A 288,358-nucleotide genomic window follows, 5' to 3' on the forward strand; every position below is an offset into this window, starting at 1 on the left:
CCTTGACATACTCCTTTTCCTATTTGGAACCAGTCTGGTGTTCCATGTCCAGTTCTAGCTGTTGCTTCCTGACCTGCACACCGATTTCTCAAGAGACAGGTCAGGTTCTCTGGTATTTCCATCTCTTTCAGGATTTTCCACAGTTTATAGTGATCCACACAGTCAAAGGCTTTGGCATAGTCAATAAAGCAGAATTATATGTTTTTCTGGAACTCTCTTGTTTTATTGATGATCCAGCAATGTTGGCAATTTGATTTCTGGTTCCTCTGCCTTTTCTAAAACCAGCTTGAACATCTGGAAGTTCATGGTTCACATATTGTTGAAGCCTGACTTGGAGAATTTTGAGCATTACTTTGCTATCATGTGAGATGAATGCCATTGTGCAGTAGTTTGAACATTCTTTGGCATTGCCTTTCTTAGGGATTGGAATTAGAACTGACCTTTTCCAGTCCTGTGGCCACTGCTGAGTTTTCCAAATTTGCTGGCATATTGAGTGCAGCACTTTCACAGCACCATCTTTTAGGATTTGAAATATCTCAACTGTAATTCCATCACCTCCACTAGCTTTGTTCGTAGTGATGCTTTCTAGGCCCACTTGACTTTGGAATCCAGGATGTCTGGCTCTAGGTGAGTGATCACACTCACACTTTTGAGAAATCTGTATGGAGGTCAGGAAGCAACAGTTAGAACTGGACATGGAACAACAGACTGGTTCCAAATAGGAAAAGGAGTACATAAAGGCTGTATATTGTTACCCTACTTATTTAACTTATATGCAGAGTACATTATGAGAAACACTGGGCTGGATGAAGCTGGGCTGGATGAAGCGCAAGCTGGAATCAAGATTGCCAGGAGAAATATCAGTAACCTCAGATATGCAGATGACACCACCCTTATGGCAGAAAGTGAAGAAAAACTAAAGAGCCTCTTGATGAAAGTGAAAGAGGAAAGTGAAAAATTTTGCTTAATGCTCAAAATTCAGAAAACAAAGATCATAGCATCCAGTCCCATGACTTCATGGCAAATAGATGGAGAAACAGTGGAAACAGTGGCAGACTTTATTTTTGGGGGCTCCAAAATCACTGCAGATGGTGACTGCAGCCAAGAAATTAAAGACACTTTCTCCTTGGAAGAAAAGCTATGACTAACCTAGAGAGCATATTAAAAAGCAGAGACATTACTTTGTCAACAAAGGTCCATCTAGTCAAGGCTATGGTTTTTCCAGTAGTCATGTATGGATGTGAGAGTTGGACTATAAAGAGAGCTGAGTGCCAAAGAAGTGATGCTTTTGAACTGTGGTGTTGGAGAAGACTCGAGAGTCCATTGGACTGCAAGGAGATCCAAGTAGTTCATCCTAAAGGAGATTAGTCCTGGGTGTTCATTGGAAGGACTGATGTTGAAGCTGAAACTCCAATATTTGGCCACCTGTTGTGAAGAGCTGATTCATTGGAAAAGACCCTGATGCTGGGAAAGATTGAGGCCAGGAGGAGAAGGGGATGACAGAGGATGAGATAGTTAGATGGCATCACCGACTCAATGGACATGAGTTTGGTTAAACTCTGGAGTTGGTGATGGACAGGAGGCCTGGCATGCTGCGGTTCATGGGGTCACAACGAGTCGGACACAACTGAGTGACTGAACTGAAATGAACTGAACTGATCTACTCGGCAGATTCTTGGCACCCTTTTGCTCTGTTGTTGTTATAAATAGATAAGTATATCAACCATCCCTAAGACAGTCATGGTGCTAACAGGGGTAGAAGCCACAGGGATGAGTGTGGATTACAGCATCAGGAAAACCATCTAATCTAGCAAATGGGTAATAAAGAAAGAAAAATATGAGTTACAACCTAAGACCAACTGCAGCACAGTGGTTTTCCCTAATAAAACATAGTGGTTAAAAATCCCAAAGGAGCACTTTCTTAAACTTATGTAAAGAAAGTACATTCAAGCTGCTCAAGAGATGGGTTGTAGAAGATGCCATAGTGTATAACATAGGTAACTTCAGGATGGAGACACTTTCCAAGTTGTGGAGAGTGTTTAGCTGAATAACTGCCTTAGAAATTGAACTTTGCTGAGCCATACTAGTATATATACATATGTAAACATTATACATATGTAAATCTTATATCCATTTATGTATTACATATTAAATATGTAAAAATTAAATTTTAAAAAGTGATTGAGCTAAATTAAATGCAGAGTAAATCTTATTTTATTATTTAATGATTACTTTTCCTCCTATGGTATTTTTTCAGCTTTATTGGAGGTATACTTAATATAGAAAAATTTCACATATTTAATACATCCACAACCTCCAAAATATTTCTTGTGTCTTCCTGTTTTATTTTTGTTTTTGTGATAAGAATACAACATGAGATCTACCCTCTTAACAAGTTTTCAGATGCACAGAACTATGTGCACTAAAGGCAGTAGGTTATCCAGGAGATCTCTAGAACTTATTTATCTCATATAATTATAATATTATTCCCATTGCCCTGTCACTTCAATTCCTGTCAAGCATCACCCTATTCTCTGCTTCTATAAGTTTGATCATTTCAGATACCTCATATAAGTAGAATCATGCAGTATTTGTCCTATGACTTCTTTCACTTGCCATAATGTCTTGTTGATTCACTCATGTTGTCCAAATATAGGGTTTCTTTCTTTTTCTTTAAAATACTGAATTATATTCTGCTGTATGTATATATCACATTTTCTTCATTCATCTGTCAATGGACATTTGAGTTGTTTCTACATCTAGGCAATTGTGAGGAATGTAGCAATGAAAATGAGAGTGCATGGATCTTTTTGAAATATTGATTTGAAGTTCTTCAGATATATACTAAGAAGAAACGTTGCTAGATCATATAGTATTTTTATTTTTAATCTTTTGAGGAAACTCCATACTATTTTCTATAGTGGCCAAATCATTTTAAATTCTCACTAGCAGTGTCTAAGAATTTAAATTTCTCTCTACATTTTGTCAACGCTTCTTATCCTTTTTTTTTTAACTGATAATCACCATTCTAACAGGCATGAAGTAAAATCTCATTGTGGTTTTTATGAGTAGAGATCAAATCACCAACATATGCTGGATCACAGAAAAAACAAGGGAATTAAAAAAAAAATCTACTTATGTTTCTTTGACTATGCCAAAGACTTTGTGTGGATCACAACAAACTGTGGAATATTCTTAAGCAGATGGTGATACCAGACAACCTTACCTGCCTCCTGAGAAACTTGCATGCAGACAAGAAGCAATAGTTAGAACCAGACATGGAACAACAGACTGATTCAAAATTGGGAAAGGAATATATACTGTCAAAGCAATATATTGTCAATATACAGTCAAGGCAGGATATTGTCACCCTGCTTATTTAACTTACATGCAGAGTACACCATCGAAATCCTGGGCTAGATGAATTTACAAGCTAGAATCAAGATTTCCAGGAGAAATATCAGTAACCTCAGATATGCAGATAATACCACTTTAACGGCAGAAAGTGAAGAGGAACTAAAGAGCCTCTTGATGAAAGTGAAAGAGAAGAGTGAAAAACCTGACTTAAAACTCAACATTCAAAAAATGATGATCATGGCGTCAAGTCATTTCACTTCATGGCAAATAGATGGGGGAAATGTGGAAACAGTGTCATATTTCATTTTGTTGGACTCTAAAATCAATATGGATGGTGACTGCAACCACGAAACTGAAAGACACTTGCTCCTTGGGAGAACAGCTATGTCAAACCTAGCCAGTGTTTTAAAAAAGCAGAGACATCACTTTGCCGACTAAGGTCTCTCTAGTCAAAGGTAGAATTTTTCCAGTAGTCATGTGTGAATGTGAGAGCTGGACCATAAAGAAAGCTGAGCACCAAAGAATTGCCGTTTTGGAACTTGAGAGTCTTGAGAGTCCTTTGGACTTCAGGAAGATCAAACCAGTCACTCCTAAAGGAAATAAACCCTGAATATTCATTGGAAGGACTGATGATGAAGCTCAACCTCCAACACTCTGTCTGCCTGATATGAAGAGACCCTGATGCTGGGGAAAATTGGGGGCAAGAGAAAAAGGGGAAGACAGAGGATGAGATGGTTGGATGGTATCACTGATTCAATGGACATGAGTTTAAGCAAGCTCTGGGAGATAGTGACAGATAGAGAAGCCTGGCGTGCCATAGTTCACAGGATCGCAGAGTTGGACACAATTTAGCAACTGAACAAGAGTTGATTAGTGATATTGAGCACCTTTTCATATACCTGTTGGCCATTGTACATATTCTTTAAGGAAATGTTCATTCAAGGCCTTTGTCAAGTTTTAAATCAAGATATTTGTGTTTTTTGCCATTGAGTTGTAGGAGTTGTGTATATGCACTGGAAATCAAGTTCTTTTCAGACACAAAGTTTGAAAATATTTATTTCTGCTTTGTAGGCCCTGGTGGTTCTTAGTATGAATCCAAGACACCCTCAGAAATAACCTTTAGGAAATTTAGGGAAAAAAAGGTTTATTACTTAGAAGTTCTGGAAATTACGTGCCACACTTTGGGCCACACAGCGAGGTCACAGGTAGAGAGAAAGAGAGAGAGAATGCATAAGCTCGAGATTCTGCTTCTATTTGCGGTCAAGAGTCGGGGCCTAGGGTTTCATGGGATTACTACTGATAAATTTAAAATATAAGAATGAGAATTGAAAGTGCAAGAAGAGAAAAAAGAAAAATAGCCCAAATGGCTAGTTATCTAAACCAAGCAATATGTTGGGGGGGAAAAAAAAAGCCTCAAGTGGTGTTCAGCCTGGCTTTTTAACTAGTTGTATGGCTGGAAATGTGTTTATTCAATATAACTGTCATAGAAGTACCTCTTTGAAGTGGATGCCTCTGCAATCAAAGCTTAAGTCAGGCATTTGCATTAAAGCAAAGAGAAAATTCAATTGTCAGGGCTTACATTAAAATTCTCTTGATTGTCTCCTTGGTTGTGCAAAAGTCCTTTTTAGTAAGTCAGTTCCATTGTCTACTTTTGCTCTTGATGCCTGTACTTTTGGTGTTATATCCATGAAATCATTGCAAAAATCAATGTCATGCAGTTTTCCCATACATTTTCTTCTAGGAGTTTTATAGTTTCATCTTTTACTTTAAAATTTTCTATTTTGAGCTGATGTGTATGTTGGTGAAAGATTGGGATCCAATTTCATTCTTTTGCATGGGGATATACACTTTCCCAAGAACATTTGTTAAAGAGATTATCCTTTCCTTGTATATTTTATGCATTCTGTGGAAGAACAGTTTTCCACATATGCACCCATTTATTTCTGGGCTCTCTATCATTGGTCTATGTGTTTGTCTTTATGTCAGTACAGTACTATTTTAATTACATAAAACATTCATAATATGTTTTGAAAACAGGAAGCATATATTACCTCAAATTTTGTTCTTTTTCAAGATCACTTCAGTTTTTTTGGCTCTTTTGCTGTTCCATATGAATTTTAAGTTTTTTTTCCTACTTCTGTTAAAGTGCTATTGGAATTTGAAAAATTCCAGTATCTGTAAAAATCTGAAAAATTCCAAAATCCTGTAGATTGCTTTGGGTAGTATGGACATCTTAACAGTTTTGAATGTGGATACCTTTTCATTATTTGCATCTTTTTAAATATCTCTCATCAATGTATTGTAGTTTTCAGTGTATAAATATTTTGTCTTCTTAGTCAAGTTTATTCCTAAGTATTTGATTATTTTTATGCTATTATAAATAAGATTGTTTTATTGATTTCCTTCCTGATAGTTCATTGTTGTTGTTTAGTCACTCTGTCATGTCTGACTCTTTGTGACCACAAGGACTACAACATGCCAGCCTTCCCTGTCTTTCACTATCTTCCGGAGTTTCCTCAAATGTCCATCGAGTTCATGATGTCATCCAACCGTCTCATCCTCTGTCACCCTCTTCTCCTCCTGCCCTCAATTTTTCCCAGCATCAGGGTCTTTTCCAATGAGTTGGCTCTTCGCATCAAGTGGCCAAAGAACTGGGGCTTCAGCTTCAGCATCAGTGCTTCCAGTGAATATTAAGGGTTGATTGCATTTAGGATTGACTGCTTTGATGAAACACAAAATCAGTTGTGTTACTACACACTGACAAAGAAGGTTGAGTGCCGAAGATTTGATGCTTTTGCACTGTGGTACTGGAGAAGACCCTTGAGAGTCCCTTGGACAGCAAGGAGATCCAACCAGTCATATATTTAGGTGCTCCGATGCTGAGTGCATATGTATCTATAACTGTTATATTTTCTTAATGAATTGACTCTATTATCATTATATAATGATCTTTGTCTCTTGTGATAAAGGGATTTAGGAGTCCTGTGCCAGAAATGGAGATGAAATTCAAATATACATTTTTGTTGTTGTTGTTGTTGTTGTTTTAAATCACGATATTACATGAGTTACATAAAGTTTCATCTTATATTTAGAATAACTTTTTATTTTTAAGCCTATATCAACCTAACTTTAAGCTAAGTTAGTTAGGCGTTCTGCTGCTGCTGCTGCTGCTGCTGCTAAGTCGTTTCAGTCGTGTCCGACTCTGCGCGACCCCATAGACGGCAGCCCACCAGGCTCCCTAGTCCCTGGGATTATCCAGGCAAGAACACCAGAGTGGGTTGCCATTTCCTTCTCCAGTGCATGAAAGTAAAAAGTGAAAGTGAAGTCGCTCAGTTGTGTCTGACTCTTCGTGAACCCACAGACTGCAGCCCACCAGGCTCAGTTGTATCCAACTCTTTGCGGTCCCACAGGCTGTAGCCCTCCAGGCTCTTCTGTCCGTGGAATTCTCCAGGCAAAAATACTGGAGCGGGGTGCCATTTCCTCCTCCAGGGGATCTTTCCAACTCAGGAATCACATCTGTGTCTCCTGCACTGCAGGCAGATTCTTAACTGTCTGAGTCACCATGGAACCTATAAAACTCCACATTTTTATTTCCCAAATAAATAATACTTATAAATATATAAATATTATTTATTTCCCAAGTAATAATACATAAATAATACTTTATGTTATTGATGTCACTACATACATATTTTTATATTGTGTATTTATTAACTAGTTCTTGTTGCTAGTTATTCTTAAACATTTTGTTTTTTTTGACTTTTATACCAGAGTTAAAAGTGGTTTAACTGACACTAACAAAAATACGTTGAAAATTCTTAGGGAGATGGGAGTATCAGACCACCTTACCTGTCTCCTGGGAAACTTGTATGCTGGTAAAGAAGCAATAGTTAGTTGTGGCATGTGGATCAGTAGTTTGACTTCTAGACTCTAGAGCACAAGCTTCATAGCTGTGGTGCACGGGCCTAGTGGCATGTGGGATCTTCCTTGACCAGGGATTGAACCCGTCTCTCCAGCACTGGCAAGTGGACTCTTCACCACTGTGCCACCAAGGAAGCCTCAAACACAGCTTTTTATTGAGGACTACTCAGTATCAGTCACCAAAGAGAGTACCTAAAAAATTCATTATAGCAAGCCTGTAGATGCTATATATATTACACACTTAGAAGCAAAGATTCAGAATAGTGTGTGACTGGCAATCAATTACATGGGTAGCAAGTGGCACAGTGAGGATTCAAACCTAATTTAAAAAAATTTTTAAATATCTTCTGTTCAAACTCCCATGAGAGTAACCATCATTTACAGAATTGCTATCTATATTTGACTTTCAAGAGCGAATATATTTTGAAATTGCATTGAGTATGGAATAAATGCATTTTGTTTTACACATTCTTTGAGAGAGAACATATGACGCCATGAGCTGGAATAAAAAAACCTTGATGATTAAACTCCCAAAGTCTTGAAATAGAAAGAAAAAAATTAGTGTTCTTTTCTAGCATATGTTTTCCTTTTTTTAAATAATTTATATATCCTCTTTATTTTATGTGCAGCACTTTATAACTATTGAAATTGACACATTCTCACCTAATGAAGATGTTATGAAGATTAACAGCAACAACAGCAAGCATTAAGTATTTTCAATAAAAATGTTTGTATTTTAGTGACAGTAGTATTTTGCTTTCAAAAGTATTTCTTCATAGTAAACGCTGCTTGTTTTGCAACCATTTAAATCCATATATGATTTTCCAGACTTATATATTAGATTGTGGGGTTTTGAAATAAGATCTATTGTTTGTCCAGCATTTGAATGTGCAATAATTTTACCATACTAATACTGGCACAACATATAATATTGGGAGGATTATTAAACGTTGAGAATCTGCAAAACAAATTAAGTTGAAGTTATTCATCACAGATGTTTAAAAAATCAGATCTATTTCAACATTTAACCATATTCACCAGCCTGAAATCTTATATTTGGCATTCATTTTGGCAACAAGAAAATGTATAAGGCTGTCATATAAAAATAACAAAAATATTGTTTATAAGTCAGAAATCTGTTTTGTATGAGTCTTCAGATTTTTGAAGCACATGCATTTGATTTCAGAATTAAATGAATTGGTATATATGGTGGAGGCATAAAACAGATTACACATGGTTATCTGGAAATAATATTCATTTTAAATAAAAAATATTGACAAATGCCATTGGGATGGATGAATCTATGTAGACATCAATGAGGTAAAAAAAGGTTTCACTTACTTTGGAAAGTGCACTGATATATGTGGTCAGTTTTATTATTTATATTAGGAAATAATAAACATCAAAGGAAAATTATTTACATATTCTCATTTTACTACCAAAATTAAAATTTAAAGCTAATGAAATTGCTATGTGTAGATTTTTAAGAGTAAATAATTCCTATAGATAAGCTAAACTCCTTACCTTCAGCCACCTTATTTTATTAGGAACAGCCAATGTGAATCAATTAGGAACAGCCAAGACAATTACTACTCAAATGAGATAGTTGGGACACCATATACAATGAAACATCATTGGGTTATATTCTTGATGTGGTAACTTCCTTTGGCCATGGTATGTAGTTCACTAAAATGTTTAAGATACCATCTTCAACTTCTATTGATAAGAGATATTGATGTTATCCTGCAACACTCTGTAGAAAGTCTTGTGTAATTTTTGCTGACACAGAAGCTTAGTAAATGCCAAATCCATTCAATTAAGAAGAAAAAAGATACAGAGAATAAAGTATCTTGACAAAGGTCCAACAGATAGTTAAGGTTTTACCCTGAATCATTCTGTTCTCTTTTCCTGTCTTCTGTCTTTGGATAATTATGAAAAAGAACCATTATAGTTTTCTGTGAGCAGAACCATGATAGTTTCTGTGAGCATAGCTAACCACAGGATATTTTTAAGACAGATGTACATGCTTGTACAAGGCAATTGTCCTTGCTGGTTTGGGGTTCATTTAGATTTGATTTTACTTTTCTTTTAAACAGCATGGGTCTGTCATCTCTGAGTTGACTCCTTCAGCACTCTAATAGAGCAAACTTTTCATATAAAGATTCTCTTTCATCATGGATTTGTGCTAAATTTAGATTCCTCTCAAGTTCTGTATATTATTTCATAGTAAACGTGCAGAAAAATATCCAGTCATCACTGTGGGGTAATTGTGAGCTAGACTGACTATGAAAATAAACTTTTCTATCCCTCTCTCACCCCCAACTTTCTACAATACAGTGGCCCATCTGTGAGGTAAGAGGAACCGACACCACTTTTAAACAGAGACTAATTTTTAGCCACTCATGTATTAGGAGAAAAACAACTGTAAAATCAATGTCAAACTGCTTAGTCATTTCTTTCTTAAAATAATTGACCTAAAGTTCAGAAAAGTGCAAGAAAGACAAACCATTAGGCACAGTGAGAGAGGGATTACATTCAACAACGATTTTCTTTTAAATGTATTAAGTATTTCTGATGTGTGCAAGAGTTTCCCACCCCCGTAATAATTTCTCATTCACTAAGTCTAAGTAGATACAATGGCTTTAGTGTGTTTGGAGAAATTGTTCATATATGTATCATCTCTCTTTCATGAATGCCAAATCATTTCAAAGATGAGGAAACTTTTCAAAAATCTACTTCTTTCACCTAATTCTACCCATAGTAATTTAAGTCTTACAACTGAGTTCTCTATTACTGTTTCTGTTAGGGACTATTTTTGACAATATTAAGGGAGATTTATCAGCATCACACAATGTTTAATAAAGCTCCATGAACTCTGAAGATTGTCTAGAACATTTATGTTCCCCTTCTATGCTACTGGGGCTTCTCTGGTAGTTCAGCTGGTAAAAAATTCTGCCTGCAATGCGGGAGACCTGGGTTTGATCCCTGGGTTGGGAAGATCCCCTGGAGGAGGGCATGGCAACCCACTCCAGTATTCTTGCCTGAAGAATCCCCATAGACAGAGGAGCTTGGCGGGCTACAGTCCATGAGGTCGCAAAGTGTTGGACATGGCTGAGCGACTAAGCACAGCACAGCACTATACCACTATACCCCTAATCAATTATCAAATTATTCTTTCAGTTTCCCAGACAAGCCAATATGGCCAAATGGTCAATCTAAAATACTGCTACAAATAATGTGACTATTTTTTCTCTAAACTGTTCTCGTCTTGTTTTTGAAAGACTTGAGATCAGAGCAAATTGTACAAAAATGAACAAATATCTTCAAATGCCACTTTGTAAAAAAATGTAACAAGATGGGAAATGTAATACAGATACTTGTGCTCCAAATGAAAGACCTATATGTTAGGAAACTGTCGCATTTCATTACAATTTGAATCTACATATAAACAATTGGCAAGGACTGGTTGAAAGGTGGTGTAGGAAACAAGTCATTCCCTGTGAAACTGAAGGTAGTGAGGTGGGTCTCTTTCTGCTTCCCTCTATCCTTTTGCTCTTTAGCATTATCCTTCCTTCCACTAAATTCATCTCCTGTAAATCCACGGGCAGGTACCTAGGAGACTCCAGACCTGGCTAGTAGCTACAGGTTAGAGGGGTAAGAAATAATTAGCTATTCCCTACTATGAGTCCACTGTATTTCCTTCCAGAGCATTAATTCAGACCCAGGTTATGCTTCTCTGGGCAGTGGCCAGAGGAATTCAGACCACAGAGTACAGACAGCATAAGGTAGTAATAACTCTATTCACCCAAACCACTTTGCCTGAAAGGACCCATTCACTGCTGTGAACAGGCCTGAGATGTGACCAGAAGGTGGGACTTGCTAGACTGACTGCATCATTTCTCACCTCCCAGAACAGTAACAGACCATAGAATTCTCTACAAATCAGGAGAGCTATTGAAAAACAGCTTGGAACACCATTTCTACATGTTCCTGCAAGCACTGGGACTCTCTCTAGGTCTTGCATTGACTTAGGATTCTGCTAGCTTCACAAATGATGTACTTCCAAACTCTGTATTCATTTCACTATTTTACCTTTAAGGGTAGACCTCGAAAATAAGTTAAAAATACACAAAGAATTGGACAAAAAGAATTCAGGTTTCAAAAAAAATTGTTAACTGAAAATTCCAACAGACTTTTCATTTTGAGAAGATGAAGGATAATGAAGGTGATAAATTTCAGGATATTTTTCCCTTTGTTGTTGTTGTTCAGTCTCCTTAAGGTTCTTAATTTTTATTTGTACGTTTCACATTCAAACACTGCATGATATTTAATTATTTTATTAAATTGTAATAACAACTTGAAGATACTTTTCTGCAGCTGATATAAGGCATCTCAACGTTCTGCCAGTAACATTATCAACGCAAAGTATTTTTTTAACCTATTATCTTTAAGAAGTAAATTTCTTGATGTGGGAATGGTTCTTTGTCACAGAGTGAATAGTCACTTTGAAAGTATTTTTTAATTGCTTTCCTCATTTGATATGCCTCTTATACATGTCCTTGTACAATTAATTCCATCTTGGACTTCGTATAGTTTCTGAATACCTTCCTTTCATCTCTTAAACCACAGAGTTAGAATATCTTATTAATCTCATGGGTCATGAGCCATTTTTTGATAACTAGTAGAAAATTAGATTCCTAAAAATTAGTGGACATATGCGCCTCATGAACTTAGCTGAGAACTCTTAAACCTTGAAATATCTTAAAATCTCAGCATAGGTCCTGGCCAAAGCTTCCAGTTTTTACCAACAGGAAAATGTATTCATTCACTCAGCCCATCTTTATTGAACGCCTAATGTATGCTGGCACCTTGTTGGGCTCTGTTCCAGAAAAATTTTGAGAAACATCTTAAGAAATATTACAGAACAAAAAGGAGCCAATAGGAAGGGATAATTTAAACGTAGAAAAAAATGACTGAAGAACCTATACTCCAGGTTTAAGTGGATTACTTGGAAGAGGAGTAAGCAGAAGGAGTTTAGAAACCTGTCCCTTCTCATTAGTTTCAATGTGGAGTGACCATATTTTCAGCTCCTGAGGCCCTTTATAGGAGCTGTGGGCCTAGGCGCTTTGAGATCTCCGCTAGCTGCTTTCCCTGACTTTTCTCCTCTCCCTCTGCCCCCTCAACCGGGTTCAGGATGGAATCAGTTGGAAAATTAAATTACTCACCCCCTTAATGTCAGCTCCCATATATTTCTTTCTCCTCCTGCCTCAGAGTACAGTTCAGTTCTTTAAGAGACAAGCCTCTGAATGAAGCTAGCGTAGAATTCAAACATTCAAGAGAGAAACCTGTCAGTTTCAGACCTCGACGGAGAGCTTCCCTGTAAGATCAAGGATTTTGACCTCTGGGGTCTTTCCATCTCACCTTCATCCCTTTCTTTTAATTCTCCGTATAAAAATAATACTAAAAAATGCTTTTCGGAGCAGGCAGAGCAGTGAGTCCGCTGGTTCCACGTCTGCTATAAGAAGCAGATTTTTGCACAGGGATAAGGTTACCGCCGGCAGCCCAGAACTCCAGCGGTGTGGCGGTTCAGACGCTGGGCTCCTCCCCTCCCCCGCCGACGAGGAGAGGCTCACAGACGGGTGCAAGTAGACAAGTAGCTGTTTTTATTGAATACAGAAGCTCCTTGAAAACTCTGTGGACTCTGGGGCTCTCCTGCAATTCCTTTCATTCCCAAAGTGCTGGAGCCAAGCACGCGTCCCCCGTAACTCCCTCCCATTTCTTCTCCGGGATTTGGGTGGGAGAGGAGGGAGGAAAGGAGTGGGGAGATGGGGGCTGGTTGGTGGGCTGGGCTTGCGGGGAGACCTGATTCTCCGGCAAAGGAAAGGGGGGCGGGCTCGGGGCCGCCCGCGAGGCGTGTGATTGGATCTGACCTTCAGCGGGCTTGTCAGTTTCGCCCCGGGTAAGGGGGGCGCGGGAGGGGAGTGGGCGGGGGAGGGGGCTGCCCGGAGCCTCTCGTCCGGCCCACTGACGGCATGAAGCCTTTAGGGGCACGCAGTGCTCTCAGATTTTTGGTTGAAGCCCCTCATCTGCCGTCAGTCTGAAGGCAGGGCCCCGCAGAGGACGGATCGGAGGGTCCCGACCGGCGGGGCCAACCGAGAGGGAGAGGAGGGGGCGAGAGACAGGAAGGAAGCAAACCATCAAATTTAAGAAAAAGCCCTTTGACTTTTCCCCCTCTCCCTCGCCAATGGCTGTGTAGCAAATATCCCCGACGATACCTTGGAAGGGACGAAGTAGTTCTGCAATCGCGATTTCGTGGGTTGAGTTCACAGTTGTGAGTGCGGGGCTCGGAGATGGAGCGGTGGTCCTCTAGGTGGAAAACGAAACGGTGGCTCTGGGATTTCACCATAACAACTCTCGCACTGACTTTCCTCTTCCAGGCTAGAGAGGTCAGAGGAGGTAAGAAAAAAATGGTTTGGGGGAGGTGGGAGATTGCTGTCGGTCTTTCTCATTCTGTGCCCCTCCCCCGTTCCTTCTTCCAACCCCTCCCCCCCCCCCCCCAACAATTCTCTCAAATAAAATCCAGATTGTAGCTGCCACCAGGTTGGAAGTGAAGACTGGTGCGAGAGAGATGGATGTAGGCGGGACAGTAATGGGAGAAGAGGTAGCAGGAGAAAAGATCTGTCAGGCACAGAGCCTGCTGAAATGTCCTTCACCACCTTCCAGCGGCTTTGAAAAGAGGAAAAATATTACCTTGAACACAGAGGCAGTTGTACAAAGCTTTTGTTTGAGGAAAGGTCCTTAGACTACCTTTTGAACACATCTGGTTTCTTCAGATTGTAACTAATGGAAGTCCTTTTTTAAAGGTGAGCTGAGGAGAGAATATAGAGAAAGGGTATAAAATGAACTTTGATAAAGCTCTTTGTCTGGAACAAAGTGAGACATAAGCTGTTTTGAGGATTTGAGAGAGACCAGGGGGGCATGAATCTTGAAGACTGAGAATACTTTGTGTGTGTGTGTCATTCTGAGGAGATAGTAATAGGGAAAAAATGGCAGATTAAAAGAAATGGATGGAGATAGGAAGAACACTCTTCCCGGGATTTTGCACCTTCCTCCCCTCTGTGACCCGCCCCCCCCCCCCCCCCCCCAACTTCTTCTTGCAGGTTGGACGTGCAGTTCTCTTGGAGAATGATGAAACTCGCCAAGCAAATGGGGTGGGGGCGGAGGAGTAGGGATTGGAGGGAAGGGGAGGGGGCGTGGGGTGGGATGGGAGGGGAGAGGTAAGGAAAAGTTCCTACGTGGCACCACCAAATATTCAATGACCAGACCTGCTGGGAAGACTGCAGCTCTGTCAGTACCCGAGGAGGGAGAGCGACTTCACTCCTCCCCTCCGCCTCCTCCCTCCCTTTCCCCCGCCCTTTCCCGCAAAGGCATCTGGCTGGAGCGGTCCGTTAGGTGCTGTAGACACGGCTGGCGGGAGGACGGACTCCTTTGGAGTTAAGGGAGCCCAAACAGCTTACAGTAGAAAAGCAAGCTTGGTCGGGGTGCGCAGAGAAGTAGGGGTAAGAAGGAGGGCGGCGATGATTGGCTGAGGGAGAAACAAATTGTCAACCCCAAAGGCTCAGGCTTTAGCAGAAACCTGAGTCTGACCCTGGTGGGCGCCAAGATCTGAGCTCTCCTTAGTGGGCGTTAGCGCTCCCGGAGGCCGAACTCTGCGAAGCCAGGTCTGTATTTCTTCCGCACACTTTGTGATTGTTCACCTTCCTGAGGAGCAGGCAGGGATGGGTTATTCCTCTGTGACTTTTTCTGGCGAATAGGACAGAGCCTCATTAGGACTGTCTTTGAATTTTGGAATAAGTCATGCTAATTACGTGGATTCATTCATTTCTACATATTAAAAGATAAATAGTAGAGTCTTGAAAGTGAAATCTATCAAAAGTTTGCACTTTACCTTTGGTACCTGGTCACCAGCGGGATTGGTCGGTTCTGTCCTCAGGTCTGCCCTCTGCTGGTTTTCTTTATTATTTGGAATTCAAGCAACTGCCTCAGGATATAAGGCCTCCTAAAGTCCTTCTAAGTACAATGATCCTGAAAAAGGACACTTGATTAAGGAAGAACAGGTATACTGTTTCCTTTTGAACTTTTCCAGCTATTTCTTTTGTCCAAACTTGGGACAAGTATCATAGTGGTAGGCTTTTGTTTTTTAATATGGAAACTAAGACTTTCTTAAGTGAAGACAGATGCATTGTAAACTCGAGAGATTTATCATAGGCATTCAGGGATTATTTCACTGAAGATGTTTCACTTCCACACTGGGGCTTCTTTAAAGCTCTAAGGATATCAGAAAGGTCATATTTCTACACTTGTGATGCATAATTTTCTCATTTAAATCTAGCTGCATACCTAAAATTGTTTTAAACAAAACATCTTAGTACCACATCAAATAAATGGTGGAAAAAGAAACCTCTATTATTACAAAACCATCTAATGTGAGAAATAGCAAACTTTAAGGATCATGTGTAGTTTCTGTTTGTTATTTTTGATGAAACATCTTGAAAGTATATGGTTATTTGGATCTTCACATTGTTTAAGATTTGGTATTCGTTTCACCAAATTGCTAGGTGCTTATTCTTTAGAAGGAAACTATACTTACTTAAACCTACTCTTGTAGGCATTCTTGCCACCTAATGAAATTCAAAAAGGAAATACTATATTAATGCTTAAAAAGGAAACACTAGCCTGAATCATCACACAAAGGAAAAATAAACTCAGTGTCCATTTCTCATGCTAGCGTTTATATTTGCAAATGATGTAACAATGAGTTAGTTTCTAAATAAGCTATTGTATACCAGAATTATATTATATATTTATATAATTTAATTTCTCTGAGATGCAGCGGTATGATCTGATTGTTAAACCAAAAGATAATTTAAAGATAACCTTCATCTAAAATTTCTTGGATTAAAAAATACTTAAGCCTAAAAAGTTCTGGGTTCATAATAAATTTGACTCTAAAAATATGTAGTTAGGATCCTGAAGCATCTTACAGAGAAAACCTTACAAAGAAAGTTTCTTGGAGTGAATGAAAAGAGAGTCAGTGAATTCACACAGTCATATTATTTTACTTTGTAAATACAAACTCTGTACTTTAGTAATCTTTAACTTACTTAAAATTTTTTTTAGTATTTATTATGGTTTAGTAAGAAGAAAAGAGTAAGCATGTTTTATATTTGCATTAACTTCAGCATCATATTTCATATACTTGCTTATGGTTAATATAAATGTTTTATCTCATGAATTTATAGATTTCATATTCAATTAGTTCAGTACTTATTAAGATAGAACCTGAAATTTACCTAGAATTTGTAGTGACTATAACTCATGATTGTGTTCAGATTGATGGTTTTATGATAGATGGTTTTAGCAGTTTTTAAAGGAGTTAAGCTAAATTGAGTAAAAAGAAAATATAATATCTGATCGAATCATTTTGTCATTAATTAAAATGGTAGTCTACCTTTGGTGGTTGAGCCAATACTGTGCCTTGCAAAACGTTGATTAATTTTATGAAGAATTTTCGACGCTTGTCAGTAGTTGGTAGTGATTCCTGCTGAAGTGTTTTGAGTGCCTGGGATCAGCAGGTGAAATGGTGCTGGCTTCCAGAGTATGTGCTAATCCAACTTGGGAAGAGATCAAGCTTGTCCCTTAGGTTACTCAATCAGAAATCAGTTAAAAGATCAGATACGCTTCTGATAGCAAATGCAGTATCTTCTATGATTATTAATATTGTGTTTCCATTTGTTTTTTAAAGCAAAAAATCAACAAAGTCTGTAATAAACACTAAAGAAAAGTAGGTGGCTCATGAGAAACATCTTCCTGAATCTTTTATACAGATAACCTTAGTTTAGGTGGCACATATATATTCAGTTAATTATAGACACTTTCACAAAATTGTCTATTAGTTTTAAAATTAAGTATATTAATATTTTAATGTGACAATTGACTTTATAATTAATACTTTACTAGATTCTACTTTATAAAAATAATTCTGTAAGAGGTATACTCAGAGTTTTAAATAAAATTATGAAGTTGCAAAATGAGAAATGTATATATCTAGATAGTATGATTGCTTATGATTTATATAATTAAAGTTTAGCTTCTATGTTTGCTTCGATTTGTGACTAAAATTGAAGGGGCATATTATTCAAGTTATCACTAAAATGTAGCAAGGCCAATATGGGCCCCTTTTCAAGTTTGTGGGTAGGATTTCTGACAAAAAATAAGTAGTTGCCTTTCTATTCTTAAATTTTTTTTCTTTTCTGAGACAAATTTCTCTTCACTCTGGTTAACTTATTTAGGCACTACCTATGTAGTGACAATGAATGGATTCGAATTAAGTTTCAGTGATAGTGTTTAATAAAAAGCTGAATTTTTCAAAAGAAGAAAAGGTGTTTAGATTCTATTAAAGAGAATGCTAGAGATAGAAATTCATGTAAAAATTGCAACTCCATACTACCTTCTCACTTCACTAATGAGGAAACTAAGGCACAGAAAAATTCTTAACTGAATCCTGTCTCTCAAAAAATATATATTCATATAATAGTTAAGATTTTCCATAAATGAGTAGGGTGAAATCTGCAATAATGATAAAGTGTCTTTAAATAATAGTAGTCTGAGACTTAATGGAATAAGTAATTATTACTTAATTTGTGTGTATTTATGAAATATAGAATGACCATATATTGCTTAAATATATGTGCTGGAGTTTAGATTAGTGAGGATCGATTAAGTGAAAATGATGAATCAAAGAAACACAGGAGATTATAGAACGCATTTAAATACTCCTTAATGTTCTAAATTTAGATATAAGTAATTTTTGATAATTTGTATTGTTAATATACCTAATTATGTGATTCTATAAGATCTATATCAAAGTAAAAAGTGGAACAGTTTATAAAATATTTTTGTATACATTTGTTGCTGGATTATGAACATAGTTTTTTTTTCCCTCTCTAAAGTTCCTAATAGAGGACCCAGTACAACTTTGAATTTTCAAGAAGCTAAGAAAGTTATATATTTATTTCAAATAAGACAAATAATGTCAAATTTCTCTTTTCGTGTTGATTTTATATTGACTGGGTGATATATGTTATATCTAATTGTATGTTTTTATCTAAATGTATTCATAAGTCAGATAATGAATTGATTTTTACTTGATATGGGTTATTTGTTTAACAGATAACCTTTTTTCCAAACAAGCAGTCAGCTTTGGGAAAAAAATAACTGATGCGCTTAGTAGTGCAGATTCTAATTCAAATTTTTCCTTTTGGATTGTCAAAGTGTCTAAAAGTACATAACCACCTCTTACTTCAGGAATAAATAGATAGTTAATTTATAGAGAAATACTTCCTCTTCAGGGTCTACCATGATATGCGGTGCTGGCAATGGCTAAGATAGAGCTAGTATTTCAACCATGAAGGTTTTTCCTCTCTTTTGGGAAATTCAGTACATGTCCTTAAGGTCCTGAAGAAGATACTATGGAAGTTAATAGTTCTACTTATGACTAACTCTGTTTTATATAAATACAGGGTTTTATACATATTGAGCCAGCCTTATCATTTAATATAATTTTTAGTGATGGTGTTTAGGTATTTAAAAGCCAGAATCATATTATATCCTAAATGCGCTTTTCCTTCCTTTGGAGAAAGTGCAGTTGGTTTGTGATCATTAGGAATTCAAGGCAACTGCAGAGTTGGGGCTTAGGGCTGATCTGCATTTCTGCTTTTACTCCTCCACTTCCCTTATTTAATCCTGGGGAAATGTGACCTGAGCTGGGAGTGGTGAGAGGAAATCAAACTTTTTTTTTGAGCATTGAAGTTTTGTCCCTTAGCAAAGAAGAAAGAGAGGTACACACAGGTCCTATAAAAAGTTACAGTGCTCCTTAAGCTTTCTCCCTGAAGAGTATTTTAAATGCAGTTTTCAATCTATAGTAAAACTACCCTATAATGAATTTCCTAAATTTGGACTTTTTCTACTGATTTCTTTTGCAGTTTAAACTATCTTCTATATTCGAATGCATCTATTTATTTCTCCTTTCAAAATCCTAATATGATTTTATTTTTATAGATAATTGTGATTTTTTTTTTTTTTTTTTTTTACTTTCAGTTGTGTCAGAACTCAACTTGAATAATACTCTCGGGTAGAGAAGATGAAACAATTTTAAAGTGATTTAGTGAGCAGTATCTATTTATCAGTTGCAGTCTTTGGCCTACTACTGACTTGGCTAGTGGTTCTTTAGACATTGGCTGATCACCAGACCTACTGTTATCTGGTAAAATAAACTCTTTGCTTGCTGCGCATGGAATTAGAGACAGTGCTATTAATTTAGTAGAAAGAACTCAGAGAAAAGAAAGGTTATCATATTTCAGAGTAAGAGACCAGTTTAAATACGACTTGACAATTGAGAACTAAAACAAACCTGTGTAAAAGTGCTTCAGCACAATCAACTTTTGCAATCCCTCAAGCCTTCTTTTTTTTTCTCTCTCTCTCTCTCCTTAAAAAGCATTTCTTTCTTATTTTAACCAAATTTAATTGCTCTTGAATGGCCCTGTACTGTACAGGCCAGTGAAGGTCCCTATTCATAGAACCTGAGCGCATAGAATGTCAGTGGAAGCGTCCTTCCTCTGTCTGACTGGTAAACTCACATCCGGGCTTGTAGGAGCAAACCTTAGACTGTATGAGGCAGTTGGCTTTCCTTTCTCACTCAGACTTTTACAAACAACTTCCCGAAAGGATGATTACTACGAAAGAGCAGTAGTTGCAATTCCTGACAGAACTAATGAAACTCTAGCACATTTTCCTACTTTGTGCTCTTAGATGCCACTGCGGAGCGTCATAAGTATTAGTGGTGCATGCCGAGTCGCTTCAGTTGTGTCTGACTCTTTGCGACCCTATGGACTGTAGCCCACCAGACTCCTTTGTCCATGAGATTCTCCAGGCAAGAATATTAGGGTGGGTTTTGCTGTACCCTCCAGGGATCTTCCTGACCCAGGGATTGAACCTATGTCTCATGTCTCCTGCCCTGGCAAGCAGATTCTTGACCACTAGCGCCACCTGTGGTATTTGCCCTTAACTCTCCTTTCAGACTATGTACAGCCTTCTACTTGCTGTCACTCTTTGAATGCTGATGAACCTTCAAAATACTTCACTGGTTTTGAGGACAAACGTATTGTACAGATGGCTTAGCATGATGTAGAGTGCCCTTCTATATGTCTCAGACTCAGGTTTCCCACTGCAACACCATGCAACCCGCACACTAGGCATGTTAAACCTCTTGACCGTCCTCTCCCCTTTCCTGGAATGCATTACTCTTTTTGCCTGGAATGGATTTTTCCTTCTCATCCATCTAGCAGGTACTTTCTCATACTTCAAGATTTAACTCAAGCTGCATACTCCAGACAGATATAGTAACAAGCTCTAACACTGAATGCATATGTCTCCTTGTAAGCATTTTAGTATAGAATCTCATTCATTCTGACAATTGTCCTAGAAGTAAGCTAATAATACCATCTCCATTTTACCCATAAGGAAACTGAAAAACAGATAAGTTAATTGTCTCACTTAAGACCATACAGCTACTGTGTGATAGATCCAGGATTTGAACCCAGACAATCTTGCTCCAGAGCTCTTGCTTTTGACCATTTGCCCATGTTGACTTTATTGTGTATTCTTTTTATATATAAATGGTTTTTAAAAAATATTTTATTTATTTCTTTTTTGTTTGTCCTGGGTCTTCATTACTATACACAGGCTTTTTCTTGTTGAGGTGAGAGGGGGCTACTCTTCGTTTCTGTGCCCTGGCTTCTCACTGCAGTGGCTTCTCTTGTTACAGAACACAGGCCCTAGGCACGTGGGCTTCAGCAGTTGCAGCATGAAGGCTCAGTAGTTGTGACTCACAGGGTCTAGAGCACAGGCACACAAGCTTCATTGCTCTGTGGCATGTGGAATCTTTCCTGGACCAGGGATGAAATCTTTGTCCCCTGCACTGCTGGCAGATTCTTATCTATTGCACCACCAGGGAAGTCCTGTTGTATATTCTTAATGCTTTTGCACAGCCTCCCTGACTTTGCTTATGGTTATGGTGCCTTGGGGCCTAGCAATAATGCATAAATCATGCAGCTGTACCATTGTAAATATCATGTAAATTGTGCAAATAACTTGAATGCTACCAAGGAAAAATATAAACAGATTTTGGTGAAAGAGGATGTCATAATTCAGGTGACTCTTCAGCTTGCACTAAATTTTAGTGGTGAAGGACCTGTCACTCTTCCCATGTTAGGGACAAATCTAAGCCTTAATGATGGCAGAGAACAAACTGGGAGTGGATGGAAGCTAGCATGTGTTACTTTACTCCTTTGACTGAGGGGAAGTTGACAGCTTTGTCTGTTGGTGTTCAAGGTTCAGCTTGGGGTTGGCCTGGTTTCATTAAGTAACAGGGATACTTACAAATTGCTGCCTGTTCTAATCAGGATCTGTTACAAAGAACAACAGTTGTATTCCACTTTGGGGGACTGATGTATGGGAGTATGCCTATTACCTTCAGTATAAAGTGTCAGATGTGATTATCTAAAAGCTGTTTGAATGCAATCAGCTGGGAGAATGTAACTGAAAGATACATGGTCTGCAAAAAATAAATAAATAAATAAAAAATGGACACATTATAATTATTTTAAAAGTTCTTCATTTATATGTTAGCCTTCTTCTAGGAGTTGCTGGAGGATAAAGACTGTGATTTAGTTTTATTTCTTTCCCTTGTGTCTGCCAAGATGCCAGAATGCACACAGGATATGATATAGTCACCATTTAGATTACTAATTATCTTCTTGCTTTGCTCATCAGGCTGGAACAAGGTTAAAATCTAGTTAACTTGGAGTGGTGTCAAGTGACCTCCTCATGTCATGTTGTTAACAGTGATTAGAGTCCCCCTCCCTTTTTTTCTTTACTCACTCTCTGAAAGTGAATGAATTGCTACTTCTTTTCAGCTTTCATTTGGAAAATAGTTTTGCACATTCTCTCCAAAGATACTTTTATATATTTGAAGCTTTCAGTTGACCATACTATCTCTAAAACTGGAGTTTGCTTTAACCTAGTAATATGACTGATAAAATGCCATATGAAGTCATATTTTTGCTTTGACAGCAACATAAATCATCATTTCACTTGTCTATTGGTGAACAGGAAAGTTTAATTCAAGTTTGATTTCAATCCGTAGAAGTAATAATTGAGAAAATCTTGTCATATATAATTTTTCAAACCTTTATTTCAGTTTTGTATGATATTAAGGATTGTCTGATTTTGCTTAATGACTATTAGGAAAAGTTGCCTATCTATATTTATTGCATTAGGATTATTTTAGTAAGCTAGTTCTTCAAGTTAGAAAGCAAACTGCATGTTGCATATATAATTATGTTATTATGAAGTACCATCTTTAAAAAGGAGTACTTAAAATTTCAAGTGCTTAATAGGATTAATAGTCTATGGTCATCATAGAATTGTTTTGGATAAAAATATTTTTTTAATATTCTATTCCTATCTGTTGTATATTTTAGTTCCACTAAAATCATCAGGATGGGTATCTTTATCTGCTTTATTTAGTGTGCCCTAAGCATGTAGGAACCTATCACATAGTAAACATTTGGAAAATTTTTGTTGAATGAGGTAAATGTTGGTTGCAGCTCAGATGAATTGCTTTTCAATAACCTAATTGATAACCTGGGGTAGGATATAAATTATGTAAATCAGCTGTTGTCAGTGTCTGTGGAATATACTAAACAGATTTTTGCTGATACTGTTAGGATTTCTTGGAAATGGCTCTCTCTGTTTTGCCTCCAAGCAAACTATGGTCGTCATGATGAATACTCTCCCAATCTGCTTACCATTACTTTTTTACACAGAATTTAGTTATTATCTCCCCTAGGAATACCTCTTCATAACCATGAAGACTAGGATAGTTGACCTTGTATAGCATCCAAAGCACAGAAACCTTATCATAGAATGGCATCTAGCACTATACCTGGAGTAAATAGGTGGCCAGTAAACATTCATTGAGTGAATTAATGAACTTATAAGTAAGACATTTTTATTAAAGTCAAGAGGACAGGAGTACTCAATTCTGGCTTGATATCACAATCATTTCCAGTCCCATCTCTTTGGATATTGATTGAGTAGATTTTGTACAGAATCCAAGCATAGCTGCTTTATAAGGCTCTACATATACTTTTGATGCACAACCAAGGGTTCATGAACCTTCTGAAATAGGAAATAAATGTATATAAAAATGAGGATGTGCCTAGTTTGTATAACAGCGTACTGGAAGTCAAGTGAAAGATTATTTATCTGCTATGTGCAAATCTTCTGATACATACCTTATTGTCAAACAGAAGTGGTTCTGCATAAAATAATATAAGTAGATCAATTGATCATGATATTGATTATGCTTTTTAAAGAAAATCCTCCTCTTCATAGGATGTAACAAACTAAATGCCAGTAAGTATTTTTCTTCTCAACTTAAAGTCAAATTATTATAATGAAAATATAATTTTAGTTTTATAATAAGCATATTTTAATAGCTTTGGGCTTCCCTGATGGCTCAACTAGTAAAGAATCTGCCTGCAATGCAGGAAACCTGGGTTCTATCCTTGGGTCTTGGGACGATCCCCTGGAAGAAGGAATGGCAATTCACTCCATTATTCTTGCCTGGAGAATTCCACTGGACAGTGGAGTCCATGGGGTCACAAAGAGTTTGACATGACTGAATGATTTTCACTTTCAATAGATTTGACCACTTATAAATCAAACTTTATTTTCTTTGGCTCCAAAATCACTGCGGATGGTGACAGCAGCCATGAAATTAAATGACACTGATGAACCTGGGTAGCATATTAAAAAGAAGAGACATCACTTTGCCCACAAAGCTCCCTATAGTCACAGCTATGGTTTTTCCAGTAGTCACATATGGATGTGAGAGTTGAACCATAAGAAAGGCTGAACACCGAAGAATCGATGCTTTTGAACTGTAGTATTGGAGAAGACTCTTGAATGTTCCTTGGACTGCAAGGAGATCCAACCAGTACATCCTAAAGGAACTTAGTCCTGAATATTCATTGGAAGAACTGATGCTGAAGCTGAAACTCCAATACTTTGCCCACCTGATGTGAAGAGCCGGCTCATTGGAAAAGACCCTGATGCTGGGAAAGAGAGAGGACAGGAGGAGAAGTGGACCATAGAGAATGAGATGGTTGGACAGCATCACCAACTCAATGGACGTGAGTTTGAGCAAACTCCAGGAGATAGTGAATGACAGGGAAATCTGAATGACAGGGAAGTCTAGCATGCTGCAGTCCATGGGGTTGCAGAGTCAGACATGACTAGAGACTGAACAACAACAACAAAATCAGAAATGCTATACTTTTCGAATATTACACTTTCAACTGGTGTTTGTTCTTCTGTTACCATTCTCAAATTTGTGACTTTATTTCTGCTTTCAACATTCAGTATATAATGCTTTTTATGATATGAGAAAGTTCAGGATTAAAGTTGTTTAATAACTGAGAAAATTAAATGATCCCCTTCTTTGTGCAGTCACTGTGTTAGGTGTCAGGACTACAAAGATGGTAGGTCAGGCTCCATTCTCATGGAGTAGGTGTGTTACCAGGAGAGTGCTGGAGTGGAGGGTGTGGGCAGGGACCACGTAACACAAGACCATAAAGGTATACTTTTCTGCAAAGAATGGAATGATATGACTAATTTAAAGGTACTGAGAGGCTGCCAAGTTGGCATGGTCAGCACATAGTCTCATATCTGTACATGACTAGGTGGTTCCAATTGATTGCAACCATTGGATTCTCTGACAAATAATCAGGGAAGTAGAGCAATGCAGCTTTTTTCTGGGTTATTTAACCCACTGTAAAGTGACCTGACATTCTTAGTGGTAATTAGTTCAGTTGAGTCACAGTTGATATGGAGTTATGGTCATGATAATGTTGAAAAATGAATGAATAAATAATCTTCCTATTTTATAAAGGAGTATGATAAACAACCATGTACACATTTATAAAGTCTGTTTGAGACAAAGTAGTCTAATATTTTTAAACTTTAAAATGTGGTTGTTGTTGTTATTAACCAAATTATAGCATGTTTTAGAACATAAAGTGTAGATAGTGACTTTTGTTTCTGAAGATTAATATGTTGGATCAAAACCTGTTTTTTTTTAGCTGGGAATAAGTTACTTATTATAAACATTTTTAACTTGTAATGATTTCTTTCAAGGAAAGTTATATCAAATAGAGTTTAAAAAATATATCATTAATTTAGTTATAATTTAAAATGACATTGATAGTCTGTCAGCTCCCAAAGTTTTATTTTTACTACTCTAGACCTTTCCCCTGAAAGTGAAGTCGCTCAGTCGTATCCGACTCTTTGTGACAGAAACCCCATGAACTGTAGCCTACCAGGCTCCCCCATCCATGGGATTTTCCAGGCAAGAGTACTGCAGTGGGTTGCCATTTCCTTCTCCAGGGGAATCTTCCCAACCCAGGGATCGAACCTGGGTCTCCCTCATTGTAGGCAGACGCTTTTACCGTCTGAGCCACCAGGTACCTTTCCCTTGAACTTCCCCTAAACTTCAGACTCCTAAACTCGTTCAACTGCCTATTCAGCTGTTTCCAGTGGGATTTACTAAGTCATCTCAAAATTAGCATGCCCAAAACTGAATTGCAGAACTCCAGCCCTAAAGTCCATTCATCACAGTCTTCCTTGTCTCAGTTAATGGCAACACAATCAATCATGATGTTTGAACTAAAAACATTGGTGTCATCTTTGACTCCTTTTTTCTCATACTCCACTCTGGCCTGCTGTCTTCAGAATATATCCATAATATCACAAAGTTCTTCATCTCTCAGCCCAAGAAAACAGTATCAACAGAATTTGACATCTAGAAGATTGCAATTGCTCCTTCTCTGCATCTAATTCTACTCCAGTGCCCCTAGAGTCTGTTAACATAGCAGTCACAGTCTTCTGAAAAATTAGTTAGCTGATGATCTCTCTCTTTAACTTTCAATGGTTTTCCATTTCATTTATAATTAAATCTAAACTCCTCGAATATCCCACAGGACGTCTACAAACTGCCTTCAACATGCCCTCATTGTTACTTCTCTGACCTCATCTCTTATATCCCTGTATTTCCTTGGCCGCAGGCATATTTGTCTCCTTGCATTTCCTTCAGTGTCTTAGGTCAGCTTCTATTTCAAGTTCTTTGCACTTGCTAGTCCCTTTGCTTACAATGCCACTGCATAAAAATATTAAAGTAGAGGAAGAGTTTATGCCTTTTGTGAATTTACTCAAACCTTATATTATTGAGGCTTTTCCTGTCTTACATATATTAAAATCCATATCATCGTAACCCTCCTTATATTCATTCACTGATTTATTTTTCTCCTTTATTGTTGTTTAGTTGCCCAGTGGTGCCTGACTCTTTGAGACCCCATGGACTGCGGCATGCCAGGCCTCCTGTCCCTCACCCTCTCCCGAAGTTTGCCCAAGTTCATGTCCATTGCATCAGTGATGCCATCCAGCCATCTCATCCTCTGATGCCCTCCTCTCCTTTTGCACTCAATCTTTCTCAGCTTCAGGAACTTTTCCAGTGAGTTGGCTGTTTGCATCAGATGACCAAAATACTGGAGCTTCAGTTTCAGCATCAGTTCTTCTAATGAGTATTCAGGGTTGATTTCCCTTAAAATTCACAGGTTTGATCTTCTTGCTGTCTTCTTGCTGTCTGAAAGGAGCTTTCAGAAGTCTTCTCCAGCACCACATTTCAAAGGCATCAATTCTTTGGCGTTCTGTCTTCTTTGTGACCTAGCTGTCAAAACTGTATGTGACACTGGGACAATACAGACCTTTGTTGGCAGAATAGTGTCTCTGCTTTTCAATACACTGTCTAGTTTCTCATAGGTTTCCTGCCTAGAAGCAATTGTCTTCTGATTTCATGGCTGCAGTCACCATCCGCAGTGATTTTAGAGCCCAAGAAGAGGAAATCTGTCACTACTTCCACCTTTTCCCCTTCTATTTGCCATGAAGTAATGGGGTCAGATGCCATGATCTTAGTTTTCTTTTAATATTTAGTTTTAAGTCGGCTTTTCACTTTCCTCCTTCACCATCATTAAGAGGATCTTTATTTCCTCTTCGCTTTCTGCCATTACAGTGGTATCATCTGCATATCTGAGTCTGTTGATGTTTGTCCGGTCTATCTTGATTCTGGCTTATAAGTCATCCAGCCTGGCATTTCTCATGATGTGCTCAGCATATAGATTAAACAAACAGGGTAACAGCACACAACCCTGTTGTACTCCGTTCTCAATCTTGAACCAATCAATTGTTCCATACTGGGTTCTAACCGTTGCATCTTGACCCGCATAAAGGTTTCTCAGGGGGAAGGTAAGATGGTCCGGTATTCCCATCTCTTTAAGAGCTTTCCACAGTTTTTTTTATGATCCATATAATCAAAGGTTTTAGAGTAGTCAGTGAAACAGAGGCAGATGTTTTTTCTGGAATCCCCTTGCTTTCTCTGTGATCCAGCAAATGCTGGCAGTTTGGTCTCTGGTTCCTCTTCCTTTTCTAAACCCAGCTTGGACATCTGGAAGTTCTTGGTTTGCGTAATGCTGAAGCCTAGCGTGCAAGATTTTAAGCATGACCTTACTAGCATGGGAGATGAGTGCAATTGTCTGATGACTAGCACATTCTTTAGTCCTACCCTTCTTGGGAATTGGACGAGGATTGACCTTTTCCAGTTCTGTGGCCACTACTGAAACTTCCAAATTTGCTGACATATTGAATACAACACCTTGATGGCATCATCCTTTAGGGTTTTGAATAGCTCTGTTGGAATTCCATTTCATCCACTAGCTTTATTAACAGCAGTGGTTCCTATGACCAACTTGACTTCGCACTCCAGAATGTCTGGCTCTGGGTGACTACACCATTGTAGTACACGGTTCATTGAGATCCTTCTTGTACAGTTCTGTGTAGTCTTTCCATCTCTTCTTGATCTCTTCAGTGTCTCCTAGGTCTCTACCATTTCTGTCCTTTATTGTGCCCATCCTTGGGCACAATGTTCACTTGATATTTCCAATTCTCCTGGAGAGATTTTCAGTCTTTCCCCTTCTGTTGTTTTCTTCTAGTTTTATGCACTGTTCATTGAAGAGGTCCTTCTTGTCTCTGCATGCTTTTCTTTGGAACTCAGCATTTAGTTGGATGTATCTTTCCCTTTCTCTGTTGCTTTTTGCTTCTCTTCTTTCTTCAGCCATTTTTGAAGCCTCCTCAGATAACCACTTTGCCTTCTTTTCTTTTTTTTGCAACGGTTTTGTTCACTGCCTCCTGTACAATATTACAGACTTCCTTCCTTAGTTCTTCAGGCACACTGTTAACTGGATCTAATCCCTTCAATCTATTCGTTACTTCCACTGCATATTCATAGAGGATTTGATTTATGTTGTACCTGGATGGCCTAGTGGTTTTCCTTACTTTCTTTAGTTTAAGCCTGAATTTTTCTATGAGATGCTGATGATCTGAGCCACAGTCAGTTCCAGATCTTGTTTTTGCTGACTGTATACAGTGTCTCCTTTTTTGGCTACAAAGAATGTAATCAATTTGATTTTGGTATTGACTGGTAATATTCATGTGTAAAGTCTTTTCTTGTGTTGTCAAAAAAGGATATTTGCTATCACCAATGGATTCTTTTGGCAGAATTCAGTTATCCTTTGCCCTGCTTCATTTTGTTTTCCAAGGCCAAACTTGCCTGTTACTCCAGGTATATCTTGATTTCCTACTTTTGCATTCTAATCCCCAGTGATGAATAGAACATCATTTTTTGGCTGCGTTAGTTCTAGGAGGTTTAGTTCTTCACAGAACTAATCAACTTCAGATTCTTCAGCACCGGTGGTAGGGGCATAGGTCTGGATTACTGTGATGTTGAATGATTTGCCTTGGGAACAAACCAAGATCATCTGTCATTTTTGAGGTTGCACCCAAGTACCACATTTTGGACTCTCTGTTGACTATGATGGCTATTCCCTTTCTTCTATGGGATTCTTGCCCACAGTAGTAGATATAATGGTCATCTGAATTAAATTTGCCCATTCTCTATTTTAGTTCACTGATTGCTAAGATGTCAATGTTTATTCTTATCACCTCCTGCTGGACCACGTCCAGTTTACCTTTATTCATGGACCTAACATTCCAGGTTTCTATGCAATACTGTTGTTTGCAGCATTGGATTTTGCTTTCATCACCAGACACATCCACAACTGAGTGTCACTTCTGCTTTGGCCCAGTCGCTTCTTTTTTTTCTAGGGCTATTAATAATTCTTCTCCACTTTTCCCCAGTAGCATATTGGACACCTTCCGACCTGGGGGACTCATCTTTCAGTGTCGTATCTTTTTGTCCTTTTATACAGTTTATGAGGTTCCCATGGCAAGTATACTGGGGTTGTTTTCATTCCATCCTGCAGTGGATCATGTTTTGTCAGAACCCTCTGCTATGACTTGTCCATCTTGGGTAGACCTACCCAGCATGGCTCTTTGAGTTTTGCAAGCCCTTTTGCCATGTCAAGGCAGTGATCCACAAAGGGGATTTTTCTCCTTAGTTCTCCTCAAATATTTGTCATTTATAAAAAAGTAATGACATTTAAATTAAGGGTTGAGATTTTATTTTAAGGCTTTATATAAAATGTATGATTAGATAACTTTGCAGTACAAATGTTATTTGGACAGCTTCTAGGCCATATTTATCCAAATAATTCCCATGTTTTTCATTTCATTTGACCCTTTTAGATACAGTCAATATAGCAATCAAATTCCACTTAGTGGAACATTTTACTTATTGGCTAGTTACTGTGCACATTGATTCGGTTGTCTTGAGAGTTGTAGTTGTGTAGTAATTGTAATGGAGGTTTGTGCTTTGCTTTACTGGTTTAATAGAGCAATGATGCAGGACTTGTAGTTACCTAGAAAGTAGAGGAGAGATGTTTCCCACTGAAGACCTAGAAATCAATTCCAGAGTAGGAATTACCAAGAAAATGTAAACATATGTTGCTATTCAAGTCAAATTTATTTATTGTTCCTGTGTGTGCTAAGTTGCTTCAGTCCTGTCCGACGCTATGCGAACCTACAGACTTGGCCCGCCACGCTCCTCTGTCCCTGGGATTCTTCAGGCAAGAATACTAGAGTGGGTTGCCATGCCCTCCTCCAGGGGATCATCCCAATCCAGGGATCGAAACGGCGTCTCTTATATCTCTTGCATTGGCAATTGGTTCTTTACCACTAGGAAGCCCATTTATTGTTCCTAATCAACACTGTATCTGGGATTCTGTGTTTTATGGATTTCTCTTAACCACTAAATAGGACAGAATTAGAATAAATTGTGACCAGTGGGACAAGAATGCAATCGATTTTGATGGGAGTCATATTTTTCCATTAGTTCTACTCAGAATACTTTACTATATATTTTTTCCCTGACCTTTCCAGTTTTGAATTTTACTCTGTAGCTGATTAAAAAAAAACAAAAACAAAAAACTAGTATTTTCACGAAGTTGTAAGAAAGTACATTTACATTTGATCATTGAATTCTTATCTTCTGAAATGGTAGTACCAATAGGTTTGTTAGGTGTTTGATTTGATTAAATTAAGTATAAAATTCCTAAAACTCTAGGCTCCTGTTTTATATTGTCTTTGTCTATGTCATCCTCGATTTGATGCTATTCTTTGTTTGAGTATCAAATGCTTGTTTTTTCCAAGAAGCATAAGACACTGCTTCTCCAAAACTTGAGTCTTGAGATGTTTGCATTTATTTCATTCTTTTTTTTTCTATATTCTCTAAACATAGGCTTAAATGGCAAAACATTTAAGTTTATTATAGAACCCATGTTTCTATAATACAAACATACAAACCTAGTTATGTTTCCCATACCTAGGATTTTTTAATGTAAACTGCACAACTATAATCTTATATACTTAAAATTTGCTAATGTATCCAAGCCTTTTATTTCTCCCATTTGCACTTTTTAAATGTTTTTGGAACACAATGGTTCGATTGCATAATATAGACAAAAAGTCTGGTAGTTTAAGCCAAAAAGAATTTTGTAGAGACTTAAAGCATGTGTGTGATTTATATTGACTTTATTTTTGCCATGCTATGTCACTTCAGTCACGTCCGACTCTTTGCAACACCCCCCACCCCCCACAACCCCTGCCTCATGGCTCCTCTGCCCATGGGATGCTCCAGGCAAGAACACTGGATTGGGTTGCCATTCCCTCCTCCAGGGAATCTTCCTGATGCAGGGATTGAACCCTCACCTCTTATTCTCCTGCGTTGGCAGGTGAGTTGTTTACCACTAGTGCCACCTGGAAAGCCCACTTGTGCCATATAGGCATTTAAAGATAAACTTCCATACCTTTTCAAATATGGAATAATCTAGGTTGATATGTTTTGTTTTCTAATCTTCATGTTAGTTTATAATACAAGATTGGTATATGGCATGTGTGGGTTTGAAATAAATGAAGTAATAGCATCAGAGGTCAGACACTAAAATATTAGTTTTTTAAAATCTTCTAATAACACATTAGGGTTAATCTAGAGTTATATTAATGTCTATGTGATGCAAAGACAAAATTATTGAGAAGACAATTTCAATGATATCAGTGCTTTAATGTCAAGTTGTGTTGCAGGGTGGTAATAGGACAATGAACTTGACAGCTTAAGCTGTCAAAGTTTCAGGAAGCCTCCTGGGGTTGTTTGTCCCTAGAATAACATAAAAACATGCTGGAGAGATTGCTAAGCATTGCATACTCTTCATGGATGACATCCAGTGGATCTTTAGAGATTAAAAAAAAAACAAACTAAAAAGCTAAAAATCAGTTTTAGAGATAAAAACTGTTCAGTCTTATACTCAACTGTTAGGAGATTTCCCAAGGCAGTCAGAGGAAATGAATACGAGGAATCAAGTGAATTATAGACCTGTGGAAACTCTGGTGGCACTCGTTGGGACTACTGGATGTTCAGAAAGGTTGAATTTTTGACAAAATCGTGTTTTTAGGTATTATTTTTATCAAGTACTTAGACACTATTCTCCAAGAATTTAAAATTCCATTTCTCAGTTAGTTATCAGAATTTGGTAAAGTTGAAGAAACTAAGTCTAAGAAGGATAAGCAGCTTATTCAAAGTTATGCAAATAATAGATACCAAACTTGGGTTGGAAGTAGGGCTATCCCAACTGCTGAAATTGTTATTAACTGCTGTCCATTCACTTGTCATATCTTACATTTTAGATTCTTTATTAAGGGCTTTTATGATTTTAAAAAACAACAGGATGTTGGTAATAGTTAAATTATAATGAGTAGTCACTTCTCTCTTATTTTTTTTCTTTTGCCAGTCCTGCGTCCCACTACCACATAAACAAAATAGGTCTTCTGTTGTTTTATTTTTTTTAATTGAGCATCATATCATATCATGATTGGAAGGTAGATGGCTGATATCACTTTCTATGTCTTATTTTATTTCTCTCTATAAGGATATGCTTCATTTCTGGCCTGTGATGTGAGGTACAAGGTTCGAATAAGTGACTCCCTAGACTGGGGAAAGCATCTAGCATTCTTTAGTGAGATTATTTCACACTTGTGTTCTTGCCATACCTGAATCAAATGGAAACAGCCAGATTTGTCAAGCTCTTCAAGGTGCTGTTAGTAAAGGCCACTTTCAAGCCTCTTCTTATTTCTTCTGATAAAAAAGAAACTTCAGCTCTGGGACAGAATGTGGCTGCTCATTTACTCATTCGCTTATTAACCATGTTTCTATTTTTTATTTACTATGTGTCAAGTACTATGTTATTTATGAATATTACAGTGAACACCCATAGTGCTAATGTTTGTTGTCAGGGGATTTATGATCTACTGGGAGGCAGATATTAACCAATAAATTACAAGTTTAGCAAAAAGAGAGAGAAATTAGGTGGCAATCAAGACCACCTAATTAAGGAAATTAAGGCCATAATTTAGACATACACTGAGACTGAGCCTACACAGCCTAGAGTGAAAATAGATAATTAAGCAAAAGAACAGAATAGAGGGTGGAGCTATCCAAGGGAACTTGGGATCCTATGAAAGGGTCATATAACCCAGCCTTGGGGTAGATAAGAAACGATTTCCTGAAGAAAATCATGTTTAGGTTGATATCAAAAGATTGATTAGGTCTGAGTTCACTGCCCAGCTACACATTAGACTCATTTGGGAAACTTTAAAACATATAAATGCCTGGGCACCCTCCCCACTCCCCACTCTGTCATTCTAGATGTTAGTTCTGGAGTTGGACCCATACATCTATATGTTTTAAAAACTCTCCAGGAAATTCTACTGATAGGGTTGAAAAAGAAAAAAAAAAAAAAACACAAAACTTAACTATCCTTAGTCAATTGATGAAGGATTGAAAAAAGAATCTTCAACAAACAGAGTACAGTACATTTTAGGAACTTAAGAGAAGTTTATTTCAGCCAGAGCATAAAATTTGGGGTTGAGGAAGCAGGTAGGAATTAGTGTAGATGCCTCACTTGGAGTTTGTGGTTGTGCATTTTCATGGTGGTAATGTGGTTTTTCTCAAGAAGTCCTCAGAAGCCAAGATGCCCCTAGGGAGACTTTAAACACCTAAATTTATTCAGTGTTGATGTCTTGTCAGGACAAGAAGAACTCCATTTTTCTGAACTCTGTATCTGTGCTGTCATATTTGATATTTCTGTTGCTTCCTCTTCATTGAGAATCTATTCAAGACTTAGCTTAAAAGGATCACATGGCAGATATTTTAGCTTTTGCGGGCCACCCAGTGTCTATCAGCTACAAAGGTCTGTCCTTGTAGTGCAAAAGCAGTTATAAACAACAAGTTAATTAATAGCTGTAGCTGTATGAACAATATAAACCTTACTTATGGACACAAATTTAAATTTCATGTAATTTTCATGTGTCATAAAATATTAAGCTTCTTTTATTTTCAACTATCTAAAAGCATTCTTATTTCATGTACCAGAGAAAAATAGACAGCAAGGAGGTCTTAATACAGAAGCATAGTTTTCCTAGTATTATTTTAACTATCAAGTCAGTTCTCACAAATGCTGTTTCAGGTAGATATTTTTATTATTCTCATTTTGTAGATGTTGAAACTGAGGTACAAAGCAGTAAAGTAATATGTCCAAACAGCACAGATGCTAAGTGCCAGAGGTGAGATTCAAACCAGCCTGGTGCCCCAACACTGCAATGCTATGGACTACTTACTACTCAAGGGAGTATGTGAAGAAAAAGGAGGGATTACAGACTAAACAGTCAAAGCATTTGTGTGACCTTAGAACAGTAAACTGAGCAGACACTGGTGGCACCAAGGAGGAAGGAATAAAGACCTGGGATAGACTAATGGATGAGTGGAGGTGTTAAAAAGATCAACAGAACACAAGAGGAAAGACATACTCAGTTCAATTCAGTTCAGTCGCTTAGTTGTGTCTGACTGTTTGCGACCCCATGAATCACAGTACGCCAGGCCTCCCTGTCCAACGCCAGCTCCTAGAGTTTACTCAAACTCTGTCCATCAAATCAGTGATGCCATCCAGCCATCTCATCTTCTGTCGTCCCCTTCTCCTTCTGCCCCCAATCCTTCCCAGCATCAGGGTCTTTTTCAGTGAGTCAACTCTTCATATCAGGTGGCCAAAGTATTGGAGTTTCAGCTTCAACATCAGTCCTTCCAATGAATACCCAGGGCTGATCTCCTTTAGGATGGACTGGTTGGATCTCCTTGCAGTCCAAGGGACTCTCAAGAGTCTTCTCCAACACCACAGTTCAAAAGCATCAATTCTTCGGTGCTCAGGTTTCTTCACAGTCCAACTCTCATATCCATACATGACCACTGGAAAAACCATAGCCTTGACGAGACGGACCTTTGTTGGCAAAGTAATGTCTCTGCTTTTGAATATGCTATCTAGGTTGGTCATAGCTTTTCTTCCAAGGAGTAAGCTGCAATGATTGCATGGCTGAAATCACTATCTGCAGTGATCTTGGAGCCCAAAAAAACAAAGTCTGCCACTGTTTCCACTTTTCCCCATCTATTTGTCATGAAGTGATGGGACCAGATGCCATGATCTTAGTTTTCTGAATGTTGAGCTTTAAGCCAACTTTTTCACTCTGCTCTTTCACTTTCATCAAGAGGCTTTTTAGTTCCTCTTCACTTTCTGCCATAAGGGTGGTGTCATCTGCATATCTGAGGTTATTGATATTTCTGCCAGCAATCTTGATTCCAGCTTGTGCTTCTTCCAGCCCAGCGTTTCTCATGATGTACCCTGCATGTAAGTTAAATAAGTAGGGTGACAATATACAGCCTTGATGCACTCCTTTTCCTATTTGGAACCAGTCTGTTGTTCCATGTCCTGTTCTAACTGTTGCTTACTGACCTGCATATAGGTTTCTCAAGAGGCAGGTCAAGTGGTCTGGTATTCCCATCTCTTTCAGAAAGTTCCACAGTTTATTGTGATCCACATAGTCAAAGGCTTTGGCATAGTCAATAAAGACATACTAGGCCCTCACAAATTTTTGTTTCAAGACAAATAAGCCCTGTGGGCTTCAGAGGAAGTAGCTTCTATATGTTTCACATTAATGTGTTTTACATTATACAATATTTTATATAGTACATGTGTGTTTGTGTATGTGTATGTATGTATACTTGTTCTCTTCTAGTTTTGGAAAAGGGCAGGCAAGTAAGTAATAGGCGAATATGTGTGTCCTCTGTTGCTCAGTCATGTCAGACCCTATGGACTGTAGTCCACCAGGCTCCTCAGTCCATGGGATTCTCCAGGCAAGAATACTGGAGTAGGTTGCCATTTCCTCTTCCAGGGGAATCTTCCTGATCCAGGGATCAAACTCGGGTCTCTTAGATTTCCTGCACTGGCAGGCAGATTCTTTACTACTAGTGCCACCTGGGAAGCCGAGTAGGCAAATCAGTTCAGTTCAGTCTCTCAGTCATGTCCGACTCTGTGACTCCATGAACTGTAGCACGCCAGGCCTCCCTGTCCATCACCAACTCCCGGAGTCCACCCAAAGCCTTGTCCATTGAGTCGGTGATGCCATCCCACCATCTCATCCTCTGTTGTCCCCTTCTCCTCCTGCCCTCAATCTTTCCCAGCATCAGGGTCTTTTCACATGAGTCATCTCTTTGCATTAGGTGGCCAAATATTGGAGTTTCAGCTTCAACATCAGTCCTTCCAATGAACACCCAGGGCTGATCTCCTTTAGGATGGACTGGTTGGATCTCCTTGCAGTCCAAGGGACTCTCAAGAGTCTTCTCCAACACCACAGTTCAAAAACATCAGTTCTTCGGTGCTCAGCTTTCTTTATAGCCCAACTCTCACATCCATACATGACCACTGGAAAAACCATAACCTTGACTAGACGGACCTTTGTTGGCAAAGTAATGTCTCTGCTTTTTAGTATGCTGTCTAGGTTGGTCCTAACTTTCCTTCCAAGGAGTAAGCATCTTTAAATTTCATGGCTGCAATCACCATCTGCAGTGATTGGAGCCCAGAAAAATAAAGTCTGCCACTGTTTCCACTGTTTCCACTCTTTCCCCGTCTATTTGCCATGAAGTGATGGGACCAGATGCCATGATCTTAATTTTCTGAATGTTGAGTTCTAAGCCAACTTTTTCACTCTCCTCTTTCACTTTCATCAAGAGGCTCTTTAGTTCTTCTTCACTTTCTGCCATAAGGGTGGTGCCATCTGCATATCTGAGGTTATTGATGTTTCTCCCAGCAATCTTGATTCCAGCTTCTGCTCCCTCCAAATATATAAGTGTAGGCAAATAATTAAAACCAAGAGTAGAAAGTACTACGATAGAGGTACATCTAACCCAACTAGAGAATCCCTTTGGGAAGAGGCTGCACATCAATTATATCCTAATTTTTCCTTAGAATATGATTTATAAAAGCTCAAAGAGAGGAGAAAAAAACGTGGTGCATAGTTTGTGAAGTCTGAGTTCAGTATGGGGAGAAATCTGAGTGTGAAAGGCATTAAGGGGGAATGAGATAAAAGGTGGAGATGCAGTAGCATTGAACTGGAAGAGTAAGTGGGTGTGTCCACATCATTAAGATTTTATATTCAAGGTATGTGCAAAGCATCTAGAATTTGGTGGGGTTCTCTGAAGAAATTTAAGCAAAGTGACTTAAGGCATGGGAATTTTGGAAGCTCACTCAACCTGTGGTATGCAGATAGATGAGAAAAGTCATTGAAACTGGTTAAATGATTATTGTAGCAATGCACTGGGTCTGCTATCTTATTTTCTCATTTAATAAAGAAAAAAAGTATACACTAAAAAACAGGAAAAAATATTACTGAACAAAGTATTATGCTGATTGGGTACATCTGAAATGCTAATCATGATCTGTGCCATGAGAATTGGTGAAATAGAAACAATTAAAATACTAAGGACATTTAAGAATTTCTTTGAACATTGAAATCATACTTTTTTTAGATGTATTAAGTTAAGCTATAATAAATTACTGCTTTTAATCTTTAAACATTTGAAGTTCAGTTAATAAAATGTGAACTCCTTTCTCCCATCTATGCATATGTGTATATATAAGTCCATAGAACCTATGCTATGAGAATTTGTTAAATGCTATAATTATATCAAATGAGGCAAATAAGTAGCTTAATTTATTATTTAGTTTACTTCAGAGGAAACATCTTTAAGAGTGGATTAACTGAATTTTACATTTTTGTAACTTTATATGACTTTTTAGGAAAAAGTATTTACAATCTTTATTATATATCCCTATTTTTAGAGTGAATTATTATTTCATATCATATGTCTCTACATAGAAGCTTGTTCAGGCTTGAAAAATAGAGCCCTTAGATAGAATCCTGTAGAAGGATGGTATTTTTATCATATTGCTTTCAAAGTAGGAGCTAACAAATGTGACAAAACCTGTGCTGTTGGAAAAGGTCATCCTGTTAAGAGATAGTTTGGAGAGAAGGAGACTTGTGGTCTATTTTATGTATTATTTACTGATGTGCAGCTGAGACTGTGACTGTGAAGCTGCACCCTTTTCTTCAGGAAAGAACTACAGCCTTCATAGCTGTGTTCATGTCAATCCTGACATCTTTACCCTATTGGGATGAACTTTTGCTAATGGCTTTAGTGCAAGAAGATAAGATAAAATAAGCAGATAGGATGCTGTGCTTTTAGAAACTGTCTCCTTCAGAGTAATTTATACCATGAAGCATTAACTGAGTTTAATTTAAATCTAATATAAACCTTAGGAATCAATGGACTGGCTCAAGATGATTTTAATATATTTATGTTTTAAGTTTCTTTTCACAGTATGTTTGTTTATGGGCTATAGCAATGAAGTGGAAGGAACCTATGTTTGATTTTGCACAAACTTCACGGGTATCCTTAATTTGTATTCTGGTTGTCAGTTCCTTCATCTGCATAGTAGGGATAAGAACACCTGGCCTGCAAAACTTGTGAGGGTTAACCTAGGAAGAGTTTAATCCAGTTACTGTCCCATGTTAGGTTCTTTGGACATGGAAGCTAATATAGTTATTATTTTCTTAGTTTTATGGTAAGAGAAAAGAAGAATGTAAAAATAGTCAAGTCTTGTACTGGCCTTAAAAAGTGCCCATTTAAAGCAGGACTTAGCCAAAATTGTTATTGGATGTTATTCTTTTAAATATTCCAAGGCTGAATTAAAGAGGACTATATTTGACCCTTCAATATTCTGATTTCCATTATATATTTTTTCTTTTTAATAATTTGGAACAATGTGTACTCTACTGGTTAATGTGTTATTTTCATTTGAAAGTTTGATGAAATAGGTGGTTGTTATTATTAAAGGGAAGTACCTTTCTTATAAGATAAAAGACAAATTACATAAAGCTTCATTCAGCATGATTGTACATATAGAAGTTAATATCCCCAAAATTTAATTAACTAAGGAAATGACCAAATGCACTTTTCTTATGCATTCATTCAGTCATCCATTCATACATGCTATAACTGACACTGGTTAATGCTAAAAATATTAATTGAAATTGTAATTTTCAAAGAGCACCACTCTGTTGCAGGTCACTCTCGACTTTGTGTAGTGTGATAAATCATGGTAATGTTATTAACTGGTTTTACAAGCAGCCCCATTTTCATTTTAAGTCCTCTGCAAATGGTATACTTATAAAATCCAGTGTATTTGAAATTTGATGGCAATTCTATTTTTTTTAACTAACAACTGAAACTTTTCACATGAGTAATATTGGTCTCACTTTCAACCAAACATGCTCTCTTTTCCTTCTGAGTGAAACAATACTGTGTGCATCTCTATAGAACAATAGATACTACCTCCCACATAATTATTGGGGCATGTTTACTGCCTCTTTAAGTAGAATCTAAATATTTGTAGTCTAATTAATTAAATAAAATCTATATACTTACAGCCTCAGACATGCTCAGTGATAGATTGGCCAACATATAGTCTTCTATGAATTTTTAAATTTTTGATTATTTATTTTTATTATTTTTGATTAAACATATAAAGTCAATGAATATGAGTATATTGAGTAATATGGATTCCTAGGTCTGTTTTTATAACCATGCTTATAACACCTGAATCATTTTTTGATTTGCTTAGTGAATTAAGTAAATATTTAGTTGTGGACCAGGGAATCCAAGAGTCTAAAAAATCATTTGTCCTTTTATATCTGGTTTATTTCATGCACTATTGTGTTTCAAAGGTTCCATGTGGTAGCATGTATTAGAACTTCATTTTCTGGTTGAATCACATTCTATTATATGTATATATCACATTTTGTGAATCTGCTCACATATTGATGGAAACTTGCTTTGTTTTCACTTTTTCATTGTTATGAATAATGTTGCAATGAACATTCACATACAGATGTCTGTTTTAAATTCTGAATTTCAATTCACTTAAGTATAGACCTAGGAATGGCATTGTTTGGTCATGTGGCACTTCTATGTTTAGTATTTTTAGAGATATTATATGCTGCCTCTTATTTGAAAATTCTGGAACAGTAAACTTCATAGAAATGGAGAGCAAATTATCAGTTACCAGGGCCTGGGTGGAGGAGAGGAATAGAGACTAATTGTTTAATGCTTAAACAGTTTCAGTTTGGGCTAATGAAAAAGTTTTGGAAATAGTATTGATGATTGCATAACACTGTGAATTTAATTATGCTATTAAATTGTACACTTGAAAATGGTTAAAATGACAAAAATTTATGTTGTATATTTTACAACAATTTAAAGAATGAATAGTATAAGAAGTTGTTTAGTCGCTAAGTCGTGTCCAGCTCTTTTGTGATCCCATGGACTGTAGCCCACCAGTCTCCTCTGTCCATAGGATTTCCCAGGCAAGAATACTGGAATGAGTTGCCATTTCCTTCTCCAGAGGATCTCCCCAACCCAGGGATCAAACCCAAGTCTCCTGCATTGACAGGCTGATTCTTTACCACTGAGCCACCAGGGAAGATCAGTGTAAATACCACAGTTTGGTTCAGTTCAATTGTTCAGCCGTGTCCAGCTATTCACAACCCTATGAACCGCAGCACGCCAGGCCTCCCTGTCCATCACCAACTCCCAGAGTTTACACAAACTCATGTACATTGAGTCAGTGATGCCATCCAACCAACTCATCATCTGTCGTCTCCTTCTCCTCCTGCCTTCAATCTTTCACAGCATTAGGGTCTTTTCATATGAGTCAGCTCTTTGCATCAGATGGCCAAAGTATTGGAGTTTCAGCTTCAGCATCAGTCCTTCCAATGAACACCCAGGACTGATCTCCTTTAGGATGGACTGGTTGGATCTCCTTGCAGTCCAAGGGACTCTCAAGAGTCTTCTCTAACACCATAGTTCAAAAGCATCAATTCTTCTGCACTCAGCTTTCTTTATAGTCCAACTCTCACATCCATACATGACCACTGGAAAAACCATAGCCTTGACTAGATAGACCTTTGTGGACAAAGTAATGTCTCTGCTTTTGAATATGCTGTCTAGGTTGGTCGTAACTTTCCTTCCAAGGGGTAACCGTCTTTTAATTTCATGGCTGCAATCACCATCTGCAGTGATCTTGGAGCCCCCCAAAATAAAGTCAGGCACTATTTCCACTATTTCCCCATCTATTCGCCATGAAGTGATGGGACCGGATGCCATGATCTTAGTTTTCTGAATGTTGAGCTGTAAGCCAACTTTTTCACTCTCCTCTTTCACTTTCATCAAGAGGCTCTTTAGTTCTTCTTCACTTTCTGCCATAAGGGTGGTGTTTGTTATCTGCATATTTGAGGTTATTGATATTTCTCCCAGCCATCTTGATTCCAGCTTGTACTTCAACCAATCCAGCATTTCTCATGATGTACTTCGCATATAAGTTAAATAAGCAGGGTGACAATATACAGCCTTGACGCACTCCTTTTCCTGTTTGGAACTAGTCTGTTGTTCCATGTCCAGTTCTAGCTGTTGCTTTCTGACCTGCATACAGGTTTCTCAAAAGGCAGGTCAGGTGGTTTGGTATTCTCATCTCCTTTAGAATTTTCCACAGTTTATTGTGATCCACACAGTCAAAGGCTTTGACATAGTCAATAAAGCAGAAATAGATGTTTTTCTGGAACTCTCTCGCTTTTTAATGATCCAGCAGATGTTGGCAATTTGATCTCTGGTTCCTCTGCCTTTTCTAAAACCAGCTTGAATATCTGGAAGTTCACGGTTCACGTATTGCTGAAGCCTGGTTTGGAGAATTTTGAGCATCACTTTACTAGCGTGTGAGATGAGTGCAATTGTGTGGTAGTTTGAGCATTCTTTGGCATTGCCTTTCTTTGAGATTGGAATGAAAACTGACCTTTTCCAGTCCTGTGGCCACTGCTGAGTTTTCCAAATTTGCTGGCATATTGAGTGCAGCACTTTCACATCATCTTTTAGTATTTGAAAGAGCTCAACTGGAATTCCATCACCTCCACTAGCTTTGTTCGTCGTGATGCTTCCTAAGGCCCATTTTACTGCACATTCCAGGATGTCTGGCTCTAGGTGAGTGATCACACCATTGTGGTTATCTGGGTTGTGAAGACCTTTTTTTGTATAGTTCTTCCATGTATTCTTTCCACCTCTTCTTAATATCTTCTGCTTCTGTTAGGTCCATACCATTTCTGTCCTTTATTGAGCCCATCTTTGCAAGAAATGTTCCATTGGTATCTCTAATTTTCTTGAAGAGATCGCTATTCTTTCCCATTCTGTTGTTTTCATCTATTTCTTTGCATTGATAGTTGAGGAAGGCTTTCTTATCTCTCCTTGCTATTCTTTGGAACTCTGCATTCAAATGGGCATATCTTTCCTTTTCTCCTTTGCTTTTCGCAATGTACCACAACAAACAGATTTTATACTTCGAGTGGGTGAATTGCATGGTATGTGAATTATATTCCGTGATGCCATTTGAAACATAAAGTTTATCCAAAGGATTACACTTACAAAGGGGAAGTTTAAGGTTAGTAGCAGGAGGTAACTGAAATGAATTGGATTTGGGAAATTTATGGTTCTGCCAACAAACAGCCTATTCAAGGCACCCTGAGGCTACATAAAAAGGAAAACAAACAAACAAACAAAAAAACCCTCAGTATCTCCAGGGACTTTCATAGGAAAGCACTCAACACAAGGGCATTATATTTTGTTACCTATTCTTTTAAACAGCTTTTAACTTATCATTGGGCATTCAATATGGCTTAGTAGCTGCACATTTTACAATGCTTATATATAACATTCATTGTGAATTTGAATCTTTGCAATCACCTCTGTTTAAATTATGAATAGTTGAATATAGTATGTTTATTAGAAATTAATGGGATATGTACAAATTTTGGCTTTTTCAATATGTTTTGCTTTTCCATAATTTGATTTCTGATTGAGATATTTTGTGTTTGAGAATGTTACAGTTTATATTTTACCTGCTGCTCCACTCCATTCCTCAGCCCCCCAACTTGTGTTAAGGAAGCATGGCAGGTGATACATAGATTTGCGAAGTAGGACTACAATTGCCTCTGTTTAAAAAATAACTCATTTTTATATTAGATTATTTATTCAATTACTTTTCCCTATTTTTAACGTATTTTTCAGCTGCTCCAGTTGATGTACTAAAAGCTCTAGATTTTCACAATTCTCCAGAGGGAATATCAAAAACAACGGGCTTTTGCACAAACAGGAAGAATTCAAAAGGTTCAGATACTGCTTACAGAGTTTCAAAGCAAGCACAACTTAGTGCCCCAACGAAACAATTATTTTCAGGTATGTTCTTTTTATTACTGCGACTCCTGCTGCTTTGGTAACTCTTACTATTCCTTTTTATCATACTGTATAGTGCACAATTATGGGGGGATTTTTCATTATGGTTTGAAAAATACTTGAATTTTTTTTTCTGTCCTTGAAAGCACTAAATGACCTGGTATTAATAATATTTATTGTCTAGGAGTCATGATAATGTAGGGAAAGGGAGTAGTGAAATGACAATTTCTGAGTATCACATTTTCTAAGTAAGTACCTTATTGTGAGTACTTGCTTGCTATTGGATGCATATCGATTGTTTTTTCTTACAGCTTCACTAAGTTGAGTGGCCTTGTTCCTATTCGACAGAAGAAACTGAATTTCACTGAGACCCTGATTTATCCATACTACAGAAGGTCAATATTTAATGCAGGGTTTGTTTAATTGCCAAGGCCAACATTGTCTTATCAAGTATTCCTTTTTGGTCTTTTGGGATCTTTTCAGAAACAATTTATCATTTAAATTCTTCATATTATCCTCCACTGTCCTCATGTGAAGAAATTCAAGTTCCCTATTTTTACATAAAACTCTTTTCTGTTGATAGAAAAATTATAGATCAAGGCACTAAAAATTTACAAAGCAAAATAGCATATTTTTCAAGAAAGTACCTTTTAAAGTATTTTTGAAAATAGATTTATTTTGATAAATCATTGATTCTTCCAAAATATTTCCTAATTTGAAATATGCAAATTTGTGGTGGACAAAAGTAACAAACTGCAAATATAAAGATAAAATTGCACACTTTTTCCGACTTAAAATGAAAAATTAAATTCATGAAATATTTTTCAAATCAAATGTGAAAGTTGTAAATAGTAAGAATTAAGCTGCTTTTCACTTTTTTGCACTCTAATGCTGAAATAGGAAAAGGATGGGGATTTTCAAGAGAGAAACAGGGAGTAAAATAGATTAATGGAAAAGCTTTAGAGATACTCAAGAAGTTAGTTTATAATTTTTTATATTTGGCTCATCATCTCAGGATCAGTTTTCCGCCCTCTGGTGTGGTAGTTATTTTGATTAATTTGATTATTTCTGTTGTTTACTCTTGGAAAAAGAGCACAATGTCCTTCTATGTCAGGTAACAGAATAATCAACATTTCCCCCTTTTCTCAAAACATTGTGTCTTAGGCATGTGATTTTAATAATGAGTAATTTAGATAGGAAGAGACATCTATATCTCTTTCCACATGCAAGTGATTATAGGGTCACCTTCCTGGAAGATATAGCTTCCTGTCAAATAATACAAAAGAGCATTTAATAAAAATTACCAACAATACTTTTACCATTAAAAAATCTAAAGTGAATATGTGAATAATATTCTTTATTAAAATAGTAAAAAATCTTGGGTAATTTATTTGGAATACTTTTTCCTTCATTATGAAAACACAAAGTAACAACTTTTTTCCTAATGAATGAAGTAAGCAGTAGTATTGGAAAATTCAACATTAGGGTTGGGGGAAGTGTTTTCAGATTGTCATTGTAATGTTCTGTTGAGTTAAGGTATGTGTCTTCCAGAGTCTCAGTTTGAGACCTTGAATTTAAATACCTGAGAACTCTCTGCCTGTGATCTGAATAGATGCTATAATTTGCGAAATCTACCTGGCCTCTTTAGAACACCTGCTGTAGGACAGACACAGTACAAGAAACTTTGTGTATATTGAACTGTATGTTCAGAACCACCTGGAAAGAGGAATATTTCAACCCAAGAAATGGATTAGGAGTTAGAAATGTGAAATATTTGAATATAGTCACAGAACCCATGGATGATTTAAAGCTGAGAGATAGTTTGGAGGCTCTTTTTAGACTAAAGTGGGCTTTTCCATTATGCAAAATTACCTTCACACATCATTTTAAAAACTCTACCAACCACTAAGTTACATCAGAAAGAGATTTTATTTAAAGGGAGACATATTCTGCATGGAAATATATTGACTACAAGTTAAAAATTAAACCCAAATTATAGTTATTGTGTTTTTTTAATATCAAATGTGTTCATGGATGCAATATCTATTGATATTAAAAGCCCATTTAGGGAATCATTTTTTAATTTTATATACTCTTCTGAGTGATTTTTACACATCTAGGATTTATGTATATACACTTATTAAAGGTGGTAAAAACATTTTTTTCCTCTAACAGCAATCATTTAATAGCAAGGATACTTTATTCTTAGTTTGTGCTTATACATTTTAAAACATACTAAGTTGCAAAATTACACATTTTTCCTGCATCATATATACTTATCAATACTATTTAGATAAAATTTCACATCTTAAGTGGTTGAATTTGTGTTATTGAACTTACTTCATAATGAATTCTCTCTGATAGATTTAATTGGTTGAAACAAATTTGATTAGCATTTTATAGGGAGGAATCTAAATAAGTGTCTAGGTTATGTTGTGGACATTTTGACATTCAGTCATGATTTTTTAGATTTTATTTTTTAAAGGTCATAATTTAAAGATTACAATTAAAATCTTATTGCTTAATTTTAAATTGAGAAATACTTCCATAATTGAAAGATTTTACTCGTTGCTATAGTTAGAAGTTGACTATTTTCAAAAGCTGTGTTCCATAAATAGGATGATTAAAATTTGTTACAACTTATTAAGCCTTATATGAATATACTATTTCCTGAAATTCTTCTTTTATTAAATGTCCTTTATTAAATAATTTTGCAAAAATGAAAAAATATTGTTTTCTCCAACTCATACTATTTTGGCATCAGTTTTTTTGAGTGCAGGACATATTTGAAAATTGAGATATTCAGGGAAAGAATTCCTATAAGTCTCAACAACATTTTGAGTTAATCATTTGAAGAAAAGATTTATTTGCTATTGAGCTTCCTCAATTTTAGGCTGAATTACTTATATTTTTATTTGTAGTAAAAGAAGCTAAAAGGTGTTTTTGTTAATTGATGTGTTTTATTATCTTTCCATTCTATATACATGATCATTTTCCTTCTATTGATTTTCATAAATATAAAATTGGATATCTCTATGACACAAATCGAATCAAACAAAATTCTTACTCTGTGTGTGTGTGTGTGTGTGTGTGTGTGTGTGTATGTGTTTAGACTGCAATGAAAGCAAGGTTTTTGTGATCTATTTGTGATCCAATGAAGTTGTATTGGTAAATTATTTTAAAGATTTAAATTAAGAATTTTAAGTAGACACTATTTGTTTGGAGGCATCTCTCTAGGTTTTAGAGTATCTAGATTTTATGTAGATTAGAACCAAATAAGTAACTTTAATTGATTGCTTTCTTTGTGACATATTCTTATTTACTTTCCATAGCATTTTAATTAATTCTATTTCATAAGACATCTTTCCACTACGTTATTTTAAGTGGCTGCATAGAATTCCACTGTATTAACTTTTTAAAAATTTTATTTAACCAGTCCCAACCATTGCAGGTCACTTTAATGTTTTATGGTTATAAATAGTATTCTGATTAATTGACAACATAATATCTTTATGTACAAGTATCCCTCGCACCTCTATAAATTCTTTGAATTAAAACTTAAAATCTCCTATAGTCTTCTGACTTTGAATTCATGGCATTTATATTTATGCTATTTTTATTATTTCATACTACTGTACATAATGTATGGAATGGATGGGCTGAATATGGAATCTCTTGGTGTTGGCTTATGCAGGCACATATACACCAGTTTTGCGTGTGTAAAAATTTTAATTTAAATAATCTCATCCTTCAAATAACAATACCTACTTTACTTATGTACCAGGGTAGTAAAAGGATTAAATAAAATATATATGTAAACCTATTTTTGAAAAATAGAATACACAAATTTATATGCAGTGTTTTTAGTAAAAAAATGCACAATAGTCATTGCTTAAATATCTGAGATATATTGTGGCAACCATTTAATTTATATATTTATTTAATAAATGCTTACTAAGAACTTATGTAGATATGGCCCCATGCTGAATATTTGGGATATGATGATGAAAGGGAAAAGAAAAAAAATTAACCCTCCTAAATTTAGAATCAAATTAACCAAGTATCTAAGTGTTCTGATTTTAATGACATAAGCCTTTTATTAGTGAAACTTCATGTGTGATAGAAAAAACTGCTCAGAAAATCTTTAGCTTTTGAAGAGATGACTAAAAGAGTACCATCATATATTGTGCCCTTACAATGCCTCTTTAAAGAGAGGATAGATGGCACAGATTAGACAAAGGCAGAAAACACAAATTGTACACCAGAATTTCATCTTAAGTGTTCTAAAAGTGCTTATTGTGTGTTCGATATTGAATTGGCATCATGATCTTGTTTCCTAACTATGCATTCAATTTTACATAATCCTTGTGCTTTAAATGAGTGGTGGCGAAGTTTGAATACAGTTTCAACAATTATTGCAGACAAAGATTAATAGAATCCCCTCCTCACTGGTTTTTAAGTCAATATCATTATTGCTGTTTGAACTTTGGTTGCTGGTTGAGACCACATTGGTAAGCTCAAAAATAATAGGGTGATCCAGGAATAATTTGGAATTTCTAACTCTTTGGCATTTTGTTTTCAGGGGGAACTTTTCCAGAAGATTTTTCAATATTATTTACAATAAAACCCAAAAAAGGAATTCAGTCTTTCCTTTTATCTATATATAATGAGCATGGTATTCAGCAAATCGGTGTTGAGGTTGGGAGATCACCCGTTTTCCTATATGAAGACCACACTGGTAAACCTGCCCCAGAAGACTATCCCCTCTTTAGAACTGTCAACATTGCAGATGGAAAGTAAGTAACATGATAATCCAATGTTTTAACTGTGTCGACAACAGTTCTTTCATTTGGTCATTCAACAAATATTTATAAAGTGTGATGCAGTTTTTCTAGGGAGTGGTGATGCAGAAATGAACAAAACAATAAAATACCTAATCTTACATAGTTTACAATCTGGGTAGACAAGCAGTGAATGATAAAAAATTACTAATAAATAGTTTATCAGATGGTGATAAGTGACAGGGAGAAATATAGCAATGAAGAGACTAGGGGATGATGGTGGGGGGTGCAATTTAAAGGAGTGAGGTCAGGGATAGTCTTACTAAGAAGGTGACATGCAAAGGTGGTAGGGTGCATGCCACTGCTGATAATTAAAAAGATACTATTTCACACAAAGGAAAAACAAATGCACAGCCTCTGATTCTGGCTGTGGCTGATTTGGCCTAAGCAACATCAAGGATGCCGGTGTGGCAGGAACAGTGAAATGTTGAGGATGGAGAAGCAGCAGGAGGACAAATGGTATAACACTTTGTGTTGTTGTTTAGTCATTAAGTCCTATCCGACTCTTTGGCAACCCCATGTAGCTGGCCAGGCTCCTCTGTCCATGGATTTCCCAGGCAGGAACACTGGAGTGGGTTGCCATTCCTTCTTTAGGGGATCTTTCTGACCCAGGGATGAAACCCACGTCTCCTGCATTGGCAGGATTCTTTACCACTGAGCCACCAGGGAAGCCCGTAATACATTGGATTATAGGTGATTATAAAACACTTTGAATTTTATTTGCGTGAATAGGAAGTCACTGTAGACGTTTTGAGCAAAAGAATGATCTGATTTGACTTCCTCAGGTGGAGCTAGCAGTAAAGAACCCACCTGCCAATGTTGGAGATATGAGACTTGGGTTCGATCCCTGAATTGGAAAGAGCCCCTCGAGGAGGGCTGGCAACCCACTCCAGTATTCTTACCTAGAGAATTCCATGGACAGAGGAGCCTGGTGGGCTACAGTTCACAGGGTTGCAAAGAGTTGGACACAACTAAAGCAACTTAGCATGCATGCATGCACCAATAACATTAATATTGACAATCATAGGAAGTTTTATATAATACTCAATATGTGCTGTATACTGTTGTGAACACCTTATACATAGTTAACTTTAATTTTTCAAAACTCTTTGAAGAAAATAATATTAATAAACTCATTTTACAGATAAGGGAAGTGAGGTACTGGGAGTTTAAGTAACTTGCATTTGGAAAGTGGCAAAGGTGAGGTTTGAACTCAGGTAGACAGACTGTCCAGTAACAGCCACTCTCTTAAGAAAATCATGCTGAATTCTGTATTGTGAACATTGTTGAATATTATTTTGCTCCCTATCATTTAGGGAGCAGCTAAAGACAAATAAATGTTTCTTAAATTTACTTGATATTTTATTGCTGAATTTAGGCTACTAAAAAGGTTTATCATAAATATAACATTTGATTATAGACATAAGAAAGAAATAGCTGTTCAGATGGAAAAAAAAAAATTCACACTCAGATTACCATTGTCAGAACCATGGAAAAATTGCCTCTCAAACTCAGGAAAAAATGGGGCTTTCACAAGTAATTTACATCATTATCCTTAATATGAAAAATGATGATAATTCTATGAATGAAAATACATCAGAGTAAGAAATGTAGGGTATACTATTTTAGATTGTTTTAGGTAGAGCAGTCCTCTTTGGCATGGTTGCCTTGAGCAAAGACATTGGAAGCCAGGGAGTGAGCATGTGGGGTTATGGAGGAAGAGCATTCCTGGCAAAGTGAATATGTGAAAGGAACAAAAAAGAGGCAGAAGTGTGGCTGGAGTACTGCAAATCAGACAGCAGAAATTTGGACATGAGATAGAAGAGAGGCAGGGTTAGGCAAAGTAAGGACTTCGGCTTTTACTGGGAGTATCAGGTTAGCTTTTAGCTAGAGAGAAACTTGATATGACTCATATTTTAAAATGGCCACTCTGGTTGCATCAGAGAGGGAGCAGGGTCCAGTTAGGAGTCTAGGAGAGAGACATGGTTACCTGGTCAAAATTGTGAGATTTGAATCCTGAATATCCTGTGAATACAGGATTGACAGATTTCCTGATGATATGAATGTGTAGTATGACAGAAAGAGGATAATTAAGAATGTTTCCAAAATTTAAGGTTAATTTAGTATTTTGAACATTGTATGTGACACCATGATTATGACATATTTTTATCAGTCCTTAAACTAATTCAACAAAATTCAAGTCTAGAGTCCTAATCAACTTTCAACAACTGAAAGAAATCATTTTTATTTTATGTTAATGAAAAGCACATGCCTGCAGTAGTGGAGAGGGTTTAATTGAAGACACAGGCTTCTTGGCAGAAACATGTGTAAATTTTACTCTCACAGTATTAAGTGCCTTCTAATATAAATCTTTGTGCAATTCAAACCAAGCAGACGCCTATGCTAGTTGGAATAGCTATGGAAAGACCAAAGATTAAGTGTATATGGAAATATACTTGATCCTCATCAGTAGCCATGCCAAGTCACATGAAACAGATTTTTGAAAGGCTCCTGCAACTCTTTATTTTATGGATATAGTCATAGAAACTTCTGGAATATTAATTTAGCACTTTTCATTTGGAAAAATAAAAGAGTGGTTTGCAAAATCCAAGTGAGCTTCATTTAGTTGTTTATGTTAGCACAAAATACTGTTAATAAAGCCCACCATTTTACAATTTTGATTAGGGTATTTGTATTTCCAAAGGACTGTCCACATCTCCACCCCTACCCACCCCCCAGTGCCCCCCCGCCTCCACCACAAAGCCTGTCATCACTGCCCTGAATTTGCTGGAGCAGTAGCTTCAGAGTGAATTGAGACTCTCACTCCACACATGCATTGACTATGCTTCCTTTCAGTGTTCCTACTTCCTGCCAACTCTGGAAAGGAGAGATATTGTGTCTCAGTCTTGGATCCTACCCACAGTAGTGAAATATAACTGTCTTGAAATTAAAGTGGAAAAAGAAAATGAAAGCACTTGAAATAAATGCGAATAAAGACAGAGAAGCACATTGTGTCTTACAATTAAATGTTCAATTGCTCCAGATGGAGCATTCATTCAATTAGTAGACATACCCTTTTAGAGCCTATCTCAGGGGATCTCTCAAGTAGAGTTCTTTTAAGTGAAATTCCACATTGGAAGAAAGCATTTACGTACATAGAAACTATTACTTATCCCATATCCCACCCCTAATCTCTATCAAACACCCTCATCAGGACATGGTGAGATCAAGCTACTGTTTGAATACAAAGTGAAGCAGAGGATGGGCACTTCCCGATCAGTACAGACAGCCAGTCCTGCTGTGCATTTTACACGGCTGGGGGACTTCTTGAGTACCTACCGCTGCTCTGGATACTAAGTAGCCACTTGTTAACTGATTGATTAATAAATAAGCCTACATTTGTATAAGTTAAGATCACTTGTATAATTTAAAATGCATTGTACTTTCACATGAATAATGGTTTGACAACATCTTTGGACAGAATTATTTGGCTTTTTTAGGTGGCACCGGGTAGCAATCAGCGTGGAGAAGAACACTGTGACAATGATTGTTGACTGTAAGAAGAAAACTACAAAACCACTTGACAGAAGTGAGAAAGCAGTTGTTGACACCAATGGAATTATGGTTTTCGGGACAAGGATTTTGGATGAAGAAGTTTTTGAGGTAAAATAAATCAAACTTTATTTTTGCTGAATATTATTAACTCAGATGAGCGGAGTTAATAACAGCAACAATCCATATGTGCTATAAAGCAAAGTTGTAAACTTTAAAGGGTGACCCTCTTTCTTCCCCTATGTGTATAGCAGTGATGTTTTCTGTTGTTCAGTGAGAGAATGAGTAGACAGTGGTGACTATAAAGCCTGGGAAACTTTAATAGCGATTGGTTAATTTAAACACTGGCATGCTATTCTCTTGGGAAAGGCAAATGGCTTTCCTCTTAGTACCTTGCATTGTTTTCTTTGGAGAAAAGAACATTTTCTTCACTTCCTTTTCTCAGAGATTAAGTTAATGAAATGTACAAGTCAGATATTTTGTGTGTGTGTGTGTATTTCCAAGGTAAAAAAGAGATACTTCAGAAGACAAACTATATTTTTAAAAATCACTATTTCAATGTGAAGGTCATGGTTAGAAGCTCCTTTCCAATTATAATTGGCCAACTATGATAATCACATTATTTATTTGAATCCTTCCATCATTGTATCTGGTAACTCCACTCCAGTATTCTTGCCTGGCGATTCCATGGAGAGGAGCCTGGCTGGCTCCATGGTCCATGCGGTCGCAAAGAGTCAGACACCACTGAGCGACTAAACCACTGAGCGACACACACACACACACACACACACACACACATACATTGGTTAGATTTCTTTTTCATACCATTTCATATCATTGAGACTTCTGTTTTTACCTGAACTTACTTATAGGTGAATGTCATTTAATTTTTATTTTTTATTCCCCCTACCCTAACACGTATGTAAAACCAGACTATATTCTACCTTCTTTCCCATATACTACACTCATACTTACTGAGGTCCAGTTTAGAGTTTTTAAAGTGTAGTTACAGACTATCACAGTAAGCTTCTTTTTTTTTTTTTCAAAATAAATAATTGAACCTAATGTTACATATTAAAAAATACGTAATAAGCACCTCTATGTTTCATAGGTTGATTATAGTATCAACAATTAAAATATATAAAAATGATTCCCTAAAATATTTCCATGTGTCTTCAACCAAAATATACTAACCAAAATAACCAAGAGGCATCTAGTAAACTAGCCAAAAACAGAGGTACTGGAAGCAAAATTTATCATTATTTTCTCTGATTAAACATTAGCAATCTAATGCATAAACCATACTCTAAACCTTGAAGTAACTTCAGTTGTTTATCTGGAAAAAAATTTTAATATGCAATATTTGAATTGCAATCTGCAAAGTTTTAAGAATTCAGCATTCAACAGATAAAAGCAAAACTAAAAATATTTTTTAAAGTATGACAAAATTAGTTTATATGAAAATGCCAAAATGAATATATGGACCCATAATTCAGATTATATACTTTTAGCATGGCAGAGTAAATGTAAGAATTGCTTTTGGAATGAGAAAAATCTGATTTTGAATCCTAATACATAGCTTAACCATGTTTCTCTGTGTAATTAGTTTTTGTAAGTTTTAATTTCTTAGTCTTCAGATGAGAACAGTAATATAATCTCTCTCTTTTTAGCATTTTAAAAAATTGAATTTATTCATGTAAAGTGCTTGAAGTACTAGTACTAGAAAGATTGTGATTCTGTATATCTTTTTCTTTTTGCTAAGAATATTTTTTTTTCTTAAATGTACTTCTTTTAACTATCTTTGGCTGCTCTGTGTCTTCATTGATGTTCCCGGCCTTTCTCTAGTTGTGGTGAGCCAGGGCTACTCTTCACTGGCGTGTGCAGGCTTCTCATTGTGCTGGCTTCTCTTTTTGTAAGGCACGGTCTCTGGGGCTTTCTCATGGGTTTCAGTAATTGCAGCCCATGGGCTCAATAGTTGTGGCTCATGGTCTCTGGAGCAGAACCTCAGCAGTGGTGATGGGCTCTGTTGTTCGTGACATGTGCAGTCCTCCCAGACTGGGGTTGAACTCATGTCCTCTGCATTGGACCCTCAGGGAAGTCCCCATGTCCCTTTAAACTGCATATGTTTTCCAAGGTTCATACTTAAAAAGATTGTATGCTAGTAGACATAGATTTCCTACAGAACAGCATGATAAGATGGAAACAACTTTCATATTTATCCACCTTTCCCAGTCTAGACACAGTTTTGTCAGAGTCTTTGAGACTATTTTTTCCTATTTATTGAGGTATAGTTGAAGTACAATAATATAAAAATATCAAAAGTGTACTATTTAATCAGTTGTGACATATACATATATGTGTATACATATGTGAGGATTCCCAGGTGGCTCAGTGGTAAAGAATCCACCTGCCAATGCAGATATCAGAGATATGGGTTTAATACCTGGGTCAGGAAGATCCCCTGGAGGAGGAGATGGCAAACCACTGCAGCATTCTTGCCTGGATAATCCCATGGACAGAGCAGTCTCTGGTGGGCTACAGTTCATAGTGTGGCAAAGAGTTGGATGTGACAGCAGACACACACACACATACACACACATATATATGTATATATATGAAATTATTGCATCACACCCAGAGAAATTTTCCTCCTGTATTATCATAATCCATCCTTTCTCCATCCTAAATCCCAGGTAATCTCTAATTTATGTTTTATCACTACAACTTAGATGTTATGGAATTTTTATAAATGGAATTGTACTGTATGCATTCTCTTTAGTTTGGCTACTTGTAATTCAGCATACCATTTTTGAGTCTTATCCATGTTTTCTTATGTATCTTTATTTTGCTTTTTTTTCTGAGCAGTTTTCTACTGTGTGAATAAAACACAGTTTCTTAATCCATCTATTCTGCTATAAAGCATTTGGATTGTTTCTATACTTTGGCTACTGCATACAAAGCTCTTGTGAATAATCATGCCCATTTTGTGTGGGAATTTATTTTTATTTGTCTTAGTTAAGTACCTAGAAGTTGAGTGCTTGGGTTATTTGGTAGGTGCATGTTTTGTTGTTGTTGTTCAGTCACTAAGTTGTGTCCGACTCTTTGTGACCCTATGAACTGCAGCACAGCAGGCTTCCCTGTCCTTCACTATCTCCCGTAGTTTGCTAAAACTCATGTCTTTGAGTAGGTGATATTCCAACCATCTCATCCTTTGTTGCCCCTTTCTTCTTCCCTCAATCTTTCCCAATATCAGGGTCCTTTCCAATGAATCAGCTCTTTGCATCAGGTGGCCAAAATATTGGAGTTTCAGTTCAGTCCTTCCAGTGAATATACAGGGTTGATTTCCTTTAGAATTGACTGGTTTGATCTCCTTGCTATCCAAGGGACTCTCAGGAGTCTTCTCCAACACCACAATTGAAAAGTATCAACTCTTCAGCACTTAGTCTTCTTTATGGTCCAACACTCACATCCATACATGATTACTAGAAAAACCATAGCTTTGACTACACGGACCCTTGTTGGCAAAGTGATATCTCTGCTTTTTTAATATGCTGTCTAGGTTTGTGATAGCCATTCTTCCAAGGAGCAAGCATCTTTTAATTTCATGGCTGCAGTCACCATCCGCAGTGATTTTGAGCTCAAGAAAATAAAATCTGTCATTGAGCGCAAGAAAATAAAATCTGTCACTGTTTCCACTTTTTCCCCATCTATCTGCCATAAAGTGATGGGACTGGATGCTGTGATCTTACTTGATTAAATGTTGAGTTTAAGCCAACTTTTTCACTCTCCTCTTTTACCCTCATCCAGAGACTCTTTAGTTCATATTTGCTTCTGCCATAAGGTTGGTGTCATTTGCATATCTGAGGTTATTGATATTTCTCCCTGCATTCTTGATTCCAACTTGTAAGTCATCCAGCCCAGCGTTTTGAATGATGTACTCTGCATTTAAGTTAAATAAGCAGAGTGACAATATCAGCCTTGACGTACTCCTTTCCCAATTTGGAACCAGTTCATTGTTCCGTGTCCAGTTCTAACTGTTGCTTGTTGGCCTGCATACAGGTTTCACAGGAGACAGGTAAGGTTATCTGGTATTCTCATCTCTTTAAGAATTCCAGTTTGTTGTGATCTACACAGTTAAAGGCTTTAGCGTAGTCAGTGAAGCAGAAGCAGATTTTTCTTGGAATTCCCTTTCTTTTTCTATGATCCAGTCAATGTTCACAATTTGATTCCTTTGTCTTTTCTAAAGCTACCTTGTACACATGTAAGTTCTTGGTTCGTGTACTGTTGAAGCCTAGCTCAAAGGATTTTGAGCATTACCTTGCTAGCATGTGAAATGAGCACAATTGTATGGTAGTTTGAACATTCTTTGGCATTGCCTTTCTTTGGGATTGGAATGAAAACTGACCTTTCCCAGTCCTGTGGCCACTGCTGGGCTTTTCAAATTTGCTGGCATATTGAGTGCAGCACATTCACAGCATCATCTTTTAGGATTTGAAATAGCTCAGCTAGAATTCCATCACCACCACTAGTTTTGTTCAAAGTAATTCTTCCTAAGTCCCACTTGACTTCACATTCCAGGATGTCTGGCTCTACCTGAGTGATCACACCCTCTTGGTTATCCAGGTCATTAAGCATTTTTTTGTTTGTTTGTTTTGTATAGTTCTGTGTATTCCTGCCACCTCTTAATATCTTCTGCTCTGTTAGTTCCATGTTGTTTCTGTCCTTTATTGTGCCTATCTTTGCATGAAATCAAAGATAGGTATCTCTAATTTTCTTGAAGAGATCTCTAGTCTTTTCCATTTTTTTCTACTATTTTTCTCTATTTCTTTTTATTGTTCACTTAAAAAGGTGTACAATACATGTATAAATAGTATCTCATAAAGTAGCTTCATGCCTGAAAATTTCTCTGTGTTCCACCTATTCATCACTGCCTTTCCCCTCAACTCTGGCAGCCACTAAGTTTTCACTAGTTTATTAGTTTTGCTTTTTCCAGAATGTCATATATTTGCAATTATACAGTTTTTAGTCTTTCCAGGTTGACTTCCTTCACTTAGTATTATACATTTGCTTTTCCTCCATGTCCTGCATGGCTTGATAGCTTATGTCATTTAAGTACTGAATAATATACCATTGTTTGAATGTATCACAGTTTATTTATTCATTCATCTACTGAATGATTGGTTCCTAATTTTGATAACTATGAATAAATCTGTATAGACAACCGGGTTCTGGTTTTCATGTTGATATGATAACATGATAGTATCATATTAACCTAAGATGTTGATAAGTTTTCAGCCTCTTAGGGTAAATACCAAGGAATGTAAATGGATCATATGGTGTGAGTATGCCTAGTTGTATAAGAAACTAATAAACTGTCTTCCAAAGGGACTGTGCTATGTTGCATTATCATCGCAATGAATGAAAATTCTTCCTTCACAGTTTTGGCACTATTTGGCTGTTATCCATTTTAATGTGTGTAGTAGTATCTCATTTTAATATGTATTTCCCTGATGACATGTTGAGCATCTTTTCATATATGCTTACTTGCCAGCTCTATATCTTCTTTAGTGAGGCATCTGTTAAGGTCTTTTGCCCATTTTTTAACCAGGTTATTTTTGTCTCAATTGTTTTTTGGAGAATAATTCCTTATTAGATATGTGTTTTGCAGATACTTTCTCCTGGTTTGGCTTGTCTTCTCATTTCCTTGACATTGTATTTTGTGGAGTGAACGTTTTTAATTTAATGAAGTCCAGCTTATCATTTTTTTTTCATGCATCATGCTTTTGATGTGATAGCTAAAGAGCCATTGACCTACCCAGTTGTCATCTAACCTTTCTTAATGTTCTCTTCTAGGAGTGTCATAGTTTTACATTTAGATAATGATATATTTTGAGTTAATTCTTATAAAGGGTGCAAGGTTTGTGTTTAGATTCACTTTTTTGCATGTGGATTTATTGTTCTAGTACAATTTGTTGAAAATACTGTCTTTACTCCATTGTATTGCCTTTGTTTGCTCTTTTGTCAAAGATCACTTGACTATACTTATGTGGATTTACTTCAGGGCTCTCTATACAGTTTCATTGATCTATTTGTCTTTTCTATCACAAAAATCACATTGTCTTGATTACTGTAACTTTAGAGTAAGTCTTGAAGTCTGGGTGCCAGTTCCCCAACTTTGTTTTACTCACTTAACATTGAGTTGGCTGTTCTAGGCCTTTTGCCTCTTGTTATAAATTTTAAAATCAGTTTGACGATATTCACAAAGTAATTTCCTGGGATTTTTAACTGGGAAAGTTGAAGTTGTAGATCAAGTTCAGACAACCTTACATCCTGGCAATAATGAGTCTTTCTATCTGTGAAAATGGAATATTTCTCAATTATTTAGTACTTTGATACATCATCAACATTTTGTAGCTTTTCTCATGTAGATCTTGTTCATATTTTGTTATGTTTTCAATTTCACTGGTTTTGACTCTCATTTTTACTATGTCTTTCTTTTACTTGCTTTGTAATTAAATTGCTCTTCCTCTTCTAGTTTTCCAAGGTGAAATCTTAGATGATTTGATTTTATATTTTTCTCCTTTTCTAGTATTTGCATTCAATGTTAAAAATTTCTCTATGAGAACTGCTTTTGCTGCATCCTACATATTTTGATGAGTTGTGTTTTATTTAGTTCAAAAATACTTTAAAATTTTCTTCGAGATAGCGCCATTGACTCATTGTATTTGGAAATGTGTAGTTTGTTCTCCATTTTTTAAAAAACTTTACAGAAATCTTTCTGTTATTGATGTCTAGTTTAACTCTGTTCTAAGGGCTGATATTGTATAATTCTATAATTCTATTCTTCTAAGTTGTTTAGGTATGTTTTATGCCCCAGAAGGTGGTCTGTTTTTGTGAATATTCCATGCGAGAAGGATGTATAATCTGCTGTTTGATAAAATAGTGTATAGAAGTCAATTAAATCTACTTGACTGATAATGCTGTTGTGTTCAAATATGTCCTTACTAATTTTGTGCAGCTAGATCTCTCAATTTCTGGTAGAAGGTTATTAAACTTTCCAACTATGTTATTATAATAGATTACTCCATTTCCTCTTGCAGTTATATCACCTTTTGTTTTGTGCAGCTTGATGTTCTGATTTAGGCACATACACATCAAGAGCTATTGTTTCTTCTTGGACCATTGACTCCTTTATCAATATAGAGTATCTCTCTCTATCTCTGACAACTTTCTTTGTTCTGAAGTCTTCTGTGTCTGAAATTAATATAGTTACTCTTGCTTTCTTTTGATTAGTGGTAGTATAGTCTATCTTTTCCATTCCTATACTTTTAATCTATATGTGTCTATATTGAAAGTAGGTTTCTAGTAAACAATATATAATTGGGCCTTGTTTTTTGGTCCACTCTGTGTAGCATTGGAGGTTAATTGAGATTTCAGAACTCTATAGAAGATCCAAAATAATACTTGTTCAGGATATTGTTTGTCCTCCAATATGAGCAATTCCTTGTTAATGCATCACAGGATTATCTGCTGCCAACAGTTTACAATAATGTATCACACATTTTGTTTTGTCCCTTTTGAAAGTTTTATCTCTGATTTCTTGTTTTCTTTTCTTTTTTTTTTTTTCCTTTAAGGCTTATCATTACTTTGTGGCATTTTATTAACTTCTCAAAAAAAAAAAAAAAAAAAAGCCATCTTTTATTGCATTCTTGTTGTCACTTCTATTACTCTGTTGTTTTGTAATTATCTAATAATGCATTTCTTTCTCATTAGAATGTAAATTTATTGAAAGCAGAATTTATATCCACTTAACTTAGAAAATGAATCAGTGGCATCAAACACAAACTCTGCACAGTGTTTGTATCCAATGAAGACTAGTAAATATATGAATGAATGTTATGCCTGCTAGTGATTAAGGCTTTGTTAGAACCACCTGTCTGGAAGGACCAAAAAAAAAAAGTAGGAAGTCAAGAGATACTTGGAGTAATAGGCAAATTTCACCTTGGAGTACAAAATGAAACAGGGCAAAAGTTAACAGAGTTTTGCCAAGAGAACACACTGGTCATAGCAAACCACCTTCTTCCAACAACAAAAGAGACAACTCTACATATGGACATCACCAGATGGTCAATACTGAAATCAAATTGATTATATTCTTTGCAGCCAAAGATGGAAAAACTCTATACAGTCAGCAAAAACAAGACTGAGAGCTAATTGTGGCTAAGATCATGAACTCCTTATTGCCAAATTCATCCTTGAATTGAAGAAAGTAGGGAAAACCACTAGACCGTTCAAGTATGATCTAGATCAAATCTCATATGATTATACAGTGGAAGTGACAAATAGATTCAAGGGGTTAGATCTGATACATGAAGTGCTTGAAGAACTATGGGCAGAGGTTCATGACGTTGTACAGGAGGCAGTGATTAAGACCATCCCCATGGAAAAGAAATGCAAAAAGGCAAAATGGTTGTCTGAGGAAGCCTTTCAAATAGTTGAGAAAAGAAGAGAAGCTAAAGGCAAAAGAAAAAAGGAAAGATATACCCATCTGAATGCAGAGTTTCAAAGAATAGCAAGGAGAGGTAAGGAACCTTTCCTCGGTGATCAATGCAAAGAAATAGAGGAAAACAGTAGAATGGGAAAACTAAAGATTTCTTCAAGAAAATTAGAGATACCAAGGGAATATTTCATGCAAAGTTGGGCCCAATAAAGGACAGAAACAGTATGGACCTAACAGAAGCAAAAGATATAAAGAAAAGGTGGCAAGAATACAAAGAAGAACTATGCAAAAAAGATCTTCATGACCCAGATAACCATGAGGGTGTGATCACTAACCTAGAGGCAGACATTCTGGAGTGCGAAGTCAAGTGGGCCTTAGGAAGCATGACTACAAGCAAAGCTAGTGGAGTTGATAGAGTTCCAGCTGAGCTATTTCAAGTCCTAAAAGATGATACTGTTAAAATACTGTACTCAATATGCAAGCAAATTTGGAAAACTCATCAGTGGCCAGAGGACTGGAAAAGGTCAGCTTTCATTCCAATCCCAAAGAAAGGCAATGACAAAAAATGTTCAAATTATGGCACAGTTGCACTCATCTCACATGCTAGCAAAGTAATGCTCCAAACTCTCCAAGTTTGGCTTCAACAGTATGTGAACCAAGAACTTCCAGATTTTCAATCTGGTTTTAGAAAAGGTAGAGGAGCCAGAGATCAAATTGCCAACATCCGCTGGATCATCGAAAAAGTTAAGAGTTCCAGAAAAACATCTACTTCTACTTTATTGACCACCCCAAAGCCTTTGACAGTGTGGATCACAACAAACTGGAAAATTTGTAAGGAGATGGGAATACCAGACCACTTTACCTGCCTCCTGAGAAATCTGTATGCAGATCAAGAAACCGCATTTAGAACTGGACATGGAACAATGGGTTGGTTCCAAATAGGAAAAGGAGTACGTCAAGGCTGTATATTGTCACCCTGCTTATTTAACTTATATGCCAAGTACATCATGGGAAATGCCAGGCTGGATGAAGCACAAGCTGGAATTGAGATTGCTGGGGGAAATATCAATGTGCAGATATGCAGATGACACCACCCTTATGGTAGAAAGTGAAGAGGAACTGAAGAGCCTCTTGATGAAAGTGAAAGAGGAGAGTGAAAAAATTGGTTTAAAGTTCAACATTCAGAAAAATAAGATCGTGGCATCTGGCCGCATCACTTCATGACAAATAGATGGGAAAACAGTGGAAACAGTGGCAAACTTTATTTTCTTGGGCTCCAAAATCACTGCAGGTTGTGACTGCAGCCATGAAATTAAAAGATGCTTGTTCCTTGGAAGAAAAGCTATGACTAACCTAGATAGCATATTAAAAAGCAGAGACATTACTTTACCAACAAAGGTCCGTCTAGTCAAGGCTATGGTTTTTCCAGTAGTCATGTATGGATGTGAGAGTTGGAATATAAAGAAAGCTGAGAGCTGAAGAATTGATACTTTTGAACTGTGGTGTTGGAGAAGACTCTTGAGAGTCCCTTGGACTGCAAGGAGATCCAACTGGTCCATTCTAAGGGAAATCAGTGCTGAATATTCATTGGAAGGATTGATGCTGAAGCTGAAGTTCCAATACTTTGGCCACCTGATGCAAAGAACTGATTCATTTGAAAAGACCCTGATGCTGGGAAAGATTGAGGGAAGGAGGAGAAGGGGACGACTGAGGATGAGACTGTTGGATGGCATCACCGACTCGATGCATATTTAGTTTGAGCAAGCTTTGGGAGTTGTTTATGGACAGGGGAGCCTGGTGTGTTGTAGTCCGTGGGATCACAAAGAGTCACACATGACTGAGTGACTGAACTGAACTGACTGACTGGGTGGAGAAGGAGCTAAGAGAGGTATAGGATAGTACATGTCCTTTGAAAGTTAGGTGTATATTAAGTAGTTGACTATTCTCTGTTGAAGTAGAATAAATACTATTTAACAACATTGTGCTTAAATAACCTATATAGAAATACAAATAAATAGTTGTAATAAGATATAAATTCTGTCTCTAATAAAGATATAGAAATGTTCAAGGGAGAAAATAAGGTATGCAAAATAATGAAAAAAATAAAAGGATGTTTAAAGATGCGGGCACATGTGCAAAAGATGAAAGTTCGGAATGAGCTCAGCGGATCTGAGAATCCAGTTTGCTTTGGGGGAATATTTAAGAGATGACTTAGTGAGATGTTTTAGGGCCTGTTTATAGAGTCCATTTTATACCACCCTGAGATAGTTAAACTTTAAATCATAGGCCATGAGAAGTTTCTTTAAGTAGAGGAATTAAATGTTGAGATTGTTTTTTTGCAAATTCCTTTTTTGTCAGTGAAGGAGTTAGTCTAGAATCAGAAGAACCTGGTTAGGAAAAAAACAAAACAAAACAAAAACTGATATGTTGAAACATTTAGTTCAAATAAAAGGTTACTTAGAAACAAGGTCATCACAGAAGAAATGGAGAGAAAGGTCTTGTTTCAGGATGCTAATGTGGGGTACAATTGACAGATCTTAGGACTGATTGGTAAGTGGGGTTAAGGGAGAGAGAAACTTAATGCTTTAGCTTTACATAAGGTAGCAAATGGGACTTCCGATGGCTCAGTGGATAAAGAATCCACCTGCAAAGCCAGGAGCCGTAGGAGGAGGAAATGGCAACCCACTCTAGTATTCTTGCTGGGATAATCCCATGGAAGGAGGAGCCTGGAGGGCTACAATCTGTGCAAAGAGTTGAATGAGCGCACATGACACACGACGTGCTTGTGTAGGCTAAGTTGCTTTAGTCCTGTCTGACTCTTTGAGACCCCATGGACAGTAGCCTGTTCCTCTTTTCATGGTATTCTCCAGGCAAGAACACTGGAATGGTTGCCATGCCCTTCTCTGGAGGATCTTCTCAATCCAAGGATCAAATTCAAGTCTCATGTCTCCTGCTTTGGCAGGCATGCTCTTTACCACTAACGCCACTTGGGAAGGGTAGCAAATAGTCAATGTTTCCTTAAACATGAAATGCTTGGAATTTTAGCTAAATTCAAAGGCCTCTAGTTCTCTTATTTTATGATTTATGAACTATGTGTTTTCAATGAAATTTTAAAAGGTGATAGGGCTACCTTGAACCAAATAATCTTATCTTACCATCTTTCTATATACTTCCTAAGCTTTAGAGTAAAACTACAGTTAGTGCGAAATTATTATTAGCTCACCAACTAATAATAATTATTATTAGCTCACTGATGGCATCACCGACTCAATGGACATGAAACTGAGTAAGCTCTGGGAATTGGTGATGGACAGGGAAGTCTGGCGTGCTATAGTCCATGGGGTCACAAAGAGTTGAAAGCTACTGAGCAACTGAACTGAAGTGAACAATCAGTGTGAAATTATTATTAACTCAAAGAAGTAGAATAAGAATGTGATAAATTATTCAAATTATTTTATTTTATTTTTTAGGAACTAGATTTTAAAGGCATGACCTAGTTCATTACGATATGACTATATAAAGTTTTTAGAAGACTAGCAGATATACAGTAAGTGCTAGTGGAATATTATTTAATATTATAACAATTAGAGTTATCTATTTTTAATAATTGCAGGAAATTATAATTTTTATAATTATATGCATATATATTTATATTTATATCCAGTTGAGAAATAGCATCACAATTATTACTGTATGAGAAACTAAAATCACCAAAGACGCTGAGGCCTAAGTTCTTATTCCAATTTTTCCCTCTTGCTTCTACCTAAGATATGTTAGAAATTAAATTCCAGTACCTCAAGAAAAAGGTCCATACATACAGTATGGAAAATAAAAGTGCAGAAGCCTTTTGACTGATTTCTCTTTCTCTCTGCCTTTCTGTTAGTCTGTTCTCTAAGCATCAAGCCTAAACTAGTAGGTCTATTCCTGTCAAGTAGCATTTGGCTGAATGAATGAGTCAGCAAAGAATGTCACTTCCTTGTTTATAATTGTTCAGTGGCTTTTCATATCATTTAGAGTATGTTGAAGTTCTGTAGGCTCCTAAGTGATTCATTCACACCTTTTGCCCTTTTTCTCTGACTTCATCAATGGCTCCTTGCTCCCTCTGATCCATAGGGCATAACTTCTGAACACATCAATCATGTTCCAGCCTTAGGGTCTAAGCATCTTCTCATCTTCTTGCCTGAAAGGCTTTCCCTTAGATATCTCTATGCATTTCTTACTTTCTTAGTTCCTCAGTGTCTCGGTCTCAACAACCCCTTAGCAAAATCTTTCATGATCATACTTTATAATACAGCACTCTGCCTTTGGAGTCTGGCGGGCGAGTCCATGGGGTCACAAAGAGCTGGACTTGACAGTGACTGAACATCAACAACAAGCTTCTAAATCTCTGTCCTAGCTGCTTTGTATTCTTTCCAGCACCTATTACTTTCTGATACTATGTTTTCTTTTCTCTTTCCTTCTGTGGAATGTAGGGCTTTCCTCATAGCTCAGTTGGTAAAGAATCTGCCTGCAATGCAGGAGACCCTCGTTTGATTCCTTGGTCGTGAACATCCACTGGAGAAGGGATAGGTTACCCACTCCAATTTTCTTGGGCTTCCCTTGTGGCTCAGCTGGTAAAGAATCTGACTGCAATGTGGAAGACCTAGGTTTGATCCCTGGGTTGGGAAGATCCCCTGGAGAAAGGGGAAGCTACCCACTCCAGAATTCTGGCCTGGAGAATTCCATGGACAGTCAATGGGGTCAAAAAGATTCAGACATGACTGAGGGACTTTCACTTCCTTCCTTCTCTGGAATGTAAGAGAGCAGAGGCTTTGCACTGTATCCATAATGTCTAGGAGAGTGCCTGAAAATATTTTTAAGTGGATGAAATAAATATGCTTTCTAGCACTTATTAATTCACTGAGTATAAATCATCTTGGCAAACAAGAAAGGAAGAGACCAGATTTGTTACATTTTTTCTAATTGTGTTTTCTTTTACTCTTTTATTATTATTTGTGGAATAATAATAAGAGTCACATCAATAGATGTCTTTTAGTAAGAATGTTTGTTATCTTATTTTCAATATATAAGATAAATATTTATTTTATACTTTTTGTGGTAGTGTTTTATATAATTTTAGGCACTTTCTGTAATACTTGGTAAATAGTTGTTGAATTAGTAGTGCATTCAAGTAACATAGGAATGCTACTCATTTTCTTACAACTGATTTCTTAAGCTTATTTTGAGACAGTGAAATATAAAGACTGGGTGGGTAGCAGTTCTGTCTGTGATTATGTGGGATTTCTTCATTTTTTCCTTTGAGTTATAGTGCAGATGCAATCTCTGATGCATTTTTCAGTTAAACTAAAATTCTAAGCATTTTGGCAGTCTTCCTTTCCACACAGAATAGTTGAGAAAGAATCATTAACTGTACAGAATGTTTGAAAAAAAAAAAAAAAGAACAACTGTGATGAGAGCTAATGCCTTGGCCAATTCAGAAGTCTGAGTAACAGGAAGCATAGTTTTGCAATTAATCTTCTGATAATCTCTACTTTTTGAGAATGCTATGGCATGTTAAAGATTTAGTGTCAGTCTTATTCCTGAATATACAATATTAAACCTCTACCAGGATCCACTGTACTTTTCAGCAAAATTTAATATCAAATATGAACAGAAGTTTTAGTGTCTAGGGAATATCTTGTGGAGACACTGTATAATTTTGTTAAGCTATTGCTTTTACAGTGTCACATGCTGGAAACTGCTTTGCTAAATGTGTTTTTCTTTCTCTTCTATTCTTTAAGTGTTCTATTCTTTAAGTCTTCTGAAACTCAAGCTTTTTTGGAGTATATTTATGGAAAGATTACAAAGGGATTCTCCAGCAACATTTCTTAAATTTCATGTGTTCATACAGTCCATAACCATGATTAGAAGTTTGAACTCAAAAGTGTATTCTCTTTTAACGGGCATCAAGTACTGTAGGAATTGAATCTAACATGTGTGTACACTTACACTTTAAAAATTGTTAAAATAGGCATTAGCTTTTAAAGAATCTGTAGGAAATTTGAGACAAATAACAGTATTCTTAGTTTACAGTTGTTAAAATTGAATCTTGTAATGGTGAATAAATTAATTGCCTGGGTATCTATTTATTGAACCACCTGCAATGCAGGAGACCTGGGTTCGATCCCTGGGTTGGGCAGATTCCCTGGAGAAGGGAAAGGCTACTCTGTAGTAGTATTCTGGCCTGGAGAATTCCATGGACTGTATACTATACATGGTCACAAAGAGTTGGACCTGACGGAGCGACTTTCACTTTCGCTATTTATCAAACAAACATTTATTAATATGAATATGTGCAGGCCTATTCCATGAATTTGTGGAAACCTGGGAGAATGAAACAGACAGGTCCTTGCTCTCATGATGTTTATATTCCAGTGAGTTTAGCAGAACAATATAGTTTGGCTTATTAAGAAGAGGAGCTCCTGGGAGTTCCCTGGTGGCCTAGTGGCTAAGATTCTGAGCTTCCACTGCCATGACCCAAGAGTTCAATCCCTGGTTGGGGAAATGAGATCTCACAAGCTGCACAGTGCCTTCCCAGCCCTTAAACACAGTATATGCATAAAAGGAAGCTACCTATTGTTATTTTAGGGCCTTTAAAGATGTAGTCTTTGTTTAACATCTCATAGTCCCTGTGAGTTCACTGTGGTTCCAGCAGGAAACTGAATTTCCACTTAGGTGATTTAGGAGGTGTGAGCAAGGAAGGAGAGTGAGCTGGTGAGCATTGCCTTTCCCATTTTCCATGATAAATAGCAGTACAGTGAGAGCTAGAGCCTTGCTCAAGTGCTTTCTGGCAGTGGCAGTAGCCGTCAGGGTACCGGACTGCAGTGTCAGGCAGGAAAGTGTCTGGTGAACCTACTTTACCCCCTATTCCCACCTTCCGAACTCCTAACTCCTGGTGGTCACTTCCATGGTGTGTACTGGAAACCACCTGCAAGTCAGTCTGATGATGTGAGCTGTGGGGTCAGACTCTTCAGGCACAGGCGGAGAGAGAGCAGCATGAATGATTAGGATTTGAGAGCCAACAAAGAATACTAAGTACCTTTATATTTAAAAGAAAAATTAGACACTTTCTCATGATCTCATTTATGACAGGTCCTTCTAGATCATTCCTCTGATTTTCCCAGATGAAAGTTGTCTCATCCCCCAACCCCTGCTGGCCCAATTTATTTTTTCATAATTGGTTTAGTCCCTAAGTCGTGTCCAACTCTGGTGACCCCGTGGACTGTAGCCCACCAGGTTCCTTTGTCTATGGGATTCTCCAGGCAAGCATATTGCGGTCGGTTGCCATTTCCTTCTCCAGGGGATCTTCTGGACCCAGGAATCGAACCTGGGTCACCTGCATTGGAGGTGAATTCCTGCACTGAAGGTGGGTTCTTTACCAACTGAGCTACAAGGGAAGCCCCCTTTTCATAATTGGAATTCAGTAAATGCTTAAGAAATATATCTAAGTAATTTCCCTTCCCAGGTCATACCCTCCGAGGTGGCACAGTGGTAAAGAATCTGTCTGTCAATGCAGGAAATGCAGGGGACGTGGGTTTAATCTCTGGGTCAGGGAAGGTTCCCTGGAGTAGGAAATGGCAACCCTCTCTAGTATTCTTGCCTGGAAAATTCCCATGGACAGAAGAGAGAGGGGCTTGGTGGACTGCAGTTCATGGGGTTACAAAGAGTCTCTGAGAGTAGGATCTTGGTCTGATTTTCCTTTTTACTTCTCTCTTGCCTGTCTATAGTGTCATCATGTTACTTTTCCTGAATAAATGTGTTGATTAAATGGGTAGATGGCTGATTGGTAGATAACCAGGGTGAAGGATTCTGAAAGTTATCTGGCTGTCAAATTTCTGTGTAAGTTACCACTAAAAGGTATAGAAGAAATACATTTATTATCTGACTTATAATATATCTGTGCCTATTAAAAAATTGTGTGTTATTTGTGCCTTTTTCTTTAAAGAAAAGAGTTTGTCTGAGGAGGGAGAAGACTTAAATTTGTCTTCAAATTGTAGGGCATGAAGTACCTCCTTAAATTAGGAATGCTGTGTAACAGGTTTGCTTTTTCCTTCAAGAGAACCCAGTAGTTCTTTCCAAGAACTCCCATTTCTATAGGGAATTCTGGCTTTCACCTTTGAGAGCATGACTCCCATCTTTGATTCTGCAGTAGACATATGTATAGTTTGATTATACTCTGTAGTGAGCAAATAAGTTTTCACAATATTACTGAAAAAAATGCTTTTTAAAATTAAAAGAATAAAAGGTATATCAGTTATGTGTGTGTGTGTATATATATATATATATATATTTTAAAAATCCTCTTAGGCTTATATATTTCATAAAAAGGCCAATTTTGATTTGATAAAACTTCAATTCACTTAAGAAATATACATTTATAATAATAGAGCAGTGCAACAGAGTAGGAAAAGAAAGTATTCTTATATGTTATTTATGGGACGTGTTACTTTTGCGACACTGTCACTGCATGCAGAACTATTACTAGAATAATAAATGTATCAAGAAGCTACTACCAATGATTTCTTTTCATCCTTTTTCTCTAGAGTTAAAATTAGGCAATAAAAATTATGCTAAACTGATAATAAAAAAATGATAGACAATACCTAGTTTATTTGTTTCGGTTAAAAGAGTAAATGTGCCAGTTCAACTGTTGAACTCTTAATGAAATGATTAAAACAGTCTACCATTTCTTTCCATATTCAAAAGGTGATAATTACTTTAAAATAAATTCAAAATTTACTGCCAAGTCAAAGGCCACGAAATGTAAAGTAAGTTTCAAATTCTACAGTTAACTTTGTGTGACAGCTAGTGAAAGTCATACCTACTTGCAAATCCATATTTGACCTTTATGCTGATATTACTAATATGAATTTGTTCTTTGAGTCTGTACTAAAATACAATTTAAAAATATTAAATGATGCATAATGTTTTCTTTCATACAAATAATATTTTTCTCAAGTTAATTTTTAAAGGTAAAGTCTCAAATGATTTCCATTTTGTTTTTAAATCCTCTGTTTAGGTTTTTTAATGTTATCTTTAGTTACATTATTTGAACAATAGATGTTTGTAAAAAGTATCAGACGACTCTATTTTGGGAGGAAGATCAAGTTCTGATTATACATATTTAAAATATTCATATTTAATGAACATTTGAAATGAATAATCTTTTGTAATCTAAGGATTATCTCTTTTTTAAGAATTATAATTTAATTTTGCATATGTTTTCTTAATTCAAGAAAGTATGTTGTTTTACTCTTCATTTATATTAACATGAATAAATAAAATTAGGTATAGAATACAAAAATATATTTTTCTGATTTTATATATGTATATTTTATAGTATATATAAAATAATAAAACTTTTTTCTATTATTTTTTTTTTTCACTGTTGACATGAAGTAGAATTAGGATGTAATTTCATTTAGATGAGATGGCTGGATGGCATAACTGATGGCAATGGACATGAACTTGGGCAAACTCTGGGAGACGGTGAGGGAGGTGGAGGCCTGGCGTGCTTCAGTCCATGGGTTCCAAGAGTTGGACATGACTGGGTGACTGAACAACAACAGTGATACAACCAGGAGTTGTTTTATCTTTTTAACTAGTGTAATGAAAGTGTATTTTAAAAAATCATAAAAGTGGATACTTAAACTCTAGCATGTATGTATGCTAAATCACTTCAGTCATGTCCGTCTCTTAGCGACCTTACGGGCTGTAGCCCACCAAGCTCCTCTATCCATGGAATTCTCCAGGCAAGAATACTGGAGTGGGTTGCCATTTTCTTCCCCAGGGGATCTACCCAATCCTGGAATCGAACCCGCATCTCCTGTGTTGGCAAGGCAGGTTCTTTATCACTAGAGCCACCTGGGAAGCCAGTATAAATTCCAGCATAATTTAATTTGACAAAGTTGTTTAAATCCCTGGTAAGTTTACTTAAAAACTCAGTGCTTTTAAATTCCTTTGCCAACTACTGAACAACAAAGGCCTTTGCCATCTGCCTCTATAGCTGTTGACCTTCATCAACCCCTGAGGGAGTTCAGGGTGGAGTGAGGCACTCTGTGCTCCAGAGAATCTGGTGGGACAGGTCTTTAGATAGTTGGATGCTTTTAGGAACAGATTTTATGATCTAATCCTTTCATCTCCTCATATCTAGAGAAGCACTAAATCCCTTCATGGTGACATCAGATCCTCATGACTGACAAAAAAACCTTTTGAAAAATGAGTGCTTCATGGTATTGAACTCCCCCTTCACCAAAACCTTATATATCGTCTCCCCCACTACCCCTTTGGAGCAGTCTCTCAGAGCTATCTGAGATGCTGCCTCCCAGGCTGCAGTCCTAATTTTGCCCCAGATAAAATTCAACACACACACACACACACACACACACACACACAACTCAATGCTTTCAAATTCTTTATTTATACTTGGAGACAATAATTTTTCTTTTTCTTTAGGTCCCATTTGTTTAGTTTTGCTTTTATTTCCAATATTCTGGGAGGTGGGTCATAGAGGATCTTGCTTTGATTTATGTCGGAGAGTGTTTTGCCTATGTTCTCCTCTAGGAGTTTTATAGTTTCTGGTCTTACATTTAGATCTTTAATCCATTTTGAGTTTATTTTTGTGTATGGTGTTAGAAAGTGTTCTAGTTTCATTCTTTTACAAGTGGTTGACCAGTTTTCCCAGCACCACTTGTTAAAGAGGTTGCATTCCTTGCATTCCTATATACTAACAATGAAAAAACAGACAGAGAAATTAAGGAAACAATACCATTCACCATTGCAACAAAAAGAATAAAATACTTAGGAGTATATCTACCTAAAGAAACAAAGGACCTATACATAGAAAACTATAAAACACTGATGAAAGAAATCAAAGAGGACACAAACAGATGGAGAAACATACCGTGTTCATGGATTGGAAGAATTAATATTGTCAAAATGGCTATTCTACCCAAAGCAGTCTATAGATTCAATGCAATCCCTATCAAGCTACCAACGGTATTTTTCACAGAACTAGACCAAAGAATTTCACAATTTGTATGGAAATACAAAAAACCTCGAATAGCCAAAGTAATCTTGAGAAAGAAGAATGGAGCTGGAGGAATCAACCTGCCTGACTTCAGACTCTACTACAAAGCCACAGTCATCAAGACAGTATGGTACTGGCACAAAGACAGAAATATAGATCAATGGAACAGAATAGAAAGCCCAGAGATAAATCCACGAACCTATGGACACCTTATCTTTGACAAAGGAGGCAAGGATATACAATGGATAATTTTTCTTTTTCTTTTCTATTTTTTTTTTTTTTATCATTTTTTACTTTCTGTTACCCCCAATGCCTCAGGGATATTTACACATGATGATACTGTCCAGGTGCGTTATAACCTGTGATTACCCTGAATTCTAGCTACTTGTCATATTAAATCAGTCAATACTTCCACAACATCTGCTTAATACCAGTTCCTTGACATAGTTTGACATTACCCATATTATGAACAAAAATACTTGTTTTGAAGTGCTTTTCTTTATTCTGCTATAGATAATACTTGGAAGATATTTTAAATATAAACAGCTAGTAATTATCAGTCTATATTCATTTCTAGGACTGCCACAACCAAATACCACAGGCTGGATCTTAAACGACAGAAATTAACTTTTTCACAGTTCTGTTTGCTTGAACTCTGAGATCAGTTCAGTTCAGTTCAGTCGCTCAGTCATGTCCGACTCTTTGCGACCCCATGAATTGCAGCACGCCAGGCCTCCCTGTCCATCACCAACTCCCGGAGTTTACTCAAACTCATGCCCATCGAGTCGGTGATGCCATCCAGCCATTTCATCCTCTGTTGTCCCCTTCTTCTCCTGCCCCCTATCCCTTTCTGAGATCAAGATGTCAGCAAGGTTGATTTCTTCTGAGACCTTTCACTTTGGCTTGTAGATAGTCATCTTCTACCTGAGTCTTCACACGCTCTTCATTTTGTGGTGTCTGTGTCCTATTCTCTTTTTCTTATAGAAAGACTAGCCGTATTGGATTAGGGCCCAGCATAAAGATTTCATTTAATACTAATTCTATCTTTATATGTCCTATCTCTAAATACAGTCAGATTCTGAGGCTAAGAATTTAAACATGTGAATTCGGGGACACAAATCAGCCAGCCCATAACATTAAATCTAGGCAAGTTCATTTTGTCTTTAATTATCAGTGAAAAAAAAAAAAGAGTAATAATTATTACAGAAGTATGTGCTGTCAGGTTAAAGGGAAAATTTCTTTAAATTGATTGACTGAATGTTGATTCTTACTGATGCTTATAGCTTAGTTTGGCCACAGTTACATAACCTGACAGTTGGCATGCAGAGGAGCACAATTCAAAAATAAATAAAGGGAAGTTTCTTAAAAAGAAGACTGAACTTTTTCTAAAAACAATCCTTAATTATCATTTTACTTCATAGACTTAAAAGGTTGATCCTCCATCTTTCTCTTATGTTCTCTTATGTTTCTCAGTCAAAAAAATGCCTTTGCCTTCCTACTCTTGCACATACCAGAAACTACAAAACTGCCTTTCATTACTCTCTAACGCACTTCCTCCTTCTCTCCTTGCATATCCCATCCCACTCATCGTCAGTATCTGGTCAGTTCCCAAATTTCACACATGTTTTCTCTAATAAACTCTATTATCTTTTATTCCAGATAGCTTTTATATCTATATTTTATTCCATAGGGGCTTCCCTGGTGGCTCAGTTGATAAAGAATCTGCCTGCAATGCAGGAGACCTGGGTTTTATCTCTGGATCAGAAAGATCCCCTGGAGAAGGAAATGCAACCACCTCTAGTGTTCTTGTGTGGGCAATCCCATGGACAGAGGCGCCTACTGGACTATAGTTCACGGGGTCGCAAGAGTCGGACACTACTTAGCAACTAAATCACCACCACCACCATCCTTTATTCCCTTCTTCCTATTGCTGCCTTAGTTTAGTTTCTTAGTGCTTAAGTGCAATGGATTTCTTATGGAGTCTTAGGCTTACAAACTGGCTGCTTTAAAATCATCCTCCCTCATGTTGTCATAGCAGTTTTGTTAAAATGCAGCATTGATCAGTTTACTCCATGGTTCAAAGTCTTTGAACAACACTCTGTAATGTTTAGATTTCAGTTCACACACAAAACCTTTCTTAAATCAGTTCCTTCCTTAGTTTTCTGTTTGTTTTGTTTTTCTTCTATCTTTATCTCTTTTATCCCTCAATCTTCACTACTCATTATCACCACATAGGGCCATCCCTCCAACTATACAGCACTGTATGTCCTTTTCTAAGTTTGTCAGCTTCATTCATCCAAAGTTTTAAGATGCATTTTCTGTTTAATGCTATTTCTCTCTCCATCTTCTTCATCACCCTAACTCCTATTTGCTTATAACATACAGTTAAGATTTTCCCAAGAAGTATTTTATAAATGCATTAATACCCATTGAGATACCTACATGTTGGAAGTAATGGAAGTAAGGATGTGCTTCGGGAAATATGGAGGCTAGCTGATTTTATAGAATACAGTTGCAGTGTGTGCTTTACTCCAGGCTTAGGGGAGATGAAATTTCTAATTTTCAAAACCTTTGAAATTAAATGAGACACTAAACAACAACATGTATATGCATGTACAACCAAAAATAACAAACAATAATTGTTAGGATATAGGCATTATATTTTAGCTTTGAATTGAGGATATGCTAATACTTACATAATTTGTTGTGATAAAAATGTGTCAGAATACTTTTGCAATGGAAGTTACATTCAGAGGAACCATATCTTTATAATTTCGATTCAGTTTTCTTACATTTATTTTGCTTTCCTCCTCCCGAATCATCCTGTCTATAAACAAATGCTATAGTATAGACCCAGACCTAGTTGGCGCAGCTGTAGATAGCAAGGTAATTGCATCAGCTCTGCTTTAATTTTGGCTTTGTGGGTCATTAGAGGAGGAGGATGTCTTTTTCATATGTTGTGTGCAGCAGATGCCAACTTTACTTGGTAACTTCATCCTATTCCAGTTATGGAAATTTTTATGACTATTGAATCTAAATATTTATGGTTCATTCAACCTGTCAGGATGCTTTTGTTTGTCTACAGACTGTCTCATAACATGTCATATGATTACCATAAAACACTGTAGAATACCTTCTGGGAAAAAGAGCACTATAGATTTTTAACTGAATTTTCCAGTTTCTTTCCAGTAGTATATTTTATGGCTGAATATCAAACACCTGAATAAAGAATTTATAGTGGAAATAATGGCAGGATTCCATTTAATGAAGTGGAGTGCCTTAACTAGAATAGTTAAGTACTTAGGAAACCAGTATTCTAAAAAATATGCTATTAAAAATACCATATGGCATACAACAGACAACTTTTTTGTGTTTCAGTAAAAGCTGCATTTAGTTTATTATATCATCTGTAAGTTAAGTCTGAAGTTTTAATTTCTCAGTTGTGTCCGACTGTTTGCGATCCCATGGACTGTAGCCTGCCAGGCTTCTCTGTCCATGGAATTTTCCAAGCAAGAATATTGGAGTGCGTTGCCATTTCCTATTCCTGGGGATCTTCCCAACCGAGGGGTCAAACCTATGTCTCTTGAGTCTCCTTTATTGGCAGGAAGATTCTTTAGCACTGAACCACCTGGGAAGTCCAAATGGCTTGCATAATTCTGAGTAATTAATGACAAAGCTGGGGTTCAAGAATTAGAATTTCTAATTGAGATCCTCTAAGATGACAGTATTCAAGATGTACTGAATGATGTCCTTTTTATAAACAGCAGAATGAAGAAAATTCAAATTTCTCTGTTACTGGTTATTTGTTGTTCAGTTGCTAGGTCATATCAGACTCTTGTCTACCCCATGGACTGAAGCATGCCAGGCTTCCCTGACCTTCACTATTTCCGAGTTTGCTCAAACTCATGTCCATTGAGTCAGTGATGCTATCTAACCATCTCATCCTCTACCATACCCTTCTCCATTTGCCTTCAAACTTTCCCAGCATCAGAGTCTTTTCCAATGAGTCTTTTCCAGCTCTTTGCATCAGGTGGCCAAAATAGGGGAGCTTCAGCATCAGTACTCCCAGTGAATATTCAGGGCTGATTTCCTTTAGGACTGACTGGTTTGATCTTGTTGCGGTCCAAGGGACTCTCAGGAAGTCTTCTCCAGCAACACAATTTGAAAGCATCAGTTCTTTAGTGCTCAGCCTTCTTTATGGTCCAACTCCTACATCCATACATGACTACTGGAAAAACCACAGCTTTGACAGTACACGCCTTTGTCGGCAAAGTGATGTCTCTGCTCTTTAATATGATGTCTTGGTTTGTCATAGCTTTCCTTCCAAGGAGCAAGTGTCACCATGGTTGCAGTCAGCCCTGCAGTGATTTTGGAACCCAAGAAAATAAAGTCTGCCACTGCTTCTACTTTTTTCCCCTTCTATTTGCCATGAAGTGATGCGACTGGATGCCATGATCTTAGCTTTTTAGTATTGAGGTTTAACCCAGCATTTTCACTCTTTTCTTTCACTCTCGTCTAGAGGATCTTTAGTTCCTCCTCACATTCTGCCATAAGAGTGATATCATCTGCATATCTGAGGTTGTTGTTATTTCTCCTGGCAATCTTGATTCTAGTTTCTGATTCATCCAGCTGGGCTTTTTGCATGATATACTCTACATATCCGTTAAATAAGCAAAGTGGGTTGCCATTTCCCCACCCCATGGGAAATCTTCCCAACTCAGGGATCAAACTCGCATCTCTGCATCTCCTCTATTGCAGGTGGATTCTTTACCTTTGAGCCACTGAGATTACATGCACTTATAAAGAACTTTCTGAATGAATGATTGAATAAAATGACTAAATAACTGAAAAATTATAGCTAAATCTGACTGTGGAGAAATTTCTTAATTCAACAAAATTTATCTTAAGGATTATCAAGCATTGTAATATGTCATGTTAGTGAAATTTTTATTGGCAGATGTGTGTTTTTGACATTTTAATTTTAGTAATTTTTCTGTTACTAATGATACATTCTAGATGCAGATCTTAGTGTTTGGCAGTGTGTGCTTAAATGATAGGGTGTTGAGCAAACAAGCAGACAAAGACACTAAGAAGAAAAAAATTGGAAATTAGATGTCTATGAAGGGCACTGAAAAGCTTCTGTAATTTCTTGGGTATCTATTAGGCCTGTGTGCATGTTGAGAAAAGGCCTGAAGAGACCCTAATACCTCAAATATTACTGAGCTTTAGGATCTGTATAACAAGAAATGAAATCTAAAGCATAGTTGTAAACTGTTGAAATATTAAAGGTGTACTCACACACAAATACACACTCAAAGACTTGGCAAATAGTGGAAGTTTTTTAAGGAACTCTCTGTTCAATCATTTACTCATCACTAGCCTAGTTGAGTAGAGACCTCAGTGGATACAGAAAACAAAGAATATTGACTTATAGAATTACTTCAAAAGATCACTAGACAAGCAGCAAAAATAACCGCACACAGAAATACCAAGCATTGAGGAGAAGGCATAATGGAATACGGTTTCCAAAGGTGATATTTAAAATATGCAACTGTCAAGAAAAAATTATGGGACAGGCAAAGAATCAGAAAATTATGTCCCATACAAAGGAAAAGCAAATCTATGTCCTTGAAGACATGACAGATATTGGACTTACAAAAGACTCTAAGTCAGCAGTTATGCGTATATTAAAAAAAAACCCAAAAAACTAAAGGAAACCACAGAATAAGAACTAACTGACAATATGGAAATGATGTTTTATCAAATAGAGATAAATAACCATTGGATTTCTTTTAAAAGAATAAAATAGATCTGGAGTTGAAAATCAATTGAGACTCCTCAGTATGAAGAAAAGAAAGAATAAACTTGAAATAAAGTTTACAGAGTATAAAAGACCTATGCGACACCATCAAGCATAGCAACACAGACATGATAATGAGTCCATTTAGTTGAAAACATGATAGATAAAAAAAGCTAGTCCCAATCATGACATATGAAATGTCCACTTGTTACCAGGGGCTGGGGGAAGGAGAGGTAAGCAGTGACTGTCATTGGTTGTGGTGTTTCTTTTAGGGATGATGACAGTTTCCTAAAATTAGATATTGGTGATGGTTGGAAAACCCTGTAAATGAACTGAAACACTGAACTGTACACTTTAAAAGAATAAATTCTGTATATAACTTTTATCTCAATAATGTGATAGGGATGAAAATATAGATTTATGAGCCATTAAAATAAATGCTAATTTTAAGAGTATGCATATAGAGTGCTTTTTAGACAGAAGAAAGCAATGCAAATAGAATTAACTACCACACTACAGATAGTAGCCATGGTATTTAATAAAAGATTGTGGGCTAGAATTAAATAATTTATACTCTTTTCTGGTTACTTTTCACACGAGTTTGCTTGTATATTTTTAAGTTATAAATTTTGTTCTCCATTTTATTACAGTTTTAAATCTTAACCATTATATCACACTCTCCAAGGGCAAGGATTATATCAAATTTATGTTTGCACCTCCCATGATACTATGTTCAGTGTCTTGTGTATTGTGCTTTTTCAATTCACATTTGTTGATGAATAAATGAATGCTGTGTCATAAAAGTGCTGTGAATTCTTTCCTATTACTCAGTTTTAGAGATGTTTATAATTTTCATCAGGCTCTAAATAACATATGCTAGTCAGATGTAGAGAAAGCTATAATAACTCGGAAATTATTCAAAATGAAATCAGGAGTTTTGTGAATCAGACTCATGTTCTCAAACTTACAGAAACTTGAATCACCAAGTCAAATGGATATTAACCCAGACATTTTTCCGCGTCTGGGTATAATTCTAAATTAATATGATCATGACCCATAGATTTATATCAAACTAGCTTCATGTCAAGTGAGACCCATGCAGAAATATTCAGATGACTTCAAGAGCAAAATATTTGATTTTCCTCTTATTCATACAGTTTCCAGAATGTCCTGAAAGTAAAACTCTTTAGCTAACCCTACTATTATTTCTAATCTTTATTTTATTACATTTAAATTTTTTTAAATTTATTTTTCATTAATTTTTATTGGAATATATTAAAATCTGATTTGTTAAATAGTTGTGAATTTCTCTCTCAATCCTATAAGATTGCTTTCAACATTGAAATGTAAGTGATTTTTCTTCTCAAATATTTGAAAATGAACAACACTATGTCTTGGGTAAATCTTTCTCTGGATATATGTGTATTCGAATATGCTAAGTAACCATGTTTGTTTCTTGGCAGGGGGACATCCAGCAGTTGTTGATCATAGGTGACCCCAAAGCAGCATATGACTACTGTGAGCATTACAGTCCAGACTGTGATTCCTCAGCTCCCAAGGCTGCTCAGGCTCAGGAACCCCAGGTCGATGAGGTGAGGAACCATGTAAGATCAGGGCACGTTTTCTCATTCCAGTGGTAATGACATAGTTTGCAGTTTCAAGTTGTGTCTCTATTTATTCACTTTTAAGTAAACTATACCTTTATTTAATAGTGTTTTAATGAGCGACTAACACTTTCACTCTTTCACTAATATTTCAAAGGAGATGCAATTTGAAGAAGATTTTTGATGTTTGTTTCAATCTCAAGTATTTTGTTACTTAATTTCTTAGAAAGATAGTTCCCTTATACAGTGTATAGAGGAGGATTTTTGTTTTAGAGGGAGATGAGAAAAGAGATAATTTCTCCAACATTTATTTTTTCTTTGTTACTTTTACAATTAAAGCAACCTCATGACAAGGATAACTATTTTCTAGTGTACTTGCCATATCTTCAAGCCTTTGACAATTTGTGCAGATGAAGGAAGGGATGTTAGTGCTATCTTAAAGTTTTCAGGCTGTGTTGAATATTTAGAGACTCTTTTTTTTTCCATTTCTTATATGGTTATGCTGCATTGATATGTAAGTTTTCCTTTTCTTGCACAAGACTTGATACAAAGAGCAATGGAATGAAAAGCAGTATGAACCGATTGCAGTAACTAGATGTTCATATGCTTTGATTAATACTGCATTAGTTTATTTGAAACTCCAGTGTGAAACCATTTTCCAGGCTGTTTTTGCAAGAAAATTCACCATAATGAAATTTGATCCTATTCTCTCTCAGATAAAAAATATTTACATTTAAGTTAGCAATAGTCATTTTGTCAGACTTGAATATCCCAAAGAACAAAAATATAGTACAGTGTACCTTTTATGCAAATTTTTAGGTAAAATTTGTTAATGTGGATTTTCTGGAAATTAAAAAGCAAATTCTGGAAGGAGTTGAGTCTTTACTTGGCTGTGAAACTTTATTTCTTTTTTAAGATGAAGAGTTTAAAATTTTAGAAGTTGGGGTGGAGGTTTATAAACATCAAGATTATTCTTATCTTTGAAAATAACTCAAATAGCTTTCTTCTTGACTTTTAAAATACTATGAAGTACCATCTTTTGAGTTTTTTATTTAGAGCAGGTGAAGACCTTATCTCTTAGTTTTAGTTTACTGTTATTTCTGAATGAGAATTAAATTTGTGTTTTACTAATTTTTGACATTACTTTTCTTTTTAAGGTATGTTAGTGAATTCTGTTGTACTGACTTTTTCCATAATTTAATATTAAATTTTTTGAACCAGAATAAAGCTTTAAGAAGCTAAAAGGAAAACAAATATGAGAGAATAAAAGAGAAATTACTTGGATATTTGTGTTTGCCTATCTCCCAGCTTTCAAGTGCTTCATTCTTTTTATTCCCTCATGGTTTATTAGAACAATCTGTGAATTCCCTCATGATTTATTAAAACATTCTAATATCTTCAGGTTTAGTGTTTTTATATCTTAGACACTATGTGGAGACTCAATATTAAAATTTATAACATTTAGTATATATGTTCAAGACAGATGAGATTTATTAATATTTTGCTCCTGTTTTAAGAAAGATAAGTCTTGTTCTTTTTAGCAACAGATATGGCTCTGATTTTTGGAAGAATGAAGGTATGCATTCTTATTATATCACCTTGAGCTGTTTTATTTCCATGTTTTAATGCTATTATGTAAGGTAAGCTGAGTTATTTTAAGACAAAATAATAGTTTTAACCATTTTTATCTTAAATTCATTAAAAAGTAGGCATTCCCTTTTTTACTTTAGCTGTTGATTCATAAATTTAACATTCTGCTGGTAAGTCAAATTTGTTTTTACTAGAAACATCTGATGAGGAAAAGTGTACTGCTGTGATAAGGACTGCATGAAAATCTTGTTGGGTGATCCAATAATAGCATCTCTTAGTTTCTGTATTGAATATGTCATCTAGAAAAATTTTTTTGAAGAATCAGCTCTCACTTTTCCCCCCAATACTAAATTACATTGATACTTCAGTAAGAAAAATCTTTTTTATTAGTACGAAAAACACCTGGTTAATAGAATTGTAAGCCATCCTTATATTACTTTTGAACTATAGCCATTTTTGTATCATTATACTACAAGTATGCATTTTAATAATTGTACAACAGATATTTTGCCTAGGCAAAATACAAATGCAATGTTACCAACACAATATAGTGCAAAATTAGAGCATCAAACATACATGTTGTACTTTATATTGCTTAATTTTCCATTAATAAATTTGTGACAATCACATATTATCATTCTGATTTGGATTAATAAATATCAATTTATTTTATAAATTAACTCAAATGTGTTTTCTTCAACTTGTGATTTTGTATGGTTCATATCTTCTAAAGAGCATGTTTTAATTCATTCTTAAGAATCAATTTTTATTGATTGGTTTGGTGTTTGGTGTAACATTGCATCATAATCAGAGTAAAATATAAAATGATAGATTTAAATATAGTGTTAATATGAAACTATTACTCAACTTAAACTTCCACGATACCATTTATATAGCGAAGTAACCAATATTAAAATTATGGTGGTTTGGAATTTTTCCACCATGTTAAATAATCCTTCTATCTTAATTAAAAAATTGGATGTTAAATCTGCATGTAGTTCTTTCTTAGTATATTGAATATAACACAGACTGCAATGTCCTATGTACAGTAGGGAATTAACATTCTTATCTTTCATATCAGTATAAAACATGAAAAGGAAGAAGCAGCAAGAGAAAAACACTTTTATAAATAAATTTATTACCTTTAATTTTTTGCACTTAATATATATCAGATATCTTAGTTCTCAGAGACACAGATATTTGCAATGCCACTATTTTTCTAACAACTTGAAAAAGAAAAGACTTAACAACATTTCCAGAAAAAGTCCCTTTCTCCTCACATATTTTAACTTATGCTAGGCAACTCCCAAATCGTAGGTGAAATTCTATCACTGCACATCTTTTTGCACATATTCATCTGATTAATTATAACTAGTTCTCTCTTCTTTACCTGTCTTTGAGGCGTCACAAAATTCTGTAGTAAAAAGGGAGAATCATTTCCAAAAACAGGTTGTAAAGCTTCATGTAGACCAGCAAATTCCTTCATGTAGACCATGGTGTCAATACCCTTCAGAGGAGATGTTGTTTAAAGAAATAAGGAGAACAGAAGCAATGATTCTTTTCACTGACTTCTGGATGGCTCTAAGAAAAGCATGTGCTTTCATGCCTAGGATAGTGAGCACATTACTTCCTTCATTATTCTACCACCACAGCTAGTCTGGTTGATCTCCGTGTAGAAAAAGTTAAAACAGAAGAGAGAATTATGGAGGTTAGAAGAGGTTTCTTCCTATAAGGAAAAAAAAAAGAAAAACATGATATAAAAATAGTAAAGGTAACTGGCTACTTTGAATACCAGGCTTCATTCAAGATGTATTTAAGATGCTTTTAAATTGTCTATTTTTATAATCCTTTTTGTGATTGGTTTGCAATATGTTTCATTATATGTCTTTATGAAATTTGCGTTCATTTGCATTGCTGTAGCTAATAGTGCTTATTAGAAGGTCCAGTGATCACAAGTCTCTAAAAGACATGGTGTGAAGAGTTATTTTTCTGGTGCATTGAAAGGGAACCATTGGCAATTTTAAAAGGCCAAGAGAGGTCCACTTGGGATATAATTGAAATTTTACCAAATACATAGGGATTTCCAAATAGACTGCTTTTAGCATATATGTGTGTGTGTATATATACATGCACACACATATGTATATATGTACCTAAGTATATATATACATAAATATACTAAACATAATATATGTACATATACATAACAAAGGTATGTATACATTTACATAAAGATATGTTATAAATAATATGTGCATATATATTAACATTTTAGCTTATTGATTTGCTGCTTAATAAATATTTTTGCTATATATGACCTTAATAGATTTACAGTTATTTTGATTAAAACCAATAATATATGTTTAAGATTAAAATTTCAGTAGATATATTTGGCTTTGAAGATGAACATAGTTTCCTCATAATTAAATATTAATTGTTTTTCTCATCCCTTTATTGAGAAACATATTTTTCTCTCTTAATATTTTTAATGAAAAGCAATCTAGTATTCCATCTTTCAATTTGAGTTACATTTACATGTTTTAAGATACCCAAGTGTTATGCTCTTTTTCAATAGAAAAAACACAATACTTGTAAAAATTTACAGTGTGTTAAGTATAAACAGATCTAATTTTGAATCTTTTAATGGTTCCAACTGTGCTCATTTTGATCTTAAGTTTATAACAAATTAGTTATTTCTGAATAGATTTTAGATTTTTTTTCCCACTGGTTCTATTATTCCAAATAGATACAGAATCATTTCATGTTCCTTCTGTTCCCTTTCATTATTCTCTCCCCTTTCCATCCCACAACTGATATGAAAATTATTTCATACTTGGAAAGACTTTTTACACATGCAGTTCAATGAAAAACAAAGTACCTATTGAAATTGCTATAAATAAAAGAGGTTTGTGTAGCAGTTTCTACAAATCCAAATTAACATGAATATTTAACAACTATGGACAACAACTATGTCCAAGTATGTAACTGCTATGTTTGAATTAATATTAAGAATTAAAAGTTTGAATTAATATTCTAAACTTTTAATTTCCTCACACTCCTAACCACTGTTCTGCTCTTAGAAAACCTGCTTTATCAGTATTTTATTATACTCTGTATATGATAGTATTACTTCTTGTAACACAAGTAATATTTAGATAACAGTATTTCCTTGTCTCTTAACTTTACCAGTAAAAAGTTAAGAACATGATTCCCATTTTGTTAATAGTATTACCAGCAACTAACAAAATTGCCTGATATTTTTTCCTTTGCAATGTAGTATGCACCTGAGGATATAATGGAATATGACTATGAGTATGGGGAAGCAGAATATAAAGAGGCTGAAAGTGTAACAGAGACACCCACTATAACTGAGGAGACAATAGCACAAACCGAGGTAAAAGCATAGTAGAACCTTTGTGTATGGTGTCCTGGTATTTGTCATCTTGTGGTTCCTTATTGTCCAGTCTCCCTCAAACTTATCGTCGATCTTTCATTCATCTCATTTCTATGACCCAATAACTGATTTTTATTTGACAGTAGTAGCTGTCCTGAAGGAATGATGCTTGATTTGCTTTGCTTATTCTTCCTTTCATCCATGCTCTTCATTTCCCTTTTTATTTTATTTATGTTTTCCATTCCATCTTTCACCACATTTTACAGAAAAAGAAATTCAGTTTCAAAATGAAGATGAAGACAGTGGCCACTAATTCAAAGGAAAAGTTCAAAAAGTTTACACCCCCTAAATCTGAAAAATTTGCATCCAAGAAGAAGAAAACTTATCAAGCAACAGCAATGGCCAAGCTAGGGGTAAAGGTAGCAAAGAAAAAGCAATCAAGATCTCTCCTAGATAAGCTGGAAGATCTCTGATGATGAGTCATTGTCCTAACCCAACTAGATAAATACTCATTTGGCTAATACAATATCCTAATTAATCATGCTTTCCATAGATTTTGGATTACCTTAACATTTTTACTAATTACTTTTCTTTTGAATTCACTATTAGGCAAATATTGTTGATGATTTTCAAGAATACAACTATGGGACAGAAAGTTACCAGACAGAAGCTCCTAGGAGTGTATCTGGATCAAATGAGGTAATGTTTGTAGACAGTATTAAATTACAGTTCAAATTTTTTAAATGTGCAATAATTCTTGATATGTTTTACTCTGGAAGAATCTATAACCTCTGAAAAGTTTGATGTGTTTATTCCTTTACTGAAGTAAGAGAAACAATAGCACTGGCTCACTGTTACTAAAAACAGTTCGTTTAAAATTAATCCCAATTCAGGTTTGCATGACTCTGCTTCATGCAAATGCCAAACTGATCAAACTGAATTGGCTGCCATCATTTTCTTGATTGCTCCTGGGATAGAACAAGCTTCTCAAAAATGTTGTGATTAAGGTTACTCACAACATGACCTTTTTGTGAGAAGGAAAATCCTCCAAAAAAAATTGTATCATCAAATGATACAATTAAAATTTACACCATCTGACCAATAATCATGCATTTTTATGACACAAATACTTTGAGAAAATATAGTCTTAGTTGATTTTAATGTTTGTTTACATTTTCAAACTTAATTATGGTTAAAATAATATATCTTAACTTTTCCCAGTCCTTTCTATGAAAATATTTCAGTATATTCAGGTACAAATTAGAACGATCTTCCTGAATTTCATATTATGCATATATTCCAGTTATGAGAAAATAAGTATACAATTCAGTTTAACTTTGTTAAATTTCTTCACACCTGGTATGAGGATTAACTGAATCAATTTAATTAAAAATTTTACATCACATGTGTCCCAGTGGGACTTTACATGAAAAAACATATTTTAGAATAATAACATTTTAGGGAAAGAACAGATTTCAAGTCCAAATCTTGTCCAAGATAATCCAAATTAATCAAGTTAATCATTTTCCAAAAATGGTTATCTTAAGATGTTTATTTACATGTCCAAATTTTCAACTTTTTAGCTCAGAGCTATAAGCACAGTACTATTCTGATTCTGGATAATATGTACTCTGTAATGATAGTATATCCTCATTGTCTAAGAATACAAAATATTATGGTTATTGGAAATTTTATTTTAGTTAACAATTGCTGAATTAATCATTAGCCACTTTTTTCATTCACATGACTTTATGTAACATACTTATTATTAAGTATTATTCTATTATATAGATTTGCTATGTCATAGCAAACAAGTTATTTCAAACTGAAATTCAAAAGTAGCAAGATACATTATTTAATCTGAACTTCATCAAAATCATAGCATGACCAAAAATTACCTAATGAATGTTATTCAGATTTATGATATTAATGAGTAATTATTTATAAAAAGGAAATTATACTAGTGTTATTTTTCTGTATCTCTGTGAGTAGTTTTGATATAATTATATCACATTATAGTCTTAATATAATTTTACTTTTAAGTAAATAGGCTCATACTCTTTATGAGACTATATAGTGATCTATTTTATTGTATTAAATTCTGAGGATTATAATTTATATTTTCTTTGCTTTAAAGAACTCTTTGTGATATAATACTGCACTAAATCCTTGGAGCTCTGAGTAAATATTGCAATGATAAATCTCAATATTGGCATTGATATTTTATTTTTTGGATTGAGAGTCAAACTTATATAGCTTTTCTGATAGAAATTATATTTCAGTATGAGGTTCTGTGAGATCTGAAAATTAAGTTAAACTTTAACTAAATATTACATATATATATTATTTGAGTCAAATTATAAAGTAGATATCAGACTGCATAACAAGTTTTTTCCAATGAACAAGCAAATACACATGTTGAATCTATGTGAATATTTGCAGTTTATTGACAAAGGTGCTTTGAAAGCAATATTTTCTTGTGCATTCCAATGTACAAAAATATTCCTTTCAATGATGTTGAAAGACTATCTTTCCCAGCCTTCAGACTTGCTTGAGTAGTACTCAAACCACTTCCCATCACACGCCATCAAACTGTATTTGCAAATGCTTACCTTGCTTTACTAACAGTAAACTTCATTTCTCCAATTCCTTACAACATAAATTAATAGCCAAATCCAGTTGAAGAAGTATTTACTGAAGAATATCTAACTGGAGAGGATTATGATTCCCAGAGGAAAAATTCTGAGGATATGCTATATGAAAACAAACAAATAGACGGCAGGGACTCTGATCTTCTGGTAGATGGAGATTTAGGCGAATATGATTTTTATGAATATAAGGAATATGAAGATAAACCAACAAGCCCCACTAATGAAGAATTTGGTCCAGGTGTTCCAGCAGAAACAGATATCACAGAAGCAAGTGTAAGTCAGTATTATGCTCCGTGTCATTGTGTGTCTTATTTCTGGTGTATTTTCATGTTCATCTTCATGTCTTTTCAGGTTTAAAATATACTTTGTTCTTATATAAATCATGAATGTTGATCACTACTAAGAGACCTTGATAGATTCTTCCTCATGGAGCTCTCAGGCCACACTACTGGAGTGTTCTTTCGAAAGAATAATCCAAATTTTCTTAGCACTGATAAGATTAAATCAGTCATTGTCATTCTGGATACCAAGACTATTTTCTAACTTTTAAACAGTTTAATTGACCTTTCTTACCTGGTGAAGTTCAGTAGTCCACCACATTAATTATCATTTTACTGTTATGATTACTAGTATTTAAACATTTGAACCTCTCTACTAATTTCTTCCCACTACTTCTATTATTTTGATTTTAATTTGAAGGCACGTTTTGTTTATTGCCTTGGAATAATAGCTGAGGTCAACAAATATCATTATTTTTGTATAATGTATCTTTAAGAAGCAATTGTTCAATCTCACTCAAGATTTAGCATTAATGTTCCTTGTGTTTTCCTTTGTATATTTTCAGCATTTAAAACTTTAATTGCTTTCTATGTTAAAAAGTATATTTTAATAGATTGTTTAAATGCACTTATATGATTAACCTTTTAAAAATACTTAAATAGCCTTATTTACTTAAAGACAGGCTGCTTGAATTTTTCACTCAACAGATAAATGGCCATGGTGCATATGGAGAAAAAGGACAGAAAGGAGAACCAGCAGTAGTTGAACCTGTAAGTACTGGTGTGAATACGTTGGAAAGGTTGGTACAGTGATTTGTATCATGAGCTACCACTGTTGTGAATTATTATGCATGTTCATGTAGTACCACTGAAAATTCTATATGTCTAAACATTTATAATGCCACAAGTAAGTGAGTTAGTAAATCCAGTTCTGATAAGTAGAATTTCAGTAAATCAAAAAAACAGAAAGATAGAGAACTTTGGAATTTGAAAATAGCTGACAATCTTTTAATCTAATTCTTTCCTTTTATAACTAAGGGGCTTAAGATCTAAAGGGTTTAAGTAACTTTCCTGAAGTTCAAACGTTTGGTAGTTGATCTATGACCTGAATTTGTCTCTTCTATTTTCCAGTTCAGTGATTTTTCCTTTAAGTGCCATGACTTTACATAATTAGAAATATATTATTTAACACAGCATTTATTTGTTTCATATCCAAATCACATCATATAATTATATGAAAACATTCTTTCTAAAATGTGCCTCCTTTTCTTCCGCTGGAAGAAAAGTGATTTTTCAGATTTATATTAATGTTACTACCACTCAAGATATTGGTAAGAAGCAAATTCTTATTGGAAATCAACTTTACTATCATTCTCCTTAATCGGCAATTTGGGGGAAAGTATTGTATTAGAAATAAAGGAAGTATGTTGAACTGCCTCAAACTCATGAAAATCATTTCAGAAACTGCAAGGACAAAATTTTTTTTTTAAGTGATGGAGGAAGATAAACACAAAAAAGATGCATCTCTGAGAACATTGTAGCCTATTACCCCCAAATCTGAGAAAGCACATCATATGCTCACCAACATCTTTAAAAACAATTTTCAGAATAAATTTGTCTTTGTTATGCAAAGTTACAACTAACTTTTAAAATGACAAGACAATTTTCAGAGTAGAATCATAAACTTTTAGAATTGGGTTCTTATCCTGAAATAGTAGTCTATTTCTTGTCCATTTAAGAACTTACATTTATGCCCAATTCTTTAGCATGGACTTTACTCCCGTTTCCCTGAATTAAAGTGCTTAGGTGCTCTTTCTCCCACCCTTTCATTCACACAGCAAACATTTATCACGTTCTTGCTATGTACCAGGTGTTATTCTGGCTGCTAGCAAAAATTTGGTTAATGTATTTGCCCTTTTGGGGAGCACTTAGTATATTCTTTTTGTAATATTACTTACCTGAATATTTGTTTCCTTGCTAATTAGTTCGTAGATTTTCTCAGGACAGGAATTACGTCTTATATCGTTTTGAATTTCCTCCCTCCCCTGTGCAAACATGCTAATAATTATCTTTGTATGTAGGAGCAGATAATTCACCTTTTAAAGTGCTGTGATGTGGTGCTTTCATAGAGCCAGTTAGATAAGAGGTTAGGGGTTCCATTGCCCTAGTAATGACTTTATCTTTTCTTTAACTGTAGGGCATGCTTATTGAAGGACCACCAGGGCCTGCAGGACCTGCGGTATGTAATGTTTTAAGATTATTTTTGTCTTGATTTTTTTAATCAGATATAAGATTTCTATTATATTGTTGAATTTATAAATTTTATTTGAGTATGGAGCTTTCCTGATGACTCAGTCAGTAAAGAATCTGCCTGTAATGCAGGAGACCTGGGTTTGATCCCTGGGTTTGGAAGATCCCCTGGAGGAGGGCATGGCAACCCACTCCAGTATTCTTGCCTGGAGAATCCCCATGGACAGAGGAACCTGGTGGACTACAGTCCATAGGGTCACAAAGAGTCAGACATTACTGAGCAACTAAGCACACACACACATTTGAGTGTTGAATTATAGAAGCAAGTACTTAGAGGACCTGGTGACCTTAAATCAGTTTCTGATTTGGCTATCCAAATGATACTCTTTTGAGAGCTATGAAATTAAATTTTGTTTTAAATATTTTTTGTTGCTTAATTATCTCTGACATTTCTAACCTGATCCTCAACTTTGTATCTGAAAATTATAAAAATATATAAAGGCCTTCTTTCTTTTCTTTTTAGAGGTATAAGCATATCTCAATGAATGGAGTTGAGAATTCTAAATAGACTATAGCTGCCTTTATTGTACTACCGAATGTAGTGATATCAGCTTCCATTTTCATTTTTTAGTAAGGCTGTTGTTACTCATCAGTTTGTCTTTTTGTCAAGGATTAGTACTCATCTGACTTTGTAAGAAATCTTCTTTCTTTTGTGAAATTAAATTCTTGTCATGTGAATTAAATATATTATACCCATGCCTATAAATACTTAAACCCACAGAAGAAGATAAATGATTTCTAGATTTCAACTTCATGGTCACATTTTTGCAGTCTAATTGAATGAGTATACCATTTCTTTCACAAGAGCCGGGAACTAGCTTCCACCTCAGGGACTGTACATTGGCAGGATCTCCTTTTCGTTTTTCCATGGAATGTCTTTGTCTACCCTGAGGACAGCCTTGTAGAGGAAGAGCTAAGTTAGCTATAAAGTGGCCCTTATATGTTCTCTTTTTATGGGAAGTTTAATAGGCCAGTTGTTTGGGAGAAAGTGTCTATGAAATATAAATGAGTTCGTCTTTGATTTTGTTAGGATGAATTTGCCTGAATACTAATTAAGTCAGGAATCTGACTCATCATGTTTTATTTCTCCGTAGGGTCTTATGGGTCCTCCAGGTCTACAAGGCCCCACTGGACCCCCTGGTGACCCTGGCGAGAGGGTAAGTGAAGGGACTCAAAAGAATGCAATTTAAATAAAAAGAAATAAAATATATTCTACAAATTTAAGATAATATTCTTCTCGCTTGAATAACATGTGAATTCAATGTGCAAAGTTTTGTTTAACTTTTCTAACTATAATTTTAAAAATGAGAGGAGAGACAATGCCTTGATCTTATACTTAGTAAGAAATTTGTTATTATTTATAATCAGTTTTCATTTTGATATGAACCTGATACATTAGAGCAAGTTCTTCCTTTGGAATTAAGACATATTTTCCAGGAACTACTACGACTGTTTAGCTGAATGCTGTTAGAATGAGTTAGTAAGCCTGCATCCTAATTTGAAGATCGTGTCCTGGGTCACATGGTGAAATAGACTATTTATGTTAAGTCTGTTGAAACTCTTCTTGCAAAATCCCTTTTTTCTTCTTCCTTGAATAGCAATAAATTTACATATCATTTAAATTATGTAAAACTAGTGCAGTGAAATACAGTCATCTCTAGATATACTTACTATTAATAAAAGAAGATTAACCAAGGAGTAGAGGACAAATGAAAAATTAGGTAATATAGAGTTATGGCATTCAAAGTTATTCAGTTTTAATAATTTAATTATTTTGTTTATTTATTAATTTTGATGATTTCATTTACTTCCCTAGGGTCCTCCAGGACGTCCTGGTTTACCAGGGGCTGATGGTCTACCTGGTCCTCCTGGTACCATGTTAGTATTACCGGTATGTATTTTTATTGTTGTAAAGATAACCTGATGTTTTGTCATCCTATTGCTGAAAAATATTGCAGAATCATATTATAGATCAATCAAAAATCTACTATGTGAGGTAGAGATACTTGAAATGAAGCAGCCCCCAGTAACTGGAAAATTTAATAAAGCAAAATTCTGGTAAATATTAACTTTGAAGTAGAACTAAGCCTTTACTATTTCATTATATTTTGACAACAAAGCTTAAAGAACTTAGTATTTTTAATTGTGTACTTTATCCTGAGTCATATGGGTGACATGCATTTCATGTATTACATAAAATTAGTATACTGTTTACCACCATATAGACACTAGTTGATACTTTTTAAATAACATATATTTATACAGTTATTATTCATTGCCCCCAAATTATTTAGTTTACCTTAAGATTACTTTTAAAGTTGCGCAGAGGAATTAATATTAAAATGACCTTACTACCCAAAAGCAACCTACAGATTTAATGCAATCTCTATCAAATTACCCATGTCATTTTTCACATAACTAACAATAGCATAAAAAAAAAAATCCTAAAATGTACATGGAACCATAAAAGGCCCAGAATTGCCAATGTGATACTTAGGAAAATGAACAAAGCTGGAGACATGTTTCCCAGACTTCAGATAATACTACAAAGTTACAGTAATCAAAAAAACAGCATAATGCTGGCACAAAAAGGCAAATGGATCAATGGAACAGAGGAGAGAGCCCAGAAATAAACTGACATACCTATGGTCAATTAATCTTTGATAAATAAGGAAAGAATATACAATGGGGAAAAGCCTGTCTTTTCAGCAAGTAGTGTTGGGAAAATTGGACAGCCAAATATTAGTCAATGAAGTTCAAACACACCCTCACACCATACACAAAAATAAACTCAAAATGTTTTAAAGATTAACTGTAAGACATGATACCATAAACCTTCTAGAAGAGAACATAGGCAAAACATCCTTTGACATAAATCATGACAATGTTTTCATGGGTCAGTCTCCCAAGGTAATAGAAACAAAAGCAAAACACAAATGGGACCTAATCAAGCTTATAAACTTTCACACAATGAAGGATACCATAAACAAAACAAAAAGACAACCAATAGACTGGGAGAAAATACTTGCAAAATATGCAGCCATCACTGACTTACTTTCCAAAATATACATCTCATATAGCTTAATAACAACAACAACAGCAAAACACACACACACACACACACACACACACACACACACAATCAAGAAATAGATGGAAGGACTAAGTAGGCATTCAGAAAACTAAGATCATGGCAGCCGGTCCCATCACTTCATGGCAAATAGACGAGGAAACAGTAGAAACAGTGGCTGACTTTGTTTTTCTGGGCTCCAAGATCACTGCAGATGGTGATTGCAGCCATGAAATTAAAAGATGCTTGCTCCTTGGAAGGAAAGTTGTGACCAACCTAGACAGCATATTAAGAAGCAGAGACTTTACTTTGCCAACAAGTTCCATCTAGTCAAGGCTATGGTTTTTCCAGTCGTCATGTATGGATGTGAGAGTTGGACTATAAAGAAAGCTGAGCGCCAAAAAATTGATGCTTTTGAACTGTGGTGTTGGAGAAGACTCTTGAGAGTCCCTTGGACTGCAAGGAGATCCAACCAGTCCATCCTAAAGGAGATCAGTCCTGGGTGTTCATTGGAAGGACTGATGTTGAAGCTGAAACTCCAATACTTTGGCCACCTGATGCGGAGAGCTGACTCATTTGAAAAGACCCTGATGTTGGGAAAGATTGAAGGCAGGAGGAGAAGGGGACCACAGAGGATGAGATGGTTGGATGGCATCACTGGCACGATGGACATGGGTTTGGGTGGACTCTGGGAGTTGGTGATGGACAGGGAGGCCTGGCGTGCTGCGGTTCATGGGTTGCACAGAGTTGGACACGACCGACCAACTGAACTGAACTGAGCTGAAGTAGGCGTTTCTCTAAAGAAGACATACAGATTATCAGTAGGAACAAGAAGAGATACTAAACATTCCCAACTATTAGAGAAATAAAAATCCAAACTATAATGAGATATCAACTCATGCTGGTCAGAATGGCCATCATTTAAAAGGCTACAAATAGTAAATGCTGGAGAGGATGTGGAGAAAAGGAAATTCTCCTACACTATTAGTGGGAATGTAAATTGATGCATCTTCTATGGAAAACAGCATGAAGGTTCCTTAAAAAACTAAAATATGGTTACCATATGGCCCAAAAGTCCCACTCCTAGGCATATATCTGGAGAGTATTAAAATTTTAAAAGATACATGTAACCCCCCCCCCAAAAAAAAAGATACATGTACCCCAGTGTTCATAGCAGCTCTCTTTACAATAGCCAGGACATGGAAGCAACCTAAATGTTCAGTAACAGATGAATGGATAAAGAGGATGTAACGTATATGCACATAATAATGGAATACTATTCAGCTATTATTAATAAAAAGCAGCATGGATGAAACTATTGATTATCATACTGGGTGAAGTAAATCAGACAGAGAAAGGAACTTTAGCATTTTATGAAGGGATACAGAAAGGATATTTCCTAGTATAATTACTTAAGGTAAACAAACTGAATCCATCTCAAGGAAGATTTCCTCTGTGTTCACAGAGATTCTAGAAGTTTTGCTCAGAAAATAGCAGTTGCTATATAACACTATTTAACTGAGTGCATTTAGAATTTTCACAAATGAGTGGATAGAGTGGATGGCGTTTGTGCAGGTAAAGAAATGGATGATGGCTTATTCCAGAGTTTTCAAAAATTATGGAATTTAAAATTGCAGATTCTGTAGTCTCTTCTAAATGTGGTAAAGCATGGTCTAGAGAACCTCCATAAGAAATAAAAGGGAAATTTAGAAAAAATCAAGGTATGATTTAAGATGGAATTACCTCACACTTTGTAAAATCCCAACATTTTAAGTAGTGTTTAAACTAGTAATTAAGGCACCTACGTGAGAAAGTCTGATTTTGAGCTTCTGTATGTTATTATCTTTTCTTAGTTTCGCTATGGTGGCGATAGTTCCAAAGGACCAACCGTCTCTGCTCAGGAAGCTCAGGCCCAGGCCATTCTTCAGCAGGCTCGGGTAAGAAAGGATCAATGTGTAGTCCCATAACCTGACTATGTGTTGAATTACACAAGAGAGAGAGAAAGAGACAGAGAGTGTGTGAGGGGTGTGTGTGTATGTATCTGGAGGGTGCTACTGTTATGAACAAAATTCTATATAGTATATTGAATCTAGATGGAGAAGATGCTAAGAAAATATCTGTTTTTTGAGTAGGAATATTTTATTTAATATTGAATTTAAATGACTGGCCTTTGCAGTATTACCACACATAATTCTTGCAAAAACACACAAACCATGACACACACATTTTCTAATTTTATTCAAAGAGGCCTGATGGTGGATTTACACATAACACCCTTTATCTTTCACATCCAGTTTTTCCTGCTAAGGCGCATGTCATATGTCGGTGATCAATGAATAGAGTAAGAGGGTAAACTTTTAAAAAATTTTTCCACCTAATCTTGCAGATTATTTAGGATATCCCAATTAATCCAGAAATTTCAGTCTCTTAGGCATTCTTGTGTAGGAAAGAAACCTTCAAATATAAGGTCTAAAAAAAAAAAATGCGGTCTGTGCGTGAAACATTGTAATCTATATTTTATTTTTCCCAGATTTGCTCAGTTCATACTTCATTGTCAACTAAAAGTTTTCCACACTCTGCATACATATAGAATATAAAATTGTTTATTTTTACTTTTGCTCCAGTACAATTAAGATATAAATAAGGAAATCGAAAGAATGGATCAGGAAAGAGTTGAAAGTGATATACTACTTTTATTCATAGTGTAGTCTTATTTTCTTTTCAAGGAGAAAGGAAATAAAAGGCTTACAGTGGTATGGATATGACTTCCTGCTTCCTAAGTGATATAAATCATTTTGGTGATAACTATTTATCACCATAAATTTATGACTGCATAAATTATATGAAAATGTAAGTCTATTAATCTGAAAAAATGTCATTGTTTGGTTACATTATCTATAAAGACAATGAAAATTTAAAACACTTGTTTATTAGATCTTGACATGATAGAAGTCTAAAAATATTAAATTGATTTACTAATGGTGCATACAACTAATAAATTATATTACTTTGGACAAATTTTAGGTAATTTGAGCTTAAATAGTTTTTTAGGGCATTGAATTCCTAATTTTATTAGTCCTTTTAATCTACTTGGAAATAGGTAGCAAGCATTATAATTCCAATTTTTCAGATATTTAATCTCAAGGATTAAGAAGTGTATTGTCAAAAATCTCATGGTGAGTCAGTAGTGTAATTTTGGAGATATTACTGTTTTCATCTCATGCACTTTTCTAATATGATTTTACATATTATTTCTATTGCAATATTTTTATATCTGCTATGGTAATCTAAATGTTCATCTTCAGAATCACTAATATTCAAAAATAGCACACCACACTAATTTAACATCTGTCAAATATATATCTTTTTACTCTAATTGTTCTAGCTTTTCAAGTATGCTAATTTCACATTTCTAATATTCAGTGTCAATAGTGCATGTGATCAGTCTATTATGCCTATGATTCTATAAAATAAATGTATTTTTCCATAAAGCACTAAATTTGAGATTTGTTAAAATAGCTATATTATCTTAACACTTCCTGATCAATTTTGCTTTTATTTGGCTTGAATTGTCATAGCTTTTCCTAAGATACTGCTAGAAAACTTACTTAAAAAGCATCTCAAATTGTTCACAATTGAAAGTATTTTCAATAAGAATTGCACCAACATATTGAAAAGAAATTTATGCAGTATTCTGAATGTATATTTGAGTAGAAAAATGATCAGATATTAAGTTTCTTATTAGGTACTAATATCTATTTTTACTTTTATCATTAGATAAATCATAAATATATAGTATAGACTGCATAAGTTACAACAGTTTAAAAAAAGTTTGATACTTATTACGTCATTGTCATTCTAGAAACATGATTCTTCAGTAATCAAACACTCTTTCTACATAGCTATTATGCCTCTGTTGATTAGGCTGTTACTCAAGGGCAACTTGTACAAATAATTATTGTGGTTTAATATGCTCATCCAAGGTAGCATTCCTGAATTTGCTCTCTCTTGTTTTCTAGATTGCTCTGAGAGGTCCACCTGGCCCAATGGGTCTGACTGGAAGACCAGGTCCTGTGGTAGGTTATCCAATAAGATTTTATATATTTAAATTCCTATATACGTAGTTCCTTGTGCAGCTTTGGTCAGGCAGTTTTCATGTCTCTGGCTGGTGAAAGTAAGGTAAATAAATAGACTTACACTTCATTTAGTTTCCATTTAAAAGAATCTATTTGAATTCAGTCCTCAGTAAATTTCAATGAAAAAGTTACAGTAGGAAGATCTCAAATAATACAATGAAAAATATAATTGAATCACATATTCAATTATTAACTTTTCAAACAATATTATTTATTTGTACAACAGAGTTATTGAATTTCAATTTTACAATAAGTTCTTGAGATTTAATTTTGTTAAAAAGAATTGATTAAAGAAGCAAAAATATATGAGGCTATTGAAAAATTGTCCATAATCTTAGGAGAAAACAGGAGACGTGGCTTAAACTTTAAGTTGCCTATAGTATTTAATGAATTGTTTCAGATATTAGAAAAACTGTTTTGTCTTTCAGAGGCTCTTGGAAAATGTGTTTTGTTTTTCTTCATAAGCTTTAGTTCCATTCAGTCGCTCAGTTGTGTCTGACTCTTTGCAACCCCATATCCGCAGCACGCCAGGCCTCCCTGTCCACCACGAACTCCTGGAGTCCACCCAAGCCCATGTCCATCGAGTCGGTGATGCCATCCAACCATCTCATCCTCCGTCGTCCCCTTCTCCTCCTGCCCTTAATCTTTCCCAGCATCAGGGTCTTTTCAAATGAGTCAGCTCTCCGCCTCAGGTGGCCAAAGTGTTAGAGTTTCAGCTTCAACATCAGTCCCTCCAATGAACACCCAGGATTGATCTCCTTTAGGATGGACTGGTTGGATCTCCTTGCAGTCCAAGGGACTCTCAAGAGTCTTCTCCAACACCACAGTTCAAAAGCATCAATTATCTTATAAGCTTACTGACAAGCTAATGTGGTCTAGATATTTTTTTTTTTTTTCATCACTCATTCTTTTTTTTTTTTTCCTTTATTTTTATTAGGTGGAGGCTAATTACTTCACAACATTGCAGTGGGTTTTGTCATACATTGACATGAATCAGCCATGGAGTTACATGTATTCCCCATCCCGATCCCCCCTCCCACCTCCCTCTCCACCCGATTCCTCTGGGTCTTCCCAGTGAACCAGGCCCGAGCACTTGTCTCATGCATCCCACCTGGGCTGGTGATCTGTTTCACTGTGGTCTAGATGTTTAAAAAATGTTCTCAATATTTTGAAATTTGTGGTGTTGGAGAAGGCTCTTGAGAGTCCCTTGGACTGCAAGGAGATACAATCAGTCCATCCTAAAGGAGATCAGTCAGTCCTGCGTGTTCATTGGAAGGACTGATGCTGAAGCTGAAACTCCAATACTTTGGCCACCTCATGCAAAGAGTTGACTCGTTGGAAAAGACCCTGATGCTGGGAAGGATTGGGGGCAGGAGGAGAAGGGGACGACAGAGGGTGAGATGGCTGGATGGCATCACTGACTCGGTAGACATGAGTTTGGGTAAACTCCGGGAGTTGATGATGGGCAGGGAGGCTTGGCGTGCTGCGATTCATGGGGTCACAAAGAGTTGGACACGACTGAGAGACTGAACTGAACTGAACTGAACTGAAGGAGTATAGGAATTCACACACACACACATACACAACAAAAGATTCTTTTTAAATCATACTTTTTTAAGAGAAAAGAGCGCTGTAAAATTCCAGCCCAGTTTTACATTGATTTTAAAATTAATGGAATAGTTTACAATTTAAGTATTGTTTTTGATATAAAAAGCTTTACTATGCTTTTGATATGATCTTATATGCATAATATACTTTATTGAAATAATGGTATTTATAGAAATTATTATGCTTAACATTAAAAGTTTATTTTTGGTTTGCTGATTGGACACAGCAAAACTTTTTTATTCAAATTTGAATCAATTAAATAGTTTTTTAATTCTGTTTTATTGACCTTATTGGGATGCTAGTTTTCTTCATGTGTTCAAGTGTTTTTTATGTATTTTTCCATATATTTATAGTTTCCATATATTTATAGTTCTTTTAATTCATTCTTGAAATTTTATCACATTTTATCTATTTTCAGGGCTCTACACTCAATCATCTGAGCTCATGTGGAACATGTGTTCTGGCAATATATTCCACAGAATTTAAATGATACATTTCTAAATGCATTATTATGTATTTATCATATAGTTTTACTGTTCTGCCTTACAAAATATAATAAGGAAATGAAAGAGTCTATGTCAGTTAACAAAGGAAGAAATAGAATTAATGTTTAGTTGCTTGTTAGTAATAACAAATTTACACCACTGAGGAAAACCACTAGTATGCTGGTATTTTACAGATATGGGGGTGGAAGAATTATGTGTATATTTTATTAAAAGTGGAAGTTCCTGGAGCCTGGAACTTGAGACTCTGTTGAGGCAAATTCAGAGTTGGAGAGGCAGATTTAGGGTTGGAACTGGCAAACTATATTTTTAATGAGTGCAGCAGGCTGAATCTTATGTTCAAGAATGTTTGGGAACACTGCCTATTGTTTAATTTTAAAATATCAGTCTAGAATCTCTAAAATTAAAGGAATTTTCCTACTTATCATCCTGACAAATACAAATCTAGTGGATCTATATAGGGTAAGGACAGTGATGAACAGAATCCATGAAAGCTTGTTACATTGAGCTGTTCTGTTTTCACTTGTCATTTAGGGCCATTCACAGGCTGTTGGCAAAGGGAAAACATCAACAGCCATGTTATTACATTGCCATTCTCAATGTAATATCCAAGATTAATTGATTTTACTATTTAAGTCTTTGCTATATAAAGTTTTAGCTTCCTAAAATATTAAAGGTAGGTATTGAGAGAAAGTAATCACGTTGTTTGTTTTTACCATTTTCTCTTCTATTTTCTTTGCTTCAAAACATAAAGTTATTACAGACTGTCAGTGATCTTAATTTTAGAGTCTAAAAATGTTTTATATATTAAGATTTTGAAAAGAAGCAAGATTTTAAGTCATAAATATTTTCATTCTTTCCATGAGCACTTCCTTTATTCAATTATTTATTTTCAATTGCTTTTATAGACAAAAGGAGATCTATATTATAAAATATTCAGGAAATCTTGAAAATGTGCTTTTCCTTATTCTGTTACTGTCAATTGCATGACAATTTTTAGAATAAGTGTTTGGGCAAAGTAATTATAATCTGTTAAGTAGATAGTGCTTATATACTGATATACAATATACTAAATTAATTAGATTATTGGACTGTTCTTTGCATTCAGTTCTGAATAATAATCTCATTTAATGCAGAACTCCAGTTCCTCTCTTGAAGAAATTTAACTGCAAAAATTCTTAGATGCTTGAAAGTCATCATTCTTGTAATCTTCAAGACTGGAATATTCATATTACTTGACTTGCCATATTTTTTGGCAGTCATATTAACAGTTATTTTTACTTTGGAGCCACCAGGAGGCTCTCAACACCTAGCATTTTCAGGCTTTGCATAATTTTAGCCTTTTTGCACTTTGATTCAATGCAGTATTTAGTAAAATCTCTATTGATTTAAGTAAATCAGAAACTTTTTAAACACACAAAGTATACTTCAGCATGAAGTAACTATTATCATTGTGTTTAATTTTAATGTTCTAAAGCTCTTTAGGAGGGTGAATGGCCTAGTATTTATTTTTTAAAACTCACAGCACTTTCATAAAGTGATTTTATATTTTTTCCAGTTAATGTGCCAGATTTTTGTTGCACTTCTTGACTTATGTAAATATTTGTAAGAGGCTTTGTCATAGGATTTATTTTTGTGGGGAAAATTAATTCAGAACAATCTGGGGAAAAAATGCTTTAACGTTATTTCAGGACATTATAATGATAGCAATAGCATCTTCTTTTGATGTTTTATTCTATAGAATTCAGTGTCTCAGAAATTTCTGAGTATAAAAGCATTAACATGTTTCCAAGTTGTATAAATGGATTCAGTGTGTACCCGAGTCTGTAAAAATGTGTTTTCTCTAGTACTCCACTACAGTGTAATGATACATAATGCCTGCGTATGGTTGTAAGTGCTCTGATGGCATACACATTAAAGAGTATCTCAGTGTGATCTCATGGAATTGGCTTCTGTGTGATTATCAGTAAATATAAGATTTAAATATAATTCCCGCACGTGAATACAGTCAAAATCTGAGAAGAGATGTATTTCATTCAGAAGACTTGAAAATTTTATTGTATTAACTAATAAAATCATACTAATTGAAGAAATGTATTTTGAATAATGTTTATTTCAAGTGAAAATAGTAGGACATCACTGATTAGAGAATTACAAAATTAAACGAATATGTCTTCACTTTTTCTCTACAGGGTGGACCTGGTTCTTCTGGGGCCAAAGGTGAGATGGGCGATCCAGGTCCTCAGGTAAAAATTAACCTATTTCACTTATTTTATATTTAAGTTTATTTTACCTATTATGGTAATTGAAGGGTCTGCCATTTGTTTCAGAAGTAAAGCAATTACTTACATTGCCTTGCAGCTCACATCAACTTCTTTAATTGAAAAATCTCTAATGGTCAGTTGACTGCCAATAATTTGATTAATTTAAACAATATTAGAAGAAGATATAAACTAGAATTGTAAAATCTTGATAGTAATGGGCTTTCTGAATATTAAATTGATATAAGATTATACAGAGCAAAGAAGAACCATTGCGATTGTACTTATAGCAGCCCTGACACAAGCCTAAGCTATTTCTTGTGGAGACCAAATCTAATAAATTCTCTCAGAAAGGATATTTAATATATATAAAAGAAGCTTACTTTAAGTCATTTGTAGGGCTGAGGAAATTAAGAGAATTGAGAACATCTGAACCAAAATTCTTAAAAAGATCTTACACTATTTTTGTGTGTGCATGTGTGTTCAGTCTCTCAGTTGTGTCCAACTCTTTGAGGCCCCATGAACTGTAGCTCGCCAGGCTCCTCTGTCCACGAGATTACCCAGGCAAGAATCCTGGAGTGGATTGCCATTTCCTACTTCAGAGGATCTTCCAGACCTAGGGATAGAATCCACATCTCCTGAGTCTCCTTCACTGAGCCATCTGGGAAGCCCTACAATATATTTAAATGGTGCCAAATATAAAGTGTTATTTTTCCTTGAATGACAAGTAGATAGAAACATACATTGTAAACACATTATGGAATATAGTTATTCTAGAAAACTGAAAACAAAGTATCATGTACTTTTAAAATTCATTCTTTTTTTTCTTTTTTTAATGAAAATGCTTCCCGGTTTACTCAATATCTATAGATTCAGATTGGCTGCAGGACCTTTCAAGTGGTCATCTATTTTTTTCTTTTTTTAAAAAATCAGTTTTACGTTAACAATATTATATTGTAAAAATGAATTTGAACACCTATGTGTATTTTTCCTAACTACCACCACAATCATTTGGATATTGAACAATTACAGAACCCCAAACAGTTACTTGATACCACTTTACAGTCACATCTTCTTCCTACTGCTAATAGCTGACTGACTGCTGATCTGTTCTTCACCATTACAGTTTTATGTTTCCAAGAGCATCATATAAATGAAACCACACATTATGTAACCTTTTGAAACTGTCTTCTTTCACTCAGCATAATTTGTTGCAGTTGATGAGCACATCCATAGTTTTTTTTGTTTTTGTTACTGAGTTAATATTCCCATGTTTGGATGCACCACAGTTTATTTTGAAATGAGAAAAAACTTCCCCTAAATTGAGAAAGATATTTGAGTGACACAGAATGTGAGAGCTTTCTTTTTCATGCCTGCTAGATATTGTCATAAACAGATGGAAAGCATTTGTACCTTATCTGAGAATTACATAAAAAGATTGAATAAAAAGATTGAAAAAGTTAGGAAATCTAGCCTTTTACAGTTTATGAATTTCTGGATCAAACTCACCTTTTACAAAATGGGTGAATTTGAAAACATGCTGCAGCAATTTTCATGGTCTTTGCAGTTTTCCTTAATTTCAGTGAGATGCAGTATCAAATGAAAGATCATTTTCATTAAAAACTAACAAAATTTGTCCTGTTATTATTGTTCCTTGCCTTCCAGCTGGGGTATAGGATAGAATTTTTTTTCTGCAGTATTTTTAAGCTATATTCTTTTAATCTCTGATTATTAGGCAACTTTAATTTCATGTTTCTATAATCAATGTGTCACAGCTCACATAATAATTATTTGTAATTTCAAATGTGTGTTACATTTTCTACCACACGCACTCAATTCGTATTGTTTAAACTTAAAAATGGATGCTAGGCTATGTTGCTTCAATTCTGTCCAACCCTGTGACGCTATGGCCACCAGGCTCCTCTGTGCATGGGATCCTCCTGGCAAGAATACTGGAGTGGGTTGCCGTGCGCTCCTCCAGGGGATCTTCCCAACCAACAGTCGAGCCTGCATCTCTGAAGTCTCCTGCATTGGCAGGCAGGCTCTTTACCGCTCGTGCCATTGAAGGCCTGTGTAATATTTCTAATGGATTTGTATGTTACCTATTATAAGCTGTGTAATTTTATTTTTAAAACGTGTATATTAACTCACAAACAAGACATTGTATGGTGATATAAAGTTGTACTGAACTACCTCAAGAAAGATACTGAGGATCTTAAAACTTTAATCTGAGATGGTATGGCACCAGTCAGTAATTGAATTCGAGTTCGCCAAGTCATCCTCCAGAATTTTGTAGATGGTTGAAAGAAATGTGTACCAGGCACTGTGCTGAACTGTAGAAGTATAATGGAGAAAAAGATTTAGTCCAAAGTTGCGGAGGTTAACAATTAAATGGGAGACTCAACTATGGAAACAAAAGCAAAAAACAGTTACAATCAAACATCATACTTGCAATAAAACAATAAATATCTAGGAGAAGATCACCACAAAAGAAGGGAAATTTAAAAGCAAAAGGATTAGAAAGAGAAGAGGAATGAAATGAAGTGTTTTCAGTCAAGGGAAATGTAAAACCCCAAGGTTTTGAGAGTAAATTTAGTAATTGAGAATTTTTTAAGTTTAAAATATTTTTTGCTTATATGTAATCACAGGTCTATATAAACTTAATAGAATAGTGTGACTTTTTCTGGCAAGGAGACATGTAGAAAAATTGATTCTCTTATATTCTTGCTTTATGTGGACTTTTATACATGAAACTGTAATTTTTTTGTGTTAAAGTGATTAAGGTAAAACTAAGAAGATATAAAATTTTAAAACCATTTCTCTATGTGATTGAGTTTATTGATCAGGAATTCTATAAAATTAATTAAATATGATGTTTTGATATAGGGTCCACGTGGTGTCCAAGGTCCTCCTGGTCCAACAGGAAAACCTGGAAAAAGGGTATGATTTGCTTTCATTGAGCATATTGAGGACATCTGATATCATCAGTTATTTTCTTTTCTTTAACTCTGTGCTATTTGGAATCCTTTTTGCTTATTCATGTTCTTGGTACTATCAGGGTCGTCCGGGTGCTGATGGAGGAAGAGGAATGCCAGGAGAACCCGGGGCCAAGGTCAGAAACTCATCTCATATGTTTGTATATTCAGATCTCATATCTCAGTTTCTCCTGAAATTTTTATATTTTAAAATAAAGTTTCTTGATATGAAATAATATTTCACATTCAAATTACAGTTCAGAAATAAGCTCAGAATATGACATTGTTGATGATGGTGATGACGATGATTTTACAGGGGGATCGAGGATTTGATGGACTTCCAGGTCTGCCAGGTGACAAGGGTCACAGGGTAAGACATACTATTCTATTGCTTTTTGTACAGGGATAATATAAGAATACTATGAAATATTTTAAATAGTTGCACTAAGAAATAAGAAAATTAAGTATTTGTGAACTCATGTAAATTAGTACATCTAAAAGATACATGAAGAAATATAAGTAGAATTATATATGGGATATGATTATGTTTTTTTAATTTTTTAGATATAAAATACTCATTTCACACAAATATAAGTTGAGGCAGAATCTTTATGTACATGTATGTGTACGTGCTAAGTCACTTCAGTCTTTTTAGACTCTATGTGACCCTATGGACTGTAGCCCGCCAGGCTCCTCTGTCCACGATTTTCCAGGCAAGAATGCTCGAGTGGGTTGCCGTACCCTCCTCCAGGATATATATGTATATGCAAAATATATTTACAGAACAAGTATGGAGACTTTATTTGGCCTCTAACTTTTTGATAATTACCTCAATTTCTTTCTTACATTTTGTCTATGGAAATATATTCAAAAGACACCTGCAGGCACTCTGTAGTTAATATTACAATATACTGGGCAATGTATTTTATTATACTTGTTAGATGGTTCCAGTAGATCAAGATACCATAGACTACTTCTTTGTGATAATATGTTTATAGTTCAATGCAGGAGTTTATAATTTACTAGGGCTTATTAACAAAATACAATGTTGAACAGCAATCCAGTCAGTAGTTTTAGTGGGAAATTAAGCCAGGATGTGGTCTCTCAAAAAAGATCAGCTTTGGATCTTCACATTACTCTTCTTTAAAAGTTAAAAATAAAGGTGAGGCAATCTTTAGGAAAATTAGAAAATGTGAAAAAAAGAAAGATAAAGAAAAGAGAGTTCTATGAAAGTTTTGCAAAATATCTAGTGTGTGCCATGTTGAGAGAAATACATAATTTTGTTTTTTTTAAAAATTGAAACTTCGTTAGTCTTCCAGAATTGTGCTGAATTGAGAATTATTTAAGAAGCAGAAAAAATTTAAATAAAAATCAGCAAAGGCATCCATGCACCATGAAGACTGAAGACAGTCTTCAGCAAAATAATTTTCTGTTAGTTTTTAATAATTAAATGTCTGAAAATTATTTGGGTATTTTATTTAAATCTTTTTGGTTTCAAAATGGAAAGAATGTTTTCCTTGCATCCTAAATTGTAATGCCAGTCAATGCAAAATTATGACTTATCTCTGAAATGTTTCCAGGAGAGAAAATAAAGCATAAGTTTTTCTACCAAATGTTTCATTATATTTGCTAGGATAACTGTAGGATAGAGTTATAAATATTCTGGTTTACTTCAAATTCTAATTGTATTTGGATTTCTTTAATAGGGTGAACGAGGTCCTCAAGGTCCTCCTGGTCCTCCTGGTGAAGATGGAATGAGGGTATATGAAAGTTCATTTCTTTTAAGAAATATTTAAAATTAAAACGTTAAAAAAGCCATGCTGAAATGTTTCATTGTCTGATCACATCACTATCCTATTCATTATGTCCATGACAGGGAGAAGATGGAGAAATAGGACCAAGGGGTCTTCCAGGTGAAGCTGTAAGCAGCTTTCTTTTTTTTTCTTTTTAAATAATACCCTATTTAGGAGAAATAGTGCTTGGTGTTACATATATAAAGTCAATAATAAATTGCAATCTTACCTAACCTAACCAGGTAATTTGTTATGTGAAAAAACATTTAAAAAGGAAACTTACAGCTCTTCTTTCATTAAATCTTAGAAAATTGAGAGAAAAAAAATTGGGATATAGCATCTTAACTACAAGGAGAGATAAGAAAGCCTTTTAAAGTGAATGATGCAAATAAATAGAGGAAAACAATAGAGCAGGAAAGACTATAGATCTCTTCAAGAAAATTGGAGATACCAAAGGAACATCTCATGCAGAGATGGGCACAATAAAGGACAGAAATGGCAAGGATGTAACAGACACAGAAGAGACTAAGAAGAGGTTGCAAGAATACACAGAAGAACTACATAAAGAAGGTCTTAATTACACAGATAACCACAATGGTATGATCACTCATATAAAGCCAGATATTCTGGAGTGTGAAGTCAAGTGGGCCTTAAGAAACATTACGTTGAACAAAGCTAGCAGTGGTGATGGAATTCCAGCTGAGCTATTTCAAATCCTAAAAGATGATGCTGTTAAAGTGTTGCCCTCAATACACCAGCAAAATTGGAAAACTCAGCAGTGGCCACACGATTGGAAAAGGTCAGTTTTCATTTCAATCCTAAAGAAAGGCAAATGCCAAAGAATGTTCAAACTACTATACAATTGTGCTCATTTCCCATGCTAGCAAGATAATGTTCAAAATCCTTCAAGCTAGGCTTGAACCCGGAACTTCCAGATATACAAGCTAGATTTAGAAAAGGCAGAGGAGCCAGAGATCAAATGGCCAACATTTGTTGGATCATACAAAAAGCTAGACAATTCTCAAAAAAGAAAAATCTATTTCCGCTTCATTGACTATGCTAAATACTTTGAATGTGTGGATCACAACAAACTGGAAAATTCTTAGAGATGGGGATACCAGACCACCTTACCTGTCTCCTGAGAAATCTCTATGCAGGTCAAAAAGCAACAGTTAAAACCATACATGGAACATCAGACTGGTTCAAAATTGGGAAAGGAGTACAACAAGGCTCATGCTTTCACACTTTTATTTAATTTCTATGCAGAATATATCTTGAGAAATGCCAGGCTGGATGAATCACAAGCTGAAATCAAGATTGCATGGGGAAATATCAACAACCTCAGATATGCAGATGATAACACTCTAATAGCAGAAATTGAAGAAGAACTAAAGAGCCTCTTGATGAAGATGAAAGAGGAGAGTGAAAAAAAGCTGGCTAAAATCCTAACATTCAAAAATCTAAGATCATAGCTTTCATTCCTATCTCTTCATGGCAAGTAGATGGGGGGAAAGTGGAAACAGTGACAGATTTTATTTTCTTGGACTCCAAAATCACAGTGGACAGTGACTGCAGCCACAAAATTAAAAGACTTTTACTTCTTTGAAGTAAAGCTATGAGAAACCTAGACAGCATATTAAAAAGCAGAGACATCACTTTGCCAACATAGGTCCCTATAGTCAAAGCTATGGTTTTTGCAGTAATTTTATACCGATGTTAGACTTGGACCATCAAGAAGGCTGAACACCGAGGAATTGATGCTTTCAAACTGTGGTGCTGGAGAAGACTCTTGGGAGTCCCTTGGACAGCAAGATCAAATCAGTCAATCCTAAAGGGAATCAACCCTGAATATTCAGTGGTAGGACTGATGCTGAAGCTCCAGTACTTTGGCCTCCTGATTCAAAGAGACAACTCATTGGAAAAATTCATGATGCTGAGAAAGGTTGGGGGCAAGAGAAGAAGGGGACGACAGAGGATGAGATGGTTAGATGGCATCACTTACTCAATGGACATGAGCTTGAGCAAATTCCAGAAGATAGTGAAGGACAGGGAAGTCTGGCATACTGCAGTTCATGGGGTCACAAAGAATTGGACATGATTGAGTGACTAAACAACAACTTGCCATCCAAAACACCTTATCTAGTTTTTGTTGCTGTTTGTTTCAATTTTTTATATTAATACCTCTAGAATTTTTTATTTGTTTAGGATAAACTAATCTTATTACTAGAAGAAACAAAAAATGAGGTGTTTATCAAATATAACTGTAAATATAACTATATCAAATATAACTATAAAATATAACTATTAAATATCAAATATACCTATAAAATTTACTAAATTATACCCTTTTTTCCATTGAATTTTACAAATGAGGAAACTGAGTCGGAAAGGTTTACTCACACCTAGTCAATCAAAGATCCACACTAGAAGCAGACCTCCTAGTTTTACTGCTACTTTGCCACATTATAGAACCTGTCAATTCAAAGGCATAGTGTGTTTGTATGTGTTAGTTGCTCAGTTGTGTCCAATTCTTTGCAACCCCTTGGACTATATAGCCCACCAAGCTCCTCAGTTGCTCAAGTAAATATAACAGTAAACTGTACTGTTGACTGTTTTGAAGAAAGAAAAGAAAGAGGAAAAATGGAGAAGGGGAAGAAGAGAAGAAAATGATTGCTTAAATCATAATAATTTCAAAAATCATGAAAGTGGTTTCTATAACCTTCCTAATAAAGTCATCCAGTTGTTTGTTTCTTTCTCTCAGTAGACTATTCTCTCAAGATGGAATTTACCTAAATGTAAAATAAATGAGAATCAGGACTCTTCTTGTAGTCTGTTTGAATTATAAGATTTAATAAGATTCAGTATTGCTATTCAAATTGGAAAATGGCACAAAAGAACTTACTTAAATCTTTAAAATATTTCCTATATTGAAAGTTTCACAAGTGATTCATATGTAATTCCATAGACTCAAAGATACAGTTTCTATATTAAAGATTCACTCATCCATTTTGGCTTTTGGCTCAATATAAACACTAGGTAATTGTTTCATACCAAATGCTATTTTAAATGCCTCTTTGGTGTGTTAAAAGAGGATGAATAAATATTTTAATCAAAACATTGCATTAAAATGTACTTATTTAAAAGACAAGGCATGTTTTGAAGCCATTTTTTTTTTTTTTTGGATAATCTGTTTCTTTTTTACTCCTAGGGTCCCCGAGGTTTGCTAGGACCAAGAGGAACTCCAGGACCTATTGGACAGCCTGTATGTATTGTTGAAAACATTCAAAATGTTCTAGGGAAAGTTTGTTGCCAGAGTCTTAAAGCCAGAGAGCTGTTAAAGCTTTCAGTAGACAGCCAGAGTTTCACTATTGTAATCTAAGACCTAATGATGCTGCCTATCAATTTAACTGAGTGTACTCACTCCACCTGCTTCTTTCTTTTCTCTTCCTTTTAGTTTATGTATTTTATTGTTTTTCCCAAGACACAGTACAAAATACTGTCAGGATGTCTCCATGGACATGGAGAGGAGAGTATAGACCTTGCTTTTTCTCTCATTTCCATTGAGTTCTAAAATGATTTTTAGTTACCCTAGGTTAGTGGGTATCATGTTATTAGGTTAGTTTTTTATATTTTCTATTGTAGCACCTGAACTTGTATACACTCATGTATATTTTTTCTTCATTGAAGGGTATAGCAGGTGTGGATGGCCCCCCAGGACCAAAAGGGAACATGGTATGTAGAAGATATCCATAAGGTAACTCATTTCTGTAATCTAAATACTAGCAAACCATTTTTGTTGCTAAATATGAAATTAAGGTTTCTTACAATGTTTTGCCAAATTCTTCTGCTAGCATTAATATTTTGCAAGATTTTCCAGATTCTCTAAAGGGAAACATGATATGGGAACTATTTTTCAATCCAAAAGAAAAAAACCTATTATGTGAAATAGTTCTATTAAAGACTCTTTTCTATTTTCCTATGTTAGGGTCCTCAAGGGGAGCCGGGACCTCCTGGTCAGCAAGGAAACCCAGGACCTCAAGTAAGTCTAAGCCATCACAGCTTTTATTGAGGTAATGGGGTAAGATGGTACCTTTAAACAAGAAAATAGACAGCCTCAAAAGTTTCTATGTAGGGCTGAGAGTTTATATGTGAATGTACAAAGCTCATTCTATTTTATTCCTTTTAAAAAAGTTTTGAACAAATTTGCAGAGGCTTTTCTTTCTTCCAAGAGTAAAATGTTCAGTGTTCATGGAATGCCAGGATACCTGCAGGAGGGTTCTGAACAGGATCACATTACCGTTCCATTGCCAGAAGAGTAGCTTGTATAAAACTCCACAGTGTTGTAACATCTTCTGGAGAATGTGGGGGATATATATAGATACTCATAGCTCATTGCATGTAATATAGAGGGCTAATCATTCGCTATTTTAAAAGTGTGTTCTTATGATGTGATACTTGACGTATGAAATAAATTCTTTTAAAATAGGGTCTTCCTGGTCCACAAGGTCCAATTGGTCCTCCCGGTGAAAAAGTAAGTTCATCTGTTGTCCTAGTAATGTCTGGTAAATGAGCTTGTGTTGTCAATCTTAGGGAGGAATAAGGCCTGCCTTCTGCTTTTGATATTTAAATGGCTCAGCATATAAGGAATTAATCTGGATTTAAATCATGAACGTAAGGGTGAGCAGAAGCCATTCATATGTCTCTGAACTGTAAATGATAACATTTCACAGAGTTTCCATTTGGATAGCTTCCAAATATGACATTCTCAGATATATTAATTTCATTAATGTACTGATATGAGTGAGTGCTTTCTCTTTATTTTGGTTCTCCTTTCATTTCTCATTATTTAAAACATGTAATTAGGTTTGCTTGTGACAAAGGGCTTTTAACAAGATCTAATTAAGGGAAAATTGTGATGTTATCATTGCCACCATTTTTCATGGAAAAATGGCAAATGCTGTTCTTGTTAAAACTCAATGTTTAGATCAAAACAAGAATAAGTCTTTAATTAAAGAGATGTCTTTTTTCTCCCACCTCCCCTGTCAGTTTCTTTAAGTAGTATTTTCTGTTCCCTATGGTTACAGCGCAGTGTTACCTGTTCTTATATAATTTTTTCTTATTTTTGCTGGTTTCTATAAATATATGATTTTTTAAATTACCAACATTATTGGGGTTAATTTCATACCATAAAATTTACTCTCTATCAGTCAATCATTTTTAGGAAATTTATAGAACTCTGCCACAATCACATTTTTAAAATATTTATACCACCCCAAAAAGAAAGCTTGCATCAACTTCTAGTCCTGAGTCTACCCACAAACCTACACAACCATTGATCTGCTTTGTATATCTCTAGATATACCTTTTCTGACCATCTTATGTGAACAAAATGTAGGAATGAAATTAACATTTGAATTTAATCATATGAATGAATATGGTATGTGACATTTGTGTCTGGCTTCTTTTATTTGGCATAATGTTTTTGAGTTTTATCCATGTGGTAGCATATATCAGTACTTTGCTTCTTTTTGTTGCCAAACAGTATTCTTTTGATTGAATATTTTGTTTATTTATTCAGCAGTTGAGAAACATGAGTTATGTACACTTTTTAGTGATTATGAATACTGCTGCTTTGAATATTTGTACAAAGATACTTGTGTAGACATTTTTAAATTTATTTTTGTTAGATAGCTAGAGCTTAAACTGCTGGGTATATGCTAAATTCATGTTTAACACTTTAAGAAGTTTTCAGATTGTGTTTCAAAGTGGTTGTACCATACTTCCTTCCTCAAAATTTATGAGGATTTTCATTCCAATCCCTAAGAAAGACAATGCCAAAGAATGCTCAAACTACCGCACAATTACACTCATCTCATATGCTAGTAAAGTAATGCTCAAAATTCTCCAAGCCAGGCTTCAACAATACATGAACTGTGAACTTCCAGATGTTCAAGCTGGTTTTAGAAAAGACAGAGGAACCAGGGATCAAATTGCCAATATCCACTGGATCATTGAAAAAGCAAGAGAGTTCCAGGAAAATATCTACTTTGCCAAAGCCTCTGACCATGTGGGTCACAATAAACTGTGGAAAATTCTGAAAGAGATGAAAATACCAGACCACCTGACCTGCCGCTTGAGAAACATGTGTGCAGGTCAGGAAGCAACAGTTAGAACTGGACATGGAGAAACAGACTGGTTCCAAATAGGAAAATGAGTATGTCAAGGCTACATATTATCACTGTGCTTATTTAACTTTTATGCGGAGAACATCATGAGAAATGCTGGGCTGGATGGAGCACAAGCTGAAGTCAAGATTGCAGGGAGAAATATCAATAACTTCAGATATGCAGATGACACCATTGTTATAGCAGAAAGTGAACAAGAACTAAAGAGCCTCTTGATAAAAGTGAAAGAGGAGAGTGAAAAAGTTGGCTTAAAGCTCAACATTCAGAAAACAAAGATCATGGCATCTGGTCCCATCAGTTCATGGCAAATAGATGGGGAAACAGTAGAAACAGTGGCTGACTTTATTTTTTGGGGCTCCAAAATCACTGCAGATGGTGACTGCAGCCATGAAATCAAAAGATGCTTACTCCTTGGGAGAAAAGTTATGACTAACCTAGACAGCATATTAAAAAACAGAGACATTACTTTACCAACAAAGGTCTGTCTAGTCAAGGCTATGGTTTTTCCAGTCATCATGTATGGATGTGAGAGTTGGGCTATAAAGAAAGCTGAGCACCGAAGAATTGATGCTTTTGAACTATGGTGTTGGAGAAGACTCTTGAGAGTCCCTTGGACTGCAAGGAGATCCAATCAGTCCATCCTAAAGGAAATCATTCCTGAATATTCATTGGAAGGACTGATATTGAAGCTGAAACTCCAATACTTTGGCCACCTGATGTGAAGAGTCAACTCATTTGAAAAGACCCTGATACTGGGAAAGATTGAAGGTGGGAGAAGGGGACGACAGAGGATGAGATGGTTGGATGGCATCACCGACTCAACGGACATGAGTGAGTAAACTTCGGGAGTTGGTGACGGACAGGGAGGCCTGGCATGCTGCATTCCATGGGATCGCAAAGAGTTGGCCACGACTGAGTGACTGAACTGAACTGAACTGATCTGATCTTTCTGCAATCCACAGGACTTTGAGAAGTCCTCCCCAGCACCACAGTTTAAAGGCATCGATTCTTTGGTGCTCCGCCTCCTTTACGGTCCTGTTCTCACACCCATACATGACCACAGGGAAGACCATAGCCTTCAGTACACAGACCATGTCAGCAGAATAATGTCTCTGCTTTTCAACACACTGTCTAGGTTTGTCATTGCTTTCCTGCCAAGAAGCAATCGTCTTCTGATTTCATGGCTGAGGTCACAGTCTGCAGTGATTTTGAAGCCCAAGAAGGGGAAATCTGTCACTACTTCCACCTTTTCCCCTTCTATTTGCCATGCAGTAATGGGGCTGACTGACCTGACCTTAGTTTCTTAATGTTTAGTGTTAAGTCGGCTCTTTCACCCTCCTCCTTCACCCTCACCAAGAGGCTCCTTAGTTCCTCTATACTTTCTGCCGTTAGAGTGGTATCATCTGCATATCTGAGGTAGCTGATATTTCTCCTGCCTACATTGATTCCAGCTTGTAACATCCAGCCGGGCATTTCTCATGATGTTCTCAGCATATAGGTTAAAACAACAGGGTTATAGCAGACAGCCCTGTTGTACTGCTTTCTCATCCTTGAACCAATCAGTTGTTCCGTACATGGTTCTAACTGTTGCTTCTTGACCCACATACTGGTTTCTGAGGAGACTGGTAAGATGGTCTGGTATTCCCATCTCTCTAAGAGCTTTCCACAGTTTGTCAGTCAAAGGCTTGATCGTAGTTGATGAAACAGAGATAGATGTTTTGCTGAAGTTCCTTTGCTTTCTCTATAATCCAGCAAATTTTGGCAATTTGATCTCTAGTTCCTCTTCCTTTTCTAAACACAACTTGGACATCTGGAAGTTCTTGGTTCACATACTGCTGAAGCCTAGCATACAAGATTTTAAGCATGACCTCACTAGCATGGGAGATGAGTGCAATTGTTCAATGGTTAGTACATTCTTTGGTGCTACCCTTCTTGGGAACTGGGATGAGAATTGACCTTTCTCTACTCCTGTGGCCACTTCTGGATCTTCCAGATTTGCTGACTTAATGACATCCTCCTTTAGGGATTTGAATAGTTCTGCTGGAATTTCATTGCATCCACTAGCTTTGTTAACAGCAGTGCTTCTTAAGGCCCTCTAGACTTTGTATTCCAGAATGTCTGGTTCTGGGTGACTAACCACACCATCATAGTAATCCAGTTCATTAAGATTTTTTTAATACAGTTCTTCTGTGTATTCTTTCCATCTCTTCTTGATCTCTTCAGCATCTACTAGGTCTCTACCATTTTTATCTTTTATTGTGTCCATCTTTGGGTAGAATGCTCCCTTGATGTTCCTGAAGAGATCTCTAGCCTTTCCCCTTTTGTTCTTTTCTTCTAGTTTTATGCACTGTTTATTGAAGAAGGCCTTCTTGTCTCTTCTACTTATTCTTTGAAAGTCCGCATTTAATTGGATGCACCCTTCCCTCTCTCACTTGCTTTTCACTTGTCTTCATTCTTCTGCTATTTGTAAAACCTCCTCAGATAAACACTTTGCCTCTTGGCTTCTTTTCCTTTGGGGTGGTTTTGCTCACCACTTCCTGTACAATATTACAGACCGCTGTCCACCGTTCTTCAGGCACAGTGTTATCTATATCTAGTCCCTTGAATCTATTCATGACCACTACTGGGAATTCACACAAGATTTGACCCAAGTCATCCCTGGCTGGCATAGTGTTTTTCCCATCTTCTTTAGTTTAAGCCTGAATTTTACTATGAGAAGCTGATGATCTGAGCCACAGTCAGCTCTGGGTCTTGTTTTTGCTGACCGTATACAGTTTCTCCATCTTCAGCTACAAAGAAATGTAATCAATTTGATTTCGGTATTGACCATTTGATGATGTCCATGTGTAAAGCCATCTCTTGTTTAGCCTTTGCCCTTCATTTTCATATCAAACTTAAGTGGTCTCTAAAGTGCTTTTTCTCTGTGTGTTTTCTATATGATTACAGTAGTAGAGGGCTATTGGAAATAGTTGATTTATTTAAAATGTTAGGCACCAAAGGTGCTTTAGATCAAAGATTTTAATCTGGACCACTCTTACCATATCTTAGATTAACTCATCATAGCCATATTATGTTTGTAATAAATTGCACTTGAGGCAGGTGCCTATTAAATTTTCTGTAATAATATCATCTCTGCACTGGAGTCTTAGGAAGAATTTGCTTTTAAGAAAAGTTGGTGTATCTGAATTCTCTATGTTGAGACACAGGTAAAATATAGGATCTGATTCACTGCACTTCTTGTGGTAGGAAGAGAGCTATCATTAAGCATAAGCTGCTTCTTTCTCTGCTTTAAACATATCCAGCTCTTGAATTCAAAGACGGTCTCTTTCTATCAAAAAGAGAAAGAACATGAAAGAAATGTGTTTTATTTGTTTTGCGTCTATGGTATATATTTTATTTTAGATTTATGTTCTGTTTATTCTGGCTCAAGAGCCTTGTCTTTCAAAACTTGGTGAATAATGTTTTTAATCAGATTGTGCAACCCACAGTTAAATCTCACAGTTAAGTATAATTTAAGTAATGTCATATATTTTTAATTCCCAATAACATTTTTATCATAAGTTATTGTTGCCTGTGCTTTTATTATACTTAGGGTAAAATATTTTATAACATTAAGTTAATTAACCAAACTGGACGACCACTATATTGCTCTTCTGACATGCAATAACTTAAATATACTTTTATGTCCTGTGATTTAATTTATGCTCTCAGAATTTCCATCACTCATATATTAATTGCTTTACAGAAAGCAAATGATATTGTATAACTCTTTGAGCTAAAGAAGAAATAGCAAGACACAAAATAAATATTAGTTAAAGGCAAAGACTTTGAAAATATGGCTACAGATCTGGATTCATTTATATTGCAACTCTGTGATATATTAGCATTGGTTAACTACTCAAAATCTTAGATGATGAAATTTCATGAAATTTCCTGAGAATTAAAATAGACACTATACATATAAATATACATAATATATATCATATATTGCTTAATATAGCATATAGGAACACAACAAATTTTTACTATTTTATTAAAATCCAAAAAATACAGCATTCATTCATTTAAATTTATTGCCATTCTTTTAGGGAAATAACAAGCAGTTAAGAAAGCAAAATACTGTACTGTCATAGAGCTTCCATTTTGAAAGAAATGGATCGATTTTAACTTGATTTTAAAAAATCATCCTATAGTACAAGACTTTTAGTATTTCTAATCTATACTTAAATATATAGCAACAACAACAAAAAACCCATAGTATTATACACAAGGTCATTGTCATAGAAATATCATGTCTGCTTGGAAATAATAATTACAGAAATAGTTTTGCCTTTGTTTTTTCTACATTCTGTTTTGAAGAGATAAGTCTATTGTACTGACAGCAAAAAATTATTTAAGTGAAAGGTAAAATATTTCCATAAAAAAATCAAGATTTTATAGTAGTTATTTTATAATATTAGATTTCTTGACTGTATATGACTTTGCAGAGTGGTGAAGAGAATTGAAACTTTTAAATCCTATAAAAATGAGATGCAATTAAATTCAGTTATAAAGTCCAGTTTATTTAATTTATAGGTTATTTTTTGTTATTGTTGGTGTTCCATAGTGGTTTAAATGAGGCTTTCTTGTTAAACTCTGTACTATCCATATATATGAATACAATACTTTTCTTAAATACTGTCCGAGAATGGAAAACTCCCTTTACATCCAGCATCTAGGCTTGCTGATGTATCCTTGCTCTTTTAGTTGTTTCTAAATTCCGGCTAATGACGAGAGAGCAGAAATGGCTTGAGCTCTGAAAACTTGATAAAGTTAATTATTCTAAGTAGAAAGCCAGTTTTTCTCCCAGTGAAGGGTTGGCTTCTTGCAATAATCATTCTTAGCATGTTCCAACCGAACCAGTGATCAAATTAAATGATATCTGAAATCCTTTATGATTAAGCACAGATTAATCTGTTGAATAGATACTTTATTATTATTTGTTACTTGTGTATTAGATTATGTCCTTTCTACATCAAAATAGTATACTTCTATGTCTTATGAATAATATAATCTATAACATATTTATTATGTTAATTATTACTTATGTTTAATCAATGTTACTATGTAATTATTTGAACTGGCACTTTTAAAAAAATTATTTTATTGAAATATAGCTGATTTACAATGAATGTTGTGTTAACTTCTGCTGTACAGCAAAGTGATTCGGTTATATATATATATATATATATATATATATATATATATATATACACACATTCTTTGTCATGTTTTTTCCATTATAGTTTATCAAGGGATATTGAGTATCAGTTCAGTTCAGTTCAGTCACTCAGTCATGTCCAACTCTTTACGACCCCATGGACTGCAGCATGCCAGGCTTCCCTGTCCATCACCAGCTCCCAGAGCTTGCTCAAACTCATGTCCATTGAGTCGATGATGCCATCCAACCATCTCATCCTCTGTCATCCCCTTCTCCTCCCACCTTCAATCTTTCCCAGCATCAGGGTCTTTCCCAATGAGTCAGTTCTTCACATCAGGTGGCCAAAGTATAGGAGTTCAGCTTCAGCATCAGTCCTTCCAATGAATATTCAGGACTGATTTCCTTTAAGATGGACTGGTTTGATCTTGCCATCCAAGAGACTCTCAAGAGTCTTCTCCAACACCACTTTTCAAAAGCATCAATTCTTCAGTGCTCAACTTTCTTTATAGTCCAACTTGTGGCTCAGCTGGGAAAGAATCCGTTTGCAATGTTGGAGACCTGGGTTTGATCCCTGGGTTGGGAAGATCCCCTGGAGAAGAGAAAGGCTGCCCACTCCAGTGTTCTGGCCTGGAGAATTCCATGGACTATACAATCGCAAAGAGTCAGACACAACTGAGTGACTTTCACTTTCATACTGAGTATAGTTTCCCATGAATAGGGACTTATTAGTGTCATTATGGAAATATCCAGTATTTGCTTTTTCAGTGATGTAAATCAATGTATATCAGTGAATATAATGGTTGCATATGGACCTATATTGTGCATGCATGTGTGTTAAGTTTCTTCACTTATGTCTGACGCTCTGCGATCCTATCGGTTGTAGCTCTCCAAGCTCCTCTGCCCATGGGATTCTCCAGGCAAGAATTCTGGAGTGGGTTGCTATTTCCTTCTCCAAGGGATCTTCCCAATCCAGGGATAGAAACTGTCTCTCACATCTCCTGCATTGGCAGGCGTATTCTTTACCACTAGCGTCACCTGGGAAACCCTTTTAGTCTATAAGTTCCAATTTATTATGGTATGCAAAAATTAATGTGCTAATTAAAAAAGACACACTTAGGATTAAAAGCTAGATAAAAACACTAACGTGTCTTTGACATATGTTAAATTTTATTTTCATCTATCTTTATATACCATTTTTCTACAAAACATGTTAAAAAGTATTTAAATGTATGCAGTTTATAGATAAAGATTGGTGATTCAAGTTAAGAATCTTATTAGCAGTATATTCCTAGGTACAAAGTCAGACTTTCCATTATTTTTTGTCTTTAAATGAAATTATTCTTTTTTTCTATTCGATTAGGGTCCACAAGGAAAACCAGGGCTTGCAGGACTTCCTGGTGCTGATGGGCCTCCTGTAAGTATTAGTTACCTGGTCATTAAAATTTCCATATTTCATTTTCAAAAATATATTTTACATGTGTTTTAGAAGTGATTGTATGAATTCCGTAATAAAAGCAAATTGAGCCAGTAATTAAACATCGATCTCTCTAAAATTCCATTTAATCATGTAGTTTCCATACTGCAAAATCTTTAGAGCTCCCAGTGGTCTTAGGACCAGTCTCTGTCAGAATCTCATATTTTCCTACCTCTCACTTTTCTCTCAGTAGGCTCTACATTTTCTATTGCTACACTTTTTGTTATGTCCTTTTCTTTTCATAGAAAAGACTTTTCTATCTTCTCTTCCTTTTCAAAGAACATGTTTCTTGAGAGTCCGAGTGATACTCCTCATCTTTTGTAAGTTTCTTCAGACACCTTACATGAAAATTCATCTGTGTTCAGGAATTCCTTACTTTTCTAGAAATACAGCAATGTTTATTTTATCTTATCATATAGCAAGAAATTATGTAATCATGTAATATCCATGGTTGTTATTTGAAAACCTTTGTTATTTATGCTTCTTTTTTTTCTCTTGAAACTACTTACTCAGAACTAAGGTATAAAAATTTTCATTCTGCTATTGCTTGTTTTCCTTGAATAGAGTTGTTGTGGAACTGTGCATTTTTATTTACCTACTCTCAGTAACTTGATTAAAAACACCAGTGGTGTTTATGATGTTGCAGTGTTTTAAATGCCCCATTGATATTCTTAGTTGCTTTGTAAAGATGTGAGTATAATTACTTAATCAATATGCAAATAGAAGTTAGACTGAAACTCTTTTATTTAAGACTAATTGAGACTGGGGTCAAACTGTTGATGAATAATATGCATGTTTTATGTGCTTTTCCCAAACTCTGTCTCAAGTTCATTATGTCACTGGTGAAATTTGCACGAAGCCAATATAAACTTATGTTTCTTTCCAAATGCTGGTTTCCAATATTATTTAAAGTAATAGAGAGTGATGCAAAATATTTAATATATTTTGAAACATAAAGAATAAAACCTCAACATGTGGAAAAAAAGGAACAATATCATATTATATATTACCATTAATATTGCATCTCATCATACCTATTTTTGATAACTGTAGGGTCATCCTGGAAAAGAAGGCCAGTCTGGAGAAAAAGGTTCTCTGGTATGTTACAAAGTATTATTTAAATGTTCTGTTACCTTATCTCTTAGAGAAAATGCCTTGCTTTGGTCATTTCTATGAGATACATACATATATATATATATATATTTCTTTGATCATCTAGGGGTATGAATATTAGAAAATAAGTACCGAAAAATAATTACTCTCTACCTGTAATATGTATTTACTTTCAAAAGAATTTTTGCTAAAATTTAGGTATAAATCATGTCTCTAAAGTAACTTTTAATTTAGGGAATAAAAAAAGATATGTCTTAGTTAGATAACTTTTAATTCTGTCTGGCAATTTGATCAATTAGATCAATTAGACTATCATTCTCTGTTTTAAAATAAAATATTCTCATGATCAGAAATACATTCACACTTTGCATTTATAGTATATGTGTAATAATCATAAATAATAATAATGAAAATGGACAAGAACCACTAAATATTGTTAAAGTGTTTATGTCATTTGAATTTGATCTATATTTCTTTCTTTCTGATAATCTTTATATAAGATGGGAATTGAAAGAGCAACAATTATCAAAATATCTAAATAAAATATCAAAATTAAAACTTATTCAATCTTAATACTACTTTTGAATTACAGTAGCCCAGGGTAAGATCATTTTTATTTAAAGTTGCTAATTTTAGAATTTTATTAAAATATTCAGCATTACTATTGTATATTATGTATTAGTTCCTTTAGATAGAATAGTGAAATGAAGCCAGCTGTGGAAGCTATATAATTTTGATCATTTTCTTGATGATGTAAATGCTGTAAATTTAATGCCCTTTTTTGGTTAGAAATTATTTATCCTTTTTGTTAATCTATAGTTGTTTTTTGTAGACATCAAGGACATCAGATTTTTTTAATCTTAGAAAAGACGTTATTAATTATTAGTATGTGATTATTTATATTATTTCATATAATTACAGTATTTATCTTACTTTAACATGAATATATGATATGTTTTTTCATCATTTCTGACCTTAGATACAAATGATAAACTACCAAAAATATTTTTACCTAAAGTGGAAAAATATCATCTTCTTAGAGATTATTTGGTAAAAGTGTAGTATGTGAGTGAGGGATACTTGCAGTGCATTATGTATTTAAGCTACACTGGGTCTTTTACAGGGCCCTCCTGGTCCACAGGGTCCCATTGGCTACCCTGGTCCCCGAGGAGTAAAGGTAAATAATATTATATTTTCCACATTATTTAATTTCAATATAAAATATTATAGTCACTTAATTCTTCTAATTTATTCCATAGGGAGCAGATGGTGTCAGAGGTCTCAAGGGCTCTAAAGGTGAAAAGGTAAAACATAATTTATTCAAATGATTTTAATTGCTGTTATATTAAAAATAAATTTATTCAACAGATATTTCATTTCTCAAATATACTGAATGATTACTTATGTATCAGATAATGCAAGTCTAATAATTTTGTTCTGTGTCCTGGAAACTTTAAAAGAAAAGTCTTATATCCTTGGGTGAGGACTAAATTATAGAAGAAAACAAAAGGTTTCTTCATACATAAAATCAATTCTACTTCAGTTTTTTTTTTAACATGTCTTTAACTTTTCTAAATTGTCAGGTTGGCTGTATGATTGTATTTGTTAAGACTGGATTGGATCCAGTTATATGCATAACAGAGGAATATTTATTCCCTTTTTTCTCTACTAAAATTTTCATTCTTCATAAATTGAAATAAAGTACAAAATAGATATTAATTGTTGGAAGAAGAAGTCTTTGTATGTGATAATGCATGCATAGCAAAAGCTTAAATGAGAAGGAAATAAAGAGTAAAACCAAATAAACGTGAATGAAAGAATATGCACTCTTTTAAAGGATGCTTATAATTTAATTTGATGAAGAAAACAAAATTGAGATTTTTTTTTTCATTTAAATGGACTCCCTGGTGGGAGAAATGTTTAAGATAAACGTAGAGCTCCCACATCCTCAATGATTATGTTGAAATGGAATGACACTACTCAGAACTGGTACTGCATTCATTCTTACTATATTACATTTTATAGCACAAGGTAGAAAGTGTTAGTGAATTTCCATGAGAAATATATGGAATATACATTTTGATTTCAAGGATAACTGTTTATTCCTACAGTCATAATATTATCAAAAGCACCTTGAATGGATTTGATATCAGTAAGGAATAAATGACAAGAAGGGATGTATTTATTATATTGTTATATTTTATTTTCTGAAAAGAATAAATAGGTAACATACTGAGGCATTGTCAAAGTATGCAACTATATTGTCAAGTCTACTGTGTGAAAATATGTTATGTGCTTTAAACTAACTCAGCTACTTTGATTTGAATCCTAATTCATCTTGATCATCTTAGTTGAACTTCAGGGTATAGTGTCTTACTGAGCTGACAGAGCACAGTGATGGCTTAGACATGTTGAACTTGTAATTATTTACAAGTAGCCTATGCAAAAAAAAAAAAAAAAAGTCTCAGTTTGGAGCTTAGAATCTCAGTTTTTATTGGTAATATATTTAAATATCAATTCAAATTGTTTCTCTGGAATTAGTGCCCACCAAAAATTTTTAGGGAAGGCAGTGTTTACATGAAAGCCATATAACTGGAGTGGGAAAGTTGTGAACTTTTTGGAAAGAGGGGTAGTGGCAAATGCTAAGGAAAATAAAATTATAGATGATGAGATATTTGTGAGAAGAAACGCACTCAGGAAAAAAGAAATGTATATTGTTTATATGTAGGAAAAAAATGGATATTATTGGTTGTTTTGAGTGGCATATGGTCTCAGAAGAAACAAGTAGATACATAGAGAAAGAATTAATATTTTTAATTGGGAATTAAACGTTCCGAGTTCTGATTATAGTGCTCATAGTAACTAGACTTGTAAAGTTAGCTTGCTTACTTTCCCTGAGCCTTATTTTAAGTCTGTAAAATGAGGACCTTATCCTAAAAAATCTCTAAGATATTTTTCAGTTGTACCTTTCATTCCATATCATATATTAGCCTAGTAATATATTGTTTACCTAGATTTAGAGAAATTTTGTATAAATTTTAATGGAAACTTTATATAATAAGAATTCTTCCTATTTTCAAACTTTGTAAAGAACCATGAAATCCTAGTTAATTTTAATGTACACTATTTGTTTTTCTGAATATATATTATGATCAACCATTTATCTCAAAAGAGATGAGGAAGGAAATTGAAACTATTTTCTTTTTACAAATAGCAGTGTTAATTAACAAAAGCTGAAATACCAAGTTAGTGCCCTAACTAGAATAAAATTCTCCACAGTTTAAACTCAGATTTATTCCTTAGAACTTAAGCAACATAACCCAGTCAAGCAAGTGGCACAGGTGAATTCCTTTTCCACCTGTTTTCTAAAATCTGTTTCCTCCAGTCTAAGTTCAATACATGAAACAGGGAACTCAAAGCCAGCGCACTGGGACAACCCTGAGGAATGGGATGGGGAGGGAGGTGGGAGGGGGCTTCAGGATAGGGGACACAGGTACACCCATGGCTAATTCATGTCGTTTGTCACGAACCACTACAATATTGTAAAGTAATTAGCCTCCAATTAAAATAAATTCATTAATTAAAAAAATACTAACAAAGATTTGATAATTTAAGGACTGGAAATCTTAGTAGCTTGAAAGTGCCATTTGTTTTAAAAATGTCACTTACTGTAAGGATTTTCTTACTAACTTACTACCTAATTTATTTTTAAAATTATGAATGTATTGAAAACAAAGTTTTGATAGCAGTAGCCTCTACTTCACTATATAGTCTCTTAAAATATCTCTCCTTGAAAAAATCTTAAAAACTATTATTTTTTTAGACATAGAGTGCAGTATTTTTTTAAACTAAACTTGGCAACTATGTAATTACTTTTCTCTCTAGGGACCAGGTAATGACGACACCAGTCAATAGGAATTTAAGTGGTCATTTTCAGCTTTTAAGCTTCTGCTCTTGCCCAGCTGCATTCAAGGCAGAGAGAATCCTAATTCCACAAGGTTACTTTATGGCCAAGAAGTTGAAAATGTTATTCTTTTGTCTTGAAGGAAAGTTGAGACCTGCCAAAATTTGTTTAGATAGTATAACGAATTTGATTCCTTTTCCAGGTCTTGGCTTCCCAGGTGGCGCTAGTAGTAAAGAAGCTGCCTGCGATGCAGGAGACATAAGAGATGCCAGTTGAGCATCTTTTCATGTGTTTGTTAGCCATCTGTATGTATTCTTTGGAGAAATGTCTGTTTAGTTCTTTGGCCCATTTTTTGATTGGGTCACTTATTTTTCTGGAATTGAGCTTCAGGAGTTGCTTGTATATTTTGAGATTAATTCTTTGTCTGTTGCTTCATTTGCTATTATTTTCTCCCAATCTGAGGGCTGTCTTTTCACCTTACTTATAGTTTCCTTTGTTGTGCAAAAGCTTTTAAGTTTCATTAGGTCCCATTTGTTTATTTTTGCTTTTATTTCCAATATTCTGTGAGGTGGGTCATAGAGAAATGCAAATCAAAACCACAATGAGGTACCATTACATGCCAGTCAGGATGGCTGCTATCCAAAAGTCTACAAGCAATAAATGCTGGAGAGGGTGTGGAGAAAAGGGAACCCTCTTACACTGTTGGTGGGAATGCAAACTAGTACAGCCGCTATGGAGAACAGTGTGGAGATTTCTTAAAAAACCGGAAATAGGACTGCCATATGACCCAGCAATCCCACTTCTGGGCATACACACTGAGGAAACCAGATCTGAAAGAGACACGTGCACCCCAATGTTCATCTCAGCACTGTTTATAATAGCCAGGACATGGAAGCAACCTAGATGCCCATCAGCAGATGAATGGATAAGGAAGCTGTGGTACATATACACCATGGAATATTACTCAGCCATTAAAAAGAATTCATTTGAATCAGTTCTAATGAGATGGATGAAACTGGAGCCCATTATACAGAGTGAAGTAAGCCAGAAAGATAAAGAACATTACAGCATACTAACACATATATATGGAATTTAGAAAGATGGTAATGATAACCCTATATGCAAAACAGAAAGAGACACAGATGTACAGAACAGACTTTTGGACTCTGTGGGAGAAGGTGAGGGTGGGATGTTTCGAGAGAACAGCATGTATATTTTCTAAGGTGAAACAGATCACCAGCCCAGGTGGGGTGCATGAGACAAGTGCTCGGGCCTGGTGCACTGGGAAGACCCAGAGGGATTGGGTAGAGAGGGAGGTGGGAGGGGGGATCGGGATGGGGAACACATGTAACTCCATGGCTGATTCATGTCAATGTATGACAAAACCCACTGCAATGTTGTGAAGTAATTAGCCTCCAACTAATAAAAATAAATGAAAAAATAAATAAATAAAAATAAAGCTCAGAGGAAAAAAAAAAAAAGCACTGAAAAAAAAAAAAAAAAGAGAGATGCCGGTTGGATCCCTGGGTCAGGAAGATCCCCTGGAGAAGGGAATGGCAACCCACTCCAGTATTCTTGCCTGGAGAATCCATAGACAGAGGAGCCTGGAGGGCCATAATCCATGGGGTCACAAAGCCTCGGACACAACTGAAGCAACTTAGCCTTTAGCGCTTCCGGGTCTAAGTCTCATACATCCTTACTAACCTTGTATCTTCTGGACCTTAGCATACCTTACCAAACTCACACTGAGGCAAGGATGATTCCAAATTTACATTTAATAAATATCTGTTATATATCATGATTTTGAGGGTCAGAATATAGTAGGCATTGAAGAGCTAGAGGTTAATTAGGCATGATTCTTATATCCTGTGGACGGAGAAGCCTGGTAGGCTACAGTCCATGGGATCGCAGTGTCGGACACGACTGAGCGACTTCACTTTCACTTGTTTTTCAGCATTTAGTAGAGAGAAAGAGACCTGTGATTATTCCTCTGTGGCTCAGACAGGATGTTATGTTATATTAACAAATGGTGAGTGTGGCACATAGGACAAAGAGCTTAATTTTAAGAGGGAAAGAATGAGATCATGGAATACTTCATGGCAATGAAAGTGTTAGTCCCTGGGCCCTGTTCTGACTCTTTGTGACCCCACAGACTGTAGCCCACCAGGATCCTCTGACCATGGAATTCTCCAGGCAAGAATCATTGGAGTGAGTTGCCATTCCTTTCTCCAGGGGACCTTCCTGACCCAGGGATCGAAACCAGGTCTCCTGCATTGCAGGCAGATTCTTTCCCACTTCATAGCAGAATCATGAGCTAAATCCTAAAAGATGAGGAAAACCTCACTGGGTAGACAGAGAAGGTAAAAGATTTGCAGATGGGTGTGTATGTGGAAGTGGTTAACCAATGCAAGAATTACAAATGGAAATACAGGTAATTCAGCTTTTCTAAAATTCAGTTCCAATGTGTTGGATGGAAGTAAAAGGGATATTTAAACCAAAGGTAAAACTGTAGAGGTGAACAAAGCCTAGATCATGATGAGAAGGGCGAGGAAGATGGCAGCTTATGGTCATCATTAGCACTTTGGAATCATTGAGTCCAAAAATTGATATGATCAGTTTTGTGTTTTGTAAAGGTCATTTCAACAGCAGGATGTGGAAGTGTAGGTACTAATTTTCCTAGCTTTGTTCTCATACTTGGACTGACATGCCTTTTTCTCAAACTCTGCAAGTCATCTATTCTCCAACTACTAATTAATGTACCAGCTGCTCTGTGAAATCTCCAAGTACCCTTCTCTCCTCACCACCACCACTGCTGGTACCAGCGCAGCACATCATTATCGTCATCCTCATGTCTTTCATCTCTGAACACCCGTTCTACTCCGTCTGAGCCAAAATTAATGCAAATTATTGGTAAAACAAAAACTTCAAATTATGCCACAGTGCTCTGAATAATTGCTCAACTAAAGCTATTGAATAAGTGAATGATTATTCCTTAGGAATTTTTTTCTTGAAATTAAAAGACTGTAAAGTCATTCATGAAGCTGGATATAGGTACAGTAAAAATGTATAGTAAAAATGACTAGAAGTATTTTCATAGTCAAAATTTCTCCTCTCTTTGCTAAAGAATGCCCAGTTTTCAGCATCCCTGGTTTGTGCGTACGTGCCAATTAGCAATCTCTATTTATGCATAAAGGGTAATATTAATTTGCATATTCTTCACCTGAAGAGAGGTTGTAATATAGAGAATAAGTTGAACCAGAAGACATTTATCTGAAGCATAGGAGACAAAATGAATGAGATAAAATTTATAGGTATGTGTCAGCAAATTAAAGATAAAGACTATTTGATCATCCAGGGTTCTTGTAAACCAAAGTTAATATAATTAAACTTTTAGTTCTTTGTTCAAATAACACAGGATACATGTTGTTAAAAAAGAATGATTATTTTCCCCATAAGATAGAGAAGATTTAATGAACACATCTGTGAAAAGTTTTCTAGTAACAGAGTCATTAATTATGGGGAAATGGGAGAATACTGGAAATAAAGGGTTAAAATAGGGAAGAGGAAGTTTCACAACTAAGATTCATATTTCTCAGAACTATTTTTCCTAATTATCAATACTCATAATTTATATAGTCATATTCTAGATTTATCCAAACAATTGATTAAATACTTGTTTTATTATTTGTACTTTTTAGGGTGAAGATGGTTTTCCAGGATTCAAAGGTGACATGGGTCTCAAAGGTGATAGAGTAAGTAAAAAGAAAATCTGCACTAGTACATGCATTTATGGATGTGTATGTGCTTATTCCTATATAGTTAAATACTGCAAACATAGAGTAAATCAAATGTTTATACTACCTGAGACATTTTTCACTTCCATTTTTATCTGAAGATTAGGTGTCTTAATTTCTGTGGAAATAAAATAATATTCGTTATTTTTTGGATGCCATACTAAATATATGTCCCATGGCATATCTACATATGCATAGTTATATATATATATATGTATATACACACAAAATATATATTATATATGGTGTTACTGTTTACATATATTTTATAAATTGATGATCAAATTGCTTTATATAATTAATTAAATAGATTTGTTTTAAATCTTGTTCATATATAATGAGCTATGCTTCCTGGAGACTATATCTGCAACTTTCATGAATTTTCACTTTATAGTTGTCTTGAATTTTTGAGTATCAATATAGTATACTGTTTTTCTGTTAGTGAGTATCTTGAAAACAAAAGTTTGCCACCTAAAGTAAAATAAATGTTTTGTTGGGAAAATTTGTTTTATAACTAGCATAATAGTATCTAACAAACGGAATCAAAAAGGCATGGTATAGAATATTGATTTTCCTAAAATGCATATAAAGCCTGTGTCTAGGATGGGAGCGATAGCATATACATTCTAGAACCTAATACCTTAAATGTGAAAATGAAGTTTAAAGTCAGGTGAGATATTTTTTTTATGTTCCAAACAGTGATTTCCAAAGTTGCTATCATCTGGGAGGAAAAATTATTTTCCCTCCTACCCTGATAAGTTCTCAGACTGGAGCCCTCTAAAATTACAGAATGACACAAGACAGATTAACAAGAGATAAGCAAACAGAAGTTTATCTTGTGTATCGTGATTATACATGGGAACACTAAGTGATGAGTAATTCAAGAATGATTAGAACTTGTGATTGTATATCAATTTAGCAAAGTAACAATAAACTTTGAAGAGGAAAACACTTTGAGTTTCTAGTGCTATAAATTGTGGGGAGGCAGATAAATGGAAACTATGAAGTATATAATGTTATATAAGGGTTAGCTTGCTATATAGATATATTCCTCTGGTGCTTGCTTCTGGCTCCAGACTAGTAAGGCTCTAGTTACCTCTAGTGACTAATTTTTGTCTTTTCTGATAGAGAGGGTAGGAAAAACACCTTTGCAAATTTGTTCCCTCCTTTTAAGCAAGTACGGGGTGGGTAGACCACTTTTTTGGTATCTCATTCTTCTCACTTGCCTTCAGTTCAATATAATCCTTATGCCAAAGCGGCATATTTTGGGGTAGCATATATTGCCAACCTATAGTATCTAATGTTGATTCTTATTTTCTCTCTCTCTTTCTGTGACTCAGTATATTAAAATTAATTTAGTGTGATACAGGGTAGCATAGGACTTATATAGCTTTTCAAATGTCAGACTGTATTGAGCTGTTTATGTATTAATTGAAAGATTAATAAAGTCAAAGACTTTCAGTCCTCTTTGTCATATATAATATGTGAGTAAACAAACCAAGAGTTGAATAATATAACTTTTTGATAGACTATAATTTCTGCCATTCAGTCTCGAAGATATTTTAACTTACAAGAATGCTCTTACTTTGTATATCAGGGAGAAGTTGGTCAAGTAGGTCCAAGAGGAGAGGATGGCCCTGAAGGCCCCAAGGGTCGAGCTGGTCCAACTGGAGACCCTGGTCCTCCTGGTCAAGCAGGAGAGAAGGTGAGTGAGCAACTTTAAATTTACAGGTCCTCTTGTACGTGATGTTTCATTGTCATTTTAGGGTGATTTTAATCACCCATAATATAAATCGAGAGTTTTATCAAATTTCAATTTTTTGAATTTCAATTTCATATCCATATGCTACTTAGGAGTATAATCAGGAGACGAGCACATTCATCCTCTTCTACTCATTTTCTAGTCTCTTCTGCTCCCATTGGCCATGTAGAATCAGCCACTCTGAACACTTCTATATTAAAAGTGCAGAATCTACGTGCGATGAATGAAGGATGAAAGAATCAATGAAAGGTGGCCGACTTATTGTTTCGGAGCAAGTTGAATCACCTTTGGCCCTAAAACCAAAATGTTCTTTTCTCAATCTTTTCACTTAAGCATGTATTTTTACAGGATAAATGTTTCAAAAGATACTGATGTTCAGGCCATACTTTAAGAGGTTTTAATTTTAATCTGGTTTAACTCAGGCATCACCATGTTTTAAAAGTTCCTAGATAATACTAATTTATTGCTTTCACAGCCACTAAGCTATATGCATATGTCAAAAATATTTGTGGCTGTTGCATTTAGATATAATATTAGGCAACATTAAAATTATGCCTTCATAGAATATTTAGTGATATTGTAAACATCTTATAGGGCTTCCCTGGTGGCTCAGACATTAAAGAATCTGCCTACAATGGAGACCATGTACCATCCCTGGGTCAGAAAGATCCCCTGGAGAAGGGAATGGCAACCCACTCCAGTAATGAACCTGAAGTTAAATTAAGAAAAAACTAGAAATATTGATGATAAGTGCTATCCAGTTATGTACACTGAAGGAGAATATAAATACTACTTGTCTCTTGGTGGTATAAATCAAACTATTCCTTTTTTTGTATGTCTAGTCTCCAATTTTTTATATTGAGTATATCATTATTCTATAAATATGAAAATAGCATGCTATATAAGAAAGTTGTTGTCTCTGCCCTTTACCATCCTGTTCCAGAAAAAAAAAAATAGTGATTATATAGGTATTGTGACTAGACAAATAAAAAATCATTTTCTCATGTTATCATGAGTCATTTCTACAGTTTCACACTCCAGTTGCCGTTTGTAAACTGATAAATAATGTCATCATGTTTAAGCAACAAAGGGAAAAGATGGGGTTCAAGGCATAAGGGCTTACAAGATCTGTGAACCTTCTGCTTAAAGTGATCATTTGCCAATAGTTTAAGGATATTCTAGGACCTTCCTCTTTTCTCAACCCCACTGTATCCTGTGTAAGTGGTCCCACAAACTGTTCTGAGGCATTAGAACTTTACCTCCCAATTATTCATCTTTAGCATTTCATCAGTATTTTCTCTTTTATTGAAGTTGCCTATCACTGAACTGAAAATACAAATAATTTTTCTGTCTGGATTTATTTTTAAATGACCCTAAAATGAATGAATTTGCATTCTACTGTAGTAACATAGACTACAAAATTTTTCTGATCACAATTAAGAGAATTTCATTAACCTTGAAATCAGTAGCATAAAACAAGCTGTGACAACTTACTGTGTCCAAGGTGACATCATTATAAGTATGCTTCTTAAGGCTTGTTTGAATATTTTTCATGTGAAGACTGCTTACCTATGCAAAGTTGATCTTGAATCAGACAACTGTTTAGTTCAATATAAGATAGTGAAAGTGAAAGTTGCTCAGTTATGTCTGGCTCTTTGTGACCCCATGGACTATATAGTCCATGGAATTCTCCAGGCCAGAATATTGAAATGGGTAGACTTTCCCTTCTCCAGAGGATCTTTCCAACCCAGGAATCGAACCCAGGACTACTGAATTGTAGGTGGATTCTTTACCAGCTGAGCTATCAGGGGACCCATATCTATAATAACAAGATCATAAACTGTATTCCTAATTTCTTGTCTTGCTTCATCCAGTAAAATATTTATTTTTGTTCATAAAGCCTCCTCATCTTTTAAAGTTTTATAGATAGTAATTTGGACTTGTTTATGTTTTTGTTCTTATTTATTTTGAATGACATAATGATACTATTGGCTAATGTTTAAGATTTTGATAAATATTTTATATATGAAACATATTTCTTAAGATCTTAAGGAAAATGTCTCAGTCAAATTTCACAAACATATATTTTATTCAATCCACTTATTTTAATTTTCTTTCTATCCAAATTTTTAAATTAATACTTTGTTCAGGGGGTCAATTTTGTTAGTTTAGCATTTTAAACCTTTTAGCATATGCTACGGAGAAGGCAATGGCAACCCATTCTAGTACTCTTGCCTGAAAAATCCCAGTCCTGCAGCCCAAGGGGTCGGGAAGAGTCAGGCACGACTGAGCGACTTTACTTTCACTTTTCACTTTCCTGCATTGAAGAAGGAAATGGCAACCCACTCCAGTGTTCTTGCCTGGAGAATCCCAGTGATGGCGGAGCTTGGTGGGCTGCCGTCTATGGCGTCGCACAGAGTCGGACACGACTGAAGTGACAGCAGCAGCAGCAGCGGCATATACTCTACGTCGTTGGACTTTGCTGTAATTTATCATTTGTTTTAGCACTTTCAAACTGAGTCGTAATTTATTGCACTGGAAGAAAATTGCTGCACATTCAAGTTTCCACCTGTAGGAATTAACACTCCACAAAAATTATTTAGCTATGTCTCTCAATATTTGGTATTTATTAACTCCATCTATTCAGATATTTGAATAAAAGAAGAAACTTTGCACAAAAATTAAGTTAAAATTTCTTAATATAGTTATTTAAGCTTTCCTTTAGTAAAAAAAGCTAACTTATGATTGCTTGCTTTCTATTTACAGTGAGAAATTAAATAATTTTTTCAAATAGATTACCTTTAGTTGAAATGGTAAAACCTATATGCAGTTCTAACTACAGCCATTCATTTTAAATAGTATTTAATTTGGATAAAATTTAGGTGATTTCTTACCATATGCTTTCATTCACAAAGTCCTAGAATTATCTTTATTCAGGGCTCTATGTTAGGATTTCCCTGGTAGCCTAGCTGGTAAAGAATCGGCCTGCAATGCAGGAGACCTGGGTTCGATTTCTGGGGTGAGAATCTTCCCTGGAGAAGGGAATGGCTACCCACTCCAGTATTCTGGCCTAGAGAATTCCGTGGACCGTGTAGTCCATGGGGTCACAAAGAGTCAGACGCGACTGAGCGCCTTTCACTTTCACTATGTCCTTAAAGAAGGCACGGTCACTTAAGAGGTTAAGTTATTGAACATCATAGCATTAGTAACATTTTTTTTTCCCTATTCAAATTAAGAAATGTAATGAAAATAAAGAATGGAAAAACTTGCAAATCTTCCTTTCAAGCATGCTAATAGACTGAATTCTATTTTGAAATGATTATTATTATTATTTTAACTTTAGGGGAAACTTGGCGTTCCAGGATTACCAGGATATCCAGGAAGACAAGGTCCAAAGGTAAAACAATTAGCTTGATTTTTATAGCTTGTTTATTAGCATTTTGTCGATACACTTAACATTAATCATCCATGGTTACATTTCAGTTTGTAATGTAGTAATGATGAATCCTTAAAATATAATCTTACAAGAGAAAGTCAGATGCTTTTATGGGCACCGGGATTGCAGAGTTCAGAGAGCTTAAGTGATTTGGGACTGGAGTATTAGAGACAGAGGAAGTCATAGCCACTTCCTTGTAATTGGAATAAGGTCTATTTCAAGGCCGCATAGTAATAGATCTAGAAGTTTTAAGTAGATGACCAGTGATGGATAATAGCTTTTGATTTCCTGTCTAGTTCCCTAAAGGTTTCAATTACCATTTGATATTGTTTTTAGAGAAAGAATGGCTCTTCTTTCACCCTCTTTATTTTCCCTCATTTCCACAGAATCCGTTTCCTAGGGCTACTGTAACAAATCACCATAAACTTGGTGATTTAAACAATGGAAATTGACTTTCTTACACTTCTGAAGGCCAGAAGTCTAAAACTGAGGTGTTAGCGAGCCCATACTCCTTCCAAAAGCCCTGTGGGAGAATCTGTCCTGTCCTCTTCCATCTTCCTGTGGCCCTAGGCATTTTTTGGCTTGTGTGCAATCTCCAACCCCATCTTCACATGACCTTTTTATCTGTGTCCTTATCTTCTCTTCTTCTTATAAAACACTTGTCATTAGATATAAAGACCACCTGGATAATTCAGGATGATCTAATTTCAAGATCCTGAACTTAATTACATCTACGAAGACCCCTTTTCTCCAAATAAAGTAATATTCACAAATTCCAGAATATTTGGATGTTTGATGTGTCTTTTGGGGGAGCACTACTCAAGTCATGCACTTTATGCACTGAGATTCTATTTTTGATGTGAAATATACATATTTTAAGCAAAGAAGTGTTTTAAAAATACGTTTTACCTTGCACTAGTTTTCCTCGAGCTCATTATAGAACTTCGTTAAGGATTCTTTTGATTGATTGACTAGTTACATCAAATGGCTAAATGATTTCATATATAAATTTTGCTTATTAATATAAAGGTAGTTACATGCACATGAGATTATCTATCTATATCTATCTATCTACTACCTATCTCTATGTTTGTCATCTACCTATCCCTGTTTGATTCGTTAATGTTTGACAGGTTTATAATATAAGGATACATCCTGGCTGGGTGTGGTAATACCCAAATATATATTTACTAATGTTTCACAGATAATCAATGGGAGACAAAAATATCCTACCTCCTGACAAATGTGAATTTCATGCACTTGTGACTCATCATCATGTGATAACAGCATTTTAGGCTTGCCATACAGTTTTGCCCTATTCACTGGCTTTCCAAAATTTTTCCTTATATTCTAGGAGGTAATGGAACCCTTCTAAAGAAAGATGCATTTAATTTATGATTTAAAAAATAATACGAGCATTAATTAGTAATTTTTACCTTTTAAATATTGTCTCTAATACCTTATTCTGTTACCTAGTTATCTTCCTTTTGGATATCAAGCATTTTCACAGGTGCTTTAAGTAAAAGAAGGTATTTACTTTATAAAATACAACTTTAAACTATTCTTAACTTATTGGGTAAATTTTTTATCTAAATTGAATTGTAATTGTGGTTGTGTTTTGATTTAAAGACAGAAATCTGTTTTTACGTTTACATGAATGAGTATAGTTTTCTATTAAATGTTTATTTGACATTCTTATATTTTTCTGTTTTCCCTAAGTCAATACTGTGTTCAATAAACATTCAGTTCTTTTTAGTAACAAAATGGACCAGAATGACTAGAGAGAAAAGCTTCTTCCTCGAGGAATCAAACATTGCATTTTTACCTTTTAACGTAAATGTCTGAAATTTTGGTCTTTGTCTTTTACTTTTCTTCATAACTTTTTTCTATGATCAAAACCTTTTATGTTTCTCATTTCTTAAACAAAAAATGATGGATACATCAAAAATCAAAGATAGGGTCACATTCCTTTCCTATGTGGAAGCCAGTGAATTTTGAATAGGCTTAAGTCTTTATTATACTAAATATGGAACTAGACTACTAACCCCTTTCAAGCAATATAAGGACTATAATTGGGCTTCCCTGGTGACTCAGATGGTAAAGAATCTGCCTGCAATGCGGGAGACCTGGGTTTGGTCCCTGGGTTGGGAAGATCCCCTGGAGAAGGGAACAACTACCCACTCCAGTATACTGGCCAAGAGAATTACAAGGACAGAGGAGCCTGGCAGACTACAGTCCATGGGGTTGCAGAGTCAGACACGACTGAGCGACTTTCCCTTTCACTGAAACTCGGCTGCTAATCCCTTTCAAGCAATATAAGGACTATAATTAGGCAATATAATTTATGTAAAATCTTACTAGACATGTAAGCCATAATGGATTTTTAAAAGATGTACCATTAAATGTGTATAAAATGATAGCTATTTCAAAAAGTAAAATCGTTTTTCAGATAGAATTCATTTATATTTAAAAGAGCATTTAAACTAATTTTGAAAGTTTTATTCACCAAAAGAGCTGATTTTGCTATTAACCGTTGACTTTTTGGCCTTTTGTTGGCTGTTTACTTTTTCCACTTAAAAGCAGATGTCTTTTCTTGGAAATTGTATGTTTTGGTGATAATTTTTATGTGGGCAAAAGAGAAGGATATGCCCATATGTTACAAATTGTTTAGTTGGTGGATTAGACATTTTTGTCTATTTCCCATAAATTTCTTAGAGCAGAAACTATGTAAGAAAATAAATTTATTAAACATGAAATCGATGCATAAGAGCCATTTGTTTGAATGAAGTCTCTATAAATGTATTTCTCTTCTACTCAGGACAGATGAATATTTGTCCTTAAATTGAATTTGATAGAAATGAATTACTTCCATATTGAATTATACTCACTTGTCAATGTCCTAGAGTATTCACATAGTAATACTCTATCAGATATAGCTACATGATTCTCTGTAGAGATAGAGAAAAGGCTTTGAAAGCCTTTCAAAAATGTAATTTGCAGAAATTTTCCCCATCATGTGAGCATTACATCTTCTAACAATTGTCCTCAGGTTGATCACATAGTGGTCTCTATAAATGAATTATAATATGTTGCTAAATGGGTCCTAATGGGAAACAGCCGTTCTTACTAAGCTTTGTCCATCAAATGCCATAAGGCTTCACATACAAATTTCCTGATTTGTTGAGGAAATATAAATTGATAACACTCTTTTTGTATATATCACCTGGAAAAATTGTTAAAAATGCAAATTCCTGGACCCTATTGCCTGCAGTAGGATTTGACAGTCCCTTCTTTCAGCAGTCACTCTAGACTATTCTGATACAGAAGAGCCCTTTTTCACTGAGAGAAATATTACTTTAGGTTAGTTCAGTCCAAATGAGTGTGCACTGAAATAGAAAACAAGTTTATTGTTACCAAAGGGAGAGAATTGGGGGAAACAAACAAATTAGGAGTTTGGGATTAAGAGATACACACTACTGTATATAAAATATATAAACAACAAGAACCTACTATATAGCACAGGGAACTATATTAAATATCTTGTAATAACTTTTAATGGAAAATAATCTGAGTGAAGAATATATATTTTGTGTGTGTGTGTGTATAACTGATTAACTTTACTGTACACCTGAATCTAATAGAAGAAGGAAGAAAAACAAAACCCAAAGATGTATTCAAGTCAAAGAAGGCTTTGTTTCACCTTCATTGATGCATGGGAAAGTGTGTAAAATTTGCATGTCTACTATTCTTTGCTAGACATTTTACACATTTTTGCATTTAATCTATACACTGTTCTGAATAAGAAAAGTGAGTGTTTGGAAGCTCCCTCCCCCACCCACCACTCCGAGGGTCTCATAGTTATATTAGTAAGTCGAAGAGCAATAATTGAATCCTAATCTGCTCTATTTCATGATACAATAATGAGGCAAACCAATCACAGTCATATTCGAAGGAATCTCTTAGATGAAAATCTGGACATATGTACCAGGTGAAATGTAATTATATTCCATTTGTAAAAACTAACTGTGGATTAAATTACATAGTGCTTTTATAGGGCTTATTACATCTTTAAATAATCCTCATTTGATGTTATCTATTATTACCATTTTTATACTTTGCCTTCCTTCAGTTCTATATCCTACAAGTGTCAAAGTACCTATAAGATGCAGATGATCTTATTTTACTGAAGAAAAAGCTATGCTCAAAGCGGATAAGTGATGTACTCAATTTTCTTAACGTGATTGCATGACAAACATAAGTCTGAAATTCATGTGTTTGGAATCCCCATAAGAGACTTTAATTCTGGACAGTCTGACTTAGACTCTCAGCTGCATCTAACCACATTTAAACATCAGCAGAAAAAGGGGAAGATTTTTAATCTTTATGATTTTATCCAGTTCCAAAGGTACAAAATACTCAACTAAAAAGTGATAAGTATACTGGAAGAATACAATAATGTTAATTCAGAAAAGCATTTTATAAAATTCCTATTTTACTATTTGATTATTCATGCTTGTGAAAAACAAAATTTTTCTTCACAGGTGAAGCAAATATGTGGAATTATAAGTCAAAATTTATTTTATATGAAATGTCCTTTAATTTTTATTTTTTAATATGAGAAATTATATATTTGATTAATTCATTTCCTTAAAGTTGAAAACTAAGATGTGTTATCAATTCATGTTTTCAGTGCTTCCAGGATTTCAGGTGTCACTGTAAGTTCATTTTTCGGTACATGAATGAAGGTTGTATGGTATCTTAAAGTTATATTTTTGATTTGAATGCTACCCACTTGTGAGAACCACTATATTTCAAAAGACTCTCAGTTTGTGGCTAAAATGTTAATTAATATACTTAATGTTAACTATTTTTATTTTTGTAGGGTTCCACTGGATTTCCTGGGTTTCCAGGTGCCAATGGAGAGAAAGGTGCCCGGGTATGATATACAAGTATACTGTTCTGGACTAATATAAATGTTCTTGCATAGGAACCTATCTCTCAGACCCAGACTCACAATTCATTGTGATATACTGTGTACTGAAGCTGTTTGAACTGTTGTTGACAGGGCGTAGCTGGCAAACCAGGTCCTCGGGGTCAGCGTGGTCCAACGGTAAGGGCCTTGATTTAAAATGGTGATTTTCATTTTGGATTTAACTTTCCAAAATAATTTGCTTCAAAAAAGAAAACTGATCCTGTGCCATTTTGATCTAATTGGAGCTAGATCAATTTCATCTTTGCTCTTACATGCAGGGACCTCGAGGTTCAAGAGGAGCAAGAGGTCCCACTGGGAAACCAGGTCCAAAGGTACCGTCAGAACTTGTTCCATTTGGGCTTGTCTGTAGGTTCCTCTTCCAGAGGACAGCTGTTACCAGAAGGAGTCAAAACTAATTTTTTTCTGTTTTTGTGTTGTTTTTCCCAGGGCACTTCAGGTGGTGATGGCCCTCCTGGCCCTCCTGGTGAAAGAGTAAGTATAATAGTTACATCATATAAATGTTGATATTTCACAAGTGTTTAAATTTCTGGGAAAAGTTACATGTGCTTGCAAATACATGTATGCAGTCATCCGCAAAACTTCAGAGTTTAAAAGTTCCTATTCTCTAATATGTGTATGCGTGCTAGGTCGTGTCGGTCATGTCTGACTCTTTGAGACCCTATGGACTGTAGCCCACCAGGCTCCTCTGTCCATGGGGTTCTCCAGGCAAGAATACTGGAGTGGTTTGCCATGTCTTTCTCTAGGAGATTTTCTTGACCCAGGGATCGAATTCGTGTCTCCTGAGTCTCCTACATTGGCAGCTAGGTTCCTTACTACTAGCACCATGTGGGAAGCCCATTCTTTAATTTACTTTCCTAAAAAAATCTTCATCGATTATGTGCTACTAATTTTGTTATAGAAGTGAGAGAAATTATATGTGTAACTGGCCTATGATATCAGCTCTTAAACTCAAACCAAAATCTTGTTTTTCTTTTAAAAATGTATATGACACCTATGCCTTCTCCTCCCCTCCTCTTGCTTTCCACACTGATACTTTGTTCCTGGAGCTGGCAGTAGCATTATGCTGGTAACATGCAAGCTTCCAGTAGCCATTAAGTCACAATCGATACACATTCAAATCAAGATAAAACATCTATTCCAGTAAATAGGAAAACTATTTAGTAAATTGATTTTTCAATTGGTATATAATAAAGCTAAATATACATGAGTAAGCACACCCTTTGTTTGTTTGGCAAACTATAGCATTTTTGTAGCCAGATTTTAAAAGCTATCCTCTTGAAAGAATTTTAAATATTCCACATTACTATCAAAGAAATTAGGCTGATAACCTAATATTCTATAATTTTAAGTATACATTTTATATTATAAAATATAAAATTTATATTACACATTTATATTATAAAATTATACATTTTATATTATTGAAATTTATAATAGGTGTTTCACAAAAAGTAAAGCAGAAATACCCCCTGATGTATAACTTAAAACTGAGAATAGGTCATTTTAAAAAAATAAACAATATTTGTGACAGAAATGTCAGTGTATACGACCCAAGAATAAACGTTAAATTACAGTTGTTTCAGGGCTTTGGGTCAAGTTTAATTAAATTTCTATTAAATATTTCTCACTGTTGATGAGCTACTTCCAAATTAAGTTCATCCTGTACATTTTGACTTCATAAATGATATATACATTTTAAATATTTTGTAGCAGTCATCTTAATAGGAATATACAGTTAAATTAATTAAAATGGCTGAATCATTAACTGGAATAGAACCAGTAGAACCATTTAACAAATTGTAGCATAACTAAGAGTTTTGTCTTTAAAGCACAAACTATTATATTTACATATTTTATTATACATTCCAAAATTTCAATATCAGCTATAAATTTTCATGATTTTATTTTGGAACACAGCTGTGTAACCCAAGAACATGATCACTTGTGATTGTGAAGACAGTTTGAGAATGAGAAAGTAAATTTTGAGGATCAAAGTACAGTTGGTGTTAGTTGCTCTGTTGTGTCTTACTCTTTGTGACCCCACGGACTGTAGCCTGCCATGCTCCTCTGTTTGTGGGATTCTCCAGGCAAGAATACTGGAGTGGGTTGCCATTCCCTTCTCCAGGGTATTTTCCTGACCAAGGAATTGAACCTGGGTCTCCCACATTGCAGGCAGATTCTTACTGTCTGAGCTGCCAGGGAAGCTCAAAGTAAAGGTTGATTATAAAAAACAAAAATTTTTTTAAGTATGCTCGAAACTATTTCCAAGAAACATTTATACATATTTTAAATATACAAAATGTATTTCTTGTGTTCTGTGTAGTTGATCAGATATTTTCTCTATAATATACCATTTTCTCAAATAATTTTAAGTATCATGAACTATTTGTTATGTCTTAGGCACACAGTTGAAGAACAATAAAACTAATACCACAGAAACATTCTCTTCTGTCTATATGACTTGGGAAGTTCAGGGAGAGAGTTTTGTAGTACCTTTGAATTAAAAATGAAAAATACCTATATTTATCCGTTTTAATGACCTTCTTTAACAATATATTTATGTATATATATGTATATATATAGCAGTATATGTACAAATAATACATATTCTACATGTTTATATACATATATATGTATATACACCCATTAGGATATTCTACAAGTTAAATATGATCCCTCATACTCATGATTTGCAGAGCATGAATGCCTACCATTAAGGACTTAGTTAATATAGCTTTTACTTGGGTCTAAAATGATAAATTTTAGAAAAAATAAGACAATAAAAACAAAAAATGAGCACACTGAAATAAATTGAATTTTGCATAAACAATGGATAATTTGTGGCGTAAGTCTTTCTTTTTCAATATTTGGGACATAGTAAAGTTGTTTTCATTTTATCTACAAAAGAAGCTTGTACATGAATAAAGTGAGATAGCAATATCCTTAAAAACAAATACATTTTAAATATAAAGATTAGTTAAAGGTATCCTCTATGGTCTTTTTGAGATAGTCACTTATTTATTTTTTTTCTTTTAATTTTGTATGACTGTAGAGTCAAAATATGTATAGAGTCAATTTTAAAAATAATTTGGGGGAGTCTATTGAAGTATCTTCCATTCACAGATGTTTTTAGCTAATATTGAAAGTAGATTATGTACAGGGTTTCCTGATACATCCATGTTCTATTTACTTTTAATATGAATTCTAAATATTTGCAGTGTTCTTAAGCTAAGACCACTGATGTGATGTGCAGTTTTGAGTACTGAATTATTGGAAAATCATCCATTTTGCTTATAGATTAGCACAGATTATCTCATTGTATTTCCCATAGTTCTGCCATTATGGTAAACAAGCTGTAGTCTGTATTGTTCTTTATCTGTAGAAATAAACTTCAGAGTGTAAAGATGTTCCTTTGAAGGTTTATTCTTAAATTTCCCTACTGCTTTTTCTTTTCAGGGTCCTCAAGGACCTCAAGGTCCAGTTGGATTCCCTGGACCAAAAGGCCCTCCAGTAAGTGCCATAGTTTTTCTTTCTCTTTCTTCACTTGATAGTGTTTTTAAATTTTGCAAGTCATAGCTTACATATGAAATATATTTGAATACAAATATTGATACAAATTCCTATAAAAACAAAACATGTGTGTACGTGCCAAGTCACTTCAGTTGTGTCCAACTCTGTGCCACCCTATGGACTGCAGCCTGCCAGGCTCCTCTGTCCATGGAATTCTTCAGGCAAGAATATTGGAGTGGGTTACCATGCCCTCCTTCAGGAGATCTTCCCAACTCAAGGGTTGATCCTGTATTTCCTGCCCTCCTGCATTGCAAAAGGACCCTTTACCACTCAGCCACCAGGGAAGCCCATAAGACAAAATGGTGATTAATGCCACAGTATGTATTTTCAGCTTATGAAGTTTATCAAACATTTCGGAATATAATTTAGATATATCTGATTAAACATCCCTTCAAAGTATATCAAAACTAGAACAACATGAATATTATTCTCTCAACTACTCTTCTACTGCAATGAGTATTATTGATGGCATTAAAAATCATTACTGAATCTTAAATATTCGGTCTATTAATTTCTTTTAATTTTTATTATCCAATGCACCCTTCTTCAAAATCATCCTCCAACCCTCTGATATTACTTATATCACATTAAGATCTATTATTTGTATTTACTATTTTTGCCTTTATAATGCATTTTTTTAAGAAAATGTAATGATAACCCTTCTTGAATCATTCCCTTGTTATAAAATTTATTTAGAACCACAGTCTTTAGACTATCCTTGTCAGATATTTTCACAAAGTTAATTGAAATCTTTTCTTTTCACACAAATATTTTTGGGAATATAGGCCATGCCTAGTACTCAGTTGCTTTTTTCTCTCCTTTTTCGACAACCTATTCAATTTATTTATAAGAGCTAGTATCAACTTACTGCCTTAGTCCATTCTGGCTGCTATAACAAAGAAAACATGATTGTCTAGTGTATAAACAACAGAATCTATTTCTTAGAGTTCTGAAGGCTGTAAGTCAGAGATCAGAGCCCCAGAATGGTGAGGTGGGGACCCTTTTTCAGGTAGCAGACTTTTCATTTTCTGTTCTCTGGAGCCACTTTTATAAGTCAATCATTCCATTCTTGAGGGTTCCATGAAGATAACATAAGCACCACCCAAAGGTACCACCTGCTAATAACATCACGTTTGAGCATTATGCTTTCAACATATGAATTTCAAAGGAACACAACCTTTCAAACCACAGCACCCACCTGTCAAAGGAAATTGTTCTCACAGGGTGGCCCATGGACAAGAAGGTCAGCAGGACTTTGTTAGAAATGCAGTGTCCTGTTTCCACCTTACTCCTCTAATTGGAGCTCAAGGATAGGGGCCCAGTCTGTGTCTTAATGAGCTCTCTGGGTAGTTCTGATACATGCTAATGTTTGTGAACCACTGTTCTAGTCCAGAGTAGACAATGCTATTCAAACTTTAATGTACACGTAGATCATGTTGGTATTTTGTTAAAAATGTAGGTTTTGATTCAGTATGTCTGGGGTAGGTCTTGAGACTTAATATTACTGGCAAATGTCCAGATGATGCCAATGCCAGTGGTCAATGGGCCTTACTTTCAATAGTGAATTCAAAAATAGTTTGAGATTAAGACCAATATAGTTTGAATATGAATATGACCTACTCTGTAGGAAACTAAGTACAGTTAAAATTTTCAGTCAATGATTTGAGAACAAAATTTTTTCAGTGCAGTAATACAAATAGCTAATTCCTTGTAAATAATTACTGACAGTTTTACTCATATCCTGGATATTTTCATTTAGAGACATATTGGTAAGATTTTTGGCTGCATGTTTTAAACTGATTTGGAACTGAATCTTTTTTTACAAACTACTACAACATGCATCCATGTTTTTGGATGCTAACATTTCAAAAATTGTACATCCTAATTTTCTAATTTCTAGTAATTATGTATCTAATATAAATAATTATAGTTTACCAAATATAGTTCAATAACAATCTTGCATAAAAGAACAATACTAATTTAAGATGTTTAAAACCTAAATAAATGTTACAAATGAGTACATTCTACTTTTAAACATGTTGAAAATCATTTATGAATAAATAAAATGTTCTCCAGTATTTTTATTGAGTTTGAATAACTCCCTCTTTCCTTGATTACTTTCAAATGTGACTTTAGCTCACATATTTGAAAATGGATTATTTACTGTAAAATACTGATTTAAGTGTTAAATATTATTTTTATCAGTAAGAATCTTGATATTACTGCAAACATATCAAAAAAGGCTATTTATATTATAATGTTATAAAAGGATTAACACAAATACCTATTATTAAACAAAGGATAATTAGATACTACCTGCATGTAATGTTGTTTACTGTTTCAGTTTTGTTCCAAATGCAATATCAAGTGATGCAAAGCTGCATATATAGAGAAATGAAAATACTGTTGCAAAATTGTGCACATAAGAGTCCTTCATAAGTATTTTGAAGTCATGCTCATAGATTGTTGTTTAGCAACATAAAATCCAGTGATATGTATAACTTCCACATTATCATGCCATTTATATTTGAACAAACTATTAAGAAGTTTCCCTCATGTAGTATAATTTTATTGTTATAGAATGCCATTTTCCCTCAGATTTTTTCAGTCCATTCTCTCATATATCTTTCAAGTTTTGAGTCATTGATCATGCATGCATTTTGTCTCTTAAGTATTAGGAGTGTAATAAATGCCTATACTTGAGAAGCACGCAGTCTAGTTGAGAGACATGACACTGTTAAGGAACATTGCTTTCACTGCTAAACAAAATGATTTTTATACTCTATTTCTCTGACAAATGAAACATTCGAGTGTGAAATAAAGTACCTATCATTTGTTCTGGTATGCAGTTTTATAACATATAGGAAAGAACTGTCTTCATTTCTTTGATATTTAGAAGGAAGAATTCAGATAGAAGGATTGAACTAAGCTCCTCTTCCTTTAAATTAAATGATTCATTTTCGTTATAATTAGGAAATGTATATATATTATATATGTATGTATAAACAAATGAAATATATATATATGTATATGTATACTCACACAGATCCATATGGGGTACTTGGAATATTCATGTTTAGAGTCTGTTTATCTCAAGCCAATGTCAGCATATAGTTACCTCATGTAAAAAAAGGTTAACTCTGGTGATTAATAAGATTTATAACATGACTACTATAAGATACCTTCTATTTATAGAGAAATCAAGACAGTACCAATGTGAAGTGAAAAAATCTTAACATTTATTTCTAAGTATCTTTACACAGATTACTTTGCTATATACACACAACCCCCACTTAGATGAATTTGTTTTCACTGCCATTCTCCAATGACATCAAATGTCCATCTATTTTGATCAATAATATTATTATTTTTAAATTAATTCCATGAAATTATTTGGTCATTATATTTATTTTTTTGGATAGTAGTATGGAGTCAATAAAATTGTTTAGGATTTATCACTTAATATTAAGAATGCATACTTAAATCAAGAAAATGATGATATGAATTTTTTATATAGTCTATTAAACACTGCTCCCATAAAATATCCAGGAAAGCCATTAAAAATCATGTTACATTCATCTCAGATGATGTTATTTAGATCTAAGGTCACTATTTTAAAGAGTTGGACTATCTTGCAATAAAAGTATTATCTATATTTTTTCACACCAGCAAATATAATGAGATATTTAACTTTTATATATACAAATGTTAAACAAATATGAATAGCTTGTGTGTTTTTGCATGCTCGGTCATGTCCAAGCTTTGTGACCCTATGGACTGTAGCCTGCCAGGCTCCTGTGTCCATGGGATTCTCCAGGAGAGAACACTGGAGTGGCTCTTCTGGACCTAGGGATTGAACTCCTGTCCCCTGTATCTCCCGCCTTGCGGGTGGATTCTTTACTGCTGAGTGACCAGGGAAGCCCTATAAATAGCTTATACTGATTGCAAAACTCATCATTTGAGATGCATTTTAGCACGGTGGAACAAAGTGTCTGATTCATGTTTATTATCCTTTAGCAGTCACCCTGTAATTTTACTTAAAAGTTTTACTACTAACCCCAATTGATGGCACATTTATTCCCATATGTATCAAAATAGTGATGAAGCATAGGATTTGTTTTTATTTACTATTTTGAAATACTGAACCTAAATGAGATCCAGTAACAATCAATTACTTATTTATGTGTTTCACCTCCAAACTGAGAACTGTATCTCATATTATGATTACCTAGTGCCTAACACATAAGTATGTAGTATATGTTTTTGAAAGAAAGAATGGGTCTGTGATGCCCAAGAATATTTGGGAGACATTCCAGTTTTGGTCTTTGGGGCAGATGGCAATAGAATCACTGAGATGGTCTTGGAAAATCCGAGCAAATCACTGAGCAAGCAATGATCTTGTGAAATATCATACAGGCTTTAATGAGAGCTGGTAATTGAACCAATGTATCAATAAAGAGGAGATCAGGGAGAGAGCTGGTACTAGTCGCCATCAGGAAGCCTTTCCCCAAGATGTTACAACCAACTTAGAAAAAGTCTTATTCCAGTGGAAGAAAGCTGTCTGTGAAAATGATATTATTTGGAAATACTTTTTTTCAAACTTCATATACAAAGAATTGATACTTGAATATAGATTTTTGTAAATAGTGTATTTTTAATACATGAGTAGATTTATTCAAATAATTAAACTGTGAGAGGAATACCTGTTATCGTTAAACATGTTGTCATTGAAGTGATCATTTCCTTCATTTAACCAGACCTTCTCACCTAAGAACATCTCTGCCTATACCTATTATACATATTTTGAAATTTGAACTTGATGCTTAATGGTTTCTGTGTAGGATGAGTCATCCACAATGCAGTCTAAAGAAGCCATCTATTTCTACTAAGTATCTAAACAACCCTCTTAGGGTTGTTGTTTACCTTAAATACTTAGTTGATGAGCCTCATTTATTTTTTCAGCCATGACAAAGACAGCATCCTTTACCTAAAGTGATAGCACAGTGGACGTGCTCTCCAGTGTTTAAGAAACATTATGCTTCCAAGAGGGTATTTAAGAAAAGCTACTGGGAAAAATTGGTCCTGGTGACTTCTAAAATTGAGTGTCGCTCTTGTTTTATTTACCCGAAGCAACTGAGAAGTAAAATGCTGTTTGTAAGAGTTTTTCTTTCTTTCACTTCTTGTCAGTTAGAAGCTCAGACCACCACTAGAGGACACCATCTATCTCTATTATCCAAGTCTTGATGCACAGGAAATTGAATTAAAAATATTCACCAAATAACAACAAAAATAAGGGAAAATATTCATTTGTCAAGCACTGAAGAACTGTTATTTTTGCAAAAATAAAATACAAATATGTGAATATGCTCTTTAAAAATATAGTTGCTAATGAAATAATTTAAATGTAAAATACTCAGATTACAGTTTTATAATATTGTGTTGGTCTGAGTTATAGCTATCTGGTGGTTTATTCACTCAGTCATGTCCAACTCTTTGAAACCCCATGGACTCTAGCCTGCCAGGCTCCTCTCTCCATAGGATTTCTCAGGCAAGAATACTGGAATGGGTAGTCATTTCCTTCTCTAGCGGATCTTCCTGACCCAGGGATCAAGCTTAGTCTCCTGCACTGCAGGCAGACTTTACTGTCTGAGCCACCAGAGAAGTTCATAGAATTATATTAAAGAGATAAATACACATACTATCTGTTTCTGCTCAGTCCCTTCAATAGTGTCTGACATTTCATGACCCTATGGACTCTAGCCTGCCAGGCTCCTCTGTCCATGGGATTCTCCACGGAGAATACTGGAGTGGGTTGCCATGCCCTCCTCCATGGTATCTTCCTTCTCAGCTTAGGGACTGAACCCACTTATCCTGCATCTTCTGCATCACAGGTGTATTCCTTATCACTGAGCCTCTAGGGAAGCCCCTATACACATACTACCATATATAAAATCAATAGAACATCAAAATAGTATATCTAATGAAGATATAAGAAAATTGTCTAACATTATATTTAGATTATAAAATGATTCAAGAAATACATGTGACATTTGATGTTGAATATTTGTGATTTCAGGGACCACCTGGGAAAGATGGCCTGCCAGGACACCCTGGGCAACGTGGAGAGACTGTAAGTGATCCCAGTATTCTGATTAACATTTTCTATCTTTAGCATCTCATCATTTCACAGAAAGATACTTTATTATTAACAAGTCAATTATGAGATTAAGGACAATACCAAAATTAATTCCATTTAATCTTTTTAAAATATATTTGACATACAGAGACCCATTTTGTAGCTAAATACCTAAATGAATATGATTACTTGGGGACATGCATATTACTTGATTTTCCTTATTTTCAATAAGAGCATTTGGGGTATTTACTGATGGAAAAGACGTCATTATCATTTGGATCCCTCCACAAGGTTGTCATCCTTGACCCTTTCACTGAAATCTTTGTTTACAGATATATTTATAAGTCTTTCACCCTTCCAGTCTCTAAAGGAGACACATTACAATAAACCATTCAGATAATAGGTTCTTGTATCCAAAATTAAGGGATGAAATATTTGCTGAAGTTGGAACCATAAATCTGTAATTCACCTAGAACTATGTCAAATAAACCCTCTCCTATCAAGTAACAAAATGGGAAAAAAAAAGTAGCTTAAATTATGAGGAATATAACATTAAACAAATTGTCTGAACAACTTATGTAAGAGTGATTGGGACAGAGGGGAAACTGGCAGCTCAACTATGGTTTAAGAATCCTAGTGGTTTTCTTTATTTTTTCTGCCACTGTTACAAAACCTTGTATCTGACTCTTTCAGTGGGATGGTAATCTAATCAGAAATCATTACGGATTAGTATCTTTCCTTAATATCAATTCTTGACTCTTAACAGTGATTGATTTTATCCAGATTTCTTAAAGAAACCACAAGACAGACTGCCGTTGACTATGTAGCTCAAAATTATCTTAGAGTATTCTGCCACCATCAATACATATTAGGAGTTCAATTGAAGTACAGAATAACAGATCTGAAACACAATGCTTTTCTGCATAGGAAAAACAATCTAGAAGAAGCAGTCAATTCCTGTTTTGCTCACCAAGTGACAATTCTTCCTGTAACGACTTCTTGGTTTTAGTCAGATTTAGTAAAGTTCAAAGTCTTGGATTACACACCAAAATCAAGAATAATTTATTGAGACCAAAGAGTACAATTGTTTGGGCGTCTTCTTGGGAATGACATTTGCATGGTGAGCAAGAAATAAACTCTCTAAAGGATACTCCACACTCAAATTCGCAGATGCATTCTCATTCAAATATTGCAGTCAGTCATTTCTAAGTCATGGTGTAGCTTCTTGGGAATAACTTTAGAATATTTCAAAAATGTCTTTTGAGGAAGTGGTACCTAGAGGATTATTATTACAAAATCCCTTTTGTCTTCAATTTAATCAAGAGCTTCTGCTTCTATCGAGAGCAGCAATATTATTGTTGTTGTTCAGTCGTTCAGTCATGTCCGACTCTTTGCGACCCCATGGACTGCAGCACACCAGGCTTCCCTTGCTTTCACCATCTCCCAGAGCTTGCTCACTCATGTCCACTGAGTTGGTGATGCTAATGTCTAAAGTTAAACAAAGTGGAAAAGTAACATGTTAACTAATGATTCTAGGATAGGTATTCTCATCTCATAGTTTCTTATAAATGAAGCCTAGAATTATTTCTGGAAAATTATATTTCTGTTTTCAAATTCACTTAAAGAACAGTGAGTCACTTTTATACTCAAGAACCTTTCTTGCTCACCTTGTTCTGTATTGACTGTGATTCATAAGATTGTCTTGTACAAGAGTCAGAATCTAGGGCAGCTATATTTTGATATATATGTGTTTCCTTATTTTAAAGAAGTTATTTTGTTATATTTGAGATTTTTCCTCATTTAGAAATCCTTAAACTGAAAGTTCATTCTGACATCTTACAATTTAAAGCTCTTTAGGAGTAATTAGAGTCCAAAATCACTGCAGATGGTGACTGCAGCTATGAAATTAAAAGACTCTTACTCCTTGGAAGGAAAGTTATGACCAACCTAGACAAAATATTAAAAAGCAGAGATATTACTTTGCCAACAAAAGTCCATCTCATCAAGGCTGTGGTTTTTCCAGTAGTCATGTATGGATGTGAGAGTTGGGCTAGAAAGAAAGCTGAGAGCTGAAGAATTGATGCTTTTGAACTGTGGTGTCGGAGAAGACTCTTGAGAATCCCTTGGACTGCAAGGAGGTCCAACCAGTCCATCCTAAGGGACATCAGTCCTGAGTGTTCATTGGAAGGACTGATGTTGAAGCTGAAACTCCAGTACTTTGGCAACCTGATGCGAAGAGCTGACTCATTTGAAAAGACCCTGATGTTGGGAAAGACTGAAGGCAGGAAGAGAAGGGGACAATAGAGGATAAGATGGTTGGATGGCATCACTGACTCAATGGACATGAGTTTGGGTAAACTCCACGAGTTGGTGATGGACAGGGAGGCCTGGTGTGCTGCAGTCCATGGGGTCACAAAGAGTTGGACACGACTGAGAGACTCAACTGAGAGATCGTTTTATTACTCTGAAACAACCCACACTTTTCTTAGAAATGCAGTGCCAAATCATGTGTTGATCATAGAGGTAATCAGAATAGGAGTTATATTTTTAATAGCCATGTATCAAATTCATTTCTGTTCTTAAGAAATTTGAAAAACTTCATTTAACTTGTACTAAAATAAATGGCTAGTCTTATTATATGACAATATTAAATAATCACACTTCATTTTGATCTATAAAAGCTTTTTTTGTACATATTTTATATGGTAAATAAATTTACTAGATACTTGCAAAACTGAATATTTTGAATGAGCTGGCATATGGTCAGGCTGTTTTCCAGCTCCTTACAAATCTGTCTGTCACTCAGGTGAGCTAACACACTCTTAGGGTGGATGAGTACAAGTCTGGGTAACACATTTTTTCACAGAATTTCCTCAGTGAAGGCATGAGAGGGCATTGAAAATGTCAAGTAGGCACTTACTGAGAGAGTTTTAAGACTCAGCAGAGACTAAAGGTCGAGAAATGGTTTGTTGCAGAGGAGTTGATCAGATACAGATATTAATAGCGATTGTTTTCATGGAAATTATTGAGACCATCTAAGGAGTAGGTGTGATGTGGGACTAAATGATGTAAACAAATGGTAAGAATAACTGCTAAGAGCTGTTAGCTCTCAGTGGAAAAGTAAAACATAAAATAATATGTATATAATATAACTGTATATATGTGCTTACATATGTGGGTACTAATTTCTAAACCATTAAGTTCCTGAAAAGTTAAAATTAAGCAAATAAAGCTATTATTTTGTTTATAAAATGCTAAATAAATTATAGAATGCATTTCCCTTGAATTGATTCATTTTGCTATTGTGATTGATAGCTAAAGTGGAAACCTGAGGGTTTTAAGAATTAATGTGTTTTAAAAATAGGATAAATTTGTTTTTTTCTTTCCTTGGAGCATCAATCAAATAATTACAAATAGAATTTTTTTTTCTTTTTACTGCTTTTAAGTTTCATTTTTATAAATAATGTAATAATAATCATCAGGAAGGTCATGATATAAGTGTAGAGCCAGTTTCTGTCCTTTGCTTTCTAACTTTCTTATTTCCAGTCTCATGTTATAGTGAATAAGACTTTTGCAAATATTATTTCCTTTAATTCAGTTCTTTGGCACATTTTTCTCTCAGCATTTTGAATCTTTCTCCAACTGTTAAGTGTAAATTAACTCACATAACTAGGAAATTTGCTATTCATGATACAGTCATGCAGAAAATAACCCAGGAGTCTAGAGAAAGAGAGGTACCAGAATATATGCCAAAGGCCTTATTTAGTGAGTACATTAGCTCACATGTACTGGATTTTATTCTGATGACTATAATATATGTAAGGTACATTTGTTAAGTATATTGTTTTGGGTTTTAAGAAAGAAAGCTGATAAAATATTGAAATGGTGACAAATCATGTAAAGTATTCTTTTTATAAATTTATTTTTATATCTTATTTTATGAGATTGTTGGAACAGAAGAAAGAGAAATGCAATGATATCACAGACTGTAGATTTATCTCTGCGTGAGGAACCAGTGGACTGTTACAAAGAGTGTCTAAGTCATTGCTTATTTCATCCATATATGTTTCTAGATTGAAATTTCTGTGTTGTCTGACACAGGGAAAGAGGGCTAAGAACACAGTTTTGCTCCAGCTTCATCCCATTTTCTTATTTTCTTTTTTAAGCTTATTGAAGATAATCATACAACTACAGTGTAAAATAGCGAAGACAATAAATTTTAAATGTAAAGAGAACTGTAATGTAATAATTTATAGGCATTTAGAAACGAGTGCTTGTGTGCGCACTTAGTCGTTCTGTTGTGTCCAACTTTATGCAACTTTATCGACTGTAGGATATTTGCAACAGGCGCCTCTGTCCATGGGATTTATGAGGCAAGAAATTTTTAGCCAAAAGATGGCTGGCTTTTAGAGTGAATTATTCAACTCTCTCAGAGAATTATAATTTATGTTTTGTGTCCTGGATAGCTTTTATAGTTCTTTTGTTTTTTTCTCCTTAGGGATTTCAAGGCAAGACCGGCCCTCCTGGGCCAGGGGGTGTTGTTGGACCACAGGTATGTTCCACTACTTATTTCCTAACAAGATTTATCTTTCTTTTATATTTTAACTTTTGCTAAGTTGTATGAAATTTATTTTATTTTGAGAATTTTAATATTAATATTTTTTAAATTTTGGATGGTATTTAAATATATGCAATTTGCCTACATCAAATGAACTTCAGAAAACCATTAGTTAAAGCAAATTTTTAGTTGCCTGAATGAATAAAAGGGAAGAATAAAATAAATAATGAAAATAAGTCAGAAACTTCACAGTCAAGGTAACACAAAGGCCTGATCATGACACCATTTGCTAAAAATACCAAGATACTTTTTAAATAGATTGACCATTCTCTTTTTTCAGAGATTTCAGATTCTGAAATGACTTCAGTTTTCTGAGTATAAATTAAATTTAGGTGTATAATAGATTAGAAATATGTCTTCTAATATAATTCTTCTAAAATGTTAAAATTTGTATTCTATTATATCTTTCTTAAAATTTCTTTTTTCTTAACAATGATTTCCATCAGTGATAAAATATTACTGTGTAATCTTTGAGGGTATATTGATAGAAGTAATGGCAAAGACAAGTAGCTTTTTCAAGAGAGGTGGCAGAAAGAATCTCAAAACTTAAGGTAGTACTCTGAGTTATAGTATTAAATACTTGTAGACAATAATTTGTGGGAATAGAAAACAAAGTTTTTATTCTGGCATAACATATTGAATGGACAAGACACATTTAGTTTACTCAGTTGGAATTTTACCCCTGCTACTAACAAATTATAGCAAAAGAGCCAGAGCAGTAAAGTGTCTTGATTACTTAATTGCTTTAAATAGTCTTTTCTCAGCCTATAATTAGTTCTTAATACTTTGTTAACTCGAACACACACACACACAAACACAGAAACAAAATTGTATCTTCTTTCTAGGAATATGTGTGATAGAAGCAAAAATGAAGAATTCTTGGATTGGCTGTTCCTTTTAATTTCAGAGGTCAATCTTGAACCAAAGGAATTTCTGTTTGCTACTTTATCAAGGGAAAAACAGTGTGCATGATACTCTTTTTGCATACTTCTCTGTGTGTATATGTTGAGCCTTTCTTTTAATTGCCTATCAATTTTAAAAAACCTCTAAAATACTTTTGTTTTTCTTTATTCCAAACAACTTCAAAACAATTTTCTGTGAAAAATTTAACTAAAAGAATGATTCCTATTATGTCACTTTATGAACAGAAGTAGAATTAGTGCCACAACTAGAATACAAACAGCTTAGGGTTTAACTGAAATTTTCAGATCTTCATATTTTTGAAAGTTTATCTCTGCCTAATGCAGACATCTCATTTATGAAAACCATGTTCTTTTTTGTCATCTTAGTTTAAGGCATAAAAATAGCAGATGTGTTATGATTATGCATCTTCATTGAATTATTTTTCTTCATTGGTCCTTTAAATAAGAGAATTCAGTAGACTATTTCAGATGTAATCATATTTTCATGTTAGGACATAGGAAGTGATTTAATAAGAGCAATGTTGATTGCAATACTTGATATCCACTCCTTTTTTTTTGTACATTCATATAAATCCCTGCTCATTTTTGTCTTGGTGATAGCCATTGCATTGAAATTCTGATTGATGTTTAAGGAAAACTTCCTTTGAGGAGAAATGCTTGCTCATTAATGATAAGTTGGGGGCTTTCAGCAATACATAATTAAAAGAATTTAAATCTAGATATGTACACCCAAATTTGGGGTAGATGTGTTTTTTTTTTCCTAATCCAAGACCAAAAGGTAAGAATCTGTTGCATTTTTAGAAAAATAAGAGAGAATGATAGCCTATAAGCAATTTAAGTAACACACTGGACTGTTTAACAACATTAGCATCTGGAAAATTTCCCTTTATATGTCCTCAACTTTATTCTAAGCGGAGATAGAGAGCAACTGGTGACCATTCTCTATTTACACTTGAAAGCTCATTAAAGTCTAGCACCACAAAATGGCACGACTCAGGGGACACATAAATGACCTGACATTTTTCACTTTGACACTTACAGCAGTTTAAGGCAGTGGGGTATTTGTTATAGTCTTTGCCCTGGAGGAATTGCCAACTGAAATCCATGGTTTTCAGGATTCCCCCTGACACATTCTCTAGACTATCAAATCAATGTAGATTTACAATTGGAAGGTCTCCAGTCATGGAAATTCCAAGGAGAACTACTTTCCTTGTTTCAGTCCCAGGGAACTTGAGCTTATTATCAAGCAGTGATTCACTGACTAGCTACCCCATGTGGTACTAATAATGCCTCTTTTACTTTTAAATCTATTTGACATCTTATATAAAAGAGGGAAGGAGATGAAATAATGATAAAATGGTTTTTAACAATATTTAGACTGGCTTCCCTCTGAAACAAGCTGGTATTAAACAAACAAAACAACTCTTTAAATTTATCTATATATTCCCTTTACACACTCAGATTTTAATCCAGATTATACATAATCTTTCAGACTTCTATCAAGTATTTTACTTTCAATGCTTTATATGCAGTTCTGTAGGACACCATGAAAATAATTGAAAATGATAAACCTTTGTGAAAGGGAGTGAAATTTGTTATCTTTGCCAAAAAATAAAAGAGCAATCTAATGAAGTTTGTTTATCTACTTTAGGGACCAACTGGTGAGACTGGTCCAATAGGTGAACGTGGACATCCTGGCCCTCCTGGCCCTCCTGGGGAGCAAGGTCTTCCTGGTGCTGCAGGAAAAGAAGGTGCAAAGGTATATTCACCATGCTGTTGGAATTTTCTTGGCTGAAATCACCCATTTACTTTTTACTATAGCTTCTCATTACTTGTCTATAGATACTCTACATGTTGGTGTAGTATTTAAATGAATGTCAGAAAGATATCTTTATCAGTTTATTGTACTTCAAGTCATGACTGAACAAAAATATGAGAACAGTTAGCTTCATTGACCATAAAACCACTCATTCATGTACACTTAGCTGTAGATAGTGGTTAGTTCATTTTAATGTATGTGACATTCCACACACTACTCTCATCATTAAATGGTATTCAAACTTTACTCACACTAGGTTAGAGGTAATTACAGTTTTGTTTTTGGAAGCATGTATGTTTACTTCCTATGATGGATGTATATTCTATTCCTTAGGGTGACCCAGGTCCTCAAGGTGTCTCAGGGAAAGATGGACCAGCAGGACTACGTGGTTTCCCAGGTGAAAGAGGGCTTCCTGGAGCTCAGGTATAATTAACATATTAATGAAACATGTAAATAAGATTGCTTTTAGAAGCATTTTTTTGATCTCAACTAAATAAAGATTCATGAGTAATTAAAGGGAAATATGTGAGCATATGCACTGGTTGTGATAATACATATAGCAATAGATTAATATATTTGTGTCTGGAATCACTTCCTAACATTCTCATTTTATCAGTTATACATCACCCCTTATTTATATTCAATTCATATCTGTTCATTTTCTTTGCTTTTCACTTTTCCCAGGGTGCACCTGGACTGAAAGGAGGAGAAGGCCCCCAGGGCCCACCAGGTCCAGTTGTAAGTATGACTATAAAATAGCCATGCAATCCATAGTTGCAAATTACAGCATTTCTTTCATTAGTCTCATGCTGTGATCCCACAGTGTGTGGAAGAGAAAATAAACATATGTCAATCAAATCAGTCAGTGCCTGGTCTCTACTAATTGCATGCTTTCATGAGTGCAGAAACAGAAGTGGTGAGATGATTGAAAATATTTATTTTACCACTGCTGTCAGGAGCTGAAAGGAGCTATCTTGCCTCTTTAAATACCTGAGAAAATAAATCATAGTTTGTCTGATTCTGAGTACTTGATGAGACTTGAATTTTATCAATGTTTATTTTTTTAAAAAACCATAAATATGAAAGGCATGTATTCTCTTTATTTGTTACCTAGATTGTTTTATTTAGTCATTGTAACTTTATGAAATAATTGGCAAATGAGTAAATATTAGATTTTTATTTTCTTGGAATATATATCAATCCCCCAGAAAGCACTAAATACAGCCTTTATTTTTTTCCATAAGTTTACCTTCATTCTTATATGTGAAGTTACCAACAATAGCCAAGCTATCAATCTTAGTGGTTTCTTCTCATTCTCCATTTTATCTCACCAATCTAAAAAGCTGAAAGTTGCCTAAACTTTCCTCTTAACTTCTTTATATAACACACGGAAGTCATATTAGCTCCACCTCCAAAATATTTATTTAATTCATCCCCCTTTCTTCGTTTCCACTACCATCGCCTTTGTTCAGACTCTTTCCTTTCTCGCCTTGCTTAACAGTGTTTTAACCTACCTCCTGACTCCATTTTTACCCTCTTCAGTTGGTTTTGCCCGCTGATTCTAGAATTACAGCTTAACATCAGTTGCTTAGTCATGTTCGACTCTTTGCGACCCCATGTACCACACATAACCCACCAGGCTCCTCTGTCCATGGAATACTCTAGGCAAGAGCCTACCAGGCTCCTTTGTCCATGGAATTCTCCAGGCAAGAATACTGAAGTGGGTAGCCATTCCCTTCTCCAGGGGATCTTCCCAAAGCAAGGATTGAACCCGGACTTCCTGCATTGAAGGCAGATTCTTTACTGTCTGAGCCACGAGGGAATACACATCCTTAACAGTGCCATTTTTATGCTTGTATGTATCTCATGGTCCCACACTGTCTTTGGAAACCAAACTCCTTATTATGACCAAGAAGTTTCTTCAAAATTTGATCACTGTCACTATCATCTATTTTATTTTCCTGAAAGCCTACATCCTAATTCTACCCAATTTAATGCATTGAACTTCTTGTTTATCATACTAACACAATTCTTATACTTTGCTGAGGATATACTCTTCTTCTTCCAAGAAACCCCATTTTTCCTTTCTCTATTTGAAAAGAAATTCCTACTCATCTATAGAGATTAAGTTTAAACATTAAATCTCCATAAGGCCATCTTTCGACAGTTTGCCTCCATTTCATATATTAGTGAAATTTCTTTTCTATCTTTGTTATGATTTATATTTTAGAAATTGCTTTAGAATGTGTTTGGTTGTCTCTTTCGTTAAGACTGTAAGTTTCTTGTATTATTTTGGTTCCATTCACAGCAGTGTTGTCAATATAATCATTCCATATCTACCTATCTAAAATTTATCATACATCCTGATATTGGAGTTAAGTGTATACAACATAAATAACACTAAAAAAATAACAATATACTCTTTGGCAGATTGATTAACATTGATTAACATAATTATATTTAATCTGCGAGCATACAAATGTCATATTACAATGATTATGGTGGTATGGATATTTGATAAAGATTTTTTTTAAAGAAAAATAATATTTGATATTCAAAAAAAAATAGAACATTTTAAGATATGCTGATAAGCTGGTGGTGGTAGCACTAGTAGGAAAAATATTTGAATAAGACAGAAGTGCTTAAATTTGAGCATAGATGTTTACATGCATGCTCAGTTGTGTCTGACTCTTTGTGACCCTGTGAACTGTGGCCCACCAAGCTCCTCTGTACATGAGGTTATCCCAGCAAAAGTACTGGAATGGGTTGCCATTTTCTCCTCCAGAGTATCTTCCAGACCCAGGGACCAAACCCACATTTCGGTGATTCCTGCATTGGCAGGTGGATTCTTTATCACTAAGCCAACTGGAAGCCAATTTGAGCATAAGTAGAATCTTCAAAATTTTCAGTGCAATGCAATCTATTTACCCAGAACTTTAGATTCTAAAGTGAATTTTATTTCATAATATGGATTCATTTTTTTAAGATCAGTGGTGATGCATCTGTGAAACCTGAATCATGAGCACAGCATTTAAGTTGTTTAAAGTTATTTTTAGGACCCAAGCAAACAATGTTATCTCATTTCTTTGGACAGTTGAAATTAATATATTTATAAGGTACATAATATGGCCAGGAGATAGAGATATAATTTAACAGGATATAAATCAATGATTATCTGATTACATTTGAAAGAACTTAGTAAATATGACTTTTAAAAGATCTGATATTCATTCATTTAGCATCAAGAACTGTTTATTTGGCAATTTCTACTTACTTCCCAGTGTACAATTAAACTGCAGAGAATATACACCTTTAAGAGACTTAAAAATAAATAGCACTATAAGTCAGCCAGTGATTAAATGCCTAATGATATACAAACAACAAACATTAATTATCCAAGGGCAGGGGAAGAGAAATCAGTAGAAGTGTCAGGCAGGAAGTGGTCCTTGAATTTGACTTCACAGAGTATAGAAGATTACAAAACTATATAAGATCAAGAGTAAACACATTTAATAAAGTTTTAGGGGAAAAGTGGTCATTAGTATATAATATATATAACAAAGAAGAGAGAGACTTGTTGAGCATAAAATTTCAGTGATCAATGTCATGATAAAAGAGTGAACCAATATAAGACAGCAGGAAGTCAGTGGCCAGTGCAGATGCAACAAACACTAGGAAGGCAGGATGGTAGGATTTATTCCTAAGATTGGATATGGGTAGTGAGGAAGATGAAAACAGAATGATGACTTCAAGCTTGTGTCCTTGTGGGAGTGACCGTTTAGTGATGCCGTGGTCAATTTCACCTGGTCAGGAACAACAACAAACACTAAACTCTCACATAAAAGCTCAAAGCCTCTTAGTAGCAACAAAAGATTTTAAAATGCTTTTATACGTTGCTGATAGAAATGCTCTACAAATTCTGACTGTGAGTTTATTTATTTGAAATTAAAATCTATTCTTGACAATAATTTAACATATCCAAGTCTATAGGCATCAATAAATTAAAATTCTTCCTTAAATTTGGAAAAGGAACCGCTAAAAGGAAAGACATCATCCACATTGATTATGCTTTATGCTATTGTAATTGCTATAAAATATTGTGAAGAGATTCATGATGAGGTTCCTACTCCATGAAATAAAAGTGAAGTGAAGGGACTTTGCTGGTGGCTCATATGGTAAAGAATCTGCTTGCCAATGCAGGAGATACGGGTTCAGTCCCTCGGTTGGGAAGATCCCCTGGAGAAGGAAATGGCCACCTACTTGGGTATTCAACTTCTGCTGCTACTGCTAAGGCACTTCAGTCATGTCCAACTCTGTGCGACCCCATCCCTGGGATTCTCCAGGCAAGAGCACTGGAATGGGTTGCCATTTCCTTCTCCAATGCATAAAAGTGAAAAGTGAAAGTGAAGTCACTCAGTTGTGTCCAACTCTTCGCAACCCCATGGACTGCAGCCTACCAGTCTCCTCCGTCCATGGGATTTTCCAGGCAAGAGTACTGGAGTGGGGTGCCATTGCCTTCTCCATTGAACTCCTACTCCATAACAAATGCTAAACAAGCCTTAGTTTACTCCATTTAAATAAAACTACATGCATGTGAAGTTTGATTTTGCATTGTTTTATTTCAAATTACCAAGATTTAGACCAAAAGTTATTGATTTTCTAGATGAAAACTATAATTTATTCAGAAAATTTGTTCATGGTAATTCATTTTTTTTTTTTTTAGAAGATTTATGGTATCATCTTGTTTAGTTCAGTCAATCACTCAGTCATGTCTGACTCTTTGCCATCCCGTGGACTGCAGCAACAGGCTTCCCTGTCTATCACCAACTCCCAGAGCTTACTCAAACTCATGTCCATCGAGTCAGTGATACTGACATCTCATCCTCTGTCATCCCCTTCTCCTCTTGCCTTCAATCCTTCCCAGCATCAGGGTCTTTTCCATGAGTTAGTTCTTCTCAACAGGTGGCCATAGTATTGGAGTTTCAGCTTCAGCATCAGTCCTTCCAATGAATATTCAGGACTGATTTCCTTTAGGATGGACTGGTTGGATCTCCTTGCTTTCCAAGGGACTCTCAAGAGTCTTCTCCAACACCGCAGTTCCAAAGCATCAATTCTTCGGCGCTCAGCTTTCTTTATAGTCCAACTCTCACATCCATACGTGACTACTGGAAAAACCAGAGCTTTGACTAGATGGACCTTTGTTGGCAAAGTAATGTCTCTGCTTTTTAATATGCTGTCTAGGTTGGTCATAGCTTTTCTTCCAAGGAGCAAGTGTTTTTAATTTCATGGCTGCAGTCACCATCTACAGTGATTTTGGAGCCCCCCAAAATAAAGTCTATTACTGCTTCCATTTTTTCCCCATCTATTTGCCATGAACTGATGGGACCAAATGCTATGATCTTAGTTTTCTGAATGTTGAGTTTTAAGCCAACTTTTTCACTTTCCTCTTTCATCTTCATTAAGAGTCTCTTTAGTTCTTTGCTTTCTGCCATAAGGGTGGTGTCATCTGCATATCTCAGGTTATTGATATTTCTCTCAGCAACCTTGATTTCAGTTTATGCTTCATCCAGCCCGGTATTCCACATGATGTACTCTGCATATAAGTTAAACAAGCAGGGTGACAATATACAGCCTTTACACACTCCTTTCCCAATTTGGAACCAGTCTGTTGTTCCATCTACAGTTCTAACTGTTGCTTCTTGACCTGCATACAGATTTCTCAGGAGGTAAGTCAGCTGGTCTGGTATTCCCATCTCTTTAAGAATTTTCCATAGTTTATTGTGATCCACACAGTTAAAGGCTTTGGGGTAGTTAGTGAAGCAGAGTAGATGTTTTTCTGGAAGTCTGTTGCTTTTTTGATGATCCAACAGATGTTGCAATTGATAGTAAAAACAAAGAGTAAGGAGTGCTGACTTCTTTGTCAAAAAAGATAGTACACTCTATTTTGCAATGTTAATAAAAAGTGACATTGAAATATCAGAGCTTTTCGATATATTCTGACCCACACAAAGCAAAATAAATTTAATAGTCATCCATCTATATTTGTATGTATCTATTCATTCATAAATGTATTTTACATCTATTCTTTTATTAATAATCTATTCAGTTGGAAACATAGGCCATGCTACTTGTATCACATTGTTATGAAAGCCTATAGAAGTGGATTCACAGAACTCTGATAGGTCTAGCTATGATACAAGCTTGGCTTGTATTTAGAGAAACTCTAATGTGTAGAGTTGTATCAACCAAAAGCACCTATTCAAGGATATGGAACACTTTTATGCAGGGCTCTTATTATGAGTATCCTCTGAAGAAATCTTTTTTTTCTTTTAATTGTTACAAAAATTAAATTTCTTTTTTTAGCTATGGCTTACAGAAATAGATTCAAATTTGAAACACAGTAGAGAAGATAACTTGTTTTATGACTGTTTTGTAACTTTTTGCACTGAATTCTATGCAAGAAGTACATATAACGTACCTTAAAATTATATATTTTATTTTATTATAATTACGTTTCAAAATACTAGACAAGACCTATTACATTGACTTCATAAACCATCCATGGATCATAACCTGCATTTCGGAAAAGCATAGTCTCTAAACTAGGTCCCTAGTATGAATTTTTAGATTACTAATACTGATAGTCCTAGTTTTTGCCAATAAAAAAGTTACTTGCTTATTTATTTTTCTTACCTACATTTCTAACATTTCTTATTTTATTATCTTTTAGTTATGTCTCCCCTGTAAATTGCTGTGAGTCTTTTCCTATGAAAAACTAAATAATGAATATGCCATTCAATCTATTAAGCTGAAATTTTACAGATTCATTAAATGGACATTTCCTGCATAGAGCTTATAGTTTTTTGAAGAAGATGGATGTGAAATAGATAAAACAACGTAGTAAATAATGAGTAATCTATTAAAAGAACAAAGAAAGGAAGGTTACAAACAATGATTTTTCCCTAAAGGAATTACGTTAGAGTTCAAAATACAAATAAAAATCAGTTTTATCTATGAAAAACAAGTTTTTTATGGGTTTGACTTAATCTTGAAGTGTTCAATGCTATTTTAGTCCTCTTAGCAAAAAATTGATATTTCATCATCAAAGTTCTCTGAAGGTCTAGCTACTAGGAGTGTATGCATATTGAGAAGCATTTTTTAGTGCTCCCGCTCAAGCCGAACAAAATTATCCCAACAGGATACTGTTCCTTTGAGCTTCTAAAGTCTGGCCTAAACCAAATGCTCTATGTATGCATGAGGATATACACAAAAGCTGGTAATAGATGCCCATCAAAGGAGGGCATGTTTTCTCCTCTCAGGGGCTTTACTGATTAAGTGGATGTCTTGATGCACATGCAGAAGGCAGGAAGAAGCAAGAGACTGATCAGCAAGAGAGGAAGGAAGCACAGCATTTTTCTCATATGTTGAACACAGACTGAGTAAACATTTTATATTTATGTTAACATACAGAATATACAAATAGATTATGCAAACAAGCTCTCAGATTGCATTTACCACTGATGTATTTCATAAAGCAAATCAAGGAAAATGTATTCCCTAAATAATCTTTCCCTCGTATTTTTCTTTTTCTGATAAGAAAAATCCCTTCAAGGACTTTCCTGGCGGTTCAGTGGATAAGACTCTGATCTGCCAGTGCTGGGGGCACAAGTTTGATCCCTGGTCAGAGAACTAAGACCCCATGTGCCACATGGCATGGCCAGAAGATGAAAATGATAATAATTTTTTAAAAAATCCCCTCATTGCAAACATTTATTTCTCTAAAAATGAGGAGAATTTAAAAAATATAATAGTGTGCTATTAAAAGCCCTTTGTCCTTACAACCACATTTCTCACTCTCACACCTACCCCTTAGAAAAGTGGGAATTAATATGGAGAGTGTATATGAGAGGGGCCAGATACATAGCTGCTAGAAGGTAAATGTCCAAGGTTTCACACTGTGCAATGTATTAGTCTTTGTCCTCTTTGTGACTTCTATTTCATAACTGTCCCCTGACAATTCTCTCTTTTTCTCTTTATGTGCTATTATTTCTTCCTGTTATTATCTCTTCTTTAGAATTGTATATGCCCTTCTTATCATAATTCCTATTCTAATTTTCCCCCACCTCCTATTCCAGAGAACCTTCTTCTTTACTGGCTTTTTACTTATTCCTCAAACAAGGAGCTAGACAAGTGTTTAGAAGGATTTCACTTACTAACTGGGTCACATGTTATTCTTTTGAAAGATAAAGCACACTTTCTATATTGGGATCCACTTAGACCTTAGGGGGCATGCAATCAGGATTAGCCAAGTAGAGAGATGGTGTGGGATCAGTGACTGAAGACTGAGACATTGTAAGACTTTCACTTTGTCTTTCAGTACTTATGTTTTACATTCTAGTAATGCTTGATATTTTATCTGAATTTTCAGCTTCAGTCAGTTCAGTTAAGTCTCTCAGTCATGTCTGACCCTTTGCGACCCCATGGACTGCAGCACACCAGGCCTCCCTGTCCATCGCCAACTCCCAGAGTTTACTCAAACTCATGTCCATTGGGTCGGTGATGCCATCCAACCATCTCATCCTCTGTTGTCCCCTTCTCCTCCTGCCTTCAATCTTTCCCAGCATCAGGGTCTTATACAATCAGTCAGTTCTTCGCATCAGGTGGCCAAAGTATTGGAGTTTCAGCTTCAGCATCAGTCCTTCCAATGAATATTCAGGACTGATTTGCTTTAGGATGGACTGGTTGGATCTCCTTGTAGTCCAAGGGACTCTCAAGAGTCTTCTCCAACACCACAGTTCAAAAGCATCAGTTTTCAGCTTATCTGATCTCAAATGCATGTAATCTGGAGAGTGAGAATTACCTCAAACTAGTCTTGCCATGAAGATTAACTTGGCTTTAAAAAGAGAGCGCTAGACTTTTTTCTTTTTTTGCTTTGTACTTGTGTAGCTAGCTCTTCTCCTAAGAACTTGTATTTATGGTTTTTTTTTTTCCCTTCTCTCTAGTGGGCTGCCTTTTAACTGAATGCATATGAGATGATTTCTCTGATTACCTTTTTTCCTATACAAATGCTCCTCAGAATATGAAACACCTAGTGAACATAACAGAAAATATTTATCTGGTGTTCTCCTGTATGTGAAGAGTTAGAAAAATAATCGCTATTCTCACCGCTCCAAGGAAATAAGCTGATATTGTTGACTTTTGTTTTATTACCATTGCAAAGTTTAGGGAAAAGGACTTCAGAACAAGACAAAGCTAACACAAACTTAAAGAAAGGTCACTGATTAGAAAAATGTAAATTCCTCTGGTTTTAAAAAATAGGCAATGTCCAATCTTCAGTTAGTGCTTGCTATTTAGTATTAAAATAACAGAATATTTAATGATATTATGGCCATCATAATTTCTGTAATTCCTTACACATCTTTGCTGTACTAAGTCGCTTAAGTTGTGACCCTATGGAGCCTGCCAGCTCCTCTGTCCATGGGATTTTCCAGGCAGAAATACTGGAGTGGGTTGCCATTTGTTTCTCCAGGGGATCTTCCCCACTCAGAGATGTAATCCCCATCTTTTAAGTGTCCTGCGTTGGCCCCGGGGTTGGTTGCCGCTAGTGCCATCTGGGAAGCTTTTAATTTATCTATGCTCATTGCAATTTAAATTGAGGAAGTATTTTTATAGCTTGTAGCCTCTTTTTCTCTCCAGTTAAACAGTTTTGATGGGACAGTATCACTGCTATATAGTTGAGTACATAAACAAAAAGTTAAATTAGGATTAAAAATACTATTTTGTGGGAAAAGTTCTGCTCTTAATGGTGCAGTCTTAGATATACTGCATATCAATTTTTATCTTAATTTTCTCTTTTATAAAATTTCGCTTCTACAATCATTTGAGATTGCATATCTACTTTTGAAATAAAGCTGTCCATGTATAGTACTCCAACATCTGTTGCATTCAAAGCTTAAGACAGACTTTATATGTATCAATACATTAATACCAGAAAAAACAGATTTGTAAGTTTGTAATAGCATGTGTTTAACCAGTAGGTATCATCAGAGATTTTCACTTTTCCATTTATAGATATGTAAAATAAAATCATTGCAGAATATATTGCTATCAAAAATATCTAGACATAGTATGTTTGAACTAACTAATGGGAAAGGAAATTGCAGTTGTACTTTAAGGCACAAATATTCATTGGAAATGTATCTTCTTGTTTTTATCCACTGTTTCATAGTTAATGAGCTGTGACAAGGTTATAAACAATTTTTTTTAACTACAAGGAAGCAAAATGTTTTTATTGTTAATCTTAATGCAGGTTTCACAAGCAAGATGACAATCTGAAATTTAATATTAGGAATGCTTCAGGGCATAATTAAAATAGTTAAGTTTGTAATAAAGGTAGTATATAATATCTACCAGCTATACATATTATCATTGATTCAAATTAGCATTATTTCTTTGCTTGATATATGTGAAAATATTTATTTATTTTTGGATATTAAATATATTTCACTATAAAATTAACAAGCATTTTTTTCTTAAATAAAAGTTGTGAGTTATTTTCATGTGTTAGTTATAATGTGTCCTGTTAAGATAATACATATTTCTCAATTATATACCACATACTCTGTGGAAAGTACATATTCAATTGATAGTCATCTGCAAATTTGGTAAATTTCTACTGACTACACATGAGTTTATTTAGGAATTAAATTTTTTAACATACCCATAATTTATAAAAGACCAGTGTATATATCTAGTTGTATCATTATGTTCTTAAGTATATTATTACTTATAGTTATGTAATACATACAGTTAATATTTTAAACTTTGGAAATATTCATGATGAAATCAAATCATGAGTATTTGCAGGACAAAATTTAGTTATAAATGCTACATTAATGCCTTCAGAAAATAATAGAAAACCTAGGGTACAATGGTTACTGTGTAAGGAATATTTAGAATGATGTCTCATGATTTAAATTCTCTGTTTACTTTTACCAAAAAAGACTACTTTCATTACTGAACGTTTTCTTCCTCTCTTTTCTGTAATTCAGGGCACACTCTCAATTTCAGTGTCCTTGCTCTTCTTTTTCTCCTTGTCTTCCTCCTCCTTTCTCTCTCACACGTTGTCCATCTTACTATCGCCCCTGCCCTTCTCTTCCTCCAGTTTTACTCTTTGACTTCTCTGTCACTGATAAGACTGATCTTTGGATTCCTTTCGCTTTTAGGACTGTACCTGTTAAATGCACTCAGAGGATTCTATTCTCCTTTTTATTTTCTGCCCTGGCCTCTGGTATCATTCACCCAAAGTCGACACCTGGTTAACAGTCACACCGCTTGTGGTTGACTTTTTTACATAAAATATTTTAATATTATTAAATTAAAAATGACATTTTGACAGAGAACAGATGCTTGTTTTCTAAAAAAATACTAAATGAAAATTTCCTTTGCTATTGTTTTTCTTTCATATTTGAGTAATGTGATTGATAAAGATAAAATTTTCACATAACTTGATTAATTATTATCCATCCGCACAACAATTCCTGAGTTTGTTTTTAAAATATATACTTATTATAGCTCAAAAATGTCACTTGTTAATATCAAGTTCAAATTTCATGATTTTTTAACCATACTTTTAGTAAAGTTTCTCAAATGACTTCTATCTCCTAAGTTTAAAATATCCTATAATAAAACAACCGTAACAGTGGTCCAGTTAGTCTTAAAGAAAATGAGAGACAAAATTAGTTTCCTAGTGTTACTCTTAAGTTGTTCCCAATAATCTAAAATTTGTATCATCTCTATTCATTTTAATTGCTTTAATTTTCAGATACCTCACAAAATAAAAAAGTACTCTATGTAGCTTGTGTATTTAGCCAGAAAAATATCAAGAAATTACATAGCAAATAGTCTTTGTCAATTCATCTGTTCAGTTCAGTCATTCAGTTGTGTCCAACTCTTTGCCACCCCATGGATTGCAACACACCAGTCTTCCCTGTCCATTTTCCAACTTCAGGAGCTTACTCAAACTCACGTCCATTGAATTGGTGATGCCATCCAACCATCTCATCCTCTGTTGTCTCCTTCTCCTCCTGCCTTCAATCTTTCCCAGCATCAGGGTCTTTTCCAGTGGGTTAGTTCTTCACACCAGGTGGCCAAGTATTGGAGTTTCAGCTTCAGCATCAGTCCTTCCAATGAATATTCAGGACTGATGTCCCTTAGGATGGACTGATTGGATCTCCTTGCAGTCCAAGGGACTCTCTAGAGTCTTCTCCAACACTACAGTTCAAAACATCAATTCTTTGGTGCTCAGCTTTCTTTATAGTCCAACTCTCGCATCCATACATGACTACTGGAAAAAACAGAGCTTAACTAGACAGACCTTTGCTGGCAAACTAATGTCTCTGCTTTTTAATATGCTGTCTAGGTTGGTCATAGCTTTTCTTCCAAGGAGCAAGTGTCTTTTAATTTCATGGCTGCAGTCACCATCTGCAGTGATTTTGGAGCCCCTCCCCGCAAGAAGTCTCTCACTGTTTCCATTGTTTCCCCATCTATTTGCCATGAACTGATGGGACCAGATGCCATGATCTTAGTTTTCTGAATGTTGAGCTTTAAGCCAACTTTTTCAGTCCCCTCTTTCACTTTCATCAAGAGGCTTTTTAGTTCCTCTTCACTTTCTGCCATAAGGGTGGTGTCATCTGCATATCTGAGGTTATTGATGTTTCTCCTGGCAATCTTGATTCCAGCTTGTGCTTCATCCAGCCTGACATTTCGCATGATGTACTCTGCATGTAATTTAAATAAGCAGGGTGACAGTATACAGCCTTGATGTATATTATAAGACAGAAATAGTCTTGTAATCCTCTGCAATCAAGGAATAGTTCAATAAAATTGAATAGGTGCTACATTTGGGGAAATTCCAATTTGATAACCCCTGAGAGTTGTTAATGTCTTTATTTCCGAGAAGCATTGGGTGGCTTTGTGGAAAAAGCCCAGGGAAGAGTCCTTGGTCAGAGTTGCCCTTGAGTAGTACCCTGATTATGGGAAGGACACTTAACCTCTTATTTTCTCCATCTTTTAAGACTGCTATTCTATTCCTGGGCTTCTCTGGTAGTTCAGTTGGTAAAGAATCTGCCTGCAGTGCAGGTTTGATTCCTGAGTTGGGAAGATTCTACAGCTGCACCAAAAGCTCCACAGAATCTTTCTGGAGTAAAGTGACAAATAAATGTGAAACTGACTTTTAAATTGTAAAGCACTATGTTAACACAAGCTGTTGTCATTATCGTTGTTTTTATGTTCTTATGTAATTAGTGTCCTAGCTAATAAAAATAGAAATTAGAACAAAGTCAGTAATTCATATTTGTAAAATAAAATTATTTCTAATTACATAGACAGAATAATATTAGTTAAAAATGTGAAAGTACTGCATTTTCCAGCTTTTTAAATCATTTGAGTTTTAAAATGATGATATTATCTAGACTTCTTAATTATTAAGGGAATCTGCTAAAAATCATATTTTCTGATATTTCACATTTAGTTCAATCCTGAATTAAAAGAATAAATTATAACTTAGCCACACATCTAGGAATCTAATCTAAAGACAATATTCTTGTTATCTTTCATTAAATAAAATTGAAGATGTAAAAGGTTAACTTTGAGCTTTATATGACTTAGTAGAGCTATGTTTGCATTTCTTTTATTTTTGCTTTAAATAATACTTTTTAAAATTTTTGATAAGATAACTAACATGAAGACAATATCCACACTTTCTAAAATTTTACGTGTTAGGTTTTTTAAAAACAAAATAAGTGAAAACATATGGCATCTATTTTGAAATTCAAATGGACATATCTACTCAAATGTGAATTATCTGTCTAGTGTTCATAATAAAACCAAATGATCCCTACAGGACTATAAGATAAATTTAAGGACTTATTTTCTTGGAAAAAGTCCAAGCTCTGGGATAGTGATTATTAAACTTTATTATGTAAAAAATTATATTTGTATATCAATGCAATGAACTTATTTTTAGGACTTAGAAATTGTGATTGAGCGAGTGTAAGGTGAAGTACAGAAATCATTTTGAAAATGCTAGTCTTAGACAGTGTAACCTGCCAATCCATGATAATACAGGGAGAAAATTGTATAGTAAGGTACTGTTGCATTTATGTCATAAAGCATTGTGAAAAATTATGAACACTTAAATGAAAAAGAAAATGTTTGTAAAATGTTAAAGATATATTATTTTGAAATACTTTTCTTCTTATCAATATTTCTTAACTTTAGTATCTGTGCTTAATATTGGGGCTAGAATTTAATCTTTTAAATTGTGAGGAGTATTGTGAGATTTTAAAATTATCTGAAAGTGACTTTTATGTTATACAAACTATAAGATGTCAGTTCTGAATAAGTGATTCCTAAGTATCTCTTTTTCCATCATTAATAACAAAGTACCTTTTTCCCCTGTATTAGGGCTCACCAGGAGAACGTGGATCAGCAGGAACAGCTGGCCCAATTGGTTTGCCAGGGCGGCCAGGACCCCAGGGTCCCCCTGGTCCAGCTGGAGAGAAAGGTGCTCCAGTAAGTAATTTCAAGGAGGAAATATATTATACTGCCACCCTGCACAAGTTATTACTTTTTATTCAAAGATATTAGCTCTTCATACTCCACTGCATTCTTTCTGCGTATGTGCCTGCCATGTAAACACACTTCTTTTTGTATTTATAATACAGAAAACTTCAAATTCAATTAAGTAAGATGACATTTTCCACACTTTATGAAACCCTAATACCTGTGAGGGAATTGGATATTATTAATGTAAAAGCTTCTGATTTTGCTCCTTTTAAAAGATAAAATCGGGCTTTTGATTAAAACTATACTTTACAGCATAGAGTTAGAAAAGTATGCACTTCTCACTCCTATACAAAACTATACTTCATTTCCATTATACAACTTCGTTTCCAATCACTTTCATAGTCTGTAAGTGAAACACACAGGAAGCTGCTGCCCTTTTTTATGTGATTTGTGTTTTGATCTACAGTGAAAGAGGTGGGAAACATCCGGTCAATTATTTTATCTTATATCTACTGTTTAAAAATTTTATATTTAAAAAAATGTGTATTTAAATAGTCAATGTATTGTATTCATTAGATTTATGTTTCATCATCAAGGTTTCTTTCCTAATTTTGTTACTGTTTTTTATTTAATCATATTAATTTTCCAAAAAGAAAGTTAAAGCATTCTCTCATCCTCCATGATTAAAGCAAAAACCCAATAAATGTATATCAAAGTTGCTGACCATCATAAGCAAAAATATGAGTTCAATACTTTTGTATATATGTAAGTCTTGACATAAATAATTTAGTTTAAGCCTATAATCTTCAAAATACCTTTTTATCACTAAGGCCTTAGTTTTAGCAAGTTGAGTCTGATTTAGCATGTTGTTTTCACTGTCCATGACATTAATGTTTGTGATTTTTTTAGTATTTTCAAATTACAATGACTTTTTCTGTAATGTACTACTACCTTTTAGAAACACTTAGAATATTAGGGTAGGATGATATCACCTGTGAATGGAATTTTTGGATGACAGAAAAAAACATTTTTAATTGCTGTAAATTTTTTAAAGATACATTTCTAGCTTCAAATACATTTGAAGAAAATTTAGACATTGTTTTCTGAGATGTTAATGGAAAAGCATAAAAAATTATCTTTTGTCTCCCTCTTGGAATTTCTATAATTTTCAACCAATCTCAGAAACTAAAGATTTGTCTATAAAATGTTTATAGTGTACTGTTCACTAGACGGGGATTTAAAACACATAGATTCAGGACATTTCATGTAAGTTCATTCAAAAATCCAGGGCACTCATATTTTGGCACAGCACAATGAAGAATGCATACAGAGAAAAAGAATATGCATTGCTTTATGTGCAAATTGAGACTATATAATACTTATTAGAGAAGTCCAGAATTCCCTAAATATAATTGAATTCTGGGTTTTAACTTGGCTAAATACTTAGAATTTATGAAGAAAAAAGTAAAATATTGAAACCAAGATAAGAATATGGAAAAGTATTGAAAGTTATAATAAATTACCTTGTTGATGTAGAAGAGAAATTATTGAGTGAAAGCCTTTTAAGAGCTAAGATTTGGCCTGGGTTTTGGTGTTAGTTGATAAATATGAGTCGGAAGGGAAAGGAGAATGCTCTGCCCATCCATTCTCTCTCAATTATTCCCACCATGAAAAAAAGTTCAAGATGTTAATTCTATTGTTCTTTTATTAAACAAGATTAAAGATAGTAGCATAAAATTCTTATAGAAGTGTGGGGTGAAAGTATTCATAAACCTCCATGCAGAAGTTTAGTAAAAACTGATGGAGACATTGGCTTAGATGTTACGTGAAGCTTTTTACCTCTTCCTAAACCTAAATATAAATTTTGATTCTTAACTCCTCTGAACAACTTGTATTATAATATCTCATATAATTATCAGTAGGTTAAGGCTTGCATAAAGAAAGAAAGACAAGATAATGATCTGTGAAAGGCAAGTCCTTGGTCTATTTACTTACCAAACAACCACCTTGGAAAGGAGAACATGGAAAACAGCCATGAATATCCATATGACCTCTGGCAATAACTGGCCTAATCTGTATCCCCAAATTAATCACCCAGATAAGCAACTTGGAGGAATAGGGGGTGCTGAAAAGCAGGTAAAGAAAAGAAAGCTAAAACTTTTTCTACCTAAGTGCATTGATAGAAATATTTTGATGAAACTAATGATTATTGAAGAAACCTACTAATTGTATTTGGGAGGTACTGGATTGAAGGTCTACAGATAGGAAGCTATGTGGATAATACATCTATCTGAGACTGCTATAGAAATGGGGGGATGCCAGATCCAAAACACAGTGAAGGCAATATATTGACCACAAATTGATTAGGCAATGCTAGGTGTAGATACAAGGAAACATAATTTTCAGTTTCAAGAACATGTAAGTATAATTGGAGAGAGAATGATCCATGTCAGGATTGCAAATCTGGGAGTTATTTAGAATAAGTTTGATGTAGGAATTGTATTACTGTCTCCATTTGATGCAGTATTGAGGGAAGAGAATAGAGATCTAGATTCTTTAGGGAAAATTGTAATGGTGAGAGTTCTGAAAGGATCCAGTAAGAGGGAGAGCAAGAGAGAAAAGAGTTTTCTTTGTTGAATGTTGTAAGTGATCAAGAATACTCAAAGTTGAGAACAAAAGATAAGACAGACCAGGATTTGGCCACTGGGCATTCAAGACTTCAAGGTAATTGCAGTGGGGTTCAAAAAGAAGGTGGATGATAAAGGAGTGGAATAAGTGCATGCAGAACACTTCAGTTAAGCCTGAGCCTAGAAGAACAGGGAGTCAGGAGGTGGGAGTACTAGCAAAATTGAATGCATTGCCTCTGGTTATTATCATTATTATTGTGATGCAGTTATATTTATCTACTTAACAAATAATAAGAAATAATCAATGAAAAGTGAGGAAGTTAAGGATGTCAGAGTAAACCAACATTGCTGGCTTTGAGCCAATCAAAATTGAGCTGGGAACTCAGTTCTGTTATTTATTTTGTTCATTATTTGGGATAAGTTAACATCTCTAAACCTTTATATCCTTATCTCTGAAAAAAAACCCATGATATTTTGTGATGAGTAGATGAAATTGTAATTCTTTCTCTTTGTAGGATCATCATCATTGGATGTAAACCAGGGTTTTCATCAAAAGATTAATTAATAAGTAGAAAATAAATGCATAAATTACTTTTGAATCAGAAGGGATAGATTTGGTGAATTATAATAAAAGTTGAAGGTGTGGATAAGGCTAAGTATAAGTTCATGCAGAGTCAAACAAAGGATATGGGGATGATTAGCTAATTTTATCAGTGTTAATGTAATATTCAGCTATTAATATTGATGAAGAAGTAGAAATGATGAAATAAACATTGCTTAAGGAGAGATCAGTGATGTTTCTGGTAGTCCTGTAGGTTATGGGCCAAGATATCCATAATAGAGGAGGCATTTACCATCTTGCAGGGTTATAAAATGAAGAATCTAAATTTAGATTGTTATAGATCTGTTGAAAGGTTATCCGTGATTCTACTCATACCAGGATCAAGAGAAATAAACAGCAGGTGATTCCTGGCAAGCAATCATGTGTACTATAATAAAGGCAGATAAGAATTAATCTGTTTAATTTACAGATACTCTCATATAAAAGATTCAATTTTTGAAGTTCAGATTCTGAAGGAAATTCAAATTAGGGAGAAATATCTGAATCAGTTGATGTGTTCAAAGTAGTGACATTCACTGTGAATTGCATAACACATTTTATGAGTGGAGATAGGTTTGTGACACTGTGATATTTAATCTGAACAAAATAAAAGGTCCCCAGTGTGACACTGGAGATATTGTTAAATGATGATTATGACATTGTTTTGAAAAATGAGTTCATATGGAACCCAATAAAGTAATAAACGTGTAAACTTTGTTTTATAGATATTTACTTTTGTCATTAAGCAATAGATTAATTCAAATAATACTCCTTAAATGGCTACTGTGAGCCACAGGCCAGGAATATACAATGGAATACAAAAACAGTTTCTTTTCTCACATAGTTTATTGTCTGATGGAGCATTGGAAAATAATCAAAGAATCACTAAGTACATGTGTAATTACAAACTCTGGTTAATGACATAAAGAAATGTAGTGATATATATCAGATTATGACAGAAAGACCTCAGCTGGAGTCAGAGCCTTTTCTTGGACAGGGCATTAATGATGGAATGTAAAAGATGAGGAGGAATTAACTAAGAGGAGGGTCCTCCTAGGGGCATTCCAGGCAAATGAACAACACGTGCTCAGGCCAAGTAACAGGAAGGATATGTCATCAAGTTTAAAAAAAGATCTAGAGGAGTTGAAATAGAGAGCAATGGCAAAGGGAGTAGAAACCAGGTATGGAGAGACGGCACTAGCAGCTTGCTCTTTATCTTAGGAATGGTAAACAAGTAAATTGACTAAAGAATGTTGGGACGATTATCTGTCTCTATGGTTACAACATAGGGAATAGTTTGGAAGTAAGAATAGACGTGAGATAGGAAGGAGGTATTTCAACAGTTCAGAGGAAGGCTACTAGGATTTTGGGATAAGATATTAATGGTGGAGATAAAGTGAAGTAAATATATTCAAGAGATAAAACTTGGAAAGGAGGTGGTGAGGGACAGGGAAGGGGGGTAGATAGTGGGGCCAGGATAATGTAAAGGCAGGAACTAACGACATGGATTCCTAGATTGTGTAACAGGAGGAAAGACAGAACCACAAAGTACAATCAAAAAACAACTCTGTGCAAAACAGATGAGCTCTTCACTTTTAGGAAAGGAATTTTTGCCATCTTCATTACCACGGCCTTACTTTTTCAGTTATACAATATGCTTAAATTTTAAAAGAGGAAAATAATGCCAATGTCAAAAGATAAAAAATTTTAAGAAGCTAACAACCTTGTCATTCTGAATCAAAAGCAACGAAATCAAAATATAAAAATCTAGAAAAATTCATGAAACATTTGTTAAAAATAAAAAATATCTACACATATTATATTATATTATATTATAAACACATATTATATTATATTATATTATAAACTTGGGCAAATGAGCAAATGCATTTTATGGTTTTTGAGGCCTACCAGCCACTGCCCCGCTATTTCAGTAGCAATACAGAACAGTATAAAGGTTCAGTAACTTTTCAAAAGCATTAAGCATCTGATTTTTAATATATAATGCTTGATTTGAAAATTTGTGGTTCAAATAAAAATTCTATTGATTATTTTTATTGATTGTTGATTATTTTTTATGAGATTCATAAATGGTTAGCAATGGTAGGATTCTTAGTCATGAAAGAATGCGGGATATTTCATGTTATCATTTGCTACTGAGTAAATGCATTTTGAGTGAAAATCAAAACAATTTCCTTGTTAAATATGGAAGCCAGGGTATGACTCTTGTAGCTTCACTTATAAATTATGAGTGGCAAATTCATAGATTTCTTACAGACAAGTAATGACTTGATGGATTTTCAATGCAGGGAGAAAAAGGTCCCCAGGGTCCTGCAGGGAGGGACGGAGTACAGGGCCCTGTGGGTCTCCCGGGGCCTGCGGGGCCTGCTGGCTCCCCTGGAGAAGATGGAGACAAGGTGAGTGCTCTTTATTTAGGTTAGTACAAACTGTGAAAAATAAATTTTTTCTCAAAAATCCTAGATATAATCTTTCTTAGGGTTAGATGTAAAATCTAAAGATATATTTTCCAAGTTTCAATATAGCTTTCTTGTGCTCAGAAGTTTTATTTTAGGGGCTTAGAATTAGAATTCTCCTGTGAAATAGTATGTGGGATCTAAACAAGACAAGAACAAAGGTAGTGAGAAAAATGAGCAGATGCCAAAAACTCTTATCTGTTTTTAATGTTTCTCAGATAAATGTGAAATTAATTAGTTGAATATATTTAACCATGGTGTCTTGGATATTGTAGAGTTAAATTTTAAGAATGAGCTGCATACATATTTGATAATTCTGTACTTCTCTATTTTTTACAAATGTGTAAGTGGAGATTCTAAGCTCTTGATTTTAAATGTATAGCTGTGTTGTGTTTGAATTGAATATACTTTCTAGCATTACTGTGAAATTATACAACAAAATTTGTTAACCAGTGTGCTTATAATGCATTATACTTTAGCAGTTGGAAAACTAGGAGAAAAATAAATTGATTTTTGATTAATGTGTAATTATATTTTTATATAAATCAGTATATTTCCATTATCAGTTTATACTGGTGATATTTCAGACAAAATTGATTTTGTCAATTGAAAATCCCAGCTGTAATATTCCTCAGAGTTCAGTTGACTTTTGCTTTTCTGTTTGCTAATCAATTCTAAACAGCAATATTAGTCAATACAGGAGAGTGATCAGTAGACTTTTCCAATTTAAATAGTAACATTAAATGCTAGCACATAATTTAGTCATAAGATGATAGTGATCGTAACACAATGGCAGGTATGGCATACTAGATATAAATTTTAACTCAAATATTTCAAATTCAGGGTGAAATTGGTGAACCAGGACAAAAAGGCAGCAAGGGTGACAAAGGAGAAAACGTGAGTTTCTTACTTCTTACTGAGGTGGCATTATTAATTTAATTTCTTTTGCTATTAACCGTGGATATTTTTTCATATTACTATTTCCTTATGTCTCCCTATAATATTACTACTATATTACCTCTGTGGTAACTATTCAGTTTGAGATTCGGTCAATTCTAATAAAACCTCTTTTCAAACTTTTGTGTTAAGAAATGAAATAATTAAAACCTTAAAACCTCAGAATGAGACTAAGCTATCTGCAATTTTTCCCTCCACTGCTTTTACACTGTTGGTTCAAATACCATATGGTTTATAGACAGATAACATCTTTGTGTTGCTATGAAAAAGATGGAAACCTAGTGGAAACCTGAAGGGTGCCCTGGTAGTCCCTCAACCACATCTCCAGAGCCTATGCTTCAAACATTCTACCCAGTGTGTGGCAGTTTTAAGAAAAAGAGTAGTACAATCTCATGACTCTAGTGTCTGGATCTTCTATAGTGCCTGATTGTGTAAAAAAAAAAAAAGAAAAGGACAGTTAAGAAAATATGTTTATGCATGGAAGACTCATAAAGCTACTGAAATCTATTGCTTAGAATAAGGAGTTCTGGTTTACTGAATACATAACACTGAATTTGCATGTGTTTACATATGAGGAAAATTCCAGGTTTTCATATATCATTACTTTCTGTCTATATAGAATTCCCCACAACCTATTTTTCTTTTAGAAAAAACTTTCTCGTGTCTCTTTTTGACACATAGATATTTCACTAAAAAAATCTGGTATTTTGAAAATTTTCAAGTGTGAAACTTTGGCACGATTTATAAATATTAGCATAGAAGTCCTTTTTTAAATATCAATAGTATTACAGATGAGAATGTTTTCAATAACTGCCAATTTAAAAGTGATTGCAAGTAAGCAAGTCTGAGGCTCAAGAAGTAAAATAAATAATGGTTGACTGCACTAAATGCCAAAACATTTTTCCCCAAGAACTGTATAGATGCTTAATAGATTTAGATCAGTCAAATGTTCCGCACTATATAACTGAGGCTCTTCTGGCTTCAGTTTCAAATTTACTGGTTTTTATCTCACTTCAGGGTCCTCCTGGTCCCCCAGGTCTTCAAGGTCCAGTTGGTGCCCCTGGAATTGCTGTAAGTGTTCCTCTTTGTTCAGCAAATCTTTAGCCCTTACTCTTCTCTGATTAGATAGATCCATGAACTGTCACATAACCAGTTGATTTCATGTGGTAATAGGTTTGTTTGTAGGCTTAACATTGAATCAAGTTTAAATTATCTAATATAGGTAGCCAACTTGATCTTTATAAGCAAAAAACACTGTGACTTCATTGGAAGATAGCTAATAACCAGTTGGGAAGTACTTAATTTGTAGGAAATTCTGAACATTATTTTCCCTTGTTACATAGCTCTTACTTCACTTGGTAAAAATGAGAAAAATCAAAATCAGTCATATTCCATAATCAAATAATATAAAGCAAAACAAACTTATCTGCTGTATATTTGCAGCAGATAATGTAAATTTTACCTACTTATTACTTGGTTGCTTATAATAGACCAACTTTGATTAAAAGAGAAATGATTATATTTTTATGATGTCTTATGGCAGAAATATGATTTTTCCAGTTCGTGATCATTTGTATTGGTCTTCTCTAGGGAGGTGATGGTGAGCCCGGTCCCAGAGGTCAGCAGGGGATGTTTGGACAAAAAGGTGATGAGGGTGCCAGAGGTTTCCCAGGACCTCCTGGTCCCATAGGTCTTCAGGTGAGATGTTTTCTGCATTGCACACCCTGTCATTCCCACTTACTTCTCACACCAGGTTTTCTGGTGGATGTAAAACAAAGCACAGGTCCTTTTTTCTATCTAGAAACTTGGTTTTTAGGTATAATGACCATTTTACTTAAACATATATCTGAACTTTAACTGCTTTTTACCAATTACTATTAATTTTTCTGAAACTGCATCAGCCTTGGTTTCTGCTTCTGGAGATTATTTAGCCCCACCTTAGGTTTAATACTGCTTTTCTTCATTCTCATTGTATATGGAAAATGAATGACAAGCTTCTTTAAGTGTATATTTAAAAGCACAATGTTAGAAAGCTTCTTTCACATCTCAAAGCAGGAAAATTAGTACTCCAGATGGCTAGCAGAAACTAAGAACCTTTTGAGAAATAGCAAACTGTCAATCACAACTGGGGCTTCTCAGGTGGTGCTAGTGGTAAAGAATCTTCCTGCCAGTGAAGTAGATACAAGAGACTGGTTCCATCTCTGGATGGGGAAGATCCCCTGGAGTGGGAAATGGTATTCACTCCAGTATTCTTGCCTGGACAATTCCAGGGACAGAGGAGCCGGTGGGCTAGTCCATGAGGCCGCAAAGTCAGACACGACTAAGTGACTGAGCGCACGCACACACACACACACACAAAATTGTAACTATTAACAGAAATTGCCAACAACAAATGTTAATCAATAAGAGGTAAAATGGGCTTCCCTTCCCTGGTGGCTCAGACCATAAATAATCTACGTATCATGTAGGAGATTGGGTTCTAGCCGTGGGTCAGGAAGATTCCCCTGGAGAAGAGAATGTCTACCCACTCCGGTATTTTTGCCTGTACAATTCTATAAACAGAGGATGCTAGCAGGCTACAATCCATGGGGTCACAAAGAGTCAGGAAGGACCTAGTGACTAACGCTTTCACAATAGGTAAAATAAACAAATTAACATTCAGTTCAGTTCAGCCGCTCAGTCATGTCCCATTCTGCAACCCCATGGACTGCAACACACCAGGTTTCCCTGTCCATAACCAACTCCTGGAACTTGCTCAAACTCATGTCCGTGGAGTCAGTGATGCCATCCAACCATCTCATCCTCTGTCATTCCCTTCTCCTCCTGCCTTCAATCTTTCCCAGCATCAGGGTCTTTTCCAATGAATCAGTTCTTCCCATTAGGTGGCCAAAGTATTGGAGCTTCAGCTCCAATCATTTAAATAATTTAAATGATTAAAATAATCTTTAAAATAACTTCTTATATTTAGAATTATAATTTGTATTTTAGTAAGCCCATTAGGAAATATTACATTCTAAAACATTGTAGGCCAAGAAATTGTCTTTAAATATAGCTTATAGCTGGGTTCTTAGGCAAAACATTGCATAGTAGATAGTTAACTGCTTCCTACAAACTGTGGAAACATCTGGCTTTCTTCTGCCACTTGCTTATTTGATACTTACCTAGTGATTCTCTAAAAGATCATAAAATTTTGTTTTGAATGATATTTGGGTACATATGGATATTAGTTATGCCACATTAGCAATTTTAGAAATGATTGAGTCATCTAGTTCATAATAATGTTTAATATTAAGTACCTTATTATGTATAGAATTATGTTACATTATTAAAATATAACAATTATTGTTATTGCCCTCAATGGATGTCTGCCAGTGAACATAATATTGTAATTTTCTACATTTTTTATTGCCAAAATAGTTCCTTTTCAACTTGGGTAGTATAAAAGAGTGATATCATATTTTCATTTAACCCTTTTATTCTTATTGCTATTGTTTAGTTGCTAAGTTGTGTCCAATTCTTTGTGACCCCATGGACTGTAGCCCACCAGGCTCCTCTGTCCATGGGATTTTGCAGGCAAGAATACTGGAGAGGGTTGTCATTTCCTTCTCCAGGGGATCTTCCCAACCCAGGGATTGAACTCGGGTCTCCTGCACGGGCAGGCGGATTCTTTACCTCTGAGAAAGCAGGGAAGCCACATTTATACTTATTATATGATAATAAATAAGCAATCCTGAGCAATATATATCAGTATATGTGAGCAGCACATATATTTGAAAATAAGGCATTAGAAATTAGATTGCTGATGTATATATTACCATTCATTTTCTGCTTGTTCAGTTAACTGATTATTCTGAATTCTATAAGGTTGTAATTAAGAAATTTAGTTCTCATGATTAAAAAAGGTACCTTGTAACTTATATTTACAAAATATTATATTTTAAAAAGCTTTCATTTACACAGAGTAAGAAATATGATCTTTGATGAAGGTGACTCAAGAAATCAATTCCCCCAAAAATTGATTATATTTTCCCAGAGTTCCTCTTTAAATCAGGAATCTGAAAAGATGCTAATGTAATTAACATGCTCACAATTGCGTCTTGCATCCTTTAATTGAGTCTTTGTGGCAGAATAGATGTTAGCAATTATATTAGACATAAATAATAATAATGTAGTAGTCGCTTACTATTTGTCTACAAATGAAGAACACATATAGAATGAGAGCTCTTGGCCTGAATTCATTTGTTTCATCATTTGAGAGGTAAATGATTTTAAATTAACAGACCTTATAGCAGAATCTCTCTATGCATAAATTACTCCTTAGGAAAGAGCTGTGACATTGAAAACTGATTAACACTGGAGTGCCATTTTGCACATTTAGTTGCCGCAAGAAAAGCATTTGACTCATTGTGTTTCTACTAATTTGAATAATAAGAATATTCTGTCTAAACTTGGGGCTTCCCTGATAACTCAGTTGGTAAAGAATAACCCTGCAATGCAGGAGACCCTGGTTCAATTACTGAGTCAGGAAGATCTGCTGGAGAAGAGATAGGCTACCCACTCCAGTATTCTCAGGCTTCCCTTGTGGCTCAACTGTAAAGAATCCGTCTGCAATGCGGGAGAACTTGAACTATAATCAAACTTCATAAAGAGAGATAAATATTTCAGTATTTTTCTATTGGGTGGTTTCTACTGAACTAATATCAATAATAATATATGCATAAATAAAAATGGCAATGCAGACTAGGAGTGTTATAGAAATACAACTATGAACTAATATTTACATAACATTCAATTTGGAAATTATAAATCAGATGCACTGTACACTACAGATGGTGGGAGATAAGGAATGTGATTGTTAATTTATGTGGTGTTTATAAGAGCTTAATTATGTTTACATTGTAATGCTTACTACTTAAGGAAATGAGCTTAAGCTGAAACGTTTATTTCATCTGTGTTAAAAATCTACTTGTCTTTTTAAGAATTTGAGTTCATGTTCTCCATCAATGAATTAGAATCTCCTTGGTTGTGGATCTTGGAATCTAACATTTTGGTGACCTCTTTCAGATTATTTTTAAGCAGGATATAATTGGAAACACTACCTGGCTATTTCCTCTTAGGAACTTCTTTAGTAATTCTAGAAGCTAGCATCAGTTGATGATAACCATTTAGTAAGTACATATGATAGGCTATTTTCCTAGACATCTAACTTACAAATGAGAAAAAAAATAAATGAAATTCTGGTATATGTTGTTATAAATCAGTAATTAAGATTTCCTCATACAAATGAATATATAGAACATTAAAAAGTTTACAAATACACTCAGTAAAGTATCCTCTCTCCAAACTGAGAATCATATGGAGTTGGTACATCACAAAAACAATTTAATGGCTTATTCCCAGCATTTAAAAACTGAAATATAATAAGGATAAAAATATCAAATATCATCTATCCAAGATTACTTTTTTTCCTTTTTTTAAATTTATTTATTTTAATTGGAAGCTAATTACTTTACAATATTGTAGTGGTTTTTGCCACACATTGACATGAATCAGCCATGGGTGTACATGTGTTCCCCATCCTGAACCCCCCTCCCACCTCCCTCCCCATCCCATCCCTCTGGGTCATCCCAGGGCACCAGCCCTGGCACCCTGTCTCATGCATCGAATCTGGACTGGCGGTCTGTTTCACATATGATAATATACATGTTTCAGTGCTATTCTCTCAGATCATCCCACCCTCGCTCTCTCCCACGGAGTCCAATAGACTGTTCTATACATCTGTGTCTCCTTAGCTGTCCCGCATATAGGGTTACCTTTACAGTTCTTCTAAGTTCCATATATAGGCATTAGTATACAGTATGGTGTTTTTCTTTCTGACTTACTTCACTCCGTATAATAGACTCCAGTCTCATCCACCTCATGAGAACTGATTGAAATGTATTCTTTTTAATGGCTGAGTAATAGTCCATCTTGTATATGTACCACAGCTTTCTTATCCATTAGTCTGCTGATGGGCACATGTACACCCATGGCTGATTCATGTGAATGTATGGCAAAAACCACTACAATATTGTAAAGTAATTAGCTTCCAATTAATATTAATTAATTAAAAAATAAATTCAAAATTTCATTAAAATCTCAATTTTTCCGTGATGCTCTGCCAGTTGTTAGAGACAAAAGATTGACCTGAAAGAGCAATGTCCCATGAGTTCAGTTCCGTTCAGTTGCTCAGTCATGTCCGACTCTTTGCCACCCTATGGACCGCAACACACCAGGCTTCCATGTCCGGCACCAACTCCTGAAGCTTACTCAAACTCATATCCATTGAGTCAGTGATGCCATCCAACCATCTCATCCTCTGTCGTCCCCTTCTCCTCCCACCTTCAATCTTTCCCAGCATCAGGGTCTTTTCCAGTGAGTCAGTTCTTCACATCAGGTGGCCAAAGTACTGGAGTTTCAGCTTCAGCATCAGTCCTTCCAATGAATATTCAGGACTGATTTTCTTTAGGATTGTCTGGTTGGATCTCCTTGCAGTCCAAGGGACTCTCAAGAGTCTTCTCTAACACCACAGTTCAAAAGCATCAATTCTTCTGTGCTCAGCTTTCTTTATAGTGCAAGTCTCACATCCATATATGACTACTGAAAAAATCATAGCCTTGATTAGACAGACCTTTTTTGGCAAAGTAATGTCTCTGCTTTTGGCAAAGTATTGTCTATGCTGTCTAGGTTGGTCATAGCTTTTCTTCCAAGGAGCACGTGTCTTTTAATTTCATGGCTGCAGTCACCATCTGAAGTGATTTTGGCAATCTTGATTCCAGCTTGTGCTACATCCAGCCCATCATTTTTCATGATATATTCTGCATATAAGTTAAATAAGCAGGGTGACAATATACAACCTTGACATCCCATGAGTATAAGTATGCAAACAAGTGGTACAAATGTGTTTTTAAGTATATGATTCAAATGTGTACAAAGTTTTGTAATATAAAAGAGGAAATATAAACAGATATGCTGGGAGAATTAGGAAAATCAAGAGGGAGTACAGTAATTTTTTTTTGCTGGCTCATAAGGATAGGGCCAGGTGAAATCTGAGTGCAGCTGCTCTGATTTTATTCAATAGCATAGAACCTCTCCTAGAGCTATTACACTACAACTGAACATAAAGGAAATAGATTTGAGTGAATAAAGGAAGTGTAATATATCAGGTCTCATGGCCTTATGAGTTTTTAAGATCCAGAAGTGGAATTAACAGGTCAAGAGTTCAGAAGATATTTGTAACCCTGGACATATATTGGGTGGAATGTTTATTTTCAAAGGAGTTTTGTCTAACTGTTCCTATCTATAAAATCCTCACCAGGATAAGGTGTCCTAAAATAATTTGGAACAAGATTTTTCAAAAACATTTTTGCAGTGTTAATTCCATATACTACTCATAAAAGATGGAGAAAATGATTAGGTATTTATAAATTCTCAGAACAAATTATGTATTTAGTTCTTGTAATTGAAATCAAAAAGTATAATACTACGCAAAGTGTGAATTTATGGATGTACATACATGATTCCCTAATATTTAGTCAATATTTGCATTATATGTATTTTGACAGATAATAGTTTATGAGTCTTAATTCCATGTTCTTATTTAGCTGTATTTAACTTTGAATTCTATATGAGAAATTGGACAAATATTTCTTTTTAAATACATGAATGAATTTTACTGTTTCTCTATTTATATTTTCTTAGGGTCTTCCAGGCCCACCCGGTGAAAAAGGAGAAAATGGGGATGTTGGTCCCATGGTAAGTTTTTATTTTCTAGAATTGATGTATTGTGAATTTCCACATTACTTGTATCTTTCTCAAGGTTTATTAATATGAACAAAGTAGTCCTAAAGGTAATGACTTTTCAGATTGCTGCCTCCCTGTTCCTCACCCAGACTTGCATCTGACACTTTTAAAGTTTCTCTCACTGTCTTGAATATTTCTCTATCTTTCCTTTTTCTCTGTTTGGAATAATGTTGTGCACACATATGGCATTCTTTGGTTGATGTATTGTTATATCTGATTTATTTCTCTGTGTATGTATTGTTAGGTATATATAAACTGCTACACTTTGGGTTTTTTTTTTAGTCTTTCGCTTTAACTCTGGCCTTTGATGTGAAACAGGTAAATAATAGATAATAGTTACCCAGGATTTGGGTAACTAACAAATGTTAACACACTATTAAAAATTAATTATACTTTGAAACAAATTCTTAATTTAATGAGGGATTTTATCTTAATCAGAATGTTTTGGCATAATAATATGCAATTATTGATTCTGGATTTTTGCTCTAAATTTAATATTTCAGCTAAAAATTTAAAATACATATATTTGTTGATCAAGCACTATCTTTGTAAGGAAAAAAACAAGCCAGGATCATTGACATCTATAATGAAATGAATACATTTCCTAATTGCTCTTTCCCTTTGATAAACATTGCCTTCAATATTTGCTTCCTTCAAAATACATATTTTGATAATTTTATACTTACATGTTAGATTATGTAAGGAACAAAAAACATAAACATTGCCCATCCAAAAAACTAATTAATACCCTAAACAGTTTCAACTGCATAGCAAGCTTCTCTCTGAATACTCTTGCTATGGTCCGCTGAATCATTAATACATTCTCTTTGACTTATGGTGATAGCTAATAGCTAATAGTCAACCATGACATGAGAATAAATTGTGACCTCTAAAGAAGTACTAATGCCCTGGGATTTACTACAGATGAATTTAAACACAGTCTTGAAGTAAGGGGTTCTGGCCATCAGTACTTTACAGAAATTGTCCCAAGGTAATTTTAATGCATAGTCAGGAGCAAGAACCTTTATTTAAGGATGACAACTAAACAGTTAATCTTATTCCAGTTCTGGCATATATAACATGAGAGCTGACATTAAAAAAGTAAAAATAGGTGATAACGATAACCCTATATGCAGAACAGAAAAAGAGACACAGAAATACAGAACAGACTTTTGAACTCTCTGGGAGAATGTGAGGGTGGGATATTTCAAAAGAACAGCATGTATACTATCTATGGTGAAACAGATCACCAGCCCAGGTGGGATGCACGAGACAAGTGCTCCGGCCTGGTGCACTGGGAAGACCCAGAGGAATCGGGTGGAGAGGGAGGTGGGAGGGATTGGGAATACATGTAAATCCATGGCTGATTCATAGCAATGTATGACAAAACCCACTGGAAAAAAAAAAATAATAAAAAAAAAAAAAAAAAAGAATTAAATAATAAAAAAAAAAAAATAAAAAAAAAATAAAAAAGTAAAAATATACAAATAAAAAATATACAATTAATGAATTCTAAATCTACTCAAGCACTGTTTATTTTCCCAACTTTATGTCCGCTTTATACTCTAGCATTCTAGTATATTCTGGCATATAATATTTTAGTTGTATTATGAATTCATTGTACTGGATAGTATAATAGACTTTTATAATTTTTAATTAAATTGTTCTTCTTGCAGTTCTAATTTCCCCATATCTATGTGTAAACATTTGCTAACATGATGTGTCCATCAAGAATGACTTACAACCCTGATATGCTTTATTGACTATGATTTTGCAGGCTGAAGCTTCTTTTTGTTTTCTCAATCACAAAATGAAAATATCAGGAATGCATTTGAGTTTGATCTTCATAAACATTACTATTCTTCTCTTACAGGGTCCACCTGGTCCTCCAGGCCCAAGAGGTCCTCAAGGTCCTAATGGAGCTGATGTAAGACTGTGAAATATGTTAGTTATTTTGAAGTTATATAGATATTATGTAATGGCAGGTAGTATTTAAAATACAGTGGGGATAATTACACTCCTTTGAAATGTTTACATGAACAGTAGCTCAGGGGTCATTTACTCACTCCATTTTATTTAAAAGAAAAGAAAGGCTTTGTAGGGAGCTAGTTCCTACAAATATTAATATAATATGGGTACAAAGTTTACATGCAATATATATTTAGTGAGAAATATATATTAAGTGAAAAATATTCACTAGAGTACTGCATTGTTCAGTTCAAATTACTGTCTTGCACATAATAATTCTACACTGCTGCTGAATTATTTCAGATTTAACCCTTTATCTTTTACAACTGCTTGAGGAGATGGTTTGTAATTGCCTTGACTATACTAGCTTAGGTCTGTGTTCCAAACATCCTTTATCTAAAAATTTTGCAATTTTGTATTTTCTTCTGTAGAATATATCAGAGTAACATGGGCATGATAATATATGTACTTCTTACCCTGTAAAAAAATGTTTCCTCTTAATTGTATAAATGATCTCCCCCAAGCTTAACTGTTGACTGACTGTTCTAATATTATAGGAATGTAATGTCATATTTATCTTATTGTTACTATTAACAGATTTATAGATTTTGGTGTTCTGTTTCCATTTGACTTTCCCTTTTCACAAAGAGCAAGTTATTTATTCTTGTCTTTATTGCTCTTCTGTTATTCCTGGTTTTAATTCTGGCAGGCCAGAACTAGGTAAAATAAATTACATGCAGATGTACTAATAAAAATGCTTTTAGGTTTTAATTCTCCTAAGTAATTTAAAGACTAAGAGATGGTTTATATTGTTTTTGCATGGATTGTAGTATTCTTAATCAGTCATATTTTGATCCACTAAGAAAATCTGCAAAACCATCCTCTAAATCTGATCTACTCAATTGGCTGAGAGATTGAAATTATGTTCCAAGTATCAACTGACATGACTAGAGTTGGAAAGTCCTCTGCTTTATCTCCAGAATTCTGGTGCATTTGAAAATCAATTTAAAACAATTAAATTATTTGCTATCCAGTACATTTGACAATTCCATAAAGTTCATCATCTTGTCTCATCTTTCAAATGACGAGATATTCTTGCACATATTTCTCTCCTTGAGAACAAGTGGATGTATGTTTATGAATTTATATCTTATTACAAGAGTAAGGATAACTGTATTCCCTTTCTTACACCGCAGGGACCACAAGGACCCCCAGGATCCATTGGCTCAGTTGGTGGTGTTGGAGAAAAGGTAAGGGATGCAGTGATAGACAGTTAAGGCAGCAAGAATTGGGGGCTTTAATAATATCAATTAGTATTTTAAGTGCTTATAATAGTTGTGTCTTTCTAAATGTTTTGCACATATTTATATCATCTTCTGTGATAGTTAAATAAATTAAAAGTAAAATGATTTAGCGGTGTAACATTTTTTATTGCCAGTCATGGTGCTGAGTGGTATAAGTGGATTACTCCTTGTAACTAACACAACCACCCCACGATGATAATAGTTTATCCATATTTTTAGGTTGAGTGAGCAGAATATAGAGAATATCAGTAATTTCATCAAGGTTTTGTCAATAGAAAGTGACTAAATCAAGATCCACTTTAACCCAGGTATATTTGATTAGACCGTGTCTGTAGTAACATTCTGCTGAAAATAGAAGAGATTGGTTGATGCAACTGACTTAAACAGGAGAAAAGAATCCTTCACAATACAAAAGAATTAATCATTCATTTGGTCATATTTGGAGTTGTATTTTCATTACTAATTGAGCTTCCTTGGTGGCTCAGACAATAAAGAGTCTGCCTACAGTGCAGGAGACCCGGGTTCGATCCCCGGGTTGGAAAGATCCCTTGGAGAGGGAAATGGCAACGCACTCCAGTATTCTTGCCTGGAAATCCCATGGATGGAGGAGCCTGGCAGGCTACAGTCCATGGGGTCGCAAAGAGTCGGACACAACTGAGCGACTTCAATTTACTTTACTTTTTTCATTAGTAATACTATGTCTTTGGCACGTTTCAAAATAGCTGGCATTGATATAATATCTGGGCTCTGAATAGTTTCCTTTTATCATGAAAATGATTTTATTTAAAATATCTGCTTTTCCTTTTTATAAAAATGATAAAAGTGATTCTTCGATTTGTTATTTATACATTCACTCTCATTTCTTAAAAGAACTTTCAAGAAAATTAACATTGATATTGCTTTACTTAAAAAAATAAATTCTTCGTCAGTGTGAGGCATAGAAGTGTCATGCCATAAAGTACGCAGTGGAAAAAATTTAGAAATTTCCTGTGTTTGTTTCAGTTTTGTTAATAAATAACAGAAGTATAGACTTATCCTAATCATAAAAGTGATTCTGTTGTTTAGTCTCAAAAATTTTGATGTATCATATATTATACTCATTGAGTTATTTTTGTTAAAAGATTTAGTCCTCAGAAAAGATATGTAATTGGTTGAGAATCTAGTACTTTAGTGTTTATTTCTTCCCAACACCCACATTCTAGCATTTTGATTATAATTAATTTTATATAATTGCCTATTTAAATAGTTTCTTAATTACTAAATTAGAAATATTTGAAAGCTATTATCTAATTCTTCCCCTGGAGGAGGAAATGGCAACCCCCTCCAGTATTCTTCCCTGGGGAATCCCATGGACAGCAGGGCCTGGTGGGCTGCAGCTCATGGAGTTGCAGAGTCAAACACCATGAGTGAGCGACTAATACTTTCGCTTTCATCTAATTCTTACTTCATAAGAAGGCTAGTGCTTTAATTTTGATTAAACCAAGACTAACTCTTGGTTTATATTCTTAAATTTTAAGTTTCTGTTTAAAAAAATGCAGATAAATTGAGAATGGAATTGAGAGAACCTTTTCTTTGAGTTGAGTTGTCATAGGAAGACTAACAGAAGAGAAGACTGCTATCTGATGGTATCACAGTAATAGACAGATGAAGGTAGCCCACACCTTTCCTCTTTCTTCCTTTTGCATCATCTTCTTTTGGTTCTAATACTGAACAAATAATTGTGAGGACTAGTCTCTAATTTTAGTTTTCTGCCCATATAGCAAATTCTAAAACCATTTTACAACTTTTTCAACTTATTTTGTTTCCTAAAGCTTTTGGGTACAGTGGGAATACTGTTAAGTACTTAAGTTGCTTCTTTAATGGTTTTATCCTCTGCCCTACTCTAGAAGATAAGCATGGATGCCAGATGTTTGGAGCTTTGGGAAATTCCCTTCCCATACTGTTTCCATTTGCTTAAAGTCTATCTGGTAATATCTGGCCACTTTTGCATCTTCATAGAATAATTCGGTCAATCAAGATAGGTGTTTGACTTCTTACAATTAAAACATCTAAATTTGTTGTACTAAAAAAAACAGAGTTTTATTTTTCTCTGTTTAAAAACTTTTCTATGTGACAGCAAGATAGAAATAAACTCCTAATTTTCTTTTCTTTTCTTCAGAATCTAGAGTATAGATTCTGGCTATACTTTGAATCTAGGGTGTACTTTGATGTAGATACTAGATTTTTGAGATCGAATCTGATTTGATTTTAATGCTTTCTCACTTTTATGCTGGAAATTTATTTTCAGTCCCAAATTCAATAGAAAAAAGAAAAACTAAGCTACTTTAGTCATGCTGCACTTTGCTTAAATAAATTTAACTTGTTTTCTGTGTAATATATATTTGCTATAGATGGATTTTGTACTTTAGTGTTTTCCTCAAAACAATGAATGCATGTTTTATGAATTTAGACAGAGTAATTTGCTGTCCCTTCTGAAGGGGGCTTTAATCTGAACAAGTGTGTTACAGAATGGGATAAAATGGTTAAATGATAAGTAATAATAAATGTATAATCTACCACCTCTTTCTTATGCCAGTGGTCTTCATAGAATTTACATTATTGTAAATACACTACTATTACTTAGAATAAGCATGGTTAGCCTTCTTGATACTAGAAATATTTAATTTGTATAATCCAGTCTTGTTACACTGTTTTATTGCTTTACTTGTAATCTTGCTCCAATCCCTTTTCAATTTTAAATGGGACCTTTAAAGATAATATCATCTTAAGTAATTGCTGTTTATATTGTGCATATTTGTCTATAATGTAACCAAAAATGTAATTTACATATATATTTAGTCATACTGCTACATATTAGATCTCTAGAACTTATTCATCTTGAGTATCTGAAATTTTGAACCCTTGACAAACATCTCCCCATGGCCCCCAATCTACAACCCCCAGTGACCACCAATGTACTCTCTGCTTGAGCGAGCTTGGCTTTTTTAAATTCCATCTGATTGAGGTTATGCAGTAGACTATATACATTCTATATATAACGAATTTAATATGGACATTTTACAATTGATTTGAATGGTAAGCCGCTTAAGTTTTTTCAAAGATGTGAATAATGACTCTTAAAATATTACATACATTTTATTCCATCATCCTGGGATTGATGAATGATTCATTGCTTTGGAAATAATGTAAATATAATATTTTACTTGTAAAGTTTATTCAAGATAATTGGAAATATTTTCTACTTATCTTGAGAGAAAGTAATTTATACACAATAATAGTACTAATAAATTCTTAGAAAGTACTTGATCTCTTCCCTCATTATGCAGACAATTGCAAAAGTTAAAATATGTGCATATTCTCAAAGAATAAGAAATTGTATACATGAAATAGTCTCTCCCTTGGAATTATGTTTATATTTGATTTCAAACCAATTCATGAACAGAGGGTTTGTGCCAGGAACATTAGAAATAGCTAAGTTAAAAATTAAAGGAAATTCAGGCCTCATTTTTTTTTTAATTAGAATAATTTTTACTTCAGATTTTCTAGTACTACAAGTTTTGTATAGAAACATGCATGGCACATGAATGTACTGTATTACTTCACTTGAATGATTACTTGAACAGAATATTATGTTTGTATGCATTTCTAAGTATGAGGAGTTAGTAACAGACATTCACAAGAGAAAACCTATTAGTCTAGGAGGTTTATTTATTATTCCACTGAGTCAGAAAATAGCCATCCATATCTATATGTGGAAATCATAAAAACTACCTATATATTTGGAGAAGTATATGTACTGGAGAAGGAAATACACACACACACACACACACACACACACACATACACACACATAGGAGAGGGAAATGGCAACCCACTCCAGCATTCTTGCCTGGAGAATTCCATGGATAGAGGAGCCTGGCAGGCTATAGTCCATGGGATTGCAAAAGGGTCAGTCATGACCTAGTGACTTAACTATATATATATATATATATACACACACATATATATACATATAGACTCAAAAGGAGAAATTTTAATTAGTATCTAAGTATAAATATGCATATTACAAATAGTCTTTTTGTATTTATAGCTCCACTTTAGACCTCTTCAGACCTCTACTAACTAATTTTATAGGATTATCAAAATACTACCAAATTGTTTGATTAGAGCAATTTAATATTTTAGAAAGAAAACATTTTTAAATTGTTTAATCCATAAACTTAATTGTAATGTGAATATTGATGCAACACAATACACAGTTTTTCGGAAACATGTGAATGTCTGTTTTGTGTGGTTTGGTGGTAACTTGGCTTAATGTTCTGGCTATTAACTAACTGATGAGAATTGTAGCATCCAGCATATTCAGTTCTATTAATATCTCCCCAGTTGTGAGAAATAAAGTATTAAGGTCAGTAACTGAAAAAGTTTCTTCTTTTTATCGAAGCTGTCCCTGCTTTTTAAACAACATAATAAGTTAAGGGCTAAAGTGTCATAGTCGTCATTGAAGACAGTTTTACAAATGTAAAACATCGTTTCTGTATTCTGATAACTCATTTCCCTTCTTTACAGGGTGAACCAGGAGAAGCAGGGAACCCAGGGCCTCCTGGGGAAGCAGGCACAGGTGTAAGTGCTGGCTTATTGTCAATATAGTGTTTTAGGGATAAGATATTTCTTTCAGAGTATTTTAAACATGGAACTTAACTCCTAGATGCGATTCAGTTACTTGGTTTCCCTTTCCAATCCATTAAGAATCATCACAAATGCAGAGCCTTTTTATTTAATAATTTTGCCTATCTTCTGCATATTTTTGACTCACATAGAAATTTAAAAAATATTACATGTGCATAAGTTAGAACATTAAGAACTGTAAGATATTTATTGCACATATCTTTGGTGGACTATCCACAAAAGAAATGAACAAACCCTGCTACATCAAGTGATTATATATGAATTGTATTAGGATTGTACTATTCTAACTTAGATTAGTTTAAGCTGAGGGTGACCTTGACTTCCGGAAAACATTTGGCCATGTCTGGAGACATTTTTGGTTGTCACTCTTGGAGGAAGGATAACTGCTGGCATCTACATAATAAGCACCTGGATGGTGTTAAACATCTTGCAATGCAGGAGACAAGCTCCCACAGCAGAGAAGTCCCTGACCTAATATGCTGAGATTAAGAAGCTGTTTTAAAACTTGTAAGAGAATCAATTGTTTTTCTTATGTTATGTAGGGTCCCAAAGGAGAAAGAGGAGAGAAAGGAGAAGCTGGTCCACCGGGTGCTGCTGGACCTCCTGGTGTTAAGGGACCGCCAGGTGACGATGGCCCTAAGGGTAATCCGGTGAGTGACCTTGGTCCTCTTTAAAGTGACATCTGTGGCAAAGCTACTTGAAACTTTTCATAGAAAGACTCGAAATCATGAGACTTTGACCCATAGTTGGTGAGGCTAACTTTTCTTCATTTTATATATTCATAAGCATTCTCAATTCATATCATTTTGGTTTTTTTTGCTATTCTTTTTTTTAATTATTTTTTTCCATTTATTTTTATTAGTTGGAGGCTAATTACTTTACAATATTGTAGTGGTTTTTGCCATATATTGACATGAATGAGCCATGGATTTACATGTATTCCCCATCCCGATCCCCCCTCCCGCCTCCCTCCCCCACCCCATCCCTCTGGGTCTTCCCAGTGCACCAGCCCTGAGCACTTGTCTCATGCATCCAACCTGGGCTGGTGATCTGTTTCACCCTTGATAATATACATGTTTCGATGCTGTTCTCTCATAACATCCCACCCTCAACTTCTCCCACAGAGTCCAAAAGTCTGTTTTGTACATCTGTGTTTCTTTTTCTGTTTTGCATATAGGGTTATCATTACCATCTTTCTAAATTCCATATATCATATCATTTCAAACAATTTTTCTGCAGGAGAAGAGAGATATTTTGTATGGTTTTGCCGTGACTTTTACCTCTTAAGTTTCAGAATATCATGACTTTATATGAAACTATTTTTTATTATTTCCTTTTAAAACATTATCTTAGGGTCCTGTTGGTTTTCCTGGAGATCCTGGTCCCCCTGGTGAGCCTGGCCCTGCAGTAAGTATCATGAGAAAACAAAAGAATTATTTTTGTGAGGAATCTTCCCAGTTAATAATTAAAGAAAAGCCTTAATTACTTCAGTGGATCCCCACAATTAGGAAGAAAAGACAGATGTAAACTGTAGCCACATGTACCAGAACAAAAATTTGTATATTTGAAAACTATTAGACTTGCATTATGGCAGAAAGTGCAGAGGAACTAAAAAGCCTCTTGATGAAAGTGAAAGAGGAGAGTGAAAAATTTGGCTTAAAGCTCAACATTCAGAAAACTAAGATCATGGCATCTGGTCCCATCACCTCATGGGAAATAGATGGGGAGACAGTGGAAACAGTGACAGACTTTATTTTTTGGCTCCAAAATCACTGCAGATGGTGACTGCAGCCGTGAAATTAAAAGACGCTTACTCCTTGGAAAGAAAGTTATGACCAACCTAGATAGCATATCAAAAAGCAGAGCCATTACTTTGCCAATAAAAGTCCATCTGGTCAAGGCTATGGTTTTTCCAGTGGTCATGTATGGATGTGAGAGTTGAACTGTGAAGAAAACTGAGCGCCGAAAAATTGATGCTTTTGAACTGTGGTGTTGGAGAAGACTCTTGAGAGTCCCTTGGACTGCAAGGAGATCCAACCAGTTCATCCTAAAGGAGATCAGTCCTGGGTGTTCATTGGAAGGACTGATGCTGAAGCTGAAACTCCAATACTTTGGCCACCTGATGCGAAGAGTTGACTCATTGGAAAAGACCCTGATGCTGGGAGGGATTGGGGGCAGGAGGAGAAGGGGACAACAGTTGATGAGATGGCTGGATGGTATCACTGACTCTATGGGCATGGGTTTGGATAAACTCTGGGAGTTGGTGATGGACAGGGAGGCCTGGCATGCTGCGATTCATGGGGTCGCAAATAGTCGGACCCGACTGAGCAATTGAACTGAACTGAACTGAGACTTGCATTGCATGATTATTATTATCTCTTCATTGGGTTAGTGTTCCAGAGTTTGTTGGGTTGTACATTTTAATTATCTGAGTAGCAGCATTACTTTTATTTCAAAATTACAGGAGTTCTGCTTTTACCTTGGTCTATTCTAAAATCCAGATAGCTCAAATTGCATCATATTTGTTCATAGTTAAAGGATGCACTCTTCTTGTATAATAATTATATCTTCCCCTTTCTTTATATTCAGAACATACTATATATTTTTTAATTTCATATGGGAGAAATTTCATAAATTTTATAGTAAAAGATTCTATAATTCTTAAAAAAAACAACTGAAAGAATATAATGATACTCTTGTCTATCTAAGCTGGTAAATCATATCTTTTTTTTTCTGATAAAAGTGAGTTAATAGTGAGAAATACCTGGGTTCATTTTCTTTTGCTGATTATAGGGTCAAGATGGTGTTGGTGGTGACAAGGGTGAAGATGGAGATCCTGGACAACCGGTAAGTAAGAACACTATTTTATTTAGTCTCTGCAGAGTCTCAAGATATTTTAAAGAAGTAATCAGGCTCTCAAAAGCATAGCTAAATGTACACATATTTTTCTTAATGAATTATCAGTCATATTTGAACTCCAGTTTAAATTCAGTCTTCCATGGAATGTTTCTTACTTGATACGATTTAAGAAATATAAGCACAGCCTTTGTAATAAAAACTAAAGCTGTATCATAATAGTGATTTTGTCACACCAGATCACTTTCAACTATCTCTCCCATTGTGTTAAATGGAAAATCATTTTAAAGTCACAGGTGAGACTTAGATGAAGAAAATGAGGTTATCAGCCTATTATTAGGATGAATTACTTCAATTTCTACCCTAAAGGAACTCAGCATTATTGGACTATTTTTTTTAATTTTTAATTTGGGAAATTAATGTAGCTTCGGCCACATGTGGTTATTTAAGGAGGAAGTAAGGAGGATGCTTACTTAAGTAGGCGTGAAAGACAAACTGCACTCAACATAACTTTGTCTCTAGAGTCATATCCACTGGATGTTTGCAGTCAAAGATATATAGGTTTATTTTGTGTGAATAAGGCTTGTGGGTCATATCCCAGCATGTTGTGTTCTCCTTTGCATAAAAAAGGGTAGTGTTGCACAAGATAAAGTTAGAGATACAGATTCATAGTTCACAGATGTATGTGATATGAATAGAATTATTAACCACATGATTCTATTAATTCATACATTGATTGGATATATGTCAGATATAAATTAGCACTTAAAAAACAGTTTTAAATAGAAGGAATTCAATTCCACTTTTTTCTTCTATTTATATGAAGAAGTTTTCCATATAAATTTACCAGTTCTAATTATAGATATCTGGAGGAAGTTTAAGTATCTGAAATAGGACTGAGATATTCCAGGAAATAGATGTGGAGAAATGCAAAAAGCATGTTGGTTTCATTCCAGATTTTGAACAGTGCTGGAAGCCATAAAATAATACTCATAAAATTGCTTAAAAGATATTTTTTTCACATTTTATAGGGTCCTCCTGGCCCATCTGGTGAGGCTGGCCCACCAGGTCCTCCTGGTAAAAGAGTAAGTTTTAAAATTTTTTTATTTGAAATATCTACTAATTATCCATTCTGTGTATAAATTTATATAATATATATAAGCTGTAGGCAACATTATAATGGTACTGAAATATATAAGTCCTAGAGAATAATTTCCTGAATTTGCCAAAATGATTATTAATGTCAAACACACTTTAATTGACAGGTTTAATTTGTCACAGTGAAAAATAGTTTCACACCTCTATGCTTAGATCTCCTCCTCTGTAAAAATGTCACAGGCTTTTTGAAAGACTCTGCTGATACCCTAAACTTCAGCTCATGGTGTCGTCTGAAGTCCAGGGCTTCTTTAAAGAATTATAGAAACCTTATTACAGTATCAATAGTATGAGCTCAGAAATCAGCATGTTAGATTGTTTTACACTGTCAAACTACTCTGATTTGGAAACAATGGCTGTATTTTAAAAAAGAACTATAGTGAAATATAAAAATCTTGTTCAAAATATTGGCTACTAGGGAACCTAGGAGATTTGCTTTATTGCCTTTTCCCTATTACTCTACTGTTTTTGTAATAAAACAATCCTGTAGACCTGCCTCTTGCAGCTCTTCTATCAATATCGAGTGTTCTCCTGCACCTTCTTTGATCTAGTTTTTAACCTCTCCATGAACAAAATATGTGGTAAACATTAAAATGTGTTTCATAGTCTCATTTTCTCTTCAGTAATTCAAAAGCACAGAGCAATTGGGGCCACACTTGTTTTCTAATGGTAGCTTTATATTAGGAGATAGTCATACTATACATCTTCCTATACACAGAGTATGAACAGGTTTTAATTCTATCTCTCAGGATCAGAGGAGCCTGGCAGGCTACAGTCTGTGGGATAAGAAAAAAGTCAGACACAACTGAAATGACTTATCATGCACTCAGGATATAAATTTGAGTCAATATTTATAACCAAACACTTCTCTGCCAGGAATGAACTTAGTTTGTAGTGAATATTGTCTTTGAATATAATTTTATCCCACTGACCAAGTGCCTGTTTTAACTTTTCTCCTCCTCTTCCTCCTTTTCTTTCTCATAATTATTATTATTTTATTTGTTTGCTTGTTTTCTTTTTGGTAGCAGGCCAAAAGCATAGTCTTGATAGAAAAAGAAATATATCTCAAAACAACCATTGGGCTATTATTCTTACATACATTCTCAATCACTCAGTTGTGTTCAACACTTTGTGACCATATAGACTGTAGCCTGCCAGGGTCCTCTGTCCATGGGATTATCCAGGCAAGAATATTGGAGTGGGTTGCCATGACTTCTCCAGGGGATCTTCCTGACCCAGAGATTAAACCCCATCTCTTAAGTCTCCTGCATTAGCAGGCAGGTTCTTTATCACTAGTACTACCTGGGAAGCCCAGAAATACAACTTAGAATAAGTTAATTTCTTTGAGTCTCAGTTTTCTCGTTTATAAAGTGGGCAAAATAATAGCCAATGCTGGAGTGAAATTAAATTAATAAATGTATATTTAAATCATCACATCTAGTATCTGAATTTATCAAGAGTTCAAAGAGTGAATGCTTTTCCTAAGGAGTTAAATATAAGTTTTGAATTATGGCATCATTTATAAATGAAACAAGCATATTAATTAAAATGTACAGATAAGATAGACATTTTCTTCTAATTTCTGAGTTCTGTAAATTGACATGAAAGTTCATTAGCAATGAATTTATAACTTCATCATTAATTACATTTTTTAAATATAGAATACTGTGACTCTGTTGAGGTGGATACATATTTGTATTATTTATTTATTTGATGTAAATACATATAAAATCATGTAACATAAACAGTAAAGGAATTTCCTATGACAACTACTGCCAGAAAACAGAGCATTAAATTCATGATGACTGCATGTAATTTCAATAACTTGAATTTGCTAAGCAAGAGGGATTTAGACCTAGTTTGAGAAATGTGCAAAGGAAGTACTTTAGAACTTTGCTGTATGTCTGTGAAATCACCTTGTTTATGTACTGAAGGAACACAAAGAGGCAGAAGGGACAAATGAAGTGAAAGTCGCTCAGTCGTGTCCAACTCTTTGCGACCCCATAGACTATACAGTCCATGGAAATCTCCAGGCCAGAATACTGGAGTGGGTAGAATTCTGCCTTCGCTAGCTTTTGCATTCAGCCAGCAGGCAGTATTGTCTTTGATGCAAGAATCAATTTAAAATTCAGATCAGTTCAGTCGCTCAGTCGTGTCCGACTCTTTGCGACCCCATGAGCTGCAGCACGCCAGACCTCCCTGTCCATCACCAACTCCCAGAGTCTACCCAAACCCATGTCCACTGAGTCGGTGATGCCATCCATCCATCTCATCCTCTGTCATCCCCTTCTCCTCCTGCCCTTAATCTTTCCCAGCATCAGGGTCTTTTCAAATGAGTCAGCTCTTCACATCAGGTGGCCAAAGTACTGGAGTTTCAGCTTCAACATCAGTCCCTCCAATGAACACCCGAGACTGATCTCCTTTGGGATGAACTGGTTGGATCTCCTTGCAGTCCAAGCGACTCTCAAGAGTCTTCTCCAACACCACAGTTCAAAAGCATTTAAAATTACCCTTGTGGAAACAGCAAAAACATTCCTATAGAATAATTATAATATCTGATCTATACACTTACTACTTAATTGAATATGGAATTTCTTTACCATTTATTTCCCTTTAGTTCATCTGGAAAGTATAATTTTAAGTCAGCTTTGTATGTAATTTGTGGAAATTAATATTTCTCTTATCCTTTGTTTCCCTATATTGGACATAACACAAAAGTAGATCAGTAACAATTTTGCTATAACATCTCATAGCAGAAATAGCAATGAATAGAAATGTGTTGAAAAGTATTTTATTTCCCTTGAGGGAATCTTGCAAATAAATGATAATAAACTTTCCTGATAGAATATTGATCAGAATGTTGTGAGTAGCAGTGATATTAAGAAACATCATTCTAACAGTTATTGAACAGGTAGGAAAATTAAGTTGCCATTTGTGGTACATGTACCTTCTGTCATGCATTTTAATACTTGAGAATAAACATATATTTCCTTAAGGCACTAGACGACTACAGTTTATATCAATAGGCCATTGGATTTTAATGCTCCAGTTATCATTATAGCTGTTTGAAACCAAGAGCTAGTTCAAAACCCTTATACTGAAAAAAAAAATCTACAGATGACTAAACTGATTTAAACATTATAATTTGAAATCGCATATACTAAATGGAATTTTAAGGAGTTTATCTCATTTTTGCCAAAGGAAAATTGACAAAAAATTAAAGCAATAACTGATATTATTAATTGATAGAAATATAGAGGAAATTTTAACCAATTTTATATGCTCATATATAACATATATGAGCCTATGCCCTTATGCATGGATGTGGATGGTTAGAAGATAAAATGCTATAAGGAAAATCCCTTCCATATCTACCTACCCTAAGATAAAGACCAGATATTAGGTTCTGAGGAAAGCCTTCCTATTGCCAAACTAGATCAGCATACCTTTCTTGTACACCTGTTTCATCTCCCCGTGTTTTACAATGTACTGCATTTGTTAATTTTGTCTTCTCTCTTTAAACTTTGTGAATTTTTTAGAGTTTCACCCTTTTTCTTACATTTTCCAGGCACAGTACATTTCTGGCATCTAAGAAAGTTTTAATTATTTGCAGCATGTATGGAAGATTGTGCAAATTATAGAGTAATGTAAAATGTGAATAGTGGAAAGGACTATATCATATATTTTGGTTTTGGGTTTTTTTTTTTTTTTTGGTCAATAGATTTCCCAATATATTTTATTTATTTTTTTCCATTTATTTTTATTAGTTGGAGGCTAATTACTTTATAATATTGTAGTGGTTTTGCCATACATTGACATGAATCAGCCATGGATTTACATGTGTTTCCCATCCCGATCCCCCCTCCCACCTCCTTCCCCATCCCATCCCTCTGGGTCTTCCCAGTGCACCAGCCCCGATCACTTGTCTCATGCATCCAACCTGGGCTGGTGATCTGTTTCACCCTTGATAGTATACTTGTTTCAATGCTATTCTCTCAGAACATCCCACCCTCGCCTTCTCCCACAGAGTCCAAAAGTCTGTTCTGTACATCTGTGTCTCTTTTGCTGTTTTGCATATAGGGTTATCATTACCATCTTTTTAAATTCCATATATATGCATTAGTATACTGTATTGGTCTTTATCTTTCTGGCTTACTTCACTCTGTATAGTGGGCTCCAGTTTCATCCATCTCATTAGAACTGATTCAAATGAATTCTTTTTAATGGCTGAGTAATATTCCATTGTGTATATGTACCATAGCTTCCTTATCCATTCGTCTGCTGATGGGCATCTAGATTGCTTCCATGTCCTGGCTATTATAAACATATATATCATATATTTTGAAAGTGAAGTGAAAGTGTTAGTTGCTCAGTCGTGTCCGACTCTGCAATCCCATGGACTATAACCAATCAGGCTCCTCTGTCCATGGAATTCTCCAGGCAAAAATACTGGAATGGGTAGCCTTTCCCTTCTCCAGGGGATCTTCCCAACCCAGGGATTGAACCCAGGTCTCCCACATTGCAGGTGGATTCTTTACCAGCTGAGCTACCAGAGAAGCCCATTGTATATCTTATATAATGTATATTTCTCACAGCAAGAAAAATCTTGTGTAGCAATGATTACTGATTTACAAAAATCTATTTTATTGTATCATGTTTTATGAGACATTTTCCAATCAAAGTACTCATTGCTTCATGATAGTACAGCAACTAATTCACTGCATTAAGTCCTTGCCTCTGTTTATGCAGATATCCGAGAAAGAAGTGACTAAAACAAGAATTTGTCAATAGGCAGTGTTTAGTTTTCTTTTTTTAAGAAAACTGCCTATTCTCTTAGAAAAACTACATTATCCATTTTCACTCTAGTCTTTCTTAAAAATAAACCTGTTTCATCTAGAAAAAAATATACAGAATAAGTGAAAAATGGGGAAAATGAGATAAAGAACAGGCTAAAGTCATTTAATGTGGATAAGATAGACATTAGGCATCATTCAAAAAGGAAAGAAATCCTTTTGGGATGAAAAAACTTTATATTAAATCACAATTTTGTGGCTATGCTGTAGTTTACTTGTATTTAAATTTTCTTGTCTTTTTAAACTCAAATTTTCTTTTCTCGCTTGCAGTAAATGCAACATTTTTGTTACATTTTAGATTGCTGATGACTTGCTTTTTCTAAAGCTGGATATTTATATATCTTCTGTATTATAAAGTTCATGGGTATAAATTCAATCTTGAAGTTAATACCTTTATGTCACTATTGTAAAGTAAAATCTTCACAGAATAAAGAAAAGCCCATTATTCATCGGATCTCATTTCTATTCCCCAAATTATAGTCATTATGGCTATTTTACCCACTGTCCTTCCCTGATGGCTCAGATGGTAAAGAATCTGCCTGCAATGTGGGAAACACAGATTCCATCCCTGGGAGGGGAACATCCCCTAGAGAAGGAAACTGCAACCCACTCCAAGTTTTCTTGCCTGGAGAATTGCATGGGCAAAGGCTACAGTCCTTGGGGTCACAAAGTCGGACAGGATTGAGAGACTAACACTTTCACACTTGAATAAGTTAATATTTTAGCCATCATACCAATATTTTTAATTTATGTATAATTGACTTACAATATTATATTAGTTTCACTATACAACATAATGATTGGATATTTTATACATTGTAAAATAATCATCATAATAAGTTTAGCTACCATCTGTGCACAAAAATATGACAACTCTTTAACACTAAGAAATATTTGAAGCTTATGCTTCTATGGCGAAGTATTCTTTCATAAATAGTATGAAATTCAAAAGATACACTTAAGTTTCAATGCCTATATTGTTAACAAATTACTGCTTGAATTGTAAACAAGAGCCTGCTTACAGAACTTATACATTTCTTATTTTGGGGTCAAGGAACAAGGAATGTCTAATAATAGATGAAGCTACAGTGATAATATTGAGAAAATAATTCCTGATGATACATTCATTACCTCTCTCAGAGATAATTAGTTCACAGAACTCTGAATTTTGTGAAGTGCTTGGTACTCATTTTAAATGTGGATTTTAAAGATCAAATGAAAGGCTAGCATTTATTCACCAGTAGAATATTAATAAAGCATCTGGAAGAAATTCATCCTCCCTCACCTTGCATCCACCAATTAATATTGACTCTTCTACTCTCCCCAAACTCCAATCTCAATCTTAGTGGATGATTTTGAACACAATTCATAGCAAAAATTAAGTAAATAAATGAAAAGCAGGAAAGTCTGGGGGTAAATGAAATACTACAATTTCCTAGAGATCATTAATTTTCTTTTTAAACTTCTTGTACTTATGTCTGAACTTGTGTAAAAATTTTCAGCACAATTAAGATTCAATCTTAATGTTTGTTAAGTAATAATAAATATCAATGAATTACTGGAAATGAAATAAATATTTTATAATCCAGTCATAAATTTGTTATGTCTTAGAATGAATTTGCTAGGAATATATACATTGTTTATCCCAGCACAGTAAGAGGGCGGAAACACTCTTACTGACTGGACTGTCAAACCAAATGCCCTGCTTGTGCTGATTTGAAAGATTTCTGAGAGGTACCATAAGTGAAAATATCAATGGCCTAAATATAATGAATAGAAACAAAATTTATATACAGTGGGAAATATAGCATATTTCTAGCTTCAAAAATTTTTGTTTTCTTTGATACCTTGACTATTATATTGAAGTTATGTAATATAAATGATTCTTTTTTACCTATTTGTTATAAAGTTTAGAAATGTCAAGTTTTATATTTCACTGATGACAAAGAAAATGTAAGAAGGAAATCTGAATGTCAAATTTCAAGATCTGACCACATAGTACAGGATCATATTATAAAATGTCTTTTTAGTTGACTTTCAATTTTCTAGTTACAACAAGTAATTTAAAAGATGGAGTTCATATCCTGTAGGTGTTATAAACTTGAAAAGTATGAAATAAAAAATCTGTTGAAATGATATTTGTAAATGTATTTTGAAAGTCAGTTTTATTTGCCTTGATTCTTAAATTGCCAACAAGGTGAAAAATATTGGTAAAATACTTTAATTGAATTTATATAGAATAACAATAGCCAATCATTTTAGTAATAATAAAAGCAATAACTAATGTTTGTAGTGTTTTTATGTCTCACGTACTCTTATACACCCTTTAAATTTATCAATTCATTGAATTCTCATGATGATGCTGGGAGATAGCTGCTATTATAATACACATTATGCAGAGAAGTAAACTGAATCACTCACAGTAACTAGCCAAAGATCACAAAGCTAGTTGATGGCAGAGCCAGGATTTGAATCTAGGAAGTCTGAGTCCAGGCTTTAGGTTCTTAAACACTAGATTCCATACCTGTATTTGATACTGCTCAACTGGGAAGTTCACAAAATACTTCATGTGTTGCATCATTTAAATTTTACAATAATTCTATAACAAGAGAATTCTTATTAATAATATTTTAGACTTCATCGACTCTATGGACATGAGTTTGAGTAAGTTCTGGGAGCTGGTGATGGACAGGGAAGCCTGGCGTACTGCAGTCCGTGGGGTTGCAAAGAGTCAGACACTACTGAGTGACTGAACTGAACTGAACACTTTAGGATGAAAGAAACGAAGTTCAAAAATACTAATAATTGGTTAAAAGTCACATAGCTAGTAAAAAAAGAACTGAAGAGAAATAGGTAGACCAATACCTCACAAAGATTGAAAACTATATGTGTGTGTGTGTGTGTGTGTGTGTAGAGGAGCATTATGAAAATCTTTAAATATATATAATAATTAGCATTTATCCATAGCAATCCATGCAGCTATACAAAAGTTATGCAAATAGCAGTATGTCATTAAGTTTTTGGATGACATGTGGAGAGTGAAGATTTTTTTCTGTTTTCTCTAATACTAGATTTGTAAAAGGCATACTATTTTTATGCCACTAAATTATGTGAATTACATAATGTCAGAGAATAAAAAGTCAGTATCTGTTGACCAATAAGATTTTAAATGTTGTACTATTCCAGTTTGAAAATAATCTTATGAAAATGTGTAACATATGGATATTCTGAGATTAAGAAAGGACCCAGTCTAAAACACATATAATGATGAAAATCAAATCTGAAACCCTCAATTAATTTCTAATTATACAACATAATAAATGATAACTGAGTGTTTAACACACTAAGAGTGACTAAGTATTAGCATTTCTTTAAAATTTTTATCTTTATTGTCTCCGTACATTACTGTGATGTGATTGTCTGTAATCTACTCAGTCCGCGCTTCATTTGTGCTTAATATTCTAACTAAAATTTGTACATCAAAGGGGTTTGGAGTTTTCTCAATTTCTTAAACTAAATTGTTATAGAAAATCACAATGTATTAGAATCTCACCAATTAAATTGGGGTTTAATAAATAAGATCTCAGTTGTACTGTTTTTGTATGCTATATGTATTTTAAGTGCATTTCTGTGCTTGTAGGGTCCTCCTGGAGCTGCAGGGGCAGAGGGAAGACAAGGTGAAAAAGGAGCTAAGGTAAAACATACACTCTAGGTATCCTGTTTGCAGACCTCATGTGTGTATTGGACAACAACTATTTCAGTACTTCTCATAAAATAATAAAATGTCTGTCTTCATTATTAATGCATCCACATATTTTATTTTATAACAGGGAGAAGCAGGAGCTGAGGGTCCTCCAGGAAAAACTGGCCCGGTTGGTCCTCAAGGACCGGCTGGAAAGCCTGGTCCAGAGGGTCTTCGGGGCATCCCTGGCCCTGTGGTGAGCATCTGTGCTGAAAGTTGTCATTTTGAAAATAATGTCTTATTTCTAAGAAAAATTATGGATGAAAATATTTATGTCAACATTATTATATAAATTATTGTATATGGTAAATAGTATGTAAATAATTAAAGCCAGAGCCGGTGAGAATATTTAAGTATGTCATTTATTTAATAAGTACATGATGAAATTCTAAATTATAAAGGTAGAATAGAAAGCTAAGCCCTAAGATCTCAAAGATGTAACACTTTTATACACGCAGTCATCCATCTGTGTGTGTATGTATGTGCATGTAGACATATAAACAGCAAGTAAAAACACTCAAAAATTGCTTACAATATTTGTAGATGTTCTCCATGTGATGGAATTCATAGGTGATATTTGCTTTCTTTTTTGCATTACCAAAATTAAAGAAAAATAATATGTCTGCTTTTGTTAATTTAAAAAATCTTGTCATTTTTTTTTTTTCCACAGGGAGAACAAGGTCTCCCTGGAGCCGCAGGCCAAGATGGGCCACCTGGTCCTTTGGTGAGTACCACATTTTTCTGTTGTTACAATTCCAGAAACGAAATTGTTTATAAGCTAGAATCCCTAAAATTTTGTCTTGTAAATTGGTTTATATATTGTAGAGTATTCAAGGAAGTGTATTACTCAGACCAAAGTAAAAAGAGGAAAATAATTCTAACTGATAAGTTACTTGGAAAATATGCCCTTGATCAAAAGATCTTTCCTATCTTATGTCCATTGGATGAAAAAAAAGAAATTCCATTCTGAATAAAATGCCACTAATGGCCCAGCCAGTTCTTTTCCAAATGTGGACAGTTCCCCTAAATGCATCAATTACACTTAGTTTCCTGGCACTTCATTTAAAAGAATAGGATTGGCACGGGCATACAGTGGTTCTTTCACCAAATAAATTGTTTTGTTCATGAGTCATATGGGCTGAAAGATAAAGCATTAACCCTCGTGAGTGAAGAGAGGTACAATTATTACAACACAGAAGCTTGGTTACTATCATAAACTGTATAGGCAAACGACACACTTGAGAAATTCAATAAAGCATTTAGCTGACTAGCATGTGGTTCGTAGAGGCTATCCTTGCTATAAAATTTAGGCAGAAAGTGAGACTCCAAGACCTGCTTTTAAAATTATTGCCTACTAGGTGACAGATTCTATCTCATGGTAGAGACATTTGAACTTCATTGTCCAAAAATAGTAATATGTAAAGGGATTAATGAAAACAGGAAGCAAGACATTTAGCGCTCTTCAAGTATAATGTATCTGCACGTGCTCAGTTGCTCAGTTGTGTCCAACTCTTTGCAACCTCACGGATTGCAGCCTACCAGACTTCTCTGTCCGTGGGATTCCCAGGCAGGAATACTGGGGTAGGCTGCCATTTCCTTCTCCAGGGTATCTTCCCGACCCAGGGATCAAACCCACATCTCCTGCATTGGCAGGTGGATTCTTTACCCCTGAGCCACCTGGGAAACCCCTCAAGTATAATGTATATCAGTTTAATTAGTCAGGTTTGTCTATAGCAATTTTACAAAACTGCCTCTTCTCATGAATATATCAACTACCTCAGATATATGTACGTGCTGAGAAAGGCCTTGAAACTAGTGTTCACAATCTTAACCATTCAGGAGAACGTGGCTGTTTCTTTTTGTAAAAATATCACAAAAATTTCCTCTAACATTCCAGGTATTAGTGTTATGGAGATTATTTTTTTTAACTTGCTTTGAAAAGTTAAAGATCACTTAGTTTAATAAATAGATAAAAGTTATCAAATTTTGAGAAGATTGTCAAATCTGCACATGACCCCACTGGCTTTGGAACAGGGACTTGACAAAATAGGATCATCAGCTCCATGTCTGCATCACTATTTAGAGAATACTCTTCTTAGATATGCTAAATTCCTAAGTGCACAGAGTCATAGCCTCGGAAAAAAATACTCCACCTTAATACCACCCTAAAATTTGCCAAAGATTTTTTTGGTCATTTCAGATTTTCCAGTAAGTATTCTGACCTTTTTCCAGATGTAATAAAAAGCATCAAGCTGGAGATTTCCTTCAGCTAATATTAAAAATAAAACCATCAGACATACCACCTGATTCTAGCCTGCAAAACTTTATAATTCTGAATGTTAGCTAAATAACTCACACCCTTTTCCGTGGTAAAATGGAAAGCAACAGAACCGAGGAACATGGGTGTCATTTCTTTTTTGGCTGCTTTTTTGTTTGTTTGTTTTATCAGAGAGTATTTAGAATGCGAATCTGTTGTAGATTTTTCATACCATCAAACAGTTTGTGCTAATTTTGATGAAAATGCTACTTGGTCTTCAAGAGATGAGGATGAGTGGAGAAATCATCTTCAGGATGCATTTTATAACAATTTAATGAACTTTTCAGTTCAACCAAGAAAGGCAATTTTGGATTTGAGCGAAAAGTAGCATATCATGATTGCAGGTTAAGGTCATCAACTTTCAACCTGAATGAGTGTTAAGAAAGTTATTTAATTTTTTTAAGCTTTAGGTTTCTCATCTGTAAAATGAGAATTTAAGTAGCATCTATCTTATAGGATGTTATGAAGTTAAAATGAATTAAATGGAGATATTAATATATTTTTATCCACGGGCTTCTCACGTTGATTAAATGAGCTATTCCTAAAAAACAAAACAGAACTGAAGCAACTTAGACCATTTGCTATGTAAGTAACAATTTAACAACTTTATATTAATATTTGGATTGGGAATTCTTTGGGCTACAGTGAAACAAACATTTCGTTTCTACTTCACTGTATGTGGGTTTCCCGGGTGGCTCAGAAGATGAAGAATGTGCCTGCAATGCAGGAGACCTGGGTTCCATCCCTGTGTTGGGAACATCCCCTGAAGAAGGAAATGGCAACCCACTCCAGTGTTCTTGCCTGGAGAATTCCATGGACAGAGAAGCCTGGTGGGGTATAATCCATGGGGTTGCAAAGAGTCAGACTCAACAATAACTAACACCTCACTATATATAGTTCTTTCATAAGCCTGGTTTTTCTTTAATTATCACAATTCTCTAACACAATTATTATTATATTTATAAATAAAGCTCTGAGATAAGAAAGAACAAACATTTTAAAATTCATAAAATGATAGCTGGTATCTCACCATTCTATATGATCAGCTCTACTATAGTTTATATATGGTACAATGTTTACTTATTACTTCAAAATTTAGATATTTCTCATGGCAAAAATTAAGCTTCTACATATGCATGAATTTTATATACAGTTAAATATTCAGAACCATCATATGAAACTGAAAGTAGATAAACAGTATATGTGAAAGCTAAAAAGAAAGCTAAAAACAATGATGAGATTGTATAAAGAATTTTATTTAAGAGTTTTTGAAGTTGAACTTTTTTGTTGTGTTATTTTTGTTTTGTTTTGGTTTTCAGAAAGTATAAAAAATCAAATGGGAATAAAACTGAGTGCTTTAGAGAACAGTAATTGTTGCTATATTCCCTCTGCTGCATAGTCAAAATAAACATGATTTAATAATTTTATATTAATTTTTATTTTATTTTTAAGGCATAATTAGCATCTATTTTAGTTTTAAACATTTATTTTGTCTCATAATCTTTCATTTTAAGAACTATTTATTCCAGTGTAGCTGAAAAATTGTTTAGTATTTTACAAGTTTACCTTATCATACATTAATTCTTTTTACATGCTGATAAGTAAAATAATCTGATAGCATTATTTTTTAAGCCATAATTGCTGAATAATGGTAGGATGGGTTACTGAATTATATTTAAAATTTTTAAATGCTACATTTAACTTATCTGTAAACAGGTTTGAGATGTGTAGCATCCCATAATGATTAAGCAGGCTTAAATCACAAAACATTTGCTTTTCACCAAATTAAATGTTATTTTACAATACTACTTTCTAAATAAAGAGTAAGATCTGAATTTTCTTTAAATTTTAATGCACTAGAATTTTGAGATGCATATTAAAGCAAATATTGTGTACAGAATGATACAGCAGGGGAAAATACTTGATTGTGTATTCTAGACACCTAAGAATGTATCATCCCTGTTTGCCTTTTCACTTTATTACTTATGAATTATGTATTTCATGGGGTTTTTCAATTTACAATATTCTAAAGAGGAAATAGAAAATATGTGTACCTGAAATAACATTTTTATATGCAGAGTTGATGTTTTTGATATGTTGCAGGTTCAGAGGATTTTTATAACTGCTATCACATCATAACTTGCCAATGTCTATTTCCAACTGATGAAAACAAGAAACTGACTTTGCTTGGCAAATGCCTCCTTAGATATAGTTTGCAATTTTATGATATTATTAGCTTAAAAGAATTAACATTCATTTCTATAACTCTTTCATGAAAAATATTTATAGAAATGATTTAAAAGCATTACAAACACAAGTAACTTCTAGTATGTTTCCCATTACCCTGAGCATTTAGAATCTGTAGTGTTTCTTTCTTTTGCCATTATAGCTTTTACTATTAGAATGTCATGAGAAAGCTGATTGATAACCATCTAGAGCATATCAGAAACAAATAACAATAATTCATATTTCCATATACTTCACTATATGTAGTGCTTTCATAGGCCTGTTTTTTCTTTCTCTATCACAATTCTCTAACACAGTTATTATTAGAATACATTTACAAATAAAGCTCTGAGATAAGAAGGAACAGACTCAGGAGTACCCGACTAATGAGTGGTAGACCTGAGATTCTGAATGAAGCAGTGATTGGAATATCAGTGTTCATCAAGTGACATCCCTATTAGTTCTCCCACTTATAGCAAAATTTCTGTGAAGTTTATCGCCTACCAGAGAGAGCTTGAATGTAAAATAAGAAGAAAGAAAGAAAAAAATCTGGCCTCTTTAAATAGCTTTTGTATTTCAAACTAAAGAATATATTTACTTTTTACTGACATATGTCAATTTAACCAATATTTTTAAATGGGTTCAGGCTACTGGTTCAGGTATATGGTTCTTTTATGAAATTACATATTTCTTAGAACTATTTTTTATGCATTTTTATGTCACCTTGTGCTTACATATAGAATGTTTGGCATCTATCCTGATGGTCACATGACGTCAAGGAATTATTTCATTACTCATTTATATTATTCCTTTAAAATTGTGCTACTAGGCAACATTAATTTCCTAACCAATAATTTACCAGGCCTTTCTGATGAGAACAGAAAAAAGTTGGTGCAAATATACTTACTTAATCTTAAAATTATTGAACTAGTAGGACTAAATAAGTAATGCTTTTATTTTAACATAAATGACATTCTTAATGCTATTCTGATTTTCATATTGATTTAACAGATTTGGACCTAATGCCACAGAATCATTTTTCTCAAACTTTAATGAATAATAAACCTGTGAAACAGATTGCTGGTCTCTAACTCCAGAATTTCAGATTCAGTTAGTCTAGACAAGCCTCTGAATTTTCTTCTCTAATGCATTCACAAAGGTTTTCCCCGATGGCTCAGTGGTAAAGAATCTCTCTGCAATGCAGGAGATGCAGGTTCGATCCCTGGGTTGGGACAATCCCCTGGAAAAGGGCATGGCAACCCACTTTGGTATTCCTACCTGGAGAATCCCATCAACAGAGAAGCCTTAGGCCACAGTTTCTGGCATCACAGAGTCTAATACGGCTGAGCATGCAAGCACTCAAAATAATAAGTGATGATAATGCTACTGGTCTGAGGATCACACTTTGAGATCACTCATTCTGATATAGTATTAGCAAATGAGATGAAAGTCCAGTGTTAGAATCTAGCCTTAGAATATTCCTGAAAGTGAATTTGATTATTATTTTAACAAAGTAGCATGATTATTTATTAGTTACACAAAACAGAATCTGAACTGAATTGACAACAAATCTACATCTGAGGATTAATAACTTTTTCTTTATAAGAAGATTATTAGGCACATTTACACTTAAAATTGCATGTAATTTCTATAAAAATAAGTTTATCTATTGTCAATAGAATGATATAGGGAAATTGTTCACTTTTATATCAATACTCACAGAATTTCAAATTCATTCATGTAGTGCAGTGTGTTAGTCGCTCAATCATGTCCAACTGTTTGCAACCCCATGGACTCTAGTCAGAGGGTCCACTGGAATTTCAGGCCAGAATAGCTTGTCATTCCATTCTCCAGGTGATCTTACCAACCCAGGGATCGAACATGCATCTCCTGTGTCTCCTGCATTGGGAAGCAGGTTCTTGACCACTGTACCACCAAAACAAATTCAAATATTTCTGATAATAGTCCAAAACACTGTTGTTACACAGGACTAATTTATACTAATATTTTTCTTACCTTTCTCTGATATTCAAGATTTCAGTTTGAGGAGAAGACCTTGAGAAACTAAAGAAAGGAAAGCATTTATCTATGCAATTTAACAGTAGCCCCTTGAGACAGGGATTATAATCCTTGGTTTCCAGATGAGAGAACTGAAGTTCTCTTTGGTTAGCTAAACTGCTGATAAGAGAATCTGGTTTCTATTCCAAGTCTATCGGATTCTCAACCCATAGTTTTTATATTACATCATGTTATTTAGATTAGATCCGTGGCCCTTAATACATTAAATTCATAAAGATGATGGACTAATACTTACTGTGCTCTTTCACACTGGAAACTCAAGTTGTCTAGAGAGGGAAAAAATACTTATGGTAGCCTTGCAAAAGATACTACAGTGAAGACTAATCATATAGCTTGATCAAAGTTAAAACGATTTGATTTTTAAGTGCTATGGTAAAATCTTTACTGAAATTATAATTCAAATAGTTCAATTCAGTCTATATAATTCAAAGTCATAGAGAAAAATTTATATTTTGCCTTTGTTTCTTGATGTGGTATTTGTTGTAAGCAGTAGTGACTCAAGTATAGTATTATCCTGGCCTTTCTTTCATCCATCACTTACTTGTAAACTATCTGCCTGCATAGTTCAACTTGCTGTAATTTCAGAACAAGAACCTTAGTTTGTGTTGAAGTACACTAGTTTTTATATCTAAAAATTTGTTTAAAAGACGTCATTATGAATATTTTTGTGAGTAGGGGCCAGGACTAAGAATTAGTTGCTAAAATCATCCCGTAATTTTCATTACAATATAATTTGCCCATACTCTATGTATGTTTGTTATTTCTCATTATTTAGGGACCTCCTGGCTTACCTGGTCTCAAAGGTGACCCTGGCTCCAAGGGTGAAAAGGTGAGAATAAAATAATATATTATTACACTGTTGATATCCTAATTGCAGAGACTACAATTATGCACATTAAAATCACTCAAAAGGAAATTTCAAGGAATTCCTTTGTCATTCTAACCAAGGAAAATGCTGTCAGTCCTTAGCTTCCAAGAGGAATTCAGAAAAGAGAAAATAATGATGTAAGAATGTACCAGAACTCAGTGTTATATTAGTCAGTGTTACTTTGTAGAAACCATATGGAGAAAGCATATGGTTGTACTAAAATAACTATTCAGAAAATAAACAGAATAACAAAGTGCCAATTTTTTCATGTTTTCAAACATGAAAATAAAAATTTTAAACTAGACTGTCCCTCAGATGGTAATTTTAAAGATATATGTGCTCTATTGCATCAAATAATTAAAGAAAATAAAACATTTTTAGAGTGACATTAATATTTTTTAATTATGTTTGTAAATATTTCTTAGGTACTGAAAAATCTCTGAAGAATAGAAATCATTTTATTTTTTTTAATTTAATTTTTTTAAGCACCAAAAGCATTGTCTTGGGTTATAGCCAATTAGCAATCTTGTTTTAGTTTCTGGTGAACAGAAAAGACTTAGCCATACGTATACATTATCTAATGCTTATAAAGCAATGAATTATCTGTTGCTTATTTCACCAATATTAAATATGGTCATTATTGGACTTTTAGTTAAAGGAATTCCCTTTAAGTACACGCAGCACTGAAGTGATATTTTCAGAAAGCATTTTGTTCAGTAATACATATTCTTAACCCTTAATGAAGGTCTCACATAATACAATCAGTAAATGATCCTATTAGGTGAGGAGGAAAAGTTTCTTAATCCCATATTTTATTCAGAAAGGGTTAAAATTTTTAATGTATTTTTATTCTTATATTTCATGAATTTAATTTGCAGTTCTTTTATGACTATAACTTAATACGTGGTTGCAATTTATACATCATTAAAATTTCTTTGCCTTTCAAAGGGACATCCTGGTTTAATTGGCCTAATTGGTCCTCCAGGAGAACAAGGTGAAAAGGGTGACAGAGGACTCCCTGGAACTCAAGGATCTCCAGGAGCAAAGGGAGATGGAGTGAGTAAAGATATAATTTATTTTCCTACTCCTTTCCAATCATACAATCAATAACCCCCACACCTGCACACATTCCTTTAACATGACCGAGGAAGTGATTTAAGTTAATGATGTTTTCAAAACAAAATTTATTCAACTTTAGAGTAAATAAACAAAAATTATGAAAATTGGAAACCATAAAAATTATACTTCAGTAGTCAATTACACAAATGTTCATTGAATCCTCAACACATACAAATAATTATTCTCAAGGCCGTAGGAGCATAAAGATATATATAGGGAGAAATATTGCAGCAAAATGGAAAAAAAAATACAGATTATCTTGCAAAAGTTATTTCTTAGATTTAAAATGGAAAATTTTAAACCATTCTTCTGTATGTCTGCACTGTCTAAATTTTGCAGTGTTTGTTGTTATGTAACGTATAAAAATGGAGTCACTGAGAAAAACTAATTTGTATGAAACTTCTCTGTAGGGAATTCCAGGTCCTGCCGGTCCCATAGGTCCACCTGGTCCTCCGGGCTTACCAGTAAGTACAAGACAGAAGAATTTTACAAGGTTAACTTATAAATAAATCAAGGAGACATAGATCCTCTAGATTTTTTTGTCTACTTTCACTTTTGCATTTTTCAGGGTCCTCAAGGTCCAAAGGGCACTAAAGGCTCAACGGTAAGTACCTTTCCCTTTGGCATTTAAATTTTTCAGTGATGCCTACTTAGATGCTTTGGTCTCCATTTATCTTGTTGCTTATTCTTTCTAATAGGGCCCTGCTGGCCAGAAGGGTGACAGTGGTCTTCCAGGACCTCCTGGGCCTCCAGTAAGTGCATGGTAACGAGAGGAATATTTTGACAATTAGCGTCTTGAGATGCCAGTGATTTCTCTGAATTTATAAGAATGAAAAAACACATTCTGTCAAAGTACTGATTTTCTAGGAAATAGCAACTACCTTAATTAAGTACTTAGGTCTGCATGCCAACATGTGTCTTTTAATTGGGCTTCCCTAGTAGCTCAGATAATAAAGTGGCCGCTTGTAAATTGGCTTCACTCTTTGAATATAAAGATACTGTAACTATATATTATAATATCTTGCTTTATTTTTTAAGAAAATCATATATTTTTATATCACATTTTCATGAAAGCAACTGCTTCTATGCCACAAAGATATATTAATACCTAACTAGGAATAAAAAGTAAAGTTCAGATACTTGGCATTTTTTTTCTACTGCATATAATGATAATAGCAGCTACCACTTATTAAATCTGACATTTACCAGGATTCACACAACTATTGTGTTAGATCCATGTGACAAAATTTGCGACTTTCTTCTTGAACTTATTTCTAAGCTATATGAGTACTAATTTGCTGTGATGACAGTAACAAAGAATCAAAAACTAGATGGTTCAAAGGATAGAAATGTTTTGTCCCTCAAATTTAGAAGGCAGAAGTCCTAGACCAGAGTGTCAGAAACATTGTTTCTGAGGTGATGTGTGGGGGAAAGATATGTTGGAGACTTCTCTCCTTGGTTTGTAGAAGGCTGTCTTCTTGTGTCTCTTCACATGGTCTTCGGACTATGCATGTCTCTGTGCCAGATTTTCCCAGTTTAGAATGATATCAGTCATATTGGAATAAGAACCACTCTAATGCCCTCATGTTCACTTTAATAATTATATCTATAGCCACTTCATTTCTAAATAAGTCTTCCTCTGAGTTACTGTGGCTTTCGAATTCTACACATGGATTTTTATGGGATAGAATTCAATCCATAAAAGTACAGATTAACTATTTTGTGTAATTCTACTCTTATAGATATGTAAATTCAAGTCTGATTGCACTTCTTTGTTTATATATACAGCTATAAATGTTTGGTACCAGCTAATGTGTATTTTTAAATGTGATATAAATCATTGTCAAGTACCATAGATATCTCATTATATAACACAAGAACCTAAAAATGTTTTCATCTTCAGAGACTCAAGTCTAGTTGCAGGGATAGGACATGAAAATGAGGACTAGTTAGTAAATAAAAAATTAACATATGTAATATATCTCCACACAAATCTGTGCTATGTTACTTCTATAGAAAAAGGTCCAGAAATCATCTGATTTTTGTGTTTACCTCAATATCTCCACTAGATTCTTTTTAAAGAATTCACAAAGTTTATATATAAAGATATATATGTATAATAATAAGGGCTTCCTCTATGGCTCAGTGGTAAAGAATCCGCCTGCAATGCGAGAGACCTGGGTTCGATCCCTGGGTTGGGAAGATCTCCTGGAGAAGGGAAAGTCTACCCACTCCAGTATTCTTGCCTAGGGAATCCCATGGACTGTAGTTCTTGGGGTCGCAAAGAGGTGACTCAGAGGTTAAAGAATCTGCCTGCAACGCAGGAGACCTGGGTTCGATCCCTGGGTCGGGAAGATCCCCTGGAGAAGGAAATGGCAACCCACTCCAGTATTCTTGCCTGGAGAATCCCATGGATGGAGGAGCCTGGTGGGCTACAGTCCACGGGTCGCAAAGAGTGGGACACGACTGAGCAACTTCACTCACTCACTCATGTATAATAAATATATATAAGCAATTAGAGAAAGCTTTAAAAACAGAGAAAACATTGAAAGGCTAAACATACTGTAATTTTCTATAAGATAACATAATCAGTAATAATTAATATTTGCAGAATATTTTACCTTAGGAAGCAGTTACATGCACATCATCTCTTTTACAGGGTCCACCAGGTGAAGTCATACAGCCTTTACCAATCTTGTCACCCAAGAAAACAAGAAGACATGCTGAAAGCATGCAAGCAGACGCAGGTGATAATATTCTGGATTACAATGATGGAATGGAGGAAATATTTGGTTCCCTCAATTCTTTGAAACAAGACATCGAGCATATGAAGTTTCCAATGGGGACACAGACCAATCCAGCCCGAACTTGCAAAGATCTGCAACTCAGCCACCCTGACTTCCCAGATGGTATGTTAATAATACATGACCAAGTGAATGTCTTGAGCTTCTAAGTTACTGAGATGCATTGTCAGCTCATTAATTCTAGTTAAATATTTAATATACACTCTAAATAAAATGAGAGTGAATGATTATTAATTCAAATCCTGTAGACAAAAAAAAAAGCCATTTACACTGTAATTCTAGATCTACTTTGGAAAATCTTTGTCTTGTTAAATAAGGTTTTGTTAAATTATGACAAGATCATTTTTAGATGGTCATAGATACACAAGGGCTTCCCTGGTGACTCCCCCTGCCAATGCAGGAGATGCAGGTTTGAAGCCTAGGTCTGGAAGACCCCCTGAAGAAGGAAATGGCATCTTAGTCCAGTATTCTTGCCTGGGAAATCTCACAGACAGAGGAGCCTAGCGGGCAACAGTCCATGGGGTCACAAAAGAGTCAGACATGACTTAGCGACTAAAAAATAACAACAACAAGATAACACAAATGTATTTTGGTATGTAATTACTATCATAGAATGGGTATGATGTGTGCATATATATGTGCATATTACTACATATTTATATCCTATGTCCTAACTTATATAACATTAAGGCTTAAGTAGCATAACTGAATCATGCGACCTATCAGTTTAGCAATGATTTGGTGAAAAGAGTATTTAAGAAATATATAGTTTGAGGCAAAAATTTATTTCATTGATCCATCAATAACAAGAACAACAGTGAATCATTTGTTTGTAATAATATCAAGATAATTTACTATACCTACCCACTCCAGTATTCTTGCCTTGGAGCGCCTCTGCGCCAAGAACAGAGGAGCCTAGCTACAGGCTATAGTCCATGAGGTCACAAAGAGTTAGATGACAACTGAGTGACTAAACAACAAAATTATTTGACAAAACTCTTATATACCTGTTCTGAGAGGCTAACAGTCCCAGGTATCTTAAGTGACTAACTCACATAATCCTAAACTAAACCAAAAGTGGGCAGATCTGTATCTGATTTTAAATCTCCCACTTTAAGTGGAAATACTTTGTCACTCTATTTACTTGTGTGACATTATTTTTCACTATCGATCATATAATAAATATTGTAACTGAGATCCTAATAACTCAGCATAGACAGAAAAGTTTCATGCAATTCAAGAACAGACATTCCTTATGACAAAGAGTGACTTAAAAGTCTCCTGTCTTAAGCACAATCTGTTAAAAAGAGACACAGATAATTATTAAGGATTCTTTACAAACTGCTATCAAAAATCTTTACATTTATATTTATTTGAAATACATATTGTTTAGTTTCATGTTAATTCAGTGATTTATAAAAAGAATGACCCAGATTTCTGATCTATCTAGGGTAATCATACATATGAGACTGAATATCAAATGTAAAACATAAGCATTTACTGACAACATAAAACAACATATGATTAACTAGAACTTGACGTTCAAGACAATTTTGTATATTGGGGGGTTAGAAAGCTCACTGTGGACTACAGTTCCTGGTGGTTTCTATATATTAGTTAACTTTATTAATTCTTTGTGTTAATTAATTACAATTAAATATTTATTTATTTATTTATTGGTGTCAGACACTGTTATTCATGTAGAAACTCACAGATAAACAGAAAGAACAATTCCTTTGGGCTATTATTGTCTAATGATGACTACAGGTAAACCTTAAGTTTTATAATAGCATTGTGTGACAGATACAGATTTCCCCTGCTATCCAAAATTAGAGAGTTCCTATGAAATCTCTTGCAAGTTGAAATGGCAAAAAGCCAAAAAAGCATCTTAGTAATTTAAATATATGTCATTTGAAAGAATATCTAGTAACAATGTTAACTAAGAAGAGATAAAAATAATGCTTACCAGATAATTCAAAATTATTTATTCTTTAAAACCCTAAGAAATATCAAAGATTGAGTGGTTATTCCAGTTGGTAAAATCTTAGATGATTTTTATTTTCTTGTGTAATTTTCTTCCAAGAAGTTTAATTGGTTCCAGATGTGAAATTATTAATGGTGTAATCAGAAAAAGTATATTTTTTTTGTTAAATAATTTATTTTAAAAAGAAAACTGATATTAAATTTTCAGGAGTTCCAATACTAAACCATGCAGTTTGAGCTTTTACATTGTTTAAAGTTCATAATCAGTGAATTGACATAATTTAAATCAATATTTGAAAAGAAGTGGCAGCATGAAAAATGGTAGGAGAGAAGTAGTCATCACATATCTATCAAGTCTATCTCCTCAATTATTCTTAAATAACCCCATTGTCAATTACTTAAAGAATAGCTTTTTGTTAGTCCCACTATTTAGCATCATTACTCACCTAACACCAAATTAATGGTCATGGTCATTTACATGATAAAATTAGTTCTGTACCATTTAGATAATACAATTAATAGCAAACTGTATTTAAATATATAAAATAGCCTTATTTGGAGCCCATTTAAAGAAGGAGTACTTTTACTTAATGAAGTTTTTGTTATACAGTAATGCAAAAGAATGATCCTTGAAGCTAAGTAGATACTGTCACCTCCATCATTAATAAATAAATCCATAAATAAATCAAGGAAAATATAATGATCATTATAGTCAGGTTATTGCTGTTTTAGTTGCTAAGTCATGTCCAACTCTTTTGCAACCCCATGGCCTGAAGCCTGCCAAACTCCTCAGTCCAGGGGATTTCACTTAAGTAGTAAATAACACATATAGGATTTAGGATCAAGTATATCTCCATCCAATGTACTTGCAATTTATTACATGTAAATAAATAGCGTATTAATATTTGAGGAGGAGGCATTTAAGCTGAAACCCAAAAGTAATAGGCATGCTAAGAATAAAAAAAAAGGATGTTTCAGGAAGATGGGGACATTCGCAAAGCTCCAGGCAGACAAGACAATAGGTCATTCTTTATTCAAACATATACCCCAATGTGACCAAAAGCATAAATGTGATACACGTAGAAAAATCAATGAATATTCATTTCTCCTTATTTGTCCAATAAAATTGGCCCTATAATGTATTCAGTTTTTTTATATAAATGTATTTGCGCTTGTGCTGTGCTTAATCACTCAGTCGTGTCTGACTCTTTGCAACTCCATGGACTGTAGCCCACCAGGCTCCGCTCTCCATGGGGATTCTCCAGGCAAGAACACTGGAGTGGGTTGCCATGCCCTCCTCCAGGGGATCTTCCCAACCCAGGGATCGACCCCAGGTCTCCTGCATTGCGGGTAGATTCTTTATCAGCTGAGCCACCAGGAAAGCCCAAAATGTATTTGCATATGACTTATTTTTTTATACTTTCAGGTGAATATTGGATTGATCCCAACCAAGGTTGCTCAGGAGATTCTTTCAAAGTTTACTGTAATTTCACGTCTGGTGGTGAGACTTGCATTTATCCAGACAAAAAATCGGAGGGAGTAAGTAACCAATCTGTTTTGGTGGTGACTGTTGACAGTTTATGCCATGTTTTTGCAATATTGAACTAAACAGGAAAATTATACTATCATATTTTCTTTTATTTGCTTTTCTTACAGGGGTAATTAGAGCATTTCATTTGCATAGACATGAATAAGGCACCAAAGTGAGATACGTAGTTAACAAATACTTTTTATTTTTTAGCCAGATGTACTCTTTATGCACCTGCTTGCCCTCTAAAATTCTATGACTTTCCATGGCACAACACAGCTGATTCTCAGATTTTAGTATATGCATAGTAGTATTCTTTCCAATTACCACATGATAGAACTCACAGCTGTATTTTATGCTCAAAATACACAAAATACACAAGAACAAATCTTTAACATAAGAGTATTCTCTGTACTTTCAGATAGTCTCTTCAAACATATTCCTTGATTTTCACCAAGCAGTATCAATATATGTGAGTTCTGTCTTTAAAGCTATAGGCAAATTATTAATAAAAGATTTTTCACTAACATAATTACCTTCTCCAAACATTTTATAGATGGGACATTTTGATTTTATCTGTGCACTTTTAATAAATCACATTCTTGTTAGTAAGTGGAGTTGGCATGCAGAGGCACAGAACCTCCTTGAGACAAAACAAGCAACTTTTAAAAAATATTTTAACGTTATCGGAGTATAATTGATCTACAAGATTGTGTTTGTTTCAGGTGTAAGCAAAGTGATTCAGTTATATATATATTATATATATATATATGTACATATATATACATACATATACACATATATTCATTCTTTTTTAGATTCTTTTCTCATATAGGTTATCACAGAATATTGGGTAGATTTCCCTGTGCTATACAGTAGGTCCTTGTTGGTTATCTGTTTTATGTAGAGTAGTGTGTGTGTGTTCACCCCAAGCTCCTGATTTATCCCACCCCACTCCACATTTCCCCTTTGGTAACCACAGGTTTATAAGAAAATAAGTAGCTTTGTGACTAATCTCTTTAGGAGAGACATTTAGTTTGTAAGTGAATGACAGATAGTAGGAGCAGGAGACAAAGCAACTTCTGTTTCCCACCCACACTTTGCATGTGGGGAAGCATAATAAAGCTCCTCTAGTCCACAGAGAAATGTGGGAAAATGGAAATGCCTTCCCTTGCCGGGTTACTCAAATTCCCTCTAGTGAGGCCTTAAATACCTTTATATTTGGCTGATCTTTGCAAAGCTAAATAATAACATTTATAAAAGTTTCTAATCATTTTCCCCAGGAGGGAATGATTAGGCTTGCTTCCTGCCAAGCTTAATCCTGGCTTCTCCATAGTATCATGTCCTCAGTTACTAACTGGATGCTTCAGGATGCCTCCCTTGGTTATGAACTACTAAAGGTGTCTATCTGCCTTGATGGCAGATGCCAACTGGCAATGTGAGGGTTTCCTTTGCAAGGAGTTGCCTAAGAGTTCTGCCCACGTCTCCTATAGCCAGCGCTTGGTATGCCTTTACCAGGTTCTTTTCCACCTCCCTTATTTTGTAGCAATTGAAGAAAACAGGAAAGAAAAATGGCTCAAAATTCACTAAATGGGAATTCACAGATCTATCTGAAATTTTGCTCTTTATCCCATTTTGTATTATCCAGGTCGACCATTTAAAAAATTCGTTAGCATCATAGTATTACTGAAAATAAATAATAAATATATAAACAACATTGTTTATAATTTTAACTTGCTTTCTAACTTTCCTTTTCTTTGCAACAGGTAAGAATTTCATCATGGCCAAAGGAGAAACCAGGAAGCTGGTTTAGTGAATTTAAGAGAGGAAAACTGGTATGTTATTACATTAGCATGCAGTGGTGTATCTTAAACGTCATAACTCAAGTTCAAATTATATAATCTCTAGCCCCTTACTGTGAAAGTCTAAATCATACAAAGCAGGATTCCATGTACTTTCTAGTCTGCTTTATCTAAATCTCTTAGACCAATTTTGGGATTTTTAGAAAGTCTAAAATTTTTATCAAAATAAATGGAAATATATTAAATGTACTAAAATAATAAAATCAAATAAAGTATGCATTTCACTAAGTACTTGAGATAGCATAAAAATGGATTATATTAGAAATATGAGATATAGAGAGTATAATATCTATTTAGGATCTCTATTTCATTTCCTTTATACTTGAAATCTAATTTATTGTTTGTTTTCAATTACAATAAAAATTTTTGGAATGTGAAATGTTTTTTCCAATAGTTACATCTGGAGATAAAGTGAGCTGACTGACCTTTTATATGGATTACAGCACATGTTTACTTAAATATTTCCATAGAATTACCAGTCGGTGGTTAGTCATTTTCTAGAGATATTTTAACATTGCATGCCAAAACTAAATTTGCATTTAAAAGCTGTTTAAGATATATTTGTTTTTGAAATATTAATTATAATGTATTCTAATGAAAGTTTCTCATTTATTCAGATAATTATTCAATACTTCAATGTTCCTTAAAAAACTGTTATTTTCCATTTATGACTATTTATACAATTGTTATGCTCTAAAAATCTACACATATTAGTAACGTTCTCCACATCATAAATCTCTAGTTCGGTTTTCAAGTTACATATTAAATATCCATGTTACAGTTTTATCTTTGTATGAGACAAAAATACATGCACAGATAGAGCTCTCTGTGTGTAGTTTTATTTTTTGCTGTTTTGTTTTCCTTAGAGTGGATTTCCCAGTTTTTTTCCTCTAACCTCTCAGGTATCCTCATCATCTGAACTGTTAATCAGAATTAAGTAAATCAACAATAAGGAGGAAAAGTGAAACAAAAGTTGCTCATGGACAGTTGTCCATGGAATTCTCTAGGCCAGAACACTGGAGTGGGTAGCCTTTCCCTTCTCCAGCAGATCTTCCCGACCCAGGAATCGAACCGGGGTCTCCTGCATTGCAGGCAGCTTCTTTACCAACTGAGCTATCAGGGAAGCCCAATAAGGAGGAAAGCCACAGATAACTGCCTTTATATTGAATTGGGGTTGCAAAGAGTCAGACATGACTGAGCGATTGAACTGAGCTGACTGAATCTATAACCTGGGCAAATTTCTTACTTAATTTTTTAAAATATAGGTTTATATGTTTCAGCGAATCCCAGATAGTTTATTTATACCCAGTAAAACAAATTATGAGCTTGACAAAAGAGACAGTTTTTAATAATTTTAAATTAGGACTTTGGTCCTTCTCAAAACACAAATTAAGTATTTCCTGATAACAAATATTTACTTGCATGTCTCAGGCAATATGCTTGGTGCCCGTGATACAAAGATGAATATAATGACATGATCAACTAAGAACAGACAAACAGGCAGGTCTGTGGTGAAAATTAGAAGATCAAAAACCTCTTGGAAGACTGTGGCCCCAAAATGAAAAATGCAGGAACCTGTTGAAAAATTTGAATCAAACAGATACACTAGGAAAACAGGTGAAAACAAACATAAAAATAGTTAACCTTTACATTTCACTGAGATTCCTCTATTTTCATTTTCACTGTTTTACCACTCTATTATTCAAAAGGGCTTCCTTGATAGCTCAGTTGGTAAAAAAAAAAAAAAAAAAAAAAAACCCACCTGCAATGCAGGAGATCTTGGTTCGATTCCTGGGTCAGGAAGATCCACTGGAGAAGGGATTGACTACCCACTCCAGTATTCTGGCCTGGAGAATTCCCTGGACTATATCAGAAAGGTACAGGAATATAATGAAAGAATTCTTGGAAACAAGCAAAAACAATTACATTTTTGTAATATTTACTGATTGATTAGGAAACTGAAGTATAGAGGTAAAGTGATTTTCTTTCCAAGATAAGTATTGTTGATAGTAGCTAAGGTGAAAATCCATCTTCATTTCATAAATTCCTATATCTGGGTCTTCTGACTCTCAGTGCATACTTTCTTTCATTAAGTAAGAAATGGGTCTGCTGAATCATCCACATGCTTCTGGCATCTCAATTCACTGTTGACAGTGATTTTATTCTTTATAATAGAAAAGAGTCTTTATGTGTCTCTTTATTCTCTTATCCAGCTTTCATATTTAGATGTTGAAGGCAATTCCATTAATATGGTGCAAATGACATTCCTGAAACTGCTGACTGCCTCTGCTCGGCAAAATTTCACCTACCACTGTCATCAGTCGGCGGCCTGGTATGACGTGTCATCAGGAAGCTATGACAAAGCACTTCGGTTCTTGGGATCAAATGATGAGGAGATGTCCTATGACAACAACCCTTACATCAAAGTCCTATTTGATGGCTGTGCGGTGAGTATAGTCCCTGTGGCCTTCTTTCACAGAGGTGAGAGGCAATGTGGAACCATTTCACTTTAGCCCTCAGTCAGATTTCTCTCATGAAGTGCATGTCAGTTGTCATTAAGATTCGATGCTTCACACTGACGTGTTAAGTGTATTAGAAATACAGTGTATTAGAAACCACTAGTATTCACACACAAACACACATACATACACAGATACAGAAACTGAAACATACATATAGACACACTTTTAAAGCCACAGCAGAAGGTAATCTTGGGTCATATGTTATTTTTATGGAATTATTCCAGATATTTAAATACTATTATAGCTAGTTATTGTTGGAATGAAAAAGATCAGGAGCCTTATTTCATTTGCCTCCTTAATTCATGACTCTAAAATGACAGTTAAAGGAATCATCATTATACCATTCATACCATAGATAATTTTTACCTTGTATTTTGCTTATAGAGGTTTGCTGATTGGTATTATGTTACAAGAGCTTAAACAGAAACAGTCATTTGGTTATTTTAATCCTCTGCAACTGTCTTTCTCACACATATGGTAATTTCATGACAGCAAATGAACAAGAGAGCATCCTAAAAAACTTGTTTTCCTAGCTGATTACTGAAAAGCCACAATTACAAGTAAACAAAGTAGGTAGCTTACACATAGATCAAGGATGAGAACATACTGTATATTGAAAGGAGCAAGTGATTTGGATTTCCCAATATAATGTACTGATAATTATTCATAAAATTAATACATAGCAACAGAAATACTTTGACTTCTTGTATTATAATTCCTACACTGTATTCAAATTTTTCTTAGAAAATTTGCTTATGTGTGTGTATACATATATATATATTTATATATTTCTATCTTAATTATTGTAACAATGGTAAGGATATATTATTTATGCAAAGATATGACCCAGTACCAATATCAATATTCACATATTAAAATGTATATATCAATTCAGTAAGATTCTCTGCAGCTGTACAGTATATTAGAGTAACATTTGAATATGTACAGCTAAGTATTAAATACGGTCAACATTCAAAATGTAAAACTACGTATGACATCAGTGATAACAAGAAGAGTGAATTACTACAAAGATAATGGCAAATTTGTTTTCCATTCTCTTCTTTCTTACCTTCTTACCTCCACTCAGAGGCTTAAGAAAAAAATAATGTATGTTAGAAGTATGCAATGATTGTATAACTTTTCATTTCTTCTTAACTTTACAGTCCAGAAAAGGCTATGAAAAGACTGTGATTGAAATCAATACACCGAAAATTGATCAAGTACCTATCGTTGATGTAATGATCAATGACTTTGGTGATCAGAATCAGAAGTTTGGATTTGAAGTTGGTCCTGTTTGTTTTCTTGGCTAAGATTAGGACAAAGAACATATGAAATCAACAGAAAATATACCTTGGTACCACCAACCCATTTTATGCCACATGCAAGTTTTGAAAAAGAATGGTATAGAAAACAACTTGCTACATATGTATGTACCAATTAGGAAATATCAATGCTCTTGTGGGCACAGAACCACATGACAAAACTTTGAAAATCATAAAAATATAAGATAGTGTGGCTGAGATGGAAACAGGCCTTATTCTTGAATCCCAATTTTCATCTCTCCTTTTCCTATTTGGATTTCTTTGGTGCTGTAGAAAAAAAAAAAAAGAGAAAAATATATATTCATAAAAGATATGGTGCTCATTCCCATCCATCAAGGATGTGCTAAAACAATGTGTTTAATAAATTGTAATTTTATGTACAGTTCTATACTGTTATCTTATGTGTCCATTTCCAAAACTTGCACGTGTCTCTGAATTCCATCTGACTCTAATTTTATGACAATTGCAGAACTATGATGGCAATAAATATATGTATTATGAAAAATAAAACTGTAATTTCTGGTGGCTCTAATTCCCTTTCTTTGATGAATAATAAAATGCCTTTGTATATATTGATGTTGAAGAGTTCAGTTATTTGATGTCGCCAACAAATTTCTCAGAGGGCAAAACCTGGAAGACTTTTGGAAGCACATACCGAGCAACTCTTCTCTACTGACCGTAACTTTGCTGAATTTCAGCCAAAAACATCATGCATTTTGATGCTTTATTCAGTGCTATACCTCAACCGTTTTCTTTTCAGAATCCAGGATCTCACAAGATACTTGTATATATGGAAAACAAGCAAGTTTATATTTTCGGACAGGAAAACGTGTATGAGAAGCTATTTTAACAGATTGATGCCTCCATCAAGCAATCAATCACATGTACAATTTTTTTTACTACGTTATCTCATCTCATTGTTTTCAATGTGCTTCAGCTATTCAGGTTAATATTAAAAGATGGAAACAGCAATTATTTATGAACTTGTTAAATGTTATATTTTAATCAATCAACTTCTAGAATTTGATGCTAAGTTGCATAATAGTCTTCAAATATTATTTTACTTGCACCTGTCCAACAAATATTATTTCTTTTCTTTCAAGATAATATCATACATTATTTGACCTACCTAATTGCTAAATAACATAAGGGTGAACTGTTACTAATAGCGCTTGTATTAAAAGTCATACTTTTAAAAAAAATAAAAAATATTTTTTTCCACTAAGGCATTTTCCTTCAGGTAGCTTGAAATAGCAGTAAAATCTAAAAATTACAAATTGAACTTTGTATCTATTTTAAGTAATATATGTAAGACTTGAAAATAAATGTTTTATGATTTCTTATATGAAGTGTTAAGTTAATTGATACTAGATTTCACTGGAACATTTTCAACTGATAATTTATCACAAAAGAGCATACCTGTAATTGAAATTAAATCGTGAACGTTGTCATTCAGAAGTTCTTTTATTTTTTAAATCAAGTTTGTAAATGTCCTTTCAAGAAGGGAGATATGAATGGTATAAATAAACTCAAGTCTTGTCTACCTGGATTGGTCATTCTCTTTCTTAAATAGGTTTTAAATTACTCTATTGCAGAAAAGGCTTTCAATTTGTTTCTTGACCATCCAGGTTAGAATAGTTTTACACTTCTGACAAAGAATATTATCCTTCAGAGATCAGTTGTTTAAATTCTCCACATTTCTAAAATAAACTCTATAAACAAAATGATAGGGTATGCTTAAAATTTTTTAATATTTTTATAATTAAAAACTTTATGAAGTTTCAAACATTCATAATTTCAGCATTAGAAGAATTTCCAGACATTTTACTTGAAATATAGACTCTAATATAAATTGTATAGGCTTCCCTGATAGTTCAGTTGGTAAAGAATCTGCCTGCAATGCAGGAGACCCCTGTTCAATTCCTGGGTCAGGAAGATCCCCTGGAGAAGGGATAGGCTACCCACTCCAGTGTTCTTGGGCTTTCCTTGTGGGTCAGCTGGTAAATAATCCGCCTGCAATGTGGGAGACCTGGGTTCGATCCCTGGGTTGGGAAGATCCCCTGCAGAAGGGAAAGGCTACCCACTCCAATATTCTGGCCTGCAGAATTCCATGGACTGTATAGTCCATGTGGTCTCAAAGACTCGGACATGACTGAGTAACTTTCACTTTATAGACTCTAAATCATACATAAAATAATATTGTCTATCAAGAGGAATTCCATACATCAGACAATTTAATGAATGCATAGTAATGAGGGAATATTTTTCATATTGACCTGCATTGGGGAAGTTGCATCATTTGTCCATTTGAACAAAATGGCTTCAAATGTGGCACTCAACAGAATTAATGCATAAATAGCTAACTCACCTATCCTTTTCTAAACCTTTTATCTATGGATATGGTCTTCTGCATGCTATCGAATTTTTTCTGTGTCTCCTTATTGATTTCATCTTCCAAAAGGAATCTCTTTGTAAGGGAAAAAGGATACTATGCAACATTCTAGTCTTGACCCAGCACTTATGAATAATTCATGTGTAAATTATGGAGAGTAATATTGACCTTGTAGGCATGGGTAAGTCCTGGGCCTAATATACGTAAAGTTTGGTATAATTCTCTTTAAAAAGCTAATACAAAATTACAAATAAAAAATACAAAAGTTACTATCTAAAATGAGTAAAGGTATTAGAACAAATTATTAATTTAAAAAATGGACCAACACCAAAAGTATCAGAACATCCAGGAAAATATTGATATTTTTATTAATTAAATCTCTAAAGTACTTCTGTAACAATTTTATCCATACGTTTGCTTGTTTATTTATTTATTTATTTATTTATTTATTTTTTTGGCTGCAACTTTTGCCTCTTCAAATGACAATCTTATAATTTAAATTTCTTTTAGAAATAATGTTTCTCTAACAAGTTAGGTTTAAAGTGCTTTTTATTATCAATAGCTTAGAGATGTTTCAGAGTCGAATTCTGTTATTGGTGAGTATTGCTTAATTTTAGATTATTTTAAATTCAGGAAAATCTTTTTATAGTTCCTTCACTCTATACTTCACACCATAAATTTATGAGAATTTTCCACAGCACAGCCTCTGATTATGTTTTCTACCTTGTTGCTCCTCCATTATCAATAGATTTCAAGTTCTGGGCACCATAATACACATGCATACAATGGTATAAATTCTGCCCTCGTAGCTTTTTCATTATCATAACAAGTGGGTAACAGGGCTATTCCAGAAAGCCATATCTATACTGAGATTACTGGCAATTTAATTATACATAAATATTAGCTGCAAGCCACATAATTATATCCTACATAGGCATATTCCACAAATGCCAAGTAAATGAATCCCTAATCAAATTTCCTCCTTACAGCTTCCTTCCACACCGCCCAACACAAAAAAGAATATCAAGAAGTTGGTATGTAATGACAAAGTACTTAGCTGATCATGGTTAAAGAAATCTTTGGCAAATCTTAACTAATCATATAACCACATGGACATATTTTTAGAAGCTCTTTAAGGTCTTAGATGATGCCTGTGAAAGAGGATTATGAAGCTTAATGTTGTTTTTTTTAATTGGTTATTTTTTATTGGTTTCAAGTAAATAGTCCTCTGCAAGCTGGATAACAGCAAAGTAAATGAGTGAATTAAGGGCCTAGCACACTGATATACACTAAGAGCTAAATAAATAATGACTGTTGCAAAGTAAATACAGATTGTATCACAGAGGTCCAAATCAGGAAAGAGACTCAGGTAAAATACAAGCTGTGGGACTCTCCTGGTGGTCCAGTGGTTAACACTCCATGCCTGCAATGCAGGGGACCCAGGTTTGAACCCTGCTTAGGGAACTAGATCCCATATGCCACAATGAAGAGTTTGCATGCCAAAAAAAAAAAAAAAATCCTGCTTGCCACAACTTAAAGTCCCACAAGCAGCAACAAAGATCCAGCACAGCCAAATAAAAAGAGCCATAAAAAAGATGCTTCAAATCATCTTAAAAAAAAAAAAAAAGCAAGCCTTACAGAGATTCACAAAGGATACCAAAATAATAAATAAATAGAGAGAGAGCAGTAACATGTATGATATCCAAGAATCCCAAATTCATCAGACAGAGTTTATCAAGGCCCATTTTACTAGGATGTTTTGTTCTTGAAAAGGATAGGTTTGAAAGGTTGTAGGGTCATTAAATTTTATACTTTGCTAGTCTCATATCTCTGTCGTCATCTTAGTTGCGTCTGACTCTTTGATACCCCGTGGACTGTAGCCTGCCAGGTTCCTCGGTCCATGGGATTTTCCAGGCAAGAATACTGGAGTGGGTTGCCATTTCCTTTGCGAAAGTGAAAGTGAAAGTCACTCAGTCGTGTCCGAGTCTTTGTGACCCCATGGACTGTACAGTTCATGGAATTCTCCATGGAATTCTCCAGTATACTGGAGTATTCTGGCCTGGAGCTCAGTATTCTGAGCTGTATTCTCAGTATTCTGAGCTCAGTATTCTGATAAGTTATTCTCAGTATCGTGGAGTATTCTGTGGCTCAGGCTAGAATACTGGAGTGGGTAGCCTTTCCCTTCTCCAGGGGATCTTCCCAACCCAGGGATCGAACCCAGGTCTCCCGCATTGTAGACGGATTCTTTACCAGCCGAGCTACCAGGGAAGGACAAGCATATACAGAGCATATCTTTGTAGTGGTCATATAACTGATAATTCTTCAATGTAGCTGCAGCCCAGAGATCCAGAGATTGCAGAATTACTCACAATTTTAAATCTTTCAGAATATATTCTGCTAAAGTATCCCAAGTTCAGTTATCAGTTCATAGGCAACACGTGCTATCTCCTTATTTATTTGTTTATTTTTCCTTTTTGCCTCACTGAGTGGCTTATGTGATCTTAGTTACCCAACCAGGGATTGAACCCGTGTTCTCTGCAGTGAAAGCACAGAGTCCCAACCAATTGACCACCAGGGGATTCCCTCCTCATTTATTTTCTGTCTTGTAAGTACAGCACTCAATATTTACAAGGAGATTGGTCAGTGTCAAAAGAGAGGGAGAAAAGGGTTACCAAACTGCTGTTAATTCTTTCCTTCTACAAATATAAACCGAAATAATTTCAGAAGTATTTCATGATATAAAATCTAGAACTTACAATAGCCTTATAATGGCATTCTCCCTATAATAGTATTTATACAAAGCTACACAAATGCACAGCTTTTTATTTTTAAATCACCTCTATATGTTTATAAAGAAGTAAAACAGGTGTAAATAAAATGTCTGCTATATTTTTGGCTTACTGTGGGAAATGAATATTCCTAAGGCACGAAGAAACTTTAACCTGAAAAGACCTCCATTTCTGAGCTCAACCTTGACAGGACAAGACTCTAAACAAGTCCTCTAAAAAAGGATTTTCAGAGCCCTGTAATCAACACAGTGGAAAATTCTGTGTAACCAATTCCTTGATGACATGGGTACTGGCATCTTACCTGTTTCAGGAAAACAAAATTACTCAGTAAAATTGTTATCATAGGTATCGCTCTATAAGGCAAAATATATTTAAAAAACATTCAATTTTAGTATATGCAAAGTTTCTTAGCTATAGAGAAACAAAGTTCACATGTTAGATAATATTAGTATGTAGTTATTTCTACATAGCTGCAGAGATTTTTACATCAATCCCGAGAGAAGCATGGAAAAAGAGAAACTGATAATAACAACGTTAGAAAAACTCTGTTATTAATTAACTAAAAGTGGAAAAGTGATATTACTAGGTAAATAATTTTTTTTATTTTAGATTTTTGGTGAAATAAAAGTCTCATCAGCATATCTTTCTTCTCTGTGGGAGACCTTTCCCACCCCTGGACCCACCACCTTTCTCTACCCTCCTGTTCTCTCTCTCAAAGGGAGGCAGGAGAGGAAGGAGGGCAGCTGCAGTGGGGGCAGAATTTTGAAGTAAATATTTTCTAAAGATGGAGGCAAGTGGTTTTAATCATTGAATCATAAAACATCAACAGAAAATGATGGTTATTTATCTGTTAATCAATGACTGAGGATATCATTTCGTGCTGTCATAAGGACAGTTTTCTATCAAAAAAATTAAAAACTCCACAAAATAATTATGTCATAAAGTGTCTTCACTAAAGCCTTAATTCCAGATTAATAGAAGAAAGGAAAACATCATTTTTAAAAGAACAGTTTATTATTGAGAGAGTCAATTCCTAAGGCAGTTTGATAAGAAGTCCAGGGTCCTCGAGGAGGAGAAAGGGGTCTGGAATTCTCAAGGAGGAGGAAAGGACAAACTTTTTTTCCCCCTACATTCCTTAGTAAGGATTATATAACAACAATGTATTCTTCTTGAGGACAGTTTCTTCTTCTTGAAAACCTTCTGACTAATCCTGTTATCTTAAAATGTATTCATCAAGTGAGTGAAAGTTGCTCAGTCATGTCCAACTCTTTGCAACCCCATGGATTATACAGTCCATGGAATTCTCCAGGCCAGAATACTGGAGTGGGTAGCTGTTCCCTTCTCCAGGGGATCTTCTCAACACAGGGATCAAACCCAGGCCTCCCAACATTGCAGGTAGATTCTTTACCAGCTGTGGCTTAAACAGTAAAACATCTGCCTACAGTGAGGGAGACCTGGGTTCAATCCCTGGGTCAGGAAGGTTCCCTGGAGAAGGAAATGGCAACCCACTCCAGTATTCTTGCCTGGAAAATCCCATGGACGGAGGAGCCTGGTAGGCTACAGTCCATGGGGACGCCAAGAGTCGGACACGACTGAGGGACTTCACTCACTAAAATGTATATTATGGGAGTGGGTCTGGTAAGATCTTTCTATTGTTAGTTCTAATCCTGTCATCTTAAAATGTAAATTGTGGGAGTGGGTCTATTAAGATCTTTACAACCTTGAGACATTCTTTTGATTTATCGTAAAAATCAATTAAAAAAATTAGCTCCCTTGCTAAGACTAGTGTGGGGGGCACTTTCTGTCCCCCTTCTGATGTCTGTGTCAGAAGGTTTCTCTGTCCTGTTTCACTTTAATAAAACTCTGTTACACAGAAGCTCTTTAGTGATCAAACCTTGTCCCTGGTACCAAAGCTAAATCTTCTTTGGAGATCACGAATCCGACACCATTTACCATAAGCTATCATTATCAAGTTTCAGACTATATAGATTTTTGGAGAACTGAAAGAGCAATTAATACTGGTTTGTGAGTGTTTCATGAAGATGACAGGTCTGCAAATATCTGTGGGCTTGGATGGGTATGTGTCGAGGTGAGAAAGAAGACCATTTTAAGGAGGAAACCCAGGAAGAATTGCAGAGGCACAGGTTGGTGTAGCGCCTGACAAAGAGGAGGAGTCTGATAAGTCCCAGTGATGAGACAGTGTGGCCTGGGGTGAGGCCAAGGCCTGTGTTTAAGGTTTGGTTGTGATAGCTTGCTCAGAGGGTAAAGTGTATGCCTACAATGCAGGAGACCTGGGTTCGATCCCTGGGACGGGAAGATCCCCTGGAGAAGGAAATGGCAACCCACTCCAGTACACTGGCCTGGAAAATCCCATGGATGGAGAAGCCTGGTAGGTTACAGTCCATGGGGTCACAAAGAGTCGGACACGACTGAGTAACTTCACTTTTGTGATAGCTTGAAATCATGAAAGAGTATGTTGGATAATATGCAGTAAATAATTTTAAATGAATGTTGGTTCTTGAGTTAGACAGTCACAATGAAAGTTGTATTTAGAATTACTATTTTGGGCAGTTTTTACAGTATCTACCTAGTAAGCATTCTATGCTGGATGGATCTGTAAGATGAGCCAGATAATAAGAACTATTAAGTGAAAGTTTATTGAATGATCGTGAATATTTAAGTGAGTGATAATACAGATTTGGATTACAATAGTTACACTTCCATGATTTAATAGGAAGACACACATATAAAACAATTTGAGAGAATAAATGACTATATTTTACAATATTTAAAATATTCCAGAGTCTTTCACTGGATACACATACAAATAAGTTATAATTGCATAGCCTTTAAGAACATATATCATAAAATAATAGAAAAGAAACCTGTGTCTACTAAAATCTGAAAAGCCAACAGGTTTCAGTAAAAAAGAAAAAAAAGACATCTGACACAATCTTATCAACTGGCTTTGTATCATACATATTATTGTAGGATTACTTATGAAAATAATCTGTGATTGCTTAAATAATACATGATTATATTATGGGTAAATGGCTGTCTCCTATATAAATAAAAGTTCATCTACATTATCAACCACAGAGGATATACATTTATAGAAAGAAAAATTAACTGATAAACAATTATTATACTAAATATCCTCTATTGTCTGCTCATCAAAGTCAAACTTTTTGTAGATAGATTGTTAGACAGATTATGGATAGATAGAAACACTGTTTCTACTTTCTGATCCATTCTTCAATTCAGTAAAGTTGAACTCGTCCCCTGACCATAAAAACATTTCAAGATTATAAATGATGGAATATTCACCAATTCAAAGTGCATTTTCTCAGAGATGACAGCTCAGTGTCTCAAAACCTACTCCTTTGCCTGTCCTCTTAATCTCAGTTAAAGACACCTCTATACACAGTCACCTGGGCCAAAGACGTTCAGAGTCATCATGAATTGCTTGCTGTTCTTTCAAATCAGTCCTCTATTTTCCTCAGTTTTCTTTTCTAGAAAATCTTTCACACCTTGTTTACCTTTTATCTTCGTTGATACTGCTTGAGTTTGGGTAGTGATGATTTTTCACCACAAAATTTTAATAACTTCCTGTCTGATCTCCTACTTCTGGACACCCATACTCCCCAAAGCAACATACAAAATTGTTCAGTGGCTTCCTATCACCTATATGACATTGTCTTTTTTGTTGTTGTTTATTTTACTGCTTACTTTACTACTCACACCCTCCCCTTCTCTCTTGCTTTCTCTTATCCATAGGCACCTAACATGAAAAAGAAATAATATTTGCAAATACGTACTCGTTGTGAACACCTAATATGTAATATTTCATTTTAGAAAATGCAAGTTGTACAATGGGTTTCCCTGGTGGCTCAGATGGTAAAGAATCTGCCTGCAGTTGGGAGTCCTGAGTTCAATCCCTGGGATGGTAAGATCCTTGGAGGAGGGCATGGCAATCCACTCCAGTATTCTTGCCTGGAGAATCCAATTGACAAAGGAATCTGGTGGGCTACAGTCCACAGAGTCACAAAGAGTCAGACATGAGTGAGTAAGTAACAAAGGATAGTGCATTTGTAGATTGAATGATAAAGTTGTTAAAATAAAAATTAGAAGATTTAATGATATGGGATGCTGCTCCTAACATATTTCTAAGTGAAAAAACAATTTTAAATGCAGAAAGCCTAGACTTTTAAGGTGATTTTTCATATATTTGAAATAAATGCATCTTCTGCTCTGGGTGTGTCTTTGTGTTAATCATCACACACAATCGGGAACAAGCTTTATGAATATATCAGTCCTTTCACCATGCCAAGCAAAAAGCATGGCAATTAGTCATTTCCCTATAAATTTCTCATCTGTAACAAAAAAGAAATGATGAATCATAAAATAAATACCACAAGTCAAAGACAGAAGTTCTTCAAGCTAATTCTAGTAATTTAATTCAAATGAAGCATGCAAAAGCAGACCCAGGGATAGGTTAGTTTTGTATACTGCTGTAATTGTGTAAAGTTTCTCAGCAAGAATCCTTCACAGTGATGCATATCTGTGTGAAAGTTCTATTCACTGTCTTCCAACTCATTGGGACTCCTGATGTTTCCACATTGTTATAGTTAAACAGCACATCTGTTGAATAAAATGCAAACTAAGATATAGATGTAGATCTTTGGAGAACCAGCAGAACTAAAGAATCAAAGAGAGACAAAGAAGACATCATTTCTACTTCATCTGTTCCTTTTCACTCATCTATTTTCACCTAATCAAATGATTTTTGTTTTTATTTTTTCTTCCAGTTTTATTGAGACATAACTGACATATAGCATTGTTGAAGTTTAAGGTATACAGCGTGATGATCTGACTTAACAGACATCATGAAGTGGTTACCACAATAAGGTTAGTGAACATCCATCACCTCATATAGATACAAAATAAAAGAAAAAAATATTTGTCCTTGTGATAATAACTCTTAGGGTTTACTCCCATAGAACTTTCATATATAATATGGTGTGGTGTTAATGTTATTTATTGCATTGTATATTACATCCCTAGTACTTACTTATAACTGGAAGTCTGTATCTTTTGACCATCTTAACACAGTCCCTCTCTCTCCTCATCCCCACTTCTGGTAACCACAAATATGATCTCTTTTTCTATGAGCCTCTTTATTTGCTTGTTTGATTTTTAAGTATAATTGACCTACAACACTATGATATTTCGTGGTGTACAACACAGTGATTCAATATTTCTATACAGCTAAAAAGGATTGCAGTGATAACTTTAGTTACCATCTGTACCATTCAGAGATGTTACAAATTATTGACTACATCCCCCCATGCTATACATTTCATCCCTATGACTCATTTATTTTGTAACTGGGAGTTTGCACCTCTTATTCTCCCCCACCTATTTCACTAGTTCCCTCACCTTCACCCTTCTGGCATGCACTTATTTGTTCTCTGTTTTAATGGATGCTTTGTCTGAGAGGAGTTTTTTATGAGCAAGACATAATTTTCATAAGGAGATTTGGTGAAGCAATGTTTTATGTATACACATACACACACACATATAAACATAGACCTAAATAAAATAAAATTGCCTAATTTATGAGAGATGCTTTAAAATGACTGAAGATTGCCCTTTTTTTATCCTTGACACATGTGTATTCATGAACATTTAGCTATAATGTTAAAAATTTTTCTCCACTTCTTGCTACATTTGACTATTAAAGAAAAAAGAATCTATGTTTTCATTGTTGTTATGTATGCATCTGTGCTTCCTATGTTTATTTTATTTGATCTTTCCCTCTTAGGATGGCACATTCTTTAAAACAGCTTATAGGAAGGATTTAGCTTAGGTTAGAAGATAGGTATGAGGAAACATTAAAAATCTGGCAGAAAGCCAACAGGCCGGACAGAAATGTTTAATCTTGCTTTATACTTGACATACTCTGAAACTGAAGCATGTGAAAATCCTACTAACTAAATGACCAAAATTTTCTTATGTAACCTCTTAGCTCTTATAGTAACAAAAGCCACCTTCTTTCCCTGGAAGTGGGGTATCTTTGGTGTTTATATTTTAAAACAATCATCCCAAGCAAAGACTTTATTTTTGTAAAATATTTTACTATGGCCACATATTTTGTAGAATGTGGTTTAATTTACTGTTCTTGGAACCACAAAATGGCTAGATATATTTTTGTAAACTGATGAAAGAACTGGCTTAAGAAAAGCTCTCATTTGAGCCATTAAAAAAAAAATCACTCTAGAAATATATCTAAAGGAAATAGCAAAAGTTTATCTATAATACTTGGCAAAAAGAAAAAGAAAATTCCTTAATTCTATCTTACCATTTTTTAAAAATTCATGAGTTTTATCAGTCTTCTGAAAATGCTTTTCATGACTATCTTACAATATACCTCAATGAGCATGCTTAATTGGAGCTCTTTTTTGAGCCAATTTATTAACAATTATTCTTTCTCACAATCATCCACTTCTACTTCTTACCTATGCACATAAACACTCCAATACATACTACTATTGCTGCCCAGTTCATCCTTCTCTATTTAATCAAATGTTGCCATCTAAGTTTTCTATTACAATAATGCTGGCTAATGAACAACTGCAAAACTTAATGGTTTAAATATTACTTTTCATTATCACTCATGAGTCTGAGCAAAAATGGGAGACCTTTCTAGCCTGCATCTGGCTGGGATGTTCTTACTTGGATTTACTCATGCGTCTGCTGACTGTAGGTAAATGAATAGCCAGCTGGGGGTTCCTATCAAGAATGATCTACCTGTTGGTGGACTTCCTTCACATGGTTTCTCATCCTGTTGCAGATTATAACAGATTTTTTCAAATGATGATGAAAAGAGAGGGAAACATAGAGGGAGACATAGATAAAGAAAGAGAGAGACAGAGGGAGAGAAAGTATACACAACCATTAATTTTAGGCCAGGGTCAAAACTGCTGTGGTGTAAATTAGGCCACATCTATTTGGTCAAAGTAAGTCACAGACCATCAGACTCACTGGAAAAAGAAAATAGTCTCGACACTCTAATGGGAGGGGCTGCAAAGTCACATGACAAAGTAAATGGATATGGGGAGGTATAAAAGACCCTGAAGATTTCCTTATTCTAGTACGCTCACTGTCAATCTCCTGCTTAAAATCTTTCAATGGCTATTTCATATCTCATCAAATGCTCCCAAGATTTCAAATCCAATGACTTTCGTCTAGTCTAACCTTCATTTTTTATCTAACTTAGCCTCCTTTTCCATTTGTCCTCAACATGCTTCCTCTACCTGAGCCAGATCTACTCACTCTTACATGAATATGTCTACATTTTTAACCATTTGTACTTCTGTGCTCTCACCTATATCTCCTACCTTTATTCCTTTTCCCATCTTTTATACCTAACCAAACTCTGTTTTTATTCAGCTTTAGTTTTACTAAGCTTTTATTTTTATTAGTCTCAGATGCTTCCTGATTACTCTAGTGCACACGGCTGTTCTTCATTTCTGACCCCTACAGTATAAACATCTGTTCCACACCATTTCAGCTCTTGGATGTGTAATTCTTCATATCACATACTTCTGTTCAATGAGTGTTAGTTTGGTCTCCCCAGTGAGAGTATAAAATATGAATTCCCTAGAATCTAAACATTAGTTCTAATGATATAGATTCGTTATGGGTTGAATTATGTCCTCCAAAAGTCCACCCATTGGACTCTTAACCACCATCCATCACAGTATGATCTTATTGGAAGAGAAGATCTTTACAGAGGTAATCAAGTTAATATGAAGCTATTAGGGAAGGTCCTAATCGAATAGCACTGGTGTCCTTATGAAAAAGAGATTTGAACACAGAGATAAATATAGAGGGAGGAAAATGTGAGGAGACAAAGGGAAAAGACAGCTGTCTACAAGCCAAGGAGAGAAGCTTGGAATAGATCTTTTCCTCAGAGCTATCAGAAAGAGCCACTGTCTTGACTTTCATCTTCTCTCCTCCAGAACTGTGAGATAGTAAGTTCCTATTATTTCAACCATTCAGCATGTTTCACTCAGAACAGTCTTAGCAAACTAGCGTTAAATATTAAATAAATAATTGTTTCTGTTTGAGTAATTTAATAGATGAAAGATGCATAAGTATAAACTACCAAGTCTATGTTCTTAGATGAGAGAAATTTGGGCTGAATTGCTAGAAACTTAAAATTTCTGGATCACACACTAACAATAGATAAAACAAGCTTCTAACTACCAATATTAAACTACTGATGAATAAATTAATTAATTCTCTACCTTACACTTTAGATATGAAAGGAAGAAACACAATGTATGGAAACAAAAGAGATGACCAAGTACGGCACACAGGGAGTGAAGTGAGCTATTTTGCTCACTGCAGTTATAAAATAGTGGTTGGCAAACCAGGGCTAAATGTTAATGAACTGTATGAAATTAAATAGCAAATATGTAACAGGAGGAGAAACTGGCAGTGTGCTTTTCCAGTGTGCTTACCTGAAAATTTCCATGGACAGAGGAGCCTGGTAGGCTACAGTCCTCAGGGCCACGAAGAGTCAGACACGACTGAGCGACAAAGTAAGCACACATACAAGTGTAACCAATTCAGCTGAGAAATGCCTTATTTATTTGTCCTTCTGGGTATACAGCAGCGAATAAGATAGACATACATACCCTTATCACCTTTGAGACTTTAAAGATAGATATATTTTTAAAATGAAAAATTGATACTAACAATAACAATAGTAAGTAAGTAATTTTGGTGATGGGCAAAATACAGGAAGCTGAGGTAAGCTATGGCAGGGGTTCTAACATTGATGAAGAAGGCAGTTAGGCCTTTGTGAGTTAATGACCTTCAGTATGAGACTAAAAATATGTATAGAAACTGTCTTCCTCAATAACAGGGAAAGAGACAAAGTATGTTAAGGATATCATTATAATAATGACTATATGATGAATTTGATTCAACAACAACAAAAAAATATTGGAAGACAAAGTCACTGAGTACTTTTCTTATAGAGTGTGTTCAAAATTAACTTTTCTTCTTTCTTTGACTCCATCAAACCGTTTTCTAGTGTAGTTCAGAAACTTTCCGTGAAACAAGCTGCAGCTCAGCTCCCGCAGGCTACTGCCCAACCTGGCCTGACACATTAGAAACAAGGAATAAAATAGCAAGAAATGCCTCAGAGACTCAATGAAACTTCTGCAGGCAGAGCAACACAGGTCTGACCAGCAGAACTGAAAACCCAAAGCAGTATTTCAGTGATAAAACGATACCAGAAATAGAAAGATGCAATCATCAAGAGAACGATTTAAAGCGCCTGCTGATGATTCCGTCTCACAGCCCAAGTTAGGCAGAAGAAAATTCAATATTGTCCAATGAAGTAAATAAAGTATTGAGGAAAATAAAATCCTAGTGCCTAAGATAACAATAGTATTGATGTCTGCAGATTCTGCATGACAGATGCACTCCGTTGCCACTGCGGAAGTGGCGGCAGAGCTATATACCAGCTTGTGGCATCCTGAACTATTCAATTTTAGACAGATTCATCCCCAAGACAGAGTGAGTTGGGCAGTTATCTTGTGCTCTGTTCTTTGGGGGAGATCTGCTCTGTTGCCAGCAGTCAGCTGGGCAGCGATTCTATGAACCAGAGGGAGCTGTTTGCCAGATGGAGCTGGAAAAATCGTGAGACATGATTCCACCATAAGCAGACCTTAAATTGGCCTGATCTCCAAAGATATCTAGGAGATGTCAATAAGAGCCACATGCAGAACTGTCTGTACAATAACTCCTAGCACTCCTGGGAAAAATCAGTAAAGAGATTATAGACTAGATCCTATACTGGGAACCAAAGAGCCAAATCTGGCTCTCATACCTATATTGTTTGGTCTGAATACTGCTGGCTCACACACAACCTTTTAAAATCTTTTTAATTAGTTGCTAACCTTTAAAAACTCATATTTCTGGTTTCTCTTGAAAATGTGGATATTTGTCCACTGCACCTTTTGAATGGGAACATATGCTTCTCTGATTTGCTGTGCCCCTCAGCACTCACCCATTCTTTTGCTTATAATTCATTTGCTTCTTCTTTTTTTTTTTCTTTTTTTTGTATGTGTTGGTCCATCTAGGCATTTAATTCCTAAATCCAGGACTAACGAGACAAAGAAGGATGGACATTAGAAGATATTGATCAGAGAAAGAATTCATTGTCTAGAAAAAAGCAAAGGCCTAAATGAGTTATATTAATAAATCCAGAGGTAATTAGGAAGATCAGCCAAATATCAAAGAAAGGGATTCAGATCTCAAGAGAGGTAATAGACAAAGCAAGGAAATAAAACAGGCTATATTGTGGGATGGTTTACAGCCTTTTAATCAGAATAGTGAAGACAGCCAAAAATCAAAATATTGATAAAATTCTCTGTATTAATTTGCTCTGGTTGCCAAAGCAAAATGCCATAGACTTTGTAGCTTAAATAACTGAAATTTATTTTTTCACAGTTCTGGAGGCAGGATACCACCAGGGTTGGTTTCTTGTGCAGGACGTCTTCATGCCCTGCTACCTTCTTACTGTGTCCTCACATGGTGGAGAAAGAGAGAAAGCTTTCTGTGTCTCTTTTTATAAAGACACTAGTCCCATTATGAGGGCACCACTTTCATGTATCAATCTTCCTTATTTACATCCCAAAGGGCCCATCTCTATATGCACATCGAAGGTTAAAATCTCAACACACAAATTTAGAGGAGGAGAGCAAACATTCAGTCCATAATGCTGCTGCTGCTGCTGCTAAGTCGCTTCAGTCGTGTCCAACTCTGTGTGACCCCACAGACGGCAGCCCACCAGGCTCCCCCATCCCTAGGATTCTCCAGGCAAGAACACTGGAGTGGGTTGCCATTTCCTCCTCCAGTGCATGAAAGTGAAGCACTTAGTCATGTCCAACTCTTAGTGACCCCATGGACTGCAGCCCACCAGGCTCCTCTGTCCATGGGATTTTCCAGGCAAGAGTACTGGAGTGGGATGCCATTGCCTTCTCCATCAGCCCATAATAGTTTCCTTTAAAGCTACCCTGTATAAAGCTAACCTCTCCTGCTTGACCCCACATGGTAATGGCATAAAAATGAAAACTGTAGTAGTCAGAGTTCTCTAAAAAAAATTTTTAAAAAAAGAACCAATAGGAAGAGAATTAGGAGAACTGATAGTGTGAGTTCTCACTCAAGTCCAAAAGTTTAAGAAACAGGAGTTCAGATGCAAGCCCTAGCCTGAGACCAGGAGAAGACTGAGGCTTCAGCTCATGCAAAGCAAAAGTCAGACAAAAAAAAAAAATATTCTTTTTCTTCTGCTTTTATGTTCTATTCAGGACCTCAACAGATTATTAAATGATGTCCACCCACATTGGAGGGAACAATCTGCTTTACTCAGTCGACTGCTAATTCAAACACTAATCTCTTCCAGAAACACCCTCACAGACACACATAGAAATAATTGCTTAACCAGATACCTGGGCACCTGGAATCTGGTTTTGTGATAGTTAAGATGATACACCATATTAAGTATCACAAAAACGTACCTCGCAAATGAAGTGACTGGAAAGCTGAGACTAAACTATTCCTGGTTTAGTTAGCTCTACAGTAAATGCTTAAGAAAAATTGAGGAAGATTTTGTGCTAGAGACAAAACTAACATCATGAAGGAGAAAATATGACTTAGTGCATAAGGGGTAACCTGCATGTCTGTATCTCAAAAGGTAGTTACTCCTTCAGATTCAGACCAAGTCAATATACTTTTTTTTTTTTTTTAATCACTGCTGTTTATAAAGTAACCTCAAAAATTTGGAACTCAAGACTGAAAGAAAGCAGATAGACACTCTATGGGTTCCTGCAAGAATTTGGATCAATATAGATACAATTGCTTAGATTAATCTCTCCATCCTGAGCAGCTTGAGAAAAAGAGAGCACAGACCACAGTGTGGTTTATAAACTGAACCTCCCTATAGTTTAAGAAAGCAAGCTCCATTGCTGGCACTGAGCAGCAGAGACATTACTTTGCTGACAAAAGTCCACTTAATCAAAGCTATGGTTTTTCCAGTAGTCATGTGTAGATGTGAGAGTTGGACAATAAAGCTAAGAGCCGAAGAATTGATGCTTTTGAACTGTGGTGTTGGAGAAGACTCTTGAGAGATCCTTGGACTGCAAGGAGATCCAACCAGTCAATTCTAAAGGAAATCAACCCTGAATATTCATTGGAAGGACTGATGCTAAAACTGAAACTCCAATACTTTGGCTACCTGATGCAAATAACTGACTCTTTGGAAAAGACCCTGATGCTGGGGAAGATTGAGGGCAGGAGGAGAAGAGGTTGACAGAAGATGAGATGGTTGGACAGTATCACTGACTTGATGGACATGAGTTTGAGCAAGCTCTGGGAGTCTGTGACGGACAGGGAAGCCTGTTGTGCTGCTGTCCATGGGGTCACAAAGAGTCAGAGATGCCTGAGCGAGTGAGCTGAACTCAGCACTATGCACCTGGATTGGAACTGTGCTTTGTATGACCACTTGTGCATAAGATCTGCCTGTATTTTTATTTTATTTTACTTTTTTCCTATGTATTTCATTAATATTTACTGAGGAAGTTAAACAGCAAAGTTATCTAAAATGCCTCTCAGAGTATGGAGTGATTTGTGCTGCTGGTAGGGTGAAGTAGATTCACTTTCTTCTACTCCTCTTACTAAGCACAACTGAAAAACCCTGTACATTTTATATAAAACAAATATAAGGGGATTCTGAAAGGTCAAAAGAAGACAGCAGATCATCTGTGGGGACATCTTATTACAGGTTAGCAGGATCCCCTGGGGCTTCCCTGGTGGCTCAGCAGAAAAGAACTGCCTGCAAAGCAGGAGACACAGAAGACACAAGTTCGATCCCTGGGTCAGGAAGATCACCTGGAGGAAGGCATGGTAAGCCACTCCAGTATTCTTGCCTGGAGAATCTCAAGGATAGAGGAGCCTGGTGGACTACAGTTCATGGGGTCACAGAGTCAGACATGACTGAAGTGGCTAAACACTAGCCCAGCATCCCGCACCTTGAATCTCTACTGATACCACAAAGCAGTGGTCTCCTTACTAGTGAAAGTGAAGTCTTAATTGCTCAGCCCTGTCTGACTCTTTGTGACCCCATGGACTGTAGCCTGCCAAGCTACCATGGAATTCTCCAGGTAAGAAGCTAGAGTGGGTTGCAATTTCCTTCTCCAGGGGATCTTCCCAACCCAGGGTTTGAGCCTGAGTCTCCTGCACTGAAGGCAGATTCTTTATTGTTTGAGCCACCAGGGAAGTCACTACTGGTTATTACTGCTGGACAATGGTGAAAAGCTTCATTTTCAGCTAGGCCACCTTTGATAACATCCCAGTAGAAAGAGATGGATGACTCCTTATTGTCAATTGGAAATGGAAATTCAGGCTTCCTGTGGGTTTCCATTAACAACACAGAGGAAGCAGGGTGTTGGTGAAGGGAAGGGTTAATTACCAAACAGTAGAGACAAAAGTTCCAGCTTCTTACTTGGCCTTCTCTGACACCATTCCAGTAGGAATACTGGAGAGCCTTGTTACAACCTAAAAAGGGTAATAGTTCGTGTTCCTTCCTTGGATTTTCCTGGTATCACTGGACACAGTCACAAGATTTGAGTTGGAGAAAAGCAGCTATTATCTCAGTTTTCTAATTTACTGGACTTATCCTTTCATGGTTTTTTTGGGTAAGATAAGCAGGATTTGTTTGGGTGGGGGAGTTAAATCTATGTTTGCTGAATTCCAACTTCAGCTTCAAGTCTGGTATACATGAGATTAAAAGAAAACCCAGGTACACTGGGTTGAATATTATCCCATAAAATCCATTTCAGTGAAGAAGCTCAGAATACACCATTATTCAGTGATAGTGTCTTTATAGATGTAATCAAGTTAAGATGAGCTCATACCGGACTAAGGTGGACTTAACCCAATATGACTAGTGTACTATAAGAAGAATAGAATACACATGCATACAGGGAGACACAGATTAGAAAGGAAGAAATACAACTGTCCCTCTTGACAGATAAGATGATTTTCTACATAGAGGTTCCAAAAGAATCTCCAAAAGTAGAACAAATAAATGAGCTCAGTGAAATTGAAGGACACAGATTAATATACAGAAATCAATATTATTCCTGTATACTAGCAATGAACACATGGACACTGGAATTAAAAATACAATACCACTTCACATTGCTTTAAAGATGCAATACTTACATGTATAATTCTAACAAAATACGTATAGGCTTTGTAAGCCCAAACTATACAACACTGATGAAAGAAATCAAATGAGAACCATACTGTGTTTATGGATTAAAGCATCAATATAGCAAAATTGCCAAACCTTCTCAAGTTGATATATAGGTTTAATTCAATTCCCATCATAATGCAAGCAAGACATGTTACAGTTATGTACAAGATAATTCTAAAATTTATGTTGAAAATCAAGGCAACTAGAATAGTTGAAAGAATTTTCAAAAAGAAGAATAAAGTGGGAGAATTGATCTACATGGTTGTAAGACCTATTATGTAGCTACAGTAATCAATACTCTATGGTATTGCCAGAAGAAAAGATAAATAATTCAATGGAAAAGAATAGAGAATCTAGAAATAGACACAAATATATGTCCACCTGATTTTCAAAACAAGTGTGAAAGTATTCAGTGGAGGACAGATAGCCTTTTCAACACATAATGACAAAGCAACTGGACATTTATAGGCAAAAAACAAACAAACAAAAAAACCCTCATCTTATACAAAAATAACCCAACATGGACCATGAAATAAAATTTAAAATAAAATAAATTTTGTGAAAAAAAAATAGGAGAAAATCTTTGAGGGGCTAAGGAGTTCTTAGACATGACACAAAAAGAAGCATGATTCATAAAAAAGGAAAGAATTGAACTATCTAACTTCATGAACATTATATACAGTTGTTCTGTGAAAGATACCATTAAGGGAATGAAAAGACAAGTCACTGAGTGGGAGGAAAAATTACAAGTCATATATTCAACAATGGAATAGTATTTAAAATACATAAAGTACTCTCAAAACTCAATGATAATAAACAGCCTAATTAGATAAAACAAACAATCCAATTAGAAAATCGGATAAAGAAAGGAAGAGACAACTCACCAGAGAGGATATACAGTGGAAAACATGCACTGAAAAATTTATTCAAATGGCATTAGCCATTTGTGACATGCAAATTAAAACCACAATGAGATAGCTCTATACATCTATCAAAAAGGAAAAAAAAAAAAAAGTGACATCAAATACCATTAAGGATTCAGATAAACTGGGTAAGTCATACATTGATGAAAAAGGATATATAAGTTTTCACTGTATGGTTTCTTTTAAAAAAATATGTAAATACATATAAAAATATATGTAAATATAAATAGTATAGTTGCTTGGGGCTTCCCTGCTGGCTCAGATGGTAGAGAACCCAGCTGCAACGCAGGAGACCCGGGTTCAATCCCTGGGTCAGGTTCCTATATTATGTTAGTTTCTACTGTACAACGAAGTGAGTCAACTATATGTATACACATATCCGCTTCCTCTGGAACCTCCCTCCACCTCTCCCCCCACACACATCCAGCCATCTAGGTCACCACAGAGCACTTGAGTGAGCTTCGTGTGCTATAGAGCAGTTTCCCACCAGCTATCTGTTTTACACATGTGTACAGTGTATATACGCCAATGCTACTCTCTCAGTTCATTCCACCCTCTACTTCCTCTGACCCACGTATATTGTTTCTTACAACTGCATGTGGATTTATACCAGAAGGCTCAGTGGTAAAGAATCTGCCTGCCAATGCAGGAAACACCAGAGATGTGGACTGGATCCTGGGTTGGGAAGATCCCCTGGGGAAGGGAATGGCAACCCACTCTAGTATTCTTGCCTGGGAAATCCCACCGACAGAGGAGCCTGGCAGGCTACAGTCTATAGGGTTGCACAAGAGTCAGACATGACTGATTACACACACACTCTCAGAATAAACAGATTCAAATTGAAACATGTTCTATAAGATCAAATAATATAGAAAATTAAGCACTTATAAACCCACATTCAAATTAACTATATATGATCTCTTTATAAAATAGAGATAACTGTAAAATGCATATTCCCTCTTTCCATTCCTCACCCTTTCTAAGTTCATACTATATTCACGATATAGTGTCAAATAGTACCAAATATTTGGAGAAAGCAATGGCACCCACTCCAGTACTTTTGCCTGGAAAATCCCATGGACGGAGGAGCCTTGTAGGCTGCAGTCCATGGGGGTCGCTACGAATTGGACAGGGCTGAGCGACTTCACTTTCACTTTTCACTTTCACACATTGGAGAAGGAAATGGCAACCCACTCTAGTGTTCTTGCCTGGAGAATCCCAGGGATGGGGGAGCCTGATGGGCTGCTGTCTTTGGGGTTGCACAGAGTCGGACACGACTGAAGCGACTTAGCAGCAGCAGCAGTAATACCAAATATTACCAAATATTTACCATATTTGTAAGTATACATTTATCTATAAATAACGCTAACTACAAACCATATGTAACATTGTTTATTTGATCAAATTGAGAAGGTAAAACACACACACAATAAAATACACTAGTTTTATCTATGAAGCTTGATAAGCAAATAAGCCTATGTAACCCCCAAACGGGTGGAGATATGAAACCCAGGGACTTATCCAATGGTTCAGTGTTTAAGACTCCAAGCTCCCAATTCAAGGGACCTGGGTTCAATCCCTGGTCAGGGAACTAGGTGCCGTATGACACAACTAAGACCCGGCCTAGTCACAAAAGAAAAAAAGATATGGAACACATCTAACACCCTCCAAATCCTTTCACCCCATCTACAGTCTAATCCCTCCAAGCTTGGTCCCATAAAAACATGTGTAATATTAAGTGTAGTAAATATTTATGTGAATTTACCATACAATATATTAGTATATCAATTTACTCTAAGAACTCACCTCCTCATATCATCTGTTATTCAATCTCTCTCTCCCTCTGTCCTTCCCATTTTCCAATTCAAAATGGCCACATACTTTTAAATTCCTACAGAGCTCATCGACATTGGAAGGAGAAACTTCCCTTTTCCTGAAGAAATTCTAATGAAAGCATTTTCATTAGAAGTGCAGGATATATTTATCTCTAGGAAAATGGAAATAACTCACAAATTGTGGTTCCAGGACAGAGAATTCTTCTGCCAGATTTTGTTTAAAGGACTGGATCTTGATGCCTGACATTAAAGTTTTTAGACAACATGTTACCAAGTTTAAGGTCAAAATATTGTAGTAATTGGAATAGATCTAGGAGAACCACTTAAATCATCTGTCACTGAGGAATCTTTGCTCAGGCAGTTCTGGCAGTGGGAATGAAAGTGACACAGGCAATACAGTTAGAGTGAAACATTTGATAATTCCACGAGGAACTCTAAAATGGTAGGAAGAATGGAAGCCTCATCTTGCTCTGTCAATAACAGACAAAGTGACTGTTAATCTTATGGGGATTATACACTGGGGGAAGATCCCCTATATCCAACAACCAATCTCACAATTCAGACATTAGAAAATGATGATAAATATATTAGCAAAGAATGTACAAGCCTTAATGTAAAAGTCTTTGGTTCATGATCTTGGTCCTGCTTACAATCCTCAACTGAAAAATTCGCTGTGGTTAGGAAGACCAGGGGGATGGAAAGGAAATTAGGAAAACAAAATGACACCACTACAAGTAGTTCTACTTTCCAAGATAAAATAAATCACTGGAAACAGTTAGATCTCTACGGCTTCCCAACCAAAGGGAAGTAGATAAACAACAAATATTTCCAATGTAAGAGGGTCACTGCTGTTTATTTGCTTAGTCGTGTTCAGCTCTTTACTATCGCATGGACTGTGGAACCCAGGCTCCTCTGTCCATGGAATTTTCCAGGCTAGAATAATGGAGTGGGCTGTTATTTCCTTCTCCAGGAGATCTTCCCAACCCAGGAATCAAAGTTGCATCTCCTGCCTTGGCAGGCAGATTCTTCACTACTAAGCCACCAGGAAAACCCCTCCCATGATTACATTATCTTATGTAATAATCCATCTTAGCAGATTGGTGAACAAGATATTCTCCTGCTGAGTTTAAGAAGCAAACAGCTATTTGTAAACTGCCCAGAAGAAGGCCGCTTGGCGGTAAACTCGCATGGTCTCTGGGACCTGAAGATAGACTCCTGCAGACAGCCGGTAAGAAGCTGGGGCCTTCAATGCTATTGTCACATATGAATAGATTCTTCCAACAACTGAGAGGATTTGGAAATGGATTCTTCTCCAGGCATGTCTGCAGATGATAATGCAGTGTACTTGCCACCTGAATTGTGGCACATGAGACCCAGAGCAGAAGACCACGCTGAGCTGTACTTGGACTTGGACCACTGAAATTGTGAGATAAAGCTGTGTTGGTTTAACCTCTTAAGTTTCTATTTGGTCGTATGCAACAGTGTTTCTAGGATGTGCCATAATTACTGAGGATTCAAAATTGTATCAGTCTAGAAAAAATTGAATTAAAGTAGTATTATAAAATAGATTGTTTTAATCAGTGTTTGCTTTTTTGGCATAAACTGATCAGTGAGGGATATTTTTCTAGACTCTAGAGATGGGTTAGAGTGGAGTAGGACCCTGTATTCACACATCAATATAATCTGAAAAGTAATTCTCAAGTATTTCTTACCCAATGCTAAACATTTTCAAATTTCTTTTCATTAGAATTTTTATCATGATACCACATGATAGGTCTTGACATTACCTTCTAATTTTCTAACAGAAGGGTAATTTTTGCAGAGTTAGAATTGAAATTGATTATATTTTCTGTTTGAGAAATTATATATGTTTAAATGTGTTAAGAAAAGATAATGGAGATATATCACATAACTGAGAAAATAATAGGATATAAAAATGCTGCAAATTGAGTGGAGAAGAACAATTTTATTGAATTAGATTGTTTTCTGATAACTCTAATCTTTTATGAGTGAATATAGGTTTATATCTATATGCTGATCATTCAATTACAACCAATGTGAAATGAAGGTACCAGCCAGCCATATTTTACTTTATTTGAATATTTAACCATTTACACTAAATCCTGCTTGGCTATAAAATTTGTGAATTTTCTGTTTGTTTAATATGAAAATGTGATAATGTGGTTTATGAGAAAAATATATATATTTGGTTATTCAGATGGTAGTAATGAAATTCCAATGACAAGCCTGAAGGCAGAAGTGGCCCAAACCAGAAAATCCAAATGAGAATGATTAAATATGAAAAGAGAATGGTGCATATTCTTGTATACAGTTGACATTTGCTGAGAAATTTTTTGTTTATTGTTCAGTCGCTCACACATGTCCAACTCTTTGCAACCCCATGGACTGCAGCACGCCAGGCTTCCCTGTCCTTCATTATTTCCTGGAGTTTGCTCAAACTCATGTCCATTGAGTCAGTGATGCCATCCAACCATCTCGTCCTCTGTCATCCCCTTGTCCTCCTGCCTTCAACCTTTCCCAGAATCAGGGTCTTTTCTAATGAGTCAGCTCTTCGCATCAGGTGGCCAAAGTATTGGAGTTTCAGCTTCAACATCAGTCCTTCCAATGAATATTCAGGACTGATTTCCTTTAGGATTCACTGGTTGGATCTCCTTGCAGCCCAAGGGACCCTCAAGAGTCTTCTTCAACACTGCAGTTCAAAAGCATCAATTCTTCAGTGCTCAGCTTTCTTTATAGTCCAACTCTCACATCCATACATGACTACTCAAAAAACCACAGCTTTGACTATACAGATCTTTGTTGGCAAAGTAATGTCTCTGCTTTTAAATACACTGTCTAAGTTTGTCACAGCTTACTTCCAAGGAGCAAGCATCTTTTAATTTCATGGCTGCAGTCACCATCTGCAGTGATTTTGGAGCCCAAGAAAATAAAGGCTGTCACTGTTTCCATTGTTTCCCCATCTATTTTCCATGAAGTGATGGGACCGGATGCCATGATCTTAGCTCTTTGAATGTTGAGCTTTAAGCTGGCTTTTTACTTTCCTCTTTCACTTTTATCCAGAGGCCCTTTAGAGCTATTTACAGTCTCCTAATATATTATTTTGGGGCTTCTCAGGTGGCTCGCTTGGAGGAAAAAATGGCAACCTACTCCAGTATTCTTGTCTGGAGAATCCCATGGACAGAGTGGCTAGGTGGGCTACAGTCCAAGGGGTCAGAAAAGTCAGACATGAATTGGCGACTAAGACAATAATATATTATTCAGAAATACAAGCATTATAAATCATTTCAAGAAGTCTTGCTTACTTACTTTATTATACAGTCTCCATCCTGCCTCATACAGGTACTTCCATCCTTACTTGAAACCATGCTGCATTGCAAAGTCTTTGCTCTTCTTTTGGACACAATATATGCCTTCTAGTTTTTTTTTAATCCCTGCATCCACAATAGCTAGTGCTTGTTCTGTGTTCAACATATGCTCATTTAAAACTTGAATAAACAAATAGCTAGATTGTTCAATCTATTAAGAAATTAACATTTGAAAACTAGAAAATTAACCTGTAATGAATGCTCATTTGTAAACCAGAATTTATAAATTTGCTATGGTATAAAATATAATGTATTTCTCATATATGCTTTATTTGAACCTTAAGGGAAATGACGTATTTTCAAATATAACCACTTTTCATCTATCAACTGGTCCATCTTCATCACCTTCCAATCAGGTTTTATACAGATGATGATTCCAACTAATATATTTTACTGATGGATTTTGTTCAAACAAAGGTTGCAAAAAAGCTAATTTTCTATGTCTTAATAGTTCATTAATTTATTTGCAAAGGCAGTTCTTATCTGGTTTTATAATATTAATACACATGTTTACTGACATAGGCTTAAGAATGTTGAATTTGCTGTTCAGAATGCAACAATATCCAATTCACATAGAATTATGATTTAGTGATTTAAGCTACCTTTCCTCAAATATAATATGATTAATCACAGCTCAGCATACAACGTATTATGATTTCATTACATTGAAGAAATCAATACAGGCTTCTTACAATGGACTCCATGGTCTTTCATAATCTCATTCTAACTCATTTCCAGCCTCATCTCCTAAAACACCTATCATTAACCTGTGCAACTGCTACCCTGAATGTCCTGCCATTCTCTCTACCTGTGTCAGAGTCTTCAAAAAAGGAATCTGCCTCTTTCTTTCCGTATCTACTCTTATATCCCTAGTTCAAATATCCATCTTATTCTACCTGGACTTCTGCAGTCATTTTCAATAGGTCTACCCACATGATTTTAAATTAAGTTTTGAAAGTGTATCCAAGGTAAATCTTTCAAAAAAAAAAAAAAAAAAAAAAGAAAACTGCTTGCAATACATCAAGAAATTCTCATCACTCATAGAATAAGAACTAAACAAGGTATAGGCATGGTGTGATCTGCCCTATCTCTCCAGTTTCTCCTAGTTTCATTTTTATGTTCATTATCCACATTTAGCAACACTGCTTCCATTGCCCCTGTTTCGTCTGTTTGAAAATATCTTGCTTCCTCATAACACCTCCATGATAGTTCTTTGACCTGGAGTTCTCTTCTGACATACTCCTTTTCACGCAGTAACTTTGATTCACTTTTCAAACATCAGTTTAAAAATTATGGTTTTTAAATATGCCACTCTTCCCTTCACTAGCAAAAAAGCAGCAAATTGCATGTTCATGTCTTTTTTTTAACCAAAGAATTGAGCTTATGACCCAATCCACTAATCCAAAACCTAGAAATAGACTGGAGCATGGAGGAAAGAAGAAAAAAAAGGGTGGGGGGATGGGCATGAGCACTTCTTCACCTGGGATGATAGACACTGACAAGAAGAATGATGCTAGGGTTGTCAACAATTGGCAGCTAGTTATATGCTGATGCGAAGGTTTTGAGACCTGGTGCTGCCTGTATACAGGAGTTTCCACCTACTTGTAGGTTTTTCAGCATGAATCTCAGAGGATAGTCACCAAAAATATCATGGAAAGTTCAAGGGAATCTCCTTCACAGTGCAGAGCTGCAGGAATAAATGGCAATGGCTGCAAGGAGGAGCATGTAGTTGCAGTTGTTTGGTTGCTCAATCATGTCCAACTCTTTGTGAGCCTATGGACTACAGCCCACCAGGCTTCTCTGTCCATGGGATTCTCCAGGAAAGAATATTAGAGTGAGTTGCCATTTCCTACTCCAGGGGACCTTCTCCGGCCAAGGACTGAAGCCCCATCTCCTGCGAGTCTCCTGCATTGTAGGAAGATTCTTGACCGCTGAGCTACCTGGGAAGCGCCACCACAGGAGCACGTGTGCTGTCGCCCTGTTCGACTCTTTGTGACCCTGCGAACCATAGCCTGCCAGACTCCTCTGTCCTTGGGATTCTCCAGGCAAGAACACTGGAGTGGGTTGCCATGCTCTCCTCTAGGGGATCTTCCCAACCCAGAGATGGAACCTGCATCTCCTGCAACTCTTGCATTGCAGGTGGATTCTTTACCACTGAGCCACCAGGGAAGCCCTGAATGGAAATATCTAAGTAATATTTCCTCCCTACCTGCCCTACAGAACTTACTGTGGTAGGAAAGCAATAAACACTTCAGGGCATTAATAAGACTGCTGAAGGTCTTCAGGATCAGAACAGGGATAGGGTCAGAATAACATGCCTGTCCAGGTCTACAGCTGGAATAAGAGTAATTATACTTTACCACCAGACCAAAAATATGATGAGTGTCAGGTGAACAACTCTGGTGGAATAACAGAATAGAACAAAACTGGAGAGGAATGATCTCTCAGGAGCATTGTAAAGAGGAGCCCTAAAGCTGAGAATGAAGCAGAAGTCATAATACCATATAAAATAATAGCCTCCGAACTAAACACAAATTAATACCAAAAGAATTAGGTGACCAAGTACACTGAAGTTAACAGTAGCAAGAAAACAATCCAAACCAAGGGTCACTCCTGTTTGGATAGCTTCAAATCCACAAAGTTAAGGTCTAGAGAAGAAAAAGCTTGCTAATTTATACCCTGCCCCCCAAAAATTTCCCTCATAGCTCAGTCGGTAAAGAATCTGCCTGCAGTGCAGCAGACCTGGGGTTCGATCCCTGGGTCAGGAAGATCCCCTGGAGAAGGAAATGGCAACCCACTCCAGTATCCTTACCTGGAAAATCGCATGGACAGAGGAACTTAGTAGGTTGCTGTCCATGGGCTCATAAAGGGTCGGACATGACCAAGCGACTAACACTTCACTTCAAAAAAGTTATTCACCTCAGTAACAACTGTCTCATTTGTGATTAGTTTCTTTCAACAAAACATTAAAAGTTTTATTTTTTAAAAAAGCAAGAGATAAACAGTGAACTTCAAGAGGCAAAAGCAATCTATAGAGCTGACACGGACGGATGTCAGAAATCTCTGAGTACAATGTTAAAATCAGTCTGATTAACATAATAAAGTCTCTAATTGAAAAGGTGGTGGATATCATGCAAGATAAAATGGTTACTTTTTGCATAGAAATGAAGTATATAAAACAGAAAAAATGAAAATTCTAGAAACAAGCAAATTAAAAGAGCAGTAACAGTGATAAGGGATACCTTCAACAAACTTATGCCCAATTCAACCATTTTAACAAGCTCCACATGCTCAACACAGCCAAAAAAGAAAAAAAAAAAAATTCAATGACCTTAAAGATAGTATGAGAAGATAGAAGATCTAACGTGTATTGGACATATTAGCTGGTCTAATAAATGCATACTTGGAATTCCAGAAAGAGGAAAAAAGGGGAGGAGAAGTATATAAAGACATAATGGCCACAAGTCTTCTAAAATTGGAGATAGATACCAAACACACACACACACACACACACACACACACACACACAATGCCCCACTCTAGTTGTCACTCCTGAAAATAAATGAACTTGAAAAAAACTTGAAGACACTCAGGAAAAAAAGACACATTACATGAAAATAATAAAGATAAGCATTACAGTGCAGTTCTTATCTGAAATCATACAATACAGAACACAACAAATTGTCATATTTAAAGTCCTGAAAGAAAAAAAAAATGCCTACATAGAATTCTATACTCTAAAATATCTTCCAAAGCAAAGGAGAAAGAATGACTTGCTCGCTCCCTCTCTGTCTCTCTCTCACACACAAACACAAAGATAATTTATGTCTAAGTAGACTTGCAACACAAGAGATATTAAGAAAAATTCTTTAGGCAGAAAGAATATGAAAAAAGATAGAAACTTGGACATACTTAAAAAAAATGATGAACCCTGGATATATAATAAATGAAGGAAAGCATAAAATTCATTTTTTCCTTACTTTTAATGCCTCTAACAGATGGCTCTGTCTAAAGCAAAAATAGTGATATATTATATGTTTAAAGGTATGTTAAAGTAAAATTTAGGACATAAATAGTACCAAAGATTAGGGCAGAAAGCAGTTATATTATATTGGAAGCATCTTATGCTACACATTAAGTGATATAACATTATATGTAAGCAGACAACATTAATGTAACATTGCATATAATGTATTATTATACCTAAGTGTTTATGCCCTAGGAACCACCACTCATTTCTCAAAAGTTATAAATAATGCCATTGTAAAGACAAATTAGGACTGTAAAGCATGGTTAATTAACTTAGAAGAAGGCATTAATTCTCTTTTGTATACACTTATTTTGCTTTACACACTTATTTCAGCTTATTGAAACATATTTTTCAAGGAATTTATTGGCTGAATACCTTTTCATAAATTGCAAACTCTATGCGAGTTGGAACCACATATGTTTTTGCATCAGATTGCATCCCAGCAGCCTAGCATGTGTAATAGGCTCGATAAATATTTACTGAATAAATGAATAAAATCTACTTGCCTTTGCAAACAAATTTCTCTGTCTCCAATGCCCTTGGTTCATTTCTCTGCCTAGAAAAGCTTCTAGTGATTTACTACTTCCTCTTGTGTTTTTAATTCCCCATTTGTACAATACTCTTATTTAGTACTCAATTTCTGTCAGCACTTAACAAGACATTTTCATAATGTTCTAATTATGAACAAAATTTGGTCCCTACCTTAAAAGAGTGCAATATAGTTTTCTGAAGTGATAATTAGACAACCAATATTTGCAATGCCATAAAAATAGTGTAAATATAATCAAAGGTTTTTGGTGACATCCAGAATGTGAGAGGATGCAGAAAACAACCACTGTGAAAAGCTACATTATACCTTTTTTTTTCTAACTATTAAGCAATCACAGTAGAAATTCCACTAGTTGCAAGTGTATCATTTGATAGTTGTATTTCTCTGAATTTTTAGAAAAGAAATTTCTTAGTTAAAAAAAAATGAGTTAAATGGCATTTGCATACTTAAGGACATAACAAGTTTTTCATATACTTATTTGGAGTGTTTATATAATTTATAATTACTGAGTATATAAGGGTACACTTTAGATGTAGCTAAGATCTGATATAGTTACTTGATGAGTCATGCTACAAATTTTAAAGAACTATTCAATATTTTCAAGTTTCTCAACTCTCAATAAACTAATCTATAACAAACTCTTACTTAGAATCACAATTTATTCTGCATTTGGAAATAGCAATATCTATCTAAATTTATACAGCAATTGAAGAATAGCAAGAATCTGATCAGTAGATAAGAGGAAAGTTTGTCCTCATAGATATCAAGGATTAGAATAAACAGTATAATAAGTAGCATTATGTGATTTTGTCATCCTCTTTCAATATAAAGGTTTTTGGGTTATTTTGCCTACATTGAAAATCTGTTGTTTAGTGTAGCCACCTTCATTAATGATCTTAGCTAGATCTTCTGAATAACTTGGGCTTCCCTGGTGGTTCAGATAGTAAAGAGTCTGTCTGCAACGTGAGAGATCTGGGTTAAATTCCTGGGTAGAGAAGATCCCCTGGAGAAGGAACTTGCTGCAGCTTCCACAGCTGTTTCACCTCATATTTTCACACTAAGAGGTGGCTTCCTTCCTTAAATTTTATGAATTATCCTCTATTGGTTTCAAAATTTCCTTCTGTGTCTTCACTTCTCTCAGCATTCACTGAATTGAAGAGAGTTAGATTTTTGCTCTCTGTCCATGAAAGTTTCCAGGCAAGAATACTGGAGGTTTATATGAAAAGCAGACTATTAAAAATTTTGCCACTGACAGAAATACCACAAGAAAGTTTTCTGTCTTGGCTTGGGCTCTGGTTAGACTTTAAAAAAAATAAAGTCCTATGAGCCTTGTTAACAATGGACCTTCCCTACTACAGATTTCTTAACACCAAGTTTTTCCACAAATCTTCCTTTCCTGGCAGAAGCAAAGGCATAAACAAATATAGTAGTTAGCAAGAAGGATTCATTCTCAATTTGACATGCAGGATTCTCACAAGCAAGACCTGCTGCAATTACTTGTCAGTTCAAAGCCAGAAAAATTTCCTGAAAGAAATCAATGTGAATGACACAGAGGTGAAAGTAAACAGCAGAATTAGTGTCACAAAACTAAAGGTGTAGGGACTGTTTTTAAAAAGTAAAATAAAGTAAAAAAAAAAATAAATAAAGAAGAAGAAGAAAGAACAAGATATAACAAAAGTAATAAAACAATTTGAGAAAAAAATGTATAAAACTTAGAAACACACACACATATTTAGTAGAATTGAATGTATAGCTTAATACAATTACATAATTACATATATTTACACCAAGATAGATGTGTAATCATATAGATACAGATGAAAAAAAGAATTGATGAATCAGAAAGTAGGCTGATGATATTATACTGACTAAAAGCTAGAGAAGTAAAATGAGAAAAAAAAGAAAAGAATAAGATCTCACATATGTCTAAGAGGAAATTTAGGGGAGGAGGCTTGAAAAAAAAAAAAGGCAAAATAACAACAGAGAAATAGTGACCAAATAGTGATAGGAACATTTATAATTTCTAAGCAAAGAAAAATTAGAAAGACATTTTCTATCTTGCATAATATCAACTCTCAATGTATGAAAAACTAATGAATAAAAACAAACTGAAGCATTTAGAAGAAAATATACAGGACTAGATGTAAGGCCTCTGATGTGGAAAAAATGAAAAAGCATAACCCACAAAGAAAAAAAGCTAATGAAATTTACAATGACAAAAGTTTAAATTATCTATACAGAAAGATAATTTAACGGCAGGCATGAAACTAATTGTAGCCTGTCAGAAGGTATCTGCTACAACAAATGATTAGTGTCCAAACTGCATAAAGAATGTCTTTAAAACAGTTCTTCATAAAGCAATGGAAAAATGGGTAAGTTGTTAAAACAAAACAAAACACCTATAGAATTGAAAACATGGATTAACAAGAATTATGTAAGTAGATTTTATATTTTGGGGGGCTCCAAAATCACTGCAAATGGTGATTGCAGCCATGAAATTAAAAGATGTTTACTCCTTGGAAGAAAAGCTATGACTAATCTAGACAGTATATTAAAAAACAGAGACTTGACTTTGCCAACAAAGGTCTGTCTAATCAAGGCTATGGTTTTTCCAGTAATCATGTATGGATGTGAGAGTTGGACTATAAAGAAGGCTGAGTGCCAAAGAATTGATGCTTTTGAACTGTGGTGTTGGAGAAGACTCTTGAGTCCCTTGGATTGCAAGGAGATCCAACCAGTCCATCCTAAAGGAGATCAGTCCTGAATATTCATTGGAAGGACTGATGTTGAAACTGAAACTTCAATACTTTGGCTACCTGATGCACAGAACTGACTCATTGGGAAAGACCCTGATGCTGGGAAAGATTGAAGGCTGGAGGAGAAGGGGGTGACAGATGAGATGGTTGGATAGCATTATTGACTCAATGGATGTGAGTTTGAGTAAACTCCAGGAGCTGGTGATGGACACCACCATGGGAGACCTGGCATGCTGTGGTCCATGGGGTCGCAAAGAGTCGGACTCGACTGAGCTACTGAACTGAACTGATGTAAGTAGATGGCAATTTTAAGAAGTCACTTTACAAACTCTAAGCTATTCAACTCTAGATTTCTTTTACACTGTTTATATAATTATAGTTATTTTGTGTTTTTTTAAACATATGCAGGAAATTTTTACTTCAAATTGATAACATACAAATTTCATAACAAAAATGTAAAGGACGTATGGAATTAATCAGACTGTAATTACTCCCATTTATTTGGAGGAAGAGTCAAAGGAATCTGTAATGCTCCAGTTCTTAAAAAATTAAAAAGAAAAAAAAAAAAGAATTTTTAGGACTTCCCTTGTGGTTCAGTGGTTAAGAACCTGCCTGCCAATTCAGGAGACAAGCGTTCGATCCCTGGTCCAGGAAGATTCCACATACCATTGGCCACTAAGCTGGCAAGTTGAAACTCTTGAAGACAGTGCACCCTGAAGCCTGTGCTCTGCAACAAAAGTCACTGCAGTGAGAGGGTCCCCCACCACAATCACAGAGTAGCCCTTACTCACTGCAACTAGAGAAAGCCTGTGTTGTGCATAGCAATGAAGACCAGCACAGCCTAAAGTAAATAAATAAATAAACATATATATATTTTAAAAGTTCTAGTAAACATAACACAATATAAGATATGACAAAGTAGGCAGTAAGGGTGACAGACACGCTTCTATTTGCTTTATCACGCTGTAGTTTTCTGTATTCTTGAAGCTAATTATGGTAAATTAATCACATTTAAAAATTAAGATACTGAAAAAAATAAGGCTAGAGGAAGATAAACGTGCTTTCGCAACTTTCCCATTGGCAAATTCTGATTAACGTAACTATGTATGTAAGTTCAAATGTGTCAAAAAATGAAGTTGTAATTAGTATTCATATCTGTTCTTCACAACTCTTTAGCAGAGTCTGCTTATTTTAACAGTTGTATTTGGAATGCAGTCTGTGCCTCGACATATACTAACAAAAGTAAATCAGCAAAATGATTCTCCTTCTTCCAGCCTTGGGCTCCAGGCAATCACAGAAACTGTGAACATCTGCTTGAATTCTGATTGCCATGTTCACTGATCCAGTGCACCAAAATAAGCAACAATTAGGCTGTTCAGCATGTGTCAAGAGATCTGTCAAGTTAATTCAAATTAAGACAGGATAAATTGAATCCAGTTGGCATTAGACATATTTGTATGCAAAATTTAAACAAGCGTCAACTGTGCTATGTTATCTTTTATTTACAAGAAAACAAGAATATATTGTTGCATAATTTCAGAAATAAGTCTTCCTCATAATTTTATTTAGGTCATATCCTGGATATATTTTCACAGGGTGGAAAAATTTTCTGATAGACTTGAGTGGACTTCTATATTACATTAGATTACAATAGTGTCATTTTTGTTGGGACTCATTTATCTTATTGCCATTAATTATCTCCTAGGTACAAAAATGGATTTTAAAGCTTGAGATGCATGAATTTCCATAAATTATGCTTCCAAAGGTGAATCATTTTTAGATATACACCTGGCATTTATTTCCTAAATTTTAAATATTTCATAAAATGTTAATGTTGTTAAGTGGTCAGGTGATAGATTTCCATCTCATTTATTGGATAACAATCTGTGGTATCAATACTGGGAAAGACTGAAGGCAAAAGGAGAACAGGGCAGTAGAAGGATGATGGTTAGTTAGCATCATTGACTCAATGGACAGGAATTTTGCCAAACTCTGCGAGAAAGTGAAGGACAGGGAAGCCTGCTATGCTGGAGTGCATGGGATGACAAAGTTGGACATGACTTAGTGACTGAACAACAACAACTGTAATATCAAATACCTCTTTACCTGAATGGAGAGAGAATCTGAATATTCTAAGGATTAGTGACAACTCTTGGGAATCTGACAGGCTCTTAGCATAAGACAGAATAATTGCAGTGGCATCAATTATAATCTATCCCATTTTCCAATTGTCACAACTAGGCAATGCTTCATGTTCTATCTCTATTGATGTTGGTTGGAGTCATGTAGATAGTAACCAAATATTTGTACAGTATCAATCTTCAAGGAAGGAGCTTCATGTTGCTTCTGTATCTCTAATACACCCTGATGAAACAGAACTTTTGGGGGAAAACAGACAATTATTTTATCAAGATCGTCAGTGTTTACTTTTAATGAGTCATATCTCCCACTTTTGACATTCACCAGTCATAGAGGAATAAAAAGGCTGTTAGAATTTGTAGTCCTGATTGAGGTTAGAAATAGGAAAACTAAGAAGAGGAAGAAGCATATCTCATTTTTAGGAAATACAAAAATACATACTCTAGAATTTAGCAGAAAAGTTCAAAATGACAGTTAGCAGACACTTACCAGGATGTCTGCAGATCTAGGCATTGGTGAATATTGCCAGGATATTAGAGTAAGACAGACTCTAACAGGTCTCCATTTGGATAAAATGGAAATAATTTAGTTTGTGTGGGTTAGGAGGTTAGAGACACTTCTTCCTTTCCTTTCGTCTAATTTGAATATCAAATAAGCACTAGATTGGCAAATAGCACTGCCTGATATAAAGATATGTATAAATTTTAATGGGCTTCCAGGTGATGTAGAGGTAAAGAATTTGCCTGCCAATGCAGGTGTGGGTTTGAACCCTGGGTTGGGAAGTTACCCTAGAGTAGGAAATGACAACCCACTCCAATATTCTTGCCTGGAAAATTCCATGAACAGAGCAGCCTGGCACGCTACAATTCATGGGATTGCAAAGATTCAGACCCAACGGAGTGACTGAGTGTGCACACACACATATAAATTTTAATACAATGCCAGCTTCCAAACTGGCATTGCAGAGGGAAGAAAAGAAAAAAGAGTAATAAATAACTTATTTCCCACATAGTTTAGTTACCTTGACAATGGCTTACTGCTAAAAGTTGATAATGGTGGGAATCTTGAAACTATTTCCCAAGGCTGGGAAAGATTTGTTTGTCTTTAAGAAGACTGGGGTAGCAGGTAAGATCGGTGGCTTCACTGAGACAGAGCAAAGGTTGCTTTTGTATAGAGTTCTTTAGTGTTAACCGTATGGCATTTGTGTCTATGTGTGACTGGGGCATACACTTTATCAGCTGTAGTTGTGATTTATTCTATCTTTGATATTTAAAATCTTGCAGGGTGTCATGTTTGACTTGCATTCTCCCATGAAAGTGCTATTATGCATTTTAGATGAAGAATATATAATCCAATTGTTTGCATTAGAATTATATGAATTTGAGCAACATGACTGTTTTGTAGTTATTAGGATGAGCATGCTAAATCTAATAAATTTCTGATCAGATTTACTCAGATACTGCATAGACATGATGAGAGTTGAAAGACATTACAAATTATCCTGTCTTGAACTGCTTGCTCTAGTTCTAGGATCAACAACTCAGCCTCCACAGCATGGCGTCCCCATGCCAAACCAGAGGACTTTAGCTATCAGCCACAAATGATGGGGGAAAAGGCTGAGTTCTTCGATATTCCCATTGTTCCCACTAAGAACTGAGTGTTCATCAGAAACTACTCCAAGTAGTTATCTGAAGGGTGCATTTACTTCACATTCATCCATTTTGCCTAGGAAAAATATTTATGAGCTTTGGGGATATCTGGGCTAAGGACAAGAAATAAAATGAGAAGTGGAAAAATTTTATAACCCAATTCCTATACTGTATGTTGTGTCCAAAATACAGCTAGAGTAACAGAGGCACTTAAATCATGGAAGATGAAAGAAAATAGAACTGAGAGTTGAAAGTTTGTGCTACCTGAACTCTGATACAAACAGAATCAATTGGAAATGGCTTATTTCCATGAACTTAGTAAAAATGTTAAGATAATGAAATCTTCTCACATCAGTAAACTAGATTGGCCTTTTGTTTTCCCTTGAGCTCTTCTAGGAACTCAGGAGGACATGATTATACATAACAGAACCTAAGAAGAAAGTGCCATTTTCTTAGTTGAGAATTCTAAAGTTAGCCATGTGGGTACTCAATCTCTTCCAAGCTTCTCCCCCATCCTTGAGCATCTTTGTAACAGATCTATGAGTATCCTTATTTCTGTAATTATTCAATCTTTATGTTGAACCTAAACACAATCATTATATTTCCTTTTAAAAAACTTTTTATTTTGAATTGGGGTATAGCCTGCCAGGCTACAGTCCATGGTGTTGCAGAGTCTAACACGTTAGGGCTTCCCAGGTGGCACAGTAGCCTGCCAGGCTCCTCTGCCCATGGAATTTTCAGGCAAAAATACTAGAGGAGATTGCTATTTCCTCCTCCAGGGGATCTTCCCATATTTATCTCTAAATAGTATAGTTTCTTAAAAAGAAAGACATTGTCTTACATAACCACAGCATTGCATCGATAATTTTACTGCTAGCATTTTCCTTTCTTTTTCTATTCAGTTCAGTCATTCAGTCTGTCTGATTCTTTGTGACCCCATGAACCGCAGCATGCCAGGCCTCCCTGTAGATCTCCAACTTCTGGAGTTTACCCAAATTCATGTCCATTGAGTCGGTGATGCCGTCCAACCATCTCTTCCTCTGTCATCCCCTTCTCCTCCTGCCCTCAATCTTTCCCAGCATCAGGGTCTTTTCAAATGAGTCAGTTCTTCACATAAGGTGGCCAAAGTACTGGAGTTTCAGCTTCAACATTAGTCCTTCCAATGAACACCCAGGACTGATCTCCTTTAGGATGGACTGGTTGGATCTTCTTGCAGTCCAAGGGACTCTCAAGAGTCTTCTGCAACACCATGGTTCAAAAGCATCAATTCTTCGGTGCTCAGCCTTCTTTACAGTCCACCTCTCACATCCATACGTGACTACTGGAAAAACCATAGCCTTGACTAGACAGATCTTTGTTGACAAAGTAATGTCTCTGCTTTCTAATATGCTGTCTAGGTTGGTCATAGCTTTTCTTCCAAGGAGTAAGCGTCTTTTAATTTCATGGCTGCAATCACCATGTGCAGTGATTTTGGAGTCCCCCAAAATAAAGTCTGCCACTGTTTCTAATGTTTCCCCATCTATTTGCCATGAAATGATGAGACTGGATACCATGATCTTAGTTTTCTGAATGTTGAGCTTTAAGCCAACATTTTCACTCTCCTCTTTCACTTTCATCAAGAGGCTTTTTAGTTCCTCTTCACTTTCTGCCATAAGGGTGGTGTCATCTGCATATCTGAGGTTATTGATATTTCTCCCGGCAATCTTGATTCCAGCTTGTGCTTCTTCCAGCCCAGCATTTCTCATGATGTACTCTGCATATAAGTTAAATAAGTAGGGTGACAATATACAGCCTTGATGTACTCCTTTCCCTATTTGGAACCAGTCTGTTGTTCCATGTCCAGTTCTAACTGTTGCTTCCTGACCTGTATACATGTTTCTCAAGAGGCAAGTCAGGTGGTCTGGTATTCCCATCTCTTTCAGAATTTTCCAGTTTCTTGTGATCCACACAGTGAAAGGCTTTGGCATAGTCAATAAAGCAGAAATAGATGTTTTTCTGGAACTCTCTTCCTTTTTCGATGATCTGTCAGATGTTGGCAATTTGATCTCTGGTTCATCTGCCTTTTCTAAAACCAGCTTGAACATCTGGAATTTCATGGTTCACGTATTGCTGAAGCCTGGCTTGGAGAATTTTGAGCATTACTTTGCTAGTGTGTGAGATGAGTGCAATTGTGTGGTTTGGGCATTAGTTTGAGCATTCTTTGGCATTGCCTTTCTTTGGGATTGGAATGAACTGTCCTTTTCCAGTCCTATGGCCACTGCTGAGTTTTCCAAATTTGCTGGCATAATGAGTGCAGCAGTTTCACGGCATAATCTTTTAGGATTTGAAATAGCTCAACTGGAATTCCATCACCTCCACTAGCTTTGTTCATAGTGATGCTTCCTAAGGGCCACTTTACTTCACATTCCAGGATGTCTGGCTCTAGGTGAGTTATCACACCATCGTGATTATCTGGGTCGTGAAGATCTTTTTTGTACAATTCTTCTGTGTATTCTTGCCACTTCTTCTTAATATCTTCTGCTTCTCTTAGGTCCATACCATCTCTGTCCTTTATTTAGCCCATCTTTGCATGAAATATTCCCTTGGTATCTCTAATTTTCTTGAAGAGATCTCTAGTCTTTCCCATTCTGTTGTTTTCCTCTATTTCTTTTCATTGATTGCTGAGGAAGGCTTTCTTATGTCTCCTTGCTATTCTTTGGAACTCTGCATTCAAATGGGAATATCTTTCCTTTTCTCCTTTGCTTTTCTCTTCTCTTCTTTTCATAGCTATTTGTAAGGCCTCCTCAGCCATTTTGCTTTTTAGCATTTCTTTTCCATGGGGATGGTCTAGATCCCTGTCTCCTGTACAAAGTCATGAACCTCCATCCATAGTTCATCAGGTACTCTGACTATCAGTTCGAGTCCCTTAAATCTATTTCTCACTTCTACTGTATAATCGTTAGGGATTTGATTTAAGTTGTACCTGAATGGTCTAGTGGTTTTCCCCATTTTCTTCAATTTAAGTCTGAATTTGGCAATAAGGAGTTCAGAATCTGAGCCACAGTCTGCTCCCGGTCTTGTTTTTGCTGACTTGAATAGAGCTTCTCCATCTTTGGCTGCAAAGGATATTATCAATCTGATTTCGGTGTTGGCCATCTGGTGATGTCCATGTGTAGAGTCTTCTCTTGTGTTGTGGAAGGGGGTGTTTGCTATAACCAGTGCGTTCTCTTGGCAGAACTCTACTAGCCTTTGCCCTTCTTCATTCTGTACTCCAAGGCCAAATTTGCCTGTTACTCCAGGTGTTTCTTGACTTCCTACTTTTACATTCTAGTCCCCTATAATGAAAAGGACATCTTTTTTGGGTGTTAGTTCTAGAAGGTCTTGGAGGTCTTCATAGAACTGTTCAACCTCAGCTTCTGCAGCGTTACTGGTCAGGGCATAGACTCGGACTACCGTGTTATTGAATACCTTTCTTGGATACCATGATACTTTCTTTTTAGAGTAACGTTATATTTCAGATCTTTAAGCTGATCATCTCCAGAGCAACCTTTCCTTAACCCTGTCTCCAGATACCAGCTACGTAATAGCCAAATGCTTTACTCAGTTTCTTATCCTGAAAGTTGACAGGACTGTTGCCTCTAGCTATTGATTTTTGCTATAGATCTACAAAATGGATTTTTGAAAAACAAACTAATATAAACCAAGGTTATTTTTTTTTTTTTTTAACTTTTGTGCTTTTTGTTGGACGGTTGATTTACTGTTGTTTTAACTAGTAAAACTGAAGAATATGATCACAAAATTTTATATTTATTTAACGAAGTTATTGAAATATTAGATTATATTGAAAATAATTGTGTGAACTATGCACCATCTGACGGATATGTTTTTAGAATAATTTTGAGAAATCTAATTTTATTCAAAAGTACTTATAAACCAAATGTGTACTGCATACATTGTCTTTATTGACAATATGTTACAGCATATAGATTAAGCTAAATTAAGACCAAGAGATAAAATTATGTTTTACAAGCCATGAGTGCAATTTTGGGATATTGGATGCAGTCAGCCTTTAAGAATGTCATTTTAACCAAAATGATAATAATACCTTAAGCAAACTCTGAGTCACTCTATTCAATCTACCTAAACTGGATTGCAGGGAAATTATTGGAACTTTCTCTCATTTCAATTTGAAACATTAGTACTGTGTTCTTTACACACACACACAAAAAGAAACATTAGGACAGTCTTTTGCTTTGCAGACGATATAGAGACTGTATTTGCTGCAGGTGATCTCTCTTCATTTAAAGCTGTACTCAAGTGCTTTTAACACTTATTGCTGTTAACAAGAATGTGGACTACCTTAATCCACTATCAAAAGAGATCAGGGAGAGCTGGCAAAGAAGACAGAGGAGAAAAGACATAAACATGAAGGAAGTTATCATGGAAATAAAAATGCAGGCTAAAATTTAATCTAAATGAACTTTCAAATGAAAACCAAATGTACTATTTTATATAAAATATTTCAGGAACCCAGGTACTCAAGATTCATCATGGAAAGATTCACAATTTTTCAACTTTGCTGTTTCCTTATCTATAGTACTGGTTACTGACTAGAAGGTCTGATTTATTAAGCATCAAGAAAATTGAATGTGAGCTTGGTCTAAATAGTTGGGCTCACTTGAACTGGTATTTTCTACTGAGGTTGATATTTATAAGATACTATGTGATAGGCTGGATTTATTAACAGATCTTTTTTAAAAACTGAGATAATTTTGGCAAACAGTATTTCTGGTCACTTCAGAGCTAATTTTAGCACTTTTAGTCTTATTTATACTGGCTTTAACCTTCATCTAAAATTCTATGAGCTTATCAGTTTTCTCTTCATAATATAATACAAAACTGACCCTGTACATATCCTCTAGGAAATATATTACTCTGTCCTGTGAAATAAAATTATCTTTACCTTACGATTATGGAGGTGATATTTTTAATTCTATTAAACTGCCATTTTTCCGAGCATTGACATAGAGGATGGGGTGTGGGAAGAAGGGATGAGTAATTCTATTGATAGTTTAAGAAGTTAGTGGAGATATTAAGAAAAAGCACAAATTTCTCTCTACCACATCTTCCCCAAAGAATATTTCATTTGTGAAAATTCTGTCATTCACTTCATTACACTTCCATCCACTATTGTTCTTAAGCATGCCACTACTCCTTACGATTCATTTCACAATTTGAGTTTGATGGTTGGGAGAGGCAATCTGTTGACAATTTTTCTCTTATCGTCTTATGCCTTTTAAAATAAATAGTTTACTAACTTATTCTTCCATAATTTTATGTATGTATTTAAAAATAATTTCCAACTTAAACAGAAGGACAAATTAATTGGAGACAATGAATGACATTGGGAAAGCATTATTGTACCCCTACTTTTTATTGCTGCTATAGTGTCAGACAAGTCCTGAAAATGTTTTATGCCCAAAGTCCAAAGCAGCAAGTTACTGAGTTGGCGTACTTTCTTGCCAGATTTTCATCTTGGGTGGGTATTTCCCAGTTGTTTCTGAAATGACTCCCTCTGAGGATATTGTTGAAATGTTGTGTGCATGACTGCTTGTCGAAGCCAAGAAATGATGTGAAGCTGCTCACAGGAGCTTTCCTAATTGTTCTTGTACTAGCAACTGAGGAATTGTCACAGATGGGTTTATCATAACACTTTGTTAGCATTTTTGTATAACAACTGCCTTTTCATCTGAAGGAAACCCTAGAGGAAAATGCAACATTCAGAAATAGGATTGGAATATTAATTAATTGATGCTTCAAGTAGGAAGTTTTCTTTTTTAATATGCTTGATGTACACAGTTAAATGTGTTTACAAAATTCAGTTTAAATTTCTTCAAGTTATACACAGAAATCATAGCTTCTACATTTATAATGAATTATTTCTTTTCTATTTAGTACTTTTATTTTAGAATCTTATACTTTGATATCTGATTCTATAGATGATTAATTTAGGATTTTTTGCACATTTGTTATTTTCTTTAATATTTCTAGTCCATGTCATTGGGTGAGTACTGATTAATTGTAGATATGTCAAGAAAAGGCTTACAAATTCCCATAGGTTAATTTTAAATGAGAGTATGTTCCATTGACTAGGACTTGGTTGGATTGTTTGTCTGTTGGATGGAAGTGTGGTGATTTTTTTTTAGCAAAGATTATTCTAATTTAATTAGTTATATAAATAATATTAAAGTTACTAAGGTCTTAAGAAATGGTGTTGAGTACGGAGATGTTTTCTCCATGTTACTTTACCTAACAACATTGACACATTCATTGTTAAATTTCAAATCTAAAAGGAAATATAGAAATAATTTAATTTTGGTTGGGTACATATTTTCAGAAAAGAACTTTGCAAATATCTAGTCAATCTCCCTGAGATCCACAGCCCACTTCTGCCTGTTACTTATTGAATTTCATCTTTTAAGCTTGTTCTGCTGTATGTTAGTGTGTGTGACAGAGAAAGATATAGTGAGAATAGCTTAAAATTAACATCACATGAATCCTTTATTCTTTCTTTGTTTTTTCAAGGTCTACTAAAATTATCTTTCTCCTGACCTTCATATTGAAATGTTAATAAATGAGCAGTGTTTAATTTAATGTAAAAAATAAACACAATAATCTATCTGATATCTTTCTTCTCTAAAATAGTATTCTCTCTTAATGAAAAATGATTAATTCACTAACTTTCAAATAATCTTTATTATTAACCCTATTAATTTAAAGTTCTGTCAGTGAATATTTATTCATGTTAATGGTTTTCTTTTTATTTGTTTGATTTATGGAAGGCATTATTTTATTAATTTTTCTTGGCAATATAACTACTAAATGCACAACTTTTAAAGTGATAAATTTTCTCATATCATCAGTCCCTATTTGTGACATTTATCTTTCTTGTGTTATAGAAATACAGAAAAGTGTTTAAAGTAAAATATAAAATTAATTATTTTGAAAAGTACCAGTGCATTAATTGTGTCCAAAATCTAAAATAATTCATCTTGATCAATGTGGATTATAAGGAATTAAAACCCCCTATCTCCAATACAATAAATACAAAAAGGGTGACAGTAGAAATGAACCAAACAGCAACCGATAGCTGTAATGTTACCATATTTAGATGATAGTCAACTTTCAAAATATAACCCTATGAGTTAATACCAAAGAAAGATGTTTGATTAAAAGGAGTTTCTCTGATGTCCAGGAATAATAGCATTTCATAAAGTGACATTAGACAGAAACTCAAAACTTCTTTCAAAGGCTGGAGTGAAATGGTGGATGAAATAGCAAGCAGGGGGCACTGCAGCTTTATGAAACTATCTCAAAACCAGTGACAAGAATCTGGTCTGAGAGTTTAAATATGATTTTCAACTTCTTGTGATATAATTTTGAATGACCTTGAAAGAAAGGTTCTGTTAGGAATTCATTCTTAAAAATTAAGCCAAACTTTTCTCACTTGTCCTATTTTAGAACATGATTTTTATTTTAAAGATTGACATATTTTTTTAAAGGATGATTTTATCCTTATTATTAAATAGCCCATTCTTAAGAACCTTAGGGATTTGGCAGGTGAGGTTAGAATTATAATGTTCTAGTCCATTTAATCTATTTTTAGAAACACACTTCTATTAGAGAAGAACCTGAGGTTTAAACTTTTTTTTCAGGACATGTGATATTTTGGACATTTGATATTTTCAACTCTTAATTTAAATATACTATTTATGGGAGAAAATTTAATGCATTTTACCTCGTTAGCACCTATTGAAAGATCTTGAATATAGACCAAAACAATCTTCACACTATAAAGTCAATAAGGAAGATTTTCTTTAAAATATTTTCCCAGAACAACTATAAATCATAATTTCCAGGGAACAATTTGGTCAATACTCTAAATTACTTTTAAACTTTATTAAATTATCAAGTTTATGTGCATTTATGTAGTAGCAATCATATAAATTCAATATCCTGCGTGAAGGAGAAGTACTCTGAGACAATGCAAGTTGCTGTTGTTTTCTTTAGGTGATAAGAAAACATGGATCGATTCTTTAAATTTAATTGCCAAGACAGAGAGTTATGGACCTTCAATTACCTGAGTAGAAATACTAAGGTAGCTATTTTACCTGTGCTTTTGCGTGTGTGTGTGCATGCTCAGTGGTGTCTGACTTTTGCGACCCCATGGACTGTAACCCTCCAGGCTCCTCTGTCCATGGGATTTCCCAGGCAACAGTGCTGGAGTGGGTTTCCATGTCCTCCTCCAGGGGATCTCTAGACCAGGGGATCGAACCCGCATCTTATTGAATCTCCTGTGCTGGCAGGCGGATTCTTTACCACTGAGCCAACTGAAATCTGAGCAAAGCCTGCAGATCACTGACCAGCCAGAGATCAATCAGCTATCATTTTCTCTCTGATATCCACCTTCAGTTTACCAGAAACGTGCAGAGCATTCTAAGCTTCCAGTGTTCACCATACCCTCCTTAAGCACGATTTACACATAAGCTCTGCGGTTTGTTTGTATATTACTGTTGGAATCTCATTTCCATAATGCTCTGTGTTCAGTCCTACTTCTATCTGTTAGGAGAGACAAGGGATTATATTTAGAGAGCTTATCAATGTTGTTACCTCTTACCACTGCAGTTGTGCAATTTGTAATATATAGATAAGAACACCCAATTTCTCCCTTTTGTCAGCTTAAGACCTCTAAAAGTCTGTTTAGTTAGAAACGTGAGTTCTATTTTGATATATACAAAAATGAAACTCTTTCTTAACTATTTTATATATTAATAATTTTGGTATATATGTATACCAAAATTATATATACATATAATATAAATATTTTATAGTATAATGAAAATAAATCTATATATATCATACTGGTATAACATATATTTATCAGACATTGTTGCTGCTAGATCCACTCAGATCTCTTTATTGCTCCTATAAGCAATTGCCCCTGCCTCTGTGTGTTTTCTTTCTAGGACTGTACCTGTACGTTTCTTCAGAGGAGTACTCTTGTACTTCAGAGAACAGAAAATGTTTGTGAGTTTGCAAGTTTATGTCCCTCTGTCAGTTCAATCAGTTCAGATGCTCAGTCGTGTCCAACTCTTTGTGACCCCATGGACTACAGCACGCCAGAACTCCCTGTCCATCACCAACTCCTGGAGCCTACTCAAACTCATGTCCATTGAGACGGTGATGTATTCCAGCCATCTCATCCTCTGTTGCCCCCTTCTCCTTCCACATTAAAAAAAAATTTTTTTTTAACCCTCAGGGTCTTTTCCAATGAGTCAGTTCTTTGCATCAGGTAGCCAGAGTTGGAGTTTCAGCTTCAGCATCAGTCCTTCCAATGAATATTCAGGACTGATTTCCTTTAGGATGGACTGGTTAGATCTCTTTGATGTCCAAGGGACTCTCAAGTCTTCTCCCAACACCACGGTTCACAAGCATCAATTCTTCGGCGATCAGCTTTTTTTTATGGTCCAACTCTCACATCCATACATGACTACTGGAAAAACCATAGCTTTGACTAGATGGACTTTTGTTGGCAAAGTAATGTCTCTGCTTTTTAATATGCTGTCTAGGTTGGTCATAACTTTCCTTCCAAGGAACAAGTGTCTTTTAATTTCATGGCTGCAGTCACCATCTGCAGTGATTTTGGAGCCCCCAAAAATAAAGTCTGCCACTGTTTCCATTATTTCCCCATCTATTTGCCTAGAAGTGGTAGGACTGGGACCAGATACCATGATCTTAGTTTTCTGAATGTTGAGTTTTAAGCCAACTTTTTCACTCTCCTCTTTCACCTTAATCAAGAGGCTCTTTAGTTCTTTGCTTTCTGCCATAATGTTGGTGTCATCTGCATATCTAAGGTTATTAATATTTCTCCTGGCAATCTTGATTCCAGCTTATGCTTCATCCAGCCTGGCATTTCACATGATGTACTCTGCATATAAGTTAAACAAGCAGGATGAAAATATACAGCCTTGACATACTCCTTTCCTGATTGGGAACCAGTGTGTTGTTCCATGTCCAGTTCTAACTGTTGTTTCTTGACCTGCATACAGATGTCTCAGGAGGCAGGTCAGGTGGTCTTATATTCCCATCTCTTTAAGAATTTTCCAGAGTTTGTTGTGATCCACACAGTCAAAGGCTTTGGTATCATCAATAAAGCAGAAATAAATGTTTTTCTGAACTCTGTTGCTTTTTTGATGATCCAGCAGATGTTGGCAATTTGGTCTCTGGTTCCTCTGCTTTTTCTAAATCCATCTTGAACATCTGGAATTTCATGATTCATGTACTGTTGAAGCCTGGCTTGGAGAATTTTGAGCATTACTTAGCTACCGTGTGAGATGAGTGCAATTGTGTGATAGTTTGAACATTATTTGGCATTGCCTTTCTTAGCGATTGACATGAAAACTGACCTTTTCCAGTCCCGTGGCCACTGTTGAATTTTCCAAATTTGCTATGTCTTCCTGAATGGCCCTTAATCAGTAACTGACTGGTGAGTGAATTTGAAAGTCCAACTCTTGCTTTTGGCAAGTCAGGCAATATAGTGGAATTTATGCTCCAGATTAGGTTGACACTGAAATTTTGTCTGAAGTCTCAAAGTTGCAAAAATTGCTCGTTTTGTTTTTTGCTTGTCCAACTTCTTTACCAATTTCTTACATTAAACTGTGTGCACATGTAACCTGTTTTAAGATATGATCCTGGGGAATCTGACCTTAGGCAAGAAATATTTTTATAGCTATTGAAAATTTAAATTATAGAGAAAAGTATTTTTATATGTATAATCCAGAGAGAGTGTGTGTGCTAAAGAGCAAGAGAGAGAAAGAAAGGGTATTCTTGCATAGAAAATAGACTAGTAGGAAATATTTTATACTTTTGGTTTTGAGAAACGTGGTAAACTGGAATAATTCAGAAACAACTTTTGCTCTTGTTATGGAAAGACAGCCTAAAACATAACTAAAATAAATTATAGTTGTACATGAAAGAGCAGAGGAAATTCCCAAGCATCAAACATGTGCATTCTGAAACCCATGAGTGACAGGCAGCAAATACTGAGACCCTTTGATTAGTTCTCTATTAATTTTGTTTGAAAACATACAACTCTAGAAGTTTACCATGACAGAAAGTGGGGTGGTTATACTACCAGTATAATTTATATTCTCCCTATATATTATTTAATATTATATATATATGATATTCTTTACCAGTTGAGCCACCAGGGAAGTTCAACTCTGCGCCAGAGATTAGCATATAGTTGGTTCATGGGGAGGACACTTGGAATCAACCTCTGTAGAAGGGAGGGAAAGACAGCAGGATAAAGCAGAGGAAAAAGTTGAGCTGTGATACAGTCTTACAGGAAGCTTCAGATAGTTATTTGGCAGTGCTGAGGCTGGGATCTCTCTTCAAAATTGTCCTGAGGCTGGTGAGCAATTCAAGCTTCTACAGCTTATGACAATTAGTCATTTGGTAAAGTTGTGCCAGGAAAAATGTACCTTAGGCCAGGTGGATCTCTTTAGCCTACACACTCCAGATAGGAGTTGGATAACTTAGACCAGTCTGCCAGCAGCATTCCTAGCAACTGGAGAAATGAGCCCTTCATTTCCAAATGGGCATCTGAACAGCATATCATAAGTCAACACAGATTTCTATCAAGAAGTCAAAGAAAATTTCAAGCAAAATGATGAAAATCTATAAGTATTTCTTCCAAATTAAGGAACAAGTCAAAAATTGTCAATATAACATCTTTTGTTAGTATTACCCTGAAGACATCAGTCTTCTTCCTAAAAGAATAGGAAATATGAAATATAAGAATTAGAAATATAGATGAAAAACTTACATTACTCATAAGTGGCAGGATCAACTACTTGTCTTCATTTTGCTGTCATGCATTTAACCTTTGAACCTCTCCACCCTTCATCTTTCCTCAAAAACTTTCCTCAGGAGCTTTAGTTGTCTTGGGTTCAATAGATTTGTTGAACTTTGTACTACCAGACTTTCCTGAAGTGTTTAACACTGAGGGCTAGCTACGCCCTTCTGGAAAGATTCTGCCCTCTCACCTTGGATGACCCAACTCTCCTTTTTCTCTCCTCCTCATGCTGATATTTCTTTATGGGCATTCCCCAGCTGTAATCTCTACAAGGCCATTTCTGGCCCACCTCTCTTTCAACTTTGCAGTCTGCTTGGATAGCCACATCCATTCTCATCCATATGTTAATGACGCTCAAGTCTCTGTGGCTATCTTTGTCCTCACTCAAGGCTTTAGACATGTTAGTCAGTTACCTCCTAGTGACCTTCAGTGTCCTGCAGTCACCTCAAATTCAGAATGTATAAAACTAAACCCATTATCTTTCTTCCTGAAACCTACTTTTTTGTACATTGCAAATTAATTACTGGACTCTAAATCTGAACAAACCTGTGAGAGAAACTATCAACTTAACCAGGTATATCTCAGTGTATTCATAACTCTTTCATATCAAGGAAATTATGTTGCACATAAAAGCTCAATTTGTAACCATTTGAAATTTAACCCTAACCTCATATATAAAGAAGTTAAATTAATGAATGATACTTCTGCTGTCTTACACATTCAAATGAGATAACATATGCTTTGTATAAACAATTTTTAAATAAGCTTTGATGATTGATATTCTTCAGTGAGTTTTATATCAGATATAAATAAAGGAGCATCTTAGGTCTTTATTCACTTTTCACAGGTTATGTAATAAGAATAGATTTATGCTATTTAAGGACTTCCCTGTGGCTCAGATTGTAAAGAATCCACCTGCAATGCAGGAGACCTGGATGTGATTCCTGGGTTGGGAAGATCCCCTGGAGAAGGGAAAGGCTATCCCCTCCAGTATTCTGGCCTGGAGAATTCCATGGACTGTATGGTCCATGGGGTTGCAAAGAGTCGGACAAGACTGAGTAACTTTCACATTCACGTTATGCTATTTAAACAACACATACAGTTGGAAATCTTTGAATCAAAGGCTACAAAACTTATAGCTCAAGGTTCTTAAAAATATCAGTTGACTTCCTTATCCCTGTAATTAACTGAATTTTATTGAGCATATAATCAGTGAAAATGAATTAAGGTCCATATTGATAGTGTATGCAGGTCTTTATAGGAAACCGCCCTCTGCTGGAAGCCCCTCCGCACCCCCCTTTTTTTTTTGCCACTTTAGTAAGGTTATATTGTAACTAACTTTTAAACCAGGCACCCCCATGCTCTACTCACCTCTGGCCCAAGCGCATCTTTCAAATCTTTTAATTACACAATACCACGCCTAAGCTGTCAAATTTTCCCACAGATAAAAGTAGACATGAAGAATAAGTTAACAGATGACCAGATCTCATCCCTAGCTTTCTCCTCAGAAATCTCCCAAACATACTGTGTGACCAAACTGTGTGAACAGGATCACATCTAGACGAAGATCACAAGGAGTCAAAAGCCTTCACACAAGCTGCACACAGTAGGGGATAGGGACCTATCTCAATGATTGACTGGGATTACTTCTCTTTTTCCCTTTAATAGCTTTCATGGCCAAGGAGAATCTTTGGAGGTGGTTTTAGGAGCACACTGAATCTACCATCTCCCTAGATTGCCAGCATTTTGATTAAAGGCACCCTTTCCCCGCTATCATTTGTGAACATTGATTTTTGTAAGAGGTAAGCAACAGGACCCACAATTTGTTCAGTAACAGTAACTATTAATTCTTTAGTACACATTTTTTTTCCTAAAAAAATATCTCAAGTATTAAATATTATTGGAGGGGATCAGTTCAGTTCTCCTTACTGGCAATCTCAGAAATGTATCAACAGTAGCATCCATACACAATGTATTAACAGTGACTTACACATATGCAGTTCTATCCTCTTACTAGAAAGAATTCTGAATGTAAGCATTCTCTGGCTGATGTGGCAAATGAAGAAAGTCATCAGATACCTAGAGATGTGAAGTCATTAGATAACCTGAGGATAAACTCACAGCTCAAGATGGCTATAAGAACTTTAAGATTCCATTAATAAGTTTTTATGAAGGCCTATACAACACTCTCACATACTTGCATGCATGCTTTGTCACTTCAGTCATGTCTGACTCTCTGCAACTCTATGAACCATAGCCTGCCAGTGCCTCTGTCCATGGGATTCTCCAGGCGGGAATACTAGAGCGCACTTCCAGGCCCTTCTCCAGAGGAGCTTCCCGACCTGAGGATCAAACCGTGTCTCCTGTGTCTCCTGCACTGCAGGTGGATTCTTCACACACTGAGCCATGAGGGAAATCCCTCACATGCATAAGTTAGTGGAAATTCATAATTGCATGAAATTCTAAAAAATTTAGCTTCTAAGTGAGTGTATTGCTTCTCAATGAACTATTTTTCTGAGAGAAAATGGTTATCGAGTAGCAGTCAGTATTCTAATACTTGACTGAACAATTACATTATTTAGATTTGTTTGAACTGAACCATACATTTCAATTTCCTCTGTAGCAAAGTCTTCAACATCACCTTTGAATTTTGTCAGACCATTAAATTTAGCCAGGAGTAGTACACAGGAAAGGAAATAATCTGACAGTCTTAAAAGGCCTCAAATTTAATTTATGCACTTTCTAGTAGATAATTTACAGAAAAGTAATATGTAACAATTCAGCTAGAAGCCATGTTACTCAGAAGAAATAAAAAAAACAATTATTAAAGTAGTTTACTGTAAAAGCTTCAAAAACATTTCAAAGCTATACAAAATTCCAATAATGCCAGATTATGAATAGCATGTCACACTATCTTCACATGAAAAGAAATAAGGTAGGTATTCGGACTAAAACTCTCATTTTTGTTCTTTACAGTTTTGTGTGTTTCTACAAGATTTAATCAAAACCATATGATCCAGCAATTTTACTTTGGGGTATTTATTCATAGAAAAAAGAAACACTAACTCAAAGAAATAGCTGCATACCCAATGATCATTGCAGCATCCTTTACAACAGCCAAGTGATGGAACCTAAGTATCCATTGATGGATGAATGGATAAAGAGATTCTTGCCATATGTGAAACATGAATGGATCATGAGGTCTTCATGTTAAGTTGAAATAAGTCGGATAGAGAAAGACACATACTGAATGCTCTCTCTTCTACTTGGGGGAACTTAAAGAAAAAAAAAAACAAGCTTATAGATACAGACTGGTCATTGTTAAAGGTGGGAAATATGAGTGAAGGGCATTAAAAAGAAAACAATTATATAAAAATTTTCAAGGGTTATAGGGCAAGAATTAGTTACTATGGCATGATTTTTTTTTTAATTGCAATGAAGAAAACACTGGCAGATTTACAAAGTATGACAATATCAGAGTTTATTTACAAATTATCTTTAGGTTAGTAAGCCAAAGTTATCCATATAGGAAATGTTCATAGTAAGAATTAAATTACAAGACTAGAAAACAAAACTGTGCTTTAGTTACAAACCTACCATGAACTCTATAGCCCTGAGTGAATTAATTGCTTTTTTATATTTTAACCCTTGAACACTAAAAAAAATGATTTTAACTCCATTTATCCTCACTGAGCATTCAAAGATAATTTTTTAAAAAAGAAAAAAAAATTATGTTGAAGGTATAATCATGTATTATTTTGCAAATAAAAACAACCAGTCAAAATGTCTATGAAATACAAATGGGTAATGAGTCTGCTCGGTTATACAGAGGTTATTTCTTGTGTAAAACTTAATAATGGGGCTTCCCTGGTGACTCAGCAGTAAAGAAACTGCCTGAGATGAAGGAGCCTCAGGAGACGTGGGTTTCACCATGGGTGGGAAGAACCTCTGGAGGAGGGCATAGCAACCCAGTATTCTGGCCTGGAGAATCCCATGGACAGTGGAGCCTGTAATTCTACAGTCCATAGGGTCACAAAGAGTAGGACATGACTGAAGTGACTGAGCTTGCACCCACGCACTTAGTAATGTCAACTATAAACTAGCCTGGGCAAGACTCAGTCACTTGAACACGGATGGATCATTTAAAGTCATCTGAACATCCGAGTGTATAAACACTTCTTTCTTCTTTCTGCTTCTATCTCCCTGCTTCTTTCTCTGCCACTCCTTGACTTCTTTCTAATTACCTGAATGAGGGTTCTTCTATTTGTTGTCTTGATCTCTATTATTTTTCAAAGAATATGCTATTCTTCTGATGAATATTCAACCAGAAATGGTTCAGGAACAATCATAAGTCCAGACTCTTGCTCCTCAATTACATATTCTCTCTCACATGTAAAGAATAAATAATTCTGGGGCATTAAATAATAACTCACATTCAACTCTGATCATTATTCTGCCTATGACTCTGTAAGAAAAATAATGTGTGTTAGTAAGACATCTAAAACCCTTCCCTATCAAAATGTTGGAAAAGTCCAGGAAAAGTTGCTTACATCGATTTATTTATTTATTTCCAAATAAATTAAATACATAGACTATGCAGATATCTTTTTTGGCAAAGTAACTTTGTTCATGTTTATTTTAACTTGGCTTCCTTTCATGACTGTTTTTATTTGGATAAATTTGATTAAGTGACTCAAGAGTTACGTTAAATTGTTTTACTTACCATGGGTTCCTTGAGTTAACATACTTCTGTAGATTTACAAAGATGAAAGAAATAAGACCAAAATAATCTTGTAATTCTCTTTACCAAAAGATAATGTGATTTTTAAGGAGACATCTGTAAAAATGACTTGATCTATCAGTTTCTGATATGGAGTTATTATTGAGCTGATTCAATAATTTATAGAAATGGTTTATAAATATCATGTACTGAAAAAATCTGTAAGAATAAGGAATTTCAATTTTAAAGTTCAAAATGACCTTGTGGAATCATTGAATATATATTTTTTGTATTATACAAGTATACACTTGCCACATAGAATACAAAAACCCATATTCAAAGTAGCAAAATAATAAAAGCAAATAAAACTTCTACATAGATGGAAAATATATTTAAGCTTTATTCCTTTTTATCTGTCCCTAACTTGCTGTGTGAAATCAGTTTTTCAAACAAGTCATTTACCCATTTATTGCATGGATAAATAAGGTCAAACAGAGATTGCATAATTTTAATGATCAGTTCTAATTATGAAAACTTATAATATTTAATGTTTATATTATACAACTACCAATTTCTATGCTATTCAAGCATATAATACAGGTTTAGGAATGTGGCCAAAAGATGGAATTTTATTGCAAACTTAGATGAGATTTAAATTGCAGCTATCATTGAAATGTTAATAACAACAACAATAAAACCTATGAAAGAGCTAGGTCTTTTTTGACATATAACTTAAATCATGTGCTGAACAGGTGGCAAATATTTACTAATCCTAAGGTCACACTGAAACTTTTCATTCTATGGAAATGGAAAAGATTATTAGTTTATTGTGACCACTCTTTTAATAAGACTCTATTAAAAAGTCTTTTAATAAATGTTTGGGTTAAAGGTATGTTTTCTAATTTGTGCCAGAAGAGTCCCTAATTATTACAGATACATTAATTACCAAACACACACACATCACTGCCTTCAAATAGTCTATATTCTATTAGGAAGACACAAACAGTAAACAATCAATATAAATTAAGAAAATTGTATTAAATATTAGGAATTAATGCATATGATATGAAAAAGAAATATTAGGCCAGGATGTGGATCAAGAGCTCCAGGATGGGAGAGATTAGATAATATTGGAGCTAACAGCATCTAACTCAACTAGATAAGAAAAAAATCAAGATTCAAAATTATAAGGTAATGAAATTTGAGGGCAATGTCAATTTAAAAGACTACACTCCATTTACGTATAATGCTTTGACCTATATCTAAGGGAAATTATAGAAACATATTTATTGGAACAAATATTTCCCTTGCTTTAATATCCCATGTTACCCCAAATCAAGTAACCCTCCAAATCAAATTCAGTTCCAGTTGTTCCAGTTTTTCATGGGCATTGAAATACCATCTTCGAATTTAAATTCTCGGGATGACCTGCCTTTATGTGTAAAATTGAGGGCTGAGTTGACAATTTTCTCTTTCTTTTATTATAACAAATTTTATTTTGATATATGAATCCACTAAACATAATTCATGTAACTGAATGGCTCCAGAAATATTAACTGATTTCATGGCTTTTAATAATATTTTTGAAACAGCATCTCAAAATATGCCATCTAAGCAAACTTTAGGTATCCTTAGAGAAGTGTGGCTTTGAAGAAAACACTCTTGCAATTTAAGCAATGAAAAACAATTACAAACATGAGGAGAAAGAAGTTTAAAAAACAAGTCTTGGTTTAGGTACCTGGACACAATTTTTAAGACATTATTTTTACAGCAAATTTAGGTTTATAATGAAATTTGAAAGTTTAGAGACTTTTCCTTGACCTCCGGCCTCCCCGACACATGTAATCTCCCTGATTCTTAACATTACTCATCAGAGTGATATATATTATTTTTTACCAAGAATGAGTCTTTACTGACACATTGCAATTACCCAGAGTCCATAGTTTACCTTGGTTCACTCTTAGTATTGTATATTCATGTATGTGGGTATGTGTTAATCACTCAGTTGTGTCCAATTCTTTGTGACCCCATGGACTGTAGCCCACAGGCTAGTCTATTCATTGGAATTCTCCAGGCAAGAATATTGGAGTAGGTGACCATTCCCTTCTCCAGGGGATTTTCCTGATCCAGGGGTCGAACCCTGGTCTTCTGCATTGCATCAGATTCTTTATCATATAAGTCACCAAGAAATTGTATATTCATGGGTCTGAACAAATGAATAATCACGTGTATCCATCATTGTAACATTGCACAGAGAATTGTCTCTCTGCACTTAAAATCCCTTTTGTTTCACCCACTCACTCCCTTTTTCTACATCTTTCCACAGCTGATCTGCGTTTTGTCTCTACAGTTTTGCCTTTTTCAGAATGATAATGTAGTAGGAATCATACAGAAGCCATATCAGATTGGGTTCTTTCACTTAGAAATAAGCATTTATGTTTCCTCCATATTTTTCATGGCTTAATAGCTCATTTCCTTTTAGCGCTGAATCAAATTCCATTGTTAAGTACCACGGTTTATTTACCTATTTACTACTGAAGGACATCTTGCTTGTTTCTAGAATTTGGCAATAAGGAATAAGGTTGCTATAAACATCTGTGTGTGGGTTTTTGTGTGAGCATAAGTATTCAACTATTTTGGTTAAATACCTGAGAGCGTGATTGCTAGATTATATATTAAGAGTGTGTTTAGTTTTATAAGAAACTGCCAAACTGTTTTCCAGGAGAACTATATCATTTTGCATTCCCATCAGCAATGTATGACAATTCCTGTTATTCCACATCTTTGCCAGCATTTGGTGTTGTCAGTGTTCCAGATTTTGGTCATTCTAATAAACGTGTAGTGGTATTTCATTGTCTTAATTTGCATTTCCCTGATGACATACAATTTAGAGCATCTTTCAATATGATCATCACCTGTATGTCTTCTTTGGTCAAGTGCCCTATTAAGGTCTTTGGCCCACTTTTTAAAAAATTAGGCTGTTTGTTTTCTGATCGTTGAGTTTTAAGAGTTCTCTTATAAATTTGGGGTAACTGTTCTTTTTTTTTCACATATGCCCATTACAAGTATATTTCAATATCTGTGGCTTGTCTTCTAATTCTCCTAATATTTTCTTTGCAGAGCAAAATCTTTAAATTTTAATGAAGTCAGCTTATTAATTATTTCATTTTTTGTGCCTTTCATATTTTATCTGAAAAGGCATCACTATACCCAAGGTGATCCAGGCTTTTCCTATGATGTCTTCATATCATAGGGTATGCCAGGGAAGCCTGGCGTGCTACAGTCCATGGCGTCGCAAAGAGCAGGACATGACTGAGCGACTGAATTGAACTGAACTGACAATATCTTCTAGGAGTTTCATAGTTGTAAGCTTTACTTTTAGATAATGGAAACCATTTTGAATTAATAAACCATTTTGAATTAATTTTATGACAGGTGTGAAGTCTGTATCTAGATCCATTTTTTTTTTTCTGTATGTGGATGTCCAGTAGTTTAGCACCATTTACTGAAGCGACTGTCTTTGCTTTATTGCACTGTCTTTGCTTCTTTACCAAAGATTAGTTAACTATATTTCTATGGACCTATTTCAGGGTTCTATATTCTGTTCTAATAGTCTGTTTGCTTTTCTTGTCAGTATCACACTGTCTTTGTTACTGTAGCTTTAGAGTAATGAGAGAGGTCTGATAACATTTTCAAGAGGTGACTCAATTTCCCCAAACATTTGCAAAATTAGATAAGGGCAGTCAAATATGCAATATGGAAAAAGAAAGGAAGAAATAAAATAAAATTATGTGAATATTGAATTAAAATAAAAGATTGCAAGTTGTTTTATGTAAGAAATGAGCTTAGGCAAATAAAAGTCAGACACTTAAACAAGAGTAAATAAAAGTAAACAGACAATAATTGTCAGTAGTAACTATAAGCAAATAAAAATTAACAATTAGAGCTGAGGGATACACCAGGAACAAACCTCAAGGCCAAGACTATTAATTCATTCACACATAATTTTTAGCATCTGCTGCTGCTTCTGCTAAGTTGCTTCAGTTGTGTCTGACTCTGTGTGACCCCATAGATGGCAGCCCACCAGGCTTCCTGGTCCCTGGGATTCTCCAGGCAAGAACACTGGAGTGGGTTGCCATTTCCTTCTCCAATGCGTGAAAGTGCAAAGGGAAAGTGAAGCCGCTCAGTCGTGTCTGACTCTTAGCGACCCCATGGACTGCAGACTACCAGGCATCTCTGTCCATGGGATTTTCCAGGCAAGAGTACTGTAGTGGGTTGCCATTGCCTTCTCCGTTTAGCATCTATGACATGCCAAATAAAATTTTAGGATCTAGGGATAATCAGGACAAAGGAAGCTTCCTTCCATTTACCAGAGGCTGAGTGACTCCATCCAGTTCAGCCTCCTATTGTTTTTTAGACTTTTGGAATCCACTGACTAGGAAGTTTTAGCAACAAACAACCTTATTGGCTACCCTTGGATAACACCTGATACTAAGTAAAAACAGTAGATCTTGGGAATGAAGCAAACATCATCCCACATTCATCTGGAACATTCAGATATAACCATCTTCAGGTCAGCATCTTTGAATGATAGTCTAAGAAGTATTTGAAGTCAGTGTCTGGATCAATAGAAGGTAGAGTGCATGCATGCTCAGTCCATCCGTCATGTTGTACTGTTTGTAACCCTTTGGACTGTAGCCCACTAGGCTCCTCTGTCCATGGAATTTTTCAGGCAAGAAAGCTGGAGTGGGTCGCCATTTCCTCCTCCAGGGAATTGTCCTGACCCAGGCACCAAACCCATGTCTCTTGTGTCTCCTACATTACAAGGTGTATTCTGTACTGCTGAGCAATTGGAGAAGCCCTGAAGGCTGAAATTTGCTGCCAAATGTACTCTCAGCTTCTTAAAATAAAAATTGCTTTTTATTCTTTTTATATGATTTTGTACCCAGCACTTCTCCAATTAAAATACCTACTTTATATCAGAGATACCTGTATGGCTTATGGGTAATCACACATTGATCGTATTATTGTATCTTTTAAACTATTGCATTATTTATTATTTCTTTGAAATGAGTAGCAAGAAATATTATGTCACATATGCCAGGGAGATAGAAATAGACTTACAATGTAATTTATACATTATCAAACTTAAATTCTGTTAGATGAGTATATTTATTTTATGATATATAGGTATTGCCAAAATTATTACTATTGTATCATGATGTTTATTAAGGCCTACAGAAAGGAAATTTAAAAATCAACTTGGCAAACAGAAAAATAAAATGTGATTCCCAATCAAAGAACTTTATTACTTGTACTTCTTAATCTCCCTAAATTATAATGAAAACTTTTACTCTGATTTATTTCTTTATGAAGTTGTTTATCATTTAAATTAGCTTCCCTTTGGTTAGGTAGTTAAAATAGGAAAAAATTAGTCCAAAATGGCAAAGACTAAAAGACAAAGGAAGAGAAAAAGCCCACAAAAAGAGAGCAAAGGAAAAATCCAAGGACCAGTGCGTGAACCTCAGGTGAAACAAACACACCCCATTCCTGATTGATGATGGAGCTGCTGCTGAAGCCGCTTCAGTCGTGTCCGACTCTGCGACCCCATAGACGGCAGCCCACCAGGCTCCCCCGTCCTTGGGATTCTCCAGGCAAGAACACTGGAGTGGGTTGCCATTACCTTCTCCAATGCATGAAAGGGAAAAGGGAAAGTGAAGCCACTCAGTCGTGTTGGACTCTTAGCGACCCCATGGATTGCAGACTACCAGGCACTTCTGTCCGTGGGATTTTCCAGGCAAGAGTACTGGAGTGGGTGCCATTGCCTTCTCCGGATTGATGATGGAGGCTAACCCTAATTTGCATAGGGCAGGCAGGCTGGGTGGTGGGGAGGAGACAAAAAGTATAAACAGAGGGAGCCACTGAGGGTTGAGGTCTCTCCTTTGGGATCGGCCCACCCTCATGCCTCCACTTACTGAATAAAACTCTGAGCTGTAACCTAGCTGTAACACTTGACTACAATTTCAAATCTTTGTTGCAGTGAGACAACGGAGGAACTTACACACTCTTCTGAAACTTTCAACAGAATCAACTGATTCAATAGAATCAGTTGATGATAATTTTGCTTCATGATTTTTAATGCAATTTTTATTTTCCATCACCTCTATAATATTCTTTCAACTGCTAATTGACAATACTAAAAGGCTTCCCTGATAACTCAGCTGGTAAAGAATTTGCCTGCAATGCAGGAGATCCCGATTAGATTCCTGGGTTGGGAAGATTCCCTGGAGTAGGACATGGCAACCCATTCCAGTATTCTTGCCTGGAGAAACCCCACGAACAGAGGAGCCTGGCAGGCCAAAGTCAATGGAGTCACAAAGAGTCAGACATGACTGAGCAACTAAGAAACAATTATGAATATTTTAGTCTTCATTGCTATAATTGATAATACTAATGTATTTACTTGCTTATTCTGACACTCAATGGGAAATTTTATTCTGCAGATTATTCTTTTCTTATCTACCACTAATCTTTATTTTTCTATCTAATCTATATCTCATTTTTTGCCCTTACATCATTGTTCAGCAATTTACTGAGCCTGTCTTTCATGCTTCTGAAAAGTCTTATTCAGCTCATAATATTTCCCTCTTTTTTTCAAAATTTTCACATATGGCTCAGTGGTAAAAGAATCTGCCTGCCAATGCAGGAGATGCAGATTTAATCCCAGAGTTGGGACGATTCCTCCAGAGAAGGAAATGGAAACCCACTGCTATATTCTTGTCTGGAGGATCCCATGGACAGAGAAACCTGGTTGGCTACAGTACATAGGATTGCAGAGTTGAACATAGCTGAGCAGGCACTCACACACACACATATACATCCATATTTAACACTTTAATACTGTTTCTAAAATTTGTAGGCATGAATTTGTCAAGTAAAATAAGTGAGACATTCTGTTTGCTTATTAACTGAGTAGATCTTAGAAAACATTTACCATTTCTATAATTTTAGAGATCCTGGTTGCCTATTAGAAGTCAGGTTTCATCACAAAAGAAAGATGTAAAACCATACCATTGGTGGAAACTTCTTAGGAAAGGAGTTCAATGAGATAGGGCCTTTTTGTTTTTTCACATCCTTTGGAAAACTTGCTTTTCTAAGTTCACTCAGGGCTCCAGCTAATAAACATACTAAATAATGATCTTTCCTGTCATATGGCATCATAGCCTTTATAAGGGGAAAAAAAAAAAGCTGTAACTTCACACTTGTCAGCTGGCTCATAGCAGTTAGATATAGGAGAAATACTTCATCAGTTACAATATTGAAGCCAAATATATTTGCTTTCCCAGGCATATCAATTCAGTATTTTATCATTGTGTCTTAATTTTCAATTAAGCTATTAAAAATCAAATATGAAACAGAATTGCCAATAATTTTCTACATAACTTTTCATGATGAAATTAGGTTAGATGGTAAGAAATATCCATTACATGAATAATACCTCTAAAAAGTGTTAAAAATGTTATAAAAACACTTTGTTTCCTCTGAATGTCATTTTCCTAACTTAAAGAACTTCTAATTTTATTCACACCTATGCAAAGAGGTGAACTGTAAAAACTGAGAAGAAAATTAGTATATGATTGAATATTTTATTCTACAGTTTCCTGTCAAGATTATCATCCACATTTACTACATTCTGAAGCCAAATAATTATTACAGCTGTTAGAATGGATGGAAGTGAATAGCTTTGTCTTATTTGTCACAATGCTTAGAGAAGTGGTATAGACTGAAATGCACAGTGTATAATTGCCTTAGACCATCATGATGACAAATATTTTGGATGATTTTCATGATGGTGGTACTGAGGATGATAACAAAGATAATATTTTCTCTCTTCATAGTCCTTTTTGTCAGATATAGCATTATTACTCAGTGAAGACCTATTTTGACAATATGGTCTACCTTCTGTACAAAGTCCTTGACTAGAATTTATAAAAAAGCTTAAAAATATATTTTTGTTAGGTATTGACAATCACTAGTTCAGACAAGATAGATAATGTTCATGTTTTTATCTTCAAGTATTTTTCCTACAACAAAAAGATGATAAAAAATAACCCCAAGTATTAACTCACAAAATTTGATATATCAGGCTATCTTAAACTCAAGTCAGCTTATAACAGCTACCTATGTCTACCTATGTCTGAGTTTACTAATGATACTGAAAATGCTTAAAGAGAGAAATTCTGTCCTAAAACAGTTTTATATGTCAGAGTTACTTCAATTTATAAAATGACTCAATCTTTACTTATCAGAATTGAATGCAAGAAGCTAAATTAATCTTTCTTCTACAGGCATTTTTAGTTGGGTATTTAATTTGTAACACAAACTATCACTCTGCTGAATGTCATTTTTCAGTTTGTCCCTGGCTTACAAAGGCGTTTATTTCTTGTTTTCTCTCTTGTTTTCTAGTTTGAACAAATTCTGCATTCAGAATGAAATCAGGCATTTTTCCATGACCATACTGATCATTTCTTACCACATTTTACATTATTTTGAAATTTTAATTGGAGGGCCAAATTCAATTTCTTAACTCCCTTTAAAAAGAAACAACGTGTTTTCCAAGGACAGTCTATCATTATTTTAATTACAAACCCTATTCTTTGAAAGTTAAAACAACTTTAGCCTAACATCATCATTTATTTAAACGCATTAACTCATTAGAGCAAAAATGCAATAGTTGCCCTGAGTCTGCACTACAAATTACAAGTTTAATGTGCTTTTAATCATTCACAATGGATTCTCTGATTAACTAACATTGCTAAATACTTGGCATTTCATATGCACATCATTAACAAGATGAAAAAATTGAAGCTTAATTCCATTTTATAGGGACATTGGCTATTGCCAAGTATCTTCCACCAACCAAGCCTGACGTAAAGTTAGAATTCTTGTTACTTGTCACAAGAAAAAAATGGATATTCAAATTACAAAGAAGTGAATTTAGATAAGTCTAGATTAAAATGATTTGATCAATATGTCCTATACTCCCCAAATTAATTTTATTGTAGGTAAAGATTCTTTTTCCTTGAAATGGAATGTTCTGTTCATCAGTCAACATGCTGGATGTATTCTCTACCATGTGATGTGGTTTTACTTAGCTTTGTGTTTGCCACTCATAAAACATTTGGTTATGATAACATAGCCTAATGACTTTGTTAAGTCTTAAAGTAAAACAAATATTGAGCAAATTCAATTTAACTTCTTTCCCTTGTCCTTTTGGCTTTATCCCTGTCCATTCTCTTGGAGTTGATAATGTTATCAGAATAGTGAGTAGTCAGAGCTGGCCTCTTGTTTCATTTATCTGTGATTTATTTATTCCACAAATAATTATAGACCATTCAGTGGGCCAGACATTGAGATGGGTTTGGGAGACACAAAAATGAAAGGACACTCTTTATTCTCTCTACAGATCAAATTCCACTGGAGAATCATACTTTTAACTATACAAAATATGTTGTATATCTTCCAACTTCAAGAATCTTTTGTATCCCAAGGAGAAGTATCTTGATCCTTTAGATAGAAAATAAAAAGCATCTACTTATAAGGGTATACCTTGGACTATGAACTTATGACTATGGCACAATGAGGGAGCCTTCTCCAGGCTGATGGCAGAATGAATCTACTAGCTTTTAGTTTCTGTGTTCCATAGGTGATGAAAAAGTGCATGAAGCTCAGGGATTTTCATATGCAACTTATGAACCAAGAAATATCAATTAAGGACTTTAGCAGTCAATTCTAAACATCTACAAAACTAGAAAAAGTAATTGACTAACTTAATATGGATAATTATATATAGTAAAACAGTAGACTAAGTGTGTAAAATAACTTCATAAACTGTAAAAGATGAAAAATAATTATCAATGTATTACTATATCTTAATTAATTCTTTTCTTATTATGGATTGTCTGCAGGAGTCCTCGCCCCAGTGAAGAGGTGATGTCCTTGTACATGTTAGACTCTCCATAAAGATGTCTTAACTGACAGAAATTACTCTTGTTCATCTTATTTTTACATTCTTTTCTCTTTTCTTAGTTCACTTGCTAAGTCATGTCTTACTCTTTGTGACCCCATGGACTGCAGCACACCAGGCTTC

The 288,358-nt window shown here is 35.1% G+C and overlaps 1 protein-coding gene and 1 pseudogene across 2 annotated transcripts; both read left to right on the forward strand.

Moving 5' to 3' along the window:
* The first annotated feature begins 13,410 nt into the window (after positions 1 to 13,410).
* COL11A1 (collagen type XI alpha 1 chain) lies at positions 13,411 to 225,380 on the forward strand. Of its 2 annotated transcripts, XM_061121276.1 has the most exons (67): positions 13,415 to 13,734; positions 43,517 to 43,684; positions 48,264 to 48,477; positions 52,023 to 52,185; positions 78,906 to 79,034; positions 83,914 to 84,030; positions 84,640 to 84,729; positions 86,700 to 86,954; positions 87,668 to 87,730; positions 89,157 to 89,198; positions 90,364 to 90,426; positions 91,086 to 91,160; positions 94,193 to 94,276; positions 96,359 to 96,415; positions 100,779 to 100,832; positions 103,734 to 103,787; positions 103,906 to 103,959; positions 104,139 to 104,192; positions 105,529 to 105,582; positions 105,699 to 105,743; positions 108,824 to 108,877; positions 109,303 to 109,347; positions 109,601 to 109,654; positions 110,102 to 110,146; positions 118,361 to 118,414; positions 119,528 to 119,572; positions 120,711 to 120,764; positions 120,847 to 120,891; positions 127,190 to 127,243; positions 128,883 to 128,990; positions 132,391 to 132,444; positions 137,366 to 137,419; positions 137,549 to 137,593; positions 137,734 to 137,787; positions 137,903 to 137,947; positions 140,933 to 140,986; positions 147,123 to 147,176; positions 151,681 to 151,734; positions 154,375 to 154,482; positions 154,876 to 154,965; positions 155,227 to 155,280; positions 169,009 to 169,116; positions 174,648 to 174,755; positions 175,656 to 175,709; positions 176,787 to 176,840; positions 177,360 to 177,467; positions 183,510 to 183,563; positions 185,485 to 185,538; positions 186,776 to 186,829; positions 191,453 to 191,506; positions 192,115 to 192,222; positions 192,926 to 192,979; positions 194,366 to 194,419; positions 195,460 to 195,513; positions 204,077 to 204,130; positions 204,267 to 204,374; positions 204,849 to 204,902; positions 211,576 to 211,629; positions 212,617 to 212,724; positions 213,198 to 213,251; positions 213,356 to 213,391; positions 213,486 to 213,539; positions 215,447 to 215,696; positions 219,001 to 219,113; positions 220,869 to 220,937; positions 223,178 to 223,411; positions 224,650 to 225,380. In XM_061121276.1, the coding sequence occupies exons 1-67, from the start codon at positions 13,629 to 13,631 to the stop codon at positions 224,794 to 224,796; spliced, it is 5,418 nt and encodes a 1,805-aa protein (XP_060977259.1). In that variant the 5' UTR covers positions 13,415 to 13,628; the 3' UTR covers positions 224,797 to 225,380. The 2 variants fall into 2 exon arrangements, with proteins under 2 accessions (XP_060977260.1, XP_060977259.1); XM_061121277.1 differs by lacking the exon at positions 83,914 to 84,030 and having other exon boundaries at positions 13,411 to 13,734.
* Positions 16,156 to 22,346, forward strand: LOC133040977 (superoxide dismutase [Mn], mitochondrial-like; annotated as a pseudogene).
* Positions 225,381 to 288,358: the final 62,978 nt, after the last annotated feature.

The sequence above is a fragment of the Dama dama genome, chromosome 20 (genome assembly GCF_033118175.1).
Source record: "Dama dama isolate Ldn47 chromosome 20, ASM3311817v1, whole genome shotgun sequence".
NCBI classification, from domain to species: domain Eukaryota; kingdom Metazoa; phylum Chordata; class Mammalia; order Artiodactyla; family Cervidae; genus Dama; species Dama dama.

Excerpts from the sequence above, each read along its gene's own strand:
- COL11A1 (XM_061121276.1), top strand. The coding sequence starts at position 13,629 with ATGGAGCGGTGGTCCTCTAGGTGGAAAACGAAACGGTGGCTCTGGGAT. Across the intron at positions 154,966-155,226 it reads GAGGGCTTCCTGGAGCTCAG|GGTGCACCTGGACTGAAAGG; the intron begins GTATAATTAACA and ends CACTTTTCCCAG. Across the intron at positions 204,903-211,575 it reads ATGGGCCACCTGGTCCTTTG|GGACCTCCTGGCTTACCTGG; the intron begins GTGAGTACCACA and ends CTCATTATTTAG.